Below are 287,515 nucleotides of genomic sequence, written 5' to 3' on the forward strand. Positions count from 1 at the left end.
CCAAACAGGCCACCTGAAATCAAGAGCATCACAGGAAGTGCCGGGGCCTCTTGAACCAGACAATCTGCTATGTGCATCTCCCAGAGAAGAGAGTGTTCCTTATCTGATCTGGCCCAGTGGCTGCGGGAACCTTTTCCTTTTCCTCTGGCATGCAGGCAAGGGGCTTACGGAGAGTTCTGGCTCAGCACAGGTGAATGAACTGGCCTGAGGGAGGAGACACAGAAGTTGGCCCTGGCTGACCCGACCTCTGGCAGATAGGAGGCCAATTTCATTTCCACGGTGGCTTCAGAAACCTTGTGGGTAAACTGATGTGGATGCTTCTCTCTTTTCCAACTTCCTGAGTTCCTGGAGCAAATCTCCCCACACCTCTTCATTTTTCAGCTGCTCACGACTCAGACAGTGCCTGTTGGCAACAGGAAGTTGCCCAGGCCTGCTGCTCTCTTGTGACCCATATCAACTCTGAAGAGAGACACCAAACTTCAGAATTCCCCACGGCATTGGTGAGTGCTACTGATTTTGTTCATACAAACAGTCTCATGGGAAACTAAAAGCAAATTCTTTGTTGTTGTTTCTGTTTGGGGGCTATACTCAATGGTGCTCGGGGTTTACTCCTGGCTCTGCGCTCAGGGACAACTGGTGGGGCTTGGGAGATCATCTGGGGTGCCAGGGATCAAACCAGGTCAGCCAGGTGCAAGTCCTACATGCCAGTGCCAAACCCGCAGTCTTTTAGCGGCTGGTCACAAGGCACCTTATTGAGATTTGGGACTGTGGTCCCCGGGATTCTGTTTAAACTGTTGCAGATGGCTACTCATCTAGCTACAAAAAAGCAGAAAGTGCTCTGGATGAATCAAAGTTTGCTCCTGGCAGTGCTGTGGGCAACATGGAGTGCTGGAGATCTAATCAGGATTGGCCACATGCAAGGCAAGTGTCTTAATTCCTGTACTCTCTAGCCCCTCTTTCTTTCCTTTAAACCAAAGTATTTATTGCAAAAAAAAAAAAATTCATGAAAAAGCCTTAAGATAAGGTTGCAAAAATCACCCTTGTTGGTTTAGGTGTTTCTTTCCCAGAATTCATGCCTGAATCTGCAGCAGGCAACTTTTGTTTGTTTTTGAGCCACTCCCAGAGTAACTCACAGGAAATTCCTGGCTCTGAACTCAAGAATTACTCTGTGAGGTGCTCACGGGACCACAAGGGATGCCTGGGATTGAATCCAGGTTGGCTGCATGCAAGGTTAAGTGCCCCACCTGCTGTACTATCATTCCGCCTCAATGATTTTTATTTTTTTTAAGTTTTTGAGCCACGACTGGCAGTGCTCATTCAGGGCTTACTCCTGGCTCTGTGCCCAGGGCTCACTTCAGGTAGTGCTCAGGAAGCCATATGCGGTGCTGAGGATTGCACCAGGAATGGCCGTATGCAAGGCAAGTGCCTTAACCCCTGTGCTAGCTCTCTGGTCCAAAGATTCATTTGTTATATGTCTCGCTCTACAGTCCTGGTGCTATTACATCTTTTTATTGTATCTTTTAGCCATTGACTCTGGCTCAGCCTTCTTTTCCACTTGGTAGGGTGGCCTCATTTGTCTCAGGCCAGCTTCTGCTGAAGGTGGTAAGCCTGAGTGCCATACCTCCTTTTCCTAGTGTGCCAAAAGGCAGGCATTCTGCTCCACTCAGGAGCCAGGGGTTCCACTAAGAGGACCAAAGGAGCAAGCAAGGAGAATGCTAGACCCCTGAGCACTATAGGGTGTAACCCTGGTGGCCTGAGCACCAGATCCAAGTAGAAAAAATTATGAGAAGCTGGAAAGATAGTACAGTTGGTAGGGCTCTGACCCTGCACACAACTGATCTGGGTTAAGTCCCCAGTACCCCGTATGGTCCCCCAAACCTGCCCTGAGTGATCTCTGAGTGTAGAGCCAGGAGGAAGTCCTGAGCACAGCCCAGTGTGCTCCCCACCCCCTGCCCCCTGGGCTGCAGTGGGGTAGGAGGGGACTGGGAGAATCCTCCCCCCCCACCTCAGTGAAATAAAGCTCATTGAGTCCTTCATTTGTGTGTGATCCTCGTATTCATTCATATCTCTTTTATCTTTTTCTATGTGGGTGTCTAAGCAAACTCCCTGGTGAGGCTTAGCCCAGGGGTTTAGGTCTGACCCAGCCCTGTTGGGGCCTAGCAGGGTCACTGACTGAAGAGGGACCATGCAGTGACAGGGGTCAGATTCAATGCTTTGCAGATGTGTTCCATCCCTCCAAGTGTGCTCTCTCTCTCTCTCTCTCTCTCTCTCTCTCTCTCCCTCCCACTCCCCCCCCCCCCCCCCGATTCATTCTTCATATTCATTCCTTTGTGATAATTCCACCTCAACCAAAAGAGAAAAGCAGAACCAGAATTTGGTGGGGAGAGGGGGTGTTTTTTGTTTTTGGAGAGTTGAGGGTTACTCCTGGCTCTGCGCTCAAGAATCACTCCTGCAGGCTTGCAGGGAATGGAATCTGGGTCTGCAGCATGTAAGACAACCACCCTACCTCTGTACTATCTCTCTGTCCCTGAGAACCAGATTTTAATCTTTGCTTTATAGGCAAGACTACCAAGTCAGGCAACATTACTGCCTCAGGCCACACAGCTGGGTAACAGCCTGGTGGATTTCAAACTCCTGTGGCCCAAACTCCAAAATTAAAAAATCGTATTCTTTTTGCTCCCCTACCCCAAACACATACACATATACACACACTTACATGCACATACACACACACATACACACACTCACACATACACCATGATCTCTTGGTTTTGCTGGAGTGCTTTATAGCTTGGAACCCTGTAAAACCTTTGTTCCCTAGAGAGCAAAGGGCAAAGCTGATAGCTACCCCTAGCTCCTTCCTCCTGGATTGCAGAAGGCTCCATTGCCACAAGGCTACTCCAAGGCCCTATCTAATCTGCCTCCCTTTCCCTGGAACCTCACACAGCCCTGAGTGTGTGGGGCCAAGCACTGCCCTTTGGACAAACACATTTGCAGTGTCAGGTCCTCTAAAGAGACATTTCAACTTAGCTCATCCTCCAGGTTTAGCGACAGGAATGGGAGGCTTTTAGCCTTCATTTTCCTACCAAATCAGAGGGAGGCCCCAGCTCCTCCCATCTGCCAGGCTTTGCTTTCTCAGTGGGGCCCTTCAGTAACTGGCTGACCACAGGGCAAACACTGGCATGGTAGGGAAATGAACTCCGGGAAGTGAAGAGTTTTAGGCTCCTTGGGCCAGAGCCCAAGTACAGCAGGTAGAACATTCAGTTTATTCAGAATGAAAACGCCTAAGAAACCTTCCCCTTCTTCCCAAAGCTCTCTTTGGGATAGTTCAGTTCTTTGAAAAAATAGCATCTCAGGGGCTGGAGCGATAGGACAGCGGGTAGGGCGTTTGCCTTGCACACGACCAACCCATTCCATTCCCAGCATCCTATATGATCCCCCAAGCATACTTACTCCTGGCAAAGAGTAATTCCTGAGTGCATCAAGCACCTCCAGGAGTAATTCTTGAGTGCATGAGCCAGGAGTAACCCCTGTGCATTGCCAGGTGTGACCCAAAAAGCAAAAAAAAAAGAAAGAAAAGAAAAGAAAAAAATAGCATCTCATGGACCGGAGCAACAGTATAGTGGGATAGTGGGTAGGGTTCTTGCCTTGAATGTGGCATACCCAATTCGATTCCTGGGATCCCATATGGTCCCCTGAACCCTACCAGGAGCATTCCTGAGCACAGAATCAGGAGTAAGCCTTGAGCGCTGCTTGATGTATAGCCCAACCAACAAACAAAGACTCTTAGTAAAAAGCAGCATCTTAGGCTGGAGAGATAGTACAGCGGGTAAGGTATAGTGCTTTCCTTGCACATGGGTAACCTGAGTTCACTTCCCAGAAGAGCATAACCTCCCCTAAAGCCCACAAGGAGTGACCCCAGAGTACCAATGGGTATGGCTCCAACCCCACCAAAACAAAAGCAATGTCCAAGCTTGTGCCCGTGGTGAGTTGCTTTATTTTGCTGACATTCCTATGTATACAGGAGTTCTTCATATTTTAATACATTTCTCCTTTTATTAATGTGTCTAATGCTTCTTCAACTTCTATTATCAGGGGTCGGAGGGATTTGGGCTACACCCAATGGTACTCAGGGCTTATTCCTGGCTCTGTGCTCAGGGATCACTCCTGGCAGGGTTCAGGGGACCTTATGGGATGCCGAGATGGAACAGGGCAAACCATGTGCAAGGAAAGTGCCTTAATCCCTGTGCTAATTTTTCCAGTCCCCCCAATTTTTAAAATCATCTTCTGAAAAGCCCAGAGGGGTAAGGAAGATTTCTCCTTTGGTGACTAAGAGTCTGGAACCTCTCGGTTCCCGGAGTGGCTGCCTGTGGGCGTGGAACTCCTGCTGCTTGTCTCCTGGGGTTTTTCCACTGTACCAGGCTTGGTCCAGAGCAGCCTGGCAGGGAAGCTTCTCAGCGGGAGACCAAACCTACTGCTGCAGAACTGCCTGAAGACCACCTTGGTGGGCAGCTCCCTAGCTCTCAGCCTGGCCCTTCTCTCGATACTGGGCAGCAGATGTCATCCTGCTTGCCTCTTTCCCACCAGCCAGCTCTCAAGCAACCAAATCTTCCTTCCATTCTTTCTTTTCCTTTCTTTCTTTCTTTCTTTCTTTCTTTCTTTCTTTCTTTCTTTCTTTCTTTCTTTCTGTGGGGAGTCACTGCCGGGTGTGACTTGAAGTGTATCTTAGAAACCATAGACAGTGCCAGTATTGAACCTTGGTTGGCCACTTGCAAAGGAAGTGCCTTAATCCTTGTATAATCTCTTTGGCCTGTTGCTCTTCCTCTTATTGTTTTTTTTGTGTGTGTGTGTGTGTGTGTGTGTGTGTGTGTGCCCCGCCTGGCGGTGCTCAGAGCTGTTCCTGGCTCTGCATTCAGGGATGGCTCCTGTCATGCTCAGTGGGGATCAATGGATGCCTGGGATCCAATCCAGGTTGGCCAGGCAGGCACCCTGCCTGCTGTTCTATTGCTCCAGCCCTCTTCCTTTCTTAAGGGAGACTGCTGTCCACCCCAGAGACACAGACAGAGCTGGCATCGCCATGGTAACCAGCGGCCACTGCTTTGAGTCTTGTGAAACACTCCAGAGCCAGCACCTTCTGTATGGTTTGCTCAAAATCTCCAGGAGGACCAGCAGCCACTGCAGGCCCACCACAAGAGTCATCCTGGGGGCCTTGGGACCATCTAGAGAAACTGCCCACTCAGGATGCCTAGAAAAAAAATACTGAGGGAGTCTTGACAGGCCAGAAAAATAGTGCAGGCATTGAGGCGCTTGCCTTGTACACAGCCAACTCTGATTCAATCCCTGGCACCACATTTTATCCCCTGAGCACTGGCAGGAGAAGCCTTCTACACTGCTGAGTTCAACCCTACCAACAACAACAACAAAAAAAAAAAAAAAGAGGAAAGAAATTGATGTTGTTTTGGGAGAAAGGTCTAGAAAAGAGGAGGGCCGAGAGAGTCCTCCTTCCTCTGGGGCCTGCACCTCTCCTTGGAATCAAGTAGAACCAATTCTTCAGGGTAGGTTGTAGGGCTCCGGTTTTAACCCTTTTACAGGGCAACGGGTGAAAGTTGAAAATTCTCGCCAGTTATTTGGCTTTAGACTTTGTTCTCCCTGTGGGAGGGGGTGGCGGTGATGCTGTGCACAGACTGCAATGGGTTAGGCAGCCATCCAGTCCCTGCTACCACCCCAATCCCATAAAGTCACCCCTGGGACGGCGGGGGAGTGAGAAGGTCCCCCTCACCTGGGGTAGATAAAGGTCCCCCTCATCTGGAGAAAGAAGGTAGGACAGATGTCTCGGGTCGGCTCTCCCAGTGGTGAAGGGGGGTGGGTGTTGGCAGGGCACCCCAGGTGCAGAAATGGCACTCACCTCAAGTCCTGGGGAGAGAGTTCCCTCAAGAGAAACTCTGTTTCCAGGAGAGACACCAAGGAGAATGGAAACTTTGGCTGCTCCGGTCTTGTCTTCCCTCTTCTCTGGGCCCAGCTCTGCTTCCAACAACCACCTTGGCAGAATAACTGTTCCCAGGGCAGCAGAGCGCTGAAGGGAACCTGAAATTCACTTACATAAACAATGTACCAGGCGAGAGGTCATTGCCCTGCGCTCTGGGGTATTCATTTTCCTGGTCAAAGCAAGTTCTGATTTCCCAGGGGAGTTTGGTCTTTGATCCACTTGTTAATTGGGTTTCTGTGACACCCATGTAAGAATGCAGAAGACTGGGGCAGATGAGGTAGTTCAGGGGTTAAGAGTTGCTTGCCTTGTATCCTGCCAACCCAGCACAGATGGTCCCCTGAGCACCACCAGGAGTCGCTCCTGAGTACACAGTCAGGAACTGTTCCTGGGGACGGCTGGTCGTGGCCCCCAAACAAAACAAAAAAGAATGCAGAAGCCTGCAGAGGCAGCAGAGGAGGATGGGTATCTACACCCCATTCACATAGTATGAGAAAAGCAGTCTAGGGAATTTTGGAGACATTGCAGGGAAGGGAGACTTGAAAGATGCCCTACACTTATACACATTAATAAAAATGGGTTAGAGGGAAAGGAGGATTCTTTTCTCTCTGTTTCTCTCTCTGTCTCTCTCTTTTACAGTGTGTATGTTAGGAGAGGGGCTTCAAACCAGGGACTCCCACCTGCAAGGCAGGTGCTATACAGCTGAGCTACACCCCCATCTAATATAGAGGATTCTCACTCTGTGCCTCTGTGAGCACCACTACAGACTCCGTGATGACTTGGCCCAGCACAGATCAAAGATTTGAGCTATATGGAAATTATTTATGATTGTTGCAGGGTGCTGCAGCAATCATATGGGATGCCAGGGATCTAACTGGGTAGAATGCATGCAAGGCAAATGCTCTATCTACTGGACTATCGATCACTCTAGCCCCAAACCTACTAACTTTTGAGTGTATTATCACATTTACTCCTCACTGCCCCCCGTGCAATAGGAAACATCCATTTCCCTTCTACAGAAACAGGACCTGAAGCTTCAGAGGTAATGTCACATGCCAAAGACACCCAGCTTTTGTTTGGGGATCACATCTGGCAGTGCTCAGGGCTGACTCTTTGCTCTATGCTCAGGGATCACGCCTGGAAAGCACAGGGGACCATACGTGGTGTTGGGGATCAAACCAGGTTCTGCCACGGCAAGGCAAGAGTCTTAACCCCCATACTATCTCTCTGGTCCCACACAGCTTAAAAGACATAAAACCCAGAAAGAAAAGTAAAAAAAAAGGGGGGGGTGCTGGAGCAATAGCACAGCAGGTAGGGCGTTTGCCTTGCACGCGGCCAACCCAGGTTCGATTCCCAGCTTCCCATATGGTCCCCTGAGCACCTCCAGGGGTAATTTCTGAGCGCAGAGCCAGGAGGAACCCCTGTGCATTGCTGGGTGTGACCCAAAGAAGCAAAAAAACCCAAAAAACCAGAAAGATTGGCCAACATGCCAACACTGCTTGGCATGTGGGATGCCCAGGTTTTGATGTTAAAGCTGCATGGTCCCTGAGTACTGTGTTGGGAGTAACCCCCAGCACAGAGCTGCTGACAGTTGATCCTGAGCACCGCCAGGTATGGTCCCCCCAAAGAAACAAAACCAAAACCAAAACCAAACAAAACCCAAAGATGCCTGTATAGGGCCTGTATAGGGCCCAGGTGCCGCCACAAGCCCTGAACAGCGGGGACACACAGACACCTTCTCATTAGGTGGCCTGTAAGTTGCTGTGCCTTGCTGAAGAGGGCTGAGCGCAGACTCTCAGCGAGTTAACAGGGCAGAAAATCAATGAGGTTTCCGTGAGGCATCACTGCACACAGGCTGAGCTGAGCAGCGGGAAGGCACCAGGGCTGCTGTGACCATCTGCAGCAGCTCTGCCGCCTGTTTCTTCACTGAAGTTTCAGCCCTGGAGGAGGCGTGGGAGAGGGACCGTGCAGAACCCTTGGAAGAGCCTTCACTTTCCACCTTCCTGTCTTTCGGACCCATGTGGAGACAGGCTTTCCACATCTTGCCTAGCTTCTTCTTCTTTTGGCCGTACCCAGCTGTGCTCAGGGTTCACTGCTGGGGGGCCCAGGGAACCACCTGGGGTGTCAGGGATCCAACCCTGGTCAATCACATGCAAGGCAAATGCCTGACCAGCTATTCTATCTCTCTGGCCCCGTGCCCAGCCTCTTAAACTGTGGGGCATGTAACTGAATGTGGGATTTGTGAAAAAAAAAAAAATATATATATATATATATTACATGTGTTTGGTCTTACAATTTTTTTTTTTTGCTTTTTTGGGTCACACCGGCAATGCACAGGGGTTATTCCTGGCTCTGCACTCAGGAATTACTCCTGGCGGCGCTCAGGGGACCATATGGGATGCTGGGAATCGAACTCAGGTCGGCCGCATGCAAGGCAAACGCCCTACCGACTGTGCTATTGCTCCAGCCCCTGGTCTTACAATTTCTTGAGGTTTTATTATCTGGGTTTGATTTGATCATGTATTTGCGAGACCTCTACATCCAGGGTGGGCGTACAAAAATTTCTCAGGTGGAAATTGAGTGGAAGAAGTTTTAAGAATCCCTCCCTGAAGGCTGGCACAATAATACAGCAGGGAGGGGGCTTGCCTCGCTCAAGGCCGACTGGGTTCGATCCCTGGTATCACATATGGTTCACCAAGCTTTCCAGGTCCAGGAGTGAGCCCTGCGTGCAGAGCCGGGAGTAACCCCTGAGCACCATAGATTGTGGCCCCCAAAACAAATGAAAAAAGAATCCCTTCTTGATCCAACGAATGGGAGATGCAGACAGCAGCACTCCCATCCGCTGTGCATTCCTCTAGGCCGCACCCATATCTCTGCCCTTCAAATAGGGGTTCAGGGGGACCTGGGTGTGGAGGCCAGCAGGCTCAGCGCCAATCCTACCTGCTCCTGCTGCTGGTGGGCTTCTGGGCTCTTACCCTGAGCGTTAGGCATCGATCTGTGAAACCGGGAAAAAAGACACCCCCTCCCCCGCCTCCCCCGCCTCCCCCATCACGGTTCAGTGCCAACTAAAGGACCTGGCATACAGGAATTGCCCAATCAACTGCATTCCTCTCACAGGAAATGTGCTGCCGAGGGAGGCAAGTTTGTCACCCTGTGAACAATTTGTTCACCTATTCAAGACGATCATTGGTTGGTGGAATTCTTGGCCTGTACTCATGCCTGACCCCTCTGACCTCTCCCTGAGGTGAGGGCAGTTCTAGATGCTTTATCTAGATGCACTCAACATGCTTTATCCAAGCTTCTGTTTCCTTTCAAGAGGGGTGCCCTGTTCCCAAGGACCACTCCCCAGCAGTATATATACAGGGCGAGGCTGGCTACCAGCTTCCTGCTTTGCTAGTATCTCACCGGTCTATGACATGTGCCATGGGGGTTTCTGGCTACACTCCCTGGCTGTTGCCACACTTTGGCTAGTCTCTGCCCTTGCATCGATTCGGAAAGGCAGTGACCACCCAGGAGGGCCTCGTGTTCCTGAGTTTTGTTTTTCTGACAGGTTGGAAAAGGAGGTGGCTATGGAAACTCCACGCAACAGGGTGAGGCCTGCGCTGTGGGGTGCAGGCTTGCCTGGGGCCTTCTCCCCCAACACTCTTTGCTCTGGCCTGCGTATGTCTCCTAGCTCTGCCAACTCACCTTGGGAACTTACATTACTAGAGCCCTTGGACCCTGTGTAGAAAGCAGATACTGCCATTTTCATAGGCTGTTGTAACATTTAACTGCAAAGCTCCAGGCATCTACCCGGAGCTAGATGTACTAGTTCCCTTTTCTAGCTCTTTTGGGAAATCTGGATACATTTCTAGGGTCCCAGGGACTGAGCTCAGGGCCTCACACATGCAAAGCCTTGTGACTTATCACCAAGAAATAACTCAGGCCCAATCTGGATTGATAATCACTATGACATCACTTCCTGAAGGAAGCTCTAAAGACACGAGCTTTCAAGTCTAAGAAGGACACTGGAAGGAGCAAGAAGACCTTTGACACCACCTGCTTTCAAACCTGCACCTGGTGGGCACGGTGCCCGGTATGATGCCAAGATTGAGGGCTGAAGCGAAGAACCGGCACCCCAGCTCACCCGTTATCAGCCCCTCCCATCAGCTGGGCCTCAAGTGAGGGCACTGGGGACAAGGTGCAGAGAAAGGAGGTCTGGAGGCAGAAATGTAAGGCTGAGGGGCAGCCACCACCCTCTTCCTGTCTGCTTCCCACTCTCTGCTGATTCCTTTGCCACTGACCACCTGCTGCTCAGACCGTGGCAGAAGCAAGTTCACACACATTGCACAGCAGCAGTGATTGCCGGTAGGGAGGCCTATCCTGTGCCATTCTTCATTTCTATTCTACAGAACCAGAAGGCAGATGAGCACAGAACCTATGGCTAGTTAAGGGTGTGTGTGAGGGAGGTGCTTTATTCACCTGGCAGTACTCAGGGCTTATATCTTGCTCTATGCTTAGGGGTCACTGCTGACAGTGCTTGGGGGACCATATGCTGTGTCAGAGATTGAAGTGAGTTGAGCCACGTGCTAGGCAAGGAGCTTAATCCCTGTAATATCCATATATCTCTTTGACTTGGTGTTCTTGTGTTTGGGGAGCGATATATGCCAAGAAGTGGGATCTCTAGGTCCCAAAGAAACTTTACTCCTTTTTGAGAACTCTCCATACTGTTTTTCCATAGGAGCTGAACAAGGCAAGATTTACCACCACTTAATTTTAAAATAAGTGTCACTCTTGTCACAGGCTCAACAGGGCAATCTCAGCACTGCTCAGGTACCACAGAGTATCAGGGATTGAACTCAGAATCTTCCACATGACAGACATGTACCTCACCAACATGGACTATCACCCCAGCCCAGGGTTCACAGATCTTCATCACTGTCATTACGTTTGTGTTCCTGAAGAGTATTTATGCTACTCATTAGTTTTTGTTAAATATACTGTTTTACTTAGGAGGAAAATATGGGCCATATGCCAGTTAACTATATCTGTGTGTGTAAAATAATTACAGCTTTAAAATATTTTAAAATCCTCATATCAAGGGCTGGAGTGATAGCACAGCGGGTAGGACATTTGCCTTGCACAAGGCTAACCTGGGTTCAATTCCCAGCATCCCATATGGTCCCCTGAGCACTGCTGGGAGTAATTCCTGAGTGCAGAGCCAGGAGTAACCCCTGTGCATCGCCAGGTGTGACCCAAAAAGCAAAAATAAATAAATAAATAAAAATCCTCATGTCAAAATTCTGTGATGCTCTCTCTACCCTGAGGTATACTGACTTTATTTTTTTATTGGGGGGGGGGTGTTTGACCGACACCTCAGGGCTTACTCCTGACTCTGCTCAGAGATCACTCCCAGCAGTGCTTGCTGGATCATATGTGGTACCTGAGCTTGAACCAGGATCAGCTGTCCCTTCACCCATGTACTACTTCTCTGGCCCTGATGAATTTACTTTAGTAAACACTGGGTTGGTGAAGAACTTAATGAACAGTGACAAGCTTGTGTCAAGAAAGGTGAATTCGCCCTACTGAGGTCACGAGTTGCCCCCCATGAGCAGTTCTCCGGCACAGCCATGTCTCCAGAAGCACAAGGACTTAATGCAGGGCCCGGCAGCTTGCGGCAGAAAAGTGAATGGACTATGCATTAATCCACACCACCATGCCTGCCCAGAGGGGAAAGGGTGTTGCTCCCTTTGGCTTTTTTCCCTCTGGAGAGATGGCAGCTGCCTCGGAGGTTTTTGGAAAGCCAGGTAAGAGCCGTTGTGATGGGGCGACTGAAACCTCATGGGAAGGGGGGCATTCCCGACTCATCCTTCATGCCCTACCGAGGTCACGAGTTGCCCCCCGTGAGCGGCTCTCAGGCACGGCCATGGCTCCAGAGCACAGAAACCAATCTCATAATTATCTGACATTCAGAAGAAATATTTCCAGGCTTAATAAGTAAAATACCAGAAATCCAAAATCGCGCGGCTGCTATCGTGGCCATGCGACATCATTTGATTCTTATAACCAGCTGTAGAAAACAAATTATTTCACAATGCCTTTTCAGCATGTCTGATTTGGGGGTGTAAACTCTAAATAAATAATGGCGCATCTTTTGCCAAAACAAAGAATCTAATCAAAGTAGATAGAGTGTTAACTAGAATTCATCTGCCTCACAGGCATTGGGAGGGTTGGGGGGGGGGTTATAGGGGTTCTTGGTGGTGAAAAATAAGTACTGGTGAAGGGAAATGTGTTTGGTAATTGCATGACTGAGACTTAAACCTGAAAGCTTTGTAAATTTTCCCACAGTGATTCAATAAATTAAAAAAAAATAAAATATATAAAAAAAAGAGGTGAATTCAGTAATTCTGGTTCTCTGTATCACAAGGAACTGAAGGTACCTGACGGGGATTTGGGTAAGTATCGGTTTAGAGCAGAGGTTTCCAAAATTACCTGCCTACCATTAACTTTTTAGGAAAAAACAAACAAACAAACAAACAAACCATCTAATACTCAGCACTCTTTGTCTAGGGAAATCTGCCTTCTTCAAGCAAACCGAAAGTAACCCTTACCCCAACTACACCCAAGATTCCAACTGTTCCCACCATTCCAGTGACCCCTCTAGAGGGCAGTATTGTCAATTTTGGGAAACACCATTTTGAACAACTATCTTAGGGCTTTCCAGTGATGAAATGGTGAGCATTCAGCTAGCCCTGAAATAAAACCTCTGCAACGTTCAGTGCTACTGAACCACTGGTTAAACATGATGGGCTGAACTCTTTGTTTCTCTGAGTTCTCCACCTTCCAACTCCCACAATTATGATGAGAAGATGATAGAAAGTAGAATCCCACGAAGAGAGAAGGGAAGAGGAAATAACAGCAGATGAGGTCTGTCAATAGGAGTTTGGAAAGTTAAGGTCAGGGGAGTGGGAGTAGAGATAGAAGCTGATGGTTCTGCAATGTTCTGGGCAGGTTCTGTACTATGTACTAGGGAAGAGGAAGAAAGGAGGGCAATTAGGAATGTTAGACTCACATTCCATCCACCACCTGAAAAAAAAACATCAGTCTCCTGTCTTCATCATCACTGAAAAAAACATTTATTCCTAGGGGCTGAAGTGATTGTAGGACATTTGCCTTGCAGGCGTCTGACCTGGGTTTGATCCCCCGGCATCCTTCATGGCCCTCCCAAACACCATCAGGAGTAATTGCTTTGTGCAGAGGCAGAAGTCACCCTTGAGTGTAGCCCGGTGTGGCCCAAAATTAAAAGGTGGGGGCTGGAGCTATAGCACAGCAGGTAGGGCATTTGCCTTGCACACGGTCGACCTGGGTTCGATTTCCAGCATCTCATATGGTCCCTCGAGCACCACCAGGAGTAATTCTTGAGTACATGAGCTAAGAGTAACCCCTGTGCACTACCAGGTGTGACCCAAAAAGAAAAAAAAATCAAAAGGCAAACAAATAATAGTAATAATAAAAGGGTTCTTTCTAGTGGAAATTAGCAGGATCCAACCCCGGAGGCAAGGTAATTGCCACAAAGGCAATTCCCAGATGCTCTTATGAGGCTTCTTCCCAGGGAAACAGGCCTCAGAGAAAAGTCCTCCAATCCGGACACTGAAAGCAGCATGGAGAAGCAGCCTCCTGCCCTGTGCTGCATCCCTCCCACAGAAGCCCTCTGCTCCACAGACCCACTGAATTTCTGACACTATAGTCGCACTGAGACCAGTGAGCTAGTCAGAGTTCAGTGTAGGCTTTGCAGGCAAGAACCTCGGCTTCAACCTCCAGTGTCGCATGTTCTGCCAAGCACTGCTGGGAATGACCTCTGGCAAGTGAGCCACAGTGGCCCCCAAATACCTAGCCCCTATACAAAAATAAAGTGTTCCATTCAAATCTAAGGACCAGCTGCGGAGCGGGGTGTGATGCTTCCTCCAGAGTTAGGAGTAGAGGGAGCCGCAGGAGTGTCAGAGGCATGATGAGGTTCTTCAGGAAAGAGGGGAATGTTGCTAAAGGAGCTGGAGACACAATGCAATGGGCAGAGCAGTTGCCTTGCACACAGCCGTGGGGTGGACTCAAAACAAGAAATGTTCGTCAAGGATTTTAAGATCACTGTGTCCTGCCGGGCAGCTGCGTGGACATCTGTTTACCTTGTAGGTCTAGTCTCCATCCTGCTCGGCATGCTGTGGGCTGACCCAAATGACCTAGCCACGGTGATATCCCCTGACCTCTGCCCTTCCGAGGGAGACTGGGAGAGGAGGGGGAGACTGCTCTGCCCTGTGGGACCATGGGTGGGCTGTGTGACCGGCTCCTGATGTTGGTGGTTCTTCTCTCCTGGTTTTATATGTGGTTTAAGGTATCCTACCTGCTAAAATGGGCTGTAGCAATAGCACAGCGGGTAGGACATTTGCCCTGCACGCAGCTGACCCAGGTGCGATTCCTCCGTCTCTCTCGGAGAGCCCGGCAAGCTACCGAGAGTATCCCGCCTGCACGGAAGAGCCTGGCAAGCTACCCGTGGTGTATTCGATATGCCAAAAACAGGTCTCAATGGAGACGTTACTGGTGCCCGCTTGAGCAAATCGATGAACAGTGCTACAGTACTTATTTTTTAACAGAGACTGCTGGGAACATTAAAAAAAAAAATAGCACCATGGAGGTCAGAAAGATAATACAGTGGTCAGGTGCTTGTCTAGCACACATCTGACCCAGGTTCATTCCCCAGCATCTCATATGGTCTCCTGTGCCCTGAGGAGTGATCCCTGAGCACCGCCAGGTGTGGCTCCCAAATAAAATAATCAAGTGCTGGGAGAAAAGGTGGCCCCTGGGTGTAAGTTCACACAGTAAATCACAGGGGTTGCTGCTGCAACACGCGTGTGTGTGTTAGGTGGCCATCAGCCACCTTTCTACCGCCCCACCTCCCCAGGGCTCCCCAACAGAGAGACAGAGAGACAGGGATCACAGTCTGATGGTGAAAATGGCCCATTTAATACAGAGTTGCTAGCATACTTATAGAAGATCTGAATGGGGGGTGGGGGGAGGTTGAGGAAAGGACATAGGTGTGATTGGTCATTTACATAGTTAAATATTTGGCAGAGGAAATTCTCTTGCGGAGATCAACTCAAGATGACACTCTGTAAGCTGGAGCTAGTGTGGAATATAGGGCAAGGATAAGATACGAGAGAGGGACAGCATACAAAGAATAATCTATACATATAACAACTAATATGAGCAAATAATTTTAAGACAAAAAACATTTTTTTTATAATGTAAGAGTACTGCTATTTATTCAGTCATTGATTAAGCTGATTAAACTGGGCATGAACTCCACACATTACTTTTTTTATTAGAATGTTAAATTTATTTTATTATTATTCCTTCTCCCCCCCCCCCCCTTTTTTTGGATTCACCATGAGATACAGTTACAAAGCTTTCATGTTTGAGCTTCGGTCATACAATCACCGAACACCCATCCCTTCACCAGTGCACATTTTCCACCACCCAAATCCCCAGTATTCATCTCCCCCCACCTTCCAACCCTTCCCCTGCCTGTGTGGCAGACAATTTTCCCTCATAATCTCTCTCTACTTTGGTTACATTTGATATTTCAACACCAGTCCTACCACCACTCCAACCTGCCGAAATGGCAATGCGAGACGATTTGTTTTGTATTGCCTGTGATGGATAGCGTACAATGCCCAGGAAATTCTGTCATTCTCTTCCGGAAGCTTTAGTTTAATAGTCTCTGGGTCTTGGCCGTTGATGAGATTACATGGTGCCAGGGGCAGTTTGTAGGTGTGACTGCCAAGCTACTGGAAAACTGGGGACCTGCGGGGAGGAGCCCAGTCCTGATCCAAGTGGGCTTGGAGATCTCCGTCACGGGTTCCTGCCTTGCTGGGTTTTCTTGCCGGGTACTCCAGATTATAGAACGCCTTTTTCACTTATAGCCTTTCAAGATGACTACTGTAATGATGGATGATTATACTGTGGTAATGATGCTGCTATTTTTCACTTTTTCTTCAGAACTGTAGAATTTATTGATTTAAATATTATTGGAATTTTAAGTTATTTTTAATTCTTGACTATTTCTTCAGTGATGAATCTATGTGTCATACAAAGTTTTTACATAGTTCAAAGTTTTAGATGTTACATTAATTAAAATTCCTTATTATATTGTTTTTTGACAATTTTTTTGATTCCTTAAAACTTTACATAAAAATACAGTTTCACATCATGCTTATAATAAAGTCAGTCAACTATATTAAAGTATGTTGAATTTTCAGAAAAAAAAAATAAAAAAAAAAGCAGACACTTTCTCCCAGGGACAACCACATTGCTTTTATCTTTCCCTCAAGTTGTATAAGTTATTAATACTTGCAGTTGTTTGGTTAAGCACAGCAAGAGACAAAGATCCCTACTCTTAGTTCTCTGGGCTGAGAGCTAGCAAGGCTTTTAACGTTTAGTTCTCTGGGCTCTGAGAGCAAGCAAGGCTTTTACCGTAAGTCCCAGACTAAGTCCTCAGGCCAGTTCAGCTTGTCTTTCCCCATGGGGGTCCTGTCTCTTAAATTGTAACAGCCTGCATCAAGACCATGCATTTATGCTTTCTAGAATGTCCCATTTCGATGCTGGGTAGCTTTGCCACTTGCCCCGGATCCAACCCAGTCCCATGGCGGGACGTCCCTTTTGGGGTGTTAGGAACCACAGCAACTGAAGCCTGAGTGAAGTAATTATGACCAAGTAATTATGCCCAGGAGCAGATATATTTCAGAGTCAATTAACTCCCAAATATTAGGAGCATAGCATTAATGATCTTTCTGTGTTTAACTAAAGAACACTGCTCTATACTAAAACATAAAAAGGCTAGAGGGGAAATAGAAAAGCAGGTACAAATACACAGCACTTCAAATACGAAGCAGTATAAACACAAAGTTCAGAATTACCGGAATGCTTTGGCTTATAAGTAATCAAGACTGACTTTGGGGAACTGTTACAATGAGAGGTAAAATACAAGGGAAAGGTTAAGGATACACTTTAACCAAATTAGGGATGCTAGCAAGAACATGTTAGGCTTCTCTGGGAGGAAGAAAGGGGGCCCAAAGCACTTAGGGTTAATATACAACACAAAGAAAAGGTTGAAAATAAACTTTAACCAAATTAGGGTTGTTATCAAGGGCACAGTAAGCTTCTCTGGGAGAAGGAAAGGGGCAATTCACTGGTGAAGCCTAAAACACTTTGGGTTGATATCCAACACCCGAGAATCCATTTCTCTCCCTGCCCTTTAGAAAGAAGCAGTCTCTGTCTTGCAGCCATCTGTGCTTGTCAGTGTGGCCCACTAGAAATAAAACAGCTCTCTCTCGCTGCATTATTTATAGCAGGTAGAAGAGAAACTTCCAGGCTGCCTGAGCAGTGTCAGGAGACAGTGCACAGCAGGGAAAGGAAACATTCATAGCTCAGCACAGACTCTCAGATTCTGCATTCACAGGCAGGTGAAAATCTGAGCGTTCCAGTCCTAAGTTGAGTGTTGGACCCTTTAGAAAAGAGATCTCACTTTTTTTTTTTTGTTTTTGAATTACCAACCTGGCAATGCTCAGGGTTACTCCTGGCTCTACACTCAGAAATTACTTCTAGTGCTGCTCAGGGGACCATATAGGGTATTGGGGATTGAACCTGGGTCGACTGCATGCAAGGCAAGTGCCATAAGCACTGTATTATCTCTCTAGCCCTGATTTCACTTCCTGAGTCTCAGTTTATTCTTTTTTTTTTCTTTTTGGGTCACACGGGGTGGAGCAATAGCACAGTGGTAGGGCGTCTGCTTTGCGCACAGCCGGCCCAGCCGAGCTGGGTTCGATTCCTCCGCCCCTCTCAGACAGCCCAGCAAGCTACCTAGAGTATCTCGCCCGCACGGCAAAGCCTGGTAAGCTACCCGTGATGTATGCCAAACACAGTAACAAGTCTCACGATGGAGACATTACTGGGCCTGCTCGAGCAAATCAATGAACAACGGAAGGACCGTGCTACTGTTTGGGTCACACCTGGGGATGCTCAGGGGTTACTCCTGGCTCTGCACTTGAGAATTGCTCCTGGCGGTCCTTAGGGGACCATATGGCATGCTGGGAATGGAACCTGGGTCGGCTGCCTGCAAGGCAAACACTCTACCTGCTGTGCTATCACTCCAGCCCCTCAATTTACTCTTAAGTGAGCTCCAGAAAGGCACAGTTGATTCTACCTAACATGAAGGCTCCCTAAAGTAGGGCCTGTTGCTGCATAGTTGGAACTTGGTAAAAATGTCATTGAATGAATTCTATGGATTACGTAAGCATGTAATTTACTTCTATAGCGTGGCAACTACATGGCAAAGAGAGCTAATGGGTAGTTTAGAACCTCTTTTTCTGTGCTTCAGCTCCCTATGATTGTGATATCTGTCTACCAGCCCAAGTCACAGAACTCGGTAATATAACAGTGATCAGTAATAGAAAATTTGCTGACTGCCTAGTTTGTGCCCTTTGCTATTCTAAGCAGTTACATTAGTTTCACTTAATTTTCAGAGAATCTCTAGAATAACATCATGATGCCCATTTTACAAATAATGAAGCCGAGGCATGGAGAGAAAGTAATCTCAGAACCATTTGGAGGCAGGGCTGGGATCTGAGGATCTGGACCCAGGGAACTCAAATGAAGAGCAAGAGTGTATAATCACGTAAGATTTCTACCAGTCTACTCACGGAGCACAGTAAGCACTCTTTATCTCATTTTTTAATACTTGGTGGTGGGGAGGGGGATTTGGGTCACACTTGGCTGTGCTCAGGGCTTCCTCCTGGCTTTGCACCTCTGGGATCACTCCTGGCTGTGCTCAGGGGGCCTGTACGGGGTGTTGGGGATTGAAGCCAGCTTAGCTGCTCACAAGGAAAGCACCATAGCTGCTGTACCATTGCGCCATTCTTTATGCACTTAAATAAAAAAAAAGTCTCTTGTCTAACAGAAGCTATGACTGCGATAAATCACAACAGTTGCTGTGATTTCTGATCACCCCATTAGGGCCTGGGGACATGCTGACTAAACATTAATGATCTTGTTTTTGGCTGTGACTGAGCACACACAGAAGACATGCACTGCACCACTGAACCCCATCCCTGGCCTACTGACCTTGTTTTGAAGGGAAGCCCTTTGTACATACTGAACCATGCTTCAAGGTTGCTATTCTACCACCTCAGCATATTTCAATGACTAATTCTTGAACTCAATCCCAACTTCTATTTTAAAGTCAGGGATAATACAGTGGGTAAGGCTTTTTCCTTGCACGTGGCCAACCAGGCTGGGTCTGCAGCAGCCCATATGGTCCCCCCAAGCCCCACAAAGAGTGATTCCTGAGTGCAGAGAACAACCCCACCCCCCAAAAAAAGTCAAGTACTGGTTAAAAAAAAAATAGCATTGTTAAATAAGAATAGGCTATTTTTCCCTTTCTCACCAAAACACTGAAAACCTTTGTTCGCAAAAATGAAAAACACAAGACATGGAATGCAACTTTAATTTCAAACAGATTCTGGGTTCTAATCTATAATATCTTTATACTTGGCAATCATCTGTACATTCCACGCACACACACAATTCTTCCTGTGTTCTATGAATGAAGAAAATTTCTTTGTAAATACTGCGTTGAAGGGTGAGATCTGTCATAAATAATTTTATTTTAAAAAAAGAAGAAAACAACTCCTCGCCCTGAGCCAGCTGAGCAGGCTGAGTGCACTTTGCATGTGGGAGGTGTGAGTTCACATTCCAGCAGTGCCAGACGTGACCCCTGAATATGGAGCTGTGAGCAGTCCCTGGGCCCTACCAGGTGTGGTCCACCCACACCCCACCTCCCCATCAATAGTTCCGAATGTGGAGAATCGGGACACAACAAACAAGTGACTAGTAATAAATCTGTTCAAGACAAGCTGTTTAAATTAGGCCCTTCTCTTTGGGAGTTGGAGTAGTAAAATGTAGACCCCATATCAGCAAAGGAAAAAAAGTTATTTCTAAAGGAAGATTGCATTATTGGCTACCAGTTGATAAAGAGGAAGAGGAGTGGGTAAATTGGATAAAAATGGTTGATTGTAAAGGATTGGACATTTAGTGGTGTACATATGTGAATTTAAATAAATTAAAACTTAAAAAAAAACACTTTCACTGTTTGAGGAAATTTTCTCCCTTTGGTTTCTAAACAATGAAGCAGATGTGTGGCTGAGCCCAGGAGAGCCTGGGGCAACTGGGACACGAAACAGTCCCCTGGCACTGGACTCTGCTTGAAGTAGAGACTTCTGCTACCTTTACAGTAACCCTTTACTGTCACCAGTTAACCCTTTATCACTGATTCCTTTTGAGCTTTTTTTTCTTATTTTGCTTTTGCTTTTTTGGGTCACACCTGGTGATGCTCAGGGCTTACTCCTTTCTCTGCATGCAGGAATTACTCCTGGCGGTGCTCGGGGGACTCTATGGGATGCCGGGGATTGAACCCGGGTCAGCCACGTGCAAGGCAAATGCCCTTACTCACTGTGCTTTAAAGTTTTTTTTTTTTTTTTGCTTTTACTGTCACACCAGTGATGTACAGGGGTTAACTCCTGGCTTTGAACTCAGGAATTTCTACTGGTGGTACTCAGGGGACCACATGGGATGCTGGGGATTGAACCCAGGTCAGCCATGTGCAAGGCAAACGCCCTACCCGCTGTACTACCACTCCAGCCCTACCCGCTGTACTATTTTGAGCTTTATGAATTTTTCAGAGTATGAAAAAAAAAAAAGAAAAAGACAAAAGACAGACAAGCCACTACTGCTGTGCCTGTGGGGTCCGAGCCTTTACCTTGCAGTGCTCAGGGCCACCGAGTGCCAGCACTGAACTCAAGGCCTTACATGCCAGGCCCGAGCTCTCCCACGGAGCCACACTCCTGGACTGGACCCCTCTCCTTCCGTGTCCTGGTGTCTTAAGTTTAGCTTTGCTGTGTTGTTGGGCTGGCCTGGGCTTGGGTACTTGACTGCCGCGCCCCCAGGCTCTTCTTGGGTTGTGGTGCTTGCTGGGCTCACGCACTTGAGCTGTGCTGCTCGCCCATGCTCGGTTCTGGTGTTCTGCGATTGTGCACTTGGTTTGCTGTGCCAGGGATCTGGAGCTGCACTGAGCATGCAGGTGGTGCCAGGGTGGGACCCAGGGTCTCATGCCTGCATGCTCTACTACGCTTCGGCCTCTATTACTGATCTTTTCCTTGGTCCCCCAGCATGCTCGGTTTTGAATGACTCCCATGAAGGCCATCTTGTAGATGAAAGAACGGAGGCACATCAGTGAAGTTTTCAGTCATAAAGCTAGTAAGTAGCAATACAGCTAGGATTTGGGTCCAGGTGCAAAGTCTGTGTTCTAATGGCGTTGTTACTCCAGATGTCTACTGCTGCCAAGAGCACACTCAACCCTGGGAAGCCTGTGTAAACACTGCTGTCACCTCCTCTGACGTTTATAAAATGGCCTATATCTTTTGGATGTACAATCACTAAAAGCTTTTGTATTTTGTATAGCCTGCTTTTAGGATCAGGTGACAGAAATAATATATTGAATAGAACCCAAATTTACAAAATTTAGCTTACAGAAATAGAACCAATGAAGTTTTCTTTAGAAAAATTTGGGGCTAAAGGGGCCAGAGCAATAGTGCAGTGAGTAGGGTGTTTGCCTTGCACGTGGCCGACCTGAGTTTGATCCCTGGCATCTCATATGGTTCGCCGAGCACCACCAAGAGTAATTCCTCAGGGCAGGGCCAAGAGCAACCTCTGAGCTCGCCGTGACACAAAAGGAAGAAAAAAAACCTGGGGGCTAAAGAACTAGTACAACCATGAACAGCTTTATAACTGTGTATCTCATAGTGATTCAATTAAAATGAAAGAGAGAGAGAGAGAGAGAGAGAGAGAGAGAGAGAGAGAGAACACATAGGGCATGTGCATTGCATATGGCTAGCCCAACTTCAATCCCTGGCACCCATATGGTCCACTGAGGCCCACCAAGAGTGAAACCTGAGCACAGAGCCAAGAATAAACTCAAAGCACCTCCAGGTATGCCCTCAAATAAAATAAAAAAAAATTAGCCCCATTTTTTGGGTGCCCTTGGAGGAGGGTGGTGTTACAGTGCACATGTGTTTGAATCATGTGCCTGTGAAATCATCATTAAGGGTACTATAACCTAAAGAATCCCAATTTTTTTTTTAAAGTAAAAATAAATAAAGCTCATTGTCATGGTGTATCTTAAAGGACACAAATGTCTGCAGGAAGAGAATTAACATCTCTGCAGGAAAATCTCAGGTTGTAGACTGAAAAGGTAATTCGATTAAAAGAGAAATGTCCAGAAGAAAAACGCACTTAACATTACTGCAGGAGATTAAGATTTGAGCTGAGTATAGAAATATTCTCTATTTTATATACTTTAGCACCTGTCCTTCCAATTTTTCACTCAACTTTAGCCTACTTGCACTGTTTTCAGTGCAACACAACACGTTGTCAGATGACCAGAGGGTACTGACTTTCCATGTATCTCTAGGGAAGGTGGGGGAGTGTGTTGGGGGGAGATGGAAGCTTCACTGCCCCTGAGTGGGTAGCTTCACATTAGTTCTATTAGGAACATTGCAAATGGTTGAAAACCGAGCTTTCTGGTTACAAAATCTGAGTTCTAAAGTCTCTCCTGTGATCTCAAGACAGAACGAGTCATTTTTTGTGCCACAACTGACTGCGAACTAGGTTTCAGGCAATATTCCAGCTCAGCACAACTTAAGAACTGAAAATAAGAACAGATTTCCCTGGCCTGAGGAACTGGGAGAACAGCTGAGGCCTAAAGAAGCTAAACTGGGAAAGGGCAGAGGTGACACTGAGGAATCCCACACAAGTCCTGACACCAGAGACAGCAAATCTGCTTGTCACGGGCAAACCTCCACCACAGGGACCCGTCAGCTCCAGATGGTATGGCACCCTCAGGAAAGCACCCCTAGTCTGTGGAAACCTTTCTGGGAAGCTTACTTAAAACCTCCTTTGAGGGCTGGGGTGATAGCACAGCGGGTAGGGCGTTTGCCTTGCACATGGCCATTTCGAGTTCAATTCCCAGCATCCCATATGGTCCCCCAGCATTGCCAGGAGTGGCTGAGTTGCAGAGCCAGAAATAACCCTTGTGCATCGCTGGGTGTGACCCAAAAAGCAAAACAAACAAAAAAACCCCTCCTTTTGTCTTCCAGACTGACGTGGGTATCACAAAGCATCGTACGTACTCCCATCTCAGCCTAAGTCCAACCACAGACTAACACTAACTTTTTTTTTTCTTTTCTAGAAACCAGATTTCTAAGGCAGGGCACACTGTCATCATCTTAGATTTTTGCGGCCCTGTATACTGATGAGAAACACTTGGCAGAGTAATTTCGTGTGATCTGCCAAAAAATGAAGCAAAGTCTAGAACAGGAGGCAGGAGTGCTGACAGGTCAAAGGAAAGACTAGGTAATGGAAGCTCAGGTTGGGTAATAAAATCTTCCACTCTCACAAACATCCTTTTCTTTGGGGGAGGGGGGAGAGTGAGGGAGTTTGCACAACAGTCACCTGTGCTCAGGGCTCACTCCTGAAGGGGCTGGGCGGGGGCGCCATATGCAGTGTCAGGGATAGAACCGGGTTGGCTGTGTACTGGGCAGTGTCCTGCATGCTGCACTCTCTGACCCCCACAAACATCCTTATGTGGTGGCATCAAGCTTGCATAAATCCCACTTCTGCCACCTAACTGGCTATGTGAACTTGAGTTAATCAGTCAACAATGAAGCAGTAGTTGTCAGCCCCTTTACTAGAGCAAACAGCATTTTAAATCCACAGTAGCAGACCCATGGTTTTCAAACTTTTTACACTGGAGGACAGACTCTTGTCAACAGAACTTTTTAAAACTGCTCCTCTAAACAGTGTCTGTCTCTTCCCAACCTTTCTGATGTCTCCATCCTATGTTCCCTCTGTCCTACAATTGGCCCCTAGTTTTGTGCCATGCCACTTCCTTACCCCCAGTTTTCACTGTGGTCCCCTTGGAATATCTCAGAGGCCAAGAGGGGACTACAGTCCTTGTGGGGAAGTTCTGCTTTACCCTATCTCTAATTTGCAGCCCTGGTCCTCAGCAGCTGCCAACACTATCCACGACAGGAGGTGGGGCTTCTGTGGACCTAAAAGCTGCCCAATTTATTTTTGTGTCACACCCAACTATACTCAGGGCTTACTCCTGGCTGTGTTCAGGAACCTGTGCTGGCAGTGCTCAGGGAACCATATGTGGTGCTGGAGATGAAACTGGGGTCAGCTGCATGCAAACATCACCTGCTGCACTCTCTGGCGGGCAAAGTTTATTTTAAAAAAAAAAAAAAATTATTTTTGGTGTTTGGGTTATACTTGGTGATGCTCAGGAGTTACTCCTAGCTCTTCACTTAATTACTCCGGCAGATGCTCAGGGGACCATATGGATTTCTAGGGGCTGAACCCCTGTAAGTCATGTACAGGGACCCTCATTTTTAAAGGACCCCCAAGAATCAGACATTTCAGATGCACGTGAGAGCTATCTCTGGTAAACAAAGTCCTCACTTCAGCTTTTATCACATACCCGAAGAACATCTTCACTCAGTTCTCTATCTTTATTTTCTTTTTGGGGTCAAACCCAGCAATGCTCAGGGGTTCCTCCTGGCTCTGCACTCAGGAATTACTCCTGGTGGTGCTTGGGGGACCATATGGGATGCCAGGAATCAAACCTGGGTCAGCTGCGTGCAAGGCCAACACCCTACTTGCTGAACTATCACTCCGGCCCAGTCCTCTCATTTTTACATCAACTTTATTTTTATTTATATGGGCTGGAGACAGGAGGGGGGAGGGGAGAGAGATGGGGGGCTGTTGGGTCACACCAGCGGTGTTCGGGGTACTCTACATGGTGCTGGGGATTCAAAACAGTACGACGTCTGCCGCAGTCTCATGTAAGGCGAGCACCTTAACTCCTGTACTATCTTCCTAGCCTCAGAACTTTATTTTCATTTGGATCCTTTGCAGTCTGGATTGTTACAAGTCTTGTAGAGCCACAAGTACAGTTCATTGTGGTCCCAAAACCAAAAATAAAGTCAGATCTTTAATGAAATTGACTCAATTCTCTTCTCTTAGTTTCTTTTCCAATATATGTCATTGAATCTTTAACAGAGCACTCCACAGATTTTGTTTAAACTGTCTTTCCCAACATACATATCTTCTAAAACATTTTCTATCTGCTCTACTACTTAGAGTACTTGTGGTGATAATGCACTTGGTAAACATTCTGTAAAGTTCAGAGGCCAAGAAGATGGCTCAAAGGTCGGAGCACCGGCCATGCGTGTGCAAGGCCTGGAGTGCCTTCCCTGCTGTTGCATGGTCCCCTCCCATTCCCCAGCCCCAGCACTGAGTATGGATGGCCCTGGTGGCCCCTAGTACTGCAGGGCCAAAGGATCACTTGCCAAGAACAAAGCCATTAAGCCAATACAACCAGGAAGAGTATAGACATTACTATACTGATCTAAAGGAGAAATGGGAAGCAGAAAGGGGTTGCTTCTCTGCTTATACTGTTTCAAACTTTTGGATCACACCTAGCGATGCTCGGGGGTTTCTCCTGGCTCTGCACTCAGGAATTACTCCTGGTGGTGCTGGAGGACCATATGGGGATCGAACCTGGGTCAGCAATGTGCAAGGCAAACGCCCTACCTGCTGTACTATCACTCTGGCCCCAGACTAAATAATTTTAAAGGCAGGGGAGGCAGGGTTGGCTCATTTCCTGGGAGTGCTCAGGGTTTCCTTCTGGCTCTGGGCTTAGGGCAGTTCTTGTACTGCTTGGCAGCCCACAGGCAGTGCTGGGAATCAAACCATGCGAAATGCAGGCCAGAAGATAACTCACTGTACTATTTCATGGCCGCTTGGGGTAGGTTTTTTGGGGTTTGTTCTTTTTTGGGAGTCACAGTCAATGATGCTCAGGGCTTATTACTGGCTCTGCACTCAGGAATGGCTCCTGGTGGGCTCAAGGGACCATATGGGATGCTGGGGATTGAATCCAGGTTGTTTGCACAAAGGGCAAAGTGCCCTACCCACAGCACTCTCTCTCTGGCTCCATGGGATAGGTTTTAACCGTTATATAAAAGAAATCCAGTTTTTAATGATTCTTAAAAAGAATGAGTGGCCCTCAAGTTACCCACCCCAGTAAATACCACACAAAGATATGTTGGTTAAAAGAGTGTCTATAAAAAACTTTACTTTTTAAAAATAATTTTTAATACAAGACATCTAAAGTCTCAGATAAACAGCAAGTTAACCCAATTAGGAACAAAATATGGCACGGATTTCAGAAACAAGACAATTTTTTCTTCTGCAGTTAGGCTTTTCAATTACTAGTCAATGATTATTAACTCGCGAAGGACAGTAACAGATACTAGAGAAAAGGAGATATGAGAAACATCTTTTATTTTTTTCCTAAAGAGGTGAAAATAAGACATTTTTTAATAATTTTCATTCATAAGATTATTTTTAACTCTTAAAAATGCAATATCTTCTTTTCAAAGCACATGCCATCTTTAAAAAAAAACCTTAGCAATGTACATTTGCACTCAAGGAAAAGCATGCAGCGCCACTGTCTTCTGACAAACTGCATAAAAAAACTCCACGTGACTCTGCAAATATACGTTCCCTCTGTATCATTTTGGGACTCCAAGCCACAAACATTCAGTGCAAAATGTATTGTTTTTTATTTCCGTAGGAAACACAGGACCAACGATGTCTCATGACTCTGTTTCCCGAGGGCCGAGCCACAGTCTCCCTCTGCTTTAAAGTACTTGTTTAAACTTGCTGACGGAGGTACAACTAAGATTCAGTAAAACTTGAGGAGCCAAAACTGGAGAATGAAGGAGAAATACTTAAGGTGTACCCTGTGCTATAAACTTAGGGAAAACACACACACACATACACTCACGCACACACTCACGCACGCAAACATACCCATACACACAAAACCCCCAGCCCCCGAGATTTTATCAACGCACCCTTTAAAAAAAGTTTTTTTTTTTTCAAATTTCTGAAAGCAGCTTAATGTGAATCAAAAGCAGTTCCTGAGTAACTGCAGTAAACAGTGTCTTTTTAAAATATATATATTTGCAACTTAGCTCATTTTGGTTCTGCCTTAATTCACCTCCCCAGCTTTGCGTTTAATCACAGCTCTTTTTTTTCCGTTCACAATGTGCAAGTACAATAGCATTGGCTCTGCGAGTCCGTGTGGTGCAGATATCTGTCACTTCTGAGTGATCACCTGCACTGTGTCAGGCCAGGTTTCCAGAGTCACTGTGGGGCACAGTTTTCTCATCTCACAAACCTGTGAGAACCATCGGACCTTTCACGTTTTCTTCATCAGACGCCGTGACTGCCACGTGTGGAGCTTGTTGTAGGCTGTCTGCAGCATCTCCTCTATGTGACTTACCAACTGAAAAACAGGAGACACTCAGGAAACTGAGCCAAGACTTGGGAAGTTAATGCTTCCCTGGCCCCTACTCTGTTCAGCAATCAGCTCATTTGAGTTTCCCCAGTAAAGTAGGCATGTGCCAGCCCACTGTGACAGTGCTCTCAGACAAGTCAAGGCTCAAATTCATCTACTCTGTGTGGGCTGATGCCTGCTCTGTCACAAAAGGCCTAACTGGGTTCTAGACCTCAGTTTCTTTTGTGAAATATGGGAGAGGAAAGAGGAGGGGATGAACTAAACTGATGATTTCTAGATTTAAGCATTACAGTTATTAGGTTACAGAATATCTGAACAATGCTTTATTCCTGAAACTCCCACAGGTCTGGGAAAAAACCCAGGAAGAGTAAAAATTTTTAAGTTCTTGCAGTGAGGCCAGAGCAACAGTATAGCAGGTATGGCACTTACTTTGCACACAGCTGAACTTTGGACAAACTGGCAGGCTACCGAATGCAGCCTGCCCACACGGCAGAGTCTGGCAAACTCCCCGTGGCGTACCCAATATGCCAAATACCAGTAACAATGATGGGTCTCATTCTCCTAAAGAGCCTTGAATATAATCTCAGGGCTAGGATGAAGGAGACGTTACTGGGGCCTGCTCAAGGCAATCGACGAATAACAGGATGGTCGTGATTTGTGATTCGTGAACAGGGTTCCATCCCAGGGACCCCTATGGTCCTCCAAGCCCCAGGAGTGATTCCTGAATGCAGAACTAGAAGTAAGCCTGGGCGCTGCCAGGTGTGGCTCCCGAACCAAGATTAAACATGGAAGACTAAATTTGTATATTCTATTCTTCTCCAGTTATCTTTCAGACTGATCAAGCTTATTCCTTCCCCAGTCATCTTTCATTTTCAAGATTTACATATAAAATTTTCTTGATTGCCTACTCTCGTCTGGCACTGAAAATAATGCTAACAATCCTAGATGTGATGTGAAACTACCTCTCCTTCACTAGAGCCAGGAAGGGAAGCTGAAGGCAGCTACCAACCTAGGTACTGTTCAGGCAGAACAGTAATTCTGCCAGCCTTTGCACTGTTTGATTTGTGCTTTCCTATTCAGGTTTTGAAACTAATTATATCTTATAGACATACATGTATAAGGAAAAGCAGGGAAATGATATTAAGTCACGACCTTGGGAAAAATGTGAAGGAGGGATTAACTCTCAGAAAATAGGGACCCTCAGAGAATGCCTATGGGGATTGGTCATTTCTGATTTTTATCATGACTGGTCAAATGCAGATATTAAATTTATCTTATTTTTATTTTTTTGGTTTTGGGGCCACACCCAGTGATGCTTAGGTCTGAGTCCTGGTTCTGTGTTCAGGGAACATTTGTGATGGGCTCAGGCGATCATATACGGTACCAGGGATTGAACCTGGGTTGGCTGCACACAAAGCAAGTACAATACCTAACGTACTATTGCTCAGGCCCCTCATTTTATTATTTTAAAAAGTACAATTACTTTAGATTTCTTCCGAATGTATGCATTGATCTCAGTTAGTAAACATTAATTCAATAGAAAAGTTACCTTCTCATTTACACAAAAACATAATAATTTCATTGTCTTAGATAAAAAAAAAAACTGGGTCAAGATCAAATTGTTGCCTTACATTTGTGCTTAAATACTGTCTCCGAATTTTCTCTTGGAATGGGCAAAGCTTTGTAACTTGAAATCGTTCCAAATTACTTTTCATTTTCACTACCTACAAAAGAAAAAAGAAACAATGAATGTTTTTGTTTTGGTAGCACTGGGGATCAAACCAGGGCCTCATCCATTCTAGGCAGATGTTCTACCACTAACTCACATTCCTGGTTCCTATAGGAATTGTTCTCTACAAAAAATATGTGACTTTGCAAAAAAAAAAAAAACCCAAAACAACAACAACAACAACAACAACAACAACAAAAAAAAAAACCCAAAACTAAATGTAATAGAAAACTCAATTACATTTCGCACTCAGAAAAAATTTGGCTAATAATTATTTTATGTGCATGAGTACGAGTGTACATAAGCAGGAAAAATACAGACTACTATTCCTTTTTTGATGCTATGTGAATATCTTCCATTCAGTACCCACCTAAGACATCATTTAAAATGAATGTAGGGAGGGGTTAATAGTACAGTAAGCAGGGCGCTTGCCTTGTATGTGGGGGATCTGTATTCGAGCCCTGGTACATTTGGTCCCCCTTAACACTGTTGGCGTGGCTCAAACCACCATCCCCACAGAGAATAATGTACAGGGCTGTAGAGTCAACTCAAAGGGCTGAGTGTATGCTTTGTATATGAGGTCCTGGAAGCCTACGTTCAATCCCTTGCACTGTCTACTAAGAACCACTTCAGCACAAAGCCAGGAGTACCTTATAAGCACCAAAACCACAAAACCAAACCAAACTTAAAAAAAAAAAAAGGATGTATATGGGGCAAAGAGAAAGCTCAAGTGGTAGAGAATGTCCCTGGCATGTGTGAGGCCTGAAGTCAATCCCTGGCACTCCATGAGCCCCAAACTCTACTGAGTATAGCCCTAGTGGCCTTCTAATGGTACCCATTAAGTCCTATACAGCAAAGGCCACAATGCTGGGTATGGACCCTCTTGAAAAGGAGTGACACAATTTAAAAAGAACAAAATGGATATCAAGTGTTTATTGTATTACCATGCCAAATACTCCTTTAATCGATGTCCTTCTGGTGCTATTTAGGCCACTGCCATACTATCTTCTAAGGTATCTCCAGCACCACATGGTCCTAAGCAACACGGGGTGGCTCAGTACTGCTGGGCCCAAAGACCTGTGGTCTAAGGATCTCCAGGAGTGTTACTCATTCTTTTGAGCACTGCTTGGAGATCCCAGCCCACAGACATCACAGTAGTAGCAGAACAATTCTGTAGTCCTTAAAGCCGTGTTCCTGGATTATTTTTAAAAAATTTTTCCTTGTCAGAACGCCAGACCACAGGAGAGGTCCGGATCATTTCATATGAAGCACCAAGTATTAAAACTTTTGACCTCCTGCTCGTTTATCTTACAAGAGAGCAACCAGAATCACTGCAGTCGGGTGAAGAATGCCAGGACCTGAACCTTCGACACTGTGCTGACGGGGTGAGTGCTAAGTCACGGAGCCATATCCTGGACCCCTGAAAACATCTGCACTATGATCACCATCATTTTGTATCACACCTGATAGTGCTCAGAGGTTACTCATAACTCTGTGTTCAGGAATTACTCCTGGCAGATTCGGGGCACCAAAAGGGGCGCCAGTCATCAAATCTAGGTCCGCCATGTACAAGACAAGCCCCCTACTGGCTGTACTGTCACTCTGGTCATAAAAACATTTTTTTTTAAAAATAGTAGTAATTGTTGGTTAAAGAAAGGATCCAGCAATTAGACTAATGTTTATCATTACTTTTATTCCTCCAATAAATGAATGGAAAATGCTGTAATTTTATAACATTTATACATATATTGTTGCAATTTTATAGCAAGAGGGAGCGGGCCCACTCTCAATGGTGCTGGGTTACCAATAAATTTAAATTTAAAAAGTTATCTTGCCACATGCAAGGAAAGCGCCCTACCTGGTATATTACAGCTTCAGCCCTCAGTCCTGTCATTTTTAAAGATCATTTGTATAAAGTTCTCTTAGAAGTGATCACTCTGTAAAGAACTGAGTGCTTAAAGTAGGTAAAGGGATAAGGTAGGTAAAAGGATATACATAAAAATCTGTGCATCAGTACATCAGTACCTATATTGCAAACCATAATGCCCAAAATGGAAAGAGAAAGAACAAGAAAGATAACAGAGAGAAGAAAAATGCCTGCTGTAGAGGCAGACTGGGGTGGAAGGACGGATCCCAGTCCCTGCAAATAATTTTTAAGTTAAACAGCCAATTTTACATTAGATTTTATTTTAGATAATGAAAATAAAATTACATACCACATAATTTTACTGATACGATTTGTTTAAGTTCCTGCTCAATCACTTCCAGTGGCTTAGAAATTTTCTTCATTGTGAATATCAATGCCTACACATTAAGGATTCTATTACACCTGTATTTACCCAACTTCAAAGTACACCTCACTAAGTCCCACTACAACAGCAGCTAGTTGTTGTGCTCAAGAAGTTCTGACCTCCCCCCCCCCAAAAAAAAGAAGTTCTGACCTTTTCTTCTAGGAATGGTGTATTAACAGGAAAGCAGGACCAGAAGTGCCGGAGAAGTTCGCCAACAGCTACATATAGGTGTTTCAATTCAGACTGAATATCATTTGGCACCATCTCTGCAAAAGAAGAGATTTATAAGACAAAAGCTATCTTCGCTCCTTGATCTCTAGTTTGAAAGAATGACCATTTAGAAAACAAATCTGGACATGTCTCCTACCAATGCCAAGAGTGTGCAATTCTGGGATGAATTACTATTTTGTTGCTAAGAAATGTCAATTTAAATTCACTCGGGATTTTGGAGGGACTTTCAGATTTCCCTTTATTCTAAGAGGCAGTGGAGAAAATAAGAAAGCATTCAATGTGATACAAAAATACAGATCAGCACAAGGTATGACTAAAACCCAAGTTCTTCTTCTTCTTTTTTTTGCTTGTTTGTTTTTATTGATTTATCATTGGTTTACAATAAAAAGTCATTCTGGGGACTATACTGTCAAAACGAGGAGAGTAAGTAAATTTATTTGACCCGAGAATCCAAAGACATACCTAAGTTTGTTTATTAAAAGAATAACCCTCTATTAGCCCAGAGAGATAGTACAGCCAGGAATTACTCTACTACGTAAAATCCAAGTTCTTATGTCTAGAAATATTTCAAGATCTGGATGCAAATGTCCCAGAAATGTGCCCGAGAATGACCAATAAAAATCTCCCCACTCATTTTTTAAATTTGTGTAAAGTTTTTGGACAACACCCAGCTTACGCAGGGCTTACTTACTCTTGGCTTGCTTGTGGGAGTATGTGAAATGCTGGGGATCAAATGTAGGTTGGACACACGCAAAGCAAGCACCCTACAAGCTGCACTATGCTCTGGCCCCTCCCCACTTGTTCTTTCCAGCTGATTTAAGAAAGGGATGGCAGAGGGCACCAGCCTAGCACATACGGTTTATGGCTTGCTGTGTCCCTCCCTGCATAAGTGCTCCTCCAGGTGATAGGGCTGCGATGGTACTGCTGGCAGCACTACTTGAGAGAACCTGAAAGAAATTAAAACAAAAGTCTTTACTCCTGTCTAAATATATAATTTATAGCAAGTAGAAGTAAATGTCTACAAAAAATGTTATTATCTACCAATCATCCAGAATTATCAGGCCACGTCCATCCATAGGAACCTCAAAACTCACCTGATTTGTCTCTGAATTTTCTTTTCTTTTTTTGAGCCAGGTACCTATCTCAGGGCCTTATACATACAAAAGTATGTGCTCTACCACTGAGCTACATATGTTCCTGGTTCCATGAAGCCCTTTCTTACTTTGTTTTAGGCCACAACCAGTGGTACCATGGACTGCTCCCTAGTTCTCCCGCAGGCAATGTGTGTGTCCTAGCCCTTTGAGTCATGTTTCCAGTCCCCATTGAAGCCTTTTCGTGGTAGCAGCTCAATCTGTGAACCACTGTAGAAAAACTTGAGATTAAGGATAAAAAGGTCTGCAAACCATGTTAACATGTATTCCCAATGGCAGCTTAAAAAAAAAAATACAACACTCTAACAGAGCATAAATGTTATCATTTTCCATTTTTCAAGGAAGTGAATGAATTTACCCAAAAGGAGGAAAACACCCCTTTAATGCTGATAAATATAAATACTTCGAGACATAATTTACTTATCTATTCCATCAATATCTAACAAATGCCAGGTACTGCGTAGCGAGGAACAAATTACTTTTGTTAAATAGCTCCGTTGTCAAACACTACCTGCTCCATGTACCTGAAGGTTTGCTTGTAGTGCTTAATAAACCCATCAAGAAATGAAAAGGGCTGAAGTGACAGCATAGCAGGCAGGGTATTTGCCTTGCATACAGCCCATGCATGTTTAATCCCCAGCATCCCATATGGTCCCCTGAGCAATGCCAGGAGTAATTCCTGAGCATCAGCAGGTGTGACCCTCAAAAGCCGGAAAGAAAAAAAAAATAAATGAAGAGAAAAGTTAAACACACCCCTTTTAAGAAGGGCATACATGTGGTTAACAGGTATATGAAAAGGTACACATCATTATTTGTCATTGGGAAGTAACAAACCAGAACAATGCAATGTCATCTCAAGCGGACCCTTACTGGCACACATAAAAAAAGATGGTGCTGTTGCAGGTATCGGGAGAAAACAGGCCCCGCCAACTGTTAGTGAGAATGTTGATGGATCAATGTCTACAGAAAATAATACTGATGCTTCTCAAAAAATTAAGAACTGAATTTCCCTATAGCTAGCCCAGTATCTACCGGAACAGTACAAAAACTTGTTCAAAAGGAAATTTGTAAATTTGTGTGTTTATTGCAGCGCTATTCACAATAACTAAGATGTGGAAGCACCCCACACATCTAGAAACATAGGTAAAGGTAAAGGTAAAGGCCCTCCCGTCGATCGTCGATTTGCTCGAGCGGGCCCAGTAACGTCTCCATTGGAGACTTTGTTGTTACTGTGTCTGGCATATCGAATACTCTCGGTAGCTTGCCGGGCTCTCCGAGAGGGGCGGAGGAATCGAACTCGGGTTGGCCATGTTGGCCGCTTGTAAGGCGAACGCCCTACCCGCTGTGCTATCACTCCAGCCCAGAAACATATGAGCAGATAAAAAATTGTGAGGGCCAAAGAGATAGTAGAATGGGTAGGGTGTTTGCCTCACACATAGTGACATCAGGTTTGATCCCTGGCAATCCATATGGTCCTGAGTACCACCAGGAGTGATTCCTAAACACAAAGCCTAGAGCAACCCCAATGAGTACTGCCAGAAATGGCAAAAAATCAAAACCACTCAGCTATGATCATAATGATGGGTAGGATATGAGGAAACATAGCAGAGGAATAAGAAATGAGCAAAGGAGAGGCTGGAGTGACAGCACAGTAGGTAAGGTGTTTGCATTGTACACGGCCAACCCAGGTCTGATGCCCAGCATCCCATATGGTCCACTCAGGCACCGCCAGGAGTAATTCCTGAGTGTAAAGTCAGGAGTAACCCTTGAGCATTGTCAGGTATGAGTTGAAAATTGAAAAAAGAAAAAAAGAAGAAGAAAAAGAAATGAGCAAAGGCTCGGCGCCATGCTATGTAAGCTCTTTCATAGGTTATGATTCAGAGACTCATAAATAAATCTCTAAAGAGATCAACAAGTCAAGAAATTCTTCCAGACCCTGCACAAGGCTGAGTTGTGTTGGGCGCCCTGGAGGGGAATGGGTGAGCACAGTACCTGCCCAAACAGAGCCCTGGCAGTCACCTGCTCCCACACTCCAAAATCACCCCCAAGCTCCCGGCTGGACTCCACTGCTCAGGATGAGTCTCATCCAGAAATTAACCTGCTGAAAACCTCAGGTATGTGGATTTTGTGTCTGAAATCTCCAGGCTTTCAAGGGATCGGGAAGGGCTACCTCTCCCCATCTCCCTGTATTTTCAGAACCCCAGCAGAACGAACACAACCCAAAGCCTCCATTCAGTTAAAAATTTAACTCTGGCTGTTATCACCCTGTGAAAAATTTTGACCTTACTGGAGCACGTAGCCACGAACTCCACAACACTGATAAACAAGGAGTAGCGCACAAGATTGGATGGGATGTAATGTAGAAGGCAACCGATTTCGACTAACAAAATATAAACACAGAATGCTTAACTATAATAACATCTTAGTAATCTCTTGTACAAGGACTTACTGGTTCCATGGTGAGACACAACAATCTTTACTAACTTTCTTCTAAGGAAACATGCTTTGTTCATCTGGTGGCAAGTTACTGATAATAAGCAATATAAATAAAATTAAAATTACTGATAATAAGCAATATAAATAAATTATTGAGGGCCTGCCATTAGGGGAGGCTTATGGGGTGGTTGGGAAAATTGGAGACAATGGTAGAGAGAAGGTACAATGGTGGCAGGATTGATGCTGGAATACTGTGTATCTGTAGCACGTCATTATGAGCAACTTTGTAAACCAGTGTTTAATACGTAAGGGAAAAAATAAATTAATATCAAGTGCTTACAATGGTACAGAAAGCCAGACTGTGTAGTCAGAGAAACCCTACCAGTAATGCACATTGGCCATGAAGTAATCCAGCACATGTATTTTAAGTTAATGGGATGCTCACTGAAATAGAAAGTCTGACTGGTGACAGATTCTGAAAGGATGCACGAAGGTTAAAGAGAATTCACATGGTAAGGATGATTAAGAAAGCAAGTCAGTTCTATGAGAAAAAGTTAGAAAGATTTGAGGGGAGAAAGTGAGGGAGAGGCAGAGCAATCTGGGTTGGATTCCCGGTATCCCATAGGGCGCCCTCAAGCACTGCTAGAGCACTGCCAAGTGTCATGTGGTGCGTGTGTACGTGCATGTAAAACCCCCAAAAAATGTGTTCAAGAGAGAACCTGGGCTTCTGTAGAGTGGAAAAAGCTAAGAGAAAGATACATGTTCAAGGAAGAAAGTGGGCTTGGGAAAGAGCAAGCCTCTCTCGATTTGGCAGAAACAACTTTCTTGGGGGTGAGGAGGTATATCCAGTGATACTCAATGGTTACTCCTGGTTCTGAACTCAGGATTACTCCTGGTAATGCTTGGGAGGAGGGGGTGGGGGTGGGGGGGGGAAGGGGGGCTATGGCCCTAGCAGTGTTTGGGGAACTGCATGGTGCTAAGGATTGAACCTGAGCTTTTGCCATCTTGCTAGATCTAGAACTATGCCTTTAACTTCATTTAAAATGGAGTTGTATGCTTTACTTTTGTTATGTTCGTATACTGAAGGGGCTGGAGCGATAGCACAGTAGGTAGGGCATTTGCCTTGCACGAGGTCGACTCAGGCTCGATTCCTCTGCCTCTCTCAGAGAGCCTGGCAAGCTACTGAGAGTATCTCGCCCGCACGGCAAAGCCTGTCAATCTACCGTGATATATTCAATATGCAAAAAAAAAAAAATAACAAGTCTCACAATTTGTTATGTTACTGGTACCCGCTCGAGCAAATCGATGAACAACGGGAGGACAGTGCTACAGCATAGTACATATACTGAAGGAACTGTAAATTCTGATCTCCACACAGTGCAAGTCACCCACCTGAGTTAATTTAGGTGTATAAGCTTCCATTTCTTGTCTAATACTTTGAAAAGAATTAATAATATCCTGACTTGTTGCATACTGTAGAGACTGGATTGGAGTAGGACCATGGTAATACCTGAAGGTTAGGAAGAGGAAAGAAATCACTAATTACACAGAATAAAGGTATTCAGACTTGACTTTCAATGTAAGATTCTTCTCCTCAAGAAAAGCATAATATAGTTAAAGAAATTTCAATAAATTAATCTAATTCCTACAAGGGCAATGAGAAAATAGCAGAGAGAGCAAATTTTTTTTTGGGCGGGGATTGGTCTTTGATCATTTTACATTCTTTTCTGAGTAGCACAAAGTACATTCTTAAGGAAAGAGATACAATACTTTTAAGGCAGCAATAACACTTGTATGCATCCTTACAGAATTCTGCAATGACTTGTGCTGCATGATTATTTTGCCTAAATTTAATATTGTCCGACTTACCTATCTGACTTCTGGAGGTTTAGTGCAATTGTTTTTACGGAATTATTTTTCCCCAAGTCTTCATATTCAATGGACTCTTGTAACTTTGCCTAAAATTAACATAGCACTTTTTATTGTACTTTCCTTTAACAAAGGTAACAAAACACGAGTGAAAGAAAAAGTAAAACTGTAAAACGAAATCTTCCCATCAGGAGCTTCACTTTCTAGAGATGATGGCTTCAGCTAAACCTATTTCCTATCAATCACCAACAGAGGATCTGTTTTACTATAGTCAAATTACATTCCATATTAAACTTCTAATTTTTGACAATCTGGGGTATGTAAAAGCATATACCATTTTCTCTCCAAATAAACTAATTTTGTTACATATATTGCAAATTGTAATAAACTTAAACTTGATGTTTCCTAGTTTTTATTATTCCTTTTGCTTATTCCTCTGAAGATTAATCTGCTGCTGTTATTTTTCATTTGAAATTCACTTTGGAATAAGGAATAAGGTAAAGAACCTCCAGTTCCCCTATACTAAATTAGTAATGAATCCTTGGCACACTAGTGCAAAGTGGAACACTCTCTCTCTAATGATTCTAACATGTCGTGTTTACCACCTATGTGGGCCGGAGCGATAGCATAGCGGGTAGGGCGTTTGCCTAGCATGTCGCCGACCTGGGTTCGATTCTTCCGCCCCTCTTGTAGAGCCTGGCAAGCTACTGAGAATATCCCGTCCGCACGGCAGAGCCTGGCAAGCTCCCTGTGGCTTATTGGACATGCCAAAAACAGTAACAAGTCTCACAATGGAGACGTTACTGGTGCCCGCTCGAGCAAATTGATGAACAACGGGAGGACAGTGCTACAGTGCTACTACCTATATAATGCCTCCATTTATTAATTTTTGTTTTGGGGGCCACAAGTGGTGGTGCTCAGGGCTTACTTCTGGCCCTGTACCCAGAGATCATTCCTGGTAGGCTCAGGAGACCAAATGGGATGCTAAGAATTGAACCTAGGTCAGCTGAGTATAAGAAAAGTGCCCTAGTCATTGTACTCTCTCTCCAGCCCCCAATTCCTCCATTTATTTAGGTCTTTAAGGGACTCTTTTTCTGGTTTTGCTGATCTTTCTCCTGGCCTAGTAAAGAACTGTTAAATTTTTACAGTCTAAAATAATTATAAACATTTCACCTATATTATGTACAAAGCCATGAAATTCGCTTGGTCAACTATCAGTTGCAGCTACCAGAACATTTAGGTTATTAACTATATCCTAAAAATTTCAATTTGCTCAAGTGGCAAAGCATATGTCTCAAATGTACAATGTGCTAAGTCTGAGCCCTGGCATGGGATGTTCCCATCTCTGCTACGCGGCCTAGTGTGGCCCTTGCTACCAAGTTTTAAAATGCATCTCTAGGAGTAGCACCTATTTAAATTTAAAAAGTAAAAATATTGTTTCTTGAGACTGGGTAATAATCTGAACCTTAAAAGAAAAAAAAGAACCTTACTTTAAGAGTCGAATATAAGTAATCCCTTTGGAGTACAAGTTTACCTGCTTTCAGCATTCTATTTTTTACTACTTTCTCAATTCTACAGCCAATCCTTTAGCTAACTTGAAGACAAATTGAGGTCTTCATTGCATTTCACGTCAGCAAGTAGAATTCTACCCTTTACCTAAACCATGTTCATAACCAACCTCCCATGATACAAATCTTAAGCCTCTGTTAATGCGTGTTAAGTCAGTCAAGCACCATACTTAATTAAAAATGTCATAAAATGTAAGGACTCATTATTTCTGAATCTCTCAATTAATAAAACCATTTGGAGAACACATAGCAAACCACAAATGATTTGAAAGACAATGTAAGGTCAGCCTTTATTATTAGATACTGCGACTGGGTTACTCTACGGTTCTGATAATACTTCCTACCAAGAATCGAAAGACAATAGTGCAAGCTTAAGGCAAACAAAAAAAGAAAAAAAAAGAAAAATAATTTGGGGACAGAGAATAAGACAGCGGGTAGGGCATTTGTTTTGCATGCGGCTGACCCAGGTATAATCTCCAGAATCCCAAAATCCCTCTTGTGAGCATCTCCAGGAATAATTTCTGAGTGCAGGTAAGGTAAAGGTAAAAGGTAAAGGCCCACCCGTTGATCGTCGATTTGCTCGAGCGGGCCCAGTAACGTCTCCATTGGAGACTTTGTTGTTACTGTGTCTGGCATATCGAATACTCTCGGTAGCTTGCCGGGCTCTCCGAGAGGGGCGGAGGAATCGAACTCGGGTCGGCCATGTTGGCTGTGTGCAAGGCAGACGCCCTACCCGCTGTGCTATCGCTCCAGCCCTTCTGAGTGCAGAGCAAGGAGTAATTCCTGAGTACGGAGTATTGCTGGGTGTGACCAAGCCCCCCCAAGACAAAAAGCATCATTTCACAGATTTTTTTTAACCTATTATTTATCCTTTTCACAGTACAAGAAAAAAAGCATATTAAAAACTTCAACAGTATATATGCTAGTAGAAATATGAATGTACTGAACTATATGAAATAAACACATTTAGGGATTGGAGATGGTACAGGGATTAATCAATGCCCTGCATGTGGCTAACCCTAGGTACAGCCTTCGAGGATCACGAATACCAGGCTCAGTTGACCAAGAATCACAGGGAGGCCCTCTCAAACAATCACACACATGGCCGACCCGAGTTCGATTCCTCCGCCCCTCTCGGAGAGCCCGGCAAGCTACCGAGAGTATTCGATATGCCAGACACAGTAACACACACAATGAAATAAAGATAAAAATCTTTATGATCAAAAAATAATTCAATAGAATTTTGTAAGTTTTTAAGTTTTGTATTTTTGGGGTTTCTATGGCTGGAGCTATAGCACAGCGGGAGGCCATTTGCCTTGCATGTGGCCGGCTCCGCAGAGCTGAGTTCGATCCCTCTACCCCTCTCGGAGAGCCCAGCAAGCTACCGAGACTACCTCGCCCGTATGGCAAAGCTACCTGTGACATATTCAGTATGCCAAACACAGTAATAATTCTCACAATGGAGATGTTACTGGGCCCGCTCGAGCAAATTGATGAACAATGGGAGGACAGTGCTATACAGTGGTACAGGTGGTATGGAGGGATCAAACTTGGGCCACCTGCATGCAAAGCATAGGCTCCTGCCCACTGAGCTATTTTTATGATTGTCAGGTTCTTTTTACAGTAATAAGTTATATTACAGTCTATTTTTTGTTATTGTTTTTGGGTCACCTCAGCAATGCTCAAGGCTTACTCTTGTCTTTTATTTTTGCTTTTTGGGTCACACCCGAATGCTCAGCGGTTACTCCTGCCTCTACACTCGGCAATCACTCTTGGCGGTGCTTGGGTGACCATATGAGATGCTGGGAATCAAATCTTGGTTGGCCTTGTGCAAGGCAAATGCCCTACCCGCTGTGTGATCGCTCCAGCCCCTCAAGGCTTACTTTTGGCTGTGTTCAGCTTATCACTCCTTGTAATGCTCAGGGGACCATATGAGGTGCTGATGATCAAACCTGTGTGTCAGGAAGTAAGTGCCCTACCTGCTGTACTATCTATGTAGCCCTTAGTCTAGTCTGTAAACGTAAATCTTCTAAATCTTTCCAGCCCTGATATCATTAATGATTTGGGCTGGATAGATTGTACAGGGGCTAGGGCCCTTGCCTTGTATGCTGCCTACCCCAGTTTGAACCCTGGCACTGCATACGGACCCTTAGCAGAGCCGGAGCCAGGAATAGTAACTGAATACACTGAGTGTAGCCCAAACTCCCACCACTCCCTTAATTTTTTTTATTAGTGGCAATATCAGTATCAATTGTATGAATGCATCTCAGATATTAGATGTTGCAATTTTCTCTACTATGATACTGCAATGAGTATTTGTATCTTACTCTAGGTACATATCTTTTACCACCTAGAAGTAAAATTATGGGAATAAACCTTTACAATATGAATAAAGAGTTTAATGGCCCATGAAGAAATCTTTCACATTTGTTTATATAATTGGGGATGAAAGAAAAGAAAAATATCTAGACAAGGGCTTTTGATGTGATCACTAGGGTAGATGTGTGTGAGGCCAACCACACAGTCCTATCTTTCCTCATCCGCACCCCTCCTTATACCCTTGGTGACCCCTGAGCATTACCAGGGGTGCTCCATATTGATGAACAGAATAATCTGGCAGAACTGGAGACTAAAAGAGACTGTCCCGGAAGTTGTGTATACTTCATAGAACAAAATGTTTTAATGTATGGAAAATTCACTTTAAAATTACATAAATTTATATATATGTATGTGTGTGTGTGTGTATGTATGTATATATATATATATATATATATGGCTGGAGCGATAGCATAGAGGGTAGAGCGCTTGCCTTGCACACGGCTGACCTGGGTTTGATTCCTCCATCCCTCTCAGAGGGCCTGGCAAGCTTCCCGTGGCATATTCGATATGCCAAAACCAGTAACAAGGGTCTCACAATGGAGAGATTACTGGTGCTCGCTCGAGCAAATCAATGAACAATAGGACAGTGCAATAGTGCTATGTATATGTGAAAAATACAGGGTCGGAACAACAGTAGACAAAACACTTGCCTTGCACATAGCGCACCTGGGTTTGATCCCTGGCATCCCATATGGTCCCCCAAGCCCCAACAGAAGTGAGTCTTTTTTGCACAGAGCGAAAAAGCCCTCTGCACCACCAGATATGACCCAACCAAGCCCGCATGCCCAGCCCCAGAGAAGTTACTTTTTTAGGGCTGGGGTTAGAGCAATCGTACAGCAGGCAGAGCACTTGTGCAGAGCCAGGATGTAAGCTTTGACCCACAAAAATATAATTTTAAATATTACATACACATGGCTAGGACGAATGGAGGCATTACTGGCACCCACTCGAGTAAATCGAAGAATGGGATGAGTGTTACAGTGATATACACATACAGATTTAGAATCCGAAATAAATGGCACAAGATACACATACCCGTTGATGCTTGAGAGTCCCTAAAGTGTAAGGATCCAATTTGGAACCCTATGCATGCCAGGCACGTATTCCAGCTAGTTAAGCTATCTCCCTAGCCAAATTTCTTTATGAGGTAATTTCCAGACGATAAACTAGGTTCACTATGAGAACAAAATCCTACTATGTCATATTATCTTTATTGAGTACTCTCTAGAAGACAAAAACTGTATGTCAGTGTCTGTGTACGTGTATACATGAAGGGAAAATAGAAAATAATAGTTCATAATCTTTATTTGGGCTGGGGAGGGGATCATACTCAGAGATATTCAGGGGTCACTCCTGACTTTTCATTCAGAAATTATTCCTGGCAGTGCTTGGGAGACCATGTGGGGTGTTGGGGATCAAACCCAGTGGGTCAGAACCCAGGCTGGCTGCATGCAGGCAAATGCTCTACCTACTATACTGTCATTCCAGCCCAATAGTTAATAATCTTGAGTTCATAGCAAACAAACAAGTTAAAGCTGAGAAGTGCACTTTAAAGTGTTCTACAACGAAAGCAAAATGCTTAAGGTCGTGGTCAGAAGAACTCAATCACTTGAAATAATTAAAGATGAACATAAAGTATGGGCAGTTATACAATTTATTTGGTAAAATCTGAGCTGTAAACAGTTCAGACATGTTCCCCGTACCCTTTTGACTGCGGGCTGAAAGCAATCTGCATCTCCACAATTTTTGTCCATGCCGCTGGGCTCACCATTTTGTTCATTTTGTGCTTCTCTTAATATAAAGAAAAAAAGAAAAAATGTTAAAAAAAAGTGTAAGCAGAATGTAACAACTCCCTAAAGCTCTATAAGAAGTCCAGCTATGACATCTTTGCATGTATACTTAACTGTTTCCTGAGACCTGCTGCCAGGACCATGGCACTATGATGGTTAAACCTCTTGATGATGGCAGCATTACTGTTCTCTTTTAGAGATTTAGAATTTGAAGTAGACGGCACAGAAGAAATGCCATATCCCTGTGAGAAACATTTAAATAGATTAAAATTGTCACTTTTTAAAAAAATAGAAAATACAGGTCGATACTCAAAAATAAATGATAATACAGATATAATTTCTTTTAACCTTACAAGAAACTCTGTATTAAACTCTGGACTTTTTTTCCCAGAGCAATTTTGAAACCAGTATGAAATAGAAATCCAGCTAAGACATGGATTCAAATTCAGAATTACTCACTTTTCCAGTCCAGTACTAATCTAGGTAAGGCAGTCAACTTTTCCAAGTGCTAGGGAGCGGGATATCAAAGACTAAGATAACATTTCAAATATGACTGAGTACATACAGTGCATCAGACCCTGTGTGCAGGGGAGCCTAAATACTAGTTAAGGGAAGCTGGGCTATAAGCCCAGTTAAGACTTACAGTGGCCATAGAAAAGGAAGTGATCAATCCCAATAGAGAACAGGAGGGAGATTTAAAACCATTTCCTGAAGCATCAATGAGATGAAGATGCAACACGTGAACTGAGCAATCCCTACAGCCCAAAAACAAGATCATGGCAAAAAAAAAATTTTTTTTTTTCTTCGATCACACGTGGTGATGCTCAGGGCTGATTCCTGGTTCTGTGGTCTCGAATACTCCTGTTAGGCTGGGGTGGGAGTACCATATAGGATGCCTAGGATTGAATCTGGTCAGTTATATGTAAGGTAATCACCTTACCCTTTGTCCCATCACTCTGACCCCCAAAACAAATTCACTTTCGAAAGTGAGAAATGCTGGGTTAGGAATGATGGTCATTTGGAGAGCACATGCTTTGCCTTGAAGACTAAGGCTGTTTTTGTCTCACAATTCTTTTACTCACTTCATCCAATGGTTTATCTTCCAAAGCTGTTAAATCAAGTAGTGGGTTTTTCACTCCTAATGAAACCATTGTTTTTAACCCTAGAAAATTGGGGGGGGGGGGGGGGGGGGGGAGAGGGGAAGAGTCATCAGGTCTTATTCTTTTCAGCATTAGAAAATAAAAACAAAAACACCAATAACTAGAAAACAGCAAATTAAATGTTAGTATGGGCTGGAGAAATAGCAGAGAGGTTAAGGCTTGCATGCAACTGACTAAATAACTCCCCAGTACTGTACATGGTTCCTTGTGTACTACCTAGAGTGATAGAGCAGCCAGGCCCTCTGCACTGCTGGCTGTGGCCCAAACCCCTCCCGACACCCCCGTCCACCCCCAAAAAGGGAATGTATAATATCTAGAATAAAGTTACCCTTTTCATCTATTTTGGCACATTCTGCAAAGAGGTCCTTTGACCCTGTATTCAGTCGATCCCTGTGAAAATAATGGGACTGGAAAAAACGTGTCCAGAATTCCTTTTCTGTCATGTTGTGAGGAACATTTTCTGCATATTTCATTTTCACTGTAGAAAACGATCATGTAAAAAAAAAAAAGAAAGAAAATAATTATGAAAAATTACAACTGAATTTCCACCTTAAAACTCACGGAAGCTGAACTTGACTAAGAGCAAAACTAAGCAAATTATGAAGCTGAACTTTATATATACGGTATAGAATAATCTAAATATAAATGATACAAATTTTGAGAAGTTAGGTAAGGGACTATCTCTATAAATATTAACTGCAAAGGAAACTTTTTAATTTTACAAAGAATAGGCTTCAAAGTTTTAGTAAAGACAGTCAAACACCAGTTTCTTTAGTCTGCTGTCCTCCTCTCTAAATAGTAGTTGGCAGTGGGCTGGAAAGAATGATAAAAACTAATATATACAGACAATACCACATAACAAAACACAAGGGAGGGTCACTGATGGGAAAAAGCACCCTGGACTCTGGAATGTTTCCTTCTTCAAGAATGAGAGAGAGAAAATAGAGAGAGAGAGAGAGAGAGAGAGAGAGAGAGAGAGAGAGCGAGCGAGAGCAAGCACGCAAGAGCGCGTGAGGGGGGGGGGGGACACCTGGAGTCTTGAAGGTAGCCTTAGACACCCGCATTGCTCAGGGGCTACTACGCGCTCTGCACTCAGGGAATTACCTCCTGGCAGTGCTCGGGAGACCCTGTGGGATGCCAGGGATTGAACCCAGATCAGCTGTGTGCAAGGCAAACACCCTCCCCACTAGCCTACCTCTCTGGCCCTTAGACTACTACTTTTTTTTTTTAATAATTTATTTATTTATTGAATCACTGTGGGAAAAGTTACAGAGCTTTCGGGTTTAGGTCTCATTCATGTAAATATCAAACACATTTCCCTTTACCAATACTTATTTTTAACCCCGAACCCCAATAGACCCCCACCTCCCACCCCTCCCAAATTCTTGTGAGGCAGATGAGTTCTAGTTAATACTCTATCTACTTTGACTAGATTGTTTCGATAGAAGATGCACAATTATTGTTTAGAGTTTACGACCCACCCCCCATAGACTACTTCTTAATATGCATGGTTAGAAGGCCAGAAAGCTAGGACAGAGGTGAGGCATTCCTTGTAAGTGGCCTACTCCAAATGAATCCCTGTCAACCGCATATGGCCCCCTAGCACCACCGGGTGTGATGCTCCAGAAAAAAAAAAAAGTTAAGAGATGAAGGACTCGCTGACTATAGCCCTGGCCTCACTTGATGCGCACCTCCCGGGCAGCCTTCAGTGCTCATTCTTTCTATCCCAAGTCTTCAGGGTAGAGGTCTGCAAAGTTTGGCCACAGGAGGTCAAGACCCAGGGCTTCAGCAGAGGATACTTGCTGATAGCACCGAGGCTGACAGAGGCCTTTTTCTCACTCTGGTCTCTAGGAAAGAACGTCATCACACTGACTGTTAGAGGCAGACACCGTGTGGCAATCCCCTTAAAAGAATATTCCTAGGTGTAGGCATGGATTGGGGTTCTCATACTGGGCTGCAGCAAGGTGCTTTCCGACAGATACATTCATCCAGGGACGTGGAGAAAGCAGCCAGCATCTTCTTGGTCACACAGTGCATCAAGTCATGGTCCCCAGGGTAGGCTCTCAGGCTCTAGAGAGGATACTGTGCCATTCTGCAGGTGCAATAAGCCTCAACACTAAATGGCTTTTACAATGATGGTGAGAGCTAAGGGGGTGTATTCACCAGTCTTAAGCAGTACACAGTGTTTCTTGGTAAAGACATTGAGCTATGTAAGAAAGCTCATTTTTCTGCCTGGGGTCAGTGTTGAGTATTAGGAGGTAATGGGTCTGGTCAGTATCTTACATAGGCGAGGGCCGAGTATATGGGGTGCACAGTGGACCAAGAGTGCAAATGTCAGGCACTGCCAGGACCCTGGTTCCAATAGGAAAATTAGTCTACTCTACTCCCCAGGGTCCAGAGCAGGAGCAGACCTACTTTGCTTATTTGTTTAGATGACTGGACGTTCAACCCAAAGGAATGAGTGCTAGGAAAATAAACATCTCAGCACTCTACAAGCTGACAGTCCTATGAACAAAGTGTTCAAGAGCCTGGTTTCTTGAGGTGGAGTCCTAGCTTAAAATGTCAAATTCAATATCCATCACATACTGTGTGAATAAAAATTATTTTATCTCTATCTTTAAGATGAGGGGAGTAAGAGTACCTTTAATCAACATAGTATACTTTGTTGATTAAACGAGTGAAAATATCAAAAGGCTTTAGAGTTCACTCTGAAGGCAGCACAAAGGATGTTCTGAGTTAAAGCTATCAACTCAGTGATGTTTCTGGACTTGGTCACCTTGCTCAGGTATATGCAAGACTAAGTTGAAGAAACTGATGAGAAGAATACCAAGGTCCAGAACCGAAGAAATAGTACAGCAGATAGAGTGCTTGCCTTGAGGTGGCTAACTGGGGTTCGATCCCAGGCATCCCATATGGTCCCCAGAGCCCCACCCAGAGTGATTCCTAAGTAGAGCCAGGAGTAACCCCTAGGCAACCCCTAGTAACCCCTAGGGTGTGGCCAAAAATAAAAGAAAAGCAAAGTTCTCATATCCATAAGTAAACGACAGCATATTACTTATTAAACCCTTAATATCTACCAGGAATTGGCTAAATTAGCATAGTTTATCATGCTGTCAAGAATAAAGAGAATAAAGAGAAAGCCTTTTATTTTACAACAATATATGACAGAATTCACTAGAGCAAATTTTTTAGCAACTGCAAAAAGTGATTCTTCTTACCTGCTGGATAGGTTCTAAATATAGACTCAATGATATCAGAGGTTAGATTGTATTTTAGACCGTTACATCCATCTGTTTGGGGTCGAACATCAGCCTAAAATAAAACACATAGTCATTAAAATACTGGAAGATGATGACTAGAGATATCTCTGACCTTCTGTTTCAGCATGGCTCAAAGAACTATGGCCTAATTTCATGGAAGCATAGTGACCTAAAAAAAAAATCTGCTTCCTTCAGGGGCTGGAGCAACAGTACAGTGGTTAGGATGCTGACCTTGCAGGTAGCCGACTCAGGTTTGATTCCCATCACCCCACATGGTTTTCTTGAAAGTCCAATGTGGACTTTCCTGTTTCAGTTCAATTATTAATCTGCCTTTGGGAACTCAAAACTTGATTACAGGACAGAGAGAAAGAGCAGGTGAGGGCATCTGCCTTGCATGTCAACAATCAAGGCACATTTCTGAACACAGAGATAAGAGCAAGTGCTAAATATAGATGGATGTGGCCCTCTCCACAAATTCAAAATTTTATAAACCTGTAAAGTTAGAGGTCAGAGATATAGTGCAGTGCATAAGGCTCTTAACTGCATACAACAGATTTCCCTTAGCACCTGTATGTTCCTGAGCCCCACCAGGAGTGATCCCTGAGCACACACAGCTGAGTCTACCCCTGAGAACTGCAGGCTGTAGCCTGAAAATCAAAACCAACAAGCTTTGTAAAACTAATTCAAACTTGGACTAGTTTCTTAAGGAATGGCCATAATTAATTTACTACAAAGCACCAAGCAAGATGCCAAAAATGCCTGACATTGAAATTTAAATACAGAAATAACATTTAGTTCCCCAGACTAAAAAAAAATTTTTTTTTAAGGCTTTGGGCCATATTCAGCACTGCTCTGGCCTTACCCCTAGCTCTGTGCTCAAGAAATTTCTCCTGGTGAGGCTGGGGGATCATTCGAGGAGCTGGGACTCAAACCTGGGTTGGCCCTATGCAAGGCAAGCGCCCTATGTACTATACTATTTCTCCAGGCCCCTAAATCCCTCCTTCCATTTTTACATGCAATATATTAGAATTTTTCTCTAAAATATATACAAAATACAGCAACCATAAAAGTAGGTGCCAGAGACCTACAACTTTGAAATTATTAAAGATAACTGTATTGGTCTAATTTCAAAGTTTTGTTATGATTTCTAGCACAAAAACTAAGAAAAACATAAGTGTTAAATTGGGGGATCCGATTTTAATTGATTCGCCATGAATTACAAAGCTACAATTATTTAAGATTTTCAGTCATGCAATGTTTCAACACTAACCTCACCAGTGTCCCCTTTATTCCAACAACACCTGTTTCCCTTTCACTCAGTAGTTTGCCTCTATGGTGGGCACATTTTTCTTTTTTCCTTTTAGGCACTGTGGTTTACAGTAGTTACTGATAGGGTATCATGCACATCTCTTATTTATCTTCTGTAGCCTCCAGCCCTCAAACAGTGACCACTTCTCCCATCATTGTCCTAGTGGTCCCTCCCCTAACCTAGCTCCTCACCCATTTCCCCAGAGGCAAGCTTCCTACTTAGGAGCAGTCCTCCTAACCTTCCTTTCTAGTGCTTTTGGGCATTTGTCATTCTTCTACTAAGTTTCTTTATATCTCCCATAAGAACAACTTTGTTCTGTCTGTCCTTCTCCCTCTGACTCAATTCACTAATTTCACTTAACATGATACTCTCCAGATTCATCCACATAGCAGCAAACGGCATGACTGTTTCTTACATCTCAACAGTATTTCATTGTGTACATGTACCACAGCCTGGATAACAAATTTTCTATTAATTTGAAAGGATGCTCATATTTTACAAAAGGAGCAGTAATAGACCAATCAGGGCTTAAGATTTTTCTCCCTTCAAAAATGCAGACAAGCCACATACCAAAAATGCCGCAGAAATGCCAACATCCTGCTTATGATTGGCTGTGGAGGAACTTTCTGTTGCATTCACATTTAAACGGTTGGCCCAGAATTCCTCAGCACTGATCACTTGACTCACAACGAGGTCTTTATAAAGCTGGAACAAAACTGGATCTTCTTGCAGCATCCTGGGTGAAAGAATACATTGAACATATTCAACTTCCAGAATAAAATACCACCGAGGTAACAATTTTTGAAGTCTTTATATGAAACACCACAACACACAACATTCATTTCACGGGGGCTGGAAAAACAGTAGTGGACGAGGCACTTGCCTTGCATGCAGCTGACCAGTTTGATCCCCAGAACCCCTGATGGTCCCTAGAGCCTTCCAAGAGTGATCCTTGAGCACAAAACCAGGAGTAAGTCTCAAGCACAGCTGGGTGTGACCCAACCCCCTAAAAAATATCCAACCCCCATCCCATTATTTACTTTGTGGTAACTGAGCAGCAGAAACCATTTAGTTCTGGAAAAAAAAAAAGGTACTGTTTTGAGAAATGAATGAATGGAACTTATTAAACTTAGGAATCAAAGATTAATTTTTTATTAAAAAAAGTCGTGTGTGGGGGGGCATGTCTAGTGGTGCTTAGAAGTGACCTCTGGCAGTGCTTGGGAGGTTATATACATTACCAGGGGTCAAAAACCATCAGTTGCATGTAAGGCAAGGACCTTAACCTCTGTACTATCTCTCAAGACACTAAACAGTTTGGAGAGCATTGATTCTTTATATTTTGTCTCTATATACCAATAACGCAAAGGTCACTATGTATGTAATGCACTATACTCTGTTCTACAAAAGAAAGTGAGTGGGAAAGAGATGTATTCTTCGTATTTTTCAGCAATTAGTTTTTCATGGTGGTAAGAACTTAAAAGTTCTTAAGTACAGGAGGTGAGAAATATGCTGGTGATGATAGAATAATTTATCTCATTAAAAAAATTCTTTTTTTACATGCTTTAGCTTTTTTTTTTTTTTTTTTTTGGGCAGTGCTAGTAATGAAACCCAGGGCTTCACACATGTAAGGCAAGTACTCTACAACTGAGGTAAATTCTTAGTTCCTTTCTAACACATTCATAATGTTTCTTTCCTATTTCTTACTCACCAACACACAACGATTTAGTATCTTCTCTGTGATAGAATACTGGACTAGAAAGACTTTTGTACCAATGAATCTCAGTTTATTCAGTCAGATATCAGACTGAAGGAGCAAACTTGACTTCTGAGTTTATATACTAATTTGCTCAAAGTCAAACAGTAGATATAAAGTTGGGAACCAAGCTCAGAGGTAAAACTATCAAAGCCCTTATTTTCCTGTATTTTTACAGCTGAAGCACGAGGGGTGAGAAATACCAAAACTATTACTTTACAAAGAGACCTAGTATCTAATCAGAAAGCAATTCTCCTGTCTTTCACCTGTTTTTCTCTTCCAGTTCTTTATTTGCTTTCCTCTTGAATTTAGGCAGCAACTGCTGAAGAAGGTCTTTCACGGCATCTCTTTCTTTCACTGCCGTGCTTTCATTGGAAAAATGAAAGTTAGTTGTATCCCCTGCATGCAGGACCAGTTGAAGTTGAATTTTAGCTTTTCCTTCTGGACTAATTTTCTGACCTAAAATGAAGCACAAGGCTAACTAAGTGAGGAACTTACAACACAGACATTGCCATATAATATAGGTTACTTCTCCTACAGGAAGATTCAGAATTCCTTTCGGCTTTAGTTGCCTTATTCCAATCTTGGTGCTTTTGCAGAAATGCCCTCTTTCCAAGTAATTCCATTTAACCAGAGAACATTCAACAAAAATCACTGCTCACTACTCCCTGCTTCCCTCTTTAGTATCCCTTTTGTGTGGCACTTCCATTCACCTTATACATGTCCAGATTGACTAAACAGTTTCTATTTCCATTCAACTGAGGAAATTGCTTTAAAACTTTCTGAAGACGCAATTAGGAATACTGAATCTGCCCTGAACAAGTGTCTCAAATTACCATTTTAATTAATCATAATTTGATGTATAAAATCACTTTGTAAAAAAAACTGCCAAACATGTTCTTAGCTTACCTACCAATTAAAATAGAAAATCTGTAACTTGACATTTGAGAGCTCTGGTATAACCATTTTAAACCAAATAATCAAATTTGGCTTAAATTAAATTAAAAGCAGGACATGATCCCATGGGCTTTCTTAGATGGCAGAGCAGAATACAAACATTATCACCTATATGTTGTTCTTGCTGAAAATGTTTGATGAGTATAGTGAAGTCTGAATATAACACAGAAATGACTTTTAGTTTCTAAGGAATAAATGCATACAGAAATAAAGCGGGGCTGCAGCGATAGTGCAGCAGGTAGGACACTTGCTTTACATGCAGCCAACCCAGGTTTGATCCCTGGCAACCACATGATTCCCTGAGCACTGCCAGGAGTAAGCCTTGAGCATCGCTGGGTGTGACTGAAAAGCCAAAAACAAAACAAATCAAATCCCAAAACAAAACAAAAAAACCAAAGCTTTGATCTGTGTGAGATAATTCTATATAAACTCATTTAGAGAAAATATACTAACATACATTGATCTAGAACTTATATTCTGAAGAGTGGGCTTCATTGCAATAGTAGTGTTTTGTCTTCTTTTTAAGAGAGAGAGACGGAGGGTATTTGGTTCATACCTGAGTGATTTCAGGTTGTATGAAACACTGTTCTGCACAAACCAATCACTAGCCCTTTTAAATAAGCACGAACTTTCTCTATTTCAGATCAATAAGTTGAATGAAACACTATGTTGTTTAAAAAAAATTTATACTATGAAAAAATGTATACTATAATCTATAAATTTCTATTAAAAAAAACACCTATACTACAATCCAGCCTATCCCATTACCCCATTCTTCCAACTTACTACTCTCTTTTAGGCTCTTTATATGGTTGCTTCTTGGGCCATACCCAATGTGGCGCCAGGGATGGAACTCTGGGCCAGATACACGCAGGGCAGGCACCCCACTTGTGCTTTTACTTGGACCCTATGCAGTTGCTATTTTAAGGTCTTACTCCTCCGAGAGGCTATTTCCAAAGATTTGATTTAACGAGATAATTAAACTGCCGATTTTCATTTCAGCAATTTCTTATTGAAAGTTTTTGGCAGCTTCTTTAAGGAAAGACACTCTTTCAAATAGTCAACCTAAAATTTGGGGGACTCACTTTCCTCATCAATAGTAAGAACTGTTGAGAACAAAGGAGACAGGCATATTCTTTACAATATCTACTAGTGTAATCAGTGTGAGTCTCACAAACGCATAGTGCAAGTTTGTTTAGCTGCACTATGTTTATTAAGATAAATGTTAATACATACAGGCAGTCTACTGTAATGCTAGTTTGGAACACCATTATCTGAAGCAGCATTTTCACCACAGAAATCAAGTTTTAAAAGGAGATACTATGAGGTGAGCTCAAGAAAGAAAAAGCTGAGGAAATTCTTAAAAATTATGATAATTTCTAACAATATTCCATTTAAAAATTAAAATTAAGAATTTTAAGTGATCTCAGTGGAGAAAGATAAAGATGTTGACCATTTTCAGTTGCACAGTAGAGTAAGTCTTTAGGGTAGTTGTTTAAATACAAAAAACATGTAAACTGAGCAATTGTAAACTTTGAGTTATCTTTGATATGTCTATCTAGGCTCTAGAAGAAAAGTCTAGGAAAACAAATTAATCTTTATTAACAGTCACAGTGAAAACACCACACTGTTACAGGATTATCTCCTTGACTCTTAAGACCTTTTTTGTTGTTATGTCAAATGTAGAAATCCCTATCAGAGTAAAAGTTTTAAACTGCAGGATTTATATACTGGTTTTAAAGGTAATTACTACTGAGCCACAAAGTATGATACACTATGGGTAATAAATTCAAAGGTAACCACATAAATTTAGAAAGAGGCCATGATTTTAGTCTTTATGCTCTAAAATAGAAAAAAGTACAAGAATATACTTTTTTTTTTGAGGCGGGGGTGCTCCCCAGTAGTGCTGAGAACTTAGGAGTCAAGTCCAGCTGCTTAGCTGTGCTTTTGCTTGGGCCTGGCAAATTAGAGCCACCCAGGTCCTATGGGAACACAGGGACCAAGAGACCCACACTTGTAGTACTGAGCCAAGTGGTACTGGGGATCAAATTATGGACCGTGCACATGAGATCCAGGCCTTTTTGCTATCTCCTGGCCTGAGAACATAAAAATAGCATGCTCTTATATTTTTACCATTTTTATTCATTAGAGTAGATTCTCAATATATACATATGCCGCCTCTCAGAGAGCCCAGCAAGCTACTGGGTGTCCCACCCTCATGGCAGAGCCTGGCAAGCTAGCTGTGGCATATTCGATATGCCAAAGACAGTAACAATAATGGGTCTTATTCCCCTGGCCCTGAAAGAGCCTCCAATACTTTGGGAAAGATGAGTAAGGAGAGGCTGCTGAAATCTCAGGGCTGGCACGAATGGAGACGTTACTGGCTCCTGTGTGAGTAAATCAATGAACAATGGAATGACAGTGATAGTGATATTCTCAATAAAGATGGCCACATTACCAAAGATTAAACAAGCTGCTTAAATGATACAATTTTACTGAATCATAATGTAGCATCATCAAATAACATTTTAGATGCATGACCCATATATAAAACCTCACAAAGTTATTACCGTAGAGATCTAGACTAGAGCATTGGTTGGAATAAAGAATTCTGGAAACAGACTTCAAGAAAGGACTAGCTAAATGACTGCATAATCAATCAGTAAAATATTATGCAACTCGAAGTATCTGTGAAAGCCATGCTCCAAAAAATGTATTTGTGAGAGCTTGTTTAGCTCTGTTCAAATAGCTAATGTAAATGGAAGCTATGTAATTTTTTTTAACTCAGTGATAATATTCTGTAATCATCAACACTAGGTTGATAATGAGAACCACAACAGACTTCAGTATGGCTGACTTACATTTGATATCTGCATACATATGGCTGATTGTAAATCTATCCTTCCCTTCAGGTGCCCAAGCAATTCTTTCTGCCATGAGGTATAGTGCTCCATCCTGCTTCTTTTGCCGCACTTTCTTTACAATCAGCAAAACTTCTTCAGATGAAGTTGCCATGGTGTCTAGATGGTGCTAATAGAGAGAAAAATTTCACATATCAATTATAGTCAGACCCACTGACTTCTGTAGTCTCCTTAAAATCTAAAAAGAAATTTTAGAGACAGGGAAGGGTAAAAGTTCTCTTAGCCAAACAACGATCATTCGCAGCACAATAGGAGCACAAACTCCGTAACCACTCAAGAGAGTAACTTTAGTGACACATGCTGAGGACGTTTAACAAGCTCAAAGAAATGCTGGCACAGGTAGTAGCAAAACACAAGAAAATATGAGAACAGAAATGAGTAAACTGATCTGAATCAGAAGTGACAGAAATGAAAAGTATGGTAAGTGATATAAAAAAAACACAACAAAGATTTTATTTAATCAGCAGAATAATAGCAGCTGAGAAAAAGATGGGTAAGCTCCAAGATGAGATGCAAAAACTCTTAAAAGCAACAGAGGATGGGGGGAAAGTTTGAAAAGAAACAAGCACATCAGAGAACTAACTATAGGATGAGTTACAAGGAACAATTTAAGAATCACTAAAGTCCCTTAAGAACAGGAAGGCAAACTGGATGAAGAAACACTAAAGATATCATCGATGAGAATTAACCACATTTGAGGAGTGCAGGGACCCAGACCCAAGAGTGCCAAAGGGTCCAGAAGAAAATAGACCTCTATAGAAAAATTTCGGATAGAAATATTGAAAGCAGCAAGACTAAAAAAGGAACTTACGTACAAGAAAAAGCCCATAAAATTCACAGTAAACCTGTATGAGCCAGAAGAGATGGGTGGGATATAGTAAAAATATTAAACGAAATGAACAATTCACAAATACTTTATCCTGTACATTATCATTCAGCTTTGAACATAAAGCTTCATGGACAGACAGAAGCTCAGGGAATTCATTAATAAAGGTCTGTTCATTCTTAGCTTGCTATGGATTATACTTTTCCGATAATGTTACATTTATATTGAATGTTCCTTCTAGTAATTTTTTAATATCTAAACAGATATTATTTAAGTTTTAGTTACATTTTTCTTATAAAACCAATATTCTCTTATTAGAATAAAACACAATTTTGTTTTTAAGACAATTCAAAGTTTCCTTAATGAATTTTTAAATTCTCCTCTTATTAAATTGTGTATTTGTTGGATTTATCTATTTCATGCAAAATTAAAAAATGTATTAGCACATAATTATTAAAACTATTTTTAAAATTTTTGTGTATGTGTAAAAAAATAATTATTTTGAAGAATAATCTTTATCAACCTAGCACTGAGTTATAACTTTGGGGAATTTCAAATGTTCAGCTCTATGCAGCTGTCACCACTTTCTCTCTCTCTCTCTCTCTCTCTCTCCCCCCCTTCCTCACACACAATTCCACATATGTGGCATACAAATATAATAAAGAACAACAAATGGCCAAAGGCATCAGCACTGAATATTGTGTCTACAGAACTGAACTTACCTAGGAGAGGGTTTGGCTGGAAGGGCCCTTGGAATATTGGTAAAGGAAGTGGGAACTATAATAATGAATGTAGTGTTGGAATAATGTATACATGAAAAGTATAATCAGGGGTCAGGGGCCAGAGAGATAGTACTGTGGGTAGGGCACTTGCCTTACACATAGGCCAAGCCAGGCTGGATTCCCAGCATCTCATATTGTCCCCTGAAGGAGAAAGTCATCTCAGTATGCGATCCCCTCCCCAACAGAAAAGAAAAAGGAAAAAAGTACAACTGTATTGTAAACTAAGGTACCTCAATATAAATGGTAAGAATAAAAAAAACCCAAAGGAAAATATGAAAATAAATTCAATTTCAGTTTGCTCATTCATGTGAATTTACGTTAACGTGTAGTTTCTGATACATGGCATTCTTTTTTGTTTGACAGCATTTTGAGAATTAAAACATCTAAGTAGGTAAAAGATATTGGTAGTTTTCTTTCTTAATTCTTATGTTAGGATGTTACAATGATGCTGAAGTTTATGGTACTGACATACAAAGTTACCATGCCCCACACCACTACCAAAGTGTCCCTGACCCTCCACTACTTCCTCTGCTCTCCTCTCTCTACCACACCCACACTGGTATTTGGTTCTGTATTCCAACACCAAGGGTCTATCATTGTTCAATACTGTCTAGTCTCTTATTCTGACTCATTCCATAGATGAATGAGAACATCTGGTATTTGTCCTTCTCCATCAGGGGTCATCATTTACCTGTATGTTAATTAATATTTTCAACTTATTTCTATTTTCCTTAAATCAAATGCATAATTTGACTAAATATGTGGCCTTTAGTCTATATTTAGAAATATAGCACCTTACAAAAGAACTCAGATTTTTGGTTTGTTGTTCAGTTTCATTCTTGGGCCCTAGTTGACAGTGTTCAGGTGCTACAGAAGGACTTAGTGCTCGGAGCTTGCTCCTGGTGGTGCCTGGGGGACCATGGAGTGCGATGGCTCAAACCCAGAACTTCTGCATACAAAGCATGTATGCCAGGCCTATTGAGTTCTCTCCAGTTCAGGTCTCAAATCTGAACATAGCAATACAAGTTTATATCAACCAAAACACCTAAGGGTCAAAGAGTTTGTATGATTATCCCAGAAGCACTCCCAGAGATGAAACCACACTGCTAACAGCTCATCAAAGTTTCTTTCGGTATAGATTATTCAGGTATAATTTCCCCCATATTCAAACACAGTGATTTTCAACTTGCCAATCTATAGAACAGTGTCCATCACAATTGTAAAAAGGCTGAAAAGCACTATTGTAACAATCCAGTTTCTTCAACTATTCTCCATACCATGGCCTAAGTTTTGTTTTTTATCTGGCCATGAACTAGGAATCAGTTTGACCATTCTTTTCCTAGTCCAGATGTTTTAAAAACTTTAACCCAAATCCTAGAGGTTTGAGTGTGGCTGCCTCAAGACTTTTAAGTTGTTTAGGTTCAATTAGGGGATAAAAAAAAATACTTGATGGAAATGTCTGCCTTGGGCCGGACTGGCCAAAGTGACAAAACAATATATACGTCATTTCTGATAAAGCTGTAACTTTAGTTTTTATCCCCCAAAGTAATGACAGTAACTTACTTTTTTTCCCCCCTTTTTGGGTCACACTCGGCGATGCACTGGGGTTACTCCTGGTGGTGCTCGGGGGATCATATGGGATGGATCATATGGGATGCTGGGAATCAAACCCAGGTCGGCCGCATGCAAGGCAAACACCCTACCCGCTGTGCTATTGCTCTAGCCCCACTTAACTTTTTAAAACATCTCACTTTTTTTCAGATATAAATATGCCCTGAGAAAACAAGTAAAGTTTTAGTACACCTTTTTTCTGGAGGCTAAAACAAATGCAAGTAAAATGTGAATCTGCCATTAGATAAAAATAATTGAAGTGGCTGGAGTGCAGGCTTTGCATGCAAGAAAACTGGCAACACATGGCCCCCTTGCACCCTTGGGGATGACCCAGAATACCAAGTCAGAAACAGTCTTGAGCACTGCCAGGTGGAGAAAAACAGAAGAAAAGAAAATTACAATTTTGGGGAGTAAGGTCTGCTGGGATATCAGTGGGACCTGAATGTGCATGATAAAGATGGAGGCAGATAATTAAAAAAAAAAGCTATTGGTAAAACCCTTCAAAACCTTTGGAAGGGGAGTGTGGCCTGTATCTTAGGAAAACCTATGGACAGTTCTGAGAAAATAAAGGAGTCAGGAAGGGTCTAAATGAGGCTTGGTGGCTGTGGAAACACAGAGGGAAGGGACAGGAGAGACTGAGCAAGCAGGGTGCAAAGGCATTTTCAGAGCGGATGGGGGTCACACCGACTGCCTACATCCGCACAGTGGTGCAGAGGATCACCTGCACTTTATCATTCAGCTACATCTTGATCACCCCCACACTTAGCCTCACCAACACTACAGTGGTGTCATTTACAGAATAAACAAGAAATTAGAGAACATTTGAAATGCAGACAAGGAATTCTATTCTGAGTATGTGGTACCTGTTTTCTCACACAAGTACAGTATGTGTTAAGTGAGCATTTGTAAAGATTGGGGTGAAGAGTTGGTGAGTACAGGGGCCAGACTGTTAGTACAGCAGGTAGGATAATTGCCTTGCACACAGCCGATCTGGGTTGGATCCCTGGCATCCTAAACGGTCCCCAGTGCATTACCAGGAGTAATTTCTGAGTGCAGAGTAAAAGCCTGAGTATTGCTGGGTGTCACCCAAAAAGCCAATTAAAGATTTGTTACTTTAAAGAAAACTAACAAAAAGGGGGTTTTCAAGACTAGCTGAGATAGGTACCAGGAGGTTCACTCCATGGCTTGGAGGCCAGCTGTACATGCTAGGGGAAAAGGCAGCTCAGATAGAGAAGGGAGCACCAAATAAAGGTGTTGGGAGGATTCTCCGAAGATGGGAGATGCATGCTGAAAGTGGACTATAGACCCAACATGATTGCCACTCAATGCAAACCACAGCACTCAAAAGGAGAGAGAGAGAACAAAGGTTATTACTCCACAGAGGCAGGGTAGAAAGGGGGGATGGCGGGTGGGAAGGATACTGGGATCAGTGGTGGTGGAAAATGGGTACTCGATCACTGTATAATCGAAACCCAAGAACAAAAATTTGTAAGTCTACAACTGTACCTCGTGGTTTTTCACTAAAAAAAATTTAAAAAAAAAGATAAAAAGGGGGGTTTTAAAATTCCCACACCCTCCAACCCCCCAAAACAATTTTCTTAATTTTAAATTGTTCTTATTGTTACCAACATTAATGTACATAATCATGACATATACCCAAATTATCCTGTGTTTGAAAACCTGCCAATGAAAATGTCCCCACGTTATTTTACAATAACCATCCTTTTTTTTTTTGGGGGTCCCATTCAGGGGTGCTCAAGGCTTACTTTTGGCTTTCTAACTCTGTGCTCAGGATCATTCCCGGAGGGCTCCATGGATCATCTGTGGTACTGTGAATAGAATCAGAGCGGATCATATGCAAGGAAAGCCGCTCTGACCTTAGAGTCACTGTTTTTTAATGACACACACAAAAAATAAACTTCTAAGTGGAAAGAAAGAGCCAGCAAAACAAACAAAAATCCTAAAACTAGTAAATGTAATTATTACTTGTTTTGTTTTTTGGGCAACACCTGATCATGCTCAAGGATCTGCATGCAAGACAAACACCTACCAGCTATACTATCTCTACAGCCCGATTCAACATTCTTAAAAATTTTAAATGTATTTAAGAGGTGAAGCTCTTTATAGGCATTAACATCATTCAATCCCTACTTACTAGCCTACTTACAATCCCTACTAACTGCTATATTATCAGTTCCATTTTACAGCTGAAAGAAACTGAGTGTGAGAAATCAAGTTTTCCCAAAACATCAAGGAGACAGCTAAAACAGGTTTGCATCTGGGTCATTCTAACCTTGAAATTCCATTATGCTATTTTCCCAATTTTTCTGATTGGAGGAATACACATACCAATTTAATAGGTTATCTATGGATGATAGAATTAGAGATTTGAACTGTTTTAATTTTCTGTATTATCTATAACCAATTTTTTTTTCTTTTCAGGTCACACCTGGCAATGTGCAGGGGTTACTCCAGGCATTGCACTCAGGAATTACTCCTGGCAGTGCTCAGGATCATATGGGATGCTGGGACTCGAACCTGGGTTGGTTGCGTGCAAGGCAAACATCTTACCTGCTGTACTACTGCTCCAACCCCCCCAATACCTATTTTATAATAATAAAAGTTTAAAAATACAAGAAGTATTCTCTATCAAGTGACGCTTATAAGGTTAATTACATTTGTGTAAGAATTTAAGCTGATGCTTCGATATGTGCTCTATTACTTCAGTTAACTCCGCAACTCAAGTAGTATCTTTTTTTCAAGGGTGGGGGGGGTATACCTGGTCAGACACTCTGGTGGTGCTCAGGGGAGTTGGACATATCCAAGGATAGTACTTTACCCCTGTACCAATATCTCCAGCCTCCAAGTTTTTTTTAATTTCTATGTGAATGCCAGCTATATTATTTTAGTTAAAAAAAGAGGAAAATTCTTAACTGTGAAATAGCTAAATATTTTAATATTGATTGTGCAACATAACGAGCACATAACTTAAAAAAATAAACACTAACATATAATTATACAGCATATCGTACAAAGAATGTTTTAGGAACCTTGAAATCAACTTTGTGAAAGATAGGAGAGAAAGGGCACATAATATATGTACATAGATGGCAAAAGAGCAGTAAGCAAAGGTAGCTGACAGAGTAAGTCCCTAGTTAACTGGGATTGGAGACATAAATGAAAAATGTTACTTTAGAAAAAAGAAAAGCCTTTATTTGGGAAGATAAAGAATAAAAAGCAAAAAGACAAAAAAAAAAAAAGAAAAAAGAAAGAAGCAACTCCTCCCAAAAAACAAACAAAAAAGCACCTAAAAGGAAAAATACACCAAGAACTCTTTTACTTGTTCAAAATAGGAAACTGTTACTGTGAATTTCCTATTTTTGCAGTGCACATCATAGGATTCAATTTAGGGTCTCACACAAAGGAGGACATGTGTCTACCAACGGCTCATATCCCCTTACTGGAGTCAGTTTATGTCAAAAGAAGAAAAGATAGTTTCTTATATTTAACATGTAAAACTACTCATTTTAAAATCTATTGGGGGAAACTTAAATGAGAAAGCTAGGTACACAGCTTGTGGTCAAATATTTTATTCCTTGCACTTAAGTGGGGTTAACGGTGGGGAAGAGGAACTGACAAGTGAATAACAAGACTGGTCCATTGTCTCATGTCAACTGTAGCAGCTCTTTTCATTATACAATGATCAGTTAAAGCAAAGCTAATAAAACCAGAGGGGCTTAATTCTTGATAACTTTTTTTTTTTTTGCATTTTGGGTTACACCTGGCAATGCACAGGGGTTATTCCTGGCTTATGCACTCAGGAATTACTCCTGTTGGTGCTCGGGGGACCATATGGGATGCTGGGAATCGAACCGGGATTGGCTGCGTGCAAGGCAAACACCCTACCCGCTGTGCTATTGCTCCAGCCCCAATTCTTGATAACTTTTATGATTTCCAGATGTGTGTGTGTGGTGGGGAGAGTTGTACGGTGCTGCAAGGGATTGAATCCAGGAACGCATACATCTGAGGCAGATGCTCTACCACTGCGACAATTCCTGGCCTCCAGATTATCTTGAAGTGACAAAGTGGGCAACACGTCTTCTCAACAGTTCTCTGTAAAGGCCACAAATGATTTCATTTACAGAAATAGCTGGTATAAACCCACGTGTCCAAGAACAAATGACTGGAAAAAGAAACTATAGTACATACACATAATGGTATACTACTCAGCCTTAAGAAAAACCAGAGGACTAAGCAGTGGGTACGGTAAAAGGCTTGCTTGCACAAGGCCAGCCCATGCTCAATCCCTGGCACTTCATATGGTCCCCTGAGCACAGCCTCAGAGCAAGCCCTGAGCACCAATGTGTGTGACCCAAAACCTAAAAACAAAGCAAAACAAAACAAAACAAAAAGATAAAGTCATTCAATTTGCTGCTAAGTGAATGAATATGGGCAGTGCACATGCTGCATGAAAATAGAGGGAGGACAGACACAAAATCTCTCTCATATGTAGGATATAAAGAAATAAAGTAGGGGGATAATGAATATCCAAAGGCAAGAGAACAAAGAGCATGAGAACTGGGCTTCAGCAGGAAGCCTGGGGGTTGGGGAACAGGTTAGAGAAGAAACTATGACAATGGCGGAGGAGAAAAGTACCTGCTTGATGGGGGTGGGAGGAAAACTGGGGATACTGGGGGAAGGAAGTAGACAATGGGAAAGGAGTTGGTGTTCAAACTTTGTATACCTAAAAATCATAAATAGCTGGTATAGTTATAGTTAAGTTGGCTGATAAAGACCTAGCTCTCCTTAAAAGATTATTTCATGAGTTATATGAAATAATACATTAAGATTTATAAGCCTTAATTATGACTTTTTAAAACAGCACACTGCTCAGATAAAAGGCACAGATTTATTTGCAATTAAAACGTATTTGTGTAGGAGATGGTATAGTGGGTAAGGCACATGCCTTGCACATGCCTTCAATCCCTGGAATCCCAGGTGGTCCCCCAAACCTTGCTCAGAGTAATCCCTGAGCACTAGGCCAGGAGTAAGCCCTGAGCATCAGTGGGTGTGACCCCAAAAACAAAACAAAAAAATTATTTGCTTATGCACTACGGGTGTGACTGGTAGTATGCCACCACCTTACCACCTTATACACGAGGCCCAGAGTTTAATCCCTGACACAACTATAATTTCTGGTGCACTGCAATCAAATATTCAATCCTTATGGAGCACTCAATGTATGACCTCTGGATACTGAACAACAAAAGGGGGGAAAAATTAAAATTTGCTGGAAGCTATTCCTTCTGAATCTGTTCATTCTTCTCCCTTGCCATCAATTCATTTAATTTGGGGGGGGGGGGGGGGAGAAGGGCTGGCCATACTCTGTAGTGCTAAGGTGTCTCTCCTAGTGGTGCCTGATAGAAGATGAAATATCACAAGAAAAGACTGTGGTTACCAGTTTTTTTTTTTTTTAAGAGGGGGAACAGGTGGGTGGATTGGGAGAATTCATTATTCTGCACACTTTAAACCTCAGTTATTATGAGACAGGCTAAGGACTAAGTTTGGGATGCCATCCTCTGAAATAATCACGAAGTCCACTGCTTTACCACTTCAAAAGAAAAAAAGGAAAGCTGCTCAACTCTTTAAGGAGTTTATTTCAGGGAATATGGATGGAAGGTGTTTAATTCAAAACTAATGCACCAAACTGAACCAGCCCATACTAAGATGGACTCCAATGCTAGACCCTATCACTGACCTTTCCCTCATCTAATACAAAAAATCATTCCCTGGGCAAAATTTCCTATACTGAGACATGGGTCACCTGAAGAATCATGTTCTATTCACTGAGCCTTTGCACTAGGCTCCCTGTTTCTTGCAATCCCCACAAGCTTAGACATCACTCTATTTCCATCTCTGCCCTTAAAAACTTTCCTAGGTTGGTTTCCAGGGAACCAACACCTGTTCAGTTGCACATAAACTCACAGACAATAAACTCGACCTAAGTTTCTCCTTGGCCTTGTATCCATTTTCATTTACACTGAAGATTCTTAGGGCCTTTATCAACAAGGTAAAATCTCCTATTCTCTTCATAGTATGCTACAAATAATTAAATGATGGTGGGTGGTCCCCAAGTAGTGTGCATAGGGCCCAGAGCCAAAGCAGCAATATTTGGCACAGTTGGCTGAAAGTCTAGCACTAGGGCCCAAGGATGTGGTACTGCTTAGGCACTGTGGTGCCAGACACTGTCAGGGCCATACCTGGCGGGATCTGGGGCCTCCAAGGCTGCACTCAACAAGATCAGGAAGCCAAGTGGTAACAGAAAATGGATTCAGGCCCATGCAAGGCATGGGACCCTAACCTTAGTATCAACCACCAGTTCCCACTAATAAATTTTTCAATAATTACTTTAGTATGTTTTTCCTGAGAACAACAAGCTTCATAATGAAGGGAAGACGCTGCGTTATGTTCTGCTCACTGCCACAAACTGCAGCAGCACAGGGTACAACATTTGTGACATACAAGATCTTTGTTGTTAGAAAAATATAATCGTGGGGGCCAAAGTGATTAATACAAAAGGTGGGCATTCTCTTTTGCAAACCACAACACCCAAGAGGAGAGAGAGTACAGAGGGGAATGCCTTGCCACAGAGGCAGGGTGGGATGGGGGGTGGGAGGGATACTGGGATCCATGGTGGTGGGAAATGGGCACTGGTGGAGAGATGGGTATTTGATCATTGTATAATTGAAACCCAATAAGTCTACAACTGTACCTCATGGTGTCTCACTAATACATTTTTTTTTAAAAGGTGGGCATTTCCCATGCACATGGCCAACCCAGGTTGGTTCCTTGACATCCCATATGGTCCCCAGAACCCACCAGGAGTGGAGCTGGGAGTAAGCACTGTCCATCCCTCCCCCAATAGAATACAATACTGGTAAGACATACAAGAAACTTTTGCATACATCCTCAGTCAAACGCCAGGAAACACTATAGCTCTCAAATCACAGAGCAGAGACCAATTCCTCACACAGGCTCTAATTACTTATGAGGAAACAGTGGTGACAAAAAGAACTGAAACAGGGAACCTCTCTGCAGTCCTATTACCTGTATCTTCTTTCCAATGTACAGAGATAAATGGGGGGGGAGGGGAAAAATGACCAAAAAATAAAACTTCGGCGGCTGGAGCAATAGCACAGCGGGTAGGGCATTTGCCTTGCACGAGGCTGACCCGGGTTCGATTTCTAGCATTCCACATGGTCCCCTGAGCACCCAGGGGTAATTCCTGAGTACAGTGCCAGGAGTAACCTCTGTGCATCACGAGTGTGACCCCTGCCCCTCCCAATAAAGAAAAAAAAAAACCTTCTTATCACCTTCTAAAAGGAGATTATTGGACAGAGATCTGCTGTATCTGCCAGCATAGAAAATGGAGATTTGGAAAGCTGCTTACCACTGAGCAATGAAATACATTTTAACAATTCAGCATTACTGGGAATAAAACCTTGGAAATACGAAAGGAATAATCAAAATGTACTGTTACAAGAACAGTTACATAGACTACATAGTATTAAGGGAAATAAATGATAGTGAATGAGCGCGTTTTCATATTCTCATTTTATAACATGAAGAAAATGCAGAAAAAGAGAACTCAGCAGAGAGGCAAACCTTTAAGAGATATGTGCACGTATTCACTAACATGTACTGTCAAGCATGTATTACCAGTCAAGGGAAGTACAGTCAGGTAGTAATCGAAGTAGGGAAAGATGCCTGACATCATTACACAAAGACAGGAAAAAACAACTGTAGCACCACTACCTATGAGGTAAAATTGTGGTTAAAATGTTAGAAATGGGTGTGCGCATGGGGGGCAGGAGAACTAGCAGTGTAGAATAGCTGGCCATAAGGTGAAAAACAGGCCTGCACGGGATCTGTCTTGGGTAACAGAAAAAAGTTACAAGCCCTAGTCTTTGATTTATTACTGTTAACTGATTTCTCCCTCTATACTGACCTTCCTAAAATAATTTAAAAACTCCTCTTTGTATGTGTATGAACCTTTCTTTCTTTATATTTACACTGTCATATAAATTTACCAGTATTAGAAGACTCAAACTGCTGCACTATTAACTGTTGGCTGAATGAGGGTAGCAAATCAGGTATAATGCCCTCAAATTATCTCTACCTTTTTCTAAAGGGGGTTCAGACCCGCTAAAAAGTGCAAAGTTCTCTCCAGAGCCCAGTCCCTAGCAACCGTGGCCTAATCCCAGAGGTTATCTTCCCTTCTAATATGACCTTTCTGACTCAGCTGTTGTAGTTTTGAGCTTTATTAGTTCCTGAAGTAGCTCTCTGAGGTTCTCAGAGGCCCATGTTATAGAACCACTGCCTCCCTTGTGCAAAACAGGCTGAAGCAGGCACAGGAGCCCTTTGAGCTCTCTGGCTTAAGTTTTGACTTAAATAAGAGGTGGAGAGTGGCTTGGTGGAAGCACAGCAGTTCCATTGTACACCAAAGGCATAAACAATAACAATTTTTAAAATGTTTTAGGGGAGAGATCTTGCAGCAGTTAAGGTGCACATGACATAAGTCAACCCACAGTCGATGTCCGGCACTCCTCATATCATCCAGGGCCCACGCAGGAGTGACCCCGGAGCACCCCCAAGTATGGTCTCCTACTCACAAAAGAAAATCCATTTTAGGATCTGCACCATTTCATTATTGCCAGCGTCAGGAATTTGAACCCAGAGATGCACACACGCCAAAGCTCTCCGACTGAACCACATTCCTGGCCCAGAATTTCCAAGTTTTAAACACCAAACGCCGGTTCATTGCACTTCAAACTGGGTTTTCAAGGGGGAGGAAATAAGTGCCTGGGGCTTGACCTCCCAAACTCCACGCCAGCTGGGCCCCCTGCTTTCCATTTATTGAGGTTCTGAGTAAGAATTCATTGGGACGCGTTGTTCCACGCCTTTTAGTCCATGCTTACTACAAGGGTTATTCCAAATCACTTACATTGGGTATGTCTTTCGTTGTGTTTTGTTTTAGGGTCACACCTGGCGGTGCTCCGGGATCACTCCTGGAGGGCTGGGGAGGGGGCACGGGGGTGTATATGAGCTGCTGAGGATCAAACTTGGGGGAGGGGGACACGTACAAGGCAAGCACCTTTCCCACCGTACTATGGCTCAGGCCCATTGCTATATATTTCTTTAAACTTCTTGCTAATAATGGGCAAAAGTAAAATTTGAATCCCGTCCCCCACCCCCTCCTGCCTTCGGCCATTTTACAGGCCCTAAGAACTGTGTGTCTTCCGATTTATCAATCGGATCCAGGCCTCCCAGATTGCCTTGCCTCTGGGCCTCCGGGGTCGGGGCAGAACCGGCAAGCGTCAATTTCCAGGCGTCCAGGGGTCCGGGGGAGGCCGTGGCTGCAAGCTGCCCGCCCGCCCGCCCGCCCGCCCGCGACCCCGGGCACGTGTCCGGGCGGAGGGCAGCGAGCTGACAGGTGAGGGGGGGCCCGGCGGGCGCTCCTGCAGGCGGCGCGGAGCCCCACGGGCACAACGGGCACGTTTCCTAACGGGAGAGCGGCGGGGTGGGGGTGGGGGACCGCGTTCCCGGGAGGGGCCTCCACGTCCTCCACCCACCCCGGGCCGTCTCCCACGGCCGAGGCCTGGCTCTCGGGGAAAGCGGGAGGGATGTGGGGGGTGGGGGGGAGGAGGGAGTTAGCGTTCCTACAGGAAGTCGACAGACACTCGGGGCTGGCCTCGGCCCCGCGGCGTGCGGGGAGCCCACGGCGGCCACAGGCTCGGGAAGCCGCGGTGGCGGCGGCGGCCGGGCGTGGGGGCGGAGGAAGCGCCAAGGGGGGCGGCGGGCTCGCGCCGCCACCGTGAGCCCCCGGGCCTGTCAGCTCCCGCCGCCCTCCCCCCCACGCCATCCCCCCCATTCTTCGGGCTCCACTTACCGGCGGGGGGCTGCGAGCCCGGCGAAGGAAGCCAGGAAGCGGGCCGCGTTCCGCTGCGCTCCTCTAGAGCCGCCGCCGGGAAGAGGCTGAGAGCCGGGAGCCGCCGCCGTCGCCACCGCCTCTGTGGCCGGGGGGTCTCGCCTCCATCGCTGGCAGCGAGAACGCTGAGGGGCACGTGACCGGAAGCGCCGGGGCGGGCCGGCGGAGGGAGGGGGCACCACGTGACCCCCGAGCGCGGCCGCCATGACACCTTCCGCCCGTTCCCTCCCTCCCTCCCTCGCCGCTTCCCGCCGGCTTCATTTTTTTTTATTTCTCTCGCCGACCTCAAGCCGCAAAGGGCTCCGGGATCGTGGCTGGCTCACCCCTGGGGCCTCCGAGCTTCTCCCGTGCCGCCCGGCGCTGCGTTAGTCTTGCCAACAGCGGCCCGCCGACTCCAGGCCACCGAGAGCGTAATTGCGACCGCGGCCTGAGGGGGAGGGACCCACGCGCGAGCAGGGGGCGTCACCTGTCACGTGACTCGGAAGTACCGTTTACCGGCGCTGTCCCGGCGTCCCCGGCGCTCGGGGATGACGTCAGCCGCCGGGTGCGGGGCGGGGATGGGGGGGGGCAGGAGGGAAGCCCGAAGCGCAGGTGCACTTCTCAGTTCCTCCCGGTGCGGGTTGGAGGCGCCGAGCTGCCGAGGGTGCTTGGACTCAGACAGCCTGGAAGTTTGGCGGGGCCTGAGACCTCCGGGCTCCTGCAGGTCGTCTGGGAGCCTGGCTTGGAAATCTTGCTCCCGGAGGCTCCTCCTGGCCTTGACAGGTCTGAAGGCAGTGTTCAAGTTGCTACGCTTCTAAGGGCTCCTCCAGGCAGTCTGAATGTTGAGTGCAGGAACGAGTGAGTCATTTCTGGCCGATGGGGGAAGAAGTTGTGCTCTGATGATTCGTTTTTCGGATGGAGATAGAGCAGTTCTCTCCTGCTTCCTTTTCTACCCTGTCTCTTGGCTTTGCTTCCTTCTTTCTGCCTTCAATACTGAGTGAGCCCTGTTACGCATTTTGGTGTGTGAGAGCAAACGTTGTGACAAACCTTGGTAAAATGAGTGCTAGGAGGATGAGAGAAACCTCTTTTAGATCCTGCTGCTCTCTTTACGTTATCTACCATGCAGGAAAATGATTAGATTTGGACTCGGGAGAAATAATTCTGGTCTCAGCTCTTAACAAATCTTGTGACGTTGGGCAAACCAGCCCCTCAGAAGAGGTTGTCTCATTGTCTTAAGTAATAATTTATGGAGCAGTTTCTAATTGTTTAGTTTTTGCTAGACTGGCCCTATTGCATACTTCATGAAAAAAAATTCAAATTCATCATTACGGAAACATTAAGATAGGTGGGGGAAGATTAAAGAGAAACATAATAAATCACGGAAGCATAAAGTTTTAGAATGAATAGGGTATCAAAGATAACTCAGATGAAGAACAGGAGAATGTAAGATGGGAAACGAAGTTGGATAAAGAGATGGGGATAATATGGTAGATCATGGAAGAACTACTGAAGGTTTGTACAGAACCTTGTAGTAAATATTTACACAATACTTGGTAATTTGCTAGATCCTAAAATATAAGTTAATGAAAAGGACCAGAGAAGATAAAATCTCTTAGATCATGATTTCTCAAAATTTTTGAGTTTTTTTTTTCAAGATAGGTCCCCAAGCACTACCAGGACCAATTCACATAGTATAGTAGTTCCCAATATCTCAGAGTGCGACACCCTCTTCCTTCCATAAAAAAAAATCAGAAAGGTTTTCTTTCTTTTTGTTTTGTTTTGTTTTGCTTGTTTTTGTGCCACACCCTGCGATGCTCAGGGATTACTTCTGGCCTACACTCAGGGATTACTCCGGGCAGTGTTCAGGGCACCGAATGGGATGCTAGGGATCGAAAGGGATGCTAGGGATCGGGATGCTAGGGATTGAACGCTGGTTGGTGGCATGCAAGGCAAACACCTTACCTGCCGTACTGTCACTCCAGCCCCCTTCTTTTCTGGAATGCCGTTCTTCTAGTAATGGTCAAGCTTTATCAAGAATAGTATTGTTTGCAGAAAATAAGCCTGTATATGCAATAAAAAGTATATGGTAGTAGGAGGCAGGCCCAGTAGTACAGCCAGTTAGGAGCTTGCCTTGCACAGCCAAGCATTCTATCCCTAGCACGCCTCATGGTCCCTGAGCTCTACCAGTGTGATCCTTTTGCATAAAGCCAGAAATGACCCTGAGCATTGCCAGGCGTAGCCCCCAAACAACAAAAAGTTAGAGTGCTTTCTTCCTTCTCAAAGAGTATTAGAACTTTTTTTCCTGTCTTGTGACCTTAAAAGAATGCCTGGAATGTACTTGGTGCTCATGGGCAGGTTCCAGAAGTCAAACTTGAAGCCTCACACTTGTAAGACTGGCAGTTGTCCCTGAGCAACTCTCAGGCCCCAGTTTCTGGTTTTTATTCTCAATTGGCAGGTAACAAAGGATTGAAAAAAGTTTCATTCATTCATCATTCATCATCCTGTTAATCGTCGATTGCCTCAAGCAGGCCCCAGTAACGTCTCTTTCATCCTAGCCCTGAGATTATATTCAAGGCTTTTTAGGAGAATGAGACCCATCAAAGGATTGAACAAAGGATTGAAAAAAGTTAAAATTAATGGGTAGAATTTTTTGGGGGGGGGGTTTGCTCCATACCTGGCTATGCTCAGTGCTTGCACCTGCTCTGCTTTCAGGAATCACTCTTGGCAGTGCCTGGGGGGATCATATAAGATGCTCGGGGTGGAACCCACAGAGGCTGGATACTACGACTGGCCTGTGGATAGAATTTTTGTTTGCGGGCCACAGCTGGCTATGCTCAGGGCTTACTTCTGACTTTGCATCCAGGGATCTCAGGGGGCCATGTTAGGTGCCAGGTGCGGCTCAAAATCCCTGATCAGCAGTGTGCAAGTCAAACGCCCTACCCACTGACCTATAGCTCTGACCACCCCACCCCACCCCACCCCAAACCCCCACCACCCTGTGGGTAGAATTTTCTTAAACAGTTTTTTTCCTGGAAATTAATGCAATTTTCAGCCTGAGAATACTTGAACATCTATATTGGAGCATTTAAGTTGTTCTCATTGGTATTTGGCATCTGCTAGTTTTATTTTTCTTATTCCTTCTATCAAATCTCCGGTCTCTTTAAAAATATGTTTTGGTTTTGGGCCACACCCACCTGTGCCCAGGGCTTACTCCTGGCACTGTGCTCAGGGGCTACTCCTGGCTCTGGGCTCAGGAACCACTTGTGGCTGTGCTCAGAGGACCATATGGGATGTCAGGAAAGAGCAAATGCCTTACCTGCTCTGCTATAGCTCTGGCCGTCTCAGATCTCTTACTGACATTTTGTTTTGTTTTGTTTTGTTATGGGGCCATACCACGAAGTGCACAGGGCTAACTCCTAGCTCTGTGCTCAGGGATAACTCCTTGCAGTACAGGGGATGGAGCGGGGGACACACCAGGGATAAAACCCAGGTTGACCCTATGCAAGGCTAGTGCTCTACCCTTTGTACTATTTCTCCAGCTTATCAGATTCTTAGTACTCTCATTGAGGCCCTAATTCCTTGCATTCTTAACCGATGCATTTATTTATATAACTTTACTGATAGCTGGGAGAGAGGGCTCCAGTAGTATTACTACTGAGCATTATTAAATGATAGCTGGTAATTATTGAATTTGTGGGTGAGGGTTTAAATGGGTTTTATAGATTGACCTTTAATAAGAGACTCTGACAGAAGGTTTACAATTCAGAAAAATGCTACATAGTTGCTATTTTATTTTAGGAACACAGGGTAGATTTTATTCCGAACTCCTATAGTGTCCATTCATTCTGCTTTCTCACACTGTTGGATGAATAGAGTGGAAGCCATTCTGCATTCCCTGAGAATCTGAACTTGATTTTCTGGGAGTTTCAGGGTCAGGGTACAAGCTCTCTGTTGTATATGCTGCTGATAAATGTTTTCTTTCCACTTAACAAAGCACTTTTGCAGTACAGCACCATATCCCCTTCAAAGTTTCCTTATGTTCTCCACAATTTCATTAAATTCATGCTGAATGGATGGTGAACTTCTTAAATTGTTTTTGTGTATGTTTGCAGGTTTTATTGAGGAATACTGGGACTATCACTCAACGTAATTTCAAGTGTCTGGCTAAATGACTTCTGTGCCAGTGATACCGGAGTCCTTCAGCCATGTTCTTGCAGAATTTGAGTCCCTCGATCCATTACTCTCAGCCCTACGATTAGATTCCAGTCGTCTAAAGGTGAATTTATTGATACTTGTATCAGATTCATTTTCATATTCATTTGTTCGTATGCACTGTCACATATGTTTCTGCACTCTTGTTTTATAGACGCTTGTGCTAAGAATACGTTGCATTGAATACTGGCATGTTGAGACTCGTTCTTGATTTATTTATTATTATTATTAATTTTTATTTTTATTAGTGAAACACCATGAGGTACAGTTGTAGACTTTCAAATTTTGGTGCTTGGGTTTCAGTTATACAATGATCGAGTATAGATTTATTTTTGAGCTGTCACATTTGAAATTTTCTTTCATGTCCACAATTATGATTAAATGTTTTTCCCTACTCAGTCATGTTACTGTCTTCTCTCAGAACCATATTTGAAGTAAATGTGGTATATTAAATAAGTATACTCCCATTGTATTTTGTGGAAAGAAGAAATTATGTTCCTCTCTCAAAACGTACTTTTTTTTTTTAATTAAGATCAGGTTTATTCAAAGTTACCTAGTTATTTTCAAAAAAGCAAAGTTTTCTAATTAATTCCAGAATAATTTTATTCCTAACACTTTTCTTCCTACCCAAAACACTTTATAGCTGAGCAGGGGAAAATAAGAAGAAGCAGGCAAAGGAATATGAGCAGTTATGAGGATCAGTTAGACTTTTTTTTCAGTTGCAAGTTACAAAATACCCTAATAATAGCCTAAGCAATAAATAATGTGTTTGACCTCATTGGGGGTTAGTGTCTCTGGATTTCATATAATAAAGGATATCCTCTTTCCTGTTGTATCATTGTCTCTGTTGATTTTTAGTCACTGTTGTAAGAGTCTTGGCTCCAGTCTAATGTTCCATTAGCGTCTCAATTAAGAAAGTAGAAGCCAAAAGCAAAGTCTTTCTTTTCTTTAGACTGCCTTTTTTCTCAGAAGGTAAAGCTTTTCCAGAAATTTAACTTTCCAGAAATTAAGCTAAAGAGACTTCGCTGGACTTAAGTTGCAGTGCTTTTCATAGTGTGAAAAAGTGTGAAAAGCATAGGGTGTTTTTCAAGCAAGTTGGGATGTCTGTTCATCAACTCTTAACCCATCAGCTGTCTTTGCTGCAGGGTATTGAGTCCTGCATGCTTGTTGCTTTGTTTGATGAACCCAGGGAGACATAATAGTACAGTGATTTGTGTCTGTGTCCTCTACAATCTCCCTAGCTGAGGAGCTTTGGGTATTTTATTCTAAATTTGCAAGCCAGAGTTGCTTTAAGTGAACAAATGATAAAGGTGGTTGCTTATCCCCCTAGAACTTCCTGTATTTATCTAGCCTATTGCCCCTTTGCAGAAAAAGAATCACTCCACAATCCCCTGGAAATCTACCTTCTTTAAGCAAGCAACAAGAAAGTGCCTCCCAGTTGCATTCTAGATACTGCTGACCACCTGGACCCCCCTCTTCTTCCAGGGCCTCCTGGAGAACAGTATCTCAGACTTTCTTTCATCACTGTGGTCATCACTGGAACTATGTGGCTAAATTACAAAAAGTGCATGGTCCAATAACTGGCTTTTGCCCTGGGCAGAGGAGGGATGAAAGAGATTATTCATTTATGTAGTTGAGCCTATTCATTCCATTTTGAGATTCAGCTAAAAATTTTAAGCTGTAACTTCTTCTGTGCTTTTCTTTCTGTTGGGGGAAGTGTGGTAGGTTTGGGAGCCGTGCCTGCCAGAAGCTACTCCTGGCTCTGGAGGACTATGAGTTGTTGGGATCCAGCTGGGGTCAGCCACATTCCAGACAGGTTCCTTAACCTCTGTTCTAGTTCTCTGGCCTCACTTTCTATTTTTGTTAGATGGAAATTTCATTGGTTTTTGAGCTGAGAGAAGGTACAGGGGTTAGGCACATAACTAGCACATACCTTGACCTGGATTCCAATTCCCACTGGTGCAGGTGCAGCCTAGGAGACCCCGAGCACCACTGCGGTTGCCCTGGCATCTCAGCGTCCCAACAGCACTGCATCCTTAGACCCTTGAACAGCCGGCCTGCTGCTCTCATGCCTCCTGAGCATGGGAAGGTGCAAAAATTTATTTTTGAATTTACTATTGGTTTACAGTAGATTTGTTCAAGCGAGCCCAGTTACGTATTCGATATGCCAAAAAAGTAACAAGTCTCAAAATGGAGACGTTATTGGGCCCGCTCGAGCAAATCAATGAACAACAGGAGGACAGTGACAGTGACCGTGACGGCTTTCTGGGCTCTCTAAGAGGGGCGGAGGAATTGAACCCGGCTCGGCTGGGCTGGCTGCATGCAAGGCAAACGCCCTACCGCTGTGCTATCGCTCCAGTCCTGGTTTACAATACCTAATAAATTTTTGGGTACCACTTCCAACCTTTCTGTGTAAAAACATCTCTGCACACACCACCAAAGTTCTAATGCGGTCTCTGTGATGAGGCTCATCCTCTGTGCTCCCCACCTCCTTCCCCTTTGCCTCTGACAATTGCCAGGGTTTTATCTGTAGTCTTAAAGAGTTCATTGTGATTTTTTTTAAGCTTGTTTGTTTTTGGTTGTTTAAATTTTACATACAAAAAATATGTTAAGTGTCGTATTTTCCCATGTTTTTATTATGCTAGAATGAGAATGGTTGTCTGAGCTAAGGTTGGGGTTAGGGGAAGACACTGATACGCAGATCCTTGGTACTTACAGTGACTAGTATTTTTGGTTATGAGACTGTGACGATCTCACACTTGCCTCCATGTTTTTAGTGCACAAGCATAGCTGTATCTCGGAAATGGTTGGCTTTGGGCAGTTCAGGAGGAGGACTCAATCTAATTCAGAAAGAAGGCTGGAAGCACAGACTTTTTCTTTCACACAAGGTAAGGTTAAAAACACCTTGTCACACACCATTCAATGCGAATTTCTGTATTATAGAGATATTTGTTATGGGGACCATAAAATTTAAGATTTGAAAGATTTTAAAGTGCCATTTTTGAGAAACTGCCTAATATTTTTCTTATTAAAAAATTGTTTCATGGGAACAGGAGAGAGAGTACAGCAAATAAGATACTTGCCTTGCACACAGCCAACTCTGTTCTCTCCCCTGTACCATATACGTTTCCTGGAGCTCTGCCAGAAGTGATCCCTGAATTCAAAGTAAGCCCTGAGCACTACTGAGTGTATCCCCCCCCCAAAAAAAAAGCAAAACAAAACAAAATAATAATTTTAAGCATTAACATTTTAAAATTTTATTTAATTCTAAGTAACGTTTATATTTTTAGTGTAATGAAGTTACCGTATTTCTCCCACCACTGGAGTTCTAAAAAATACCTTTCATCACTGTCCTTACTTTTTTACTTTTCTAGGAAGGTGCCATTTCTCAGGTTGCCTGTTGCTTACATGATGATGATTATGTGGCTGTGGCTACCAGGTAAGCTATCTATTTTTTTTTTTTTTTTATAATTTATTTATTTATTAAATCACTGTGGGAAAAGTTACAGAGCTTTCGGGTTTAGGTCTCAGTCATGTAGATACCGAACACATTTCCCTTTACCAATACTCATTTTTAACCCCGAACCCCAATAGACCCCCACCTCCCACCCCTCCCAATTCTTATGAGGCAGATGAGTTCTAGTTAATACTCTATCTACTTTGACTAGATAGATTATTTCGATAGAAGATGCACAATTATTGTTTAGAGTTTACGACCCACCCCCCCCCCCCAATCAGACATGCTGAAACAGCGTTGTGAAATGATTTGCTTTCTACAACTTGGTTTAAGAATAAAATGATGTCACGCGGCCGCGATAGCGGCCGCGCGGTTTTGAATTTCTGCTATTTTACTTATTGACCCTGGAAGAATTTCTATTAAAAGTTAGCTAGTTAAGAGATTGATTTCTGTGCCCTGGAGTCGTGGCCGTGCCGGAGAGCTGCTCGTGGGGGGCAGCCGGCGACCTCGGTGGGGCGTGGGGGACGGCCCACAAAGCCCCCCTTCCCATGAGGTCCCCGCCGCTTCCCCGAGCCCGGCTCAAACCCGCTTTCCACAAGGCTCCCGTGCGGCCGCCATCTTTCTTTCCAGAGAGGAGCGGGCGGGCCGGTCAACGCCCTTCCCCCTCCGGGCAGGCTTGGTGGTGCGCATCAACACAAGTCCATTTGCTTTTCTGCTCCAAGCGGCTGGTTCTCTGTGCTAGCTATCTATTTTTAAGTCTATCTAATTTTAAAACTCTGGACTAGAGAGATAGTACAATGAGTAGGGCACTTTCCTTACACTCACCTAGCCCAGGTTTGATCTGTGGTACCACTTATGGCCCCCTAAGCACTTTTAGGTGTGATCCCTGAGTACCACCAGTTGTGGCCTAAAAACCACCTGTGATTGGGTGACTAATTCTAATGCAATGGTCAGGGGCCACTCCTAGTGGTGCTTGGGGTAACATGTAGGACCATTACTCAAAGTCAATGTTTTCGCATCCAAAATATTCACTCCATTTTTTTAAGCTCTTTCCTGGGCTATCCAAATGCACTTTTTTGTCTTATTTAATTGCTTTTGTGTCACACACAGGGGTCTTCAAGGGCCACTGCTCAGTTGCTCAGGGCTCACTAATGGTGCTTAGATGACCATGCAGTGCCAGGGTACAAATCTAGGCCTTTTATATACAAAGCATATGCTCCAACCTATTGATCCCTATCCCACAAATACTTGTGTTTGTTTGTTTGCTTATGGGCGTGCCTTACTATGTTCAGGGTATGTTCCTGGCTTTATGCCTAGGGATTGCTCTTGGTAGGACACAACTCCTGGGGGCCATTAGTGGTGCTGGGGATTGAACCCCAGGTGGTTATGTGCATTGAAAGCACCTTGCCTACTATACTATTTCTTCAGCCCCCACAACTGCTAAACAGTTGTGGCTGTAGACTTGTTAGGATTTGCATAGCATATCCCAGTTTGAGCATTTGAGAGTCCTGTGTCCTTAGGGACATCTCAGCCCCTAGCAAACAGGAGTAGATTTGTTGATCTCTCTAGTGTTTGTGGAAAATGTTAATGTGGGACAGATCTCAATGCCATTAAAAGAGAAGGAAGGGTAACAATTTAGAGCAGAGATTTGCAAAATTATTTGGTCTATTGCTTTTTTAGGGGGAAGTAAGAAACAGCACTGTGTCCCCTAGAAATCAACTTTCTTTAAGCAAACAAACAGAAAATTCCCCAGTTGCACCTGACAGTACAACTATTGCAGGTGACTCTTGGCCTACTTCCCTCTTTGCCTACTTCCCTCTCCACTCCCCAGTGGCTGGGGAAAGTCAGTGATAAAAGTTGGCTCAGTACAGACCTCACATCTACCAGCCCCGCGAGGCAGCTGTTAAGCTTCACTGAACTTCTTTTGTTCTGCCCGGCATCAGGGATGACCACAGCCTCCTGATTTCTCAGGGAGTCATAATCTCAGACTTGGAGGGAGGAATTGTTCTTTGCAGGAAAGGGTAGTAAGTCCTAGGCCTTACCCATACTTTTCAGGTCTGTCATCTCTCCCTCACAGAAGAGAATTTCAGTAAGAGACAAATAGTCAAGTAGAATAGCTCTTCCTTAGAGGAATGAAGAAGGAAAGAACTGAGCATGTGCATCTCAGGTGAATATGCCAACCACTCCAGAATGGGGAGGCATGATGCTTGCCTTTGGTTGGTTTTATAGGTTTTTCTCCCAAACTACCCCTATGAGAGGCTTTCCTGAGAGTCTGTTGGGTCCAGAGCAGTAGTAGAGTGGCTAGGCTGTTTTCTCTGCATGCTGACCCAGCTTTGTCCCTGGCACACCATATGGTCCCCTGAGCAACACCAGGAGGGACCCCCAAGCATAGAGCCAGTAGTAACCCCTGAGCACTGCTGGGTATATAACAACAAGAAAAGGAGTCCATCGCTTCGACATTGTCAAGGAGAAGAACTTGAAACTTTCAGTAGCTGGCCTTCATGTCCTTATCATAATCCTTTGCTCCCACTAGAGCTTCTCTCTGGAGTGGGGTCAAGCTTTCTCCAGGCCTGGCCTGGCACCAGTGAAAGTCTCTGTTCCTGTGTCCACAGTGTGGGCCCTGCAACAATGCGTTTAGCTGCATTAGGGCTAGTAACACATGGCTGACTTCTTTAGATCTCATCTTGGTTTTATTACAACACACAAACACTGTCCTCCCGTTGTTCATCGATTTGCTCGAGCAGGCCCAATAATACCTCCATTTTGAGACTTGTTGTTAACTGTGTTCGGCACAGCCATGAGGGCGAGATACTCTCCGTAGCTTGCCAGGCTCTCCGAGAGGGGCAGAGGAATCGAACCCGGCTCGGCCGGGCTGGCTGCGCGCAAGGCAAACACCCTACCACTGTGCTATCGCTCCAGCCCTTTACATCCCCGATTATTACAAACTGATTGCCAGGCCATCTCATCTACCTGTCTGCTTCATAACCGTAGTGTCCTTGCGGGTAGGCTGGGGAGTGGGGAAGACAGTATTACCTACTTTGGGAACACTGGTTTAGAACATCTAACTTGACCGATTGCTTGACTGAAGCAAGAAAATTAGTAACTTGACCTTCTACTTCCTCTTTTAGGAAGAACAGGACTTTGCATGTGTATATAATATAGCTGATTCTGTGAGATAATGCAATTGTATCGTTTTCCCCCGTTCTCAAAAATTTACTTCTGTGACTTAATTCTTGCAGTCAAGGTCTTGTGGTTGTTTGGGAATTAAATCAAGAGCGCCGTGGGAAACCAGAACGAATTTATGTTTCTTCAGAACACAAAGGCCGAAAAATTACTGCCCTCTGTTGGGATACAGCTATTCTTAGAGTTTTTGTAGGTGATCACATGGGGAAAGTGACTGCTATTAAACTGAATGCATCCAAACAAGCAAAGGTGAGAATAATCCAATTGTTCTTTGTGCATGTGGATAAGGTATAAGGTGTCCTTTTATAGAATTTCAGTTAAACGATAATATATCTTTTATTTCTTGAAGAATAGATCTAGAGTTTAGACCATTAGCTTTGAGAATTGTGTGTATATGGTACATACAATAACTTGCTTGCTTTTTCTTGATTCTGTTTCAAAATGAGTTGTGAGCTAACTTGAAGGAATTTGTTCTTTGTCTTTTGTAAGTACCCCTTAATTATCTGAAATGACTGCTAATTATAACATTCTTCAATAGCATGCTATGTAGTATGTGTGTGGGGGGGGAGGAAATATGTCTGTTTATTAGTTGTGTGAATGAAATGGCAACCAGAGAAATGGTACCAGTTGCCCAGATTTCTGTTTTTCTGTTTTTCCTAAGGTTTTTGTTTGTTTGTTTTGGGTTTTTTCCATGCCCAGGGGTGCTCAGGATTTAATCCTGGCTCTGTACTCAGGGATCACTCTGGGTGGTGCTAAGGGGACTATATGTGAGGCTAGGGATGGACCCAGGTAGGCTGCATACAAGGGAAACACTCAGCAGTACTTTCTTTGACACTTGGTATATAGTCTTTTGGAATGAATTTAATATTATGAATAGAGGGTCTGTTTCTTTTGGCCCACACCCAGTTGTCCTCTGGGTTAGACTTACTCCTGATTCTGTACTCAGACATTACTCCTGGTGGTATGATTTTATGTCTATACAAATTAACTACCTTTGGCTTATTTAAAATTTTCTTTCTGGGAAGGTTGGAGCAATAATACAGTGGGTAGGGTGCTTGCCTTGCATCCGGTGGACCCAGGTTCTATTTCTGGCATCCCCTATGATCCCCTGAGCACCACCAGGAGTGATCCCTGAGCACAGAGCCAGAGTAAACCCTGACAATAGCCAGGTAATGGCTTGTAAAGAAACAACAACAACAACAAATTTCATATCTCTCACAAGCTTCCTTTCATTTAAAAGATAGAGAAGGGACAGTGAGATAGTACAGCAGGTAAAGTCCTGCACAGCTGACCCAGGTTTGATCCCAGGCATATGACCCGCATGTGCACAATCCTGATCCTCAGGAGTGATCCCTTAGCACAGTCAAGTGTGACCCAATAATACCAACCAAAAATAAATAAATAAAATAAAGCTTAACAGAAAGAGGTTATGTGTATATGTTGGAAAAATAATCTTTTATTTCCTTGTCATGTTCTGTCTAGGCAGCTGCGGCCTTTGTGATGTTTCCTGTTCAGAACATAACAACTGTTGACTCCTGTGTTGTCCAGTTAGATTATTTGGATGGGAGACTACTTATATCTTCACTTACTCGCTCCTTCTTGTGTGACACTGAGAGGTATATAGACCAGTCATGAGTTTGAGCATATACGGAATTTTAGAACTGGAAGGTGTAGTGTGTCATTCAGCTAAGCCTCTCATTCAGTTACACAGATACCAGTGAGAGTCCTGGAGTCCTGTGTGGCTCAGTGCTGCTCATACAAGGCCCTGGGTGTGATTCCTAGCATCCCCTCGAGTTATATCGATGTTAATAAGGAACCATTTAAGTAAAAGTTAGTACTAGAGAGTACTAAGAAATGAGAGGAGACTGAGATACTTCATTAGACCTGTAAGACAAATACTTAGTTGATTGTGCAATGAGGTGAGAGAGCCATGTCTGACATCCTGCCAGGAGTGATCGCTGCACAGAGGCTTGTTTTACAAATAAAATAAAGGTGCTGAAGAGAGTATAGAGATTATGTCGCTTGCCTTGGATATGGCTGACCAGGGTTCTATGCCTGGCATCCCATATGGTTCCCAGACATTGTCAGGAGTGATTCCTAAGTGCATAGCCAGCAGTAAGCCCTGAGCACCTCCAAGTGTGGCCCAAAAACAAAATAAGTAGTGAGCTATAAGGCTAGAGAGAGAGTATAGCAGGAAGGGCTCTTACCTTGCATGCGGCTAGCCCTGCTTCAATCTCCAATACCCATATGGTTCCCTGAGTCCACCAGGAGTGATTCTTGAGTATAGAGCCATGAGTAATCCCTTAGTACTGCCAGGTGTGACCCAAACACAAAAAAAGAGCTAGGGAGTAGAGAGTTAACTCAAAGGTTCTGTCTTAATCTCTCTGACCCCATCATTCAATAAGTAAGTCAGAGGGGAAATGATGGCAGTAAGTTATGAATAAATAAAGATGTTTTTAGGAAGTGATATTATTTATGATCATCTTTATTACTGTTTCCTGTGTGCAAAACTTATAGTCTTTTATATACTTAAGTTGTGTATTCATAAGGAGACGGAATGTTCCAGGGTATGAATTTCAGAAGGACTTGACATTTTGAGTTAAGTACAGGGTTTATTTGGGTGTTTATGGTGAGGGAGCCACCTGGACACAGGGTTGGAGTGGTAGATCAATAGTTCCCATGTTGCTTAGAGAACCAAAGTGACTTTGATGCTGTAAGTGGGATTTTAGAGTGCATGCAGTGGTTTGCAGCACTGATTTTTTTTTTTGTTGGGGGAAAGGGGCTGGAGCGATAGCACAGTGGGTAGGCGTTTGCCTTGTGCGCGGCTGACCCGGCCAACACAGGTTCGATTTCTCCACCCCTCTCGGAGAGCCCAGCAAGCTACCCAGAGTATCTCACCTGCATGGCAAAGTCTGGCAAGCTATCCCTGACGTATTCAATATGCCAAGCACAGTAACAAGTGTCACAATGGAGACATTACTGGGCCTGCTTGAGCAAATTGATGAACAACGGAAGGACAGTGACGACAGATTTGAAAGAAGCCTTCATATTAATTCTGAGCCCCTGAGTTTGTAAATGACATACTGACTAGTAATAGAATGGATTGCTTCCTCTTTTAATTATTTGCTTCCAGAAATACTTTAAGGCAAATCATACCTTTGACCTTTGTATTTTATTATTCTTTCCAGTTAACGTGATTATTAATACTGATAGAAAAGGCACATTATGGTAGAGTTATAATAGCCATTCTTATTTGCATGTCATTGTTTTCATGTTTGGGTAATTAAACATGTTTTTCTTTCTTTTGGGGCACTAGGGAAAAGTTCTGGAAAATTGGAAACAAGGAAAGAGATGGAGAATATGGAACTTGTTTCTTCCCCATAAGATGTTCTTCAGGCCAGCAACCCTTAATATATTGTGCTCGTCCTGGCTCCAGGATGTGGGAAGTAAATTTTGATGGGGAAGTTTTAAGTACACACCAGTTTAAGAAACTCCTTGCAACCCCACCTCTCCCTGTGATTACATTCAGGTAATGGTTTGTGTGGCTTATCCAGGGAATATTTGTGGAATTTACGTGGAAGGGTTGGTTGGGTTGAAACTCTAATAATATGTTCAAGATTTTGTAGGAGTGAGGCTATAGCTTAGTGGTAGAATGTTTATCTTGTAGTTGTGAGACCTGGGTTTGATCCCCTGTACAGAGGGTAAGGAGAGAAAAAATAGTTTACTGTGCCCTTTAAGAGTAAAGCAGAAATTTTACTAAAAATTTCAGATAGGGGACAGAGAAGTGCTTAAAGAACTGTGTGCATGCTTGTTATGCATGCAGGAGGCCTGGGTTTGATCCCCAGCACCACCCTCAGTACCCTGGGGTGTGATCCTGACCACAGAGTCAGAATTAGTACTACCTGAGTGCTACCACCTGTAACCCAAAAACCAAACCAAACAAAAAACGATTATGAAAAACTAGAAGCTTTAATCAGTTTACTTTTATGTGATTCAAACAATGAGGGTAGGTGTAGTTACGTTCTTGAGTTCATCTTGGGGGCAAGCATTTTCCGGTATTTTAACCTAGTTATTGAATAGTTAACAGATGTTTTTCCTTCCTAGATCAGAACCTCAGTATGATCATACAGTTGGAGCCCCCCAGTCTTTGTCTTTCCCCAAGCTCTTGCATCTTAGGTAAGTTTATCTCTTGAATTTTTTTTTTCTTTTTAAGAATACTCTTATTTCTTGTTAAGAGACATTCAGCTTTTAAAGGTGGGGCTTTGGGGTTTGTTTTTGTTTTTGTCAAATGATTTTTGGAAAACTAGAGAATAGAACCAGAGCAATAGCACAGAGGGCAGGGCACTTACCTTACAGGTGGCTAACCCAAATTCAATCCCTGGCATCCGATACAGTCCCCTGGTCCCACTGGGTGTGATCCAAAAACAAAACTAAAAAACCTAGGAAATGACTGTACTTCAGAAAGTTTTGTGGGTGTTATGTTGTTGTTACTGGTTTGGAGGCCAAGGCTTACTCCTGGCTGTGCACTAGGGAATCATTCCTGGCAGGATTTGCTATGTGGTTTTGAGGGTCAGACCCGGCTTGCAAGGCAAGCTCCTTCCCAGCTGTACTATCTCTCCAGCACCATGATGTGTTTGCACCAGTAACAGGAATGAAAAGATAGTAGAGCTGTGCTCTGCTTTCTGCAGGAACTGACCTAAACTGATGGTACACTATTATCGGTGAACTTCTGACAGAGCTGAGAAGGAAGGGGGACTAGATTCTTTACCAGCTAGTGGGTTGTTACATTGAAACTAAGTCTTAGAGAGAATGTATCTATTTTTTAATAGACAGTCACAAAAATAGTGGGACAATGAACTTGTTCTTATAAGCTTGGTGAAATTTCAACTCTGTTCTTCAGGCATTCTGATAAGTACCATGCACAAAAGGCCTACCTTCTGTACTCTAAACATCAAGATTCAGCTAGCCACCTACTTTGGTTAGGTGTGCAAAAGTCTACTATTTTGTGGCAACAAAAGTGCCATTAAAGTCTCTGAAATGTTCAGCTTGCAGTTCTTTGTGGTGGGGGGGGAGGTGAGGAGGGAGATGGAGGGGACTACAGGCCCCCTAGGCAGTGCTCAGGGAGCCCTGGATCTACTCACAGTCAGCCATTCCAGACAGTGCAGCGCTGGGCATCGCCAGACCCATCCTCTTGGTGCGCAGGGGCCACCAGGGCTATAGCTCTGGAGCTCTGGGGGACATGCTGTGGCAAGGATAGAACTTGAGTGTGGCATATTGCCTTTGTCAAGTTCTTTTAGGTATGTGCTCTACCCCTGAGCTATATTCCCAGCCAGCATTGGCGTGTTCTAAAAACCTTGTTCATAAAGCCTAGGAAGTGCTAGCTTTGCTTCCTGGTGCAATCTGTGTATCTAGAACTTGACTTCATTAATGGAAAATTAATGCTAATATTCCCTAGTTAGTAAGATCTCTAATACTGATTTGATTCATTTGGAAGTTATTATAGGGTACTTAAGTTTTACCTCTTACCAGGGACCAGTGCCAGGTGAACAGGCCTGAAGCAGGGCACAGTGAAGATTAAGAGAAGAAATGAGAGGAAAAGTATGGGATCGAGGGGCTAGCAGCCTTCTGGACTGAGAGCTGACTGAGCTTTACTTTATTTATTGATTAGAACCATTAAACACTATAAACTTTCTTTATTTGGTTTACATATCTGAGAGTGTTGGTCAAATATGAATATAAACATGGGTTTTGATTGGACGTAAACATATATGAAGCTCTTCTTTCAGAGAAAAGTCTTCTAGGCGATCCACCCAGGAGCAACACCCCATCTCGGGACGCCAGCATTCTGGATCCTGGTCCCAGCAACCTTTGATTGAGTTTCTTTAAAATATAACCACTATTAAGGCCACAGAGATAGTTTAGCAGTAGGGAAACTTGCCTTGCTCTGGCCAACCCAAGTTCAATCCCTTATGGTCTCCCCAAGCACCACTAGGAGTAATTCCTAAGTGCAAAGCCAGGACTAATTCCTGAGCCACCTCCGGGTGTGACACAAAAACAAAAACAAAAACAAAAAAAATCTATCGTTTTAAGTATGTGGTCTTTTGAAAAACACTTGAGGGACTTAAAAGATAGTTCAACAGATTGGGTGCCAAAGCATATTTTGCATGTAAGAGGCTAGGATTTAGTACCCCACACCACAGGTTCCTGAGCACTGCAGGATGGTCCCAGAGCACAAATTTAAGAGTAGCCCTTGAGCACCCTAGGAAGTGAACCGAAACCCCAAACATTTTTTTAAAGCCACTTGAAGTGTTAACTAATTGTTCCTAATTAATGTGTACATATATTGTACTGGGCTGGAGTGATAGCACAGTGGGTAGGGCATTTGCCTTGCACGCAGCCGACCCGGTTTTGATTCCTCCCGGGTTCTATTTCTCCATCCCTCTCAGAGAGCCCGGCAAGCTACCAAAAATATCCTGTCCACACAGTAGAGCCTGGCAAGCTCCCGGTGGCGTATTCAGTATGCCAAACAGTAACAATAAGTCTCATAATGGAGACGTTACTGGTGCCCGCTTGAGCAAATGGACAAACAACAGAGGACATTGCTACAATGCTCTATATTATACTACCTCCACTAAAGTGTAATCTCATTAACGGCCAAGATCCAGAGACTATAAAACAAAGCTCCCAGAAGCGCACGGCCATATTCTCCACGCAACTGCTTATAGTGTACCTTTGTCACTCTCAGAAAACCCAGAAAGCTACCAAGAGTATCCTGCCCGCAGAGCCTGGCAAGCTCCCCATGGCGTATTCGATATGCCAAACACAGTAACAATAATGGGTCTCATTCCCCTGACCCTGAAAGAGCCTCCAATACAGCACTGTTGGGGAGGACGAGTAATGAGAGGCTGCTAAAATCTCTGGGCTGGGATGAATGGAGGCGTTACTGGGCCCGCTCGAGCAAATCGATGAACATGGGATGACAGTGGTACAGTAATACACTAAAGTACTTCAAGTAAATTGAGGAAACTATGAAATGATAATTAATCTTGATAATTACTGGGAAAAGTTATTTATATGCCCATAATTCAGTGCAACATATTAAAAACTTCCTCTATGGTACCTATTATAGTTTATAATTACATACTCATATAGTCATTATGCCTGTCTTAACCCTGGGCTAAGCTCCGTGAGAGCTGTGTCATTTCTGCTCACTGTTTGTCAGTGGTTGGCATCGTGCCTGGTGCCTGATAGACATGATGAATATTTGTGAACCTGAGTGTGGTGTGACAGGAAGCTCCTTGCCTAAGGGTTAGGGTTAGGGTGTGCTTTCTCATGGTGAGACCACTGTCTGATCCATTCTTGGAGTTATTCCTCATGAGTTAAGCTATTTTGAGCTCCTCCTACAGTTCCTACCATAGCAAAGCCCTTTAATGATCTGGCTAAGTTTGCTTCTGAGCCTTAAGTGATAATTAATGCCACTTTGAAGTCTTTGCTCACGTTTCCAGCCTTTGCTCGTTTCTCCAGCAGTCTTAGTTTCTACCTTCTGTGCTTGCTTTGCACTAGGATCCTGTTTTTCTCTGTTTGTTCAGTTTTTTCCTATCTGTGGGTGCATCTGTTCATCACTCTGTCAGCCTCCGATTTCACTGATATCCTTCCCAGTACTGTACAGGCTACTTCTTTATTATGGACACAATGCTCTCTACATAGAAAACTATCCAAGTGTAGCTCGATGAGACAATTCATTAAAGATTTTTTGGGTTTTGTTTTGGAATTGGTGCCTTGGAGCCAAGGAGCGAGCTTGATAGTCAGAGGTGTGTGCGTTGCATGCCTGGGACTGGAGTTCAGACCTTGGCCCTGGTCATCCCTCAGGCTCTAGCGCTGATCTGCCCACCCTGGCTGCCTGGGTATCACTGGCTGTAAACCTCAGGCCCCCTTATCATGGCTTGGGAACCTCCCCTACCCTCAAACCAAAGAAAAAGAAAAAGGGCCTTGTCAGCAGTAACCAGTGATAGGAACCCTGATGAGTCTTGGCCAGTCTCTGCAGGGCCTGATGATCAGCCCAGCAGTGCTCTGGAGCCATATGTTTCTGGGGTTCAAATACCGGGCTTCACACACAGGACATGCATTCCCGCTTCTTTGAGCTGTCATCTCCCTGATCCCAAAGATTTATTATTTTTTTTAATCATAAGTAGAGAGCTTTTTGCTTATTTACTTCAATCAGTGGGCTGGAGTGATAGCACAGAGGTAGGGTGTTTGCTTTGCAAGCTGCCAGCCCGGCCGAGCCAGGTTCGATTGCTCCACCCCTCTCAGAGAGCCCGGCAAGCTACCGAGAGTATTTCGCCTGCACGGCAAAGCCTGGCAAGCTACCCGTGACGTATTCCATATGCCAAACACAGTAACAATAAGTCTCACAATGGAGATGTTACTGGGCCCGCTTGAGCAAGTCGATGAACAACGGGAGGACAGTGCTATAGTGCTGCAGTGCGACTTCAGTTATTACTTTATACGCTTGTATCCTGTGGCAATCTTGACAGTTGCACCGACAGTTCCCATAAGAAAGAATTCTTACATGCTTTCTTTTTGGGTAAGTTGGTATTACTTACCCTGGTTTTTGCTTTCTTTCCTTTTTTTTTTCTTTTTGTCAGTATGGACCCAGAGGTGTGTGGGGGAGAGGGGCCACTCCTAGTGGTGCTCCCTACACTTGAGTTGGGCCCAGCTGAATGCTGGGGGCCACCAGAGCTACACCTGGAGTTACTGGGCAGGATGTGTGGCGTAGACGATCCAAGTCCAGGCCCATGTGATTTAGGTTGCAATTTTGAAGGAATCCGTTTCAGTATCCCTCACTATGCAGATTGGTTTTGTTTTTTAATCCAGGGATCCTCTGGCTTCCTGGTTTTTTCCTCTAGATTCTTCTGGTTTTTATTTTGTGTGTGTGTCTGGGTTACATTTGACTACTAGAGCCTACACCTGGCTCATTGCTCCTAGTGATATATAGGCCGTTTAGAGTTGGGGGTTGAACCCAGGTCCTCTGCATGCAAAGCCTGTGCTCTAGCCCAACTGAGTTATCTCCCTTGTCTTACTTTTAACGCATTGACATTACATGTACTACCAGTGGCTCACACTGGGATGCAGTTTAATGAACACAAATCGCAGCACCAGCATCAACATGTTAAGGAGAATCTGTCCATTTCTTTCATCTTCATGATATTCATTACTTGTCTAGTAATAGTGATCTTGGTGTTTCTTGTTTGTTTGTTTGTTTGTTTGTTTTGTTTTTGGGGTTACACTTGGTGGTGCTCAGGGACTGTAGTGCTGGAGGTGGAACCTAGCTGGAACATGCCTTGCATGCACTCCAGCTCTCTATGTGTGTGCATGAACTATGGCTTCCTACACTCAGTTCTTGGCATATTATTTCACCACCTCCCCGCTAAGCTTCAGTTTTCTTGTGTATAATATGGGGATGGACTGGACAGTGCAGGGCTTACTAAGGCGTTTTATATATGGCTGACTCTGGTTCGGTCCCCAGACTCTAATGGTGCCAGGAACACCACAGGGACCAACTCCAGCCCATAGCTATAGCAAGTGCTGGGCATGTCCCCTGAGCACCACTGCATGGGACCCAGAGAAACAAAATGGGGATAACATGGTTTAATGAGTTGGTACAATGTTAGAAAATATAGGTAGAGTTTTTTGAGGGCCATGTAGGTAGAGCTTTTAGTAAAGTGTTTAGCATGTAATTGGCCAGGAGTTTTCTCTTCCAAAAATTGTTTTTTTTTATTACTATCATAATATATGTTATAGTAATACATGTTTTATTATATACACACATGTGCATATACACACATATATTGCAGGGGCCCTCACCTGGTGGTGCTCAGGGATTACTCCTGACTCTGCACTCAGGAATCACTCCTGAAGAACTTAGGGATCATATGGGATGCTGGGGATTGAGCCTGGGTCGGCCACGTGCAAGGCCAGTGTTCTGCCACATAAGATTTTTTATGGTGCTCGGGACTTTACACAAAGCCTCACACTTATGAGGCGTGTGCTCTGCCATTGAGCCACACTCCTGCCTTCCCCCCCTTTTTTAAATTTAGGTAACAGTGATTTATGTTACTGTATAGGTTTCAGAAGTGTGTTTTTTTTTCTTCACACCTCTTCAAAAATACATTGTCACAACTAGCCCGCCATAGGTGCCAAAGTCCCTATAGCACTGTCTTTTGGACCCTTTTCAATTTGACACAAGGGAAAGGCAGAGAGGCACAAAGGGTAAAAGGAGTTCTCAGACTTTATTGCCCACACCAAGTAAGAACATTAAAATATTACCATTTCTGGGCCAGGGAGATAGCACAGTAGGCAGGGGCACTTGCCTTGCATGCAGACTTGACCCAGATTCAATCCCTAGCCCCCCCTATCGTACTCTGAGCCCCACCAGAAGTGGCCCCTGAGCACAGAGCCAAGAGAAGCCGCAGAGCACCAATGGGCATGGCCTCCAAAACATACAAGCCTCTTAATTTTTCTAAAAAATGTTTAATGTGTGTGTGATATATATATATATGGTATATATATGGTCCGGCAAGCCCACACAGCAAAGCCTGACAAGCTACCTGTGACGTATTCAATATGCCACAAACAGTAACAAGTCTCACAATGGAGACATTACTGGTGCCCGCTCAAGCAAATCAATGAACAATGGGAGGACAGTGCTATACAGTGCTATCTATCTATCTATCTCTATATATATATGCATAAAGCTTTTTCCAATTAGTCACCATATTTCAATGGACTGTTATATACAGAAAGTAGTAATAGGACTTGATTAACTAGGTCATTATTGTGTTCTTTGTGCTGATTTTGGGGGGCTTCACCCAGTGATGATAGGGCCTACTCCTGGCTCTCCATTCAGGAATTACTCCTGGTGGGGCCCAGGAGACCATATGGGATATTGGGTATCAAAGCCGGGTCAGTCACATGCACAAGCAACCTCCCTCCCCACTGAACTGTTTCTCCAGATCCATGTACAGTCTGGTTTTTAATAGCCACTGTGAAAATCTGAATTTAGGGAATCATTATATAATAAACTTAGCTATCTCACTAAACTAGAATCATTGTGATTTATTTTCATTTACAGTGAGCATTGTGTGCTAACTTGGACAGAAAGAGGAATTTATATTTTTATTCCTCAGAATGTTCAAGTTCTTCTTTGGAGTGAAGTCAAAGGTAATTTTATTTTACTTCCTTGCATAATTTTTAGTCTCATGATTGTGAAAGATTTAATTATTGTTGGAAGAGTCTCTTACAGTGTAAGAAGTAGAAAAATAGAATGAGGCGACATTCCTTTTAAAGATTAAATTAACATAACTTTTCCCACTGTCAGATATTCCTCATGGATACATTTGTCAGTTTGTGTTCAGTTTAATTTTTAATGTGTAATTTTAAATGAAATGAAAGTTTCATTCATTCATAAATATTTCTAACCTTTGCTGAGAATTAGATTAGTTTCTTCTACATATTACGCTGAATTATTATCTCTATTTGGAGTTTGGTGTTGTAATAGTTTGAGGTCCAAAAGTACTTGTATGTGACTGAGGCAAAGAAATTAAATCTCTGTTCTTTCCTTTTAAACCATAAATGGAGAAAATCCAGCATCTTTACATTGCTTCTTGGAGAATGTTTTGACTTTTGAGGTTATTTTCTACATTCTATTTTTTAAACAAAAAAAAGATAAAGGGAGAGATGGGTGTTTGATCATTGTATAACTGAAACTCAATCTTGAAAGCTTTGTAACTGTATCATAGTGATTCCGTTAAAAAAAAAACTTAAATAAGGGAATCATTACTTAACCAACCTGATCAACACTGATTTATTATGGGTTCTATAAGAGTGTTCCATGGAAACTAGCTTCTTAATTCTCCTTGCTTGATGTTCTGCCAATACAAATATCTTCTCATAAAATGTTTGTGACTTACACGTTGTGTTAAAATTCTTCATTAGGATTGGAGCGATAGCACAGCGGGTAGGGCGTTTGCCTTGCACGCGGCCGACCCGGGTTTGATTCCCAGCATCCCATATGGTCCCCCGAGCACCACTAGGAGTAATTCCTGAGTGCATGAGCCAGGAATAACCCCTGTGCATTGCCATGTGTGACCGAAAAGCCAAAATTAGTTAATTAATCCTTCACTAACATCAGATTTAGACTCTCAGAAATGCTATGGTGTGGTCTGTACTGTAGAATATTTTATTTATTTTTCTGGTTTTGGTGCCATACCCAATGATACTCAGAGATTATTTCTGGCTCTGCACTCAGGAATCACTCCTGGCAGTGCTTCAGGGAAATCATATGGGATGCTGGGGGTTGAACCCAGTCAGCCATATGCAGGATAAGTATCTTACCCACTATACTATCTCTCCAGTCCCAGAATGCTCTCTTGAAAGTCCAAGCCCCTTTTACAGAAAGTAGCATTTTAAATATGCAATTTCAAAATGAAGAGATTATTTCTCTATATTTTTCATTCTTGATGTTTTTAGATTTAGATCTATTATGACTTCATTGAAATGTAAGAATAGAGTCACAGGGATAGTATAGCAGGTAAGGTGCTTACCTTGCATATAGATGAGAAAGAAAAGGAGGGGAAGAAGGGAGCAAGGATTATGAAACAGGTGAAATTCAAGATAAGCCCTACGAAAAGTGCATTAGATTCGCTTCAGTCCTTGCGAAAATGGGAGAGGACTATTTTATAACATCCTCTATGTTTGCCCCTCTGGTTTTTACAGATATTCAGGATGTGGCTGTCTGCAAGAATGAAGTGATCTGTTTGCACTTAAATGGGAAAGTCTCACATCTTTCATTACTGTCGGTGGAGCGCTGTGTGGAACGTCTGCTAAGGAGAGGCCTGTGGAACCTGGCTGCTCGCACTTGCTGTCTTTTCCAAAATTCTATCATTGCCAGCAGAGTGAGTCAAAGAGCTTAGATATTCATCTCATTTTTGAAACCAGCCTAGCTTGGGGATTGTAATTGTATTCCAAAGTTTTTGTCTTTATTAATCTTTCCTGTATATGTTCTACACTTAAAGAAACAGTAAATCCCCCGAGAAAGCATGACACAGTGTCAGAGATAGTACAGCAGGTGAGATATTCAACTAACATGAGGCTGATCCAGGAGTGAGCCCTGAGCACAGAGCCAGGAGTGAGTCCTGAGCAGTACCCAATGTGGCCCCCCAACAAAACATAAGAAAGCATGATGCATACATCAAGGAGTGAGTAGAAATAGGACAAAGGGTATACTTTCCACCAAAATCTTATATGGTCCCTCCAGCACCACCAGGAGTAATTCCTGAGTGCAGAATGGAGAGTAACCCCTAAGAATCTCCGGGTATGATCCAAAAACAAAGCTAAACAAAACAAACAAACAAAACATCACCAGGTGTGACACAGAAAACAAATAGAATTTCGAAGATTGCACTCAAGCCTGTTGACAGCACCAGGGACACAAATACATGACTTTAACTTTCCAAGGCAAGCTTAAATTGCTGAGCTAAACCCCAGCCTAGGGTGTTAAGTCTCTGTTTTGTTTAGTGTGTGTGTGTGTGTTGGTGGTGGTGGTGGTGGCGGGGGGGGGGGGGGGGGGGGGATCTCCTGAAAAGTGTTCAGGATGCCTTGGGGGTTCCTGCTTGACTAACTAGGCCAGCATTTTAATGCCAGGAAGAATATGCTCTCAGACCCCCAAAGTGCTCTGACTCCCCAGGCCACTTTGTGGTACCTGGGGGCCTGCGGGGTTGTACCTGGCAATGTTTGGGTGACTGTGCGGTACTGGGGATCTATCTGACATTGACTGTGTGCGTGGCATGTGTCTTATCACCCTGTTCTATCACTCTAGCCCCTTGGTTCTCTTAGAGCACCTTTGAGGTTTCCTGTTTTGTACTGGACCTCTTTCAGTTCATTGGTCATTTGAATATAGATTACTACAAACTGTAAACTGTTCCATTGACTTTCTGTTTATCCTTTTATATCAGGGAAGAAAATCTTTGACGCTTGATAAATTGGAACATTTGAAATCTCAGCTGGACCTCACAACCTGTAGGGATCTAATTTCTCAACTCGAAGATTTGATGTTAAAATTTGAACCTTTAGATTCAGCTTGCAGCAGTAGAAGAAGCTCAATTTCATCACATGTAGGTTTTCTCATTTTTAATAGTTTTATTACATAATGTGTGCGCAGAGTGGTCTCAGCATGGTGGTGGCTGGTCCTGGAGGTCTTCGGCTGCTGGAGCCCTGGTCGGGGCGGGGAGGAAAGCTCAATCCGCTCCCCTCCAAGGGGCCCCGGCGAGGAACAGCCGGGCGCGGGGGCAGAAGTCCAATAAGATTTATCTGATCCAGGTATACTCGTATCAGAGATACCAAAACTCACATTACTTTTTCTTACACTGAATTTGGGGGAAGGGTTTCAAGATGGTTATTTGAACTTTCTTCAGCCCAGTGGAGCCTCCATTTAGATGCGTCTTAGAGCCACGATTTGTTTTATTTCCTTTCCGTAGCTCCAATACACGTTAGATACTCCAAATAAGTGAATTTAGATGCATCGTGCCAACTTGAGTTTCTGTAGCTCAGAATTGTCTCATTTTTTTCCCCATTTTCATTGCCAGGCTTTATGAAATATTGTAGAGATTATCTAGAGAAATGTCATAGCACAAAACGAACACATAAGAGGGACACAGCTGCAGGATGCCTTTGCTCAGCAGTTTGATCTAACAAGCCACATTTTTTTTCTTGTTTTGAGAAAATAAATACTCCTGCTGCGCTGCAGGATCATATGGCCCCAAGAAGGAGCCCTGGGCTCCTGCAGACAAGCATGCACCATGTATACAAGCATGGCCATTAGAGCCATCTCTTGGCCCCGTACTTGCTTAATTAGTATTGTTCTTGGGCCAGAGAGATAGTTCAGCTGGTAGCATAGTATTTGCCTTGCATGTGGCCAGCCCTGGTTTCATTCTTTGAGCATTGTCAGGTATGGACCAATAGCCTCCTCCAGAAACCCCAGTTTTTTTTTTATTGGTTGGGGGCTGCCAAGTATCAATCCCTAGAACCTCATACATGTAAAGCTACACCACCACCACCACCAACGCCACCCCAACATCCCCAGTGATTGTTAGTGAACTGCTACTTTCAGAGTTGGTATTTTTCTTTACAAAGCTATATTGTATTAGAAGGAAAATCTTAACTTTGAGTTTTGAAATTATTCTTACTTTTAGGAAAGTTTCAGCATCTTGGACTCTGGAATTTATCGAGTCATTAGTAGAAGAGGCAGTCAATCCGATGAAGACTCTTGTTCGCTTCATAGCCAAACCCTCTCAGAAGATGAGAGGCTAAAAGAATTCACGTCACATCAAGAAGAGGACCATACTGAGCACAGTCACAACTCTCACAGAAATGAAGGTGACTGTAACTCACACTGATTGCTGATGAGAAGTAGTTAATTTTGTTTGCCATAATTATCTTATGCATAAAATTTTGTCTAAGAGGTAGACTTACAGGTTTGTATTTCATTGATTTGTTTTTCCTCTCATTGGTAAAGACTATAGACTAACATTGGTAAATGACCTAACTTTGATCATGCATCAGAATGATGGAAAGGTTAATAAGAAAGAAGGTCATTAACCTGAAGGGTGGAATGACTTTATTCTGACTAACCAAGTTATTTTTCATCAGGAATGAAAAATTACTGCAGTTTTGGGGGCCATTGCCTTCACTTTGTGATGTTCGCGTATTCCTGTGACTGAACTATTGAGAAGAGATTAATAGAGACTCTAGACTTCCTTTTTTGACTTTTGGGGATTCAGGGTTAGTAGGAAAATGAAGGTACTTGCCTTAGTGTCTTACCTGTGGACCATCCCATGCATCTTTGTGAACTTGTGTTCTGCTCATTTGTATCTGGCTCAGTTGTGATTTTTATATTGAATCCTTCATTTCCTTTGGTTTGTTCATTTCAGAATTTAAGAATTTGAAATAAAACTCTCCCGTGATTAGATTTTTGTTTTTTTTTTCCCGATTCCATTCATCAGACAGTGTTTCTCATACTCCAGTGACATGTGAGACAGATAAGAGTGAGACTGTCCTCCCCTTCGGCATCCCATTATCATTTCGTTCTCCATCTCCTCTTGTGTCTCTTCAGGCTGTCAAGGAAAGGTAAACCCATTGGTCTTATCATTTTAATGTCATTTCTTGTTTTTGTGTTGGGAAAGAAAAGATATTTTAAATAAAATAAAAAGGAAGTCTTTACTTCTCATACAGTCTGTGGTATGAAGTGGCTGACTTCTCGTTTTCTATCTTGAAGGATTTTCATCTTGAAAGATTAACTTCTGTCTTTGCCTGAGTTGCTAGATCCTTGAGTTAATAATACAGAAGTGCCTCCTTCCCCATCCCATTTTCTTCCATCACCAGCAACGTTTTAAAAGTCAGCTTCAGAGGCTAGAGTGAAAGTATAGCAGCGAAAACGCTTGCCTTGCAGATGCTCAACCCGTGTTTGATCACTGGTATCTCATGGTTCCCCAAGCACTGCCAGGAGTAATTCCTGAGTGCAGACATGGGAATAACCCCTGAGCATCGCCAGGTATGACCCAAATACTTAAAAAGAAAAAAAGGGGGGGCAGCTTTAGGGCACAGAGCAATTATACAGCTGGTAGGGCACCTGCCTTGCACACAGCTACCCAGGTTTGATATTCCTAGTACCCTACATGGCCCTTTCCTCAGCCCAGTCAGAAGTGATCCTGAGTGCAGAGCCAGGAGTAATCCCTAAGCGGATGTGGCACCAAAACAATAGCAAACCCTGCTTTGTCCTCTCACTGGTAGGAGCAGTTTTCATACATCATTAGTCAGTTCTTGACTCTCAGTTTGGATTCAGGATTTGAGTCTTTAAAAGTTTTTCTAGCTCTTCCATGACATCAGGATTGGCATTTTGGCATTTGAATTTAAGAGAGACTTTGGATAACTATTTATCTCGTGAATTTTACTGGATACAGATTTTTGTTGTTAAGACTATTGTGACTAGTGAGAAGTTGAGTTTTATGAAGAAATTCTTTGTTCTCTGGCCAGTTTGGGACTGGTAATTACCTGCTCTCCTTTGAAAACCTTTTCTCTCTTTCTTTCTTTGTTTTGAAGTCTTTTCTTTAGCACTGAATCAAGTTCAGTAGATGAGCTGAATCCTTACTGTATTGTTAATTTTTCATGGGCCTTATGTGAAATATGTTGATGGGGAAGTTGCTATAAGCAGTCTTTCTTTTCTTTTTTGTTAAGTTGTCTTCCTAGGACCAAGGAACACAGAATACTCAGCTTTTTTTTTTTTTAAATTCATGATTTTATTCTGATTGTTCCTCATTAATTTTTTGATACTTGACTTCCAGTGTTTCTAGCTTTGTGCGTAAGACTACTGAGAAGATTGGCACCCTTCACGCAGGCCCTGATCTGAAAGCACGAGCAGAATCCAGGGGTGATGAGCAGGCATGTGAAGAGGCTGTGAGTGCAGCCACCGAGCGAAGAACAGAAGTTACTGAGTAAGCCATTGCGCGTACATCTGTGTGAACTGGAGGTCCTGCAGCTGTCAGTTTGCAGAAAGCTGCTGACTGTGTCCTGTTGGAGAAGGTGCATTTGTAACTGTTTGGATTGTAGATCACGTAGCTTAGAAAAGAAAAGCGAGTCTCACTAATTAAGTGTTGGAAGATGACATCAGTTCATAACACATCTGTCAAGTTACCTCTTCCATTCCCTGCTGCCCCCATACAACTTGCCTCCCTTCCAGACGTGTTCATTGTTGCTTGAGACATTGAAGAAGCAGTGGGTGAATAATAGGACTCCCAGGGTCTTGACCTTGAATCTGCTTTGTCATGTGACTTGGATAAGTCACTAATGTTCGCTGGCCTCTACAATGAGAATCTTTTCATGGACTGTCCTGTGATACACTGGAAGCTTATTCTTTTTTTTTTTCCCTTTTTTTGTAGGAGTACTGCTATTTATTCAGCCACTGATTAGCTGATTAAATTGTGCATGAACTCCACCTTACTTTTTTTTTTCTTTTTCCATTTTTTATAATTTTATTTATTGAATCACCGTGAGAGCAGTTACAAAGCTTTTGGGTCTAAGTCTCAGTCATACAATGAAACATCCGTACCTTCACCAGTACCCATTCTCCACCACCAAAAATCCCAGTATACCCCCATCCCACACCCTCCCCCTGCCTGTGGGGCAGATGATTTCTACATTACTCTCTCTCTACTTTGATCACATTCACTATTTCGACACCAGACCCACCATTATTTAAGATTTTACCCCAACACTCAGTAAAAGTAAAAGTAAAGGCCCTCCCATTGATCATTGATTTGCTCGAGCAGGCCCAGTAACGTCTCCATTGGAGATTTTGTTGTTACTGTGTTTGGCATATCGAATACGTCACGGGGAGCTTGCCAGGCTCTGCCGTGCGGGCAAGATACTCTCGGTAGCTTCCCGGGCTCTCCGAGAGGGGCGGAGGAATCGAACTCGGGTCGATGCAAGGCAAACGCCCTACCGCTGTGCTATCGCTCCAGCCCCAGCATCTCCACCCCAACACTCAGATCTGCTGAAAAGGCAACAATAGACAATTTGTGTTCTATTGCTGGTTATGAATAACATATGATGTCGTGTGGCTGCAGTAGGGCCTTGTGGTTTTGAAATTCTGAAGTTTTAACACTTAAATCTGGAGGGATTTCTGCCAAAAGCCACTGGGTTTAGAGATCTGCTCCTGAGTCTCTGGGATCATGGCCATTGAGCAGCTAGATGAGGAGCCAAAGAGGCCATTCGTGGGCGATGACTTGGGGTCTCATTGGGGTGGGGAAGACAGGCCCGGCTCCACCTCCCCCCCCCATCCCGTGAGACCCAACAAGTTTCGTCACTGCGGGCCCAAGCCTGACTGTCCAATGGCCTCTGGAGGATGACAGCCACCAAGTCGCCAAGAGGGAGCAGGCGGAGGGACAGCACCCAATCCCCCCTGGGGTGGCCCGGCGACAGTAACCTACTGCGGGGTCCGGACACATTTCTGCCAAAAGCCGCTGGGTTTCGAGATTTGTTTCTGAGTCTCTGGGATCAAGGCCGTTGAGCAGCTTGATGAGGAGCCAGAGAGGCCATTTGTGGGCGATGACTTGGGGTCTCGTTAGGGTGTGGAGGACAGGCCCGGCTCCACCTCCCCCCTCCCATACCGTGAGACCCAACAAGTTTCATCACTGCAGGCCCAAGCCTGACTGTCCAATGGCCTCTGGAGGATGACAGCCACCAAGTTGCCAAGAGGGAGCAGGCGGAGGGACAACACCCTTTCCTCCCTGGGGTGGCCCGGCGACAGTAACGTACTGTGGAGTCTGGATGCACTTCTGCCAAACGCCACTGGGTTTTGAGATTTGTTTCTGAGTCTCTGGGATCATGGCCGTTAAGCAGCTTGATCAGGAGCCAGAGAGGCCATTCGTGGGCGATGACTTGGGGTCTCGTTGGGGTGGGGAGGACAAGCCCGGCTCCACCCCCATCCCGTGAGGCCCTGTGTGTCTCGTCACTGGGGGCCCAAATGTGACTATCCAGTGGCCTCAGACGGATGGCGGCCACTGGGCCGCCAGGGGGAATAGGCCAAGGCACAAAACCTATTCCCACCTGGGTTGGCCCAGCACCGGTAGCCTACTGCAGAGACCAGACGCATTTCTACCTAAAGCCACTGGGTTCTGAGATTCGTTTCTGAGTCTCTGGGATCATGTCCATTAAGCAGTTCAATCAGGAACCAAAGAGGCCTTGCCTCCAATTATATAGCTGAGCCGGAGGTGGTTTGTGGGTGTGTTTCCCACATACCTAACTTTTGGCCATTTACTTTCTTGGTAAACTTTACCCCAAGTTTTTGGGGTCTGGCCAAAGGCACAGCAGCAATTTTTGGGGTATCTGGAAGTCTGAAGGTGCCATGAGGCTGCTGATGCACTCGCCTCACAGGTACAGATTGACCTGCTGGCGGCACCATACCCCCGTGGAAGCTTATTCTTAATTTAATAGAATTGTAATAGAGCCCTGGATTTGGCGTAGACAAATTATCTTCTCCTTTTGGTCTCTGTCTTACCTCCTTATTCAGGGGATCGGAGCGTTAGAGGCAAGTAATCATAGCTCTCACCCACGAATTAAGAGAACCGTAGACCCAGTGTAACTGGATAGTTGGGTGAAATAGAATTATCCTCCAAATAATTAACTGAATCTATATTTTGTTTCATTTAGAGGTTTCACCACTTGTGCTCAGGGGCTATTCCCAGCTCAGTGCTCAGGGGTTACTCCTGGCAGTTTGGGGGACCCTATGTTATGCCAGGGATTTTAACTGGGGTTATTTGTATGCAAAGCAAACATCTTAACCTCTGTACTATGTCTCGCAAATCCATTGTTTTTATAGGGGGAAAAATAAAGATATTTCTATAGCATTCAAAGTGGCTTTCAGGGGCCAGAGAGATAGTACAGCAGGTAAGGTACTTGCCTTGTAGGCCATCGACTTGACCTAGGTTCAAGTCACTATACCCCATATGGCGTCCCAGTACCTCTAGGGGTAATTCCTGAGTGCAGAGCCAGAAGTAACCCCTGAGCATCGCCAGGTGTGGCCCCAAAACCAAAACGAAGGAAGCAAACAAAGCAAGCAAGTTTTCAGGAATAGGGCACTTGCTTTGCCCACAACCAGTCATGGTTCAGTCCCCAGCACCACATTCCCCCACCCTCGGTGGTAGTGATCCCTGAACACTGCTGGGCACGGCCCAAAAACTGGAGGGAAAAGAGAAAAGCTTCAGTTTGACCTTAGCACACCTCAACCATATTCTTATTAGCACGAAAGTTTCATCCTGCCAGAGAACTGGCCACCTACTCTTTTACTTCACATCCTTTCTTCTTCCTATAGTGATTTACTGTCCCCCATTTTTCCTAATACCAATAAAACTGCCTTGGGAAAGCTTCCCTTGATTGTATCGTTATGATAGTTACTGCTTTGTCTATGCTTTCATAGCAAAATATTTGTACTACTTTTTCTGTATTCCTTTTATTGTCTTATATTCTAGTTATTTGCAAGTGTTTTTTTCTAGACCTTTACATTTTGGGTTTTTTGTTTGTTCATTTATTTTGTTCATTTTGGTGTCACTCTTGGGCAGGGCTTTGGGGACTGTGTGGGATACTGGGACTGTGTTGGCAAAAAGCAAGACAGTCATCCTACCTGATGGACTAGCACTTGACCTTTATACTCATCTGTTTTTCTTACCTAAATTAAGTATAATATTACTTAATTTAAATTAAGTAATTACTAACTTGAACTTAGTAAGGGCTTGGAATTATTAACAAAGGACTGGTTCTCGCCACATTTTTCTAGGGAAAAAAAAGAAGCAACTAGTCAACCGTTAGAAGACAAATTCCAAGATCTTAAAAGAGCAACAGCAGAAGCAATGTGAGTATTTCTGAATGAGAAGAATTTGTGAATATTGGGAATGACTTTGAAATCAGCAGTAGTTGGGAGCTGGAGAGATAGCACAGTGGGTAGGGCATTTGCCTTGCACGTGGCCAACCTGGATTGGATTCCCAGCATCCCATATGGTTCCCTGCGCACCGCCAGGAGTAACTTCTGAGTGAAGAGCCAGGAGTAACTCCTGTGCATTGCTTGGTGTGACCCAAAAACCAGGAAAAAAAAAATAAGAAATCAGCAGTAGTGGTCCTTAGACACTGGGACGTGGATAGTTTTATTTGGAAATTTTTGTTCCTGAATTTTTTTTTTTTTTACGGAGCTGTAGAGATAGCAAATAGAATAGGACAAATAGAATAGGGCATTTGCCTTGGATACCTGACCTGGATTCAGTCTCCGGCATACTGTATGCCCCCTAAGTACCATCAGGAATATTTCCTGAGTGCAGAGCCAAGAGTGACCTCCCCAAAAAGTTCTCTTAAAAAAATTTTTATTTTTCTATATTGCTGAGATCATTTTTGTGTAAAAAATTAGAGACTGGGGGTATAGTTCAGTGCCTAGAAGGTATCGCTAGGTTTGATCTTGGGACCTCCTAAAAGAGGAAGGGGACTAGAAGAGAAAGGGGAACAGTAACATTTATTCCAGATAAGTATTCCTTAGATTCACTTAGCGTGAAATAATTTGTTGTTGTTTTTGTTTTTTTTGTTTTACATATAAAATGAATATTTATTGGGTTTTTTGGACTATACCCAGTGGTTCTCAGGGCTTATTCCTTACTCTGAACTTAGGGATTACTTCTGGTGAGTTCAGGGAACCATATGGAGTGCCAGAGATCGAACCCAGTTTGGCTGCGTGCAAGGCAAACTCCTTGTACTATCACTTCAACTCCATAAAACATAAATTTTGTGGTTATCTTTTATGTAGGACCAAGCTACAGGACCCACTGGTTTTGTTTGAACCTCTGCCTCGGAGAATGGTGTTGCAGAAATGGCTTTCTGAGTTAGAAAAAGCATTTGCTATGAAGGACTCCTCAGATATTTTGGATACTGGTAACTCATCGTTGAAGCTGAAACAGGATATGCCATTGCTTGATGAGTCAAAACCTGGAGTTTTAGATGAAGCTAATGGGGAAGAAGAAAGGGACTCTTCAAGTGTTGAGGACACTGTTATGCAAACCTCGTGTGAATCTGAAAAAGGCAAAAGGGACCCTGGAGGCAATGAAGATGCTGTTCATGAAAACACAAGTGAATCTAATGATAGTGTGAGCGAGCCCGTGGTTGACCTTTTTCAAATACGTTCTCCATGCGTCATAGAGAACAGTCTTCAGAAGGAACTGGCTGAATTGACCACATTGTGCTTGGAATTAAACATACTGAAGTCTGAGATCACAAACACCAGCGGGCACAAGGACAACACTTCGCCACAGTGCTTTCCTGAACTTCTGCCTTGTCAGTTCCTAAAGAAGTACTTCTTTCTTCTCGACTTGAAAAGAGCAAAGGAGAGCATCAAGCTTAGTTACCCCAACAGTCCTGGTGTTTGGGGCACTTTTATTGATGGATTGAAAGGTACCAATATATTTTGACACAAGTAGTTTAACTCGGTGATCACTTTATTTTGAGGTGGGGAGAGGAGGTAGGTCACATCTAGCAGTGCTTAGGATTGACTCCTGGTTCTGCACTTAAGAATCACTCTTGGTGGTATTTGGAAACCATGTGCAATGCCTGAGATCGAACCTGGCTTGGCCATGTACAAACCAAGCACCCTACCCACTGTAATATCACTACACTATCACTGTACTTTCAGCTGTATGAACGCTTTATCACACTTCAAATAAGTTGGTGGGACTGAAGACATAGTACAGTGGGCCGGGTGCTCACCCTGCTCCCTACCAACCCGGGTTTGTGCCCTAGCACCCCATCTGCTCCCCTGAGCCACAGAGCCAGGTGAAACCCTTGAGCATCACCAGGTATGACCCAATTAAATATCTTTGTTATTCCATGAAGACTAATCTTCGGAGAAAGATTTGCTGTCACTGATACCGTTTCAAATAATAGTTCACATATTTTTAGCTTACTTAAATTAAATTTTGTTCCAAAAGATCAGTTTAGGTCAGTGGTTCTAGAATTTAAAAAAGAAAAAAAGACTGATGAGGAATTTGACTTTGATGGCCACTTATATAAATTTTCCTGGTGCTAATTTTTTCAAGTCACTTAAGTGACAATAATGTCTTTTTCTTTGTCATAAAATACCAGTATGTTTTGCCTCACAGTTTGGTTTTAATATTTGGTATTTTACTCTTTTCATCTCTCTTACTATAAATGATTAACATTATTTATAATGCTTAATAAACATTTAATCTTACTACACAGTAGTTACCTCACTAAAAACATGTTTGTGGGGGCGGGAGAGGTAGTACAGTGGGTAGAGCACTTGCGCACACAGCCAATCCATGTTCAGTCCTTGGCACTGCACGTGGTTCTCGTGAGTTCTCCTGGATTGATCCCTGAGTGCAGATCCAGGAGTAAGTACTGAGCACCACTGAGTGTGGCCCCAAAACAAACAGAAAAATGTGTTCGTGAGTTAAGTATTTACAGTGTGAGATTAAGGGAACAAGATCTGCTTTATTTTTCAGAAATGGCACGTTCCAATTCTACCTATTTGAAGTTAGAAGAAGGAGACCTCCCAACACAAATAAAATTATTAGAGGACTCAGTACCTTTTGATAGTCCTTTGTTGATTGCTTATGCTGCCAGGTAAGTTGTCTTAGATTGTTGCACTTGAATTTTTTAAGCACTTCAATTTTTAAAATTCTTTTAAGTATTATTTTATGTTGGGCAGCTTCTTTTTTTTATTTTTATTTGCTTATTTATTTATTTATTTTTGGTTTGGTTTTTGGGCCCATATTTTGTGATGCTTAGGGGTTACTCTTGGCTTTGCATTCAGAAATTACTCCTGGTGTTCGGGGAACCATATGGGATGCCAGGGATCAAACCCTGTCGGCCACATACAGGCAAGCACCCTACCTGGGCAGCTTCTTGGTATATTTCATTCTATTTCTGGTATGTACTTAAATTGTGTAACCACGTTGTCTCGCTAAAATTGGAAACATGTTTTGTTCTAAATGCAGATTGTATGAGAAGTTTGGGGAATCTGCCCTTCGATCCTTAATTCAGTTTTATCCATCCATTTTGCCCTCGGATATCATGCAGCTTTGTCATCATCATCCTGCCCAGTTTTTGGCCTATTTAGACAGTCTGGTGAAATCAAGGCCTGAAGATCAGCGGTAAGAAGGAGAGAATGTTCACAGAGTTTCTGGGGTCCTGATGGGTAATACAGCAGGCAGGGCACTTGCCTTGCATGCGGCTGACCTGAGTACAATCCCTGGCACCCCACATGATCCCCTGAGCACCGTCGGGTGTGACCCAAAAGGGAAAAAGAAAAAAATTCTTACATAAACCAACCATTTTTTCCTGTGTGCTGTCATAGGATTGAGAGACCTCCCATGAAAGCGGAGGATGTTCATTCATGGTACTTGGCACACTTTCCAGAGCTGCCCGTCCCCCCCACACACACACACACACTCACACACATCTTTGCTGCTGGGGCTGTGCTGAGTGGGGTGGGTCCCATGCCCTTTGGTTATTCAATCAGGCAGACAATCCCTCTTTGATACCCTTTTGCTGTTTCCCCCTCCCCCTTCCTTTGGTGGTGGTTTTCATGATGACAGGGATGGACTGGGATTGGCGGGGCAGGGGGGGGGGAGGGAATGTGCATATGTACTTGATGTGGTGCTTCACTTGTGAGGCTGTGGTGTGCTGGGGTTCATATAACTTGATGGCGGTGCCCAGCGTCTGCAGCAGCGGATATCCTGGAATCACACTTAGCCTGTGGAGCTGCACTGGGACTCACACCTGCATGGCAAACATGTGCCAAACTTTGACCAAATGTATAGAAGAGTGCTCAGGAGAGTACTCTTCCCTTGTCATATTTTTATTTCTCTTTTTCCCCTCTGATGTTCTCCTTATTATCTGGAGGTTCAACTGTTTAAAAGACAGTTAGATTTTTGGCAGTACACCTAGACGTTGTGTTTACTTTTGTTTTGGGAGCAACCCCATGGTGCTCAGGGGTCACTCCTGGCTCTGTGTTCAGGGGTCATTTTTCTAGGCTCGAGGGAACATAAAAAGTTCCATTTGCCAGGGATTGAACCCAGATGGTCTGAATGCAAGGTAGGTGCCCTGCCCACTGTACTATCACTGCAGCCCAACTCCTGGAGAGCTTGTAGTTGCAAGGGCGTGGCGTGTTTTATTCATTCACTGTACTGAGTCTTTATAAACATTGTCTTCACATCTCCGCATTTTTATCTCTTTCTCAGAATCAAAATGGTGAATTTTCCCCCTCCGTTCTCTTAGGCTTTCCTTCCTTGAGTCTCTTCTCCAACCAGAGTCTTTAAGATTGGATTGGCTGCTTCTTGCTGTTTCCCATGATGCTCCACCAAGCACCAGCACTATGGATGATGAAGGAAACCCCAGGTATAGAGGCAATCCACTTTCGAACACACGTTTTCCCATAGAGCATTCTGGGTTTTATTTTCAGGAACAGCCATGGAGGAGATTGATCTATTCAGGCATGATGCAATTGAAAACATGACTTTGTGTGGTTTGAGGTTTTTTTGTTTGTTTGTTTGTTTTTAATGGTTCTAAGTAGGAATGAGATAATAAGATGTCGCGCCGTGTAATCCCATCAGCGGCCAAGACTCAGAGACTATAAAATCCAGATCCCGGAACCGCGCGGCCGCATTCGCGGCCGCGCGACATCTTATTATCTCATTCCTACTTGGACAAACTTGCAGGCTATCGAATGTAGCCTGCCCACAGGGCAGAGTCTGGCAAACTCCCCGTGGCCTACCAAATATGCCAAATACCAGTAACAATGATGGGTCTCATTCTCCTAAAGAGCCGTGAATATAATCTCAGGGCTAGGATGAAAGAGACGTTACTGGGGCCTGCTCGAGGCAATCGACGATTAACAGGATGATGAAATGAAATGAAATGAAAAATGGTTCTAAACACTTTTTTTGAGCCACAGCCTTGTGCAAATATGATGATTTTTCTTAGAGAATTATACATTTGGTCAAAGTTTGGCACATGTTTTCAGAGAATTGAACTGATTCCCTGAGGCTTTTTTTTTCTGGAGAGGAAGAACAGTGTGGAGTATGTCTGTGCCTTTCTCGGTATTGCTGTGGGAGTTCTAGTTCTGTTTAGGTCTACTAAATCAGTATTTAGTTGTTGTTTTCCTTTGTTTGTTTGTTTTAGGGCCACAGCTCAGGATTAACTCCTGATTCTGCATGCAGGAATTACTTTTGGCATTACTCAGGAACCTTTATGGAATCAAGCCTGGATTGGCTTCAAGTCAAGTTCCCTATCTGCTATACTATTGCTCAGGCCTCCAGGGGAGAGGCTTTTTATTGATTGATTGATTTTGGGTTTGAGGCCATACCTGGAGATGCTCCAGGTATACTCCTGGCTCTACACTCAGGAATCACTCCTGTCATTGTTCACAGGACCACCCGGGATGCTGGGGATTGTACCCAGGTTGGCCCAGCCCACACGTAAGGCACTGCCTGCTTCACTCTCTTCCATTCCCTGGAGAGGCTTTTTAAAGGCCCCTCAAATGCTTATTTCTTCCTTAGACAGGAGATTGTGAAAGGTTCACAATGACTGACTGTGACTGATGGAATAATGGGTGATGGAATAATCCGTTTATGTTTTGTTTTGCTTTGGGGCCACAGTTGGTGGTGCTCAGGGGTTATCCTGCCTCTGCACACAGGAATCATTCCTGGTGGGAGTTGGGACCATATGGATGCCAGGGATCGAACCCCACGTGCAAGTCAAATGCTCTATCTGTTGACTGTCTGGCCCCTGGCTTCTCTTTCTCTTAGGATTACCTGAACTAAAATGCTTGGGTTATGTCTTGATATTGTTTAATGAAATGGTGCTTGATATTGGAAAAATAGCTGTGTTTAATTTCTTATTATTAAGTGATATTTAGAGGTCAGGGAGATAGCTCAAAATGCTGGAGGGCCTGCCCAGTTGATCTTTGTTACCCCAAGGCCCCTAAATTTCACCAGTTGCCACCCTGGAGATCTCTTACCACCTCCAGGGTGGCCTGGTGACCCCAGGCTCCTCTGGGCCTGACAGCTCTTCCTGAGAGCTGGGAGGATCAGTGGGAGTAGCTCTTAGTACGCCGAGCAGTTCTTGGGAGACCGCCTCCACCCCACCCCCAAGAAAGCATGGAAAGTATAATACTTGTAAAGTATAATAACAATAGAACTAATATAATTAAACTCTATTAGATGACTTATAAGCGTTTTATAGAATTGATTTCCTATATGATTTACCTAGAGTGTTTTATTTTTGCAGGCCTTATTCACATTTGTTTTCCTGGAATTACAGTCAGCTAATTCTTCATCTGGTTAAACTTCCTGCAGATTTTGCAACCAAAGAGAAAATGACTGATATCTGTAGGTCTCATGGGTAAGTGAGAATTTCCTTACAAAATCCGAAGTTATGATTAGAGGCATTTCTTCCTGTAACTTTGCAGTTGAGGACTTGGACTGAAATGGTCTATCACTCGGGAATTCTCTTTCCTATATGACGTAATTTTTGTTTTAAGTAATCCTGTAGAGACTTCTCTTACACTTTTTTTATTGTTTTTCGTACCACACCTTGCAGTGCTCAGGGATCACTACTGGTAGTTCTTCGGGGACCAATTGTGATGCCAGGGATGGAACCAAGGTCGACTGCAGGCAAGCACCTTAATCCCTGTGCTATTTCTGCAGCTCTTCTTTCACATTTTGTTGATAATTTTGCTTTGTGCAGAAGAGACTAGCCCTTGATAGTCCTCTCTTCTTTATCTGCTAGGTTGCTCACCCCAGTTGTGAAGTATACAGATAGCATTTAATTAAGCACCAAATTAAGCACCGGACTGTGATGTGAGGGGTCGGCAAGATAATACAGTGGGTAAGGTGCTTGCCTTGCAGGTGGCTGACGTAGATTTGATTCCCAGCACTGTATATGGTTTCCTTGTAGCATCGCTAGTTTTGGTCCCAAACCAGAAAGTGACTTTTTCATTTTTCTTTCCATTTAGTTAATTTAAATTTAAATACCAGTATAGTCACTATCTACTGTATCGATCCAAAAAAGCTCCAGATAAATTCATTATCTTTTGCCCTTTTCTCCAACTTTGGTCTCTTCCAAGTTTCTGGCCTGGATATCTGACTCTGTGTTTGGAGCTGGAGAGAAGAAGAGAGGCCTTTGCCACCATTGTGTATCTGAATGACATGGGCCTGATGGAAGGGGACAAAGGTACGTGAGTCCAGGCTGATTACTCTGGCGCTGATTCAGAAGTCACACCAGACGTCCCAGTCAAGAAATTCGGTGTTTCGGTGATCCTGAGTATCATTCTAGCAAGGTGTCGAATTTATGGAGTCCTTTCTTTCTATCTGGACCACTTACTTGGTATAATAACAAACCATAATGAGGCAATAAAATCCTCCAGCTTCAGACAGCTTTTAATTTAGACTATTTAGTCTATTCTGTGTTAGGGACTTTCCTCAGGGCTGGTAAGTGAGGTATCAACTGCTTGAATGGTTACTACTTCCGTGTTACAGAAGTTAAAATTGTGGCCCAAGGAAAGATGATGAGTATCCCTAAAGTTTCACGGCTGCTTAAGGTTGGAGCTTATCCCAGGGCTACTTGAAAACATGCTCAAGTCCTCTCCTCTACATCATGCCACCCTTCAATGCAGACAGAATCTTTGTGTGAGATGGAAATGTCATGGTGTTTTCCCTAAGCCTTCTGAAATACATAGATGCTTTAGTATTTGTTTTTTGGGTCACACCTGATGATGCTTAGAGTTTACTCCTGACAGTGCTCTTTGGACCATTTAGGACACCGGGGGTTGAACCTGGGTTGGCTGCTTGCAAAGCAAGTGTCTTACCTGCTGTAATATCTCTCCAGCCCCTCTTTAAAATATTTTCAATGCTCATCAATTCAGCACTGATAAAATGATAATTAGCAGTTCAGGACTTGGATACACTGATTTTTTATTTTGTTTCTTTGTTTCGTCTTGGTTTGGGACTGTACCCAACAGTGTTCATGGGTTATTCCTGGCTCTGAACCCAGGAATCACTCCTGATGGGTTCAGAGGACCGTCTGGGATGCCAGGGATTAAATCCCAGTCTGTGCATGCAAGGCAAGTATCCTACCCTCTGTTCTGTTGCTCCAACCCCATGATTTTTTTTTCAAATGGGCGCTGGGGGTTGCACCCAGGACCTGACACATTTGAGGTGAGTGCTTCTGCTCTGAGCCACATCCCTGGTATCTGAAGTCAGGATGTCCTGCGCTCAGAGATGATATCAGACTCTTCTAGTGTTGTTTTTCCATCTCAGTGCAAGGCTGCCAAGAGTGTGGGCTCAGGCTTTGTCAGCCAGTTTCATGTCCCACACCCTTTTCAGCCCTGTTGGCAAGGGAGGAGCAGAGCAGTGCTCAGTTGTAGCAGTAGTTGCTGAGATCCTCTTTGTGTCAGAATTGAAACGAGAAGATGGTTTTGTAAGACTAGAATTAAATGCATACATTCACTTCCCCAAAATGAACCAGAAGAGTTCAGGTCTGTTTTTGTTATTATAGACATTCATTCACTTCTGAGAAGCTATCCAGAAGAGTTCAGATATGTTTCTGTTGTTTTTAAAATTACAAGAGAGGGTCTGGAGAGATAGTTACAGCGATTGGGCGTTTGCTTTGCACAAGGCTGATCCTGGTACTCTGACCTACACTAGGAGTGACCCCTGAGCACATAGCCAGGAGCAAACCCTGAGCACTGCTAGGTAAGGCCCCAAAATAAAATGTCACTTCCCTGTAGCATCTTCCTCTGCTTTTCCATAAAACTCTCCCTTAGAGCCCCTTGATCTTGCCTTTTGTAGCTCCATGCAGTTTATAAATACAGATTTGCTTCTCTGTTTGAGGTTCTGTCCTCCACATGAGTGCAGGAGTCACCAGATCTGTTGGTTCCTCATCACATATCCATTACCTCTCCCCGAGTAATTACCTACTGCAGTATAGAATGACTCTCCCCGAGTAATTACCTATTGCAGTATAGAATGGGAGATTTTTTTTTTTTTCGTTTTGGGTTACACCCAGCAATGCACAGGGATTATTCCTGACTCATGCACTCAGGAATTGCTCCTGGTGGTGTTCGGGGGACCACATGGGATGCTGGGAATCGAACCCGGGTTAGCTGCATGCAAGTCAAATGCCCTACCTGCTGTGATCGCTCCAGCCCTTCAAATGGGAGAATTTTAAAGCTGTTTTTGTGGCTTCTTCTGATCATGTACGATTTATTCCACAGTGTTCAGAAAACAGCTTTGTGGCAGGGTGGTGTTCTGCCCTTCAGTAGTTTTGTGTTTGGGGATTAAACTCCATTTGTGGCAGCGTGCTTCAAGCAGTCAGATGTTGTTTCTGTCTGTCTCTGTAGGTTGGATTCCAGAGACTGTGGAGGAATGGAGGCTGCTTTTGCATCTGGTACAGAGCAAGAGCACAGCGGCAGCCCCCCAGAAGTCACCGAATGGGATCTTTGGAGATGGGCCTTCTCCCATCAACGTGGAAAATGTGGCACTTCTGTTAGCAAAGGCCATGGGCCCGGATCAGGCCTGCTCACTGCTGCAGGAGTGCAGTCTGACCCATGCTCTGTCAGAGAAGTTTACCAGAACCTGTGCTATCCTGAGGATTGCTGAGAAAAGGCAGAGGTGATACTTGTCTGTCATGCGCTTACAGTGCCGTGTCCCGGAGTGCTTGGGAATGTAGAACCTTACAGATCTTTAGAGATGGCAAGGCTGTTGATTAAAGGGCTTAGGAAGAGAATATGGGGCTGGAGCTCTAGTTCCGTGGGTAGGGCTCTTGGCTTGCACGCAGCCAATCCAGGTTCAAGTCCCGGCATTCTGTATGATCCCCTGAGCACTTCCAGGAGTGATTCCTGGGTGCAGAACCAGGAGTCAGCCCAAAATCAAAAAAGAAAAGGAAGAGGCTAACAGTCATGTTATGAAAAGGAAGAGGCTAACAGTTCAGTCATGACCAAGACATTGTTTAGATTCAGCCCCACAGCCGACCTCCACTACCCAACCGCCGCCATGCTCCAGTCCACTTTCCACACACTCGGGCCGAGCCTCACTCATGAGTGAACATATTCCTGGACTGCGCATCTGCTTTCACACAACACATCGTAAGACACTCCCTACCCATTTGATGGAGTTCAGACAGTAGGCAGCAAATCATAGAGGGGAAAATATATATATATACATATATACATATATATATATATATATATATATATGCCTCTTGGAGTGCATAACAAGCTACCCGTGGCGTATTCGATATGACAAAAACAGTAACAATAACGGGTCTCATTCCCCTGACCCTGAAAGAGCCTCCAGTACAGCAGCGTTGGGAAAGACGAGTAAGGAGAGGCTGCTAAAATCTCAGGGCTGGGACGAATGGAGACATTACTGGTGCCCGCTTGAGTAAATCAATGAACAGTGGGATGACAGAGATACAGTGATACCAAAATCTGATATGATTTGACTCTTTAAGACTGTTACTGGGAGAATGAGAGACAGTACAGGGCTAAGGTGCTTGCCTTACGTATGGCAGACCTCGTATGGCAGACCTCAGTTTGATCCCAAGCACTACTGGGTGCATCTCGCCAGGATCAGAGGATCAGTACAGGAAGTAGCTACTGAGCACTTCTGGGTGTGCTCGCCACCCCTGCCCTGAAAAAAAAAAAAGTTATTGGGGACCAGAGACAGCTCTGGAGGATGAGTGCATGCTTTGTATGTAGGTCCTGTTTGATTCCTGGAACCTCATGGTTCCCTCTCCCCATCCCCAGAGCACTGGTATAAGTGATCCACATGTACCAAGCTAGGTATAGACCCAGAGCAACACTGGGTGTGACCAAAAGCAAATATCACAAAAAAGAATGCCCTTGCTACCAGGGCCAGAGATAGCTCAGCAGGCTAGAATGCATGCTTGCCTCTAGGAGGCCTGGATTTGATCTCTAGCACTACACAGTCCGCCAAGCACTAATCTGATAGTAGCACTGAGCAGTCTTGGGGTGGCCAGAAAAAACAAAAGACTGTTCTTCTGTTACCAGATAGCTAATTGTCTCAGTCAGACTTTTTTTTATTTTACTGCGGTACAATAGCACTGTAGCACTGTCCTCACATTTATCGATCTGCTTGAGCAGGCACCAGTAACGTCTCCTTTGTGAGACTTCTTGTTACTGTTTTTGGCATATTGAATACACCACGGAGAGCTTTCCAGGCTCTGCCGTGCAGGCAGGATACTCTCAATAGCTTGCCGGGCTCTCCAAGAGGGGCGGAGGAATCAAACCCGGGTCAGCCGCGTACAAGGCAGACACCCTACTCAATGTACTATTGCTCCAGCCCACTGTGGTAAAATGCTGATAGCAAAATCAACCGTCTTAACCACAGCCAGTTTCAAACCTTTACATTTTGAAGAACTAAAACTTTTTTGGGGGGGAGAGGGGTCATGCCTGGCAGTGCTCAGGGCCAGTACACTCAGGAATTACTCCTGGAGGTGCTCAAGGACCATATTGGATGCCAAGGATCGAACCCGGGTCAGCGCTGCCCCACCTGCTGGACTATCGCTCCAGCCTCTGAGCCTTTTTATTTATTTATTTATTTATTTTTAAAATTTTTATTAGTGATTCACCATGAGGTACAGTTGTAGACTTCCATATTTTGTGCTTGGGTTTCAATTATACAATGATCAAATACCCATCCCTCCACCAGTGTCCATTTCCCACCACCACGGATCCCAGTATCCCTCCTACCCCCCACCCCCCCCATCCCACCCTGCCTCTGTGGCAGGGCATTCCCCTCTGTTCTCCTCTGAGACTTCTTAATTCATTCTTCTCTCCCCTTCAACAAAACTGAAGCTTTTTACCCGTTAAACAGTAATTTTTAGTTTTCTCTTCCAAATAGCCCCCTCAGAACACAATTCTACTGATAAGGGATTCCAGGGATTGAACCCTGCTCAGCGGCATGCAAGGCAAGCTCCCCACCCACTGTACCATCTTTCTGAGCCCTTATTTGTTTTGGGTCATACGAGTTCTTTATATATCCTGGATACAAACCCTTTATCAAATATAATCTGCAGATATTTTCTCCTATTCTGTAGGACAGAATTCCTTTCCCATAGGATGCCTTTTCACTCTCTTGATTATGTTTTTTGTTTGTTTGTCTTTGCTGCCACACCTGTTGATGCCCAGGGGTTATTCCTGGATCTGCACACAGGAATTATTCCTGTCAGTGCTTTGGGACCAAATGGGATGGGATCAAACTCAGGTTGGCTGCATGCAGGGTGAACACTTTACTTGATATATTAAAACTCCAGCCTCTGTTGCCCCCATCTTTCTTTCTTTAAGTTTTTCAGCCACACCTGGCTTTTCTCAGGCCTACTCCTGACCCTGCACTCGGGGATCATTCCTGGCAGGGCTTGGGGAATCTATATGAGGTGCTCGGAATAGAACCTGGGTTGACCATGCGCACAGCAAGGACCCTACCCTTTATATTATCTCGCCCTTGATTGTGTTTTTTAAATGCACAGAATCAGTCGGTTTTTTAAATTCCTCATAGGCTTTTAGTTTGTTTGGTTTTATTTGGGGAGGAGAGCCTCCCAAGCAGTGGTCAGGGGCCACCAGGGCTAAGCCCAGCCTTGCCTGGGCCTCATGTGGTACTGGGGGTCAAACTTGCCAGACATGCACTCTTGCCCTTTGAGCTGTCCTCCCAGCCCTGTGTGTTAAGGTTTTTGTAAAGGATGAACAATGAAAAGTAAATGTGTGTCTTTCTTTTCTTTGGGATTTCAGAGCCTTATTACAAAGCATGCTTGAAAAATGTGATCGGTTTCTCTGGTCGCAGCAGGCCTAAGTGGAAGAAGATTCAACAGTCATCATTATATTTTGAGAGAAAATGAACCCTGCTCCTGAACCTGCTGAATGTTTTTGTTATTGAAGGGCAGGGACCACCACCCTACCTCCTCTGGGGAGTACTTTTTGAGTAGCCCTATGCCATCTGACAGTATTTCTCAACCAAAGATGAGTTGTGGAAGGAAATTCATTGCTGAAGTGGAATCAGAATGTGAAGAGTCATAGTGCCGCAGCCTGTCTCTCAACTACAGTATCTCTTGCCCCTTTCTGGTGGAGTGGGGAAATTCTCTCCATTTTCTAATGACCATTCAGGGAGCAGAAGTTTCTCATCCTGGTCTCATGAAGACAAAATATAATTTACAGGACTTGATCTTTACATGTTGTGTGAGAATGTTGCAAAACTACTGAGATAGGACCTGGTGTCATGGAATTGACACACAAAACAAGTGAAATGGTGAAGGTTCAAATGAGATGATTTAAGTCAGATCGCTTCTTATGAACTCATGTTTAATATTTTCCCGGTATTTTTCCTCTTCTAATTTGAACCTCTGTACAGCTAACTTATTCCTACCAATGTTTTATCTCTAATCTTTCCTAAACAAAATCTCCCAAAGGAATCATGCACTTTTTAAATATTATTTTTTAAAAGCCATAATAAAGGAAAGCTGAATTCTACTAAAGACTGCAACAGTGCTTATTTATTTATTTACTTATTACTTATTTATTTAGCCTTTTTGGGTCACACCTAGGATGCTCAGGGGTTACTCCTGCCTCTGCACTCATGAATTACTCCTGGCAGTTCTGGGGGGACCATATGGGAAGCCGGAGATCAAACCTGGGTCAGCCTCGTACAAGGCAAACACCCTACCCACTATGCTATCACTCCGGCCCCTCTTTAAGCTTCTTATACCTATGGACTGGCACCTGTTTGCATCCCAGTCTCTGAAGTTAGAACCTAGGTAAAAGGCAGACCAATGATCTGCAGCTTTCTATACCAGTGGACCTGGGGCTGAAAATTACTGACTGACTTAAACCTTGTACTGGATTGAGGGGCTGGAGTGACAGTACAGCGGGTAGTGCATTTTCCTTATACCCAGCAGAGAGGTCTGCATTTGATCCCTGGAGTCACATATGGTCCCATGAGCACCTCCAGAAGCTTTGGCCAAAAAATAAACCAAAGAACTATGTACTAGGTTTCTATTTCTTCAGATCCTGTACATTTACATGACATGCTACATTAACAATAAATGTAAAATTGTTAATAGTACATGTATGTTTTACATTGTATGCACTAGGTTGCTATTTGTTTAGTTCCTGTGCATCTACATGGAAGGTTATATTAACAATAAGCGTAAAATCTAAGGTGAAACTGCCATGTGTGCTACCCCATGGCACACACACACACACACACAAAATACATAATTTCCTTGTGAAGGAAGAAGAGTGAGTATGGATATAAAGTACTCAGGAGAAGTTTTCATGTTCAAGAGAGAGAGTGGAGTGAGCATTGAGGAACATAGAATGAATCTATGTTACACAGAAAGGTTCAGTGTCATCCTGGGAAGGGTGGGTGTTCAGGTGGTAACAGATCAAGGAGGCTAGAGGTCCATGGACTCTACCACCACTCTAGCAGTCTCTCCCACCCCGAGCTGCCTGCTCAGGGGCCTGGGTGTTTATCAGCATAAAAGTGTTCCTAAAACCCGACTTAGGCCCCCTCAGGCCCGACAGAATGCAAGAGGGAACTTCTCCCAGGTAGAGGTGGGCACACCATTCAAACTACAAACCTCAGTCTTGTTTTACCTTTTCCTAACCCCAGAGAGTTAGGAAACTTGCAGAGGAGAAAGAGATGGGGCGAACCTGCAAAGCCGTGACAGCCCCGTGTCCTGTGTTTACAGGAAACAAGAGTTTTCGTGATTGGACAGGATTTCTCAGTGCCAGTGCTTCTCAACTTTAGGACCACCGAGAAGCCATAGTTCAGGGCCGTCCTGAGATGCTCAGAGCACCCCTGTTTTTAACCACTAGAGGAAGCAACATACCCCTCAGCGACCAGCAAAACTGCAGACATTGCTGGATGTCCCTGCGACACTGAGTCTTGGTCCTGTAGTGCTGTGACTGCCAGGAGAGATGGGGACTGGGGTTAGAAGAGGAGCCACGCAAGGCAGGACTGAGAAAGGTTTCAACACAGTCTCCCCTGAAACCCTGAGATAAAAGTATTCTTGTTACATGAAGACACCCCATTGAGTGCCTCTGAGTTTTAGGGACAAATGGCCCCTAAACAACTGCTCTAACAGTGGGGAAGGCCCGAGGAAGCAAGCATTGGGCTTTGATGCCTGTTCTCAGCCTTGGCTGCATGTGGTCATCATCTGGAGAGACGCTGAAAGTCCCCAGGTCATACCTAGGTCAGTCGCCCCCAGACTCTGGAGGTAGCGTGCAGGTCAGTTGCTTTCCTGCTCTCCAGGTGACTCCAGTGTGTACAGCAGAGATGAGAGCCTCCAGGGCGGCAGCTGGTGAGGTTTAGGGGCCATGGGGGTAACAGAGATCGACTGGGCAGGCCCTCCAGCCTTTTGAGCTGCCTCCCTGGCCCCTAAATACCACTTTTGAGAAATACAGCTATTTTTCCAATAACAAACACCATTTCATTAAACAACAAAATGTAACCCAAGCATTATAGGTAATCCCAAAAGGAGAGCCAGGAGCCAGATAGTCAACAGATAGGACGTTTGTCTTGCACACAGAGTTAGATCCCTGGCATTCCATATGGTCCCCCAACTCCCACCAGGAATGATTCCTGCGTGCAGAGCCAGGAGTAATCCCTGACGAGACAGCCACCTGGCAAGGCCTTTATCCTCATGCACATCTGCGTCGTTCTCTTCTCTGCCCACGGCTGGCGGCTGTTAGTTCCTGAGTAAAAAGCATGCTGCTCTGAGCCTCAGTTTCCCAGCTTCTCGTGGGGGAATAGATCTGACTTGCCAAGAAATTCTCAAGTTCAAGTAGGTAACTGTCTTACTGGCTCATGCCAATAGTTGGCAAATTCTTATAGTGCTGAGGAAAGCTCCTGGGACCTGTTTCTTTCTCTGGCCAGTTAGCCCGAGTTACAGTGCAAGTGCTGATTCCTAGTGTGTGCTTGGTGTGTGTTAATAGTTATCATCTGTACTCAGTTACAAGGGCAGGAGCCACACTAGACCAGGACAGGTTAACCTGAAACTAGATACTATTGTCTCTAGTCAGCGTCAGCAAACCCTACTGGGAAGCTTCCTTTGAATAGACCTATTGGGAAAGAAAAAAAGAGAAGGAAAGGGGAAAAGAAAGAAGGAACGGGGTCAGAGAGATAGTACAGTGAGTAGGGCATTTGCCTTGCATGCAGCTGACCTTTCATGCAGTGTTCCATGCGTGACATCCTTTATGGTCTCCCAATTTCCTCCAGGAGTAAGCCCTGAACACTGTCAGATGAGTCAACAAATAAAAGGAATGGACAGCCTTTGGACAGCTTTGATCATGCTTCATGCAATGTCCTGAGGAAAATTGTATACTATTCTGGACCTATATTCATGTCTGCTCTTGGCAGGAGTAGAAAAGACCCGACTGGCTGGGACAAGGACTTTTTGCTTGGAATAAAGGTTGTGCTTTCTCTCAAAGAACTCAGTATGTGGTGAGGGGAAGTGGAGCCATAGCACCATGGGTAAGGCATTTGCTTTGCATGGGGCCAAGCTGGGTTCAGTCCCTGGTATCCCATATGGTCCCCTGAACATCGCCAGGAGTAATTTCTGAGTGCAAAGTCAGGAATAACCCTGGAATATCACCAGGTGTGATCCAAAAAGGCAAAAAAAAAAAAAAAAACCTCAGTAAGGGGTAAGAGTAATACAGTACAACAGGTAGGGCACTTGCTTTGCACTCAACCAACCTGGGTTCCATTCCTGGCATCCCATATAGACCCCTGAGCACTGCCAGGTATGATCCCTGAGTGCAGAACCAGGAGAAAAAAATTCTGAGCAACATTGGGTGTAGCCAAAACAAAACAACAAAAACCTTAGTGATGTGAATTTTCTCTCTGCTATAAAGCTCTTCATACACCTGGTACATCTTACTACACATGCTAAGGCAGCAGCTCCAGCCCTTGAGTGTACTCAAGGGTCTGTGAGTCCTAGTGGTGGTTGGTGATGCCACACTGAAAGGGTTTGTGAATTGCTTCTGGCAGTGCTCAGGGGGACCATGTGGTGCTGGACATGGAACTAGAGATGGTGCCTGCAATGCGAGCACCTTAACCCCTGTGCTGTCTGTTTGGCCCAGAGGAGGAAAATTTTTGTTTGTTTGTTTTAAGGAAATTGCAATCTAATTCAGAAAGAGGGAACTGAGTAAACTGAGTTACATAGATCACTTTCAGGAGCAGGCCCTGCCTTATTTCCAGTGAAGCTGCTGGCCCCTCTGGCTCTGGAGATCTACTGCTCTGCCACCGCTCCTTTCCTACAGGGATCCTGGGGAGAAAAGAAAGGTCAGGTGTGGAGCCCGGGAAAGTCCCTGCAAGCCATCATTCTGGAAAACTGCACAGGAAAACTTCCCAGACATCAGAGGTTTCTTCATCCTCAGGTTATGGTCCTGGCAAATAGGGATGTTTGCTGTTTGCTTGTGACCTGGGCCGGAGTCCAGCTGTGCTGTCAGGTTCAGCCTGGCTGAAATGGGAACCTGAGGTCATGGGGCATAATGGAGCACCTGGAGGGGGACACCTAGGCTGCTGGAAATGTGGGAGTTGGGAGGACAGAGACTCCAGCTTTAATGCTTGAAGTCTATTTTTGTAGGATGATCCCTGCTGTGTATTTGGCAGGGGTCAGAAATGAAATCCAAGGGCCAGAGAGATAGTCTGGTAAGTACTGTGTTTGCCTTGCACATGGCCAACTCAGGTTCAACTCCCAGCATTCTAAATGTTCCCTCAGCACTGCCAGGAATAATTCCTGGGTGCAGAGTAAAAAGGTAACTCCTGAGCTCTGGTGGGTGGGCCCCAAAACAAACAAAATGGAATCGAAGAGGAAGTGGGACCAAGATGGCAGGAGAGGGAGCTGAGGGAGAGAACTCTCTGGGTAGCTATGAGCAATGAATCAGAATTAGAGACAGAACTTTGTGTACCCCCTTGTCCATAAAATTCAGAAAGATCAACCACCACATCTGGTGAAAATAGGAGGGCGTCAGTCACAGGAACTATTATTGAGGAACCCAATAGTACAGTGAGTTGGGCATTTGCCTTGCACAAAGCTGATCTTGTTCGAACCCTGTACCCATGTGATCCCTAAGCACCCCCATCAAAGAGAAGGATCCCTGAGCACAAAGGCAGGAATAAACCCTGAATACAACTAGGTGTGTCTCTCTCACCCTACCCCCTCCAAAGAAAGGAATTGTAGTTGGCTCTATTATGCTCAAGCAGTAATGGTTTATATTCTAATGTTAAGATGGATTAGGTGGTTGCATCACATGATGTGGGATTTTAGGTGGCCCTTAAGTGGATGACTGATAGGTGTGGCTTATATAACTGAATTGCTTGTGTAGTGTGACTGCCCATAATGCTGATAGAAAAGTTGGTTAGAGGGGAGGGGGCAAAACTGCAATACTAATCATATCATGGGCTGGAGCTATTGCACAGCGGGTAGGGCGTTTGCCTTGCATGAGGCCGACCCAGATTTGGTTCCTCTGCCCCTCTCAGAGAGCCCAGCAAGCTACCAAGAGTATCTCACCCTCAAAGCAAAGCCTGGCTAGCTAACTGTGATGTATTTTATATGCCAAACACAGTAACAAGTGTCATAATGGAGACGTTACTGAGCCTGCTCAAGCAAATCGATGAACAGTTGGAGGAAAGTGACAGTGACAGTGAATCATATCATAATGTGCTCTTTTTTTCCTTTTTTTTAATTAGTGAAACACCATGAGGTACAATTGTAAACTTATACACTTTCCTTCTTGGGTTTCAGTTATACAATGGTCAAGTACCCATCCCTCCTCCATTCTCTACCACCAATGATCCTAGTAGCTCTCCCACCCTTCCCGTTCCCTCCCACCCTGTCCCACCTCTGTGGAAGGGCATTCCCTTTTGCTCTCTCTTTACTTTAGGGTGTTGTGGTTTGCAACAGAGGTATCAAGTGGCCATCGTGTTCAGTCTATAGTCTACTTTCAGCACACCTCTTGCATCCCAAGCGAGTCCTCCAAACACCCATTTATTTGGTGTTCCTTTCTCTATCTGAGCTGCCTTTTCCCCCAGCATGTGCTGCTGGCTTCCAAGCCATGGAGCAGACCTTCTGGTACTTATCTCAACTATTCTTGGGTGTTCATCTCCCATTCTGTTACTTTATATTCCCCAGATGAGTGCAGTCTTTCTGTGTCTGTCCCTCTCTTTCTGTCTCATTTCACTTAGCATGATACTTTCCACTTGTTTGCAAATTACGTATATATAGGACCACTTGTTTGCAAATTTCATGATTTCATTATTTCTTTTTTTTTTTTCAGTTTGCTTCAGAGAGCCCGGCAAGCTACCGAGAGTATCTCGCCCGCATGGCAGAGCCTGGCAAGCTACCCGTGATGTATTCGATATGCCAAACACAGCAACAACAAAGTCTCCAATGGAGATGTTACTGGGCCCGCTCGAGCAAATCGACGAACAACAGGAGGGCCTTTACCTTTTACCTTTGCTTTTTTTTATCATTTTTTTTATTAGTGAAACACCATGAGGTACAGTTATAGACTTATAAATTTTTGTGCTTGGGTTTCAGTTATACAATGATCAAGTACCCATCCCTCCACCAGTGCCCATCCTCCCCCACAACGGGTCCCAGCATCCCTCCCACTCCCTATCCCACCTGTCCCATCCTGCCGCTGTGGCAGGGCATTCCCTCTTGTTCTCTCTCTCTTCTTTTGGGTACTGTGTTTTGCAAGAGAGGTATTGAGTGGAAATCATGTTTGGTCTATAGACTACTTTTAGCATGTCTCTCCCACCCTGGGAGGGTCTTCACAACACCCTTTATTTGGTGATGTCTTCTGTATCTGAGCTTCCTTTTCACCTAGCACATGTGGCTGGCCTTCAAGTCATGGAGCAAAATTCCTGGTACTAATCTGAGCCCTTCCTGGGTGTTAGTCTCCCGTTTTGTTGCTTTATGTTCCCCAGATGAATGCAATCTTTCTGTGTCTATCCCGCTCTTTCTGACTCATTTTGCTTAACATGATACTTTCCATGTAGTACCACTTGTATGTAAATTTTATGACTTCATCTTTTCTAACAGCTACATAATACTCCATTGTGTAAATGTACCAAAGTTTCTTTAACCAGTCATCTGTTCTTGGGCACTCAGGTTTTTTCCAGATTCTGGCTATTGTAAAGAGTGCTGCAATGAACAAACAAGTGCAGATGTCACTTTGACTATACTTCTTTGCCTCTCTGGGATATACTCCCAGGAGTGGTATTGCTGGGTCAAATGGGAGATCAAATTCTAATTTTTTGAGAATCGTCCATACTGTTTTCCAAAAGGGTTGGACCAGTCAGCATTCCCACCAGCAGTGGAAGGAGGGTCCCTTTCTCGCCACATCCGCGCCAGCACTGATTGCTTTTTTTCTTTTGGTTGTGGGCCAGTCTCTGTGGTGTGAAATAATATCTCATTGTGGTTTTTATCTGCATCTCCCTGATGATTAGTGATGTAGAGCAATTTCTCATGTGCCTTTTTGCCATTCGGATTTCTTCTTTGTGAAAGTTTCTGTTCATTTCCTTGCCCCATTTTTTTGATGGGGTTGGGTGTTTTTTTCTTGTGGAGTTCAACTAGTACCTTGTATATCCTTGTTATCAACCTCTTGTCGGATGTGTATTTGGTGAATATCCTTTCCCATTCTGTAGACTGTCTTTGTATTTTGGTCACTGTTTCTTTTGAGGTGCAGAAGCTTCTTAGTTACGATAGTCCCATTTGTCTATTTCTGTTTTCACTTGCTTCGCCAGTGGCGTGACATCTTTGAAGATACCATTAGCTTCAATATCATGGAGGGTTTTGCCAACTTTGTCTTCAATGAACTTTATGGATTCTGGTCTGATGTTGAGGTCATTAATCCATTTTGATTTTACTTTTGTGCATGACGTTAGGCAGAGATCTGAGCCCACTTTTTTAATGTAGCCATCCAGTTTTGCCAGCACAATTTATTAAAGAGGCTTTCCCTGCTCCACTTCACTTTTCTTGCCCCCTTATTGAAGATTAGATGATCATATGCTTGGGAGGAGATGTCAGTATATTCAACTCTGTTCCATTGGTCTACAGTTCTGCCTTTGTTCCAGTACCATGCTCTTTTAATTATTACTGCTTTGTAGTAGAGCTTGAAGTTAGGGAGGTTGATTCCTCCCATTTTCTTTTTCCCAAGAATTGCTTTAGCTATTCGTGGGGGCTTATTGTTCCGTATAAATTTCAGGAGTGTTTGATCCATTTCTTTGAAGAATGTCATGGGTATCCTCATAGGGATCGCATTGAATTTGTACAGTGCTTTGGGAAGTATTGCCATTTTGACAATGTTAATTCTCCCGATCCATGAGCAGGAGATATTTTTCCATTTCCTCGTGTAACTCTTTTATTTCCTGAAGTAGCGTTTTGTAGTTTTCTTTGTACAGGTCCTTTACTTCCTTAGTTAAGCTGATTCCTAGGTACTTAATTTTCTGGGGCACAATTTTAAATGGGATTGTTTTCTTCATGTCACTTTCTTCTCTTTCACTATTTGTATATAGGAAGGCCATGGATTTTTGGTATTGATTTTATAGCCTGCCACTTTACTATACAAGTCTATTGTTTCTAGGAGTTTCTTGGTGGAGGTTTTAGGGTTCTCTAGGTATAGTATCATATCATCTGCGAATAGTGAGAGCTTGATTTCTTCCATCCCTACCTGGATGCCCTTAATATCTTTTTCTTGCCTAATTGTTATTGCAAGTACTTCCAGTACTATATTGAACAGTAGTGGAGAGAGTGGGCATCCTTGTCTCTTCCCTGATCGTAGGAGGAAGACTCTCAGTTTTTCCCCATTGAGGATGATGTTTGCTGTAGGCTTGTGGTAGATGACTTTAACTATATTGAGGAAAGTCCCCTCTATCCCCATTTTGGAGAGGGTTTTCATCATAAATGGATGCTGGATCTTGTCAAACGCTTTCTCTGCATCTATTGATATGATCATATGGTTTTTATCTTTTCTTTTATTGGTATGATGGATTATGTTGATTGATTTTCAAATGTTGAACCATTCTTGCATCCCCGGGATGAATCCAACTTGGTCTTGGTGTATGATCTTTTTGATGAGTTGCTGAATTCTATTTGCTAGAATTTTGTTGAGAATTTTCGCATCTCCATTTTTATCAGGAATATTGGCCTGTGGTTTTCTTTTCTTGTGGTGTCTTTGTTTCCTTTTGGTATTAGAGAGATATGGGCTTCATAGAGACTGTTTGGGAGAGTTTCTGTTTCTTCAATTTCCTAGAAAAGCTTGAGAAGAACTGGCAATAGGTCCTCTTTAAATGTTTGGAAAATTCGCTTGTGAATCCATCTGACCTTGGGTTTTGGTTTTTGGGAAGGCTTTTGATTACAGTTTCAATTTCCTTGATGTTAATAGGTCTATTCAGGAACTCTAGATCTTCTTAGTCAGCTTTGGGAGATGATAGGAATCCAGGAATTTATCCATTTCTTCTAGGTTCTCTTGTTTTGTGGCATACAGCTTTCAAAGTAGTCTCTGATGATCATTTGAATTTCTTTGGTTTCTGTTGTAATATCCCCATTCTTATTTCTGATTCGATTTATTAGGGTTCTCTCTCTCTGTTTCTTTGTGAGTGTTGCTAGTGGTTTATCTATCTTATTTATTTTCTCGAAGAACCAGCTCTTGGTTTCATTGATTTTTCTGATTGTTTCTTTGGTTTCCATGTTGTTGATTTCTGCTCTAAGTTTTATGATCTCTTTCATTCTGCCCAATTTGGGCTCTTTCTGTTGTTCCTTTTCTAAGATCTTGAGTTGTGAAGTCAAGTTGTTTGTGTGCATCCTTTCTTCTGTCCTGAGATATGCTTGCAGAGCTATAAATTTTTCCCCTTAAAATGGCTTTCCCATAAGTTCTGGTAGCTCATGTCTTTATTCTCATTTGTTTCCAAGTATCTTTTGATTTCGTCCTTGACTTCCTTCTTGATCCACTCGTTGTTAAGCATTGAGTTGTTTGATTTGGTTCTCCGTGTCTGTGTGTGATACACTTCTATTCTCAGTGCATCATGGTCTGAAAAGATTGTTGATACTATTTCTATCTTCCTGATTCTATTTAGGTATGTTTTGTGGCCTAGGACATGGTCTATTTTGGAAAATGTTCCGTGCGCACTGGAGAAGAATGTGCATTCTTTCTTTTTGGGATGTAAAGCCCTGTATAGGTCTATAAGCCCTTTCTTTTCTATTTCTTCTTTCAAAGCCAATGTTTCCTTGCTGAGTTTTGTTCTTGTTGATCTATCCAGAGGAGATAAGGTGATGTTGAAGTCTCCAAGTACTATTGTGTTGGTAGCAATGTCCTCCTTAAAATCTGTTAGCAGTTGTTTTAAAGATTTAGCTGTTCCCTCATTAGATGGGTATACATTTAAGAGTGTGATTTCTTCCTGTTGTACGTATCCCTTGATGAAGAGAAAATAGCCTTCGCTGTCCCTTCTAATCTTTTTCAACTTGAAATTAATGCTGTCAGATACTAGTATGGCCACCCCAGCTTTTTTCAGGGAGCTGTTTGCTTGCAGGATAGTTTTCCATCCTTTGACTTTAAGTCTGTGTTTGCTCTGGCTGTTGAGATGGGTTTCTTGTAGGTGGCAGAATGTTGGGTTCTGTCTCTTAACCCATTTTACCACTCTGTGTCTCTTAATTGGTGAATTTAGGCTGTTGACATTGAGAGAGATTATTGTTATGGGGTTTTGTGTCATCTTTCTTTGAGTGTCTGTTGTGGTTGTAGGGTTTGTCTTGTCTTATAGTAGCCCCTTTAGCCCTTGTTTTAGGTTTGGTTTTGAATCAATAAAGTTCCTGAGCTGATGTTTGTCTAGAAAATAGTGTACCGTTCCTTCGATTATGAGTGAGAGTTTTGCTGGGTAGAGTATTCTTGGTGAAGAATTCATTTCAGTGAGTTTTTTCACGATATCTCGCCACTGCCTTCGGGCTTGGAGGGTTTCCTTTGATAGATCTGCTGTGAATCTAAGGGGTGCTCCTTTGTATGTGATTTCCTTCTTTGCCCTTGCTGCTTGCAGTATTGTATCTCTATCAGCAGCATCAATCATTCTAACTATGATATCTTGGAGTGTTTTTGTTAGGGTCTCTTTTAGCTGGTACCCTGGTACCTTGAACCTGAATGACTGCATTGTGGAGCTCTGGGAATTTTTCAGCACTGATTTGTTTGATCGTGTTTATTTCATTGGGATTGTTTCCCTGAGCTTCCGATAGTCCAATGATTCTAATGTTGTTCCTCTTGGAATCATCTCCTAGGACTCTTATTTGTTCTTGAGCTATTTTGAGGTCCCTTGCCACTGTTTGTTGTTGCCTGTTGGCTTGGTGCAGCTGATCTCCCAGCTCACTGATTCACTCTTTGGCTGCGGTCATTCTATTGTTGAGAGAAGAGACTGAGTTTTTCATTTCATCTACGGAATCTTTTAATCGTGACATTTCTGCTCTCATTTCTTCGCATAATTTGTCGATTTTTTCTGTCATGTTACTGGATATCTGTCTGACTGTTTTATTGAGTTGATTGAACATCTTCATGACTTCGTATCTGAATTCTATGTCAGAGAGATCCCTTAGGTGAGCAGTATCGACAGAGAATTCTGGATTCTTTTCATTGTTCTCCGGATGTGGTGGGGATTTGCATTGTTTTTTCATATTGCTGTGTAGGTTGGGGACTAGGTTCCTTAGGGACTAGGTTCCTTAGTATCGCTAAACTACCTGCAGCAGATTAAGCATTGGCCCGCTGAAAAATAGGCCACGCCTACTTCCACAGAAGCCACGCCCACTGGTGAAGAGGCCACACCCCATTGGAACCTGGGTTTGGGAGGAGATCAGCTCAGCGTGAGGAGTGAAGAAAGGAAGGCAGACGCTCACAGCTGCTTTTCTCCAGGCATCTGGGAAGACGCCTGGGGTTCCGCAGGGAGAGAGCCAAGTCCCGGGTTCAAGTACCGGCAGATGAAATGACCTGGGTTTGGGACGAGATCAGCACAGCGTGAGGAGTGAAGAGAGGAAGGCAGATGCTCAGAGCTGCTTTTCTCCAGAATGTTAGTAAAGTAAAGGCCCTCCCGTTGATCGTCGATTTGCTCGAGCGGGCCCAGTAACGTCTCCATTGGAGACTTTGTTGTTACTGTGTCTGGCATATCGAATACATCACAGGGAGCTTGCCAGGCCCTGCCGTGCGGGCGAGATACTCTCGGTAGCTTGCCGGGCTCTCCGAGAGGGGCGGAGGAATCGAACTCGGGTCGGCCATGTTGGCTGCGTGCAAGGCAGACGCCCTACCCGCTGTGCTATCGCTTATTTAAATATTTTATTGTTATTCCCACCCACCCCTTTTTTCACCATGATATATAATTACAAAGCTTTCATGTTTGAGCTTTGGTCATACAATCATCAAACACCCATCCCTCCACCAGTGCACATTTTTTCACCACCCAGATCCTCAATATTCCCCCACCCACCACGTTCCAATCCTTCCCTTACCTTTGTGGCAGACAATTTCCCCCATTCTGTCTCTCTACTTTGCTTCACTTGATCACTTGATCACTTGACATCCTGTTACTGATCAACTTGTTCAAGCGGGCACCATTAACATCACCATTCATCCCTGTTGTGTGCTAGTGTAGCCCAATGACATCTGCTCGCTCCAGAATCATGAAGAGCCTCAAACTGATCATTGAGAGTCTTGATGAAGAATCCTGACCATCTCGTAGGCGGGTGGCCACGCGATCTTTTGACATCCTGTGGAATCCAGTCATTAATGGCTCTAGTCCAGCAGTCATCTCCAAATCGCATTACGTGTCCAGCCCATCTGATTTTCGATGCCTCGGCAAAGGAGACAGCATCCCTAATTTTCGATTGTTGATGGAGGTCAGAACTCCAGATTCTTTTTTTTTTTTTAATTTTTATTAGTGAAACACTGGTCTGGAGCAATAGCACAAGTAGGGCATTTGCCTTGCATGCGGCCGACACGGCCGACCCGAGTTCAATTCCCCCGCACCTCTTGGAGAGCCCGGCAAGCTACCGAGAGTATCTCACCTGCATGGCAGAGCCTGGCAAGCTACCCATGATGTATTCGATTTGCCAAACACAGTAACAAGTCTCACAATGTTACTGGGCCCGCTCAAGCAAATCGATGAACAATGAGAGGACAGTGACAATGACAGTGAAACACCATGAGTACAGTTGTAGACTTACAAATCTTTGTGCTTGGGTTTCAGTTATGCTATGATTGAGTACCCATGCCTCCACCAGTGCCCATTCTCCACCACCAATGATCCCAGTATCCCTCCCACCCCCAAACCCCCTATCCCACCCCACCTCTTTGGCTGGGCATTCCCTTTTGTTCTTTCTCTCCTTTTGGGTGCTGTGGTTTGCAAAAGAGTCATTGAGTAGCAATCATCTTCGGTCTATAGCCTACTTTCAGCATGCATCTCCCATCCTGGGATGATCTTCCCAACACCCTTTATTTGGTGCTCCCTTCTCTATCTGAGCTGCGATTTCCCTTAGCATGTGGGGCTGGCCTCCAAGTCTTGGAGTAAACAGCTGGTACTTATCTCAGTTGTTCTTGGGTGTTAGTCTCCTATTTTGTTACTTTATTGTCCCCAGATGAATGCAATCTATGTCTGTCCCTCTCTTTCTAACTCATTTCACTTAGTATGATACTTTCCATGTAGTACCACTTGTATGTAAATTTCATGACTTCATCTTTTCTAACAGCTACATAGTACTCCAGTGTGTAGATGTACCAAAGTTTCTTTAACCAGTCATCTGTTCTTGGGCACTCAGGTTTTTTCCAGATTCTGGTTATTGTAAACAGTGCTGCAATGAATAAGCAAGTGCAGATGTCACTTCGACTATTTTGCCTCTCTGGGATATATTCCCAGGAGTGGTATTGCTGGGTCAAATAGGAGCTCAATTTCTAATTTTTTGAGAATCGTCCATACAGTTTTCGAAAAGGGCTGAACCAGTCAGCATTCCCACCAGCAGTGAAGGAGGGTCCCTTTCTCACCACATCTGCACCAACACCAGTTGCTTTTGTTCTTTTAGATGTGGGCCAGTCTCTGTGGTATGAGATGATATCTCATTGTTGCTTTGATCTGCATCTCCCTGAAGATTAATGATGTAGAGCATTTTCTCATGAGACTTTTTGCCATTCGGATATCTTCTTTGAGAAAGTTTCTGTTCATTTTGTCGCCCCATTTTGATGGGGTTGGATGTTTTCTTCTTACGAAGTTCAAACAGTAGATTGTATATCCTTGATATCAACCCCTTGTTGGATGGGTATTGGGCGAATATCCTTTCCCATTCTGTAGACTGTTTTTGTATTTAGGTTACTGTATTTTTTTAGGTGCAGAAGCTTCTTAGTTTAAGATAGTCCCATTTGTCTCTCTCTGTTTTCACTAGCTTGGTCACTGGCATGATGTCTTTGAAGATATCATTTGCTTCAATGTCGTTTTGCCAACCTTGGCTTCAATGTGCCTTTTGGATTCTGGTCTGATGTTGAGGTCTTTAATCCATTTTGATTTTACTTTTGTGCATGGTGTTAGGCAGAGATCTGGGTCCATTTTTTTTTTTTGCATGTAGCTGTTCAATTTTGCCAGCACAATTTGTTAAAGAGTCTTTCCTTGCTCCAATTAACGTTTTTTGTTTCCTTGTCAATGATTTGATGATCATATGTTTGGGGGAGGTCTCAGTATATTCAACCCTGTTCCATTTGTCTGCAGCTCTGCCTTTGTTACAGTACCATGCTGTTTTAATTATTACTCTTTTGTAGTAGAGTTTAAAGTTAGGGAGGTGGATTCCTCCCATTTTCTTTTTCCCAAGAATTGCTTTAGCTATTCGTGAGGGCTTATTGTTCCATATGAATTTCAGGAGTGTTTGCATGGGTATCGTTATAGGGATCGCATTGAATTTTTGCAATGCTTTGGGAAGTATTGCTATTTTGACAATATTAATTCTCCCGATTCATGAGCAGGGGATATCTTTCCGTTTCCTTGTGTCCTCTTTTATTTCCTGAAGTAGAGTTTTGTAGTTTTCTTTCTACAGAAAGAAAACTTACTTTCTTTTCTTTCTACGTTTTGTATTTTACTTCCTTAGTTATTCCTAGGTACTTGATTTTCTGAGGTACAATTGTGAACGGGATTTTTTTTTTCATGTCTCTTTCTTCTCTCTCACTATTTGCATATAGGGAAGTCATGGACTTTTGGATATTGATTTTATAGCCTGCAACTTTACTATACAAGTCTATTGTTTCTAGGAGTTTCTTAGTAGAGGTTTTAGGGTTCTCTAAGTATAGTATCATATCATCTGCGAATAGTGAGAGCTTGATTTCTTCCTTTCCTACCTTAATGCCCTTAATATCTTTTTCTTGCCTAATCGCTATTGCAAGTACTTCCAGTACTATGTTGAACAGTAGTGGAGAGAGTGGACACCCTTGTCTCTTCCGTGATCTTAGGGGGAAGGCTCTCAGTTTTTCCCCATTGAGGATGATGCTTGCCGTAGGCTTGTGGTAGATGGCTTTAACTATATTGAAGAAAGTCTCCTCTATACCCATTTTGGCGATGGTTTTCATCATAAACGGGTGCTATTTATGATGCTCCTTGCATCTTGTCAAATGCTTTTTCTGCATTTATTGATATGATCATATGGTTTTTATCTTTTCTTTTGTTGATATGATGGATTATGTTGATTGATTTCCAAATGTTGAACCATCCTTGCATCCCCGGGATGAATCCCACTTGGTCATGGTGTATGATCTTTTTGATGAGTTGCTGAATTCTATTTGCTAGTATTTTGTTGAGAATCTTCGCATCCATGTTCATCAGGAATATTGGCCTGTAGTTTTCTTTTCTTGTGTCTTTGTTTCCTTTTGGTATTAGAGAGATATGGGCTTCATAGAGACTGTTTGGGAGAGTTTCTGTTTCTTCAATTTCCTGGAAAAGCTTGAGAAGAACTGGCAATAGGTCCTCTTTAAATGTTTGGAAAAATTTGCGAGTGAGTCCATCTGGACCTGGGCTTTTGTTTTTGGAAAGACTTTTGATTACAGTTTCAATTTCCTTGATGTTAATAGGTCTATTCAGGTACTGTAGATCTTCTTGATTCAGGCTTGTGAGATTATAGGATCCAGGAATTTATCCATTTCTTTTAGGTTCTCTTGTTTTGTGGCATACAGACTTTCAAAGTAGTCTCTCATGATCTTTGGAATTTCTTTGGTTTCTGTTGAGATATCCCCCTTCTCATTTCTAATTCAGTTTATTAGGTTCTCTCTTTTTCTTTGTAAGTCTTGCTAATGGTTTATCTATCGTGTTTATTTTCTCTAAGAACCAGTTCTTGGTTTCATTGATCTTTCAGATTGTTTTTTTGGTTTCCATGTCGTTGATTTCTGCTCTAAGTTTTTGATCTCTTTCCTTCTGCCTGATTTGGGCTCCTTTTGTTGATCCTTTTCTACGATCATGAGCTGTGAAGTCAAGTTTTTTATGTGGGCCCTTTCTTCCTTCCTGAGAAATGCATGCAGAGCTATAAATGTTCCCCTTAACACGGCTCTAGCTGCACCCCATAGGTTCTGGTAGTTCGTGTCTTCTTTCTCATTTATTTCCAGGTATATTTTGATTTCGTCCTTGACTTCCTTCTTGATCCACTAGTTGTTCAACATTGAGTCGTTTAATTTCCAGGTGTTTGACTTGATTCTCCGTGTCTGTGTGATTCACTTCTATTCTCAGTGCATCGTGGTCTCAAAGATTGTTGATACTATTTCTATCTTCCTGATTCTATTGAGGTATATTTCGTGGCCTAGGACATGGTCTATTTTGGAAAATGTTCTGTGTGCACTGGAAAAGAATGTTTATTCTTTCTTTTGGGAGTGTAAAGCCCTGTATAGGTCTATAAGCCCTTTCTCTTCTATTTCTCCCTTCAAAGCCAATGTTTCCTTTCTGAGTTTTGTTCCTGTTCATCTATCCAGAGGTGGTAAGGCGATATTGAAGTCTCTGGCTACTATTGTGTTGCTAGCAATGTTCTCCTTAAAATCTGTTAGCAGTTGTTTTAAATATTTAGCTGTTCCCTCATTAGGTGTGTATACATTTAAGAGTGTTATTTCTTCCTGTTGTACATATCCCTTGCTGAATAGAAAATGGCCTTCGCTATCCCTTCTAATCTTTTTCAATCTGAAATTTATGTTGTCTGATACTAGTATAGCCACCCCAGCTTTTTTGAGAAAACTGTTTGCTTGCAGGATTGTTTTCCATCCTTTAACTTTGAGACTGTGTTTGCTCTGACTGTTCAGATGAGTTTCTTGTAGGCAGAAGAATGTTGGGTTCTGTCTCTGAATCCATTTTGCCACTCTGTTAATTTGAATCTTATTTGGTGAATTTAGACTGTTGAGAGATTATTGTTATGGGGTTTTGTGTCATCTTTCTTTAAGGGTCTGTTGTGGTTGTAGGGTTTGTCTTGTCTTGTATTAGCCCTTTAGCCCTTCTTTCAGGTTTGACTTTGAGTCTATGAAGTTCTTGAGCTGTTGTTTATCCACAAAATAGTGTACTGTTCCTTCGGAACTCCCTACTTTTCTGTCACTTGAGTGAAGCATGATACTCCGAGCATAGCTCATTCGATTCCTCTTTGGGAGACGTGAGTAGTGTTCTCATCCTGTTTTCATAGGGCGCAGGTCTCTGAGGCATATGTTAGTGCAGGAAGAACAGTTTAATCCAAGAGACGTGCCCGGAACCAGAGATTCTTCGTCCTTTTAGCTATTTCTTCGACGCTAATGAAGGCGTTCCGAGCCACTCACTTCCTCCTGTGCAACTCAGGTGCCATGTCATTCGTCATGTTGAATTCTCGACCCAGGTACACATAGCTGTTACATTTGGAGATGTTCGTTTTGTTGAGAGCGAATGGAACATCAGGAATGAGACCGTTTCTCATAAACATTGTCTTTGTGAGATTCAGCTGTAGTCCAACCTTTCCACAATCACGGTCAAACTCGGCCAGCATTTGTGTCACTTGGCTAATGTTTGGTGTTATTAGAACGATGTCATCAGCCAAGCAGAGGTGGTGTAGTTGCAGACCGTCTATCTTCACTCCAATTCCTCCCCATTCCAGTTGTCGCATGATGTTCTCGAGGGTGGCACTGAAGAGTTTTGGTGAAATGGTATCACCCTGATGAACTCCTCTCTTGACATGGATGATGACTTCCTTATAGAATGGTGAGATTCTGGTAGTGAATTCATAATACAGCTCATGGAGGATCCTGATGTATTGAGTTTGAATGCCCTGTTTGGCTAGGGCTTTGATGATCCCTTCTGTCTCAACAGAATCAAAGTCCTTCTTTATTTTTTTATCTTAAAAATAAATTTAATCCATTTTGATCTTACCTTTGTACATGGTGTTAGGCAGAGTTCTGAGCCCATTTTTTTGCATGTAGCCGTCCAGTGATGCCAGCACAATTTGTTAAAGAGGCTTTCCTTACTCCAATTCACATTTCTTGCACCTTTATCAAAGATTAGATGATCATATGATTGGGGGGTGATGTCAGTGTATTCAACTCTGTTCCATTGGTCTGCAGTTCTGCCTTTGTTCCAGTACCATGCTGTTTTGATTATTACCGCTTTGTAGTAAAGTTTGAAGTTCGGGAGGTTGATTCCTCCCATTTTCTTTTTCCCCAGAATTGCTTTAGCTATTCGTGGGGGTTTGTTGTTCCATATAAATTTCAGGAGTGTTTTCTCCATTTCTTTGAAGAATGTCATGGGTATCCTTATAGGAATTGCATTGAATTTGTACAGTGCTTTCGGTAGTATTGCCATTTTGACAATGTTAAGTCTTCCGACCCATGAGCAGGGGATGTCTTTCCATTTCCTCATGTCCTCTTTTATTTCCTGAAGTAGCGTTTTGTAGTTTTCTTTGTACAGGTCCTTTACTTCCTTAGTTAAGCTGATTCCTAGGTACTTGATTTTCTGGGGCACAATTGTGAACGGGATTGATTTTTTCATGTAGCTTTCCTCTCTCTCACTGTTTGCGTATAGGAAAGCCATGGACTTTTGGGTATTGATTTTATAAAGACCTCAACATCAGACCAGAAACCATAAGATACATTGAAGACAAAGTTGGCAAAACCCTCCATGACATTGAGGCTAATGGTATGTTCAAAGATGACACGCCACTGGCTGAGCAAGTGAAAACAGAGATAGATAAATGGGACTATCTTAAACTAAGAAGCTTCTGTACCTCCAAAGAAACAGTGACCAAAATACAAAGACAGCCTACAGAATGGGAAAGAATATTCGCCGAATACACATCTGACAAGGGGTTGATATCAAGGATATACAAAATACTGGTTGAACTCCACAAGAAGAAAACATCCAACCCCATCAAAAAATGGGGCAATGAAATGAACAGAAACTTTCTCAAAGAAGAAATCCGAATGGCAAAAAAGCACATGAGAAAATGCTCTACATCATTAATCATCAGGGAGATGCAGATCAAAACCACAATGAGATACCATCTCACACCTCAGAGACTGGCCCACATTCAAAAGAACAAAAGCAACCGTTGCTGGCGCGGATGTGGCGAGAAAGGGACACTCCTTCACTGTTGGTGGGAATGTCCACTGGTTCAGCCCTTCTGGAAAACAGTATGGACGTTCCTCAAAAAATTAGAAATTGAGCTCCCATTTGACCCAGCGATACCACTCCTGGGAATATATCCCAGAGAGGCAAAAACGTGTAGCCGAAGTGACATCTGCACTTGTTTGTTCATTGCAGCACTCTTTACAGTAGCCAGAAACTGGAAGAGACCTGAGTGCCCAAGAACAGATGACTGGTTAAAGAAACTTTGGTACATCTACACAATGGAGTACTATGTGGCTCTTAGAAAAGATGAAGTCATGAACTTTACATACAAGTGGTACAATATGGAAAGTATCATGCTAAGCGAAATGAGTCAGAAAGAGAGGGATAGACATAGAAAGATAGCATTCATCTGGGGGATATAAAATAATAAAATATGAGATTAATACCCAAGAATAGCTGAGAGCAACACCAGGAGAATTACTCCATAACTTAGAGGCCAGCTGGGTATTCTAGGGGAAAGGACAATTCAGATAGAAAGGGGAACACCAAGTGGAGGTTGTTTGGAGGATCCTCCCAGGAGGGGAGATGCAAGTTGAAAGTAGACTGGACTGAACATGTTCGCCACTCAATGCCTCTTTGGCTGATCACAGCGCCCAGGAGGAGAGAGAGAACAAGGGGGAATGCCCTGCCACAGTGGCAGGGGGGGATGGGGGGATGGGAGGATGGGGGGGAGGGATATTATCCTGGTGGTGGAAAATGGGCACTGGTGGAGGGATGGGTATTTGATCGTGGTATGACCGAGATCCAAGCACAAAAATTTGTAAATCTACAACTGTACCTCATGGTGTTTCACTAATAAATTTATTAATAAAATTATGTGGTGTATAATACATTAATAATGGCTTCTTATGTACATAATTCTGCCACCAGTTTCCATTCTTTACATACTTTTTAGCAATCTATTTAAGTAATTATTTTTTTTCTTTATGAGTCACACCCGGCGATGCTCAGGGGTTACTCCTGGCTTTCCTCTCAAGAATTACTCCTGGCGGTGCTCAGGGGACCATATGGGATGCTGGGAATCGCACACAGGTTGGCCGCATACAAGGCAAACGCCCTACCCGCTGTGCTATCACTCCAGCCCCTATTTAAGTAATTCTTAATCAGTATACAATAGCTTGCACCACCTTAGATTTTTTTTCTTGCTTTTTAATGAGTGTAGAATTTGGTAGAATTGTTTTTCCCTGCTAACAGGTGGTTGTTCAACTTTATTGTTTCTCTTCTACACTCTCCCCCGATATGCTTTCTCTTTCTCTCACTGGAATTGGGCTCCTCACGAGACTTCATTTCCACACTATTAACTAGTGACTATTGGCTGGCTATTTATGATATCTTTTAAAATTGAACTGTTCATCATCTTTCAGAAGTTAAAAGAAAAAAGACTGAAAACTCTTCTTCCTACCTGTCTTCGTACCTGTGGTATATTATTTCCACACCTTAGAAGCCAAACATACATACCCCTATGATCACTGCAGATCAGAGGATACAGAGGATAGAAGGTAGAGTTTTAGTAAAGTGGATAGAGCATTGGAATAAAACATATTTTACACTGAAATAAAACATCCAGTTGTCTTTCACATGGAAAGGCCTTCTTTAAATCAATGAATGTTAGACAGAGAGGCATCTTGAACTCCCGAGAAACCTCAATGAGCTTGGTTACTGTGTGGATATGGTCAATTGTGCTGAATCCTTTTTGGAAATTGGCTTGCTCGCATGGTTGTTGTTCATCTAGTGTTCTGCCAATCCTATTAAGGATGACTCAAGTGAACAGAATGTAGATGACAGACAGCAGGCAGATCGGGCAATAGTTGTCAATGTCGTGGATGTCTCCCTTCTTGTACACTAGTACAGTCTGGCTGGTTTTTCCATTGAGACAGAATCTTGCATTCAGACAGGTAGTGTGTGAAGAGCTGAGCCAGTGTATTGATGAGTACTGATGGCAGCTTCTTCAGGTGTTCAGGTCTAACCTAGTCTGGGACGGGTGCTGTTCGCTTTTTTACCGAAGTAAAAACTGGCATGTCAGATTTCAGAAGGGAGAACATTGGGAACGACATATCCATCCTGCGGAATTTGGTATGTGGGCAGATGGACGTGGCTATCGAAGAGATCTGAGTAGAAGTCATGGATAATCTTCTCCATTGCATTTCTGGAAGATGTGAGAGATCCATCAGGACAGTGGAGGGCAGTCACCTTGGTCTTGTAATTGGCGAAGGACAGCCAAGCATTGCGAATACTTTTCCCGGGTTCTGCTGCATCGGCCAGCACTGCTGCTCTTCTCTCTTTGAGGAGAGGAGCGGCCTCACACTCCAGGCTGCTTTCCGGATGCTCGGGCTGGCACTCACGCACGAGTGAAGCCCTACAGACCCAGGTAAGTGGAACTTCGTGACCTTGGACTCTAGGCTCAATGGGACCCAGAAACAGAGATCCTCTGCCGGCTCCCACCAATCTCTGGCGACCCAGGAATCAAACCCAGAAGCCCCACCCTGCCCTGCCCTGCCTGCTTTCACCAATCTCTGGTAACCCAGCGATCATACCCAGAAGTCCCACCCTTCTGGTACTAGATAAACACCTCATCAGCCAACCTCCACTACCTCCACTACTTCAACTACCTTCATTACCCAGCCGCTGCCACGCTCCAGGCCACTTTCTGGACTGTGCGGCCACTTTTCGACTGCTGACACATCATAAGACACTTAATACCCATCTTCAAAGATTATCACACCATATTTTTTGGGGTTCAAATATCGTTTGAACCATGGGAAAATCTGCAAGGGTGATTAGAGGTTGTCCTAAAAGCCTCTATCCCTCTTGGAGAGCCTGGCAAGCTACCGAGAGTATCCCGCCTGCACAGCAGATACAAGCTATCAGTGGCGTATTTGATAAGCCAAAAACAGTAAATACAGTTAGTCTCATTCCCCTGACCCTGAAAGAGCCACCAATAAAGCAGCATTAAGAAGGATGAGGAAGGAGAGGCTGATAAAATCTCAAGACTGAACTAGGTTGCCAAAATGAAGGACTAAAATGACTGTACTTTCAATGCACATATGTTGGCATCAGCTGCATCCATCAAGGACCTGATGGTGCATATGCAGATGATCAAGTATATATCATTGATGTGACTGAGATGAGAAGGCATCAACCACATCACGCCATTTTCAACACTGGAGAAGAACTGTTCCTCGGAAAATGCGACAAGAGGCATCAGTGGTGTCAGTGTCCTTGTAAACACGAACTTGGCCATTGATGAGCATTGATTCATTCGAATGCCTAACAATCTGAATTGGACGATTACACTTGAATAGATGTGGCTCACTGCCGGAAGTTTCTATTTTTGTTGTCTACGCACCAACATCCAATTATGAGGAAGAAGAAATTGAGAAGTTCTACATGGAGCTGGAGAAGTTCTATAAAAAAGATCACATCTTCTACAAGATCATTGTCGGTGATTTTAATGCCAAAATAGGACCGAGAAGATCAGCCAAAGAACTCCACATAGGGACCCATGGCCTAGAATGGAACAAACAGGGTGAGAGACTGTTTGAGTTCATCATGTCAACCAAGACCATCCATGGTAACTCACAGTTCCAGAAGGCTGAATCTAAATGTTAGACATGGGAGTCTCTCGGTGGATGGTTCCACAACGAAATTGACCACATCGTATTCAATCGATGGTTTTGCCTTACCAATGTTGCTGTTGCCCCAAAATTCCAAACAGGATTGGACCACCGTCTCCTTCATGCAAAATTCTACTTCATGGAGCAGTGAGAAAGGGCTGCAAAGTTTTAAAAGAGAAGTTCCAGAACGACCACCAACTGGGAACTCTTTGGCACTATTGTGGCAACATGGGAAGATGCCATCATTGACAACTTTGATGAAGAATATGATCGACTGGTTCAGCACCTCCATGATTGTGCGAGGAATGCCGAGAGAGAGATAGCCACAAAAAGATGCCTGTCTTTGAAAACTCTCAAGCTCATTCACCAACGTAGCTTGTCACAAGCCTCAGGCAACCGCAAGCAAATATCCGAACTCACAAAGCAGTGCAGAGAAGCAATAAAGGAAGACCTCTACTTTGGTTACATTCAATATTTTGACACCAGTCCCAGCACCACTTAAACCTGCCGAAAAAGCAATGCTAGATGATTTGTTTTGTATTGCTTATTAAAGCACTGTAGCACTATCCTCCCAGTGTTCATCAATTTGCTCGAGTGAGTCCAGTAATGTCTCCATTGTGAGACTCGTTGTTACTTTTTTTTGATTATCAAAAACGTCACAGGTAGCTTGCCAGGCTTTGCTGTGCGGGCAAGATTCTCTCAGTAGCTTTCTTGCTCTCTGAGACGGGTGGAGGAACTGAACCAGGGTCATCCGGGTTGGCCGTGTGCAAGGCAAACCCCCTACCTGCTGTGCTATCGCTCCAACCCTTGTTATAGATAGAATATAATGTCCAGGAAATTCTGTGTTATTCTCTTCTGGGAGATTTAGTTTATAGTCTCTGGGTCTTGGCCATTGACGAGATTACATGGCGCTGGGGGCGGTTTGTGGGTGTGACTTCCAAGATTCTGGAAAACTGGGAATCTGGGGGAAGGAGGTGCAGTCCCAATCCCAGCCAACTTGGAGATCTCAGTCACGGGTTCCTGCATACCTGGGCTTTCCTGCCATTCTGCTCCCCAGTGAGGTTCATCCTATGGAGGAAGATTTCAAAACAAGAATTCTCTTACTGTTCAGTGCAATAAAATCAGAGGAAGAGAGAATAAAACAAGTTCAAAGATAGTTTGATAGAAAAAGAAAAACGAAAAGGTTGGGGTAGTAGAGGAGTTGAGGGGCTGTCTTGCATGTAGCTGAGTCTGGTTTGGTCCCTGCCACTGCCTCCTTCTCTTGAGCACCTCCAGGAGCAAGTCCTAAGCACAGAGTTGAGAATAGCTCAAGAGCACCACTGAGTGTGGACTAAATACCCTCCCAAGAAAAAGGAGAGCAATCATTCAAGCAGAAAGGAAATCGACAGTAGCTGACCTTTAAAAAGATACAGACGCAGGAGACTTAACTGAAGAATAGTAGGAGCAGAAGCTCAAATCAGTGGCCTCCAGGAGAAGATAAACAATAGCATCAATAAATATGAGTGAAAATAAAAATAGAGTTTCAGTGGAGAGATGGTCTATAAAGATTACAGGGATTAAGATTCGTGCCTTGCACGGATGTGGAGAGAAAGGGACCCTCCTTCACTGCTGGTGGGAATGCCGACTGGTTCAGCCCTTTTGGAAAACAGTATGGATGATGCTCAAAAATTAAGAAATTGTGCTCCCATTTGACCCAGCAATACCACTCCTGGGAATATATCCAAGAGAGGCAAAAAAGTGTAGTCGAAGTGACATCTGCACTTGTTTGTTCATTGCAGCACTGGTTACAATAACCAGAATCTGGAAAAAACCTGAGTGCCCAAGAACAGATGACTGGTTAAAGAAACTTTGGTACATCTACACAATGGAGTACTATGTAGCTGTTAGAAAAGATGAAGTCATGAAATTTACATACAAGTGGTACTACACGGAAAGTATCATGCTAAGTGAAATGAGTCAGAAAGAACGGGATAGACACAGAAAGATTGCATTCATCTGGGGGACATAAAGTAACAAAATAGGAGATTAATTCCCAAGAATAGCCGATATAAGTACCAGGAGGATTACTCCATGACTTAGAAGCCAGCCAGGCATGCTAAGGGAAAAGGCAGCTCAGATAGAGAAGGGAGCACGAAATAAAGGGTGTTTGGAGAATCCTCCTAGGATGGGAGATGCGTGTTGAAAGTGAACTATAGACTGAACATGATTGCCACTCAATGCCTCTTTTGCAGACCACAACACCCAAAAGGAGAGAGAGGACAAAAGGGAATGCCCTGCCACAGAGGCAGGGTGGGATGGGGGGGATGGGAGTGGGAGGGATACTAGGATCCACGGTGATGGAAAATGGACACTGGTGGAGGGATGAATATTTGATCATTGTATAATCTAAACCCAAGCACAAAAATTTGTAAGTCTGCAACTGTACCTCATGGTGTTTCACTAATAAAAATTTTAAAAAAAGGATTCGTGCCTTGTTTGTGGCTGACTCCAGTTAGATCCCCAGCATCTCATATGGTCCCCTGATAGCCATCAGGAGGGATTCCTGAGCACAGACCCAGGAATAAGCCCTGAGCACCTCCAGGTAGGTGGTCAAACCTACCTCCCCTTCAAAATGAACAGAGCTTAAGAGATCTATGAGACAACAATAAGAGGAAAGAACTCATCATTATTTCAACCCAGGGATCGAACTCAGGTTAGTTCTGTGCAAGCCAAGTGCACCACCCGCTATCCTATTGCTCCAAGCTTGAAAGAGAAAGAATTCTTGGTGGAAAATTGTAGTCTAGATTTTCCCCCAATGTGTGAGGTAAGAAATTTACACTGATCCAGGAGGCCCAATGAGTTCCAAATGAAACAAACCCAAACAGAAGAACAAAATGGCAAAAATGAGAGACTCCTTAAAGCAATGCAAGAGAAGCAAAGTCTCACATATTTAGACACAGAAACAAAAGCAACGCATATGACTCATACTGGATTTTGTAAATGAAATTGTAAGCAAGACTGGAATAATATATTCAAAGAACTAAATGAAAATAACCTCAACTGAGAATCCTCTACTATACTGGGTTGTAAAGCAGACTTGAAACAATGATAAAAAGAAAATTCTCAGAGGGCTCTTTTCCCCCTCTAAGTAAACGCTATGAGAAATAATACATAGGGGAGCCATAGAGATAGTACAGCAAGTAGGGCACTTGCCTTGCATGCAGCCAACCTGGGTTCAATTCCCAGCACAGCCAAGAATGATCCCTGAGTGCAAAGCCACAAGTAAGCACTGATCGTATCGAGGGTGACCCCAAAACATATCATACAAACAAGGAAACCCCAACAGAAAGCAAAAAGGTAGATTAAATTTCCAAATATGTTTTTAATTGGAATCTTTCTACTTACTTCTCTAGTCTTAGTATATGAGTCATTTTTGATTATTTAAAGACACTGCATCACTTTCAACTTACAAACTCCCTGTGGACAAAACCTCCCTCATAATGAATAAAATTGTAGCGGGGATGCAGGAGGTAGGTAACTAGTCTTGCATGGAGCCAATCCAGGTTATGGAACCCAGTACCCCATATGACTCCCCCCCCCACCAATGCTGCAAAGTGTTATCCCTGAACAAAGAGGCAGGAGTAAGCCTTGAGAACTATCAGGTGTAACTCAATCACTTCCCCCAAATACAAAAGTAATCCTGCATGAGATTAAACACCAGGACATTTTCTGGGTCTTCCACATACTAAATCTTTCAGGGATTCCCTTCTTAACTCCCCTATACTTTGCTAGAAAGAACAGGAGAGTTTTCACAGTTCAGCATGCACCCAAGTAGGGACTCAAAAGACATTTTCGTTTCTTTGACACCCCAGCTCTGTATAAGGAAGTCACCAACCTCCAAAAATACTGAATGCTGACAAGATTGGCACCCTAGTTCCTCCTTTCTTCCCCCCTCTCTGAGCCTTTCTAGGGGACCAGACAACTGAATCAGATGAGAAGGGGGTTGATTCTAAAGAACCTCACTGCCACCTCTTCTTCTGTCTTGGGGGCTTCTGAAACCAATCCTGTTTGTATGACCTCTTCTCTAGGATCTGGGAGTTTCTCTGTCCTCAGCTGGAGACAGCAGGAAAGAAGCATCACTCAGCCTGTCTTTCAAACTGTGGTACAAATGTAATTCTTTCACATTTCTGAATTTGCCTGAGTTTCCTCTTGATACTTTCCATTATGGGAAGGAAAAGCCAGTTCTTCCCCCATGAGAGCAGGTCTCGTTTGCACATGAGCTCATTGCTTACAGAACCCTGTCAAACCATTCTGCCGGAAAGCTTACCTGCAAAAGCTCCCAGCGATGACCTCCACAGACCTTTCCTAAAAGACTCGAGCAGATTTACAAGATCTCGAGAAATTGGCAGTGGAACTCTATCTTGCTACACACTGGACATCTACCACATTGTGTAATCGGGGAATGAGTGTATTCTAGACCCAAGGGATTTCCCCAAACGTACTGTTTTGCTTCAACCCTCTCTTCACATGTGCTCTGTAATCAAGTTATCTGCATATATAGCAGAGACACTTTCCCCAGCAGATAGCACAGACTGCTGGGCAGCATCAGGAGATTCAGCAGGAAGGGACAGTCAAAGGTGAGTTTCTAGAACATTCCAAGTTTCCTTCTTTTTGGGGAATCCTATTCTAACAGCAGCATTCTCGTCTGTTTGTTTGTTTTTTATGAGGGGGGGTCACACCCAGTGATATTCAGAGGTTATTCCTGGCTCTCCATTCATGAATTATGCATGCGGTGCACGGGGGACCCTATGGGAAGCCAGGAATCGAACCTGGGTCGGCTGCGTGCAAGGCGAAGGCCTACCGCTGTACTATCACTCCAGCCCCTACAGCAGCATTCTTCGGCTGCATCCTTTCTGACTGAACTGTTCTGACCATTGGGTATCCTCACATGGCTACTTGTTGTCATTTTTGTTACTGGACCTCTCCAGCAGCACTATTCAGGCTTCTGGAACCGCTTCCAGTGCTCTGTGATTCTGCTCAGAAATTGTGCTAGAGTCACCAGGGTCACTCTGACAGTGAACAGATGCCCCCCACGCCCAACTCAAGTTCAAAATGCTGGAGCCCTTTGAGTTAACTCCCCAGTCCCATGAATACTTCTCAGACTAGGAAATTCTTAGAAATTATTTTGTTTGTGCCATCTACATGAAGTCAGTGATGGCTAGAGAAGACATACCACCAATACTGGTGGATTTTAAACTCAGGTGGCATTTCAGAGGTAGAATCCTCCAGTGGATCCACGGAAACATGCTGTGTAGTTAGATCTCAGAGCTGATTAAGGATGCTTGGAACGGACAATGGTTTACACTTAAAGTCCATTGTAATTGCTCCTAGTAAGCCTCTAGTAAATCCTAGAAAAGCACTGGGATTCTGATGACACAAGTAGAAATGGAGAATAAATCTTCCAAGATGTATCTTAGATTATCAGGATGTATCTCTCCACATCTCTCATCTATCTACATGCCATTCTATGCATTTAAGTGGAATTCCTTTTTAGAATGTGAGCCTGGTTCAATATTACAGAGCAAAATCCTGATTTGCCTCACTGTTGCTTGTGTACCTGCAGCAAGATGAAACTTTCCACGGCCGTTGTTTTCTGCTCTTTGTTTCTGTGCGTCAGCAGCCAAAGTTGGTTCTCATTCATGAGGGAAGCTGGTCAAGGTAAGACCCCAAGGGTAGTTGGGGGTCAGGGTCTGTATCCAGGTTGTTTCCTATAATTACCTGAGCAAGGACATGGTCCCTCAGTGGATAGACACTGAGTAGGGATTTTTTTGGGGGGGGGGATTGGGGGAGTTCACACCCAGCGATGCTCAGGGGTTACTCCTGGCTCTGCACTCAGGAATTAATCCTGGCATATGGGATGCTGGGAATCGAACCTGGGTCTGCAGTATGCAAGACAAACACCTTACCCACTGTACTATGGCTTTACTCCTCTGAGTAGGGACTTTTGTTTGTTTTTTGGGGGGCCACACCTGGAGGTACTCAAGGGTTTCTCCTGGTGGTGCTCTGAGGAATTACTTCTGTGGTCCTTGGGGGACCATATTAGATCCTGGGAATCTAACAAGGGTTGGTCACATGCAATGTGAGTGCCCTCCCCACTGTACCATCACTCCAGCCCTGAGTAAGGATTTTATTGCAGAATTTTGCCAGGTGTTTTTACTCTTCTGTGGACACCCGTAGACCCCAGGGCACATAAAGTTGGGAGCCCAGCTTTTAACAGGAGTGAGAAAGAGAACCGGAATTCAGAGATGCTGGTTCCTTAACTATTAAAAGAAAGGACCTACTGCCCCCTAATGGATGTTTGAGCTAAGCATTTTGATGCTGCTCTGAAGTGTCAAACCTGGGAGTTGTGTTTCCAGTTCCTTAACTCTTAGTAAAAGTTTTGGTGATGCTGTGGGGCCACATCTGACTGTGCTCAGGGCTTCCTCCCGGCTCTATGCTCAGAATCAGTCGTGGTGGAACTTGGAGGACTCTCTGTGGTACTGGCAATCCAACCAGGTCATCTGCGTGCAGGGCAAGTGTCTCTACTACCTCTCTGACCACAGCTCAGTAGTACAGTCAAAATAATAGAATTTTAATAAGGCGAAGATATTTTAAAGTTTTCAAATACAAATGAGCTATTTAGTAGTTTTCAAATACTAAAATTTTATCTTTATGTTCTAATCTTTTATCTTCATATTTTGAGCTTTTGTTCCTTCAATGTAGGCATCTCTTAACAGAGAAATTGAGGCACAAAGAGCGAAGTGAGCAATCCTGGGAGATAGTCCACACAGCCATCATCAAGGCAGCAACAGAAGTTAGAGGGCAACACACAGAATCAGTCTTGAACTGAGTCTCTTAATGTCAACCGGAGGAAGGGAAAAGGGAACCTTCATTTCAAAGCCCATCTGCTTTCCAGTAGCTTTTTCCCAACCTCTTGAAATATGGGACAGGAGCATTTTAAATTTATTTTCCCACAATGTGATCACCTGCATTTTGTCACTTTCTTTTCCTTCCAGGGGTCAGAGACATGTGGAGAGCCTACACTGACATGCTAGAGGCCAACTACAAAAATTCAGACAAATACTTCCATGCCCGGGGGAACTATGATGCTGCACAAAGGGGCCCTGGTGGTGTCTGGGCGGCCAAAGTGATCAGGTAAGGGGCCTTCTGGGGTGCAGGGGTGGGTGAGAAGGGCCAGAAAATTCTAACTGTGATCATCAGGGAGTCGGTGGAGGGAGTGGTCTTCCCCCTCTGCCACTCTTCTCTGTGCCCACAATGGGATGGGAGTGGCTGAGAGAGTCAGAATAAGGCTAGCAGAAGGGGTGTGTCCCCATCCATAGCTCAGGGGCTGTTCTCCCAGCACACAGGGGTCAGTGTGGGCTGAGCTGGGCTATGCCCAGGCAGGGTCAATTTTATAGCTTCTCTATTTTTGGCTCCCTTGGGAAAGGGAGAGAGATTTGAAGGTGGGACTATGGCTCTTATGCCTGTGGTTTATCTTTTTCTCCTTCCCTCTGTTCCAGTGATGCCAGAGAGAATTCGCAGAGAAATACGGACTTTTTTAAGTATGGAGACAGTGGTCATGGACTGGAAGACTCCAGGGCTGACCAATTTGCCAATGAATGGGGCCGGAGTGGCAAAGACCCCAATTACTTCCGGCCTAGAGGCCTGCCTAGCAAGTACTGAGTTTTATCTCCATCTGCTCTCAAGAGCTCCGGCTGTGAGTCTCAGTGAGGCAGGACAGCTGCTGAACTAAATTGGAATATTGAATCTACATTGAATACTAAATCTCTAGGACTTGATATTTGATGAAGAGAGCAGAAAGTGTTTAATAAAAGTTTTTGAAATCCAATTTGTTGCTGGTGTCTGGGAATAGTTGGGGACATTTTCTGAGTACGTGAGTCTATTTCGTACTATAGGGATGATCCAGAAGCATCCCAGAACTTCTAATAACCAAATTTAAAAGTAATTTGCGGGTATTGGGGCATCCGGCTGTGCTCAGGTCTTAATCCTTGCTCAGTCCTCAGCAGTCACTCCTGACTAGTCTCAGGACTAGTTATAGAGTTCTACAGAGTTCCAAGAATAGAATTATAAAGTTCCAGGAATAGAATCAGGGTCGGCAGTGTGTAACACAAGTGCCTTACCCTCTGTATTATGACCCCAGTCCCCAAATGACCATGGGTAAATAAAGAGAATTAACATTTGTATTTTTCTTATAGAAAATAATCTTCCATGGTCATTGTCATATAAAGAGAGGATCAAGGAGAGCTCATAAAAGATACTTTTCTTTCTAAGAGCTTGTAAATAAGCAGGGTGCAGAGGATGTGACGTGTGCTGAAAGTAGACTAAGGACCAAACATGATGGTCTCTCAGTATCCATATTGCTAACCATAATGCCCCAAAGTAGAGAGAAACAAAGTAAGAAGGAAAGTGCCTACCTTAGAATGGGTGGTGGTGGGGGTTGGTTGCTAGTGCGGGGGGGGGGGGGGGGGGGGAGGGGCTGGCAGGTACTGGGGACATTGGTGATGGGAAATGTACACTGGTGGAGGGATGGGTGTTGGAACATTGTATGACTGAAACTCAATCATGAAAGCTTTGTAACTATAGCTCACGGTGATTCAGTTGAAAAATTTTTTAAAAATTGGGGTATGGTGCCACCAGCAGGTCAACCTGTACCTGTAGGGCGAGTGCATCAATAGCCTGATTTTGCCTTCAGCCTTCCTGACATCCCAAAATTGCTGCTGTGCCTTTGGCTGGACCCCAAGAACTCGGGACCAAGTTTACCGAGAAATTAAATGGCCAAAAGTTTTGTATGTGGGAGTCAGGCCCACAAATCACCTCCGGCTCAGCTAAACAAGCTAATTTATCGGCCTAGCTTTAGAGAGATCTATAAAGAAGCCTCAAAAGAAATTAAAATCAGGGCATTTCAGCACATCAATGACCATGATTCAGAGACTCACAAATGAATCTTGGAAGAGAGCAGCACGCCACAGAGAGGCCTGCGGACCCCAAGCATTTAACAATTTTAGAATTCCAGGAGCAACATCTCATACTCTTTATTACAAGCAATACAAAAGAAATAATTTAGCATCTGCCTAGGGGGCAGGTTTGAATGGTTGTAGTGGGAAAATCCAAAATAATGGTGGTGGGAAGGTGTCATGTTTGTGGGATTGGTGTTGAAATATTGAATGGAAACAATTATTGGGAACAAGTCTCTGAAAACAAAATAAAAAAATGTAATTAAAAGAGAGAAAGAAATAGAAAGAGGAGAGAGAGAGAGAGAGAGAGAGAGAGAGAGAGAGAGAGAGAGAGAGAGAGAGAGAGAGAGAATATCCTGAATATCCTGGAAAAAGAAAAATTCGTTCCAGGGAGGGACCTGGGACCTAGGGGCATGGCCAGTAGTAGACACAGCGCGCTGCTAAAGCCGCATGGCTGATGAGAGACGGGGGACGCTGTTGCGGGAGCTGGGCCGCGCGCGCGCCGGCCCCTCTGCCACTGCCCGGCCTGTCTCGCCAGCTCCGGCGGCTTCCGGCGCGGCCGTGGCGGCAAAGCAATTGCCCGAAACCCGTCGCCGCCGCCTCCCAGTCGCGAGGAGGACGAGGCCTCGGGGGACTGCATAGGGGGCACGGTGTACAGCAAGCACTGGCTCAGTGGACTCATCCAGGGGCATCCCGGCCCGCCTCCCACGCACCTTTTGCACACTGCGCGCGCTTCCCGCTGCCTTTCCCCAGCGTGCGACCGAGTGTGCCCCTTACCGGGAAGAATGTTCATGAAATTTTGCTAAAGAACTGTTCTGTACAAAGTGATCGGTAGCTGGGGTTTAGCCGTTGAATGTTCTAGCGAGCACCCGTGTCAACTAGTTTCCCTCTGCTCCCTCCCTCCTGACCCCCCACTCCAAATCTCACACCTTTGCGCCTTGCAAAGTTGTGTGGTTGCAGCTTAGATCGCATGTTTTCAGTGTTTTTGAGTGTGATTTGGATCGCAGAGCTAGATCACTGTTTTGTATCGCTTTGTATCACAAGCTAGACACTTTTTTGTATCGCGTTTTGAGTCTGTGCTTTGGATCGCGAAGCTAGATCACTGTTTTGCATCACGAGCTAGACACTGTTCCCCGTCCTGGGTGTATCTGAGAGTTCCAACTTCTCTTCCCCCACCACTTACTTCCTTTTCTCTTCTTCCTTGCCACCTTGGTTTCTTTCCTGCTTTGACCTTCTCCTCCCTATAACTTCGGGATGGAGGCTGGTCTAATCCTACTTCCCCCTACACCCTATTACTACATTACATTTCCTTGCCCTGGACTTCTGTGGTAGTGGAAGAAATTATTTTGGAATCATGCAGTGTGTGGCTCTTGAGACTTTTGAGGCAGGTCATCCAACCGTTGCTTGGATTTCAGATTTCTTTCATAATTTCTGTAAAGTGTGTGTGTGTGTGTGTGTGTGTGTGTGTGTGTGTGTGTTGGGCCGGTGGGGGCACAGGAACTATGACTGTTTAGGGTTATTATGGAGGTTAAATAAGATATCCCTGAGGTCTTACCCCTGGCCCGTAGGAGACATAATACATAGCAATTTTCCCATGTTTCTAATTGATTTTCCAATTTTCAGTCTCTGCCTCAGCCTGTCTTCTACATACCTGCCAGAATAATTCCCTAAGATTAAAAAAAGAAGAAGAAATAAAAGGTGTTCTTGGGAACTTCTTGTAGTTCTCTTTTCCTACAGGAGAAAATCGAGCAAATCGATGAATAATGGGAGGACCGTGATCGTGACAGGAGAAAATACAATTTTTCCCTTACCAGGAAAAATGTTTATTAAATTGAGCTAAAGAATTGTTCTGTACAAAGTTCTCGGTATCTGAGTTTCACTATCTTCCAGTCCCTGAAGAGGCTTTTGAAAAGTCCCTCAAATGCTTATTTCATCCTTATATAGGAGATCGTGAAAGGTTCACAATGACTGACTATAAGTGATAGAATAATGGGTGATGGAATAATCCTTTTCTTTTTGTTTTGTTTTGCTTTTGAGGCACACTTGGTGGTGCTCAGGGGTTACTCCTGGCTCTGCACGCAGTAATTATTCCTGGTGGGAGTTGGGGGACCATACGGATACCAGGGCTACAACCCTGCATGCAAGTCAAACGTCCTATATGTTGACTGTCTGGTCCCTGGCTTCTCTTCCTCTTACGATTACTTAAAATTCTTGGGTTATGTTTAGTTGTTGTTTAATGAAATGGTGCTTGATATTGTAAAAAAAGCTATGTTTAATTTTTTATTATTATTAAGTGATACTTAGAGGTCAGGGAGATAGCTCAAAATGCTGGAGGATCTGCCCAGTCGATCTTTGTTACCCCATGGTCCCTAAACCCTACCACCTGCCGCCTTGGAAGCCTTTGAGCAAACTCCAGGGTGGCCTGGTAAGCCCAGGCTCCTCCTCTGGGCCCAACAGCTCTGTTGGTCAGCCAGGAGGATTAGTGGGAGTAGCTCTTAGTACCCCAAGCAGTTCTTGGGAGACCACACCCACCCCACCTTCCAAAAATGTATGATAAGTATAAATATTTGTAAAGTATAATAATGGGCTGGGCTGGAGCAATAGCACAGCAGTAGGGCGTTTGCCTTACACGCAGCCAACATGGCCGACCCGAGTTCGATTCCTCCGCCCCTCCCGGAGAGCCCGGCAAGCTACCGAGAGTATCTCGCCCGCATGGCAGAGCCTGGCAAGCTACCCGTGATGTATTCGATATGCCAAACACAGTAACAACAAAGTCTCCAATGGAGACGTTACTGGGTCTGCTCGTGCAAATCGATGAGCAACGGGAGGACAGTGACAGTGGACAGTGACAATAATGGACTGAAGTGATAGCACAGCGAGTAAGGTATTTGCCTTGCACAAGGCCAACCCAGATTCAATTCCTTCATCCCTATTGGAGAGCCCAGCAAGCTAACGAGAGTATCCTGCCCACACGGCAGAGCCTGTCAAGCTCCCCGTGGTGTATTCAATATACCAAAAACAGTAACAACAAGTCCTACAATGGAGATGTTACTGGTGCCCACTCGAGCAAATTGATGAACATCAGGAGGACAGTACAGTAAAGTATAACAACAACAGAACTAATATAATTAAACTCTATTGGATGATTTACAAGCATTTTATAGAATTGATTTCCTATATGATTTACCTAGTGTTTTATTTTTGCAGACCTTATTCACATTTGTTTTCCTGGAATTACAGTCAGCTAATTCTTCATCTAGTTAAACTTCCTGCAGATTTTGCAACCAAAGAGAAAATGACTGATATCTGTAGGTCTCATGGGTAAGTGAGAATTTCCTTACAAAGTCAGAAGTTATGATTAGAGCCATTTCTTCCTGTAACTTTGCAGTTTAGGACCTGGATTGAAATGGTCTATTACTCGGGAATTCTGTTTCCTATGTGAAGTACTCCAACACCGCATATGGTTCCCTTGGAGCACCACTAGTTTTGGCCCCAAATCAAAAAGGTTTTTTGTTTGTTTGTTTGTTTTTTGGGGTCACACCCGGCGATGCACAGGAGTTACTCCTGGTTCATGCACTCAGGAATCACTCCTGGCAGTGCTCAGGGGACCATATGAGATGCTGGGAATCGAACCTGGGTCAGCCACGTGTAAGGAAATGCCCTACCCACTGTGCTATTGCTCCAGCCCCCCAAAAAGTTATTTTTTCATTTTTATTTCCATTTGGTTAATTTAAATGTAAATACCATTGTGGTCACTATGTACTGAATTGATCAATAAAAACTCCAGATAAATTCCTTGTCTTTTGCTTTTTTCTCCAATTTTGGTTTCTTTCAAGTTTCTGGCCTGAATATCACTCTTTGTTTGGAGCTGGAGAGACGAAGAGAAGCCTTCGTCACTATTGTGTATCTGAATGATATGGGCCTGATGGAAAGGGACAAGGGTATGTGAGTCTCAGCTTATTACTCTGGCACTGTTTCAGAAGTCACTCCAGATATGCCAGTCAAGGAATTCGGTGTTTCAGTCATCCTGAGTATCATTCTAGCAAGGTGTCGAATTTATGGAGTCCTTTCTTTTGATCTGGACCACTTGGTATAATAACAAAACCATAATGAGGCAATAAAATCCTCAAGCTGCAGGCAGCTTTTAATTTAGTCTATTTAGTCTATTCTATATTAGGGACTTTCCTCAGTGCTCTTAAGTGAGGTATCAACTGCTTGAGTGGTTACTACATCCGTGTTACAGAAGTTAAAACTGTGGCCCAAGGAGAGACGATAAGTATCCCCAAAGTTTCACGGCTGCTTAAGATTGGAGCTTATCCCAGGGCTATCTTGAAAACATGCTCAAGTCCTCTCCTCTGCATCATGCCACCCTTTAATACAGCCAGAAGTTAGAGACCCTTTGTGTGAGATGGAAATGTCATGGTGTTTTCCCTAAGCCTTCTGAAATACTTGGATGGTTTAGTATTTGGTTTTTGAGCCACACCTTATGAAGCGTAGAGTTTACTTCTGACAGTGCTTTTGGGACCATTTAGGACACCAGGGATTGAGCCTGGATTGGCTGCTATAATATCTTTCCAGCCCCTCTTTAAAATATTTTCAATGCTCATCAATTCAGCACTGATAAAATGATAATCAGCAGTTCAGGACTTTGACACACTGATTTTTTAAATTTTGTTTGTTTCATCTTTGTTTGGGGCTGAACCAGCAGTGTTCATGGCTTATTCCTGGCTCTGAACCCAGGAATCACTCCTGATGGGTTCAGAGGACCATCTGGGATGCCAGGGATTAAATCCCAGTCTGTGCGTGCAAGGCAAGTACCCTACCCTCTGTTCTGTCACACCATGATTTTTTTTTCAAATGGGCACTGGGGGTTGCACCCAGGACTTGACACATTTGAGGTAAGTGCTTCTGCTCTGAGCCACATCCCTGGTATCTGAAGTCAGGATGTCCTGCGCTCAGAGATGATATCAGACTCTTCTAGTGTTGTTTTTCCATCTCAGTGCAAGGCTGCCAAGAGTGTGGGCTCAGGTTTTGTCAGCCAGCTTCATGTCCCACACCCTTTTCAGCCCTGTTGGCAAGGGAGGAGCAGAGCAATGCTCAGTTGTAGCAGTAGTTGCTGAGATCCTCTTTGTGTCAGAGATGGAATGAGAAGATGGTTTTGTAAGACTAGAATCAAATGCATGCATTCACTTCCCCAAAACGAACCAAAAAAGATCAGGTCTGTTTTTGCTGTTATAGACATTCATTCACTTTTGAGAAGCTATCCAGAAGAGTTCAGATACGTTTTCATTGCTTTTAAAATTACAACAGAGGGTCTGAAGAGATAGTTACAGCAATTGGGGCTTACTATGCACAAGGCTGGTCCTCTGAGCTACACCAGGAGTGACCCCTGAGCACAGAACCAGGAGCAAACCCCGAGCACTTCTGGGTAAGGCCCCAAAATAAAATGTCACTTTCCTGTAGCATCTTCCTTGACTTTTCCATAAAACTCTCTCTAGCAGCGCCTTGATCTTGCTCTCTGTGGCTCCATGCAGTTTATAAATACATGTATGTTTTTCTGAAGTTCTGTCCTCCACATGAGTGCAGGAGTCACCAGGTCTGTTGGTTCCTCATCACATATCCATTACCTCTCGTGCTGACTCTCCCTGAGTAATTACCTACTGCTGTAATGAATGGGAACCATGGGAACACTGTAAGGGCAATTGGAGGCTGCCTAAAAGGCTCCATCCCTCTCGGAGAGCCTAGCATGCTATCGAGAGTATCCTGCCCACACAGCAGAGCCTGGCAAGCTACCCATGGCATATTCGATATGCCAAAAACAGTAACAGCAATAGGTGTCATTCCCCTGACCCTGAAAGAGCTCCCAATATGGCAGTGTTAAGAAGGACAAAGAGAGGCTGATAAAATCTCAGGGCAAATCTAGGCTGCCAAAATGAAGGACTAAAATGACAGTCTGTACTTTCAATGCACGTATGCTGGCATTGGATGCATCCATGGAGGACCTGGTGGTGCAAGCACAGAAGATCAAGTTCGATGTCAGTGGTCTGAATGAGACGAGTAGGCATTGATCACATCACGCCATTTTCGACACTGGAGAACTATTCCTTGGAAAATGCGACAAGAGGTGTCAGTGATGTCGGTATCCTTGTCAACATGAACTTGGCCATGAGCATTGATTCATTCGAATGCCTAACAACTCGAATCAACAACACTTACACTTGAATAGATGTGGCTCACTGCCGGAAGTTTCTATCTTCGTTGTCTATGCACCAACATCCAACTACGATGAAGAAGAAATTGAGAGCTTCTACATGGAGCTGGAGAAGTTCTTTAAAGAAGACCACACCTTCTGCAAGATCATTGTTGGTGATTTTAATGCTAAGATAGGACCGAGAAGGTCACCCAAAGAATTCCACATTGGGACCCATGGCGAACAGTCTGAGTTCGTCATGTCGACCAAGACCATCCATGGTAACTCACAGTTCCAGAAGGCTGAATCTAAACGTTGGACATGGGAGTCTCCCAGTGGAGAGTTCCACAATGAAATTGACCACAGCTTTTTCAATCAACGGTTTTGCCTGACCAATGTTGCTGTTGTCCCAAAATTCCAAACGGGATCAGACACCGCCTCCTTTGTGCAAAATTTTACTTCACAGAGCAGTGAGAAAGGGCTGCAACATTTAAAAAGAGGACTCCCAGAATGACCACCAACTGGGAGTTCTTTGGCACTACTGAGGCAACATGAGAAGATGCCGTCGTTGACAACATTGACAAGAAATACTGATCAACTGGCTCAGCACCTCCATGACTGTGCAAGGAATGCCGATAGTGGGAAAGCCACAAACAGAAGCTTGTCTTCAGGAACTCTCAAGCTCATTCACCAACCTGGTTTGACATGAGCTTCAGGCAATCAAAAGCTGACGTCTGAGCTTGCAAAGCTGTGCAGGGAAGTGATAAAGAAAGACCTCAAAGAGAGAAGAGCAGCAGTGTTGCCTGATGCAGCAGGAGCTGGGAAAAGTATTAGCAACGCTTGCCTGTCCTTTGCCAACAAGAAGATCAAGATGACTGCCCTCTGATGTCCTGATGGATCTATCACATCTTCCAGAAGGAAGATTATCCTGGAGATGGATGGAGAAGATTATTCACGAATTCTCCTCGGATCTCTTCAATAGCCACGTCCACCTGCCCACATACCAAATTCCACAGGATGGATATGTAGTTCCCAACATTCTTCCTTCTGAAATCTGAAATGCATTTCATTGGTAAAGAAGTGTACAAACCCGGTCCAGACAAAGTCAGACCCGAACACTTGAAGAATCTGCCAGCAGCACATGTCAATATACTGGCCTAGCCATTAACATGCTACCTGTCTGAATGCAAGGTTCCGTCCCAGTGGAAAACCAGAAGGACCATTCTGTTGTTAAAAAAGGGAGACATCCACGACATCAGCAACTATGGCCCAATCTGCCTGTTGTCTGTTGTCTATAAGTTGTTCACTCAAGTCATCCTGAATAGAATAGGAAGAACTCTAGACAATGAACAACCATGTGAGCAAGCCAGTTTCTGAAAAGGATTCAGCACGATTGACCATATCTACACAGTAACCAAGCTCATTGAGGTTTCTCGGGAGTTCGAGATGCCGCTCTGTCTAACATTCATTGATTTAAAGAAGGCCTTTGATTCTGTTGAGACTGAAGCAGTCATCAAAGCCCTAGCCAAACAGGGCATTCAAACTCAGTACATCAGGATCCTCCATGAGCTGTACTACGGATTCACTACCAGAATCTCACCATTCTACAAGGAAGTCATTATCCATGTCAAGAGAGGGGTTCGGCAGGGTGATATCATTTCACCAAAACTCTTCAGTGCTACCCTCAACAACGTCATACGACGACTGGAATGGGGAGGAATGGGAGTGAAGATAGACAGTCGATAACTACACCACCTCTGCTTTGCTGATGATATCATTGTAATAACACCAAACATTAGCCAAGGGGCACAATGCTGGCCAACTTAGACCGTGAATGTGGAATGGTCAGACTGCAGCTGAATCTCACCAAGACAATATTCATGAGAAACAAACTAGTTCCTGACGTTCCATTTTCTCTCAGTGAAACGAACATCTCTGAATGCAGCAGCTATGTGTACCTGGGTTGAGAACTCAACATGAGGCACGACTTGGCGCCAGAACTGCAATGGAGGAAGATAGCGGCGTGGAATGCCTTTAAGAGCGTTGAAATAGCTGCTAAGAGGACAAAGAACCTCTGGCTCTAAGCACATCTTTTTTGCCTCCACTGTTCTTCCTGCACTAACATAGGCCTCAGAGACCTGCGCCTTACAAAAACAGGATGAGAACGCTATTTGGATCACCCAAAGAGGAATCGAAAGAGCTATGTTTGGAGTATCACACTTCACTCAAGTGAGAGAAGGAATCTGGAGTTCGGACCTTGGTCAACAATCGAAGGTTAGGGACACTGTCTCGTTTGCCAAGGTGTCGAAAATCAGATAGGCCGGACACATAATTTGATTTAGAGACGACCGCTGGACTGGAGCATTTACCTACTGGATTCCATGGGCCGTCAAAAGAATACCTGGCTGCCCACCTACGAGATAGTCGGACTTCTTTGTCAAGACCCTGAACAAACGGTTTGATGTTCTTCATGTTTCTGGAGTGAGCAGAGGCCATTGGACTACACTAGCATGCAACAGGATCAAATAGAGACGTTACTGGCACCTGCTCAAGTTAATCAACAAACAATAGGATGACAAGTGATTACAAGTAGTGAATGGGAGATTTTTTTTCTCATTTTGGGTTACACCTGACGTTGCACAGGGGTTACTCCTAACCCATGCACTCAGGAATTACTCCTGGTGGTGCTCAAGGAACCACATGGAATGCTGGGAATTGAACCCGGATTGGCTGCGTGCAAGGCACCTTACCTGCTGTGATCTCTCCAGCCCCTCAAATGGGAGAACTTTAAAGCTGTTTTTGTGGCTTATTCTGACCATGAACTAAAATTTATTCCAGTGTTCAGAAAACAGCTTTGTGGCAGGGTGGTGTTTTGTCCTTCGGTAGTTTTGTGTTTGGGGATTAAACTCCATTTGCTGGCAGCGTGCTCTGAGCAGTCAGACAATGTTTCTGTCTGTGTCTGTAGGTTGGATTCCAGAGACTGTGGAGGAATGGAGGCTGCTTCTGCATCTGGTACAGAGCAAGAGCACGGCAGCAACCCCCTGGAAGTCACCGAATGGGATCTTCGGAGATAGGCCTTCTCCCATCAGCGTGGAAAACGTGGCACTTCTGTTAGCGAAGGCCATGAGCCCTGATCAGACCTGCTCACTTCTGCAGGAGTGCAGTCTGACCCATGCTCTGTCAGAGACGTTTACCAGAACCTGTGCTATCCTGAGGATTGCTGACAAAAGCCAGAGGTGATGATACTTGTCTGTCATGTGCTTACAGTGCCCTCTCCCGGGTGCTTGGGAACGTAGAACCTCACAGAACTTTAGAGGTGGCAAGGCTGTCGATTAAAGGGTTTAGGAAGAGACTAAGGGGGCTGGAGTTATAGTTCAGTGGGTAGAGCTCTTGGCTTGCATGCAGCCAACCTGGGTTCAATCCCCAGCATTCCATATGGTCCCTTGAGCACTGCCAGGAGTGATTCCTGGGTGCAGAGCCAGGAGTCAGCCAGCCCAAAATCAAAAACAAAAGAGAAGGAAGAGGCTAACATATTTTGTTCAGTCATGACCAAGACGTTGTTTAGATTAGCACTGCACTGTAGCACTAGCATCCTGTTGTTCATTGATTTACTTGAGCGGGCACCAGTAACGTCTTCATTATGAGACTTCTTGTTACTGTGTTTGGCATATTGAATACGCCACGGGGAGCTTTCAAGGCTCTGCCGTGCGGGCGGGATACTCTAGGTAGCTTGCTGGACTCTCAGAGGGGAGGAGGAATCAAACCCGGGTCAGCTGCGTGCAAGGCAAATGCTCTACCCACTGTGCTATCGCTCCACCCCATTGTTTAGATTAGTGATACCAAAATCTGATATGAGTTGACTCTTTATCAGACTGTTACTGGAAGGATGAGAGAGACAGTGCTGTGCTAAGGTTCTTGCCTGATGTATGGGAGACCTCAGTTTGATTCTCCAGCACTACTGGGTACAGCTCACCAAGCACAGGAACAGAAGTAGCATCTGAGCACTTCTGGGTGTGCTTGCCACCCCTCCCCAGAAAAAAAAATTAAGTGCATGCTTTGTATGTGGGTCTAATGTGATTCCTGGAACCTCATGGTTCTTACCCTCACTCTTCCCAGAGCACTGGTATACATGATCCACATGTACCAAGCTTGGTATAGACTCAGAGCAACACTGGGTGTGACCAAAAACAAATAACAAAGAAAGAATTCCCTTGGTACCAGGGCCAGAGAGACTTCCGCAGGCTAGAACACAGTCTTATGTGTGGGAGACTTGCTTCGATCTCTAGTACTACACAGTCCTCTGAGAGTAATCTGATAGTAGCCCTGAGCAGCCCTGGGGTGGCCAGAAAAAAACTGACGACTGTTCTTAGTACCAGATAGCTAGTTGTCTCAATCAGACTTTTTTTAAATTTTACTGTGGTAAAATACTGATAGCAAAGTCAACCGTCTTAACCACTTGTTAAGTATTGTAAAATATATTCATGTGATTAAAATTACACAGCCAGTTTCAAACCTTTACATCTTGCAGAACTAAAACTTTTTTTTTCTTTTTGGGTCACACGCAGCAATGCTCAGGAGTTACTCCTATCTCTGCACTCAGGAATTACTCCCGGTGGTGCTCAGGGACCATATCGGATGATGCTGAGAATTGATCCCACCACACCCACAGGGCTATAGCTCCAGTCTCTGAAATTTTTTAATTCCCTCCTCTCTCTTCATCAAAACTGAAGCTTCATACTCATTAAACTAATTTTTAGTTATCTCTTCCAAATAGCCCCCTCAGAACCACAATTCTACTGATACTGGATTCCAGGGATTGAACATGCAAGGCAAGCTCCCTACCCACTGTACCATCTTTCTTGACCCCTTATTTGTTTTTGGTCATATGAGTTCTTTATATACCCTGGATACAAACCCTTTATCAAATATGGTCTGCATATATTTTCTCTTATTCTGTAGGACAGAATTCCTTTCTGATAGGATGCTTTTTCACTCTATTATAATGTTTTTGGTTTGTCTTTGCTGCCACACCTGTTGATTCCCAGGGGTTAGTCCTGGATCTGCACTCAGGAATTATTCCTCTCGATGCTTTGGGACCAAATGGGATGGGATCAAACTCAGGACGGCTGCATGCGAGGTGAATGCTTTACTTTATATATTTTCACTTCAGCCCCTTTTGCCCCCTTCCTTCCTTCCTTCCTTCCTTCCTTCCTTCCTTACTTCCTTCCTTCCTTCTTTTCTTTTCTTTCATTAAGTTTTTCAGCCACACCTGGCTTTTCTCAGGACTTACTCCTGACCCTTTGTCATGGATCATTCCTGACAGGGCTTGGGGGGAACCATAAGGGATGCTCAGAATAGAGCCTGGGTTGGTCATGTGCACAGCAAGGGCCCAACCCTTTATATTATCTCGCCCTTGATGGTGTTTTTTCTTTTTTATTTTCTTTTATTTATTTTTTTGCTTTTTGAGTTATACCTGGATGGTCAGGGTTTACTCCTGGGTCTGCACTTAGGAATTACTCCTAGCGTTGCTTGGGGGCTGCCAGGAATTGACTCGGGTCAGCTGCATGCAAGGCAAATGCCCTACCCGTTCTACTATTGCTCGGGCCCCTTGATGGTGTTTTTTAAATGCACAGACTTGGCTTTTTAAATTTCTCATAGGCTTTTAGTTTGTTTGGTTTTATTTGGGGAGGAGAGCCTCCCAAGCAGTGGTTAGGGACCACCAGGGCTAAGCCCAGCCTTGCCTCGGCCTCATGTGGTACAGGGGGTCAAACTTGCCAGACATGCACTCCCGCCCTTTGAGCTGTCCTCCCAGCCCTGTGTGTTAAGGTTTTTGTAAAGAATGAAGAATGAAAAGTAAATGTGCTTGTTTTTTTTTGTGGGGGGGGGGAGGGATTTCAGAGCCTTGTTACAAAGCATGCTTGAAAAATGTGATCAGTTTTTCTGGTCTCAGCAGGCCTAAGTGGAAGAAGATTCAACAGTCATCATTATATTTTGAGAGAAAATGAACCCTGCTCCTGAACCTGCTGAATGTTTTTGTTATTGAAGGGCAGGGACCACCACCCTACCTCCTCTGGGGAGTACTTTTTGAGTAGCCCTATGCCATCTGACAGTATTTCTCAATCAAAGATGTGTTGTGGAAGGAAATTCATTGCTGAAGTGGAATCAGAATGTGAAGAGTTACAGTGCCGCAGCCTGTCTCTCAACTACAGTATTACTTGCCCCTTTCCGGTGGAGAGGGGAAATTCTTTCCTTTTCTAATGACCATTCAGGGAGTGGAAGTTTCTCATCCTGGCCTCATGAAGACAAAATATAATTTACAGAAGTTGATCTTTACATGTTGCGTGAGAATGTTGGAAATCTACTGAGATGGGACCTAGTGTCATGGGATTGACACACAGAACAAGTGAAATGGTGAAGTTTCAAATGAGATGATTTAAGTCAGATTGCTTCTTATGAACTCATTTTTAATATTTTCCCAGTATTTGTTCTCTTCTAATTTGAACCTCTGTACAGCTAACTTATTCCTAACAATGTTTTATCACTAATCTTTCCTAAACACAATTGCCGAAAGGAATCATGCACTTTTTAAATATTATTTTTTAAAAGCCATAATCAAGAAAAGCTGAATTCTAATAAAGACTGCAATAGTGCTTATATTATTTAAATTAATGTGTTTTTTTTAAGTTTCTTATACCAGTGGACTGGCACCTGTCTGCATCCCAGTCCCTGAAGTTAGAACCTAGGTAAAAGGCCTGCAGCTTTCTACAGCAGTGGACCTGGGGCTGAAAATTACTGACTGAGCAGGTAGTGCGTTTGCCTTGTACCCAGCAGGTCTGGATTTGATCCCCGGAATCCGATATGGTCCCCTGAGCACTTCCAGGAACTTTGGTCAAACAATAAATCAAAGAACTATGTACTAGGTTTCTATTTGTTCAGATCCTGTACATTTCCATGGCATGTTACATTAACAATAAGTGTAAAATTGTTAATAGTATATGTATTTACATTGTATGCACTAAGTTGCAAGTCCCCAGGTCATACCTAGGTCAGTCGCCCCAAGACTCTGGAGGTGGGGTGTAGGTCAGTTGTTTTCCTGCTCTCCGGGTGACTCCAGTGTGTACAGCAGAGATGAGAGCCTCCAGGGCGGCAGCTGGTGGGGTTTAGGGGCATTGGGGGTAACAGAGATCGACTGGGCAGGCTCTCCAGCCTTTTGAACTACCTCCCTGGCCTCTAAATATCACTCTTGAGAAATTAAATACCGCTATTGTTCGAATAACATACACCATTTCATTAAACAACAAAACATAACCCTAGTATTATGGGTAATCCCAAGAGGAGAAGTCAGGGGCCAGATAGTCAACACATAGGATGCTTGCCTTGCACGCAGGGTTAGATCCCTAGCATTCAATATAGTCCCTCAACTTTCACCAGGATGATTCCTGCGTGCAGAGCAAGGAGTAACCCCTGACCTGAGACAGCTACCTGGCAAGGCCTTTATCCTTGTGCACACATGTATCATTCTCTGCTCTGCCCATGGCTGGCGGCTGTAAGTTCCTGGGTAAAAAACATGCTGCTTTGAGCCTCAGTTTGCCAGCTGCTAGTGGAGGAAGAGGCCTGACTTACCGAGGAATTCTCAAGTTCAGTAGGTGACTGTCTTACTTGCACATGCCAAGAGCCAGCAAATTCCCAAAGTCCTGAGGAAAGCTCCTAAGACCTGTCTCCAACCCATTGGCCTGAGTTATACGGCAGTGCTGACCCTAGTGCGTGCTTGGCGTTTGTTAACTGTTCTGATATGTACTTATTACAAGGGCAGGAGCCACACTAGACCAGGACAGATTAACCTGGAACTAGACACCATTGTCTATAGGTAGAGTCAACAAACTCTATTGGGAAGTTCTCTTTGAATAGACCTACTGGGAAAAAAGAATAGAAAAAAGAGAAGGGAAGGGGGAAGGGGAATGAAAGGACAGGACCAGAGAGATGGTACAGTGGGTAGGGCATTTGCCTTGCATGCAGCTGACCTTTCATGCAGTGTTCCATCCCTGGCATCCTTTATGGTCTCCCAATTCCATCCAGGAGTAAGCCCTGAGCACTGTCAGATGTGTCAAAAAAAAAAAAAAGAATGGACAGCCTTTGGACAGCTTTGATCATGCTTCATGCAATGTCCTGAGGGAACCTGTATACTGTTCTGGACTTATATTCATGTCTGTTCGTGGCAGGAGTAGAAAAGACCTTACTGGGTAGGACAAGGACTTCTCTTGGAATAAAGGTTGTGCTTTCTCTAAGAACTCAGTTTGGGGTGAGGGGAGGTGCAGCCATAGCGTCATGGGTAAGGCATTTGCTTTGCATGGGGCCAAGCAGGGTTCAGTCTCTGGTATCCCATATGGTCCCTAAGCACTACCAGGAATAATTCCTGAGTGCAGAGCCAGGAATAACCCCGGAACATCTCCAGGTGTGATCCAAAAAAGGCAAAAAACAAAAACAAAAAACCTCAGTGAGGCATAAGAGTAATACAGTACAGCAGGTAGGGCATTTGCTTTGCATGCAACCAACCTGAGTTTGATTCCTGGCATCCCTGTGCACTGCCAGGTATGATCCCTGAGTACAGAACCAGGAGAAAAAAATTCTGAGCAATGCTGGGTGTAGCCAAAACAAAGCAACAAAGACCTTCGTGATGTGAATCTTGTGGTTTTTCTCTCTGCTAAAAAGTTCTTCATACACATAGTACATCTTACCACACAAGCTAAGTCAGCAGCTCCAGCCCTTGAGAATATTCAAAGGTCTGTGAGTCCTAGTGGTGGTTGGTGATGCCAGACTGAGAGGGTCTTGGGGATTGCTCCTGGCAGTGCTCAGGGGGACCATGTGGTGCTAGACATGGAACTAGAGTTGGTGCTTGCAAGGTGAGCACCTTAACCCCTGTGCTGTCAGTTTGGCCCAGAGGAGGCAAGTTTTTGTTTTGTTTTGTTTTAAGGAAATTGCAATCAGCAAGAGGGAACTGAGTAAGCTGAGGTACATAGATCACTTCACTATCTGATTTCCAGTGGATTGCTGGCCCCTCTGGCTCAGGAGAACTACTGCTCTGCCACTGCTCCATCCTACAGGGATCCTGGGGAGAGAAGAAAGGTCAGGTGTTGAGCCCGGGAAAGTCCCTGCAAGCCATCATTCTGGAAAACTGCACAGGAAAACTTCCCAGACATCAGAAGTTTCTTCATTCTCAGGTTATGGTCCTGGTTGCGTAAACCTGAGCAAACAGGGATGTTTGCTGTTTGCTTGTGACCTGGGCCGGAGTCCAGCTGTGCTGCCAGTGGCAGCCTGGCTGCAAGGGGATCCTGAGGTTATGGAGCATAATGGAGCACCTGGATTCGGCATCTAGGCTGCTAGAAATGTGGGAGTTGGGAGGACAGGGACTCCAGCTTTAATGCTTGAAGTCTATTTTTTCAGGATGATCCCTGCTGGTGTATTTGGCAGTTGTCAGAAATGAAATCCAAGGGCCAGAGAGATAGTCTGGTAGGTAAGGTATTTGCCTTGCACTTGGCCGACTCATGTTCAATCCCCAGCATTCTATATGGTCCCCCGAGCTCTGAGTGCAGAGTAAAACGTAACTTCTGAGCACTGGTGGGTGGGCCCAAAAACAAACAAGCAAAATGAAATCTAAGAGTCAGTGGGGTCAAGATGGCAGGAAAATGAGCTGAGGGAGAGAACTCTCTGGGTAGCTATGAGCAATGAATCAGAATTAGAGACAGAATTTTGTGTACCCCCTTGTCCATAAAATTCAGAGAGATCAACCACCACATCTGGTGAAAATAGGAGGGCGTCAGCCACAGGAACTATTATTGAGGAACCCAATAGTACAGCGAGTTAGGCATTTGCCTTGCACAACGCTGATCTGGGTTCAAACCCTGTACCCATGTGATCCCTAAGCACCCCCATCAAAAAAGAAGGATCCCTGAGCACAAAGGCAGGAATAAACCCTGAATACAACTAGGTGTCTCCCTCCAACCCTACCCCCTCCAAAAAAAGGAATTGTAGTTGGCTCTATTATGCTGAAGCAGTAAGTTTTATACTCTAATGTTAAGGTGGATTAGGTGGTTGCATCACATGATGTGGGATTTTAGATGGCCCTTAAGTGGATGGCTTATGGGTATGGATTATATAACTGAATTGCTCATGTAGCGTGACTGCCCATAATGCACATAAAAAAGTTTGTTACAGGGGGCAAAACTGCAATACTAATCATATCATAATGTGCTCCTAATGCGGCAAACAAGGGACAAGAGTTGGGCCTGTCTGCACATGTTTTGTGCCTGAAGAACGCTGCTAGCTCTTTATCCTCCACTCCCTGAGGTGTTTCCCAGCCACAGTTCTGTTTCTATTGGTCCAATATGCATGGTCCAATACCCCTCTCCTCAACCTTTTCTCACTATCATGCTCCATTCTCAATGCCTTTATATTTTTATTTCTTTTTGGTCACACCTGGCAGTGCTCAGGGCTTACCCTGGCTCTGCACTCAGGAATTACTCCTGGTGATGCGCAGGAGACTATAGCTTATGCTGGGGATGGTGCCGGGGTTGGCCACGTGCAAGGCAAGTGTCCCACTTGCTGTCCCATCTCTCCAGCCCCATGTCTGCCTTTAAAACCAACCCTCATCTAGCGTCTCCAACAAAAGAGCATCTATAATTGCTATACATCAGTAGAGTCAGAGGTACCAACCTGACCTTACAAATAGGAGTCCTTAAAAAAACACACACACACATAGGAGCCTTTGATCATTGCTGGGCTAATTCGAACTTGGAGCTCCACCTCTAATCCCCATGTAGCACCAGGAAAAAAATGATGATGATGATAACGATGATGATGATGATGATGATGATGATGATGGTGATGCTGCTGCTGCTGCTGATGGTGATGGTGGTAATTATGATGATGGTGATGATGATGATGATGATGATGATGATGATGATGATGGTGTTGATGATGATGGTGATGATGATGATGGTGATGCTGCTGCTGCTGATGGTGATGGTGGTAATTATGATGATAGTGATGATGATGATGATGATGATGATGATGATGACAATATGCATTCATCCGGCCCAGGAGGTCCTCAGGTATTTTGAACTGTTAAAACTGCCCAAGGAAGATTTCTTTTTCTTTTTTTTTTAATAATGTAGGAGTACTGCTATTTATTCAGTCATTGGTTAAGCTGATTGAATTGGGCATGAACTCCACACATTACTTTTTTAAATTTAGAATGCTAATTTTATTTAAATATTTTATTATTATTCCCCCCCTTTTTTGATTCACCATGAGATACAGTTACAAAGCTTTCATGTTTGAGCTTCAGTCATATAATCATCAAATACCCATCCCTCCACCAGTGCACATTTTCCACCACCCAGATCCCCAATATTCACCTCCCCCTGCCTGTGTAGGCAAGCAATATTCCAACCCTTCCCCTGCCTGTGTGGCAGACAATTTCCCCAAGACTCTCTCTCTACTTTGGTTACATTCGATATTTCAACACCAGTCCCAGCACCACTCAAACCTGCCAAAAAGGCAATGCTAGATGATTTGTTTTGTATTGCTTGTTATAGATAGAATATAATGTCCAGGAAATTCTTTGTTATTCTCTTCAGGGAGCTTTAGTATAGACTCTGGGTCTTGGCCGTTGATGAGATTACATGGTGCCGGGGGCGGTTTGCGGGTGTGACTCCCACGATTCTGGAAAACTGGGAACCTGCAGGGAGGAGGCCCAGTCCCGATCCCAGCAGGCTTGGATCTCAGTCACGGGTTCCTGCACACCTGAGCTTTCCTACCATTCCTCTCTCCAGTGAGATTCATCCCATCGAGGAAGATTTCAAAAGAAGAATTCTCTTACTGTTCAGTGCAATAAAATCAGAGGAAGAGAGAATAAAACAAGTTCAAAGATAGTTTGATAGAAAAAGAAAAATGAAAAGGTTGGGGTAGTAGAGGAGTTGAGGGGCTGTCTTGCATGTAGCTGTACCTTGTTTGGTCCCTGCCACTGGCTCCTTCTCTTGAGCACCTCCAGGTGCAAGTCCTGAGTACACAATTGAGAGTAGCCATGAGCACCACTGAGTGTAGGCGAAACACCCTCCCAAGAAAAAGGAGAGCAGTCATTCAAACAGAAAAGAAATCCACAGTAACTGACCACTATTTTTTTTTTTTTGGTTACTGGGTCATACCTGGCAATGCACAGGGGTTACTCCTGTCTCTGGACTCAAGGATTACTCCTGGCAGTGCTCAGGGGACCATATGGGATGCTGGGAATTGAACCCGGGTCGGCCACGAGTAAGGGAAATGCCCTACCCATAGTGCTATCGCTCCAGCCCCAATAGTAACTGACCTTTAAAAAGATACAGATAAAAGAGACTCAACAGCAGAATGGAAGGAGTCAAAGCTCAAATCAGTGGCATCCAGGAAAAGATAAACAATAGCATCAATAAATATGAGTGAAAATAAAAATAGAGTTTCAACGAAGAGATGAGCTGTAAAGTTACAGGGATTAAGTTTTGTGCCTTGTTTGTGGCTGACTCCAGTTAGAACCCCGGCATCTCATATGGTCCTCTGATCACCACCAGGACTGATTCCTGAACACAGGGCCAGCAGTAAGCCCTGAGCACCTTCAGGTGTGGTCAAACCAACCTCCCCTTCAAAATGAACAGAGCTTAAGTGATCTATGGGACAACTATAAGAGGAAAAAACTCATCATTGTTTCAATCCAGGGATTGAACTCAGGTCAGCTGTGTGCAAACCAAATGCACCACCCACTATTCTATTGTTCTAGGCTCAAGAGAGGAAGAATTCTTGGTGGAAAAAATGTAGTCTAAATTTTATCCAATGTGTGAGGGAAGACCTTTACACTGATCCAGGAGGCCCATTGATTCCCAAACAGAAGAACAAAATGGCAAGAATGAGAGACTCCTTAAAGCAATGCAAGAGAAGCAAAGTCTCACATATTTAGAAAAAAAAAGCAATGCATAAGACTCATACTGGATTTCTCAAGTGAAACTGTAACCAAGAATAGAATAATATATTCAAAGAACTAAATGAAAATAACTTCTGAGAATCCTCTACTATACTATGTTGTAAAGTCGACTTGAAAAAATGATAAAAAGAAAATTCTCAGAGGGCTTTTCCCCCCTCTAAGTAAGTGCTATGATAAATAATACATAGGGGAGCCATAGAGATAGTACAGCAAGTAAGGGGCTTTCCTTGCATGCAACCAACCTGGGTTTGATTCCCAGCACAGCCAAGAATGATCTCTAAGTGCAAAGTCACAAGTAAGCACTGATCATATCTGAGGGTGACCCCAAAGCATACCAGACAAAGCAAGAAAACCCCAACAGAAAGCAAGAAGGTAGATTAAGTCCCCAAATATGCTTTTAATTGGGGTTTTTCTACTTACTTATCTAGCCTTAGTATGTGAGTCTTTTTTGATTATTTAAAGACAGTGCATTCTCATGGATAGGTAGGATAAACAATCTCAAAATGGCAATATTATCCAAAGCACTATACAAATTCAATGTGGTCCCTATCAGGATACCGATGACATTTTTCAAAGAAATAGACAAACCACTCCTGAAATTCATATGGAACAATAAACCCCCACGAATAGCTAAAGCAATTCTTGGAAAAAAGAAAATAGGTGGCATCACCCTCCCCAACTTCAAACAAAGCAGTAGTAATTAAGACAGCATGATACTGGTCTTGAAACTGACCTGTAGACCAATGGAACAGAGTTGAATATTCTGTCACAGACCCAAATATATGACCACTTAATCTTTGACAAAGGAGCAAGAAATGTGAAGTGGAACAAGGAAAGCCTCTTCAACAAGTTGTGCTGGGAAAACTGGATAGCTACCTGCAAAAAAATGAACTCTGACCCCTGTCTAATGCCAGGCACAAAAGTGGATTAAAGACCTCAATATCAGACATAAATCCACAAGGTACATAGTGGAAAATGTAGGCAGAACTCGCCACGATATTGAAGCTAAAAGCATCTTTAAGGATAAAACAGCACTAACCATGCAAGTGGAAGCAAACATAAACAAATGGGACTACATCAAACTAAGAAGCTTCTGCACTTCAAAAGAAAGAGTGACCAAAAATACAGAAAGAGCCCACAAAATGGGAAAGAATATTTACCCAATACCCATCTGATAAGGGATTATTATCCAGGATATACAAGACTTTAGTAGAATTGTACAAGAAAAAACCTCCAACCCCATCAAAAAGTGGGGAGAAAAAATGAACAGAAGTTTCCTCAAAAAAGAAATGCAAATGGCCAAAGGCACATGAAAAAATGCTCCACATGGCTAGCCATCAGAGAGATGCAAATCAAAACAAAAATGAGATATCATCTGACACCATGGAGACTGGCACACATTCAAAAGAACAAAAGCAACCAGTGCTGGTGTGGATGTGGGGAAAAAGGGAAACTCTTTCACTGTTGGTGGGAATGTCCACTAGTCCAGCCTTTCTGGAAAACAATATGGACAGTCCTTCAAAAACTAGAAATTGAGCTTCCATATGACCTCGCAATGCCACTTCTCGAAATATATCCCAAGGATGCAAAAAAGTACAGTGGATATGACATCTGTACATATATGTTAATTGCAGCACTGTTCATAATAGCCAAAATCTGGAAACAACCCGAGTGCCCTAGAACAGATGACTGGTTAAAGAAACTTTGGTACATTTACAGAGTGAAATACTATGCAGCTGTCAGGAGAGATGAAGTCATGAACTTTGCTTATAAATGGATAGACACGGAGAGTATCATGCTAAGTGAAATGAGTCAGAAAGAGAGGGACAGACATAGAAGGACTGCACTCATTTATGGAGTATAAAACAACATAACATGAGGCTGACACCTAAGGATAGTAGATACATGGGACAGGTAGATTGCTCCATAGCTGGAAGCCTGCCTCTTGAGCAAAGGGGAGAAGGCAGATGGAATAGAAAAGGGATCACTAAGAAAACGATGGCTGGAGGAATTGGTCAGGATGGGAGATGTGTGCAGAATGTAGATAATGGAACAAACATGATGACCTCTCGGTGTCTGTATTGCAAACCATAATGACCAAACGTAGAGAAAGATTATGGGGAATAATGCCTGCCATGAAGACAGGGGGAGGGTGGGAAAGGGAGGGTATACCAGGGATATTGGTGGTGGGGAATGTGCACTGGTGGAGGGATGGGTGTTTGATCATTGTGTGATTGTAACCCAAAAATGAAAACTTGTAACTATCTCACTGTGACTCAATAAAATTTAAAACAATAAATAAATACACTACATCACCTTCAACTTACAAGCTCCCTGTTGACAAAACCTCCCTCGTCGTGGATAAAATTATAGCAGGGAGGCAGGAGACGTGGTACAGTGGATAGGACTATAGTCTTGAATGGAGTCAACCTAGGTTATGGAATCCAGCACCCCATATGATTCCCCCCCAGTGCTGCTAAGAGTTATCCCTGAACAAAGAGGCAGGAGTAAGCCTTGAGAACTGTCAGGTGTAATTCAATCCCTTCCCCTAAATTAAAAAAAATCCTGCATGAGAATAAAGACCAGAACATTTTCTGTATCTTCCACATACCAAGTCTTTCAGGAATTCCCTTCTTAACTCCCCTAGGCTTTGCTAGAAAGAACAGGAGAGTTTTCACAGTTCAGCATGCAACCAAGTAGGGAATCAAAAGACATTTTTGTTTCTTTGACACCCCAGCTCTGTATAAAGAAGTCACCAATCTCCAAAAATACTGAATGCTGACAAGACTGACACCCTAGTTCCTCCTTTCTTCCCCCTTCTCTGAGCCTCTCTAGGGAACCAGACAAATGAATCAGATGAGAATGGGGTTGATTCTAAAGAACCTCACTGCCACCTCTTCCTCTGTCGTTGGGGCTTCTGAAATCAATCCTGTTTGTATGACCTCTTCTCTAGGATCTGTAATACTGGGAGTTTCTCTGTCCTCAGCTGGAGACAGCAGGAAAGAAGCACCACTCAGCTTATCTTTCAAATTGTGGTACTAAGGTAATTCTTTCACATTTCTGAATTTGCCTGAGTTACCTTTTGATACTCCCCATTACGAGAAAGAAAAGCCAGTTCTACCCCCGTGAGAGCAGGTCTCGTTTGCACATGAGCTCATTGCTTACAGAGCCCTGTCAAACCATTCTGCCCAAAAGCCTACCTGCAAAAGCTCCCAGCGATGACCTGCACAGACCTTTCCTGAAAGACTCGAGCAGATTTACAAGAACTGAGGAATTGGCAGTGGAACTCCATCTCTATACACACTGGACATCTACCAGATTGTGCAATCGGGGTATGAGTGTGTTCTGGACCCAAGGGATTTCCCCCAATGCACTGTTTTGCTTCAACCCTCTCTTTCCATGTGCTCTGTGATCAAGCTGTCTGTATATATAGCAGAGACACCTTCCCTAGCAGATAGCACAGACTGCTGGGCTGCACAAGGAGATTCAGCAGGAAGGAATAGATAAGGGTGAGTTTCTAGAGCATTCTAAGTTTCCTTCTTTGGGAGAATCCTCTTCTACATCACCATTCTTGGGCTGCATCCTTTCTGACTGAACTGTTCTGGCCATTGGGTCTCCTCAGATGGGCTACTCATTGTCATTGTTGTTGCTGGACATTCCCAGCACTATTCAGGCTTTTGATGATTGCTCCCAGTGCTCTGTGATTCTGCCCCAGAAATTGTACTAGGGTCACCAGCGTCACTCTGACAGTGTATAGACGACCCCTACCCTCAGCTCAAGTTCCAAATGCTGGAGTACCTGCTGGAGCAAAGTGAATGCTCCAACCCTTTGAGTTAACTCCCCAGCCCCATGAATACTTTTCAGTCTAGGAAATTCTTAGCAATTATGGTGTTTGTGCCTCTATGTGTAGTCAGTGGTGGCTAGAGGAGACATACCATAAATATTGATGGAATTTTAAACTCAGGTTGTATTTCAGAGGTAGAATCCTCCAATGCTTCCATGGAAACATGCTGTGCAGTTAGATCTCAGAGCTGATTAGGGATGCTGGGAACGGACAATGGTTTACACTTAAAGCCCATTGTAATTGCTCCTAGTAAGCCTCTAGTAAATCCTAGAAAAGCACTGGGATTCTGATGACACAAGTAGAAATGGAGAATCAATCTTCTAAGATGTATCTTAGATTATCAGGATGTATCTCTCCACATCTCTCATCTCTCTACATGCCAATCTATGCATTTCATTAGAATTTCTTTTTGGAATGTGAGCCTGGTTCAATATTACAGAGCAAAATCCTGATTTGCCTCACTGTTACTTGTGTACCTGCAGCAAGATGAAACTTTCCACGGCCGTTGTTTTCTGCTCCTTGTTTCTGTGCGTCAGCAGCCAAAGTTGGTTCTCATTCATGAGGGAAGCTGGTCAAGGTAAGGCCCCAAGAGTAGTGGGGGTCAGGGTCTGTATCCGGGTAGTCTCCTGTAATTACCTGAGCAGAGGACAGGGTCTCTTAGTGGATAGACACTGAGTAGGGATTTTTGGAGGGGGAGTGGGGGAGTTCACACCCAGCGATACTCAGTAGTTACTCCTGGCTCTGCACTCAGGAATTAATCCTGGCAGTACTGGGCGGGGGGGCATATGGGATGCTGGGAATCGAACCAGGGTCTGCTGCATCCAAGGCAAACACCTTACCTGCTGCACTATGGCTTTACTCCCTTTAGTAGGGATTTTTAAAAAAAATTTTATTAGTGAAACATAGTATTGTTTGGTTTGGGGGTCCACACCTGGAGGTACTCAGGGGTGACTCCTGGAGGTGCTCTGAGAAATTCTGTGGTCCTTGGAGAATCATATGGGATACTTGGAATCTAACCAGGTTGGCCACAAGCAAGGTCAGTGCCCTCCCCGTTGTACTATCACTCCAGCCCTGAGTAAGGATTTTATCACAGCATTTTGCCAGGCTTTTCCCTCTTCTGTGAGTACCCCTAGGCCCCAGGGCACATAAAGTTGGTTCCCCAGCTTTTAATAGGAGTGAGGAATTGGAATTGGAATTCAGAGATGCTTTTTCCTTCAAATAATACAAGTTAAGGTCCCTACTGCCCCCTAATGGACGTTCGAGCTAAGCATTTTGATGCCACTCTGAAGTGACTGTCAAAACTGGGAGTTGTGTTTCCAATTCTTAGCTCTTTGTAAAAGTTTTTGGTGATGGGGTGGGGTCACACCTGACTGTGCTCAGGGCTTCCTCCCGGCTCTATGCTCAGTCCTGGTGGAACTTGGGGGACCCTCTGTGGTACTGGCGATCAAACCAGGTCAGCTGCGTGCAGGGCAAGTGTCTCTCCCAACTCTCTGGCCCCAGCCTCATTAGTACAGTCAAAATAATGGAATTTTTAATGAGACGAAGTTATTTTAAAGTTTTCAAATACAAATGAGCTATTTAGTAGTTTTCAAATACTAAAATTTTATCTTTATGTTCTAATCTTTTATCTTCATATTCTAATCTTTTGTTCCTTCGATGTAGCATCTCTCTACAGAGAAATGAGGCACAAAGAGCTAAAGCCTGGGAGATAGTCCAAGGGTTAGGGTGTATACACAACACACAGCCATCGTCAAAGCAGCAACAGAAGTCAGAGGGGAACACACAGAATCAGTCTTGAACTGAGTTTTATCTTAATGTTAACCGGAGGAGGGGAAAAGGGAACCTTCATTTCAAAGCCCATCTGCTTTCCAGTACCATTGTCCCAACCTCTTGAAATATGGGACAGGAGCATTTTAAATTTATTTCTCAACAACGTGATCGCCTGCATTTCATCACTTTCTTTTCTTTCCAGGGGCCAGAGACATGTGGAGAGCCTACAGTGACATGCTAGAGGCCAACTACAAAAATTCAGACAAATACTTCCATGCCCGGGGGAACTATGATGCTGCACAAAGGGGCCCTGGTGGTGTCTGGGCGGCCAAAGTGATCAGGTAAGGGGCCTTCTGGGGTGCAGGGGTGGGTGAGAAGGGCCAGAAAATTCTAACTGTGATCATCAGAGAGTCGGTGGAGGGAGTGGTCTTCCCCCTCTGCCACTCTTCTCTGTGCCCACAATGGGATGGGAGTGGCTGAGAGAGTCAGAATAAGGCTAGCAGAGGGGGTGTGTCCCCAACCATAGTTCAGGGGCTGTCCTCCCAGCACACAGGGGTCAGTATGGGCTGAGCTGGGCTATGCCCAGGCAGGGTCAATTTTATAGCTTCTCTATTTTTAGCTCCCTTGGGAAAAGAAGAGAGATTCGAAGGCGGGATTATTGCTCTTCTGCCTGTGGTTTATCTTTTTCTCCTTCCCTCTGTTCCAGTGATGCCAGAGAGAATTCTCAGAGAATTACGGACTTTTTAAAGTATGGAAACAGCGGTCATGGACGGGAAGACTCCAGGGCTGACCAATTTGCCAATGAATGGGGCCGGAGTGGCAAAGACCCCAATTACTTCCGGCCTAGAGGCCTGCCTAGCAAGTACTGAGTTTTATCTTCATGTGCTCTCAGGAGGCCCGGTTTTGAGCTTCAGCAGGGCAGGACAGCTGCTGAACTAAATTGGAATATTGAATCTACATTGAATACTAAATCTCTAGGACTTGATACTTGATGAAGAGAGCAAAAATTGTTTAATAAACGTTTTTGAAATCCAATTTGTTGCTGGTGTCTGGGAATAGGGCTGGAGCGATAGCACAGTGGTAGGGCGTTTGCCTTGCACGCAGCCAACATGGCCGACCCGAGTTCGATTCCTCTGCCCCTCTCGGAGAGCCCGGCAAGCTACCGAGAGTATCTCGCCCGCACGGCAGAGCCTGGCAAGCTACCCGTGATGTATTCGATATGCCAAACACAGTAACAACAAAAGTCTCCAATGGAGACGCTACTGGGCCCGCTCGAGCAAATCGATGAACAACGGGAGGACAGTGACAGTGACAGTGACAGTGTCTGGGAATAGTTGAGGCCATTTTCCTGAGGACGTGAGCCTATTTTATACTAGAGGGATGATCCATAAGCATCCCAGAAAATTCTAATTGCCAAATTAAAAAAGTGATTTGCGGATATTGGGGCATCCGGCTGTGCTCAGGTCTCAGTTCTTGCTTAGTGCTCAGGAATCACTCCTGACTAGTCTCAGGGGACCTTTATAGCGGTCCAGGAATAGAATCAGGGTCGGCAGTGTGTAACACAAGTGCCTTACCCTCTGTATTGTGACTCCAGTTTCCAAATAACCATGGGTAAATAAAGAGAATTAACATTTCTATTTTTCTTATAGAAAATAGTCTTCCAGGGTCATTGTCAGATATAGAGAGGATCGAAGAGAGCTCAGAAAAGATACATTTTTTTCCTAAGAGCTTGTAAATAAGCAGGGTGCAGAGGATGTGACATGTGTGCTGAAAGTAGACTAAGGACCAAACATGATGGCCTCTCAGTATTCGTATTGCAAACCATAATGTCCCAAAGTAGAGAGAAACAAAGTAAGAAGGAAACTGCCTACCTTGAATGGGTGGGTGGGGGGGGGGAGTGTTGGTTGCTAGTGTGTGGGGGAGGGGCTGGCAGGTACTAGAGACATTGGTGAAGGAAATGTACACTGGTGGAGGGATGGGTGTTGGAACATTGTATCAATCATGAAAGCTTTGTAACTATAGCTCATGGTGATTCAGTTGAAAAATTTAAAAAAAAATTGGGGTATCATGCCACCAGCAGGCCAACCTGTTCCTGTAGGGCGAGTACATCAATAGCCTGATGGTACCTTCAACTTTCCTGTCATCCCAATATTGCCGCTGTGCCTTTTTCCAGACCCCAACAACTTGGGACCAAGTTTACCAAAAAATTAAACAGCCAAAAGTTTGATATGTGTGAGTCAGGTCCACAAACCACCTCTGGCTCAGCTAAACAAGCTAAATTTATTGGCCTGGCTTTAGAGAGATCTATAAAGAAGCCTCAAAAGAATTAAAATCAGGGCATTTCAGCCAGCACATCAATGACCATGATTCAGAGACGCACAAATGAATCTTGGACTCACAAATGAATCTTGGAAGAGAGCAGCACATCACCGAGATGCCTCCGGGCCCCAAACATTTAACAATTTTAGAATTCCAGGAGCGACATCTCATACTCTTCATAACAAGCAATACAGAATAAATAATTTAGCATCTGCCTAGAGGCACGCTTGCGTGGTGGTGGGGTGAAAATCGGAATTCAAGGTGGTGGGAAGGTGTCATGGTGGTGGGATTGGTGTTGAAATATTGAATGGAAACAATTATTGGGAACAAATCTCTGAAAACAAAGTCAAACAAATTTAATTTTTTAAAAAAATAGAGAGAAAATATCCTGCAGGAAAAAAAAAAAAAGAAAAGAAAAAAAATCGTTCCCATGGCCTGGGTCCTAGGGTCAAGGCCAGTAGTAGACACAGCGCGCTGCTAAAGCCCCCCACACACGGCTCCTGGAGGTAGGGGGCGCTGTGGCGGGAGCTGCCAGCCCCGGCCCCTCTGCCACCTCCGGCCTGTCTCGCCTGCTCCGGCGGCTTCCGGCGCGGCCGTGGCGGCAAAGCATGGACCGAAACCCGTCACCGCCGCCGCCCAGTCGCGAGGAGGACGAGGCCTCGGGGGACTGCATAGGGGGCACGGTGTACAGCAAGCACTGGCTCTTCGGCGTGCTCAGCGGACTCATCCAGGTGCATCCCGGCCCGCCCCCCACGCTGCTTTCGCACATTGCTCCCGTGCGTGGAACGGGGCCGGGGGCTGCGCGCGCGCTTCCCGCTGCCTTTCCCCAGCGCGCGACCGAGTGTGCCCCGTACCGGGAAGAATGTTCATGAAATTGAGCTAAAGGACTCTTCTGTACGAAGTGATCGGTAGCTGGGGTTTCGCCGTAGAACGTTCGAGCTGGCACCCTGTCAACTTCTCTCCTCTAGTGTCCCTCTGCTCCCTCCCTCCCGACCCCCACCCCACACGTCACACCTTTGTGCCTTGCAAAGTTCTGTGGTTGCAGCTTAGATCGCATGCTTTCAGTGTTTTTGAGTCTGTGCTTTGGATATATCGCGAGCTAGACACTGATCCCCATCCTGGGTCTATCTGAGAGTCCCAATTTCTGTTCCCCCACCACTTACTTCCTTTTCTCTTCTTCCTTGCCACCTTGATTTCTTTCCTGCTTTGATCTTCTCCTCCCTATAACTTCGGGGTGAAGGCTGGTTCTAATCGTCCTTCCCTCTACTCCCCCCCCCCCCCCCCCCATTACTACATTACATTTCCTTGCCCTGGACTTTTGTTGTAGTGGAAGAGATTATTTTGGAATCATGCAGTGTGTGGCTTTTGAGGCAGGTCATTCAACTGTTGCTTGGAGCCTAGATTTCTTTCATAATTTCCGTAAAGTGTGTGTGTGTGTGTGTGTGTGTATGTGTTCTGGGCCTGTAGGGGCACAGGAACTATGACTATGTGTAGGGTTATTAGCACTGTCCTCCTGTTGTTCATTGATTTGCTAGAGCGGATCCAGTAATGTCTCCATTGTGAGACTTGTTGTTACTGTGTTTGGCATATCCAGTACGACCGGGTAGCTTTGCCGTGTGGAGCGGAGGAATCAACCCAGCTTGGCAGGGCCAGCTGCAAATGCCCTACCGCTATCCCTGGGGCGCTTACCCCTGGCACACAAGAGACACAATACATTGCAACGTCCCCATGTTTCTGATTGATTTCCCAATTTTCAGTCTCTGCCCCAGTCAGCCTATCATCTACATAGCTGCCAGAATAGTTCCCTAAGATTTAAAAAAAAAAAAAAAGAAGAAGAAGAAATAAAAGGTGTCCTTGGGAACTTCTTGTAGTTTCCTTTCCCTACAGGAGAAAATACAATTTCTTAGTTTGGATTTCAGAATCCAAGAGTCCTTTGCATTTTCCTTTGCTCCTCATTCCTGAAATGCACTAGGCCCATTGTGAACTCTTATCCCATGTTCTGGAATCTTTCCTTCATCTGACACACTCCTTAGCTTACATGTCATCCGAGAGAAGAGTTCCTGAACTTCTCCAAGACTTTTATTTTTATTATTACTATTTTTTTTCCTTTTTGGGTCACACCCAACAATGCTTAGGGGTTACTCCTGGCTTTGCACTCAGGAATCACTCCCAGCAGTACTCAGAGGACTATGTGGGATGCTGGGGATAGAACTCAGGTTGACTGCGTGCAAGGCAAACACCCTACCCACTGTGCTATCCTCTGGCCCCGAAGACTTTTAGATTATTAGTCCTTCACTCTTTGCCCGCAATGCAATTCGAATGAATTAGCTTCCTCTGTTGTGTTGAGCAGCTTAATCAGTTTTTCTTTACTCATCCCTAATTGCTTGAGAGCAAGGAATTTCATATTACTTTTTCTGTTTGTTTGTTTGTTTTGTTTGGGGACTCGAATAACAGTGTTCACGGCAGGATTCACTCCTGGCAGGGCTCAGGACCATATGTGGTGCTAGGGACCAAATCAGGGTTGGCCACATGTAAGGTGAGCACTGTATTATTTCTCCAGCTTTCATCTACCACATCACCTACCTAGTAACAGCATTTACTCCATTTGTGTTGAATCAGTGACTTGACCCAAGTTACTATATTTTTAAACAAGACCTTTGCAAGAGAAGCTTTGAGGTGGCTCTGTGGCTTACTATCTTTGTGATTTTGAAAAATGGTCATTTAGTTGACTATTATGGGCAGTTTTGTTTCATTTATTCATTTATTTTTTTCTTTTGTGTTTCTGAAGCTTGTTACCCCTGAAGACACCAAAACCACCTCAGATGATGAGGAGCAGCAGAAGGAGCTGGATGAAGAAGTGGAGAATGAAATTTGCCGAGTATGGGATATGTCAATGGATGAGGTAAAGGTTTGGATTGAAACTGAAAAAAACTTGTAAGGTAAAAGGTGGGTTTTTTTTTGTTTTTTTTTTTTTGTCACACCTGCTCGGGTTATTTCTGGCTCTATACTCAGGAGTTCCTCCTGGAAGTGCTCAGGAGACCATATGGGATGCCGGGATCAAACCAGAGTCAACCATGTGCAAGGCAAATGCTCTACCTTCTGTACTATTGTTCTGGCCCCCAGAGGTGGTGAATTTTTGTTTTTAAACATTGTTATTTTATTTTTACGTGGCCAACCTGGACGACCCAGCTTCAATTCCTCCACCCCTCTCGGAGATCCTGGCAAGCTACCGAGAGTATCTCACCCGCACGGCAAAGCCTGGCAAACTACCCGTGACGTATTCGATATGCCAAACACAGTAACAAGTGTCACAATGGAGACGTTACTGGGCCCGCACAAGCAAATCGATGAACAACGGGAGTAACAGTGATTGTTTTGTGGGGGTGGGGATTGAGCCATACGCAACAGTGCTCAGGAGCTGTTCGAGGCATTGAGTAGGGGCTGGTGGCTTGCTAGCAAGACAAGCTCCTTAACCCTTCTATTGTCTCTTGGATCCTATTTCCTATTTTGTTATTTTGTTTGCCACCCCTAGAGGTGCTTGGCAGCCTCGGGCCATTCCCAGAGGTGCCAGGGAGAACCCTCGGAAATTGCACAGCAAAGCCTGTATCCTACCATTTGAGCCACCTCTCTGACCTTTTTTTTATTTTTTTGCTTTTTGGGTCACACTTGGCGATGCACAGGAGTTATTCCTGGTAGGAATCTCTCCTGGCAGTGCTCGGGGGACCATATGGGATGCTGGGAATCGAACCTGGGTTGGCTGCGTGCAAGGCAAACGCCCTGCCCGCTGTGCTATTGCTCCAGCCCCTCTATTTTATATTCTTATGTTAGGTTCTTTTATATTCTTGGATGCTATTAGAAATGGTATTTATTTATTTATTTATTTATTTATTTTTGGGTTACACCCAGCGATGCTCAGGGGACGCTCCTTTCTCTGCCCTCAGGAATTACTTCTGGCGGTGCTTTGGGGAACCATGTGGGATGCCAGGGATTGAACTTCATTCAGCCGCATGCAAGGCAAATGCCCTATCTGCTGTACTATTGCTATGGCCTCTAGAAATGGCATTTAAAAACTCTTAATGAGCTCTCTTGTAAACTGTTGTATAACACAGTGTTATCCGGTGATTGTTTCTCTCTGTCCTAAGACTTGATTTAAGTCTTTCTTAATATCACCTCTTCAGAAATGCTTCTCTGGTAAATCTAAAGGTGCACCAGTTGTTTGGCATCTAGCTCATGCTTTGTTTGGTTTGGTTTTGGTTTTGGTTTGGAGCCCCACCCGATGGTGCTCACAGCTTACTCCTGGCCCTGCACTCAGGGATCATCCCTGGGAAGGTGCAGGGGACCATATGTGGTACATCCCGTGTCTGCTGTGTGCGAGGAAGGGCCCTTCTTGCTGTGCTCTCTCTCTCTCTGGACCCAGCACATGCCTCTTCTAGCACTCCTGCAGCTGACCTTGCCTGAGTGCCTTCTGCATCTCCTCTCTTTGAAGTCCCTTCTAGGGTTCCTTGAGTGCATTATCATTTTAACTTTTACGCCAAACTATCACTAATATACCTCAAGCAAGCTTGGTGAAAATCTGAAGCAACAGATAGCCAGAACTTAATTTTATTTAAGATTAGGGAAGTTTATTTAATTTTATTTAAGATTTAACTCAAATCTCCATCGCCAGTTATCTGGAGTAGAGGTACAGCTGTATGGGCCACCTCTAGAAAGGAGCTTGGCAACTGGCACACTTATGTGGTTTTCGGATTTTTTTCTGTTGAGGAATTTGGAAACACAGTCTCTGGGCCTGGAGAGATAGTACAGTGGGTGGGGCACTTGCCATTTTCGCTGCAGACCCAGCTTTGATCCTCAGCACCTGAGCACTGTTGGGACTGATCCTTGAGCACACAGCAGTAAACCCTGAGCACTGCCAAGATCGGCCTCAAAACCAAGGAAAGAAACCACAGATTCTGATTTGGGGTACAACCTAGTAGGAGTTCCCCTTATTTCCTCCTCCTGCTTTAATTTGTAGAATAGCGTTCTCCTGCCTCTTCATACCTGCAGACGGGCTGTCTGCATTCCTGGCCATCACTAATGGCCATGTTGATAGCCAAGGTGGTAGACTTTGGCTTTCAACCTTTTGACACCTGCAGACTGGTGGGTGGTGAAGACACCATCTGAGAAGACAGGAATGCCATGTTTTACCCTTTTTCCTCAGCTATTTTATTCCAGTTTCTGGCATAATTCCTGGGAAACAGCAAATGTGTTTGAGTTGAATTGAAAAGAATTTTTAGTAGTAGATCCCTAAGGTAGATAACCAAGCCAGTAAGGAGAGGACAATTCTTTGGAATATGACAAGTTTAGATTTACTTCTGGAACTGTTTCATTGCCTGGGACCATTCCAAAAGCTCTAATACTGCTTTTGTCTTTTTGTCTATGACACAATTACTTGTCCCATTTACATTTTTTTTTTTAAATATTTGGTCTCAAAAAAGGAGATCGAGAGGCTGGAGAGAGAGTACAGCGGGTAGGCTACTTGCCTTGCACATCACCAATCTGGTCTCAATCCCCAGCATTCCCTGGCACTCAGTGTGGGCCCCTGTGCCCTGCCAAAAGTGATCCTTGCGGCAGAGCCAGGAGTAGGTCCTGAGTATTATTGGGAGTAGCTACAAAAAAGGGGAGGAGGGGAGGTATATATGGAATTAATTTTTCTCCCCTGGGGCCTAGGGCTGTGTGTGGCTAGCTCACTCCACAGTGCTCAGGGGCTACTTTCAGGGGTTGCCCCTGGTGGTATTCTGTAACCATGCTGTGCCGGGGCGCCAACCCATGCCTCCCACATACAAAGTATGTGCCTCAGCCCTGTGAGCTAGCTCTCTGGCCCTGGAAATAAAATTCATATGGCTGCTTAGGCTGCAGAGTTTAAAGGGGACAGTAATACTACAGTGGATAAAGCATGTTCAGGTGGCTGACCCAGATTTAATCTCCAGCACGGCACATGGTCCCCTGAGCTTGCTGACAGTGAACCCTGAGTCCAGAGCCAGGAGAAAGCTCAGAGCACAGCTGGGTAAGGCCCGAAAGGGGAGAGGGACTATTCAGCATTCATGTTAATAATGATTTTTATTTTCAGGATGTCGCTCTGTTTCTCCAAGAATTTAATGCCCCTGACATATTTATGGGCGTACTGGCCAAATCCAGGTGTCCTCGGTTAAGAGTAAGTAGGTCCTTTCCTGTTCTTTGCAGTAGTAACATTGCAGGAAGGAGAGTCTTTTATTTTTTTCTGTCATCATCTTACTGGCTTTAACCCAGTCCCTAAATGCCTCTTGCACGGTTTCAGATAAAGGGCGGTTTGACATGTCAAAGTCATAGAAGTATAGACTTGGGATGAAGCAGGAGACGACACTCATTGGAAACCAGAATGGCATAGCCAACTCTGTGGTTGATGTATGCAGAACAGGAAAAGGCTCCCCATTCTGTTGTCTGTTACTTAAAAGCCTTCGTTGTAAATTCAGCCTGTTGCTAAAGATTTCTCATAATCTGGGTCCGGAGCGATAGTACAGCGGGAGAGTGTTTGCCTTGCATGTGGCTGACATGGGTTCTATCCCAGCATCCCATGAGGTTTCCTGAGTACCTCCAGAAGTGATTCCTGAGTACAGAGCCAGGAGTAATCCCTGAGCATTGCTGGGTATGGCACAAAAAATAAAAAGACTTCTCATAATCTGAATCTAAACTGTCTTCCAGCATAAGACCTAATACCTCCAGTTGCTCCTTATTTTTAACCAGACCTGTCTGTTCCTCATCTCAGAAATGCACTCCAGCATTTGCATCGACTCCTTAAAGCACAGCTTTCTTCCACAGTGGCCACTGCTGATGGTGACCACCCCTCAGCAGCCTTCTTCCTTTCATCCAATCTTCTTGTTCTGCCCAGTGGCTGTGCTTTAGTGCTGTATTGGTGGCCATGTGCGGTGTGTGATGTAGGTGACCCCTAGATACCTGTTAGGAGGTTCTAGTGATGAACTCCTGGTATTGTCCGAGTTTTTGATTTATTTATAGACATTTATTTCTCCTCTATAAAATCAAAGAACTAAATCTCCAGTGAAGAAATTTGTAGGTGGGTGCACACCTGGGAAAGAATGAAGCTGGGAGATGAACCTGTCTGACTTCAGTATAATCAGTTGAACTCCATTGCTTCTATTTCTGGGAACTTGAGGATGAGGGGCCAAGGAGGACTGGTTCATGGTTGGAGGCGTGCCACAAGTGGATTGGCGGGGAGTGCAGCTAGGACAGAGAAGAGGCCATGATGGCAGTGATAGTTGGAAATGGACAAGAACTGAGTGCTGAAAGGAGGTAGAGGGATGTACATGATACCCTCTCAGTACCTTTACTCCTAGTCATGGTGCCTAAACGGGTATAATAAAGGAGGAAGGGGGGACGTGGGGGAGGGTGGGAAGAGAGAGAGTGAGTGAGTGAGTGAGTGAGAGTCTGTTATAGTGAAGTAGGTGGCCCCCACAGGTGGCTTATGTCAGGCAGAGAGGAGAAAGATGGTCACTTTCTCCTGATCTGCCTCTGCCACGCATGAGAAGACTGATCAAGGACTGATTAAGTCTGCAATGAGTCGTTCCTCTCCCCCACTACCCCCTCCCCACCCCACTAGCCCCTCCAGGTGGCTATCAAGCTACACCTGAGGTCCTCTTGGTCTTAGCAGCACAGGAGTTGATCTCCACCATCCAATCTCTCAAGGAGCCACCAACTCAGGTTGGAGCAAGGAATTGCTCTTTGCAGGAAAGGAAAGTCAGCCTTAGGCCTTACCTAGGTCAGGGTCTTACCTCGCAGAAAGGAATTTCAGGAGGAGATGAGCAGTGAAATGAAAGATTTTATTTGGAGAGTTTTAGGAAGGTGAAGGAGGGAGAGAAAGTGAGAGAGAGTAATACACACAAAAGAGAAAAAGCCAGCTTCTCCAGAGACGGAGAGAGCCCCTACACACATCCCAGCATTAGATAAGAAAGCATGAAAGTAGACATCTCAAGAAGGGAGACGCCAGGGACACATGTCCTCAGGCGCCACATGTGCTCATTCACGTGGGCATAAGCAACACCTGCGTGCCCTTTCTTTGTTCAAAGTGGCGTTTGTAGGGTTTCTCCAATCAATCCACTCCCTCTGGGGCTTTATAAAAGTCCGTTGCTAGGGTTGTTGCCAAGGGGGTAGATTGGGAGTGGGTCTTCTTTGAAATGCCCTTTTTTTTTTTTTAAATCTTTGCTCCTGCTAGGTCTTTGTTTGGAGGGTGGTTCCAGCTTTCTCTGGTCTGGGGTTATCTGGGGGGTTAATCAGATTAAAGAAAGACACTGAAGGTTCTCAAGGATTTTTTCAGGCCCTTTCTGTAGGGAAAGGTCCAACTGTCAGGGTCTACTGCTGGTGATGGCCTTATCAGATCTTGCTTTCTGTATCGTATCCATATCTGGGTCAGACTTAGGACTAGTGACTTTATTCCTTCCCAGGAATTTCATTGCCATGATGTGGGAGGCTAATCTACCTGCTTACATCATTTTCACAATTAGGGTTCCAAGTGATTTACTTTTCTATACTTAGTTCCTTTTTTTTCCTCACCCAAGTTTAGCTCAGTTAAATTTTTTTTTCTCTCAAGTTGTTATTTTATGTCTTTTGATTAAGCGCCATTGTGACCTGTGAAATTTGCTTTTGCAGGAAATATGTGTGGGAATTTTAGGTAACATGGCCTGTTTCCCGGAGATATGTGTGTCCATCAGCAATAATAAAAATCTTGGGTAAGTTTTGCTGCATAATCGTTGTATTTTTTTAAAAAATGAATCCACACTTCATATCTCTAAGGAAATCCTGATGAACTCTACGGCAGGATAAAATATATACTATGGGGTGGGGGATATGTTTCAGTGGCACAGTGCTTACTTTGTATGAGTTTGGTCCCCAGCATTGCAGAAGTAATTATATCCAAAATAATTTTCTGTTATGGACACAGATTATGGACATGACTCTGCTTTAAGCCAATTTTCTTCTTTGTTGGCCAAGTGACCTGAATTTTCAGCAGGTGGTAAACCAGATAGGAATAAGAATTTGTGGGGCAAGGCTTGGATTTGGGGGTACTGCCAGAGTCCAAAACCTTTTGGGCTCAGGGATTCTTAGGTGTCAGAGAAGCAGAATATGGAAAAGTAGACTTGTTGATCAGGTTCATCCTGTGACTTCTGACTTTCAGACCCAAAGGCCTTGGACTTGCCAACAGAGAATTTTCCTAGTTACCTCTGAGACTTAAAGGTTTTTATACTTCTCTTTAGAGACTAATGAAAACTTTGGTAGAGGAATTTGTTTGTTTGTTTTTTGTTTTGGGGGCCACACTTGCTATGCTCAGAACTTAGTCTGTGTTCAGAGATCAATCCTGACAAGGCTTGGGAGAACCATTTGTGGTGCTGGGGATTGAGCCCGGGTCTACTGTGTGCTAGGCAAGTCCTGTACCTGCTTATACTATCTCCCTGGCCCCTATTGGGCTTTTTAATGATGAAAAGCCTGGTGACTATTACTTGGGCCTTGGAAGTGTATGCTGAAACGTGAGTGCATGCATTTTCTGGGGTGTATGACTGTTTGAAGAAATGTGTGTTCACAACAGGTTATGTAAACGTCTTAGAAAAAAAGAAAAAAGCTGTTCTAAGGCTAAATAGAATAGGGACTTAGGCCCTTGACATGCATGCAGCTGACCCTGGTTCAATTCTCAGCACCCCATATATTCTCCAGGCTCTGCCAGGAGTGATCCCTGAGCACAGAGCTAAGGGTAAACCCTGAGCACTTCTGGGTGTGGCTCAATTCCCCCAATTTTATCACACCTCAAAAAGGAAAAAGGAAAGTCTCTTAGGTGGTTATCATCACAAGATTCAAGACCCTGGGTTTCCTATATAGGGGTGATTGACTCTTCTAGGTATGATGGTCCTACTTTAAGGGCTTTATTTCTTATTAATTTTGCAGTCATTCCTGGAGTAAATAACCAGGATTATTTTGGTCTTTAGTGTTCCCTGTCAAAAATCTTAGAATGAGTAATGTTAGCGTACTTTGCAAATTCAATTAAATCTTTATTTTAAAATAATACAGAACAGTTTACATTGCTGATGGGATATAAATTTGTTTAACCCCTTGGAACAATAGGATGTTTGGTCAAGTTGGAAAACAGACCTCTGCCGTGTCCCAGAAAAACCCTTTGCAAGTGTATGGTAAGAGAAAAAGCAGGCGACATTGGGACATTCATAGAAAAATTCCTTAGGCCATTGCTTAAAATCATGGAATCAATCCCAGTGGGCTTCAGTGACCTGCTGGAGAAGTTTATTGTGTCGTATTCAGATAGGTGATGGGAGTGCATTTTGCAGTAGTGAATCAAAGAATAGCTAAAGGAACAACATGGATCGATCTTAATAGGTTGAGCAAAATCAAGACTCAGTAGAATATATTCAATGTGAATGAGGTTTAAAACAAAAATGTCGCACCAGGGAGCCAGCTCTGTGTGCCGGAGCCCTTGGCTGGATTCCCAGCACTGCTGCGTGCACTCCAGGGCATAAAAAAGAAATATATAAAATTATAAAGGCAAGCTAAAAAAAAGATTGCTGGAGAAGTTTAGAGTAGGTAGTTGCTCTTTCTAGGTGGGATGGAGAATTGTGATTTGGACGGTACCCATGGGACCATGGAGCTGTAGGGCTGTCCTGTTTCTTGGAGACTTTTTTTTTTTTTCGCTTAATAACAGTAGATTTGTGCATTACAGGCTTGCCGTGCATATATACCAAATTTCACTTCTTAAAATGTTAAAGAAGTGAAACAAATGCTCCTTTGATATTTTGAAATGAGAGACGTGCCGTGTTGACTTTTGTGTTTGTAGCCAGGTATTACTGCACTGTTTGTATGACTCGGACCCCCCGACCCTGCTGGAAACGAGCAGGTATGCTTGCCTGCTTTTTATTTCATTTGCTCATTCATGAGGGACACTAGGAGGGGAGCATTAATTCTTTATTCTTGAATTCCCATTGCTGTTTTTAAATGCAGCTGTTAAGCTCATGTTTACCATGCAGGTTGTTGCTTACTTGCCTTTCCCAGACGGAAGTGGCCAACATCTGGGTTGAAAGAATCCGGGAACATCCAGCTATTTTTGATAGTATTTGCTTCATCTTGTCAAGTTCAACAAATGGTAAGTCACCATGTAATCTCAAAACACAATTTTTATCTAATTTTTGGGGAACCAGATAAGTTTTTGGGATCACTTTATTTTTTATTTTATTATTATCAGTATTATTTTTATTGAATCACAATGAGATAAACAGTTACAAAGCTGTTCATGATTGGGTTTCAGTCATACAATGTTCCAACAGTTGGGGATCACTTTAAATGAAAGCTGGGGAAAAGAGAGAAAGTAAGACTCTTGCCTGGTATGTGGCTGACCTGGGTCCAATCTTCTGTACCCCATATGGTCAGATATGCCAAAAGTGATCCCTGAGTGCAGAGCTAGGAGTAAGCCCCGAGCACAGCTGAATGTGCCCCAAAGCTAAAAACAACAAAGAAATGCAGGACCCAGTGGGCGGGAGCATTTGTTTTGCGGGAACCCTGACTTTGGTCCTTGACCCACTGCAGGGTATGGCCCCAAGACAAAATAAGCAAGGCTAAGTGTAAGGTAAAGTGCTTTCTTTTGGTTTGGTTTGTTTTGTTTTTAGAACACACCTGGCAGCACTCAGGGCTTATTCCTGGCCGTGCTCAGGACTGTATGGGGTACAGGGGATCAAACCCAGGTTGGTGGCGTGCAAGGCAAGTGCCCGACCTGCTGTACTATCTTGCTCGCCCCAGTGCAGTTACAGAATTTCTTTCTAAACTATCAGACTACTGGTATATCTTCCATTTTTAAAAGGGAAGGGAAAAGCACATTTAAAACAGAGGAGGTAGACATATGGCTTTCAGGATAAATGCTTGGCAAGAACTGACTTTCTTGTAATCGCTTTAGGAATTTGGATTAACTGCTCCAAAACTTGCCTTTCTCCTCTCAACATCTGATTTTTATTCTCTGCAGTTGACTTGCTGGGGAAAGTGGGGGAAGTTGTGGACAAGCTCTTTGATTTGGATGAGAAGCTGATGTTGGAATGGATTAGAAAGGGGGCTGTGCAGCCTCCGGACCCACCCCGGGAAGATTCCGAAGAGCAGCCAGTATTTAAAATTGTGCCCTGTGTGCTTGAAGCTGCCAAGCAAGTACGGTAGGTGGATGAGAGATATGCTAGGGAAGTCCAGTCGCCACAAGTCTTTAAAGGGATAGAATAGTTTTCTTGGGGCCGGAATGATAATCTAGTCAGTAAGGCACTTGCCTTGCATGTGACCGACCGGGGTTTCATCCCCGGCATCCTGTATGGTCTTCAGGTACTACCAGGAGAGATCCCTGAGTGCAGAGTCAGGAGTAACCTCTGAGCACCGCCGGGTGTAACCCCCAAACAAACAACCATCAAATAGTTTTCTTTTGATGGGTGAATGGCCTACAGCCCATCTTCGTTTGGTTTGATTCACTCCAGTATTTCATAGTGACATTGTATTTGTTCTTTGCAAGCTTTGTAATGATTGAAAGAACTTTTTCTAATATTTCTTAGCTATAGATTATTAGCAGTAATTATGGTTACTGACTTAAAATCTTTGGCATTCATTTTTGATGAGATCAGATAAAAAATTTCTTGTGCATTATTTTCTCTTGGACATTTGACTCAGCTGATGTTAGACATCATTTTGTTTCTCTGCTCTTTGTATGTATGTGCATCTGGGGGAAGTGACTGCTGGGTTATAATGTCTCCTGGGAATTACTAGGTTAACAAAACTGTCAGTAGTCACTGGGAAATTGGTTTATGAATTAGTCTGCTTGATGGTCTGTTTTGCATTCTTAATATTTAAAATTCCACATTGAAACTCATTGATTTGATGATCTTTGTCTGTGTCAGGGTTAAACTCTTCCTCTTTTCCTCAAACTTATTTAGTCTGTTTTTGGGGCAGGGTGTATGTATTTGGCGGGGGGGGGGGGGGGGTTGCACACCCTTGTAGTGCTCGTGCTCGGTGCTTAACTTCTGGGTCTGCCCTTAGGGGCTCAGGGAACCATATGGGATGCTGGGATGCTGGGGATCGAACTCAGGTCAGCTGTGTACAAGGCAAGCACTCTATCCACTGCATTATTGCTCTGGCCCCAATGTTATTTCTTTTAAGAGATCTTCTCTGACTCTCCACATTAAATGGAACATGCTTTTATGTCATCTCTGGCACCGTGGACTTGGATAGTGTTGCATTCATTGTGTGTGTGTGTGTGTGTGTGTGTGTGTGTGTGTGTGTGTGTGCTCTCAGAGCTTTTTATGTACATATACATATACTCTACCACTGAACCACATACCCAGCTCAGTCATGTTACTATATTGTAATTACCTTTTCAATTATCTTTTTTGCTTTTAGATGATAAGCTTTATGGATGTAGGGAATGTCTTTTTTTTTTTAACTTTTTTGTTGATTCACAGTGAGATAGACTTTTACAATGCTGTTCAGGATTGGGTTTCAGTCATACAGTATTCCAACACCCATCCCTCCACCGGTGTACATTTCCCCATACTGTTGTCCCCAGTTTCCTTCCCATCACCCGCCAACCCCCACCTCCTGCCTGCCTCTCTGACAGATGCTTTTCTTCTCTCCACACCACAATGCCCTGCCCTCTCTCCTTTTCCTTTTTTCCTTTTAGGCACTGTGGTTTGCAAAACTGTTACTAAAAGAGTATCATGCATCTATATCACTTTACCTCCTTTCAGCACCCAGTTCTGTGCATAGTGTTCATTTGCCAAACCACTTTTAAATTGTTCACTCTCTTTTCACTTAACTGGTTGGTCGAAGAACTTAGATTGTGAGTGTCTATGAAAAGCTGGTATTGAGTTTCCATGAAGACTGTTGATCACAGAACTGATAGTTTTAGTGCTCTCATCTAGGGCGTTGGGAGGATCCTGTAAGCCTCAGAAACAACTTGATTTTCTGTGCTTAATGCCTGTGTTCACTCTAGAAGTTTCAGCCATCGTTTTGTTCTGATCAGGCAACTGCGCCTGAATGAGCTTCCGGGTTGCTTTACTGAGCAGGATGAAAAAGAATTTTTTTACTTCTACCTTGAGATTGTTGACTATATGTTATAATAGTTGGTTGGCTTTTGATGAACTCCCCCAGTAGAGTATAAGCTCCAGTGAGCACAGACACTGGATTCTTGCTTGCTCCTCAACATGTAGAGCAGTGAGTAGGGACAGTGATAGAGTTTTGGCCAAGTGAGGGATTGACCACACTCCCCTGGACAGTAAGTTCAGTTGTTGTTGTTGGTTCATTGTTTTTTGCGTTTAGTTCGGAGCATCCTGAAGGACTCGATGTTTACATGCGCATCTTACAGCTGCTTACCACAGTGGACGAAGGAGTCCAAGCAATTGGTAAGATGTTATGTGGGAAGCTTGATATTTACTCTTTGACGTGCTTTTCCTTTTTAAAGTTACTACTTTCAGAATTATCTTTTTTAAGTACAGTGCCCCGACACCGGGAAAGACACTTGGAGTTTACTTTTTGACCTGGTCTGCCATGAATTCTGCCAGTCTGATGATCCTCCCATCGTCCTCCAGGAGCAGAAAACCGTGTTGGCCTCAATTTTCTCAGTGCTGTCAGCCATCTACGCCTCCCAGGCAGAGCAGGAGAGTCTCAAGAGAGAAAAAGGTGGGCACCGTTGCAGCTTAATGAATTCAAGTCTGTCCTGTCAGACTGTAAAACCTAGCCTTTGTTTTTTTTTTTTCTTCTTTGACTTGTTTTATTTATTTATTTATTTATTTATTGAACCACTGTGGGAAAGGTTACGAAGCTTTCAGATTTAGGTCTCAGTCATGCAAATATCAAACACATTTCCCTTTACCAATACTATTTTTTACCATGAAGAACCCCAATAAAACCCCACCCCCACCCCTCCCAGTCCCTGTGGGGCAGATGAATTCTAGTTAACACTCTATCTGCTTTGATTAGATTCATTGTTTCAATAAAAGATTCACCACTATTATTTAGAGTTTACCCCCCCCCCCGCCCCGCCCCAAATCAGACATGCTGAAAAAGCATTGTGAAGTGATTTGCTTTCTACAGCTGGGTTCAAGAATTAAATGTTGGTTTTGGATTTCTGCTATTTTACCTATTGACCCTGGAAGTATTTCTACTGAAAGTCAGATAGTTCAGAAATTGGTTTCTGTGCTTTGGAGTCGTGGCCGTGCTGGAGAGCTGCTAGTGGGGGGCAACTGGTGGCCTCGGTAGGGCGTGAAGGACGGACCGGAACGCCCCCCTTCCCATGAGGTTTTAGTCGCCCCCACACCCCCAGCTCATACCTGCTGTCCACAGGGCTCCCATGCAGCCGCCATCTTTCTTTCCAGAGAAGAGAGGGCGAATGGGGCAACACCCTTTCCCCTCTGGGCAGACATGATGGCCTGGATTAACGCATAGTCCATTCACTTTTCTGCTCCAAGCTGCTGGGTTCTGCATTAAGTCCTTGTGCTTCTGGGGCCGTGGCCGTGCTGGAGAGCCACTCGTGGGGGGGCAACTGGTAACATCGGTAGGGCGTGAAGGACGGACCGGAACGCCCAACTTCCCATGAGGTTTTAGTTGCCCCCACACCCCTGGCTCATACCTGCTGTCCACAAGGCTCCCATGTAGCCGCCATCCTTCTTTCCAGAGAAGAGAGGGCGATTGGGGCAACACCCTTTCCCCTCTGGGCAGACATGATGGCCTGGATTAATGCATAGTCCATTCACTTTTCTGCTCCAAGCTGCCGGGTTCTGCATTAAGTCCTTGTGCTTCTGGGGCCGTGGCTGTGCTGGAGAGCCGCTCGCGGGGGGGCAACTGGTGACCTCGGTAGGGCGTGAAGGACGGACCGGAACGCCCCCCTTCCCATGAGGTTTTAGTCGCCCCCACACCCCCGGCTCATACCTGCTGTCCACAAGGCTCCCATGCGGCCGCCATCCTTCTTTCCAGAGAAGAGAGGGCGAATGGGGCAACACCCTTTCCCCTCCGGGCAGACATGATGGCCTGGATTAACGCATAGTCCGTTCACTTTTCTGTTCCAAGCTGCTGGGTTCTGCATTAAGTCCTTGTGTTTCTGGGGCTGTGGCTGTGCTCCAAACTTAACTCTGATTTTCAGGGAGAAATGTTGGGTGGTTTACTTCCCATTGATCACTTTGTATATAGAGAGATGTCGCGCGGCCGCTTATGCGGTTTTGAGGAAAAGTCCTAGTTCCCGCATACTCGAGCTGTGCTTGTAGACGCTTCTGGTCACCGGGGTTCCATCTGGGGGAGGCGGAATACCGTACCTACCCCATCTGGGACTTCCCCATGATCTCGGCTCTTTTTGGAACCTTTTTTTTTTTTTCTTTGGGAGCTGTGGATCCCCGCCCTCCATGTGGCCCTTCTCTTTGGCTGTATGCTGTAAAGATGGCGCTGGGGGGCAGGCTGTGGGCATGACTTCCGGAATCAGAGGTTACCTGGGAGTTGTAGTTCCGGCAGATTTGAGGAAAAGTCCTAGTTCCCGCATACTCGAGCTGTGCTTGTAGAGGCTTCTGGTCACCGGGGTTCCATCTGGGGGAGGCAGGATGCGGTACCTACCCCATCTGGGACTTCCCGATGCTCTCGGCTCTTTTTGGAACCTTTTTTTTTTTTTCTTCGGGAGCTGTGGATCCCCGCCCTCCATGTGGCCCTTCTCTTTGGCTGTATCGACTTGTTTTGTTTTGGAGGCATCATATCTGACTGTGCTTAGGACTTGTCCTGGGTTTGTGCTCAGGGATCACTTTTGGTGGGTCCAGACGACCATGTGTGGTGCTGAGGGTAGTTCCTGTCAGCCACGTGCAAGACAAGCATCCTGCTTGCTATACTATTTCTTTTGCCCCTCTTTTGTTTATTTTACACACACACACACACACACACACACACACACACACACACACTTTTTTTTTTTGTGGTGGAAGCAGGGTTGGCCATGTGTGTGGCAGGCAAGTGCCTTAACTCTCTTGATATTTATCTCTGGCCCTCTCTATCTTTTTCTTTGAAAAGTTTTTTTCTGAGCTGGAGTGAAAGTACAGTGGGGAGGGTGTTTGCCTTGCACATGGCCAACCTGGATTTGATCCCCGGCATCCCATATAGTCCCCCGAACACTGCCAGGAGTAACTCCTGAGTGCAAAGCCAGGAGAAACTCCTGAGCATCGTCAGTTGTGACCCAAAAAAGTAAAAATAAATAAATAAAAAGGTTTTTTTTCTATTTTCTTTCCTTTTCTGGGCCATTCCTGGCCAGGGACTACTGCTCTCAGTGGTGCTCAGGGTACTATGCTGCGCCTGGGATTGATAATTTTGTTTGTCACCCTTTCTTAAGATAAGATTTTGGGGGGGGCCACATTCAGTAGTGCTTGGGCTACTCCTGTCACAGTGCTGAGGACACATGATGTACCAGGGATTAAACCTGGAGCCCCATGTGCAAAAATGCACTCTAGGTTTTTATTTTTTGGGGGGGGAGGAGGGTCACACCTGAAGATGCACAGGGGTTACTCCTGGTTCTGCACTCAGGAATTAATCCTGGCAGTGCTCATGGGACCATATGGGATGCTGGGAATTGAACCTGGCTCGGCTGCGTGCAGGGCAAATGCCCTACCTGCTGTATTGTGACTCCAGCTCCACGTGCTCTAGTTTTTTAGGCCATATCCCCATCTCCTTACTCTTTTGATAGTACTTAAGATACAGTGTCTGCCTAAACTACTAAACTGTCAAGGTCCTAGAGAGAACAATAAGTAAAGTAAAGTAAAGGCCCTCCCGTTGATCATCGATTTGCTCGAGCGGGCCCAGTAACATCTCCATTGGAGACTTTTGTTGTTACTGTGTCTGGCATATCGAATACATCACGGGGAGCTTGGCGGGCTCTGCCGTGCGGGTGAGATACTCTCAGTAGCTTGTCGGGCTCTCTGAGAGGGGCGGAGGAATCGAACTCGGGTCGCCCATGTTGGCTGCGTGCAAGGCAAACGCCCTACCGCTGCGCTATTGCTCCAGAGAGAACAATGAGAAACCAAAATCAACTGATTCCTTGCCTTCTGTGTGTACAGAAGATCTTCCGCTAATTGACAGCTTGATTCGTGTTTTACAAAATATGGAACATTGTCAAAAGAAGCCAGAGAACTCAACAGAGTCTGAGACAGAAGAAGCCAAAAATTCTGATTCAGTCCAAGATGATTTCCACCTAAAAATCTTAAAGGATATCTCGTGTGAATTTCTGTCTAATATTTTACAGGTATTAACAAAGGTAAGAGAGAAATGTTAATTGTTTATTTAGCAAAAACAACAGTATAGACTGCATAATGTTCCAGCTAGTATCAGTAGTTTATTAAGATATAAAATAGTAGAGCTATATTATAAATTTGGGTAAATAGAGTCAGGAAAGACTTGACCACCTCCAGTTTAATACTCTTAAACAAGAGTTTTGTTGTTTTATGTTTTTCAAATACTCACAACTCAGTATATATGGCTTTCGTGTTCAGTGCTTTGCATTTGAGTTTTTGAGCCACACCTAGCACTGCTCAGGGGTTACTCCTGGCTCAGTGTTCAGGAATTACTCATGGTGGGCTCGGGGGACCATATGGGATGCCAGTGATTGAACCCGGGCGTGCCGTGTACAAGACAAATGCCCTCCCCGCTGTACTACTGCTCCGGCCTTTTGCTTCACTTTTTACTATAAGCATATTTTTCATTCCAGATCATTTTGCTGAAAGATTTTTCCCTTAGAACCTGCTTAATATCCCTTGCAAAATAACACAACTCTAGAAATTTATTCTGTTTGTTTTAGGGGGTATTCCTCTAGAATCTGTTCACTGTTACTTGAATGCTCCTGTTTTGGCGGGGAGAGGTGGTGGCCACACCCAGCGGTGCTTTGGGGCTACTTCTGGCCTGGTGCTCTGAGTTGGCACCTGGCGTTGCTGGGTGACTCTTCTTTGCTGGGAATATGATGGGGCCTCCGCATGAAAAGTTAGCACATGCTATAGCTCGTGGTGCCGCCTCCCTGGCCCCCAGTGTATCCTTTCTGGGAGTCTTGCTCTTTCTGCCCTTATGCTTGAGGGAAAAGCATTTATGCATCTGAAGAATATATTCATGGGGCTGGAGTGGTAGCACAGCAGGTAGGGCTTTTGCCTTGCATGCGGACAACCCGGGTTCAATTCCCAGCATCCCATATGGTCCCCCAAGCACTGCCAGAGTAATTCCTGAGTGCAGAGACAGGAGTAACCCTGAGCATCACTGGGTGTGACCCAAAAAGAAAAAAAAATGTTCGTGTTCATCAATACTTTTGAAATAGCCCTTATAAAATAGAAAGTTTTGAGGCAATGTGGGCGTGAGTACAGGTGTGTATGCTCCAGCTTTCCTTTTCTAGATTTTTTTGTTGTTGTTGTTGATTTTTTTTTTTTTTTTTTTTGCTTTTTGGGTCACACCCGGCAATGCACAGGGGTTACTCCTGGCTCTGCACTCAGGAATTATCCCTGGCGATGCTCAGGGGACCACATGGGATGCTGGGAATCGAACCCAGGTCTGCCGCGTGCAAGGCAAATGCCCTACCTGCTGTACTATTGCTCCAGCCCCTTTTTTTGATTTCTAAATTAATTTTATTGAGATGTCATAGTTATAATACTATTAAATTTTCTTTTTTTAAAAAAATTTTATTTATTTAAATTTTTATTAGTGAAACACCATGAGGTACTGTTGTAGACTTACAAATTTTTGTGCTTGGGTTTCAATTATACAGTGATCGAGTATCCATCCCTCCATCAGTGCCCATTCTCCACCACCACGGATCCCAGTATCCCTCCCACTCCCCATCCCCCCATCCCACCCTGCCTCTGTGGCAGGGCACTCCCTTTTGTTCTGTCTCTCCTTTTGAGTGCTGTGGTTTGCAAAAGAGGCATTGAGTGGCAATCATGTTTGGTCTATAATCTACTTTCAGAATGCATCTCCCATCCTGGGAGGATCCTCCCAACACCCTTTATTTGGTGCTCCCTTCTCTATCTGAGCTGCCTTTTCCCCTAGAGTGTGTGGCTGGCTTCCAAGCCATGGAATAAACCTCCTGGTATTTATCTCAGCTATTCTTGTGTGTTAGTCTCCTATTTTGTTACTTTATGTTCCCCAGATGAATGCAGTCTTTCTATGCCTGTCCCTCTCTTTCTGACTCATTTCGCTTAACATGATACTTTCCATGTAGTACCACTTGTATGTAAATTTCATGACTTCATCTTTCTAACAGCTGCATAGTACTCCATTAGATTTTGAGTGTAACTTTTCAGAAGTGGGATCACTAGGTTCAGCCTTATGGATGAGAAGGTGGCTGCAGCATAATGCCATATTGCCAACAAGCTTTGACACATGAAAGGGCTGGTTTTCCCTGATCTTTATTACTAAATATTACAGCTTTTCCATTAGCAATAATCATGTCTTGGAGAAAGTTCATTGGCTTTGACATGACCACAGTTTAAAGCTGTATTATTATAAGCTTGCCCTTCCAGCCTGTGCTCTCCTGTGAACATGTTTCTCGCTTTAGGGGCTGGAGCGGGCGGGACATTTGCCTTGCATGTGGCCCACCTGGGTTTAATCCCTGGCACCCCTGTGACCCCCTGGGCCCCCCAAGGAGTGATCACTGGGTGGTAGAACTAGGAGTAAGCCCTGTGCATCACCAGCTGTGGCCCCCAAACAAAACAAAACATCTTTCTTGTTTGTATGTCTTTACTTGCTTTTTCCCACTCTGGAGAAGCTTGTGTGTTTTCTTGCACATATATTTCCTCTCTCTCCCCTCAAGTCTTTTTTGTCTTGTTTTAGTTTGGGGGCCACATCTGGTGATGCTCAGGGCTTGCTCCTGGCACTCCTTTCGCACTTGGGAATAACTCCTTGAAGTGCTTGTAGGACCATATGGGATGCTAGGGATTGAGTCTGGGTGGCTCATGTGCAAGGTAAGCGTTCTATCTGCTATGCTTTCTCTCCCTTCCCACTTGTATATAAAAATATATATTTTTTTGTTCCTGTCTTTCTTTTTCTTCCTTCCTTCCTTCCTTTCTTCCTTCCTTCCTTTTTCTTTCTTTCTTTCTTTCTTTCTTTCTGTTTTTCTTTCTTCTTTCTTTTTCTCTTTCTCTCTTTCTCTCTCTCTTTCTCAGGTGCTCCACCTGGCTGTGTTCAGAGGTTACTCTTGGCTTAGTGCTCAGGGATCACTCTTGGCAGGACTTGGGGGACCAAATGTGCTGGAGATCGAATCTGGGTCCCTCATATTTTTCTAAGTTAATTTTGTTCAACAAAAACCATCTTCTTCACGAAACAAAACAAAACAAACATTAGTTATATACTGAATGTCATAGTTGTATCAGCTAAAATCAGCAGGTTCTTTCTTTGTTATATTTCTACATGGTTCTTTCTGCATTGATAAACTTTCTTGGGGGAGGGGTGTCTCCTGAGCGGTGGTCAGCCCTCTGGACCTGTTCTTGAGGATCCGATGCTGGTTGGACCCGAGGGTGGAGGATTTCCTGGGCCACTTGGTGGTGCTAGTGCCGACCCAGTGATGATGGGAGACCACAAGGTGTTGGGCCACGAGAAGTCCTGTATCCCTTGTACTAGCTCTTCTGAATCTGTGACCCTTTTGATGAATTGCTGATATGGTCCCTAAGGGGGTAGAGACAGTGGCAGAGGAGGGGAAACGACTCAGCTGTTTGAGCCACTGAACAGGGAGAATTGCTCGTAGGTTCCATATCAGACAGTGGAAATACCTGCAGGATCAGTTGGGGATAATTTATATGGTTTGTATTTCTATGCAGGTGGCGCTTGAGAAAGTTTCCTTATTCGGCACTAGATCATTTTCGTTTTGTCCTGCTTTAGGAGATGGTGGCCCAGGGACTGAAAGAAGGCCAGTTCAGCAAAGAGAAGTGTTCCTGTGCATTTCGACACCTCCTTCCGCTCTATAGCCCAGTGGTGAGTGGGGCGGTAAATGCATCGATGATTGAGTTTTAGGGGATGACCAAATAATAGTGTTTTAAATAACATGCTGATCTCCGAGGCCACAGTGGGAAATGACAGTGGGTGTAACTCCCAGGACACGATGCCTATGCTGACAAGGTGACTGAGGCATCGATCACTCACCAGACACTCTTAAGTTACAATATTTGTTTGTTTGGGGGCCATTCCAAGCAGTACTCAGAAGCTAATTCGAACTTGATGCTCAGGAGTTAACTCCTGATGGAACTTGTAAGACCAGGTGCTGGGGATGAGACGCACATGCTCGGCCCTTTAAGCTCTCTCCGGCCCCACAACTTAAATGTTCAGGGATGAATCAACATTGAATTTCTCAGTCCTCATTCTCATGAAACTGTCTGCATTTAAAATAAAAGTAAGACTCTACAGGGTTAGTAAATAGGTGTTTTGTTTTGTTTTGTTTTTGTCTGTTTGTTTTTCAACCACACTCAGTGATGGTCAGGGCTTACTCCTTACTTTGCACTTAGGAGTTACTCTTGTCAGTGCTCAGGGGACATTTTGGGATGCCTGGGATTGAACTTGGGTCAGCCACATGCAAAGCAAGTGCCCTACCCTCTTTTCTATTGCTCTGGCCCCTGTGTGGGTATTTTTCCCCTCCCTCCCTCCCTCCCTCCCTCCCTCCCTCCTTCCCTCCCTCCCTCCCTCCCTCCCTCCCTCCCTCCCTCCCTCCCTTCCTTCCTTCCTTCCTTCCTTCCATTTTTGTATTTCTCCTGGCAGTGTTCAGGAACTATTCCTGGCTCTGTGCTTAGAAGTGATCCTTGATGGTGCTCTGGGGGCCACATATGCTGCCGGGGATTCAGACCAGTACCATCCACATGCCTTATCTCTTACAGTATTTCTTGGACCGAGTAAATAGGTTTTTAGGATTCCTGCAATTCTATCACACTTGCTACTTTGAAAGTAGGAGCTTTTTTTAGGAAAATGAAATAAGGTATGCAGGAGTTCGGGGACGTGTCCCATGGGGACAGTAATAGCTCAGTTCTAGGCTTAATGGGAAGCACTGTGGGGAGAAATGCGAGTGCAAGAGTGAAAAGAATGGGGTGGCTGGTTGCTTCCTGGGCTGGTGGGGATGTGCAGAAAGTGCACTTGTTACCTGTGGATCTTGCACCGTTTCTTTCTTTCTTTTCTTTTTTTTTTTTTATTAGTGAAACACCATGAGGTACTGTTGTAGACTTACAAATTTTTGTGTGCTTGGGTTTCAGTTATACAATGATCAAATACCCATCCCTCCACCAGTGCCCATCCTCCACCACCACTGATCACAGTATCCCTACTACACCCCATGCCCCCCATCCCACCCTACCTCTGTGGCAGGGCATTCCCTTTTGTTCTCTCTCTCCTTTTGGGCTTGCACCGTTTCTTTCACAGTGGCTCATTGGCAGTCCCTGATAAAGAATTCACCACTTGCTTCACATGTGTTTGTGTTTTCTCTTTGACTGACAGGTGGAAGACTTTCTCAGAACCCTCCGTGAAGTGGATAAGACCTTGGCCGGTCACCTGGAGGAAAGCTTTCCAAGTTTGAAGGTTCAAAGCTGAGGGTTATAGACCGACGTGGAGCTGCTTCTTCCCAAGAAATAAGCTTTATGTTCCTCGCTGTTGAAATGGACCCAGAGGAAATACCGGAAAAGACGTATATCAGACCACGAGTGTCTTGGTAGCTCATGTCCTTGACCCTCCTCCAGCCTTATCTGACTTTCGTTTAGCATTAACCTCTGGAGTGTTCACCACACTCAAATATCCCCCTTTAGTTTTCATCATCATCATGTGGTTTTTGACATCTGCAGGCTAAAAACAAAAAACAAAAAAAACAAGTTTTTAGAATATTTAAGTGGTTAGATTATGAGGATTTTTTTCTTTATAATTCTTAATTTGATTTTGATGTGAGAATTTTGTATTTGTATCTACTGCAAGCACATTCATTGGAATGAACAGAAAACTCTTAATGCAGTAGGGTTTTTTTGTTTTGTTTTGTTGGATTTGTGGGCCACACTTTGCGGCACTCAGGGGTTACTCCTGGCTCTGCATTCAGGAATTACTGTTGGTGGGCTTGGGGGCCATCCGGCTCAGGGTGCTGGGAATCGAACCTGGGTTGGCCACATGCAAGGCACGCACCCTACCCACTGTACCCATTGCTCTGGTCCCCTAACACAACAGCTTTTATGTATCTTATGCAATAAGAAGTCTAGAAGTATTTGATCCAGATCTGCTAAGGTGGCTCAGGGACCCTGACTTCTTTTACCTCTACCATTAAGATCTTTTTTTTCTGTTTTTTTTTGTTGGTTCTACACCAAATTGGTTTTTGTTGTTTTGGGGTCATACTTGGCAATGTGTAAGGCTTAGTCCTGGCTCTGCACTGAGGAATTACTCCTGGTAGTGCTTGGAGGGGTGGGTGCGGGAGGGAATGGCTGACCTGGCTGACCCAGGTTCGATTCCTCCACACCTCTCGGAGAGCCTGGCAAGCTACTGAGAGTATCTCGCTTGCACGGCAAAGCTTGGCAAGCTCCCTGTGGTGTATTCGATATTCCAAACACAGTAACAACAGGTCTCACGATGGAGACATTACTGGGCCCACTCGAGCAAATTGATGAACAAAGGGAGGACAGTGCTACAGTGCTACAGTGCTTGGGGGACCAAATGGGATGCCGACCAAGAGTAATTCCTGAATATATTTGAACCCCCACCAGCTGTATGCAGGGCAAGCACCCTTCCTGCTGTACCATCTCTCTGCCCCCTCTACACCAAATTGTTAGTAACCTCAAAACTGTTATTAATAGTATAGATTTATTACAGTTCAGTTCATTTTTCAATGCATTGTTTATAAGGCTATTATGTTAGCATTTTGACAAAAGCGAATCAAATAAGATTTTCTGTTTCAGAATAAATTTTAAGTTTTTTTCACCTCTTATTGTTCATAAACTGCTGTACATGATTTTTTAATTTCTGTTATTTGTATAGTGCTTCCAAAATAAATATTCTTTCTTTTTAATTATTTTTAAGAAATATGTTCTTAACTAGGTACACTTTTGGAAGTACCCAGTTTGCATTATTTCATTTACTAATGGATTTAAGTTTTTAACAGATTTTAGGAACATCTATATATTTTAATGGAGTTTAGGAATTCTTAATAGATCTTAGGTATATATCAATTATGAACAGCAACTGCAGCTTTTAAAATCTCTTTTACAGAAAAATAAACCTTTTTATGGCAGAATTTTTCCCAGTTTATTGCAGAATATTTTTCTTTTAAAGCATTGGTCTTCCATACTTTGTATTCTTTCCTTGGATGACTTTTGCTGATAAAATACTGGGTTACTGTTTCTGGTAAGTAACAGAAATTTCCTCTATGGAGGTAGTTTGTTGTATGAAGTGTTCTTGTCAAAAAGAATGGAACTATAAAATTACAATCTTACTGATTAAACTCTCACTTTGTGCATTGTATTTGTTTAGTGATAGCCTTATCCATAGGCTGAATATAACTGTATTTAACAGGAGGATTCCAAGGCATTGTTGAAATAATTCCTACATAATTTTAGCCGAAGCTAAAAATTTCATTCTTGTAATTTTTTGAAGTTAAAGGCTGATACGAAGATTGCTCTATGAAAGTGGTATTCTAAGTTACATTGTGATGTTTGCTTCTGTGAAGTTTGGATTTCACCTTTTGTGTTCCCCTGAGAGCACATTTTAATTAATTAAACAATTCATTTTTAATTGAATCACCATGAGCTACAGTTACAAAACATTAATGTTTGAGTTTGAGTCATACAATGATCAAACACCCTTCTCTCCACCAGTGCACATTTTCCACCACCAGTGTCCCTAATATGCCCCCCCCCCCCAACCCGCCTGCCTCTATGGCAGACAATTTCTCTCTAACTTTCTCCTACTTATGGGTATTATGGTTTGCAGTACTTAGAGGCCGTCATGTTTGGTCCTTTACTACTTTCAGCACACATCTGGCCCGAGCGATCCCTCCAACCATCATTGACTTAGTGATCCCTTCTCTATCCCAGCTGCCTTCTCCCCAAGCTCATGAGGTAGGCTTCCAACCATGGAGCAGTCTTTCTGGCCTTTGTCTCTACTGTCCCTGGGTGTTAGTCTCATATTATGATATTTTATATTCCACAATGAGTGCAGTCATTCTGTGTCTGTCCAAGAGCACATTTTAGAAGCTGGGGGGAAGGAGGGACATCTAACCTTAGGTGTCTGATGGAATGCATACCCGTTGCTCAGGAAGATCAGAGATAATCACGTTCTTTTCTGTTTCCCATGTTTGCCTTGGATCTATTGACTTGTTACTTCTTGATTTTGTAGCATTATAAGATGGTACATATTTTCATAGTATTTCTATAAAACTTCCTCAGGCTGTAAATTATAATAGGTTTTTTCTTTTTTTGGTTTGTTTTGTTTCGGGGCCACACCCAGCTGTGCTCAGGGCTTACTCCAGGTGCAGCACTGAGAGATTGCTCCTGTCAGGACTCGAGACCATATGTGGTGCAGGGGATTGAACTCGGGTTGGCCACATGTAAGGCAAGTGCCTTACCTGCTGTGCTATTTGGCCTGGCCTAAAGCTTAAAATCGGGGCCTTAAAATAGGGCCGTATGGGGGCTGGAGCAATAGCACAGTGGGTAGGGCGTTTGCCTTGCATGTGGCCGACCCGGGTTCGATTCCCAGCATCCCATATGGTCCCCTGAGCACCGCCAGGGGTAATTCCTGAGCGCAGAGCCAGGAGTAACCCCTGTGCATAGCTGGGTGTGACCCAAAAAGCAAAAAAAAAAAAAAAAATAGGGCCGTATGGTGGGTACGGCGTTTGCTTTGCACATGTCCAACTGGGTTTGCTCCTTGAGCACTGCTAGGAGTGATCCCTGAATGCAGAGTGAGGAGTAAGCACTAAACACAGCCAGGTGTGCCCCAAAAACAAAACAAAGCAAAAAAAAAAAGGAAAAAAAAACTTTAAAATTCTATACAGCTTGAAGAGTTCACTAGGAAAGTTAGTGTTTGCTTCAGTTGCAGTGGTATTTTGATGACACTCTTTTTTCAGCAGTGTAAATGTGAAATTTGAAATTCTAGGGACAGATAACATTGTGGCTCTCCTTTCTTCCCCTTCACGGGGAATCCTTGCACAGTGAGGCTGTCTGGATCACCTCAGCACATGTGACTTGGGGATTCAGCTATGCAGGTGCTTGAAGCCACTGAATCCTCTGCTGGCCTCTTAGCATCTTTTTCTCACATGTTAAACCGAGGAGGAGGGGGGTATGGTGCCGCCAGCAGGTCAATCTGTACCTGTGAGGCGAGTGCATCAGCAGCCTCATGGTGCCTTCAGACTTCCAGATACCCCAAAATTACTGCTGTGCCTTTGGCCAGCCCCAAAAACTTGGGACAAAGTTTACCAAGAAAGTAAATGGCCAAAAGTTAGGTATGTGGGAAACACACCCACAAACCACCTCCGGCTCAGCTGTATAATTGGAGGCAAGGCCTCTTTGGTTCCTGATTGAACTGCTTAATGGGCATGATCCCAGAGACTCAGAAACGAATCTCAGAACCCAGTGGCTTTAGGTAGAAATGTGTCTGGTCTCTGCAGTAGGCTACCAGTGCTGGGCCAACCCAGGTGGGAATAGGTTTCGTGCCTTGGCTTGTTCCCCCTGGCGGCCCAGTGGCCGCCATCCGTCTGAGGCCACTGGATAGTCACATTTGGGCCCCCAGTGACGAGACACACAGGACCTCACGGGATGGGGGTGGAGCCGGGCTTGTCCTCCCCACCCCAATGAGACCCCAAGTCATCGCCCACGAATAGCCTCTCTGGCTCCTGATCAAGCTGCTTAACGGCCATGATCCCAGAGACTCAGAAACAAATCTCGAAACCCAGTGGCTTTTGGCAGAAATGCATCTGGACTCCACAGTACGTTACTGTCGCCGGGCCACCCCAGGGAGGAAAGGGTGTTGTCCCTCTGCCTGCTCCCTCTTGGCGACTTGGTGGCTGTCATCCTCCAGAGGCCATTGGACAGTCAGGCTTGGGCCCGCAATGACGAAACTTGTTGGGCCTCACGGGATGGTGGGGGCGGGGGGGAGCCGGGCCTGTCCTCCCCACCCCAATGAGACCCCAAGTCATCGCCCACGAACGGCCTCTCCGGCTCCTCATCAAGCTGCTCAACGGCCATGATCCCAGAGACTCAGGAGCAGAACTCTAAACCCAGTGGCTTTTGGCAGAAATCCCTCCAGATTTAAGTGTTAAAATTTTGGAATTTCAAAACCACATGGCCCTACTGCAGCCACACGACATCATATGTTATTCATAACCAGCAATAGAACACAAATTGTCTATTGTTGCCTTTTCAGCAGATCTGAGTGTTGGGGTAAAATCTCAGTGGTGGGTCTGATGTCGAAATAGTGAATGTGATCAAAGTAGAGAGAGAGTAATGTGGAAATCATCTGCCCAACAGGCAGGGGGAGGGTGTGGTATTGGGGTATACTGGAATTTTTGGTGGTGGAGAATGGGCACTGGTGAAGGTACAGGTGTTTCATTGTATGACCGAGACTTAGACCCAAAAGCTTTGTAACTGCTCTCACGGTGATTCAATAAATAAAATTATAAAAAATGGGGGAAAAAAAGTAAGGTAGAGTTCATGCACAATTCAATCAGCTAATCAGTGGCTGAATAAATAGCAGTACTCCTACAAAAAAAAATAAAATAAAATAAAAAATAAACCGAGGAGGAGGGGAGCGACTACAAGAAGAACTTGGTACTTGTGAATATTTGATTTTTGAAGTCTTTCAATTACTTAAGACAATGGAGAAGACAAGTTCTGCGTCCCACCTTTTATTTTATTTTTTGTTCTTTTTTTGGCCACACCCAGTAGTGATCAGGGATCACTCCTGGTGGGCTCAGGGGAATATATGGGATGTTGGGGTTCAAATCCTGCTTGGCCATGTGCAATTGCTGTATCTAAATGTTTTTATGTTTTTAAATTAACGTTTAAACACTAACGTCCTGTGTTTCACTACCAAGGCTACTGCATATATTTATAAAAACTCTTCTGCTCACTGGGACACTCATTAATTGCATCCTGAGCTGTGTCAATAGTGGTCTTGTTGACCAATAGGCTATTTAGAAGCTAGAAACCTCACCGGACCATCTGCCAAGTCCTGTCATTGGCAATGCTTTTCTCTGTGCCTGTAATGAAATCACTAAAATCATTTCCTGTGTCCGGTCCTTGTTCAGTTCTTCTATCTATTGTCAATAAGAGGATATTAAAATACTCAGGAAAGTCCACATGTCCTTTTCATCCTGGCTCACAGTAGAGCACATGGCTTTGTGTTTTAGTGTTGGAAATAATAAATAATGACGTCAAGCCTCTTGTAATAAAAGGCAGCTGCTTATTAAACTTTTCTCCAGCTGTTTTCCCTCTGACATCACAGGATCTGTGTTTAATGACTTCTGTGTTCCCACTACCCTCCCATAATTCAGGATTCACAGGAATATGTGAGATATTAAAATGTTTGGGATTAATTCTTCATAGAACTGACATTGTCCTGCTCCATTAAGCCTATAGAGAGTGTTGATGCCAATAATGGGAATGAGGGAGGGAAGTCCAGAGACTCTTCCCTTTTGGAAGGGTTGGGCTTCCTGATACAAGGGCTTTCTTCCTGGGAGGGGCATATATATGTTGGAAGCAAGGTGGGTATCTGTTTTGAGCAACAATTCTGAAAAATACTTATGCATGACTTATTATTACAAGTCATTCATCCAGTCAATGGAGGATCATGAAGTTCTGAATAGTGGCTGTTGACCCCATACTGAGGGATTTGACATTTCTGGAGATTCTTGGGAACTGTATTTGGGAAGGTTAGTGAACATTGCAAATCCACAAGTCTGCTTTTTTCAAATCCAGTTGGTATCAGACTTCCTTTTTTTTTTTCAATTTTTTTTTGGGGGGGTCACACCTGGTGATGCTCAGGGTTTACTCCTGGCTCTGCACTCAGGCTGAGCACGGAAGAACCATATGGGTTGCCGGGGATCAAACCCGGGTTGGCCACGTGCAAGGCGAACGCCCTACCCACTGTACTATCACTCCAGCCCTGGTATCAGACTCTTTTATTATTTATACTTGCAAGCAAGCCTTCTCTTGGCCAATCAGCAGCTCACCTCCTGAACTTCCCATCATGAAGTCTGTAATCTCTTGCCGTAGAGAGAAAAGAAAACCTCATGTTGTCTACCATTGAACAAAGTCCCTGAATTTCTGCTTCCCTTCCCCTCCCCCGCTCTTTGGGTCACACCCAGCGATGCACAGTGTTACTCCTGGGTCTGCACTCAGGAATTACTCCTGGAGGTGCTCGGGGGAACACATGAGATGCTGGGAATCAACCTTGGGTTGGCCGCGTGCAGGGCAAACACCCTACCCCCTGTGCTATCACTCCAGCCCCCCTAAATTTTTTTTAATTTTTTTCAATTTTTTCATGTTTGTGTTAGGTTTGGACAAAGCAGATAACTGTCCTGTCTGCCCTAAATAACTTTCAGAAGCTTTTCATAAAATGATAGCATTCGATATTTAAAGCAATGTGGAGACTTCATTTGCTTAGCGCCCACATTCCTTGCTTTCTGAATGGTCTTTAAAGAATCCACTTTCACATTCTCAGGTGTTTTGAGTGATCTGAAAATCTTAGTTTTTTCTCTTTTATTCTATTGAGACCTATTTTAATGCAGGTTGGCTATTTAAACAATTATAGGAAAACACATCATTTTCCAAAACAGCTCTTAAAGCACTCCAGGATTATTTTGTCTTTCTAGTAGTTTCCCCAGTGGACTCTGCGTTTATGTTCCTGGAAGAAACCCAGAGCATCAAAACTGCAGGAACCTTTGGAGGAACCTGCCAGCTGCCCTGTAACCATGACTTGGCTTTCCTTTGATGGAGAGATAAGGAGACTCCATAATCAGATCCTTGTTCTTCTGTGCCAGAGTGGCCTCAGACTTAACTGGAAATTAATTGAAAAAGGGAAATGAATTTGTTCCCTCCTGTACCCCTCTTCAAGCCTCTCATCTGGAGAAGTGATGAGAGAGATTCAAAGGTCTTGCCCATGGGAGTTGAAAGATTTTTTTTTTTCAGTTGCAAGTCTGGATATAAAGAAGCAGGAGAAAAAAAACAAAAAAGAGGAAATTGGAGTGTTAGGAAAAGGTAGGAAGAGGGGTACAGTTCTGTCTGAATAATTCCAAACAAACACTGGACAGTGGACACATGGAATGTTGTGATGCTGTAAGTGTCCGGTCTTAAGAATAAATGCAGAGGAGACCGAAGGGGTCTTTAAAGTGGGCGTGGTTATTACCAGTTGGTTTGGATTGACCTAAAGATTTCTGCCACAGAGGAACTGTCACGGGTTTATTTGCCTCAACCTTAGAGTTCTGGGAAAACTGATTAAAATCTGTTTATTTCTGACTCTTGAGATTTTGGCTGAAATTTTTTTTCCTTTACTTTGTATAAATACTATGGTTTGCAAAATTATTTATAATAGGTTGTTTCAGGCATTTAGTATTCCAGCACCAACCCCACCACCAGGGTGACTTTCCCTCCACCATTGTTCCCAATTTCACACCCCTCCCCCCCTCAAGCTTGCCCCTTTAGCAGGCACAAAATAATTCATTTTATATTGCTTGTTACAACAAAATGGCTAATGGAATTATTAAAAAATACTTCAATAAAAGACAAATTTGTAAAATCTCATATATTTCACCAAGGGTCCATTTCATGAAGTCCTTGTCTGAGGGTTTACTAAACTGTTTTTTGTTAGTTGAGCCTTCTGTGTTACTGTTTTCTTTATTGAACTTAGTTGGCTTCTGTTACTTTCCTATCTAATTTGCTGTGTTCCTATTGGGATATCAGTATTTTGCCAGGACACCCTCAAGTTCCACAATACTGACATCCCAAGCTTAAGTTAGTAGAGAATTTTAAGCTCCTACCATCATTCAATCAGTTCTCTCGCTCTGCCTGCTAGATCTGATTTCCATAACATTGATGTGAGTGTATGAGGATTTAATTGGTAGAGCATTTGTTTCTCCGTGGGAGAATCGGTAGGATATTAGATCATGGATCTTGTCATATCGTCAATCAGAGATAAACGCTCCAGATGTGATCAGTAAGTGCTCTGTTGAACTTGACACAGTAAGAGGGAAACTGTACTGTAGGCGAACCCTTCTCATTTGTTCATGCCACTGTGTGTGGTATGATTGATCTTGAAATGTGTTAAGTGCTAGGCTTAGAGGGATTAAGAAGCTGACAAATAAAACTTACTTGTATTCAGAATTCAAGGACCAGAGAGTACAGCGCATAGGGCACTGATCTTGCATATGGCTCATCTTGGTTCAATTCCTGGCACCCTAGATGGTTCCCTGAATACTGCCAGGAGTGATCCCTGAGCACAGCCAAGTGTGGCCCCAAACCAGCAGAATTCATAGAAACCATCTAATAGGTATGGTAGAGCCATGAGGCACCTTTTTCTTAGAGTAAGCCTTGTGTTCTTGTAAACTATGACACAAAGGAAAAGATAAACTGGGAAAAGACAAGAACACCAGGTGTTGTCTGTAACCAGTCTCCACGGAAGAGGAGATTGCCTGACTAATGCTCTTTATACACTCAGTAAGTAACTACTGATTACCATGACATGTCAGGGCAGTACCAAGTGCTGAGAATACGGTGACTGGAATATGGCAGTTCCACAAATGTTAAACAAATGAGGGCATTGGGGAGATAGCTCAAATGGAAGAGCACATGTCAAGCATGTCCAAAATATCCTTAGTTTGACCTCTGATACCTGGTGCCCCCCCCCCTTAAAAAGAAAATAAGAATTAACAAGTGAAAATGTGTTCCCTACCCAGAGGCTTACTTCTCAGAAGTTAATGAAGCTTAAACTTCAAGCTATGGTTCCCAAATTTTGATGTACATAAGAATCATTTCGATCTGTGAAAAATGCCTACGCCAGGCTTTTTTTTTTTTCTGATTTCATTGGCATGGGCTGCAAACTAGACATCAGAATGTAAAGTTCCCCAGGTGGTTCTAATACAGCAAAATTTGGGAAACAGGTTTAAGGTCCTATCATTTGTTTGGGGGCTCTTCCAAGATCTTAGTCCCTTGCACTTTTGAGTTCTAATTTTGACCAGGGATGTGGCCAAGTTAGAGCACAGGCTTTGTATGTGCGAAGCTCCAGGTTCGAACATCTTCCCTTCCCCACCCCCCTATCCTGCAGCAGTGCCCTGGACATCATATATTTGAGACCCATGTTTCACCACTGACCCATAGGGCTGGAGATAGTACAGTCCTTGCCTTGCACATGACCGCCTGGGTTCAATCCCTGACATCTCATATGGTGCTCTGAGCCCCACCAGGTATATCCCTGAGTGCAGAGCCAGGAGTAACCCTTAAGTGCCTCTGGGAGTGGCCCCCAAACCAAAATAAAACAAATCTCCCAGATTGAGTAAATATTTGGTACATCAGACCTTCTCTATCCTTCAGGTGGTTTTACTCTAATTTGCAGGTTTCTTTACAGCATGAGCTTTTCAAAAATATAATTTGGCTAAAAGATGTAGATTAGCTATTCTCACGGCTACCCCTATATAGAAGCCAAACTATCAAATTGTCACTTTCTGTGGGCTTGTCCCTCTTAATCCCCCACTCTCTTAAGGTTTATAACTTTAAGAGTGATTTTTGTAATACTTTCAAAAGGGAGTCCACTTTGAAGTAGAATTGGTTGCTATAAGTGGCAGAGTCCTGTCGTTTTATTAAGTTTTGCATTATATGGATTATAATCGTGGTTGCCTCAGGTGACTTAAAAGCTTAATAGCATTTTCAGTGCACGGTCTTTGTTCAGAAGCACACAGGTCCTTTTCTGGGTCCCAGAAAAGTACCTCACCATCCTCCGTAACTTTCCTGCAAGCGTTGCCTAGCAACACTTACGAGACTGATTTAAAGCTCTACAAAATGTATTGACTGATTTTATTACAGAGTCAAACAGTAACCGTTTCTGCTGCACCTGTGGTCTTGTTGGCAGACAGGACGGCCATGCATGGAACTTCCCGGTCTTTGCTTTAGACCAGGTGTGCGCCTGGACATGTGTCTGCATAACTTTTGTTGGAATGAGCACCAGCCGGCTGAAGAGGAAGAAGACTGAGCCGCTCACAGTGCAGGACCTGATGAGACGCTTTCAGAGGCCTCGGCTTGCTAAGTGGCCATGTGCCCGCATTTGCCTGACCATCTGCACAGAACCAAGACGCCCATTTATCTCATTCCTCTGAGGCTTTCTTTTTTGGTGGTGGGTGGTTGTGATTCCTCTTGGCCCCTTCCATGAATCAGACACCTTGTTAGCAGGTCATACCCAGGTTATGTGCACCTACGATTGTCAGTGGCTCCGTTGCCTTATCCGGAGAAGGTTATGTAATACACAAACCAAAGCCCCAGCGAATACTCATGGTGGGTGAAGGGTTGGCTGCTTCTCTCTGGACAGAAAGATTAGAGCTTTTGTGTTTTCTGCCACAACTGAGTCTATAAAGTTTCTTAATATCTGGCACCTGAGAAAAAAAAGTTTAACCTCTCCTGGGGTGGGTGGGATCTATGATCTTAATGCCTTTAGAATTTTCCTAAAGATTTAAGAATCATCTCCCTCCTCTCCACTTGGAGCTCCGGGAGTGTTATTTTTCTCTTCACCTGATAGATAATCTTTTCTCAACTCATCCAAATAGTCATTCATTTCATTAATTTGATTATTAGGGGGAAGTAGAAGAGACATTCTGATCAAAAACAAGAATATGATCATCATTCTGATGCTCCCATGTCCCTCCCAGTATTACAGTACAAAAGGAATGACTAGCCTGGCCCTTAATTCCATAGCTTAGTGTATCCTATTTTTAATTCATATAAATGGGCTGAAATGGCATAAATGTAAATTAATGGTCTAAATTACTTTGAAATGAATAAAATGGATAATGCTCTTTGGGGAGCTTATCAAATTAAAAAAGAAGTACGGAAGTAACTGATGTCAATAATAAGAAAAGCAACATCACTATAATCCCACAAAGTAAAATATTATTGAAACAAAATACTATTAAATCTTAAATGGACCACCCCCAGTGTTACTCAGGGCTTACTTTTGGTAGTACTTGGGGAACCATATGCAATGCTGGATTGAAACTGGTTGGTCACATGGGAAGCAAGTGCGTTAGCTCCTGTCATATCTCTCTGGCACTCAGTTCTTTGTTTTGGCTGGTTTCTTAGGTGAATGGGTTCCATTCCTTTACCTTTAAGTCCACCATGGTACTCCATTGTTAAGCTCAGATATTGTTTATTTTTTGTTTGGTTGGTTATTTTTGGTGGGGGGGTCACATCTGGAGGTGCCCAGGGCTTACTCTGGACTCTGCATTCAGGTATCCCTTCTGGCAGTGCTGGGGGGCCATATGCGGTGCCAGAAATCAAATCCAGGTTGACCGTGTGCACGGCAAGCACCTTACCCTTTGTACTATTGCTCTGGCCACGCACCCTTCCCTTCTGTATTCTCTCTCCAGCACTGCATTCATACTTTCTAGTTCAGCTATTATATTGCTTAGTTCTGTGATTTTTGGATTTCTGTATGGACTTTTCTCAGATTTTTCATGGTTTCTCTGTTGAAGTTCTCTTGCTTTGATCTCTTTTCAGTGAGCATCATTAGGACTAATGATGCTAATTTATTATTAATTTATTATTATCATTATGATCATAATGATGCCCTGAAGTCTCCATTAATAACTCCGTTAATAACTGTTGTCCCAGGAGTATTTTTTCCCAGGCTGTAGTCTTGATTAATCTGTGTGGGTGAGTTCCTCCATCTTCCTCTCTGTCTTGTGTTCCCAATGGGCCTGCACAGAGTGCAGGTTTGGTGTTTGGGCCTGTGTGTGACCAGGTTGTGCAGTTGTGAGTGCCTGGGCTGCTCTGTCCTGAGTTTGGAAAGGTCCTGGACAGTGGCCAATGGTTCAAGATGGCTCGAGAAAATTTAGAATCTCAGAACCTTCCTGATGACTGTGAAAGCCTAACTCACTGCCTGGACTAGGCAGGAAAAACACAGGAGAAGAGATTAATCATTTGTTCCTTTTTCTTAATGTAGACTCAGTGATTCCTTTTCATAAAAGCTTTATAGGCCATTAATGAGATGAATGATACTGTCTTTGTTTTCTACAGCTCCATACTACTGTTTGATTTCTAGGAGAAATGACTAGTTGCCTTGAATGAGAGGCGACAATATCTCTTTAAACAACACAAAGCAAACATTTCAGAAAGCAGATGTTGGGGGATCTGAAAGTCCCAAAGCAGGGGGACTTACTTCTCCGAAAAGAGAGGCTTCTCATGCTGGAAGGCGGCCTCCCTCATTCTAAATCTCTCTTGCTGTATCTTCCTTCATGTCTGTTAGTTGTTTGAAATATTTTGAAGGTCCCACAGTAGGTGCACATTTTCTTAAGAGGCAGATGTTTAGGAATATGAGTTCTTCATGCTATATAGATCCCTTATCATTAAAAAAAAATGACCATCCATGTCTCTTGTAGCCTTTTATAATTTGAAGTCCACGCTGATAGAAGTTTGGAAACCCCAGTCTTTTTAAGAGAATTGGTTGCCTTTAAGATGGTTTTCCAGCCTTTGACTTAGAGTCATTCTAAACTTAGGAATTGTCAGCACTTCCTAATGATTCCACACTCTACATTTCTAACATTAGTGATATTTTCTTATACTGAGGGCTTATTAGTTCTTATATTGAAGGCTTATTAGTTGGAGCAGAAAATGTCCTGAGTGACTATACCATTCTCATTGTCTTGGTTTGTTTGGGGCCACGTCTGGTGGTACTAGTCCTGGTTGGGTGCTCAGGGCTTCCTTCCAGGGGACTGTGCTGTGTCAGAGATCAGTCTCAGGGCTCCAGCATGCGAAGTCTGTGCTCTAGCCCTCTGAGCCATCTCCGTGGCTCCCTCTTTGTATATATGTAAATAACACTTCCTGGATTTGGACTGTCTTGGCTTTTTCAGGTAGTATTGGGTATACTTCGATAATTATCTCAATAATAGGTCAGGAGGGTATTTTTTTGTTTATAAGATTCCGAACCTAAAGTCAAAGTCTAGAAATCTAAGGAAATTTAAAGAAGTAATTCCTCCAAGTTCCTTAGTTCTTTACTTTTGAAATGTGGTACATTGAGGTGAAAATTTGTGGGGAGGGGTCAGTTAAGGTCTTGGATTTTGAACTCTCTGTAATTAATGTTTACTTATTTACTTGGGGGGGGTTCTGTTGTTGTTTTTGGCCACATCTGGTATTGTTCAGGGCTTGCAAGACCATATGTGATGCCAGAGATTAAACCTGGGTCAGCAGGGTTCAAGACCATAGTGCCCTGCCACCTGTTCTATCACTCAGACCCTAATGTGTGACTTTAAGCAAATCATAATCCACAGCAAATAGAGAGCTTTACCATGACTGATTCTAATGAGGGTGTTTTTCACAACGTGTCTGAAATGACTACAAGCCACTATTCCTTGGAGTAATGTGTTAGAGCAAAAAGTGTTAGATCACTGTATCACTGTCATCCCATTGTTCATCAATTTACTCGAGCGGGAGCCAGTAATGTCTTCATTTGTCCCAGCCCTGAGATTTTAGCAGCCTCTCGTTACTTGTCTTTCCCAACACTGCCATATTGAAGGCTCTTTCAGGGTCAGGGGAATGAGATTCATTATTGTTATTGTTTTTGGCATATTGAATCTGCCATGGGTACCTTACCAGGCTCTGCCGTGCAGGCAGGATACTCTTGTAGCTTGCCGGGCTCTCCAAGAGATATATATATATATATATATATATATATTATATATGATATATATGGTCACGGTCCTCCCGTTGGTTCATCGATTTGCTTGAGTAGGCCCAGTAATGTCTCCATCGTGAGACTTCTTGTTACTGTGTTTGGCATATTGAATACATCACGGGTAATTTGCCAGGCTTTGCCATGCAGGCGAGATACTCTCGGTAGCTTGCCGGGCTCTCCGAGAGGGGCGGAGGAATCGAACTCGGGTCGGCCAGGCTGGCTGCATGCAAGGCAAATGCCTACCACTGTGCTATCGCTCCAGCCCATGAGGGGGATGAATGAATATATATGTATATATATATATATATATATATATATATATATATTTCCCTCTGTGATTTGTTGTCTGCTCTCTGAATCCCATCAAATATGGTGTGGTAATTATATGATATATCATGTGGCCACAAAAGCAGTCACGTGGTCCAGGAATATGTTCACTCATATGTGAGGCTCAGCCCGAGCTTGTGGAAAGCAGCCTGGAGTGTGGAGGCAGTTGGGTAGTGGAGGCTGGCTGTTGGGGCTGGGTCCCTTGGGGCCGGGAGGGCTCTCACCCGCCCCCCCCCGGGGGGCACTCTGAGTGAAAACAGCCTGGTGTGGAGTCCAGTCTGGTAGCATGGTTATGGGGGCCTCATTTTATGCTCCCTTCTGGGAGAAGCAGCCATGAGTTCTGGAGGGTGGCCAATGAGAAGATTATCTGGTGCCAGAAAGAGGTGGCTTATCCCTGGGTCACTGGAGACTGGGGGATGCAGGCAGAGGATCTCTGCTCCCGGGTCCCGTTGAGCCCTGAGTTCAAGGTCACAAAGTTCCGCATTACCTGGGTTCCGTGTGACTTCACTCATGCATGAGGCTCGGTTAGAGTGTGTGGAAAGAGTAACGTGTTAGAGCAAAAAGTGTTGGATAAAAAGTGTAATTGTGGCTGGAGAGATAGTTGAAAAGATTGGAGCAAGTACAACTGGGAATTAACAGATGTGGAGAGCAAAGCAAAGCTGCAGTAAACAGGCTTGTTCTTCCAGGAAGGAGCTCATCCGGGCTGAGGCTAGGACGCACTGACAGCATCACGAGGGGGAAGTACAGCTTCACAGGGCAACAGTGCTGAGCCTTTAAGAGGAGAGTGAATTGAGTTGGATCTCAGAGCACTGGATTATGCTTTGCCCTGTCCTGATTTTCTTTATCCCTGTGCCTAATCAAACTAATTTCCATCTGGACATGGCTAGAGTTTGAACATCTGAGGCATTGTAGAAGCTGCCTTGGTTTCAAACTCATATGTAAACGAGGCACTGACCTTTCTTCCAAGGATTACGGACAGCATTTCATTTCGTTATCACATCTTTATTTTTGCTCTTCTGAGTTGGGGGGAGCATTGGGCCACACCAAACTGTGCTCAGGACTTCTGGCTTTGTATACAGGGATCATTCTTGGTGAGGTTTGGTGTGGCCCAAAGCAGTATGTGGTGCCAGGAACCTGAGTTATTGTATGTAAGGTAAGTGCCCTACCCTCTTGTCCTATTCACAGGCCCTATTATCATTACATCTTTAATTACTCTCAAATAGACCTATTCTTTTTTTTTTTTTTTTTGGTGTTTGGGCCATCCCAGTGGTGCTAGCACCTTACTCCTGGCTTTGTACTCAGGGATCATTACTGGAAGTGCTTAGAGGACCATGTGACTTGCCTATTTTTTTTAACTCTTTCATTCCTTCCTTCTCACAAACACGTATTGAACAGTGATTTATTGAGCACGTTCTCTATAACATACACTTTGCTGTAAATCAGGCTCCAGAGGTGAAGGACACAAATCTTTCCATGTGAGGAATTTATAGTAAGGAGATAGACAAGGAAACAAAATAACTGCAGTTGATTTAATAGCCGCAGAAGGAAGTTTAGGAAGCAATCTAACTGCAGTGTGATTTCTGGGGGAAGGTTGTAGCTTATTTCAGAGATCCCCTTTCCATCTAATGATGAAGTGTAGATAGATGTTTACTGGAGTGGAAGCCAAGTTTCCTCTTAAGAATGACAGCTAATGAGTGAAACAGCAATGCTGAGCAAGAACAGTGGGTGTCGAGTTCTTGCTATGCTATTTACAAGATGTATGAAACCAAGCTGAGACCCAGGTACATTAAAGACCAGCATAAACACTACAAATAAAAATATTTGATGCCTTGACCCTGGAGTATAGGGAAGAGGATGGAGAAGAGAAGAAATCAGGGAGAGAAGGAAGAAGATGAGAAAGGGAAGTAATGGGGAAACAGGGGTCAGGACTTCGGTTCTACTGATGATGTGGGAGAATGGTACAGTTATACATCCAAAGCACAGACTCAATAACACTGAAAACATGAGATTTCAATTGCAACCAACAATCTTTGAAATGGTAGCTGTCCAGGTGGCAGATAAGGGAGTGGAAGGGTGGAGGAAGCACTGGTGCCGCAGACTAGCTCGGTCGAAGACCACCAGGCTGAGGGGAGACCAGGCGAAGGTGCACAGGAAAGCAGGAGATTCGGCACGTTGGACAGACAGACACCAACACAAGAGAGGCTGAGTGCTGCTGCGGTTTATTGCATCCAGAGTTCTTCTTTTTATACAGTTACAGAAACAACGTGGCAAAGCACACATTACATCAGACCATGGGTCATGTTCCCAAGACATCAAGGGGCACGTACACGTTCCGCTTTAAGATTAGGGCAGAAGATCCGCTTGTTCCAATAAAATATCTGAGTGAAATATTATGTTCCTTATAATTCCTTTATTGTCTACTTTTACTGACATTTAAGTTTTTACTTCCCTAAAAACGCCTACCCATAAACTAAAAAATATCAGGACTTTACAAAAGCTAATATTAACTCTACTTTACTAGCAAGCATATAAAAATCAGGACTTTACAAAAACTAATATTAACTCTACTAGCAAGCATCTTTCCAAGACCAAAAGTTAAATCAAAATATCTAACAAGCAGGCTCCTATTCCCACAGAATGGCAAGTGAAGACTGCATGTCAGAGGCGCCTAGAAAACAGAAAAAGGGGGCTGCCGGAGGCATAGACCCGTGGGCCGCGAACCTCCCATTCCCAGGGACCCAGGCCCTTGCCTGAGCCCCCTTGCAGCATGTTGCTACGTGGGTGACGCCGTAGCCGGCGTGGCACACTGGGTCACTGGTGGAAGGAAATTGACACTAGTGGTGGGATTGGTGTTAAAATATTGTATGGGGCTAGAGCAGTAGCACAGCGGGTAGGGCATTTGCCTTGCATGTGGCCAACCCAGGTTCAATTCCCAGCATCCCATATGGTCCTCCAAGCACTGCCAGGAGTAATTCCTGAGTGCAGAGCCAGGAGTATCCCCTGTGCATCGCCAGGTGTGGCCCAAAAAGAAAAAAAAAACCAACCCAAAACATTGTATGCCTAAAACTCAACTATCAATAGCTTTATAAATTGCAAAGTTATTTAATTAAATTTAAAAATTTTAAGATAAAAACACTACATCTCGGGGCTGAAGTGATAGCACAGCGGGTAGGATGTTTGCCTTGCATGTGGTCGACCCAGGTTCGATCCCCAGCATCCCATACGGTCCCCCGAGCACAACCAGAAGTAATTCCTAAGTGCAAAGCCAGGAGTATGCCCTGTGCACCGCCGGATGTGACCCAAAAATTAAAACAACAACAACAATAAAAAACACTACATCTAGGTACTAGAAAGAGAACATACTCCACTTTGTCCCTTGTATACTCAAACCTCATGTTATTGAAGAAGAATAAGCACAATATTTACTTGGGGCCTTTTTATTCCCCCCTGTGAAAAGACTTTATCTTAATTATACATATAAATCACATTGTTATATCCAAAGTATTACTTCCTTTTCTATAATTCTCCAGTTGCAGGGCAGTAATTATACATGTTGGACCCTCAGTTTGTAAATTGCATGGTACGCAGAGAGATCCCCATAGGTGAGCCTCTGAGACTTTGCAGTGAACAGTGCTTTCTGAAGATGCACAGTATGCTTTACTGCATTCAAGAGAATGTTTCCTCCATACATTCCCAACACTGCTGTTTGATATATTTTTTTTAATTACTCAAAACAAAAAACTCAGCAGCATCACTTTTACTGTCTTAGAAGTATGAATCTGTGGGAGTACAATCTAAAAAAATAATTGTGCACGAGACTGGAGAGATAGTACAGCGGGCAGGGCACTTGTCTAACAGGTGGCAGACCCCAGTTTGATCTTCAGCACCCTATATGTTCCCCTAAGTTCAGCAGAAGTAATCCCTGAGCACAGAGTCACCAGTAAGCCCTGAGCACTGCTGGGTATGGCCCAAAAACAAAGGGAAAAGAAAGTCATTCATATCATAAGTGCTTGAGTTAAGCTGGGTTCAATCTCTGACAAAGTTAGCAAAGAAAATACAGGAATTTGAATAAAAATTTGACTGTATAACTCATTTTCTTATTTAAAAATGCTACTTTTCCCAAGGAGCCATATATGAAATGGCAAAGTTATCAAGACCCCAGAATATGGACACCTTTGCTTACAAGAGTATCCTGAAAGTGTGATATCTGTGCAGTATGTCTGGAAGAAAAATTCAAGGATTTATTTCAAAAACTTAAAAATGAATTCATGGGATAGAAGAAACATTAAGTTTGGATCAGAATCTTTTTGTTCTGGGGCCAAAGAGATGCACAGGGGTTGAGGTGCTTGCCTTGCATGTGGCTGACCATGGTCCCCTGAGCACCTCTTGGAGTAATCCCTAAGCACAGATCTAGGAGTAGAACCTGAGCCCACCAGGGGTAGCCCAGCACCCTGCCCCTTAAATAAAATCTTTGTTTCACTAAGAAGAAGGTCAAACTCTAGGCATGACTGGCTCCAGACATTCCACCACTGTCATGAGGTGCTAGTTACCGCTCATCTTGCATATTGCTTTGTTTCATGTTGGCATCATCCTCAGTGAGCTCCTTTTGCTTTTTACTTATTTTCAAGGTCAGAGGTAAGAAAGAGAACCTCTTCTATATTGTAAGCAAGTGTTAGGCTTAATTCCCAGCAGGTCAAATTGGATCTTGGGGCCGTCACTGAACCAACTAATTAAGCTAAAGGCTTGAAATCCCCTGATCAGCTCTGTGAAGCCATATGACTACCTCAGCATGGGGGAAGAGGGCCTAGAGTCACATCCTCTGGAAACAGATGGACTAGGGATGGGAGAGGCCAGGAGTCCCAGAGGAAAACCAGGCTTCTGGTAACAGAAGAAAGGGATTAGAGGTAAAACACCAGAAAGAGTAATGTAGATAGCCTGTATGCCAGAAAAAAAGTTCGGATAAAATAATCACTATCCGCATGGCACTCAGTGCAATTACTATGTTGTGCAAATGTCCTAACAATTTGCAAATTAAACTGGATTTTTCTGCAGGTTTTCTGGTGAATGAAGCTCGTCTGAGCCCCAAGCCTGGCCTGGAGAGTGGCTGCAGTTGAGTTCTGGAAGTTTTTGGCTGCTGAGGTCTGCTGGGGGAGGGAGGGAAACTCAACCTGCCCCCCTCTGAGTTGCCTCGGTGAAGACAGCCTGGCACTGAGTCCAGAAGTCATCAATGTGAAATTTATATAACAAAATTAATCATTTTTAAATGAACAATTCTGAGGCCAGAGCAAAAGTACAGCTGGTGGAGCATTTGCCTTGCATGGGACCAGTCCAGGTTCGATCCTCAGCAATCTATATGGTCACCTGAGCACTGCCAGGAGTAATTCCTGAGTGTAGACTCAGGAGTAATCCCTGAGCATCGTGGAGTATGACCCCCCCAAAAAAGCTAAAATTCAAACAACAAAAACATTCCCCCCAAAAATTCAAACAATCAATTCTGTGGGATTTAGTATGTTTGTAGCATTGTGAAACTACTTCCATTACCATCATTCCAAAATAGAATCTTTTTTCTCATTTTCCCATCCACCCCCACTTTCTCATCCTCTGATAACTTCCACATTATACCCTGTTTCTGTGAACTTGCCTATTTTGTATATTTTATATAAATTCAATCATTTGACCTTTCATGTCTCCCTTATTAATTTTAGTGAAGCAAGATAGTTTTTTTTTGGGGGGGTCACACCCGGCAATGCACAGGGGTTATTCCTGACTCATGCACTCAGGAATTACTTCTGGTGGTGCTTGGGGGAACAAACGGAATGCTGGGAGTCGAACCAGGGTCAACCACGTGCAAGAAAAACATCCTACCTGCTGTGCTATTGCTCCATCCCCTAAGCAAGATAGTTTTTATTGAACGAAATTTACTTAGGCATGGGGAGGGGGGAAGAAAAGAAAGGAATATGTGTTTAAGGGAAAGCACGGTCTTGAAAAAACAAACCATATCCACCTTCTTTATTTTTTGTTTGTTCATTTTTGGACCACATGCAGTGATGCTCTGGGGTTGCTCTTGGCTCTATGCTCAGGGAATTACTTCTGGTGGTGGGATGCTTGAGGAACCACATGGGATGCTGGGATCCAACCGGGGTTGGCCTTGTGTAAGGCAAGCACCTTAGCTGCTGTGCTATCTCTCCGGCCCCAGTGCCTGCCTTCTTTAAAGTAGTATAATATGATTGAGGTTCATCCACGGTATACATGTATTAATGCTTTCTTATTTTTATAGTGAATAGTATTCCATTATACATAAATTCATCTTGTTTAACCATTCACCTGCTGATGAAATTTTTTATTGTTTTCACATTTGAACACTCGTGATGTTTTTGTTAGTTTTTTTTCCCCATTTTTGACTTCTGAGATATGAATATTGTGTATTTGAGTGCCTGGTTTTAGTTCTTTGGGGTATATACCTTGAGTGGAATTGCTGGCTAATAATATGTTAGTTCTGTTTAACTTTTGGATAAACTGCCAGACTTTTTCTCAGTGAACCATTTTCATTTTCCTACAAGCAATGTACAAGAGTTAACATTTCTCCACATTCTTATTAGTACTTGTTTCCCCTCAAAGTTTTTTAAAAAAACTTTTTAATTAAATCACTGTGAGATAGACCCTTACAAAAGTGTTCATGATTGGATTTCAGTAATACAGGGTTCCAACACCCATCCGTCCATCAGTGTACATTTCCTAGGACCAGTGTTCCCAGGTTCTCTCCCATCACCCACCCCCCCCCCCCCCCGCCAAAGTTTGTTTGTTTATTTCCTTTTGTTTTTGTGCCACACCTACTGTGCTCAAGGCATAAACTCCTGACTCTGGTCTCCGGACATAGGAATCACCCCTGGCAGACTAGGGGGACCATATGGGGTGCCAGGGATCGAACCTGGGTCAGACACTGTATCATCTCTTCAGCCCCTCCTACAGACTTTATTATTGAATATTATTGAAGATGCCATTATAGGGAGCTGGAGAGATAGCACAGCAGGTACGTCGTTTGCCTTACATGCAGCTGACCCGAGTTCGATTCTCAGCATCCCATTTGGTCCCCTGAGCACCGCTAGGAGTAACTCCTGAGTGCAGAGCCAGGAGTAATCCCTGTGCATCGCCAGGTGTGACCCAAAAGAAAAAAAAAAGATGCCGTTATATCATGAAGTAGAAAAATAAAATGTTTATTAGATGTAAAGTTCTGGAGTGCAGAAGGGAGATTTGGATTTGAAATATACATTCCAGAGTTGGCTAATGTATCAAGGTTAGTTAAAGACAGGAGTGGGGATGGCATTGAACAGGAAAAGGATATGGAGGAGTGATTGGTGTTGTGCCTCTGCAATTATAAAATTCACGGGACCAGAAAGATACTACAGGGATTAAGGCACTTGCCTTGCATATAGATGATCTGGGTTTGATCCCCGGCATCAAATATGGTCCCTGGAGCCTTAACAGGAGTAGTCCCTAAGCTCAGAGCTAGGAGTAAGCCCCAGACATAGCCGGCTGTGGCCCAAAAACAAACAAACACACACACACAAAACAAATAAAATGAACTCAGTACTAAATGCAGGTATTTCAATAAAAATAATTCATATTTTAAAAGAAAGAAAATTGCATATGCCAAAATACATTAAAATAAAATAAAACTTGCGTAGACTTGAGAAATGTTAACCAAAAAATAGGACAGGAAATGATTGCCTAGAAGAGAAGTGGGACTAAATCTTCACTCAGAATTCTGAGTATCTGGTGTGCTTGGGAAAGTGTGTGGTGCTGGGGAATAAAGCTGGGGCTCCTACATACGAAGTATGCATTCTAACCCTTTGAGGGCTAGAATTCTGAGGATCTGAAGGAAGAAAAGAAGAGGCCAATAAGAAGCTTCCAAGAAGCCAGAGAGGCACATGGATCCCCTCAGATATGCTCCCCTGAAGATCTGGAAAGTGCAGTGAGGCATCGTGTTTTACCACTCCTGGAGGAGTCAGGTCTGGCAGTATTTCAAAAGCCACATCTCAGGCTGCAGTAAAGCTCCTTTACTACAGATTTCACAGTGGGGTTCAGCCTAAGGAGAAATGCCATTTCACGTCTGGGTACCATCCAAAGTCAAGCCTTTTTGTAGGTCAGTGTCCTGAATCTTTAATAGACCTATAAATATGTTAGTAAGCAAAAGAGAGTTTGTGGATGTCATTCAGTGAAGGGTTATGAGATTGAGATATCATTGTAGATGATCTGGGTAGGCTTAGTGTATAGATAGTGGTCCTCGAGGGTATATAGACAGAGTATAGATAGAAGTCCTTCGAGTGTATAGAGAGAGGTCTTTGGGGGCGGGGGTTGTATAGACAGTGTATAGACAAAGGTCCTTGGGGTGTATATACAGGTGTCTTCAGGGTATATTGACAGTTTATAGACAGAAGTCCTTGGGAGCTGCTGAGGAAGATGTGAGGAAGACGAGAGTCAGACAACCAGAGATGAAGATGCTACACTGCTTGTTTTGTAGGTGAGTGAAAGGGTCATAAGGCTGGAGCAATAGCACCGCAGATAGGGCGTTTGCCTTGCATGCAGCTGACCCAGGTTCAATTCCTAGCATCCCATATGGTCCCCCAAGCACCGCCAAGAGTGATTTCTGAGTGCAGAGCCAGGAGTAACCCCTGAGCATCGCTGGGTGTGACCCCCCAAAAAAAGAAAGAAAGGGTCAAGAGCCAAGGGATGCAGGTAACCATTTGTATGATAACAAAAAAAGGCCAAACTCGAGGGGTAGAAATAAATATTAATAGTTGCCAGGGAGTGAGTGTTGGGATAACGGGACTCCAGTTTTGTCTCCTTATGAAGGAAACATGGAACAGAAGGAAGTGAACCTCTGATTGTCTCACACAAGTATGAGTTTGGCCAAACGTATAGAACTGTACATATCAAACGATGCTTCACCATGCATGAATTTTACTTTGACAAACTTTTTAAAAATTGAAAACTCTGCAGTGTTCTGTGTCCTGCAGGACCAAGTCTAGTGGACTGAGCACTCAGTAAATAACCTGGCACTATTTTTTCTCCTGTGCCACATTGTTCACATAGTAATATAATATAACACGCACATCTACGTGCAGCTTCAAAATGTCGTTAACTGGAAAGATACTGAGACTTTTCTTCCAAAAAGTTATTATTGCTTTGCCCTAAGGAGCCAGGGAAGGCTCCAAGAGAGTGACGAGACGTAACTGGCATCCCAAATAAACTAGCACAGAGTGCCTTATCTGGGAGCAGAGGGGGGATTTCTGCACGGTTGGTTATCAAAGGAGCTGTCTTTCTTAGCGGGGAATTTCCAGTTCCGTGTCGTTTGCTATTAGTAAGACTTCTGGACTTAAGGATGACCTAACATTTGCTTAATTAGCCAGGTGAGATACACCTAACGACCAAGGAACCGTCAACACCCCGCGGAGTTCTGCTTTGGCTGTAGCTCCCCTTCTCATTGGCCACTGCCTTGCTTCCTCCGACGCCCATTGGCCCACCCCGGTATAAGAGGCGGCCGCGCGGTCCCGGGGCTGACCAGCTCTGCCGCAATTGCCCAGGTGAGTCGGGAGTCGTCGGTCCAGGGTCAGGGATGGCCTGGGCGGGAGGAGAGGCGCGGCCACCTCCTGGGAGATAAGTACCCGAGGGGAGCAGCACGGAAATTTGGTTTCCTGTGTGGTCACTCACCCTTCTTTTTTTCCCTACCGTCTTCTATCTATTTTTGAGATCCTCCTGTGTGCCAGGAACAGGCTCTTCACTGTCATCTGGTTTCACCTGAACCCTGCCTGGGAAGCGTTTGAAATTGTAAAGGAGATTGAAGTTTAGAGCGGAACTCTTAATCTGGGGACTTCTTACTGTGAGCACAGGCTCCTTCCTCCTTCCCTTCCTCTTCATCCTTAGACATCCTAGAAGTCAAAGGGGCTAGCTAGGATGAGGAGTGTCCCAGCATCACATCTGCCCTGATCAGCTCCTCCTCAACGTGGGGACTAAGGGCTTGGGTACCAGGTCACTAAGGACAAGGAAGAAGAGTGCCCACAGTTAACAGTCCAGGGAAGGTTAATCTTGCAGTCCAGGGAAGGATCATCTGGTTTGCCGTGGTTTAAAATGAACTCCCCGCTGAAGCTCTGCTGCCCTTGATTCTAGGAAACAGGACTTTGAAGTCCCTGTGAAGCTTGAGCCCACCTTGTGATGAATTCACTTACTGGGTTTAAGTGTGGAGGTGAGGGCTGGAGCTATAGCCCAGCGGGCTGACCTGGGTTTGATTCCCAGCATCCCATCTGGTCCCCCAAGCACCGCCAGGAGTAATTCCTGAGTGCTGAGCCAGGAGTAACCCCTGTTACACATCCGGCATCACCGGGTGTGACCCAAAAAAGGGGGAAAAAAAGAGTAGAGGTGAGCAGAGCTTGTTAGTAATGACAGGTGTTTCTGTAGCACTGCAGCCTGTGTTTTATGAATTTCTTTACAGGATTATTTCCACGGGATTTATTCTTCATGTTAGATTACCTTCCTCTAGAGTCGTGTCTGCCATCTACATTTCTGTAGTTTATTTCCTTTGTTTCCCAGAATAGTGTTTTTCATGATTAGCATTTTCTTTGATATTTCAACTTTATGCTCATTCTCATTCCCTCCCTTTATTTAGAAAAGAAAATCAAGATTCTCTGGAGGGTTCTCTTTTTTTTCACACGCATCTTACCTAAGGCCTTAGTACTATCTTCCAGCAGCATTCAGACTTCGAAAATCCTTAAATATGAGTGTGACTCGTGCTTCCTAGTGCAGACAGATTTAAATCATAGTATTACTGCTCTAACAAGGGGCTGTAGCTCTTCCTTGTCCTTCTGGTGCATCTCTGGTCAGGGGAGGAAACAGTAGGGTTTGGCTCCCCGCCTCTCACAGGAAAGAAGCAGTTATCTGTCGGCATTGCCTATTAGGATTCTGCTTAAGGAGACAGGGCAGGACATAGCTCAGTGAACTGAGTGTAAGCTTTTTGTTTGTTTTTGTGCCAGCCTGAGCGATGCTCAGGGTTATTTCTAGCTCTGTACTCAGGAATTACTCCTGGCGGTGTTCAGGGGACCATATGGAATGCTGGGGGTTGAACCCAGATTGGCCACGTGCAAGGCAAGCACCTTTCCAGCTGGACTATTGCTCCAGCCTCTAATTTCAGGCTTTGCATGCAGGAAATCCAGGCTCTATCCCCAGCACCACACGGTCTCCTAAGCACCTCTGGGATGATCCCAAACAAAAATATCCAAGCAAACAAGAAGAAAGAAAATATTTAATTAAAAACTTCTTTTTCTTCATTTGCTCCTCAAAAATACATAATTCCTTATGAGATACAGACTCAGACAGGTGTGACCTAGACTCTTTATGTCTTTTCATCTTACCAGGTTAGTCTTTTATGTTTTTTTGATCCACCCCACAGTGCCAAGGGTACCCCTAGCTCAGTGCTACATGGTCTCTTTCAGTGGATCAAACTGAGGAGTTTTGCAAATGAAGCAAGAATCAGAGGGTCTAGCCCTCTGAGCCATCTCCTTCCTACCCCTTTAAACCTTGAAAAAAAGGGGGGGGATAGACCAAAGGGAAGGAAATAAATGTGACCAATGAAAATGTTGAGGTTCAAAAAAGGATTGAAGGTATTGAATAAAGGGATCAGATCTTTAAAACAAAGTCATGGCCAAATTTGAGTAAAGATCAAAGCCCTATGCAATGCATGTTTATTTTGGGAGGTGAGGTGTGGAGGGGTGAGAATTCCTTCCCTCCTTTCTTCCTTGTGTTGACAAGGATAACATAGGTTACCCCAGTATTATTGGAGGCTTCTGGGGCAACACCAATGATGATTTGGGGCCTCTTGGTCACACCTGGTTTGGTCTCCAGGGATACACCTGGCAGATGCTCAGTGGACTATCTGATGATGCGTATCCAACTGGACTTGGCAGCACGCAAGGCCTGTGCCTTAATCTCTCTGATGCTGAGAGCAGAGTTTTAAATGCCCTCTTACATTCTCTAGCTGTATGACCATGGACAGGTTAGTTTCTTCACAGTGGCAATGCCCAGGGTTTATTCCTCTTTCTGAGTTCATGAATCACTACAATGGATGCCAGAGATTGAACCAGGGTTGAACAAATACAAGGCAAGTACCTTACTCACTGTACCATTTCTCTGGCCCCAGCTTCAGTTTTCTTGTTTATAAAATGCAAATAATTCCTACCCCACCTAATCAAGATGAATGAAAATTAGCTGTTGGTACTTATAGATAATGGTTTACTTTTAGTCCTCTTGAATTGCTTAGAGTTAAGAAAAGCAGTAATCTTGTCCTCATAAAGGGAAAAATTTCTTCATATTTTCTGAATAAATATGTAGAATTCCTCCAATTTGTAATACCCGGTAGATATTAACCTAAGTTCTAGTTTTTGTTTTTCGGGTCACACCTCGTGGTGCTTAGGGCTTCCTTACTTCAAGTTCTGTTCTCAGTGATCACTGGTAGAGCTCAGGGGACCATACGAGGTGCCTGCGTTTTGAACCCAGGTTAACCACATGCAAAGCAAGCACCCTCTCTACTGTAGTATTTCTCCATCCCCTAAACTAAGTTCTGGAATTATCATAAAGATTCTTTGCTAGAAAGACATAAACAAATCCCATTTCAGAGCCAGGACTCTAGTTTAACGGCGGTTACATGTGCTTCCATTTCTCATTTAGCCTTTGATCACAATGGCCAGTGACCTTAGATGGGCATTTAGGTGAAGTCAAGGTCCTTTGTGTTCTCTGCTCAGACTCGTTTGAAGGGTCTGGCCTCATTTACCTTGCCTACCTGTCATTTTACTGTAATGGTTGGTCACCTCCACATCATTTGTCTTTTACCACCTCACCAACTTTTCTTTCCTTTTCCCTTTTGAATCAGTTCACACATATACAATGAGGCATCTCTGAATGTGTATCATAGTTACATTAGCCACTTCTGCCATGATGTTATCTCTCATCCCTGTTACAGTGCTTAGCCTTCTGCACGGCATTTCTCTCTCTCCTTGACTCTGTGCTCTGAGGAAGGGGATCATATCTTTAATGAACATTCCATTCCGTTATTTATCCATTGACCTCTTTGCAGTGTCTGTTATGTGTAATTACTGCACTGGGTGCTGGAGACACAATGGTAAGTAAAGTCTAAATAGGGAGCCAGACAAAAGCAGATGTTCATTAAACAGCTCTGATTGCATCTGTGCTGGGAGTTATGAATGAAAGGCATATGGTGCAATGAAGGGAGGGTAACTTGAGAGGTCAGGGAAGGCTTCCAAAAGTAAATGAAGTTGGAGCTGGTGGGGGGATTGAAACAGTCTCTCTGCTTCAAGCCCACAATATCTTCACTCTTCCTGCTCTGAGTGGCTGTCACAGGCTTGGAACAGTGAGCGAGAGCTGGAGAAAGATAAGAGAATCAGTTTTATCAACAAATTATTAAGGGTAGTTCCATTAAACCCACAACACGAAACTTCATAATTAGGACAAATTAATATTCACACAAAACAAGTAAGAAGTAATCTTCAGAGCTGGGGAAATAATTAAAGGGTTGGAGTCCATGCCTTATATGTTCAATTCCCAGAATTGAACGGTTCTGCCAGGCACTAAATCATCACACCTGCTTCACTCAGTGAGTACAACTTCTGAGCAAGCGGGGGAATATACCCAGTAAAAAAAAACTAAAGACTAAGTCCTTGGGCTATGTATGTAGCTCAGTGGTAAAGTACTCTTGAGCCCTGGGCTTGGACTCTCACACTGCAACAAATCAATGAATTCTCATTATGTTGTTTCATTTGTTAATATAAGTATATTTATCTTGATGGATATTTGCCAACACACAATTACTGTACCCTACTCTTATCTCCTAACTAACCTCATTTCCCCTCACACAGGTGTGTGTATGTGGGCCTCCCCCCCCCCCACACACACAGTTGGCTTCATAATAATCTAATATATTTAGGTCAACATTGAAGCAGTTTTAGGGACCACGGGCAGAGGAGAATACTTATATAGAACAATGATATGTTTTGGTAATTGTTATTTTTCTAGCTCATATGTGTCCAGAGCTCTCCTGGCTCTTCAATTTACAAAAGAAACAAATTTTGTTCCTATTCTGAAAGAGCTAGCTCCCTTGTTAGGGAGAAAAGAAATATGAATGACCCCTTGGGGAAGCCATTTCAGAGCTGGTATAATAGAGTGCCAAATAGTAGTGGTAGGGGGATAGAGAAGGGAGAAGGCATTAGAGAGGAAAAATTGGATCAAGTCACAGTAGTTAAATAGACAGCAGTAAGGGTCTGAAGCAATAGTACCACAAGTAAGACATTTGCCTTGCATGCTTCTGACCTGGGTTTGATTCCTGGTACTACATATGGTCTCCCAAGCCTGCCAGGAGTGATCCATGAGCATAGCCTGAGCAAAAATAAACAGACAAGCAAAAAACTCAGAAATGCAAAAAGAAAGACAAAGAAGACTGCAAGAAGTCAGTGGACTTGAGTCATGCCCTGAAAGCATTGTGTTAGGTAAGAAAAGAAAAGGGAACCACAATCTTGTAATATTTGTCTATTACAGTCTAAGCACTGCTCTAGCCCATGTCTTGTCTTCTTTTGGTCTTTCTGTAATCTTGCAAAGAAATCTCCACATCTGTTTTACAGGTGAGAAAATGGAAACTAGATTTATGTTAATGCTCTCAAATAAATGTCATACTTTTGGTTTGATTTTGGCCCCCCAAAAGTGATGCTTGCCACAATTTCTGGCTTTGTGCATGGGGTTTGCTTCTGGTCATGCTCAGAAGCCGGGCAGTGCTGAGAATAGAAGCCAGGTTACCCAACATGCTCTGAATGTGCTCAGCCTGTTGATCTGTCTCTCTGGCCTCTGTAATATTTTGCAATAGCAAATATTATCTGTGTTATAAAATAAGATTAGTATTGCACAGTTCTTTAATCCCTTTCCATTCTCACATGTTGTTTTTTAGGATAGTAGACCTAATTAATCATGATTGAAGATAATAAGGAAAACAAAGACCATTCCTTAGAAAAGGGAAGAGCGACTCTCATTTTTTCTTTAAAGAATGAAGTTGGAGGACTTATAAAAGCCCTGAAAATTTTCCAGGTGAGCACAATCCATGCTTCTACATATAACTCTTCAAAAATTTATAATAATAAAAATATATTATAAAATAATAATACATAGCTTTTTTTAGAAAAAGCTATACTTAGACAATAAATTATAAATCCATCACAGATGAACTACAGAAATTTGTTAAGAAATTAAACTTCTATTTTATTATTGCTTTTTAAATTTAAATAGAAAAAAGTGGTAACTATTGATACAATTCTAGGATTAAAACTGATTAGATAACAACATTGCAATATTAATATCAATAGATCTATATCACTCTATCACTGTCATTCGTTGTTCGAGGATTTACTCGAGCAGGGTGCCAGTAACGTCTCTATTCCTCCCAGCCCTGAGATTTTAGCAGCCTCTCCTTATTTGTCTTTCCCAACAATTGGAGGCTCTTTCAGAGTCAGGGGAATGAGACCTGTTACAATAGATCTAGAAAATAAATTTATGTGAACATTGTGATATCTCATTGCATGGTCGGTAAGACCTTGTCTAAGTATTTATTAAGCATTTTGTTGCTTCACAGCTGCAGAGGTCCATACATTTCCAGACCTATGGTCTGGGCCAAAGAGTCAACAAGAAGACAGACCTGGGTGGTGCGTGGTGGGTGGGACTGCTGGGGCTTTCAGAAGTATGAGGGGTTGGGGAGAGGCTGCCCACCCAGACTCCAGAAACAAACAAACAAATGAACAGCAAAACACCCAGAGTTCTCAGCGTGCGCTGCAGTACCTGAAATTATTCAGAACTTGGTGTCTCTGAAGAGAATATTTGTGAGGTGGTGGAGTTGAGCCCTTGGTATAGCTGCAGTGGTGGGGATAAGAACTTGTATTTTTAAAAGATTGCTTGATTGTAAGAGATGAGCAGAGATACAAATGGTTTATAGCTACCAAGAGTATCTCGCCCGCACGGCAGAGCCTGGCAAGCTACCCGTGACGCATTCGATATGCCAAACACAGTAACAAGTCTCATGATGGAGACGTTACTGGGCCTGCTCGAGCAAATCGATGAACAATGGAAAGACCGTGATGATGATGATGAAACAAAGAAATGGGGGAGGAAAGATGCACTTTCTTGATTTCAGAGAAGTAGATTTTCATTAAATGAAATATTAACATGTAAAGGGTTAATAATATTGTGAATGATTTTTATTTTTTGTTTGAGAACCACACCTCATTCTGTACTTGGGGGGTCATTCCTGGTGATGCAATACCGGGGATGAAATCTTCTGCCCCATGTTGAAATATCTCTCCAGCCCAGCTAATGATGTTTAATATTGAAAAATAGCAAAAGTTTTACAATTATACTGTTCCCTGTAAGTTTCAAAGTTTCAGTGCATTTGGCATTCAGGTATACTGGTATATAAGGTGAAGAGAAACATTCTTACTGCATCCAAGGCAAGCACCCTACCTGCTGTACAATCTTCCCAACCCTAGATTTGCCTTTTTGAAAATTTTGGAGCCGACTCGGGTTCTATTCCCAGCATCCCATATGGTCTCCTGAGCACCGCCAGGGGTAATTCCTAAGTACAGAGCCAGGAGTAACCCCTGTGCATCGCCAGGTGTGACCCAAAAAGAAAAAAAAATAATTTGGGGGGCCACACCTCGCGGTGCTCAGGGCTCACTCCTGTCTCTGTGTTCAGGGATCACTCCTGGGGAGCTCAGGGGACCATATGGGTACCTGGGATAAATTTGCATCAGCCCCATGCAAGGAATGACCTACGCACTGTACTATCTCTTCAGATTCTGATTTGTGTTTCTTAATACAACTCTATAGTGATCTGCTCAACTTGGCTTCCCAATATCATTCTCTCTCATTATAATTAAGTATCCCAGTTTGGGGTTGTGAAATATTAATTTTTTTCAGTATTAGAATTACATAAGTGTTGCTCAGAGAAGAGTTACTTATGCAGTATGCTGATTAGTCCTTTCATTTCTTTTTTTTCTTTTTGGGTCACACCCAATGATGCCAGGGGTTACTCCTGGATTTGCCCTCAGGAATTACTCCTGGCGGTGCTGGGGGACCATATGGGATGCTGGGAATTGAACCTGGGTCGGCTGTGTGCAAGGCAAGTGCCCTCTCCGCTGTGCTATCGCTCCAGCCCCTAGTCCTTTCTTTTACAATCTAGTATTTAAGACCATGAATTATGAAACCTGATGGTCTCTGGATTCCAGCCTTGTGCCTAACCTCTGTTGTGCTTCCCTGTCTGTAATGGAAACGCCTGATAGGATATCTTACTTAGTATTCTTGCTTTACTGAATTTTCCTGGGTTATCTAGACTAAATTTTTCTGCCAGATGAATTTTAAATCCTTTCATTGTATTCCTCTAGATTTAAAAAAAAAACTATTTGGTTAGCTTTCTCTTGAAATTCCATGGAGGTTTTGATTTTAGGAGCATTTAATTTGTAGATTGATTCAGGAAGAAATAGACATTATATTTTTTCTCCAAAACTAGTGTATAGCTTTTATGTTTATTCAGGTTATACTTTAGAAGGGATTTATTAATTATTATTATAGGGCTGGAGCAATAGCACAGCAGGTAGGGTGTTTACCTTTTACGTGGCTGATTTGATTCCTCCATCCCTCTTGGAGAGCCTGGCAAGCTGCCGAGAGTTTCCTGCCCTCATGGCAGAGCCTGGCAAGTTACCCGTGGCGTATTCAATATGCGAAAAACAGTAACAACGAGTCTCACAATGGAGACATTACTGATGCCCACTCAAGCAAATTGATGAAAAACAGGACTACAGTGTTACAGTGCTATTATTATTGTAAATATTCATAAAAATTATACCAGTGAAACTCTACTCCTGACCAATTCCAGTGTATCGTATAACTGGCTTTCCTCTAGTGATCTGATGATAAATTTGTATTATAGGATAAAGTCTGCCTTTTTCAATTTCCCAACATCCCTGAAATTGTCCTGCCTTGTTGGATTATATTCCTGATAATTCTTGACTCACTCTTACCTTTACTTACACAATTCCTATATTTACAATTTTTCTCCTTCCGTTCTGCCTTCCTGTTCTGTTGATTCTTCAAGACTCATTTCAGTTCATCTGCTTTATGAACCTTCTGTCACTGTCACTGTCATCCCATTGTTCATCAATATGCTCGAGCAGGCTCCAGTAATGTCTCCATTCGTCCCTGTCGCATGTTAGTGTAGCCCGATGGCGTACTGGGGGCTCTCTCAGGGTCAGGGTAATGAGGACCATCATTGTTACTGTTTTTTGGCATATTGAGTATGCCATGGATAGCTTGCCAGACTCTGCCATGCGGGCGGGATACTCATGCTTGCCGGGCTCTCCGAGAGGGACGGAGGCATCGCTCTCCTCCGGGAGCTTTGTTTTATAGTCTCTGGATCTTGGCTGTTGATGAGGGCAGTTTGTGGGTGTGACTGCCAAGCTACTGGAAAACTGGGGATCTGGGTAGAGGAGGCCCAGTCCCGATCTGAGCATTCTTGGAGTTCTCAGCCACGGGTCCCACATACCTGAGTTCCTCTGTCGGTTCCTTCATGGGTGAGGCTCTTCCGACCATGGAGAGTGGCCTTGAGCATGACTGTGGTTGGGTTCTGGAAGTTTTTGGCTGCTGGGGCTCTGCTTGGGGCGGGGAGGGAAACTGAAACTGACCCCCTCTGGGGGGCCCCGGTGAAGACAGCCCGGTGAAGGGGCAGGAGATTCTGCCTGTTATATGTATGAACCTCCTACATTCTTTAATATGAAAAGATGCTTTCACCCCTTGCAGATCATATTCAGCTCTTAAACATACACCACTTGTATTTTCTCCTAGTCTGTCAAGTCTTAACTGACTAGATTGCAAATGTATCTTAGCCTGCTTTGTATTCTTCACAACTCTTACTAGGCTAGGCAGGTGTTCACCGTATTAATTTAGATTGAGCTGATGAATAGTGGAGATCATCTTCTCTAAGCTTATCTGATGAAAACGCTATTGGGTGCTTGATTCTTTTTTGGGGTGGGTCACATCCAGCGATGCTCAGGGGTTACTCCTGGCTCTGTACTCAGGAATTACTTCCTTTGGTGCATGGGGGACCAGATGGGATCCTGGGGATTGAACCCAGGTCGGCCACATGCAAGGCAAACGTCCTACCCTCTGGACTATTGCTCTGGCCCGGGGTGCTTGGTTTTTATGTTTCGTTATTATGCTGACAGTGCTGTTCCTTGGCTGTCCCCATTGGGAAGAGAAGAAACCCTTCTCCTGCAGGTCTTCATCCCTGGGACCCATAGCTTAGGCTTTGCATGAGGAGAGTTCAGAAGCAGCAGTTTGCTTTAGCTGGTCACTAAACTTGCAGTTTGAGAGCTTTGAGGTTATTAAATAGTGTTTGAGATGTTCATCAAATATTATCGAGCACATTTTGCAATGGAAACTTATTTCTAAAGGATTAACATTAATGGCTTGCTCCTCCAGCCCATGTTCTCCCTTTAACAGATATCTCAATTGCTTGTCTATATAACTTTGCTTATTTCCACTCTAGAGAAGCTTGTGTTTTTTCTCAAACATGTACTTCTCCCTGACTCTCCCCTCCTATCTTTCTAGACAAGTTTCATTAAAAAATCTCTTGCGTTACCAAAATAAAAAAATAAAAAGAGAAAGAAAAAAAGGGATTAACATTGATTAACTGTTTGAAAGTGGGCTTTCCTTTGTGACAATTTTCCAAAGATTCTTTCATCTAGTATAGATGGTATTTTGATCTGAAGGTTCATCATTTCTGACAGTCCAAGGAACTTCTAGCGGGTATTCATTTTTGGTGGGTATAGTGAATTTTTAAAAGCTTTCTTGTGGGGCCAGTTGCTAGTACAGTGGGTCGGGCACTTAACTTGGCATGTGGCCAACCTGGGTCCAATCCCTCACACTCCATATGGTCCCCTTAGTATTACCAGGAATGATCCCTGAGCACAAAGCCAAGAGTAAGCTCTGAACATAGTCAGGTGTGTCCTCCCCCCACCCCCCAGAATAAAATTTTGTGAGTTGTGCTTAAAATTTAAGGTATAAACTTTGCTGTTAGTTGTAATGAAAGCAGTTTCATTCCCTTTTGGTTACTTCAACAGATGTAAAATTGATTGTAGTGATGGTAAAAGTAATTTAGTTGAAGACTTTTGCCATTTGAGTCAATCCTATGGTAAAAATACTACAATAATTTTAAAAGTCTGTACCCTCCATTTACATAGGAGAAGCATGTAAATCTGCTACATATCGAGTCCCGAAAATCAAAGAGAAGAAACTCAGAATTTGAGATATTTGTTGACTGTGATATCAACAGAGAACAATTGAATGATGTTTTTCATCTCCTGAAGTCTCATACTAATGTAATTTCTGTGAATCCACCAGAAAATTTTATAGCAAAGGAAGATGGTAAGTTTGGAAAAAAAGAACTTCATTTTATAAGATTAAATGCATTATGAGTGTTCATAGTATATTTATCTTGAAGGCACTAAAGTAAATATAAAACACTGTCTTTTCAAATTGCATACAGTCTGTTGAGAAGGGAGCACAGAATAGTTACTCAAAGTATTACAGGAAAAATTACAAAGCAATAGTTAGTCATGTGTGAGAGAAAAGAAAGTCTTCAGTATCAGAAAGATTCAGAATAGGTATGTCAATTAAATTATTGCTATTTTCAAGTCATCAGACATTTCTTGATTGCACAAATGTCTGGCACACAATAAATGAACACTTATTAGCTCCCATAGTGCATGGTGTCTTGCGGCTATTAAATTGAACATTTGAATTTGTTGAAAATGTTGCAGTTGTGGACATCTATGATTTGAAAGTTATAATATACAATATTCCCCCATACCCAGTTCCCACCAAAAGCTAATAAAAAAAACACTAAAGCCTACTAATGTTTCAGAAAATCAAATAGTGAAGATATAAACTTCTTTTTATTTTGGGAGGATGCACCTAGTGGTGCTTAGGATTTACTTCACGCTCTGTGCTTGGGGGTCATTCTTGGTAGCACTCAGATTACCATGCAAAGCTAAGTCTCTTGCATGCAAAGCATGCCTGTATAAATTTTGCCTCCATGTAAAGCTAATATTAGAAATCTCATCCAAATACATTTTGGGTTTTCTTTACTTTCTTCTGTTTTATTTGTTTATTTATTTATTTGGGGGGTTCGCACGGCTATGCTCAGGGGTTACTCCTGGCTTGCACTCAGGAATTACTCCTGGCAGTGCTCAGGGGACCGTATGGGATGCCAGGGGGATCGAGCGCAGGTAGGCCGCATGTAAGGCAAATGCCCTACCAGTTGTACTATCTCTCCGATCTCATGTTTGCTTTATTTAAGATGATCATTTCACCTGTAGTTGTTTTTGTATTTTTCAGATATGGAAACAGTTCCCTGGTTTCCAAAGAAGATTTCTGACCTGGATCTTTGTGCCAACAGAGTTCTCATGTATGGATCTGAACTAGATGCGGATCATCCTGTAAATATTTTAAATTAATATTTTCACAAAATAACATTAAAAAATTAAGGACAGCTTTTTCCATTGAAAGGACAATGGGCAGAGAGGGGGAGATGTACTTACCATAGACTCTGGAGAATTTGGTTTTAATCTGGATTTCCGTACATGATAGGAAACCTATACACAGGTTGAACTAAAATCAGTGCCTGAGGAACATCTAACTTCATTGGGTCCAAAACCTCTGTCTGGCATGGTGACTGCCTTTCCTCTTATTGACAGTTATTCCAGAGCTACAGTAAAATGAAGTCAGTGTCTGCAGACAGACTTTATTAAAATGACATGGAGTAATGGAAAGGGGAAGAGAGGCAGGAAGGTAAAAGACTAATCTGTCAGCTGAGAAACCAGAAAGTTGTTTCCTGAGAAAAATATGTGTGATGTAATTTGTAAAGGCATAACTTGGAGAACTGCTAAATTCAGAACAATATATAGATTAGGGAACCCTAGAATCTGGGAGGGGAGGAAAGGAAAGAGTCAATTGTGGAGTCACATGGATCAGGAATAAAATATCCTTTTAAATATCCACTTACTTACCATATGAATATGACTGTTCACTGTCTTAGACAGCTGCTAGACAGTCCATCCCCTTATACTATACCTTCAGTGTGTAACATTAAGATCAGTAAATTGCACTTTCTGTCCTCAAGAGGATTACAGTCTCATTAAAAAGATAGATCTCACATATACAAAGAAGTACACACAAGATAAAATGTGAAAAGTGTGCTAAGTGGCATGAGCAAGTAACACTGAGAACCCCAGCCTTCTAGCTGAAGCAATTAGAAAAGGTCAGCATTATAACTAGGTGTTACCAGATGAAGAGGAGTGAGATGGGGAGGAAGGACCATTTATTGTCCAGAGCCAAAAAAAAACCTGGGGGATATTTATGAAATTAGGCATAAGTTTTGCTGATAGGCACCATGGTCCTGCTGATTTTCACCTCTCATTTTTTTTCAATTTGCTTCTTGTTCATCCCTATACCCATATTCAATTTGGGAGCCATCAGGGCCTTTTTTGTGGGGCTTTGGGGCTCCAACCTGGGAACTTGCATGTGTTAAGCATGTGCTCTATCTCCTGAGTCATGTCCCCAGGCCAAATGTTGTTTTTCATATTACTCCAAATTTTTATTTATTTATTTAGGTTTTGGGGTAGCACCCAGCAATGTTCAGGGCTGACTATTGAACTGCACTCAGGGATGACCACTGGTAGGGCTTGGGGTACCATATGGGGTCCTAGGGATCAAAACCAGGTCCACTGTATGCAAGGCAAGCACCCTACCTAAGGTACTATCTCTCCAGCCCCAACTTCTTTAGTTTTTTATGACTGCTGTACTTTCTTTGCAACAATTATATCTTTTATCTTTGTATTTATCATAGTATAAAGCTGTCATAGGTCATTGGCTTTCAATTTAAAACGATAGCAACTTAAATATACTTATTCATAGAAGCAATTATGTAATCTTTTAGTATAATAACCCAAACAATTGTGAAATGTTTCCTAAGTACTGTTTGCCATGTGTTTTTTAGTATGAATATTAAAAATTTTGTCTCCAATGATTAGGGCTTCAAAGACAATGTCTACCGTAAGAGACGAAAATATTTTGCAGACTTGGCCATGAATTATAAACAGTAAGTAGATTAGAAATGCAACGATTACAATTTTTTACTAACGAAATTCATGATTTTTTATGCTCATTTAGTTAAAACGAGAACAAGTGTTACTGTTCATTGAATACGAATCCAAAATAATTTCTTCCTTTATTCCTTTAGTGGAGAACCTATTCCTAAGATTGAGTTCACTGAGGAGGAGATTAGGACCTGGGGCACTGTGTTTCGAGAGCTCCTCAAGCTCTACCCAACCCACGCCTGCAGAGAATATCTCAAAAACTTGCCTTTGCTTTCAAAATACTGTGGGTATCGGGAAGATAACATCCCACAATTGGAAGATGTCTCAAACTTTTTAAAAGGTAATTAGCGGATTAAATTTTTGTATAGGGAATGTTAAATTCTGTTTTGAATTGCTCTTTTTAGGGGAGAACACTCGTTGGTACCATGTGGTACTAGAGATCAAACCCAGAACTCCAGTGTGCAAAGTGCACACTCCAGCCTTTTGAGCTCAAAAAAAAAAAAAAAAAACTCTTACTGACTCCGATTTTACCAGAATTCTTTTTTTTTTTTACAACTTTATTTTAGCACAGCTTTATTTTAGCATTTGCCTTGCACATGGCTGACCCAGGTTCAATTCCCAGCATCCCATATGGTTCTCTGAGCACAGCTAGGATTAATTACTGAGCGCAGAGCCAGGAGTAACTCCTGTGTATCACCAGGTGTGACCTCCACCCCCCAAAATTATTTAACACTGTGGTTACAAAATTGTTCATAATACAGTTTCTGGCATTCAATGTTCCAACACCAATTCACATAAGAAACAGTTAGTGGAAAATCAGAATGTAAAGGAAGAGAGAGGAGGGGAGAGGAGAGGGGAAGGCAAGGGAAAAAGAAAGGAAAGACCTAGAATTTATCCCCAATACTGCATATGGTTCCCTGAGCCCCACCGGGAATGACTCAGAGCACAGAGCTAGGAGCAAGCCTGGAGTACTGCTGTGATCCCTCCACAATACCTTGCCCACCCCCCGCATGTGTTGTAGAAAATGATTTATGCTGGAGAAGATTTAATTGTGTTTTCTCCTTGACTTTGCAGAGCGCACAGGTTTTTCCATTCGTCCCGTGGCTGGTTACTTATCACCAAGAGATTTCTTATCAGGTTTAGCCTTTCGAGTTTTTCACTGCACACAGTATGTGAGACACAGCTCAGATCCCCTCTATACCCCAGAGCCGTAAGTACTTTTACTTGGTATTCATCAAATATTTCTTGTAATGGTACCTAATTCATAGATTGTGTGTGTGTGTTTGTGTGTGTGTGTGTGTGTGTGTGTGTGTGTGTGTAAGAAATGACTTTAACTGTGTAAAGCATTTAGAACAGTGCCTGGTACACAATACATGCTCTGAGCTCTATGTTGATTGCTATTATTATTACTGTTATTAATTGACATTTAACCTGTTCTGTGCCAGGTGCTGTCCTAAGCAACTCTGAAAGAAATCAGACAAAATGATGCCATTCTAGAGCATATTGGGCCTTAGTTTGATTATCTAATAAGGACATAGTTTTATAGTTTATTTATAGTTTTATTTATTTATTTATTTATTTATTTATTGCTTTTTGGGTCACACCTGGCGATGCACAGGGGTTACTCCTGGCTCTGCACTCAGGAATTACTCCTGGCGGTGCTCAGGGGACCATATGGGCTGCTGGGAATCGAACCTGGGTTGGCCGCGTGCAAGGCAAACGCCCTACCCGCTATCTCTCCAGCCCCAGGACATAGTTTTATTATCACAAGTAAATATATGTATTATGTCAGATGGTGATGGGTACTGTTGAGAAAAAGTGGAAAGAGAATAGAGGTGTGTGTGTGTGTGTGTGTGTGTGTGTGTGTGTGTGTGTGTTTTATTTCCGTAAAGGATTAGCTAGAAAACTGACATTTGAAGAAAACTGATTGGGGGGGCAGGCAGGCAGGGAAAATATAGATGTCCTTGTGTAGTTGGGAGTGACCAAGGCTTTGAAATATATATATATATATATATATATATATATATATATATATATATATGCACTTTGTATTTCTCTTCCAAAATAACATAATCCATTTGATTTGAATAAAGATCAGATTTTTATGTGCTTGATATTTATGCACTTATATTAAGAGTCAGAAGTTGATAAACTTGTGCCTCTTTTTCAGAGATACCTGCCATGAACTCTTAGGTCACGTTCCCCTTCTGGCTGAACCCAGCTTTGCTCAGTTCTCCCAGGAAATTGGCTTGGCTTCCCTGGGCGCTTCGGAGGAGGCAATTCAAAAGCTGGCAACGGTATAAGTCTGGAAACAGCTATATAGATCAGTAATTCTTAATTGGGGTGGTGTTTGATTAATTTAAAGGAGACTGTTCATGTTGACCATTAGAACATTTGCCTTTGCCCATAGTGCTTTATTTAATTTGAATAATTTAAATGACTTCAGAGAAAAAACTTGAGGTTTGTGCAGAGAACACACAAGCTTTAAAAACATTGAAACAGGGGCCAGAGTGGTACTACAGTGGATAGGGCATATGACTTGCACGTGGCTGACGCGGATTTGATTCCCAGCATGTCATATGGTCCCCTGAGCCTGCCAGGACTGATCCCTGAGCACAGCCAGTTTGTCCACCAAAACAAAAGAAACCTAAAAACCAAAAACAGAAACTCAGATTGAGATAGTTAAGGGGGTAGCTTGGGAATAGAGCATACGCCATCCACATGTGGGGTCCTGTGTTTGATCCCCATCACCACACACACACAAAAGTTGAGAAATATTGGAGTACTATAAGTGGTTTGTGTATCTTCCATTTTTCTGTTAAAATAATAGAGTCCTGGGGCTAAAGGGATAATACAGTGGGTGGGTTATTTGCTTTGCCAGCAGCCAACCTAGTTTTTTCCCACAACACTCCATATGGTCCCTGAGCACCTCGAGGAGTGATCCCTGAGCACAGAGCCAGGAATAAGCCCTAACAACCTCTTAGTGTGGTTCCAAAACCATTATCATAAACACATCCTTAAAATGCTGCTGAAAGTATTTTTGAACACTGGGTACAAGACACCGTGCTGAAAATGCAGACAAGTAAGTCCTTATTCCTAAGTTTTTTGTTTTCCCATTTTGTTTTTGAGCCACACCTGGCAGTGCTCAGGGCTTACTCCTGGCTCTGTGCTTAGGGATCACTCCTGGCAGGGCTTGGGTGACTATATGGGGTTCTAGGGATTGAACTCAAGCCAATTGTGTGCAAGGAGTGCACCCTACCCACTGTACTATCTCTTTGGCCCTGATTCCTGCCTTTTAGAAGCTTACATTCTACTTGAGGAGACAGATGTTAGAATGAGATCAAGCTTCTTCCTCTACAGAGACCAGTGGAGAGTGTACCCGGCAGAGGAGTCTGTGTACTAGCCTAGGAAGGAAGAATGACATTTTCACATGCCAAGGAAGGAGGGAGGTGGTACACAGAAAAGATAAAAACATTCTTGGTGTGCCTGGGGAATGCAAAGAAACTAGAGCAAAATGGAGTGGGGAGGAAGGGTGAAATAGGCTAAATGCTGAGAGTGAAGCTTATCAATTTTTTGGGGGGGTCCCTGAGACCCTTTCCTGGAATCCTTGAGAACAAAATGAGTTTGTGTAGGTCAGATGTCCAAAATGCAAAGTGGATTTAGTGTAAGAGACATCATTCATTGATAGAGTTTCAGATTACACATTATAGCTCAACTTTAAGAAACTGTCACTCATTGTTTTATATATAATATTTAAAAAATCCGGTTATTCCTAAAAGCTAGTAAGCAAGTAGTTAGAGGTCTCCTTTAGCTACTTATCTTTTTGCATTTGCTTTAATGAAAACACTTTGTATGCAACAGGTTAATACAGAAGCAGATCAGAGAATGTCTTTCTCAGCCAAGCACTGAATATTGTCTAGCTAGACATTAAGATTTACAACCGTGTGAAACAATGTTACTTTTCTCAACTTTTGCTTGTTTTATGCAATGTAGCTACTTTCCATTAAAATGTTACTTATGAGCCATAAAGTAGTTGCATTTTAAAATTTGTTAATCAATGTTTCATTTTTTCTTCACCATTAATTTTGGATTTTGTTGTTCTTTTCTTTTCTTTTTTGCACCCACACCCAGTGTTGATTAGGGTTTACTCCTGGCTCTGCACTCAGGGATCACTTTTGGCTGGGTTCTGGGGACCACAATGGGTGCTGAGGATTGAAGCTAGGTTACTGAGTGCAAAGCAAGTGCCCTATCCACTGTACTCCAGCCTCAATGTGTTGTTAATTTTAATATTGTAAATATAACTAGGTATAACCCACATAAATAAAAGATCACTTGGGTCCTCAATGAATTTTTAGGGTGTATGAGAGTCCTGAGAACAGAAGTTTGCTCAGAGCTGGTTCGGAGCAAGGCTAGTCTGTGAGCTAGTTTGGGGGGTCTTGGATTTTATGTCAGGATACTTTGGGTTGGTGACAAAGAGTCTCAAATTTGATCTTTCATTATGTGGAAGTAACATTGATGTGCTTTTGCAGTGCTATTTTTTCACCGTGGAGTTTGGACTATGTAAACAAGATGGGCAACTAAGAGTCTTTGGTGCTGGCTTACTTTCTTCTATCAGTGAACTCAAAGTAAGTGTTGTGTTTGCCAGGCTAGATGTCTGATAGCCATGTTAACTTAATATAATTGATGAGATGGGACATTTTTGTTATTTTTTAGCTTTTGGGCCAAGTATTTGGTTGTGCTCAGGACTTATTCCTAGTTCTGTGCTCAGGGATCACTCCTGGTGAGGCTTGAGGGAACAAACCTGGTTAGGCTGCAAGGCAAACTCCCTACCTGCTACATTATCTCTAGCCTGGAGACATTGTTCTGTTATTGGAGCAAGAGTGAAAAATACTTGGGATGGAATTAAACATTACTTAAGGGACAGTTTTCTTTATTTCCCAAGTACCCATATTTATCACTGCAGCATATCTTTTAGAGAAGAGTGTTTTAAAGCTTTTATATATGAAGTTTTGTTATTTCCCTTTGGTATATTAGCAATAAATTCTAGAGCATTAAATGAGTTTTTTTTTTGCGTTTTTGGGTCACACCCAACGATGCACAGGAGTTACTCCTGGTCCATGCACTCAGGAATCTCTCCTGGTGGTGCTCGGGGGACCGTATGGGATGCTGGGAATCGAAACTGGGTCTGCCTCATGCAAGGCAAATGCCCTACCTGTTGTGCTATTGCTCCAGCTGAGATTTTTTAATTTATGTAATAATGGAAAGAATTTAGGTTTGTGAAACATCATACAAGGCAGTGTCTTGCTCTCAGTGAACCTACCACTTAGTAGTAGGTATAAGTCATGAATGGTTGGTATAATATATAATTCCACTGAATAAAATTAACTAGTAGAGGGTCATGCTATAATGAGGGGAGAATTATGGGTCCTTAGTGCCTCCTTCATGGAGAAGAGTTATAGAGGCAAAGCCTGGAGATGATCTTGGGGAGCATTTATGGAGAATACAAATTGTATTGTTCCCTTTTGCTTAATTGAAATATGAGTTAAGTAGAGGTATGGGTAATGAATTTGGAATTGCTGGTATTAGTCATAAATTTATGTAAGTAATAAATGTGCTGTCCTGGCCATTGTGTGTAGACATTAACCTATAGCAGTCAGTGATATTATGTAATTCACTGACTCTTTGTTCTTTAGCATGCACTTTCTGGACATGTCAAAGTCAAGCCCTTTGATCCTAAGATTACCTGCAAACAGGAGTGTCTCATCACCACTTTTCAGGATGTCTATTTTGTATCTGAAAGCTTTGAAGATGCCAAGGACAAGATGAGGTAAAATATATCTTCCTGGTGCTTCAATTTCCTCTGCAAAAGGTAGATTCAGTAACAGTCACAATTACAGAAGTAAGAAGCTAGATAATTAGAAGACTATGAGTCACCTTTTGCCTGTAATAATCAGTATTTAGAGTATGCTTTTAATAATCATGTTTAGCCATTGTAGATATGACTCAGCTATATTGAGATATTGGTTTGTTCCCATTTTTTCCATCAAAATTTAAAAGAAAAGAGACTATAATAATAAAACATTCCTCTGTGTTTTATTTAGGAGTATCTTATTCCAGGTGGGGGAAATCATTAAATAACTCAAAGGACAGAAATGATATAGATTTGTTAATTCTTAGGTTAAGGGTCAGTATTAAAAAAGGTGAGGAGGTGATGAAATACAGGAAATATGTGTAACACAATTAATCAGCTAAGTGTGTTAAGGAAGGATGTTGAAGGGCCTTAGAGTTAGCACCAAAGGCTCATATACACATTTTGCTTTGCATGTTTAATTTTAGTTATTTATATTTTGGGAAGTTTGGGTGACACCCAGTGATCTCAGGGCTTACTACTGACCTTACACTTAGGGATTATTCCTGGGGGTACTCGGGGCACCATATAGAGTGCTGAGGATCTGCAGTATGCAAGGCAAGTGTCTTTCCATTCTATCTCTCCAGCCCTGATCTGGGTTTGATCGCTGGCATTGTATTGTTCCCTGAGCATTTCCAGGAGTATCCCTGGATACCAAGTCAGGAGTAGGCTCTGAACACTGAAAAGTGTGCACCCAAACTAAAGCAATAAAAAAATATAGGAAAATATATGGAAGGTAGAGAAAATAAAAGTGAAATGAGAGATGTAGTAGAAAAGGAAAGCCCTCTGGAAGTAGAATCACAAAATAAACGGTCTGATGACATCATATTGTGATGATGGTGATAGAGACTTAGTGTTAAAGGGCACACTCCTCATCTTCCAGGAATTTAATTGCTATATTAATTGGGGAATTAGAACTTGCATATAACCAAAGAATAATCACACCTGTAAGAATCCCTCTAGCGTATATGGTATCTTTGTGCAGATAGGAATAAGGGATTTCTTCTAGATGGATAGCCAGTTGGATTTTAAATCCCTACTCATGTACAGTTTTCTTCAGTTATGACTTTGGGGGGTCCTGAACACAGCTGTTCTTGGGGAGCCAAGTCAAAGATTCAAATGTTGACTTTAAAAGAGAAAACAGAACTCTTTTTACTTGCAGAAAGGGTATGATTTAATTCATTTAAAGGCAGCCTAGAGAAAGACATATTCTGTCTGTTTGTCTGTCTTTCTCTCACCTCTTATATTTTTGAATCACATCTGGCAGTGTGATCCCTGGCTCTGTGTTCAGGGATCACTTCTGGAGGGGTTTAGGGAGCCGTATGTGGTGCTGGGGATCAAACCACGGTTGACTGCATGCAAGGCAAGCACCTTACCTTATGTAATATGTATCCTGACCAGGAAAATATTCTTCACAGGGAAAATGTACATGTGAAGGAGGAAGGGAGGTGGTAAAATTATTGAGGGGTCTGCTACTATGTGATAGCATGTTATTGTTTACTTAAAGTTATTGTGGTTGGTCTCCTTAAATGTAGTCAGAGATGAAGAAAATAATAAGTGGTTAATAAAAGTGACTACAGGATATTTCCCTAGTAATCAGGGGGTAGATGTGTCTGTGTACTTTAAAATTTCCGCACGTTCAGGAAGTAGGTCAGTTTGGTAGCACCAACATGTCTTTGGCCTCATGTGTAGGATAGATTTGCTGCTCTTTATTACTTTTCACCCTTCTCAGAAATTGATGGCCTCTTATTTGTTGTCTTAAATAGAGAATTCACCAAAACTATTAAACGTCCATTTGGAGTGAAGTATAATCCATATACACAGAGTGTTCAGATCTTGAAAGACACCAAGAGTATAACCAGTGCCATGAATGAGCTGCGGCACGACCTTGATGTGGTCAGTGATGCTCTTGCCAAGGTCAACAGACAGATGAGCATCTGACAGTTGCCACTCCTCATCCTGAAAGGACCTGAGCATCAATCCAGGAGCCTCTGGGATGACTCGTGCTTTCCTGAAGACCTGGTGGTGAAGGGACAGTGGATGAACAATGTTTCCCCTTCCCACTGGTGTTTGAAAATTTCTACTAGATACTTTTTGACATTTTTGGGGGGTAACAAATTTAGAAAAATATAATTTATACAACATAAAATTTTTGGTTACCATTTTTTAAAAGTAGAGAAGCTTGACTCAATAGATGGATGATTTCACTTGGATTTTAATTCTTCTGGACCTCAAAAAAAAGATATGTAATTTTTAAAATTTGATTTTATGTTATGCAAGGAAATAGAACAGGAGGGGTAATTTATGCTATTTCAGAATTTTAATTACATATTTTCATAGCTAATCAACTATTAAATATATACTTGATAGTTAATAGAGCTAAGTCTGCTAATCCAAAATATTCTGAAATACTGATCAACTAGTTTTTAGGTAGTATATTTGGTTGCAAAGAAATTTGTTGTCAACAAACTATGATACATAGTAGATAAAAGTAAATTATTAATGCTGTATCTGTTTATTTTCATCAGTTTTGAACATGATGAAGAATCAGTACTGAACTTTAAAATGATGGTACTGGGACCAGGGTGATAGTACAGTAGTTAGGGCATTTGTCTTGCAAGCACCCAGGTTTGATAACCAGAATCCCATATGGTCCCTTGAGCACAGCCAGAAGTAATTCCTGAGTGCAGAGTCAAGAGTAATAAACCCTGTGCATTGTGGTGTGGTCCCCTCAAAACCTAAATAAATAAATAAATTAATTAATTAAAAAATGATGGTATTCAAATATCACTCACTGATTCACTGACTAAAGCACACTAATATAAAAGTTAATGGCATAATCATTCTAATAACTTCATAATAATGAAAATAATTATTCAGTTTAGTTCTCTCTTCCAAAATCTGGATTTGTAATGTTTGGTAAGTTAAGAATTGTAGAATCTTAGCATATTCATTTATTTTAATATATTTAAAACATGTATCTTCAAAGCACCAAGGTATATCTTCACAATTATCAAAATATGAGAACAAACTTGTACCAAAGTTTGTTTTATTATTCTTGAAAAAGTTTGCCCACACCTGGTGTTGCTCAGGGCTTACTCCTGGCTCTGTGTTCAGGGATTACTCCAAGCAGGGGTCTGGGATTATATGAAGTGCTGGGGATCACAACAGCTTGGTCCAAGACAAGTGCCTTACCCACTGCACTGTCCAGCCTTTAAACATTTGTTTTTTTTGTTTTGCTTTGGGGCCATACCTTTCAGTATTCAGGGAACCATGAAATGCAGAGCATCAGCTGGAAAGCAGAGTTCCAGCAGGCAAAGTATGTGCTCCATTTCCATATTTTATAATTGTGTACATCTTATTATGACATCTCATTCCTACTTTGACAAACTGGCAGGCTACCGAATGTAGCCTGCCCACACGGCAGAGTCTGGCAAATTCCCCGTGGCGTATCCAATATGCCAAATACCAGTAACAATGATGGGTCTCATTCTCCTAAAGAGCCTTGAATATAACCTCAGGGCCAGGATGAAGGAGACATTTACTGGGGCCTGCTCGAGGCAATCGACGAATAACAGGATGATTTGTGATTTGTGATTTGTGATAATTGTGTAATATTTATCCATGTGCTATTAGTCAAATACATGGAAAGAGTATCCTCCTGAGTTTTGGAAGTCAACTCCAAAAACCGGTTGCTAGAATGCCTGTATTTCTTTTTTTTAATATTTTATTTATTTTTAAAAACTTAATCACCATGAGATACACAGTTACAAAGTTGTCCATGATTGGATTTCAGTTATACAATGTTCCAACACCCTTCCCTTCACCATTGTACATTTCCCACCCACATTGTACCCAGTTTTCCTCCTAGCCTATATTTCTTAATCTGCCTGTTTTTTCACTAAGAGTCTTACTCACCAAATATACAGAATCATAACTAATTTAGTCGTCCCTATGTTAATTTCTGGAAGCATAGAGAAGCTATATTTCAGTTTAGTCTTTCAAAAAATGTGCAATATATGTTTATGATTTGCAAGTTTGACATGCAATTAGAAAATAAAAGAACACAAAATACATGTTCTTCATTGTATTTTTGTCAAATATTAGAAGTAAAATATATGTCAGCAATTTTTGTAGCTTACACTTCTTAAACAGATAGTGAATATGAGAGACAAGAGAAGTCAACAATACCTGGAAGCTTGGAATCACTTTTCAAAATTCCTGGTAAGATCTCAATCTCATATTCGTTTCTTAAAATGAATGGACTCTACTTTACTAGGTTAATGCAGGAATGAATCATACTGTGAGAGGACTCTGTAAAAAGAAACTTATTATCTCCATGTAAAAAATCATCCATAAAGTGTTCCCCTAATGAGATCCCACATAGCTTCTGATAGTTTCATCTTCCTCCAGAGACATTAACCTTTGCTTCTAGCAGGCAGCATATAATGGCAGAGGGAGATCTTAGTCTAATCAGGAGTTGAGAGAACTTGAAACTGAGCATCAGTGTTTGTGAGGGTGGGTCTGCTTCTAATTCATCTCTTTACAGATTCAACTAAAAGCTCTGGGTATGTGCCAGGGCTTCTGGGACTGTGAACGCCTGGTGAACTCGTGTGTCGGTGCCCTCATTCGCTCCCAACCCCTCTCGCTCCAGAAGATTGTAAGATTGCTAATAGCATCCTGCTCCATTTCTCACTTCCTCAGCTGCTGCTTTCCATCCAGACTTGTAGCTTCCAGACGCTGCTTGCTAATGAGCAAAGGCTTTCAGGAGAAAAGCAGAGCCCAAAATAACCTCCTTCAAATTCTTGCCTTGTTGATTGCTCTCTAGTGATCTGAAACAAACTTCAAATACTCCTCCCACCCTTTTAAACTTATTCTTGAGTGAGAATTGGTCTGCCGCTAATCAGCTTTTCCTCATCTATAAAATAATGGCCCTAACAATACTTGCAATACTATTAAAATTGAGAGGATCAAATATGGTATTCTAATGGAAAAATTTCTCTAGCCTATATGGTATAGAAATTTAGTCTGTATAGCTTTAAATACTTATACTTTCCTTTTATGGGAAGATAATGCATATAAAATCGATGCCATTAATTAATTTAGCCACGTTTAAGAACTACAACTCAGACTAATTGGAAGAACTAGTCAGTGGTATGTGTGTAGTTGAACTAGTTGTAATATCGCAGTACTTTCAAGAAATTGTGTTAAAGAATGCATCATAATATAACCATAGGCTAGCTAGCTGATGTATATACATCCAAGGGATGAAATCAGAAAATAAGTATATTCCCCTATATCCTGTATTACAACTGGTTCTATGGGTAGTTCCTCCTTGTTCCTTGGATAAAATCTCAGTTCTTTGCCGTACTCACTCTCAGACAATAGAAAGCCCTTACTGCCTTTATTCTGTGTCTGTGTCTCTATTTTCCTCCCCTTCCTTCTCCCTGCCCCACTGAATTGGGTCCTGGGTTGCCATCTGGAAAGAGATATACCAAGTGCTCTTATAGGCCTGGTGGAAGGCCTCATTTCCTTAGATCCAAGAGGGGCAGGATTCACAGCACCTCCACAACTATCATCACAAATCTGATCAGAATTCTGTCTCTTCGACCTCTCAGAGATGAGAAGCTACACGTTGTTTCTGTTGCTTCACAAGTTCTACTTCTGTGGTCTTGAAGCAATTGTTAGAATATGGTTGGAATTGGCACTTATTGCCTTGGGATCTGAGCCAAAACTGGTCCTAGGAAGGGTCGGGTGTTTACATCTCATTGCAAAAGCTTGAAAGGAATACTCAGAACAAACCAAGACCATTCTTATAATACAATCAGCAAATACAATATCATTTCCAAATATTACAACTTCTAGAGATTGAAGAGAATGAGAAGCTGTTTGGCCCCTCTCAAGTTTGCGTTTTTGTTGTTTTTCTTAGTATTGGTTATCAAGGGTCTCAAGAAGCCACAGGCTGCAGAGGGGAAAGAGAGGTGCTGCCTCAAGTGGTCTCATAGTTATCCCCCTGGGAGAGGGTGGAGTAGAACAGAAACACAGTATAAAGGGGCTCATTGGAGACACTTTCTGGGGCTTCCCAGGTACCCAGAGTGATAGCACTGGATGCGTGTGTCAGAGAAGTCAAGATTTAGTGAGTATGCATTATCATCTTTACCCTGATCTGAATCAGACCCACAATGTCATGTGGGTCATGGAAAATACGGGTTATGTAGAGAAGTGCACACACACAACACACAGAGACACACACACAAAATGAAATCACCTATGATCCCCCACCCTTCCAAATATGTGTATGTGCATGGAAAATTGGTATAACAACGACATAGCATGAACTTTCCCCTTATTTAGTATCTTCTCAAACTTCTTTTTAAAAATTTTTGCTGTTTTTTCCCCACTCTTGTTTTATTGAAGCAGTATGAGATACACAGTTCACAGTGTTTCATGATTGGGCTTCAGTCATACAATGTTCCAACACCCAACCCTTTCCACCACCAGGGTCCAGGTTTCTCTCCTACCCGGCTCCCAGCCTGCCTCTTTGACAGACATCTCTCTCTCTCTCTCTCTCTCTCTCTCCTTATCTCTGTCTCTCTGTCCCTGTCTCTTGTCTCTGTCCCTTTCTCTCTCTCTCTCTCTCTCTCTTTCCTCTTTCTCTCTCTCTCCTTTTAGGCATCATGCGTTGTGCAGTACAGGCACTGAAAGGTTATTATGTGTATCATTTTACCTCCTTCCAGCATTCAGCTCTTGTCCAGACTGACCATTTCTATCAAACATATCTCTTAAAGGCAAACTTCCATAGCGTGATTGTCATAATTGATTTTTGGATTTTCATTTATTTTTTCAGGTAGTTTTTAAGGCCTTTCCTTTTTACATAATCCTGTAGTGAATAACATGCAGTCTTTTTTGGGGCAAGGGGGCAAACCTGATGGTGCTCAGGGCTTACTTCTCGTTCTATGCACAGGGTGCTCAGGAAACTGTATGGGCTGCCAGGGATGGAACTCAGGTCAGCCATGTGCAAGGCAAGCGCCTTGCCTGCCAGCCTTCTGTGCTATCTCTCCAGCTTTGCGCAATCTTAAGTCTTTGTACACTTTTTTATTTCTTTGTTTCTTCTTTTTTCTTTTTCTGGTGTGGGAATCAAGCCCAGGTCTCATGCATACAAAGCAAGAACTATATGGCTTAGCCACATCCTCATCCTTGTATACTTATTTTCTTTTGATATTTTCTTGTGGTGAAATACAAATGTGGAACTTCTACATAAGCCATCTATCATCGTCATATTTCTCATGTGTATGACCACATTTTCCTTTAGGAAAACTACTTGAGAACTCCCACCAACCCCAGCAGCGTATGAGGGTGTCTGACAAGAGCCACTGTATATGGAAATCTTCGTTGGGCAAAATGAATGGTAATCAGAAGTAGGGCAGAGCCATGCGGGGAGAGGGAGGTGTGTGTGCATGTCTGTGCGTGTGTGTGCGCGCGCGCGTGCGCGCACAAGACAGCCTTGGCAGGAATTTATCCAGCAACTCGCTTCAGCTTGCGGAGGTGTACGTTTCCACTCGGTGCCAAGCGCTGTGAGCGACACTAACGCTGTCAATTACTACACTCGTCTACCCAGAAAGCTCCCGCAGATTCTGCAAAAGCACATCAGTCCCTCCCAAGCGGGAATTCAGCCTGCGACGCTGGATCCTTTCCATCCTCTCCCGGGTTCAATTTCTTCCCTATCAAATGAGGCTAGAATCTATGCCTGTCATCCCTTTCTTTGGGTCTGTCGTGGGATTCACGATACAGATAAAAAACGGGGAGCTCTGTGCACGGTGGAGCGTGGGCACGCGCCTGTTGAATTCTTACTGAAAAAGGGAAAAAAGCGCCAACGGTGTTCTAGAGAAGCAAAAAAAAAAAAAAGACCAAGAAAACGGGAGAGGCTGGGAGTGCGCGGGTGAAAGTGCACAGACAGAGTGAGCGGGAGGCGACCTTGGAGGCCGATGTGCCAGCAGCCGCCGGACTCCGCTTGACCCCGCCTACTGCCCCCGCCCCACGTCCGATGGTCCCGCCCCCGATCCTACTGGCCCCGCCCCTCACCGACTGGCCACGCCCCCGAGCCTGCTACCTCTGCCCCTGCTCTCACTGACCCCGCCTCCGCGCTCACTGGCCCCGCCTCCTAGAGGCCCCGCCCCTCGCGGCTCCGCCTCCGCGCGGCCCCTCCCGGAAGCGTCTCGCGGAGCGTCCCCGCATGGAGCGCGGGCCCGGCGCGTCGGAGGCCGCCCCTACAGCGGCCGCGCTCTTCGCCTGGGTACGTGACTCCGCCCCCGGGCTGGGACCGCGGGGCGCCGGGATGCTAAGAGCTGCGGGCATCTATGGGGGAGATCCAGGGCTTGTGCTGCCCAGATCGGAGCTAGTGGGCTCTAGGCTGGAGGACCCTGGGCTGGAAGGAAGAAGCTGAGCATGAAAGGGCTTGGAGGGGGCACCCCGTTCCCCCAGAGCGACCCCCCAACCTCGGGCCTGCTAAGCTGGAGGGGTCTGAAGCTGAGGGGCCGCCGCCCGGGGAAGAACGCGTGGTTGGGGAGAGCCTTCGGGCCCGGAGAGCGCCTGGCCAGCGAGGAGGCTGGACAGACACGCTGGGTGTCAGCGTCGCTCCGCGGGGCCACCTGTGCGCCTCCTCCTCCCCTCGGGGAGGCCTGGGCTCAGCCGCGCCCCAGCCAGGCGGCTGGAGCAACGTTTGCGGGGAGGCCTGCGTTGTTTGGCCGCGCACGAGGCGGAGACCTGGCCATTCATTGGGCTGCGGTTCCTCGGGGACACCCCCCACCCCCACCCCACAATCTTTTCGATGCCGGGGGCGTGGGTGTCTGCCCAGGGTTTGTTCGCCCGGAGCCGGGCCGAGACACAGGATCTGGATGTATTTGCAGATGGGCGAGAGGGGTCCCCAGGTGGGGGTAGGGGCGTGGGCGGGGGGCTCAGGGTAGGTTCTGCGTGGTGGGCACGGGCCCGGATGCGCTGAGCGGGCAGACGGGGTGTCCTATGGTGTTGCTTTGCACGTATCCCAGTTGTAAGGGGACGAGCCATTTGTTCATGCCAGGCTCCTGGGCTGGATGGAATGTCAGCGTCCCATGGGCTGCTGCTGCTCCTGCTGCTGCTGCTGTGCCCGTCTTGCTCACGGTGCTTGATTTGTGCCTCCCTGTTGTAAGGGACCCAGTAAGTACTTGTTGACGAATGAATGAGTTGATTCCGTTTTCTGTGCAGACCTCTGTGTTGATCTTTCGGGAAAATCACAGGCGTGAAAGTCGCATGCTGGGCATGGGGGCATAATAGCACCTTCCTTTCTGCGAAATCCAGTGTGTATGGGCTAATTTAAAACCTGCAGGTGGAATCGTAATGCCCAAAGCGGGAGGGGGGAGGGGGGAGAGAGGGAGAGAGGGAGGGATTGAGAGAGAGAGAGAGAGAGAGAGAGAGAGAGAGATTGGCTGGGGAGGGGGCTAGAAGGAGGGGATGGGGGATATTGGAGGTGGGAAATGTACAGTGGTGGAGGGAAGGGTGTTGGAACATTGTTATGACTGAAATCCAATCAAGAAAGCTTTGCCACTGTGTCTCACAGTGATTCAATTAAAAAAAAAATCTTGCAAGTGAGATGGCTAGTTCAAAGGGTGGCAGGGCATTCTTTTCACGCGGGAGGCTTGGGTTCAATACCTGTTACCGCCTGGTCCCCCAAAATGTGTTTTTAATGAAAGCAAGTTCAGCTTTCAAACATGTGAACCACAGGTACCAGCACTTGTTGAATGTAAGGCAGCACACTGGCAGAAGGGAGAGATATGGTGTACCCTGAGACTGGGTCTTTGGAGGTGGGGATTGGTTATGCTATCTTGTGGAGGCTGCTTTCTCAGCCTTTAGCCTAGCTAGGGAAAGTCCCACAGAAAAGCCTTTCAGATAGGATTATGCGTGTTCTTAAACAAAGGTACTGCTGAAACTAACAGGCTTCCGAGCTGGAGGCTTGAGAGTAATCTTGGGCTGGAGAACTGGGTGGGTGAAAGGTGGGTGAAAGAAATCAGCGAGCCTTCTCAGCACAGTAGGGCTCATGGGGAGTATTCAGTGATAGAAATTTTTTTTTTTTGCATCAGTTCTAGAAAATAAGTCCAAGATTTGGTTTTCTTTCTTGTATTTTAAATTTTTATTTATTTTTGTGGTTCTGGGGATCACACTTTGGGCACAGGGGATTTGAATTCCTGAATATATACTTGCAAGGTTGCAAGGCAGGAGCATGATGCCTCCAGACCCTGGTTTCTTTTTTTCTGAGACTGCTTTGGCTTGCATGTGGCTACCTTCTTGCTGTTCCTCACCGGGCTCTTTTCTCTGTCAGAGTGCCCCTGTGGGGTTTCTTCTTAATGATCCTGGTCTTATTGTATTAGGTCCCCATTTTGCAGGGGGAGGGGGGAGGCAAGGGTTTTGGCTATACCCGGTGATGCTCAGGGGTTACTCCTGGGCTCTGCACTCAGGAATTACTTCCTGTGGGGCTCAGGGGACCATATGGGGTGCCAGGGATCGAACCCAGGTCGGCCATGTGCAAGGCAGGCATCCCTTCTACTGTGCGATCTCTCCCAGCCCTGTTTTTATGACTACATTTAGCTTATATTACCAAATATGGTTGCATACTCTGAGGTTTTGGAGGTTTTATGATTTTAGGGCTTCATGATTCAGTCACTAATGAGGGGATTTACCTCCTTGGAGTAGATGTATGCATATGGGGGGTAGTTTCATTTAAATTTTTTAAATTTAATTTATTAAAGTACCATGCTTTACAGAGTGATCCATAGTTGATTTTAGACATACAGTGTTCACCACCAGTCCCACTATCAGCATCAACTACCCGTCACTGCTGTCCCCAGGTTCTGCCCCACTCCCTCCAGCCTGCCACCTTGACAGGTACCGTTTAAAGTTTGGTTTCAGTGTTATTGACACTGGTTTAGATATTTAGCTATGCTACTCCTTTATACCACTGATGTACTGAATACACTTGACCCATAGTTGCTTCCTGTCTGCCTCTTCTGCCCCCTTAATTCCTTTCCTTCTCTCTATACTCTGATACCAAGGGTGATCTGGGCATCGTGTGTGTGTGTGTGTGTGTGTGTGTGTGTGTGTGTGTGTGTGTGTTTGTAGGAGGCTTCCTAAAGAACATCAGCAATTTCAGTTGTAATAAGTTGTATCCCATTTTTCTTTTGCTTTATCATGAAATTAGGGTGTCTCAATTCATTACAAATATTTAATACCTGTGCCTCACTTTTCTGTTCAGCAACTGGTAATCCTGGACATGGAGTAGCCACAGAGATCTTAGGGCTGATGAAGAAAACCTGTGGATATGCTTTCCATGTTACACTGTGCATTGATCTTTCCTCAAGGCTCGAGGCTCTTATATTCAAAAACATTTGCTCACCTTCTCAGGTCCAGCCTAGTTTCATGTGCAAGGGAAGGTTAAATGACTGATGAAGTTCCTGCCCTTGTGGTATGTATTTTTTAGTGAAGGAAGTAAACAAATACATAAAGTCACGGAGTACTGGGAACAAAACTTAGGCAGAAAAAGAGAATAGAGGCATTGGGGGACTATTTCCTTTCTATTGAAGTTGTTATGCCTTATAATATCATGTAGGTTTCAAGGAGGCACCTGCTTAATCCCCCTGATCATCCGATTAGCCTGCTGCCGGTTGACCTCTGGGCTGGCGCACCATGCATTTTTTCTCCTTAGTGACAGTGTGGTGTTATGACAGGTATGAAGCTTGTTGGCATCCAGCTGTGTGACTATGGAATATTTCTTTATCTCTTGGAAATTTAGCTTCTTCCTTTGTAAAATGAGAGTCAAAATGCTCATCTTCCCCATGGGTGTGAGGATTACAGAGAAATTCCAGGTCTTGGAGAAGCATTGGTCATTGATTGCTAGGATACAGGTACCTTATCCTAAGAGTACTACCCCGAAGGCACCTACTCTGAGGGCCTCAGGGACATGTGTCCTGGCCGTGGGTTATGCTTCCAGCCTGATGTTCTTGCAGCTCGAAGAGTCTATGGGATGACCAAGGGCATGCGTACATTTCCCCTGTAATTACGTTACATCAGTTATCCTCTTCTAGGTGTGTTAAAGAGCATACATTTTATATATTAATTATTTTTTATTTTTTTCTCTCCTAAAAAGCAAAAAGGTAAAGGCCCTCCCGTTGATCGTCGATTTGCTCGAGCGGGCCCAGTAACGTCTCCATTGGAGACTTTGTTGTTACTGTGTCTGGCATATCGAATACTCTCGGTAGCTTGCCGGGCTCTCCGAGAGGGGTGGAGGAATCGAACTCGGGTCGGCCATGTTGGCCACTTGTAAGGCGAACGCCGTACCCGCTGTGCTATCGTAACAACAAAGTCTCCAATGGAGACGTTACTGGGCCCGCTCGAGCAAATCGACGATCAACGGGAGGGCCTTTACCTTTACCTTTTTAAAAAGCAAACATTTTAAGCATTTACTTCTGGTCTCTGGGAAGAACCAGTCAGTGGTAAATACCTGGAGAAATTATACAGAACTCTGAAATCTTACTGAGATTCTCCTTGTATTTCCACAATCCCTTCGGGTTTGGATGCAGAAATCCCTAAGAACCCCAATCTCACCTAAATAAAAATAAGACTGTTTATAATGCTTGCCTTTTACTGTGAGTACTTGTGCTTTCCCCTGAAGAAATAACTGCTGTTGCTTTGCTTATACTTTCTTGACCTTGCAGCAGTGTATAGAATTTATATAATGAATTCTTTTACTAAAGTCTATACAGTTCCAAACCTGAAATACAGCTGGTGGCTAAGGTTTGAGGCTAGGAGAATGAATATTATATAGCAGTGGCATTTTTTGTGTATGCACAGCTGTGCACAGGGCTTATTCCTGGCTCTGTGCTCAGGAATCACTCCTGGCTGTGCTTGAGCATACAAGTAGGTAGGCTGTGTGCAAGGCAAACCCCCTATCTATTCTACTCTCTCTCCGGCTCCTAACAATGGTATATTGCCCACTAAGTGGCAGTCTGTTTCCCATAGGAATCTCAGCACATGAATCTTATAGTTGTAAAGTTCTCCACTTGGAGAGGCCCTTTGCAATCATTACTAACTGCGTTCTCTGCACCAATCAAATAGCAGTGATGTTCTTTGCTGGCAGGCACAGTCTTTTGTTATCTTTGATTACAGAAAAGTATTGCCAGTTTTCCCAGTGAGGGTATAGAGGAGAAGGAACATGAACTAGTCCTATGTATTTCCCATCCACTTTGTACCCATTTCTCTTTCACCATTTCTGTTTTAGGGTACCTGTGCATTATAATTCTGGAAATGGGGCAGGAAGGAACTCCTGTGCTGTCCCCCAAAGGCTGGGGTCCTGGGAGAGGAAAGTGAAGTGTATCCTTGGCTGAGTCATGAATGCTAAGGACACCTCTTGCATGGAAACATGGTGTACTAGGGATGGGACCACCTCTATGTGTGGGATGCATGTAACTCTCGCTTGAAGAACATGCCTGTGCTTTCTTGGAGTTGGGATGAGCTACCTCCCCCCACTTCCCAATACTCCTGGTAGCACTGGTAGTAACTGCCACGAACCAGCTCCAGCACCACCATGTAAGCTCTGCTACCAGCCTTGCTTCAGAGACCCATAAATAAATCTCAAAAGAGATCAAAAGCCACAGTTAATCTTGGACTTATGCAAGGCTGAACACACCAGGGTAATCAGAAGGGCATGGGTTAGCCTGGTGCCTACCCAAGCAGAGCCCCCAGCAGTCGTTTGCTTCCACAATCCAAAATTGCTGCCATAGCCCCATTCTGCCATACTACCATATCATGACAGACCTCACCAAGGCATAATCTGTTGAAAATTCTGGTAGGCGCATTTTTGTGACTGAAATCTCCAGGCTTTCTTGGGGCCAGGATGGACTACCGCTCCCCACCTCCCTGTACTTCTGGAAGCCTTGGAGTCACATCCATACCCCAAAGCTGCCACCCAGTTAAAAAGCTACTCCAGCCTTATCGTCCCAATAAAAATACCAAACGCCATGTACAAACAAGATGACCTCTTAGTACCTCTATTGCAAACTATAATGCGCAAAAGGAAGAGAGAGAGAGAGAGAGAGAGAGAGAGAGAGAGAGAGAAAGAAAGAAGAAAAGTGCCTCCCATGGAGGGAGGCTGGGAGTGGAGGTGGGGTGTCGGGGGATGCTGGGAGGGAAATAGGAGGCATTGGTGGTGGGAATTGTACAGTGGTGGAGGGATGGGTTCTGGATCATTGTATTACTGGAACCCAATTATGAACAGCGTTGTATTGGTCTATTCTATGGATATTCAATTAAAAAATTAAAAAAGAAAGTAATGTTTCAGTCAGCTTAATCAGTGGCTAAATAAATAGCAGTATTCCTACATTTAAAAAAGGTTGGGGGAGCGGAGTGATAGTACAACGGGTAGGGCATTCGCTTTGGATGTGGGCAACCCGGGTTCAATCCCTGGCATCCCATATGGTCTCCCAAGCACTGCCAGGAATGATTCCTGAGTGCAGAGCCAGGAATAAGCCCTGAGTATCACTGGGTGTGACCCAAAATGGAAAAAAAAAAAGAGAGAGAGAGAGAGAAAAAAAAAGAAAAAAAACAAGCATGTGTTCTGGGTGCTGGAAAGGGGTGAAGGGGACAGAAGCACTGCACTGTCCTCCCGTTGTTCATCGATTTGTTCGAGCAGGCCCAGTAACATCTCCATTGTGAGACTTGTTGTTGCTGTGTTTGGCATATCGAATATGCCACGGGTAGCTTGCCAGGCTTTGCCGTGTGGGCGAGATACTCTCAGTAGCTTGCCGGGCTCTCCGAGAGGGGTGAAGGAATTGAACCTGGCTCGGCCGGGCCAGCCGCATGCAAGGCAAATGCCCTACCACTGTGCTATTGCTCCAGTAAAAATTAATAAATTAATGCTGTCCTTTTTTTAACCTTGGATTATTTTATCTTTAGGGTGCAAATAGCTATGGGCAACTTGGCCTTGGCCATAAAGAAGATGTACTTCTGCCCCAGCAGCTGAGTGTGTTCTGCAGACCCGAGAGTGTGCGGAAGATCACCGGTGGAGGCGGCCACTCTGCAGTTGTCACAGGTGACTTCCTCTGAGACCCTCCCATGGGGATGTTTTATTTCCTCCTTCAGCCTTTTGTGTTTTGTAGAGGAAAAGGTCAGTTTATCGTAAGAGAATTCAGAGTGTCAGAGCTGGGTTAACACGAGTGGGTTAACGACACAGGGATCTCAGAGAAACAGATTGTTTCAAATTATAAGACAGTTTAGTGGTAGGGTTGCAATATATGTGTATATATCTACATTTCTCTCTCTCTATATATATACATATATGTCACATTTTATACTCTGTATTTGCTAGAAGTTTTTGCAGTTGGAATGAATTTTCCATGAAAACAGGAAACTTGTATTTTCCTTGATTTCTGTTCACAGTTCCTAAGATAGAGAGTACTTAACAAACACTACAAACACTGTAATCTTGCAAAGGCGGGCTTAATTGCAACTTGCTTAAGAATTTGGGCTCTGGACCTGGGTCAAGTCCTGCCTTTGTTATTTATTAGCTATGTGAGCTTGTGCAAATGGCCTCATTTCTCTATCCCAGTTGTATTTCTCAAGGGTAATAGTGGTGGATGAAGAGAATCCAAGCTATCCGGGCTGCATTATAGCTTTAATGAGTCCTGAGCACTTTTGCCTTTGTGGATTTCTTCCTCCAAGTTAAATTTGTGGGGGCCACAACTATAGTACAGTGGGTAGGGTGTTTGCCTTGATGCAGCTGACCCAGGTTTGATCCCTGGTGTCCCAGATGGTCCTCCAGCATGGCCAGGAGTAATTCCTGAGTGCAGAGCCAGGTGTAACCCCTGAGATCACTGGGTGTGACCCAAAAAGAAAAAAAATTGTGTGCCAGAGTGATGGCTCAAAGGGTACATGCTTTACCTATGGGAGCCCAGGGTTCAATCCCCAAAACTTCATGGTTCCTGAGACACCACACCACAAGTAGCCCACAAACCCCACTGCGTCTGGCTCAAAATTCTTTTTCAAATTGTATTTTACAACTTTATTTATAATCATGCAGTTCACAGTAACATGGCTTAACTGGAAGATCATGTTAAATGAAGTAAGTCAGAAGAAAAAGGGTAAACATAGGATGATATCCTTTATATGTGATAGTTGGGATAACTGAATGAGGCAATGTAATGGTTTAAAGGGGTGATGCCTAGATCACCCTTAGCTCTAGAGTATAGGGAGGAGAAGGAAAGAAATAGAACAGAGGGGGGGGTGGAGAAGAAATAGCTGAGAAGCACTGGGTGGGAGGGGGTCAGGGGTTAAGGGGATTCAGGTACATCGGTGGCAGTAAGAAATGGCAGGGCTAAATAAATATCCAAACCACAAAGTCAGCAGCACTGAAATTATGAGACCTAAACTTTAACAACTGAGTTTAAGAAGGTGCCTGTTAAGAGGGCAGGCTGGTGGGTGGAGGGTGGGTAGGAGAGGGAACCTGGGAACACTGATGGAGGGAGGTTGACACTAGTGGTGGGATCAGTGCTGGAACATTGTATGTCTAAAACCTAACTTAATAAATCATGGTACTCTATGAAAAACAAGTGACTGATATAACTGGACTAGGTTTAGTATGATATACTTTTGTTACCCTTACTGGGATAAATCAATTCCTCATGGAATGCTCTTCTAACAGTATCTGGCACATTCTAACCACTGAATAAATATTTGCTTATTCAGTAGGTGGGGCTGGAGTGATAGCACAGCGGTAGGGCATTCGCCTTACAAGTGGCCAACATGGCCGATCCGAGTTCGAGTCCTCCGCCCCTCTCGGAGAGCCCGGCAAGCTACCGAGAGTATTCCATATGCCAAACACAGTAACAACAAAGTCTCCAATGGAGACGTTACTGGGCCCGCTCGAGCAAATCGATGACCAACGGAAGGGCCTTTACCTTTACGTTACCTTTACCTTTTATTCAGTAGGTATTAAGTTTAGGGATTGATTGGCTGCTATGCCAGAATGTGGGGGTTCCATTTAGATATTAGACTTGAACCTCTCAACTCCATGGAATTTGTCTAGAGTATATTAATAAAACATGGCTTTTGAATGCAGGTGGGGAAAAGTTCTTAGGTCTCTGCCTCTGAATTATTAGCAAAATCCTTCTGCTCACGTTGGCAGTTATGAATTCCCTGTGTGCATTATCACCTTTGTATTTTGCAGATGAAGGAAGCCTTTTTGTCTGTGGCTTAAACAAAGATGGGCAGTTGGGGCTGGGTCACACAGAAGACGTTCTGTGCTTTACCCCCTGCTCGTCCCTCCTTGGTTGTCCCATCCAACAGGTGGCCTGTGGCTGGGATTTTACTATCCTGCTCACTGGTGAGTTTGCTCTTCGCTGTAGCTGACCTTGTGACTATTGTTGCTGGGGGTCCTATGGTACCAGGCATGGAATCCAGGGCCTCACATTTGCAAGAAACCTGCTCTAAAACTTGAACACATCCCTACTCCTCCTAGGCTTTCTTTACCAGTGCAGCAACTTTGAGTAAGAAGAGTAGGGTGTAGAGGACACTGATTACATGAGAAACTCTGTGTTTAAAAACACAAACACATGCATGGCCGAAACACAGTACATAGGAAGGGCCCTTGCCTTGCAGGCAGCCATCCCTGGTTCAAATCTCTGGCCCCCTTATGTTCCTCAAGCACCAGCAAGAATGATTCCTGAGCACAGAGCCAGGAATCATCCCCGAGCATCTCTGGGTATGGTCTGCAAACAAACAAAAACAAACCAACCAAGAAACTCACACGCCTCTTCTTTCTAGTTGTCAACGAAAGTCACGAGGTGGGTTTTGTAAGGGAAGTTTTTACAGTAAAACTCTGGACTTGAAAACTTTTGCCAATGAACTTGATCACCTGTGGTGGTTGTTTCCTGTCCCAGAAGTCCCTGGGTCAGCTGGCCAGGAGGGTTAACCTTATTTCCCCAGAAGTTATTTACAGAGAACATATAGGAGATTGAGAGTTGGTGACAGTGATGGTGGCTTTTCTGCCAAAGAGGAATTCAAAATGAAATAGAGATGCTTGGGCAGAGTCATTTTTCCCCAGGAAGGCCAGATAGCACCATAGGATGTTGAGGAATGTGTTCTTGAGTACAAATTGCTATGGGCAGCTTGGCCTTGGCGATAAGGCAGATGTATTTGTGTCACAGCAACCAGCTGACTTCTGTCACCTGAATGTTCTTGCAGCTGTTGGCAACCATTATTTTATTAGCTGACTTCTCCTCAGAAGTACTTTGCTTTCTCTGTTCATCTTTACCTTGTCTAGCTGGCCACTTAATTCAGTGAGGCTCTCTTTTTATCTCCGTCTTCTGTTTTTTTTTTTTTTTTGACCCTGTCACCTCTGCTTCCAACTCTCATGGATTCTCAGGTGTAGCATCCACATCACAAGCTGTTAAGCATATGACTTAAACCTTACCTCTTATTCTTCAGACTCTATACTTTTCTTTCTAGCAACCAGCACATTCTCCATTTGGAGCTACTCCAACTGTTACCTGTGCTATCAGATGAACTCTTTTTTTTATTTTATTAAAAAAATTTTTAATAGTGAGACATCATGAGGTACAGTTGCAGACTTACACATTTTTGTGCTTGGGTTTCAATTATACAATGATCAAATACCCATCCCTCCACCGGTACCCATTTCCCACCACCACAGATCCCAGTATCCCTCCCACCCCCATCCCCCCCATCCCACCCTGCCTCTGTGGCAGGGCATTCCCTTTTGTTCTCTCTCTCCTATTGGGTGTTTTGGTTTGCAAAAGAGGCAATGGGTGACAATCATGTTTATTCTATAGTCTACTTTCTGCATGCTTCTCCCATCCTGGGAGGATCCTCCCAACATCTTTATTTGGTGTTCCCTTCTTTATTATCAGATGAACTCTTAATTCGTCTTTAAAACCCTCATGTCACCAGCTCTCTTCTTGCAGTGGGCCTTCCTCATGCGTGTTAAGTTCAATAGCAATTGAACTCTAAAGGTAGCAGCTTCCTCTTAGGAAGTGCTTAGTGTGGGCCTGTGTTTCTGGTTAGAGGGAGTCTGTAGGCAAGGTAACCCTGCTTCCCACTCCTATGTGGAACCAATTGTGAGAAGTGCAAAGAGCAATCAGATGGTTTGAGATTTCACTATTGGCTTGTTACTGGTAAAAGCTTAAGTTGGAGAACAGGGTTCATTGACAGGAAAAGTGTTTCTGTTGATTCTCTGCTCATCCAGACCTACCTGACTATCTCTTGCCTTCCCGAGGAAGCACAGACCCCTACTGTGTGTCAGCTTAGATGGCCCCAGAGGAAGTGCCAAGCTCTACATGTTCTCTTGTTTCTCCCGGGTTCACTAGTTTGGTTAGATATGCTGGGAAGCAGCGAGACTGGGGGAAAGAAAGGAGAAAGGTCTGGAGTGTTAAGGGAATGGAAATCCCCTCCCATGGAAGCCAGGGACTGAGCACACTCCCATCCTGACACAGCCAGGTGTTTGGCTGAGCGTTCTGCACAGCAGATCTGGATGAATTGGGTGGAGTCCTATAGTAGGTCTGGTGCTTTTATTGCTATAGGAGGAAAGATAGGGTGTCTGGTTGCGTGTGCTGAAGCATGGGGCCCCTTACTTGTTCCTCTCATCCCCTTTCCTCTTCTCATTCTTCTGCATTTGGCCATCAGTCACAAGTATCTTAACTTCTTAGATTTGCAACTTAAGTACGTGTATTTTGCAGAAAATGGTCAAGTTCTGTCATGTGGCTCCAACGCCTTTGGCCAACTGGGAGTTCCTCATGGACCTCGAAGATGTGTGGTTCCCCAGGCCATTGAGGTAGGAACAGCACCGCATATGTAGTTTGCATGTACCCTGGGAGACGGTTTCCAGCTTATTCCATTTATTCCTTCTCTGAATGAAAGGCCTGTTGGCTTCCTGAAAACTGAGGGGGTAGTTAGAAGTTAAAAAATTTACATCCTTGTGGGAAGAATTAGATGGAGATGATGGGGATGGAGGGGGAGGGTGAATGAAAAAGCTCCATTAGTTCACCTATGCATTATAATCTGGGGGACAGTCTCCCAAGTGGAGCTCAGGGAGGTCTGCAGTCATGCCCAGCAATACTTGGTCAGCATGATGGGCTGTTTGATGCTAGGACATGAGGATGTGTTGATGCTTGAACTCTGTGGTCCTGAGAGCTCTGGGCTACCCTGGCAATGCCTGGGGCCTCCAGGGCTACACCCAGCAATGCTTGAGGGACCATGTGGTGTCAGGGATTGAACCCAGGTCAGATTCATACAAGGCAATGACCCTAGCTCCTATACTATTCTGCCTGACATCCATAGATTTATAATTTTTGGAGGCGAAGGATTTGACCCACACCCAATAATGTTCAGGGGATTTTCCTGGCTCTGTGCTCAGGAGTTACCTATGGTGGTGCTCAGGGGAAGATATACATTGCTGGAGATTACATAGGGGTCAGCTGCACTCAAGGCAAGCACCCTAACACCTGTATTGTCTCTCCAATCCCCTACAAATTATAATTTTTTTATGAAACAAAAATGATAAACATATAGAGACATCATTGAAATTTTGCAGTTCTAAAATTAGTAATAATGGGAGATTGGGAAAAAATAAAATTAGTAAAAATGGGACAGCATTAGAAGTAAGTCAGCATCGAAATGACTTGCCTACACTCTAAGCTAGGCCAATAGTACTAGCACGATCCAATAGAAATGTAATGTGAGCTATATATGTGCTTTGAACTTTTCTTGGGGATGACAAATTGTAATTTTTCATTATTATTTCAGTATTGTACTTCACTGCTCAGTAGTAGGGCACATACTTTGCATGTGTGGGATCCTGGATTCAATCCCTTGCACTGCAAAAAGATGCTAGGACATGAGGACGTGTTGACTTTAGGCATATAAAATTCCAACACGTATCCCATCTCCTGTGTCAGCTTCCCTCCACCAGTGTTCCCATGATCCTTCCCCACCCAACCCTGCCCCATCCCCACCTGTCAACTTGATAGGCACATTACAGAGTTTCAGTAGTTGCAGCTTAGATCTCATGTTTTCAGTGTTATTGAGTCTGTGGATTGGATGTATAACTATACCAAGCGCCCATATCTCGGTATAACTGAAGTCCTGATGCCTGTTCACCTATTACTTCTTGTTCTCTTCTTCCTCCTTTGAGTTTTTTCCTTTGCTGTCCTTCTCCTTCCTAAACTCTGGGGTCAAGGGGGAATCTAGACATTCCTCTTTTACTACATTTCCTCATCAAGTATTCTGTATACCACAAATAAATAAGATTTGTCTGTGTTTGTCTTTCTTCTTCTGGCTTACTTCACATAACATGATATCTGAAAAAAATTTTGAGTAACTCCATTTCAAAAGGTAAAAAGGAGGGGCTGGAGCAATAGCACAGCGTTTGCCTTGCACGCAGACGACCCAGGTTCCATTCCTAGCATCCCATATGGTCCCCTGAGCACTGCCAGGGGTAATTCCTGAGCGAAGAGCCAGGAGTAACCCCTGTGCATTGCTGGGTATGACCCAAAAAGCAAAAAAAAAAAAAAAAAAAAAAGGTAAAAAAGAGACTGGTGAATTTAATTCTTATTGAAATATAATACCTAGATCAATATTTATTAAAATATATATATGCCCTAATACTTGCCTTTAAGATGTATAATTCAGTGGCATTTAGTATTTTCTCTAGATCTGTGCAGTTGTCACTTTTTATATTTTTATCACTGTGAAAGAAACTTTGTATACACAACAGGTACTTTTTATGCTCCCTGTTCTCTTGTCCTTGGCTGCTGCTTGTGTGGGTTGAATGTGCTGGTTTGGGGCATTTCATATAAACGGAATCATACGATCTGTGGCCTTTTATATCTGGCTTTTTCACTTCACATTTTCAAGTTTTATATATGTTGTGATACGCTGGAATAATTAATTTTAATGAACTTTTTTGGTTGTTGTTTATGGGCCATCCCTGATCATGCTCAGGTGTCACTCCTGGCTCTGCACTCAGAGATCACTCCTGGCGGTGTTCAGGGGGACCATATGGCATGCTGGGGATCGAACCTGGGTCCGTTATATGCAAGACAGATGCCCTACCCAATGTACTATCTCTCTGGCCCCTTCTGTTGCTTATGTTTTGCGCCGCATCCAGCAGTGTTCAGGGGCTGCTCCCAGCTCTGTGCTTGGCGGTGGCTCTGGCAGTGCTCGGGGAGCCAAGCAGAGCAGGGGATCAAGCCCAGACTCAGCTCATTAAACTTTATCTCTAGCTTAGTAACGTTTAAGCTAACTAAATGTAGTCAAACTATAATCACTTCACTTTATTTGTCATCAATGCAAAACTTTATTAAGGAGATCTTCTATATTTTTTATTCTAGCACAGTGGGTCAGGTAATGGAATCATACAATCTGTGGCCTTTCATATCTGGCTTGCACGTGGTCGACATGGCCAACCCAGGTTCGATTCCTCCGCCCCTGTCAGAGAGCCCGGCAAGCTACCGATAGTATCTCGCCTGCACAGCAAAGCCTGGCAAGCTCCCCGTGACGTATTCGAGATGCCAAACACAGTAACAACAAGTCTCACAATTTGTTGTGAGATGTTATTGGTTCCCACTCGAGCAAATCGATGAACAATGGGAGAACAGTGCTACAGTGCTACTAAGCCTTGAACTGTGGTATACATTTTTCCACTTACAGTATGTTTTGGTTCAGTCTCTCATATTTTGAGTGCTCGGTAGATATGTCTAACTCAAGGCTACTGCAAGAGGCAGCTCAAATGTTCGGCAAGACACCAGGTGCTTCTATACTGAAAATGTTCATTTTTTTCCTGAAGATTATACTATAAGTAAACTCTTTTGGGAGGGGCTTCCCAAGTGATGCTCAGGGCCCTGGGGTCACTGGTGTAATTCCACCAATCAGCCCGGAAGGTTCAGTGCTTGGACCCCGCAATGCTGCATCTGGGGTACTGTGTTCAGGTGTGGTTTCATTCGCTGGCCGGGTGTAATAAGCTGAACAAGACTCATACCCTCCTCTGGAGGCCTCTAAAGCAGCAGATTTCAGCTGCTGGTTTATGAATGTGAGAAAAGAGTGAAAACCACTGCTCTGAAATTTAGAAAGAGCCTGGTAACAAAACATGTGTGTGTGTGTATGTGTATGTGTATATATATATATATATATATATATATATATATATATCACTATCACTGTCCTCCCGTTGTTCATTGATTTGCTCAAGCAGGCCCAGTAATGTCTCCACTGAAGACTTTGTTGTTACTGTGTTTGGCATATCGAATACTTCACGGGGAGCTTGCCAGGCTCTGCCGTGCGGGCGAGATACTCTCGGTAACTTGCCGGGCTCTCCGAGAGGGGCGGAGGAATCGAACTTAGGTCGACCATGTTGGCTGCGTGCAAAGCAAACGCCCTACCGCTATGCTATATATATATATATAATTATATAATATATAATAATATATATAATATATAATATAATTATATGTATTATATATATATATATATATATATATAATACCAGTAAGGGATTGTTGTGGATAGCATATTCAGTCTCTTTAAAAAGAAGTCATTTGGGCTGGAGAGATAGAATGGTGGGTAAGGCACATAGCATGTGGCAGATCCAGTTTGTTCCCTGGCATGACATATGGTTACCCTTGCACCTTCAGGAGTGATTCCTGAGCACAGAGCCAAGAGTCAGCCTGAACACAGCCAGGTATATCCTCAATTCCCTCCCCCCCAAAAAAGCGGAAGAATTTGAGGGTCTGGGGTCTGAGATTAAAGCACTTGCCTTGCATATGGCCAATTCCAGTTTGAATTCAGACACCACATCTGGTCCTTGAGCACCTTCAGAAGTGACTCCTGATCACAGAGCTAGGAGTAAATCCTGAGCACCATGGGGTGTGGCTTCCTGCCATCCTCCCTTCCTTTTTCCACAAAAGAGGAATTTAAGTAATCAGTGCTAATTTAGAAAAGAAAAATCAAGAGGGAGAAGAAATCGTGATTGCTTGGCTTAGGGTACTTTTTAATTTTCTACTGAGGAGTAATATGTTACTCTCAAGTTTAGAAATCTAAACAGCAGGGGCCAGAACGATAGTACAGTGGGTAGGGTGCTTGTCTTATTCAGGTGACCTGTGTTCCATTGCTGACGCTGCATATGGTCCCCTGAGCATGCTGGGAATGATTACTGAGTGGAGACCCAGGTGTAAGCCCTGAGAAATGCCAAGTGTGGACTCCAAACCAAAAAAAAAAAAAAAAAAACCAAACAAATAAATAAATAAACAAGAAAAAATATGTCTAAAACAGCAAACATTTATTGTCTCACAGTTTCTGAGGTCCAAAAACCTGGAAACCGTGTAGCTGGTCACTCATGAATTTGGAGTTGAGATATCAGCCAGGGATACATGGAGTCTGCTGGGGTGTCACTGTACCCACACCCCCCATATCTATGCTTACTTACTCTCTCCTCTCTCCTCTCTCTCACTCTCTCTTTCTCCTTCCTTCCTTCCTTCCTTCCTTCCTTCCTTCCTTCCTTTCTTTCTTTCTTTCTTTCTTTCTTTCTTTCTTCTTTATTTCAAAAGAATTTTTGTCCACGCCACTATGCACCTGGCTTACTCCTGTGCGAAGGGATCACTCCTGGGGCGGGGACCAGGGTGGGGTGGGGGACAGAGGGAACCATCCATGGTTCTGGAGCTCAAACTTGGGTCATCCATGTGCAAGGTGAGTACCCTACCTGCTATACCCCGCTGCCGCCCCCTCCCTTTCATTGCTACAGGGGCTTCTTTAGAGGATCTTCCTGACACAGCATCTGGCTTTCTCCAAGAGTGAGGGGAGAGATAGATAGACAGACAGACAGATAGATAGATAGATAGGTATAGATAGACAGATAGAGACAGACAGTTAAACAGACAGACAGACAGACAGACCATGCAGAAGGCCTCAGTATTCTTTTATCACCTAAACTTTGAGTCTCTCATCACTTTCTTATTTAGTCCATTAGAAGCAAGTCAACATATTTAGGCCATGTCCAAAAGACATGAATTAAAGTCTGTCTTTTGAAGGGAGGAGTCTCAAAGAATTTATATACTCAGAGATTTTGGGGGGCCCCTCTCAAATAGTGCTCAGGAGCTCTGGGGGCCCTTCTGGCGATTCATGGCCAACTGGACCAACAGTTGAGAGCAGGGGCCTGAGTATGTGGTGCTGCTTGGGCCTTGCGGCTCTAGGAAATCCTGGGCTCCCCCAGCGGTGCTTCAGGGATATTCCTGGTGATGCTCAGGGGTCTCAGGGCTGCAGCTAGTGATGCTTGAGGGACCATGAGGTGCTGGGAATTGAACCTGAGTTGGGTGTGTGTTTGGCATATGCCTTAGCTGCTGTATGGTTACTTATTGTTTAAGAAAGGACATGACAACTGTCCTTATGTTGACAGCTTTGGCTCCCCCTAGGGAGGTACACTGGATTGTATAAAGATGAACAGGCATCTGGGGATGAACCCATGCATGTCACTGGAACCATTAGACATCTTGCTAGGGAACTTGCAGAGGGGTTTCTAGCATCAGGAGGGGGTTGGTCTAATTTAGTGATCAGCAAACTAGAACCCTTAGGAAAGAAAGCTTTATTGGAATACAGTCACACCCATTCATTCATTCCGCTGTTGTCTGTCTTGCTTTTTTGTTGTTTGGTTTTGGGCTGTACCTGGTGATGCTTAGGGTTTGGTTACTGCTGACTGCACTCCAGAAGCACTCCTGGTGATGCTCCGGGGACCATGTGGGAGAGGATTGAACTCGAGTTGAGTTGGCCCAACAGGGCAAGCGCTGTGCCTGCTGTACTCTTGCCCAGGCCCCCTCCCCTGCTTTTATGGTGGCAGAGCGGTCTATGAAGTCTTTCAGTCTTTATTCCTGACCCCTGACAGAAAATATTGGCCAACCCCCAATATTGACAACCTCCAGGACCTGTCCAGCTTCGAGAGGCATTGGGATGTTGCATTTTAAAAGATTTTTGTCTTTTAGGGATCAGATATTTGTGGATGGAATGCTGAGGGTGGGGGCCTCTAATAGTCAGGCATGGCGTGAGTGCCATGCCACATTGTCACAGGTCCGTGACATATGAGTTTTGAAAATGGATCATTCTGAGATCTTCCTTTTTTTGTTTCAACAGCTCTTGAGCGAGAAGGTCATCAGTATTGCTGCAGGACTGAGACATGCTTTGGCTGCTACAGGTGATCATTTTTGTTTTTATTCTCCAAATAGGCATGGAATAAGAAAACAGCTTAAGAACAATTACAGGAATGATTTATTAGAACCTGACTGGGAGTAAAAAATTTAACACACACATACACATACACATGCTCACACTCGCACACACACACTTGCACATACACTCACACATACACACATTCATATAGTCACACACACAAGTCACATATTCACACACACACTCATGCATATACTCACATGCACTCACACATACATACACTCACATACATACACACACTTACACTCATACATATAGTCACATACACTCACACACATATTCAAGCATACACACACTCATATATTCACACACATGGATACATGCTCCCAAGTAGTCAGGAGTCTGCAGCCCACATTGATTCCTGTGAACTGAGTGGCTTTGCTTGTGGAAATGAACATTTCTTACATGGAAAGATTAAAGTGAGCTTCTCTCCTGTGCTGTGAGAGGGTGAGGGGTACAGGGTTGACGCTGAGGTTGAGCCTGGAGAGAGGGGGTGATGGGGACTGGTGGAAGAGCAGTGACCCTTTTTCTCTCCTGGCTCATCTTGGTGTTCCTGTTCCTTTGGGTTTAGCAGGTCTATGCCACTGGTGTGGCCACCGAGGCCTCCAGGGCTTTCTCTGTCCAGCTGTGGGGAGGGGTGCTGTGCTGATGGCTGCCTGAGTGTACTGTGAACTTTTTTTTTTAGATCAAAATGTTTATTTATTTAATTTTTAAAATTTTTAAAAATTTTTTAATTTTTTATTTTTATTAGTGAGACATCATGAGGTATAGTTGTAGACTTAAAAATATGGAACGCTTCATGAATTTGCGTGTCATCCTTGCGCAGGGGCCATGCTAATTTTCTCTGTATCGTTCCAATTTTAGTATATGTGCTGCTGAAGCGAGCACTGTACTGTGAACTTTTTTTTTTTGTGGTCACACATGCTGATGTTCAGGGATTACTCCTGGCTCTACACTTTGGAATCACTCCTGGTGGTTGGGATGTTGGAATTGAACTCGGTTTGACTGCATGCAAGGCAAACACTCTACCTGCTGTACTACTGCTCTGGCCTAAGTGTACTTTAAATTTTTTATTTTGAGATACTCTACCCCAGTACCTCTGTTCACTTTTTCAATTTTTTTTTTTTTTATTCTTTTGGGTCACACTCAGCAATGCACAGGGCTTCTCCTGGCTTTGCATTCAGGAATTAAGCCTGACGGTGCTTGGGGGACCATATGGGATGCCAGGGATCAAACCTGGGTTGACCACGTGCTAGGCAAACACCATTCCCACTGTACTGTCGCTCCAGTCCTTTTTGTTTGTTTTTTTTGATCACATCCAGTGGTTCTCAGGGCTTACTCCTGGCTCTGCAGTCAGGGATCACCTGGTGGGCTTGGGGGATCATATAGGATGACAGGGACCTGAATTGGCTGTGTGCAAGGTAATTGCTCTTTGCATTGTGCTTTTCCTCTGGCCCAAAATTTTTAACATTTTAAAATAAAAAAAGATTTATTATTGGGGGGGGGCACATTTGGTTATGCCCAGACCTTACTCCTGGCTCCGTGCTCAGGAATCCCTACTGCCAGGGCTTGGGGAACCATATGCAATGCTGGGGATAGAAGTGGGATTGACTGTGTGCCAGGCAACCACCTTACCTCTGGACTATTTCTCCTTCCCAAATTTTATTTATTTCTTGGGATTACAGACAATGATGCTCACGGGCTACTCCTGGCTCAGGGCTTTGGGGTTGCACTGAGCAAAGCTTGGAGTATAGTATATTGTGAAGGAACAAACCTGGGGGTTCTACCTGTAAAGCTCGTGCTCCAGCCTGTTGTTTTGCTCACTTTGAGTCAGATGTGTAGCTGTGTTAGGATATGTGTGTGTACATACACCTGTATATATGTACATGTATTCTGAATATTAAGATGCTTTAAGTTTCTTTTGTTCTATAAATTTCTTTTCCCCCTTGTAACTTGTTGAAGAGGTAAAAAGTTTTGTTTTAGCCCAAATGGTTTTGCTTGCATTGTGTTCAGTTGTTATACCTTTCTTGTTATGGTGTTGTTTGGGTCATACACAGCTGTGCTCAGAGCTTACACCTGGCTTTGTGCTTAGGGATCATGGCAAGCTTGGGGGACCTGATGTGGTAAGAGGTTGAACTGTATTGGTTGTGTACAAAGTAAGTGCCCTAGCTGCTGTAGTATTGCTCTGGCCCCTCAGTTGTCATCCCTTCCATCTTACAAAAAACGATAAGTCTAGGTGCTGGAGTGATAGTTCAGGAGGTAGGACATTTGCCTTGCATGTGGCCAACCTGGGTTCAATCCCCGGCATCCATATGGTCCTCTGAGCAGCGCCAGGAGTAATTCCTGAGTGTATGAGCCAGGAGTAACCCCTGTGCATCACTGGGTGTGACCCGAAAAGGAAAAAAAAAAAGATAAGTCTACTTCCAGCCTTAAGGCCATTGGTTGTAGGATACCTCCAGAGGTGCAGAACCTTCATGTTGCCAGTGGATGATGGATCCTTGTTACCCACCTCTAACTGTAGGCTAAATAGAGCAAGTTTCATTAATGCATGTGTGTGGAATTCTGAACTCAGGAACATGAATCAGACTCAGTGAACTTGGAAATAAAAGGCCACTATTTGAATGAAGTAGAGGCTGTTGAGATACTATCTTGGAGTCATAACTATGTATTTAATAATTAGGATTTGTTTGAATCTAAAACTCATCTCTGTAAATCTCATCCCCTCTTGGGACCTTAGCTTTCTTATCTAGGAAATATGGGGAAATGGACTTAATCACTTGCTAGATCTGAAGTTTGAGTCACCCTTTCAGGTTAATCATGCACAAGATGTCATTTCAGTAATTTGACGCTGGAATCTTGTGGAGGGAGTTTTACTCTGTTGAAGTTTTCTCTGATGGTTTCCAGTTGTCCTGAAGCTTAGACTTGTGATGAGCCTGGTGGTGATTCTCTGATCTTCCCTATAAAAGTCACGTGAACAGTGACTTTCCCCCAAGATGTGTGTTAACTGGAGTGAATTGATCATCTCCCATAACTGTGAGGGTCAACAAGCTGTACAGACTGATCTGGAGAAGTAAGTCTTGTCTCCTTTTCCTCTTCCTGGGAAGCAAGTGGCATCCTGTTCCAGTGGGGAACTGGCCTGGCATCCTCTGGTCGGCGGTTGTGCCCTGGACAGACACTGCCCCTGTTTTTGACAGCGAAAGAACCTAGCAGAGTGACAGGTAAGGATTTCATTTCTTCTGAGCCCTCTGTGTAGGCTTTGTCAAGATGTGGAGATGCAGTCATGCAGGCAGGAAGTGGGTAAATGGAAATTATTTTTGCTATTTCATCGTTGTGTTCATGTTAATCCTCTTTGTTGATGGGTCTTAGTCTTGTTGGGATTTTTGTGGACTCAGTAAAAACACCCCCCCTCAACCCTTATTTTACCGCCAGATTTTGGAGCTCATTAGAGAGACAGATGAAAGTCATGTAAGTGGAGATTAAAATGGTCACTCTCAAACTGTTGGAAGCTAGGCGGCAAGACATGACTTAGGTTGGCGGTGAGCCCCTGTATTCTGAATCCCAGATAGGTAATTGAGCAACCGATAAAATTTATGCTTAGCAGAAAGCACACATGGAAGTAGTCCCACACTGCAGGCAGGCATGCCCCAAAGGGGGATCCCAGGACTGTGTCCCTCATACCTAGGGTCTTCTCTCAGAGTAGCTGGGAGGCAGAGTGGCCCTGTGTGTACCTCTTTCCCTGATGACCAGGGTTCTGCTCTCAGGTCTGTTGCTCTTATGGTCTGTAGGACTTTCCTTTTTCACTTTCACGCTGGGGTTCAATGTTTTTCCCTTTCCTTGGTGAACTCATTGTGGGTCTTTCCATAGATACTACCCTGGCTCCATTTTCTCTTCTTTTTTTTTTCTTACCTCTCTTACCCCTTTACTTTATGAACCAGATTCATGAAAGTTGGGCTGCGGGGAAAATCTCTAGGACAATCCTTAACTTACCTCCAGCTCAGAACACAGGAGGGGTTTTGAAGTGTTTGGAAAGGATCGGGGGTGAGGGTCGAGGGGATGGTAAGACCACATGTCCTAGACGGTTTCTTGGTCTTAGGTGTGGATGCTGGGGACTGGGATTTGAGCTTGGTGAACTTCAGGGAAACTCGTGGGCTGGGCTGAGGTAGTTGCTCCAGGAAAGGAGAAAGGGGCTCTGGGTGCTGGACCGGAAGTCAGTCTACATCACATGTTGTACCTGCACCTCACCAAGGTACCCACTGTGCCCCGACTCACCCTGCTTTCTCATTCCTCTTTTCTTTCGGGCAGACTGCTTCCTGTCCAGAGCTGCCTTTGCCTTTTGTTCATCCCTACTTCTGTTCCCTTAGTCCCAGGAAATCCTAATAGTTTTTTTTTTAAGACCTCACAATGGAGACGTTACTAGGCCCGCTCGAGCAAATCGATGAACAACGGGAGGACAGTGCTACAGTGCAGCTCAGCTACAACTTGCTCAGTAAAGACCTTGGCTTCCATTCATTCCCCCCTCCCCACTTACTTGTTTAGTGTACATATATAGATTAAAAATATATATTATATATATATACTGTAGCACTGTCCTCCCGTTGTTCATCGATTTGCTCAAGCGGGCACCAGTAACGTCTCACAACAAATTCATATCAAATACATCATGGGTAGCTTGCCAGGCTTTGTCATGCGGGTGAGATACTCTCGGTAGCTTGCTGGACTCTCTTTCTCTATATAGAATATATATATATATATATATATATATATATATATATATATAGTTTTTGGGCCACACCCAAAAAGTGCTCAAGGCTTACTCCTGCCTCTTTGCTCAGGGATCACTCCTTAACAGTGCTTGTTGTCCATATGGGGTGCTAGGGATTGAACCGGGGATGTCTGCTTGCAAGGCAAGTGTCCTACCTGCTACATTATCATTCTGGCCCCATTCAGTATATTTTTGGATTTAAATTCCTTAAATTTCATTATAGTTGAGGTGATGTAGCTACCATAATGCGACCATTTATATCTTGGTTTACAAAGTTACTCTTCACCTCTGCCCCCACAGTGGTGAAGATTCACTTCTACCTCCCTCAATTTCTCCACAATTGCAGTAGATGTGTTTAAGGCCTAGCTCCAGCTACAACTTGCTCAGTATGTTTCCCAGGGTCTAAAGATTTTTAAGCTGTATTTTTTCTTAAGAGCAGGAATTATGTCTAATTTCCATTTTAACACAAGGTCTGCAACTAGAAGGAATCAGAATATTTTCATTAATTTGCTTTAAAATCCACTAGGAATCTGCTTGGGGTGTAGCTAGCTGGGCTCTGAATTGAAGTGGGGAAGTTTTCTCTTGATAAGACTTAAATTAAATCTTCAACTTCCTGCTCTTGAATTTTTTCCTCTTCACCTCATAGTCATGGGTTCTGCAGCTGGGCCCTGCCTGTCCCTTCTTCACCTGACTGCTGGTGTCCAGTACTTTCTCTTTGAATCACCTGCTTTGTCCCTTTCACATTCTCCAGAATGCTTAATGATGTGAAGGACAGTTTCTAAGGACATTTAATTTAGTTATAAGTGTCAGGAAAAGTTACAGAATAAAGCTGCTCTTCTCTGCAGGCTGGTGTTACCGAAATCTAACCAAGAATCAGCACGCAGGCACTAGAGAGATTAGAGGTGGAGTTAAGTTTCTCAAGTTATTTATTTTTTTTTCTGGACAACACTTGGCGGTTCTCAGAGCTTACTCCTGACTGTGCCCAGGGGTCACTCCTGGCAGACTCAGGGGACCATACTGAAAACCAGGAATCAAACCAGGGTTGGCTGCATGCAAGGTAAACATTCTACCTGCTGGCCCCTCAAATTTTATTTATGCATGTGAACTCCATCCGGCTAACACCAAAATGTGTTGAGCCACAAATGCAGTACACACAGAGCATAAGTAGGTTAGAAGCAGGATACACCAATTCTGTGGGAACAATTTTCATACCTACTGTACACAGTGGGTGCCAGTATATGTAATAATGCTGGGTACAATCAATGATGAATATGTTCTACGTTCCATATAGATATTCACTAATTGTTTCTGTGGCCCCAGCTCTGTTCCTGTTCAAGCAGCCAAGTCACTCCAGTTCTTCTGCTCCATCTGGTCACAACTTTATGATTTATGACCTATCTTTCTTTGCCCAGCTCCTAGAATGGGTTACTTCGAGGTCCTGCCTCTGATTTCCCACTTCTGCTTCTGAATTTTCCCACTGCATGGGACCAGATGGCTACACTTTCTAGCTGAGTTGTTTGAGATTGATGATACCTTGTTGGCAGCTTGTTTTCCTTATGGAAGGAAAACTGCTGAATATAGAGATGGCAGGCAGATTCAGACTCTAATTTTCCCTGTGTATCAGAGGCCTGGGTTTTGTGTAGTTGATCGCATGTGATAGCAGCTAAATGCACGAGATGTCATTGCTCAGGAGACAGCTGAAGAATATGTTCTGTGCACACCAAATTTATGCAGACATATGCCTACATTTATTTATACTTATTAGACATTATGAGTTTAGGGGCTGTAGTGCTAGTATAGTGAGTCCAGCGCTTGCCTTGCATGTGGTCATCCTGAGTTTGATCTCCTGAGCTCTGCCAGGTGTGACCCCAAAACAAAAACAAACTAACAAAAAATATGTTTATACTGGTTTATGCACTTAGAATCATCCAGTATTACATGATTGATTCCAGACTTCCACATCTGTGCTTCTCTCTTGATGCTGAGGAGTTTGCTGCCTTTTTCCTTAATTTATCTCTATTTGTTCAACTCTCTGATGTGTAGCCAGTTTCTCTACTCCCTCACATGCCACTGCTTCTGAGGTTGGTGCTGTTAACTTAGACCTGTTTGCACTGGCTGACACTTTCTTTCAGGTCCTGCTGGTGCTGCCTGCAGGCCTTCTCTGCCCAGTTTGTTCTGTTATAAATGTGATTTCAAAAGTTTCTTTTCTTTTTGTAGGCCTTGGGAATTCCAGAGCAATAGGCGTTTTTGCTGGCTCAGGCCATTCAGCTTCATTGACAGGTGGGTACCAGTCCTTGCAGTGTAAGACGCCTTTCAGAATTGGGTAGGTTCTGCAGAAATGATGACCTTGGGAGAGGCAGAGGACAGCAGAGTCCAGGAGGTCAGACTCCTGATGCCACCACTTGTGGCTCTTGGGCACGTTCCTTTACCTCCCTGAGATTTCCTTATCTAAAATACTTTGTGGATAGTTCTGAGAACTAGATAGAAAAACTCTCATGGAGTGTAGACTTGTTCTCTTTTTTCTCCGAGTTTGTTTTGTCAACTCTGTAGAAGGCATGTGAGTGAGGAGTCACTGACCCAAGAGAAAACTTATCTGAACACACTGTTATCCATTTCAGTATCTAATTCTCTAAACTCCTCTCTAGCTCTTTATTCTGCAACTAACTTATTTTATCCACCTGTATCTTTGTCATTGAGTTCTGTTTGCTCCCAGTGGTTTATCTACTCTTCTATTCATCTTTTTTTTTATTTCTACTTAAATGACGCATCACTTTAGCTTAGCTATCTCTCTCTCTCTCTATCTCTAACACAGTTCACACACACACACACACACGCACACACACACACACGCACACACACACACATGTATATATTTCTATTTATTTGTTTTTGAGTTCCACTGGCTGGTGCTGGAAGGCTACTCCCGCTTTAGTGATTAGGGTCACTCTGGTGGTGCTGAGGGGATCTTGCGGTCCCCAGGAGGAAACAGGGCCTCTGGTATAAAAAATATATTCTCCAACTCGTTCCCAGGCCCTGTATTTTGTATTTTTTATGTATTTCTCCAATTTCCCTCTCGGTTCCACCTCTTCCGGTACCCAGGGATCTCTTTCCTTTTGATAGAAGCACATCTGTCTTTTTGACTCTGTATCTCTCCGCCCATTTGACACACCTATCCTCTCCCTAGAAATGTTTATTGACAATGCGGCATTTTCTTGCAGATGAAGGTTATCTCTTCAGAGGTTACCACTGGCGGAGCCCAGATTGCCCTGACCCCTGCTGGTAGACTGGAGACAATAATGCAGAGATTTATTTTTGTCAGACCTCTCACACAGAGTTGAATGCGTCTAATATATTTCAAGCAAAGGGGAATGACTTTCAGAAAGCCCTGAGTGTTTTCAGTGTTTTTCCGTGAATCGGAAGGTGTGTATGTAAATATGTAAATTATTGGCAGCTTGCATTTTCATCCTCCACACTGCAAGGCAAATGTGCAAAGCAGTCCAACTGAGAAGCTGTTATTGTTTCCAGAGTCCAGGAGACAATAACGTAAGAATTCTGATACTCAAAATGAATTACAGATATTTTTTTAAATTTAACGAATTAAAAAACAACCAGCTAAAAAAGCAAGATCAATTTATAGTTTGTCTCATTTTAAGTAGATTTTAATATATATATATATTTAAAATGTACTTTTAACAAAACCCAAAAGGCCTTTTTGGGGATTGCCGAGCTCCCCTTCGCAACACTTCCCGCGGATTTTCCCTTTCTGTAGACTTGCTTGGGCTATGAGAAATATGGAGTTGTCCTCCACCTGCTTGGTCATTCAACTGCATTCCATTCAACATTGGACTAATTCTAATTGTGGATATTGTTTGATTTCAGAACTCAAATCACAGTTTTAGGATGTGGCATTACAGCAATTTCTTTAGGGAACAGGGGTATTACATACAAGTGTGCTGTAAGATTCTCTTGTTGAAACTATTATGCCATTGGAGTGCTCAGTTGACCGAGCATGCGACTTGAAAGGTGGGGACCGGCTCCATCCCTACAACCACATCTATGGTCTCAGCATCACAGGAAAAATATAGGAGCCTAATGCTGGGACTAGAGGGTCCTTAACCTCAGTGGGTGCTGAAATATAGAAATTTATTTTATTGTATTGTTTTTTAAAGTTTTCATTAAAGTGCCAGTATTTTCAAAAAAAAAAAATGTACTTTTACTTAAATACAATTTGTTAACACATATATTCATATCTAACGTATTTTAAAAGTGTTGAGCTACAGTGTATGTAGCCATACAGTGTATGTGGGCATGGGGGTCTCACCTCTCCTATAAAAGATGAAGGAGTGGGCTCCCATACGGAAAAGGGGCTAGTTTATGCCCTACAGTCAGCAAGGATTGGGAGAATAAGAGAGAATGAAGATATATATCTAGTTTTTCATTTGGTTTTGGGGCCATACCTGGTGGTACTCAGGGCTTACTTCTGGTTCTACACTCAGGCATCACTCCTGGCAGGGCTCAGGGGACCATATGGGATGCCAGGGATTGAACCTGGGTTGACCTTGTGCAAGGCAGGTGCCCTACCTGTTGTGCTGTTGGTGTGGTCCGAAGAGATTTTCTGTGCTGCTCTAATTAATTTGAAATGCTGCCATTATGTAAATCTAGAGTCTCTAATTGCTTGCTAAATTTTAATTTTTTTTAAAAAAAACTTATAATTAGTAAAACTACATATTATTTCATGTGGAACACTCACAGTGTTTTTTAAACATAGGCGTTGACTTTTTTTTTTTTAATTGAGATGTAATTCATCCATGAAATTCACCCGTTTAAAGTGTACAGTGTGACAGTTTGTAGAACATTCACAAAGTGGATTGAATTTTGAAAGTGATTTACAAAGTCATCATCATCATCTTTCCTGTTCTACTTCAAATTGTTGCACTTTGGGTTTTGTCCATTGTCCTTTAGACCTTTTCTCTGGAGTTGCTGTAGATTATGTAACTGCTTGGCATTACAGCAGAAGTTTCATTTTGCCTGCGGATGCAACAGTGTAATGATCCGCCTGTGGAAGGCAGTTGTCTTTGCAAAAAAATGGTTGCTCTCTGTGTGGGGAGGGAAATATCCCAAATTCACTTCCTAGACCTGCAGAAAGTCACTGCAGCTGGGTCATTTGGGGATACACAATCTTGAAGGACGCATCCACACTCTTACAAGAGTTGAAGAAGTAGAGACCCAGAATGTGAGGTCACATGCCCAAGGTCACAGAGTGATCGAATAGCACGGATCTGGGACTTCAACTCCTGAGTATTGGGATAATGTCCTTGAACGTTTGGTTAGTTTTGGAGACTGTTCCAGGCTGTTCTCAGGCAAGCTGTACCTTCAGGCTTTGTTGGAAGGTACAAGGTGTCAGGGAGGCAGAACTGATTTCTGGATTCTGCCTGACTGGTGATAGCTGTGTGATCTGCAAAGGCATGTAACATCCTGAGCCTTGATTAATTTATTTTAATATGTTATTTGCCTCAGTATACCCAACATCTGTATACAGATGCTATACTTTTTTGTTTGTTTGTTTTGCGCCCTGTCTTTGCAATTTTTTTTTTTGCTTTTATTTTTATTTTTGGATTTTATAGCACAGCTCAGTCTGAACTAGCCACACGTCCGGTTAAGTAGCCACATGTGCACACACAGTGCTTTAAAGCGCAGGAGGGATCTTCGAATGTTACGTTTGAAGAAACTTTTTTTTTTTTTGCTTTTCTTGGGGTCACACCCAGCGATGCTCAGGGTTACTCCTGACTGCACTCAGGATTACTCCTGGCGGTGCTTCGGGGATCATATAGGATGCCGAGGATTAGGTTGGCCGCATGCAAGGCAAACACCCTACCCTCTGTACTATCGCCCCGGCCCAGTTTGGAGAAACTCTTGGAGATCATTCAAGGAGTCAGAAACTGCTCTTAAGCCAAATGTGGTAGATTTGCTTCCAGTTAATTTCTTAATTGGGACCGCACCCAGCGATGTTCAGGAGCCACTCCTGGCTCTGTGCTCAGAGCCCCTCCAGGTGGTATTTAGGGCCCTTATGTGGTACCCATATGAGTCCGTGGCATGTAAGGCATATGCCCTGTCACCTGTTTCTCGCCTGCCCCATTAGTATATTTTTGTGTGTGTTTGTTTGCATTTGGGCCACCCAGTGATGCTCAGAGCTTGCTCTGGGCTCTACACTGAAGGTGCTCCGGAGGCCGTCTGGGGAGTCAGGGATCGAACCCAGGTTGGCTGCGTGTGCAAGGCAAGCGCCTTATCCGCTGTACGATCTCCCCAGTCCCTAACTTATTTTTTTTTCTTCCTAGCCGCCCCTTTTTTTGGGTGGTTGTTTTTAATGGAACTCCTTCTGACCAGCACACAGGCTCTGCTTTCCCGCTCTCGTCCTCTTCTCCCTGCTTATCAGCACCATTGGTTCTGCTGTCTGCCCTTGTAGGCCAACTGCACTCCCCTCTAATTTTCAGTTGGTGAAGCGAAGGCTTAGGGAGGAAGTGATTTGTCCAAGGTCAATAGCTAGTTAGCAGATCCAGGAATAGAAGCCAGAGTCACTTGACTCTGAATTTGTTGCCTTTCTATTCAATCACAATGTCAGTCCGTCACATTCCTTCTTTAGATCGTGGGATTGTGGTGTGCTCCAGAGGAGCTCAAGTGCTCCACAGATGGGAGGTGGTGCTCCGTGTCCCACTGCTCAGGCCAGCAGAGACGTAACCTTATGTTTCAGGAGCTTAGGCTTAATCTAAATATATATTTTAATCTGCCGTTTAAGAAAGAGAATAGGTGCCTGTTTTCCCTAACACAAGGTAACGTGAGAAAGTACTTCAAAAAGATACAGAAGAAAAGGTGTTTTGGTCGATGCCGAATAAATATTTGTTGAATGAACTAAGGGAAAAGCAAACTCATATTCCTATTTCTTTTTTGTAAACTATTGAGGATCTTTAAAATCAGGCCAGAGTGATAGTACAGCAGGTCAGGCACTTGCACACAGCCCTCTTGAGTTCTACCTCCAGCACCACATATGGTCCCCAGAGCACTGCCCACAGTGATTCCCTGAGCGCAGAGCCAAGTAGATCCTGAGCACCACTTGGGTGTGGCCTCCAACCTCCCTCTTCCAAAAAAAAAAAAAAATTCCCCAAACAAAATAGGAAAGAGAATCTTGAATGCTATTTTGTATTTTATTATTTATACATGAATTTCCCATCCTGCTTTGCCCTGGCTCACCATTGTAACATAAGGAGAAAAGCACTTCTTGGAGCCGGAGAGATAGTACAGCAGGTGAGGTGCTGGCCTTGTGCACTGCCAGCCCAGGATCTTGGCACCCTCTATGGCCCCGAGCACTGCCAGGAGTGATCTCTGAGTGCAGAGCCAAGGAGTGAGCCCTGAGCACCGCCGGGTGTGGCTCCAAAGCAAGAATGCCACTTCTAACCACTGGTTCCCCTTCCCCCAGCCCGGTGCTGTTTTCCCTCACTTGGAAACTAATGTTCCTTCGTCTCTTTGGTTTCCCCTTCTGTTTGTTTAAGATGCCGGAGAGCTGTATGTTTGGGGAAGCAATAAGCACGGGCAACTGGCCTCCCCGGCTGCTTTCCTGCCTGAGCCCTGGAAAATAGAAACCCGGTGTTTCCAGAATGAGAAGGTCACCGCCGTCTGGAGTGGGTGGACACACCTGGTGGCACAGACAGGTGAGAGAGCAAGCAGGGAGTTGGTGGCAGGGAAGCAGCTGGGACAGCTGTCCAAGCGAGCTCCTTTTTGCTGATGGAAAAACTTCCAGGTATGGGAAGGGAACAATTCTGAGTCTCGTTCTGCCATCAGCCAAGCACGTGGCTTTTTGTTTTTTTGCTGCTTCGCAGACAGCACCAAGTGAGGTTAACTCTGCTGAACCTTAGGAATCCTGATGTTTTGAGAAGAAACCCAGTGCCTTGAGCTTCTCTCAGGAACGTGTCCAGGTTGTCGGGCAGACGCTGCCTTGTCAGCGCAGGAGAGAGGGGACTGTGCCTTGCTGCCTGAGCTCAGTGAAAGTTACTATTTGAAGACTGAAGCAGAAACATCATTTGGAATCATTGCTGGCAAAAAAAGAGACTTTTAATTTGTTTTTAAATTTTATTTTCAAGGAGTTCACAGTAATTGATTACAGTCAATATTTCAACACCAATCCCACCACCATTACACCTTCACACCACCTCCCAAGCCTGCTCCAAAGGCAGATGCTGAGTAATTTATTTTGTATTGCTTGTTATGAATAATTGACTAAAAATGATCAAAAGGTTTCCTAAGAGAAAAGTGTGTGAAAATTGTTTTGTCTCATCTTGGAACCGTTAAGTCCCTGAATTAGAGGTCATTAGCATGTTGTTAGAGTTTGAGTCTTGTGTGCTAATATATGAGTGTGTGTGTGTATATATATTTACTACAACATATCTTTTTTTTATCAAGATTATCTTCAACCTTACATCCCATCAAATGAGGTACGCTACTCTTGGTGTATTGGTGGCATAATTGTACAAGATGTCATGCGGCCACAAAAATTGTCTGCGTGCTCCTGGAATGCAAAACTTTTTTCACAGGGTACTAGACTTGGGGTTAATTTTTTTTTGTAACTGGATGGCGATTTTGGGGTCCAGAGGCATCTCTGTAGCATGCTGCTCTCTTCCGAGATTCATTTGTGTGTCTGGATCATGGCTGTTAATGCAATTAAATGGCCTCCAAAGGCAGTTCGTGGGTGTGGAAGCACAGGGAAATGGGTGGAGGGGCATTCCTGACTCTGGAAGCCTAGAGATTTCACACTATTTTCATTTTTTCTTCACCCCAACAGACTAATTCAGGTATCTCACGTAAGCTGCTGAGATATCACCATGTAATGCCAGGTCACCTAGTTTGGGGCATATTTGTTTTTCCTTGAGTTTTATTTCTCATCTTTCCCGTAATGATCTCTACTCCTGGTCTTCATGTTCTCTTTGTTCTCAGGGGCTCGTTTTTTTTCATGACCTCTTTTTTGTTGCTGCCTTTCTAGAGCTCCTTCTAACTTTGGAAATTTCCCTGGACAGGCCATTTGTATTCCTCAGATCTGTTCGCATGACAGGGTCTTCTGAACCTCAGGGGTTCTGAGGAGTCCCCTGACCTGCTTCTTTATTGTTGTTTTTAGGGTCCACTTGGCAGGGTTCAGAAGCTATTCCCCACATGGTGCACTGGGGCACCCTAAGGTGATGGGAATTGAATTCAGGACCTTGCACATGTGTGGCAAGTGTTTTACCCTGCCCCCTTTCCTTGCTTTCAGTTTGCTTGTTAACTGCATGCATATCCTGGGCCCAAATAAATATTTTTTCTGGTCAACTTCTGGTTCCCAGCCAATCTGCACATAATACACATTTGAGCACACAAACATAGATGTAGAAATATTTTTTTATGAGGCTTTTAGTTGGTATTTTTTTGCTATGAGGTTTGTAACAAGATACTTCATAAGCTTCTGATTTTACCATTTTGGAGGATGTGATAGGAAAATGTGTCACTCATTTAAAATGTGTCACTCATTTGGAGGAAAATCATAGTTTTTCTCAAAGAGGTTCAGATGGCTTGAAGATGGGAATCATCTAATGCATCAATCTATCCTTCCTTCCTTCCTTGGAGAAAGAAGACTTGGAGAAACAGGGGAGAGAGAACGTGGCCCCTGCTCCGTGACCTCCATCCACTCTTGTGGCTAGACAGACCGCATTTTGAGATGACATTTTGACCACCCTGGAAGACTTGACCATTGACCCACCTGCCCATCCACTGATCCATTGCACCGCTCCGTCTATCTTACACGTGGTGAAGGTCTGTCTGTGTGTCATGCCTTGTACTAGGCAGCGAATCCCACCAGCAGTTTCCTCAGTCCTGGGAGGAGAGACAGGGACCCATTACCAAATTTCAGTCTCCACCAGTAGGAGGCGTCTGACAGGAGAACTAAGCAAAGGCGTGAGGTGGCCTAGAAAGTAGCAGTAGTGTGAGGGACGGGATGCTGGCAGGTAGGCGGTCCGTGGTTAGTCAGTCTGCAGAGAATTGCGTTGTGGTGCTAGAGTCGCTTCACTAGCAAGTGGGCATGTGTTTGGTGGAGCCTGTCTGTAACCCCCTTTGACTCGTTAGGCTGGGGCCTAACACACGACGCAAAGGTGCTACAGCTCTCCTTCGAACTTCGTAGCATTGTCACTGGTGCTGGCTTCCACGTCTGGGCCGGCAGCCCAGCCCTGGGTGGGAGGTTGGAACCCACATCCCTGGCTCTGTCTGAGTCACCCCCAGCTGTTCGGGAGCTGAGCCTCAGGTCTCCACCTCCACTTGAGAGCGTGATTTTTGGGCCCCGCTTTAACTGTTTAATTAGCTTGTTAATTCGGATCTCTTGTTTATGTACTTTGTCACTTTCCCCTTCCGCGGAGGTCCAGAATGGTTAGAAGCTGGGACTTCTGAGTGTGTCCCCGGCATTGTCGTCGTCCTGTGTTTTGGATAAATGGGAAGCTTTCTGCTGTGTGATTCACGGAGTTTGCTCTCCTCGCACGCGGCGGGTGGCTGTGCCCTGGCCCAGTGTCATTGAGAAGAAATACCCGGGACTCCCCGTTTCATCAGCACTAGCTGCTCATATTAGCGGGAACATGCTTTGCTCACAGGGTCAGAAGCCGCTCATCAGTAGAACAAGGAATTAGTGGACTCTCCTTGCTGGTGCTGGCTCAGTTGGGGTGGGTTACTGCTGGGTCCTGCCTATGGGCCCTTTCTCACAGGGCTGCCCAGTCTTCTCCTAGGAGCTGCATGCCGTCGACTAAGCGACCAGTGACCACCTCTCTTGCTAGGTGGACAGGATGGGTGGGATTTGAGGGGAGAAAGGGGCGCGGACTTAACCTTCCCCTTCTCTGAAGTCCCTGCATCGGTGAGTCTCAACAACAGGTGATTTTTTTTTGCCCTCCAGGCAGCATTTGCAGGGCCTCAACGTCAGTGCTCCATTGCGGTGACAATGCAGCTTTCCCAGCTGGTGGCTCCTACTGGCACTTGGTGGGCAGAAGCAAAGGGGAGCTGTTAACTTCCTGCAGACCCTGCCCCCCCAGGAAAAGTTTTGCCTGGCTTCAAGTGTTCATCATGGCAATATGGAGAGAAATGCAACCCCCCCCCCCACCCCGAGATGGACAGCCCCGGCAATGAGTGTCCGGCGAAGGCCGTTCATAGCCCCCCCATCCCCCCAACAGGAGAACTTTCTGGATTTGTCTGCCTGTCTCTGCCCTCCCCCGGCAGCCGTGTGCCGCCTGCCTGCAGTGTCTGCCATGGAAAAATACTTTTTTCTCTGTTAGTCAGAGGCACTTGGAAAAAGTCCAAGAGAACCTGTTCTAATCTGGGAGAGTTGGCAAGGGTACCTGCATCGCAGGCTGGAGGCGCTGCATTCTAGAAACCTTACTGGCCGCTTCATGCTTCTGCTCATTGTTCTGAGGAATTTCAGAGGACTCCGGGGGGATTTTTTCCGCCCCCACACCCCCCACCCAGGGTGTCTTATGACCTCCTGCTGTCTCACCTGGCATTCACGATGTCCTGCCCTCTAGTGAGAGCTGGCTGGCAGGACAGAGGCCGACCACATTTGGTGGCCTTGTTTAAGTCACTTCCCCCAAGAGGCCCCCACGAGGCCTCCATCTCCTCATTTCTCCACTAGGACATTCCCATCTGCCTTCATTCTCCCGTCAGGGTGCCCTGAGGTCAGGGGTGGCTCTGTAGGAAGGAGCCCAGCTAGTTGGAAAATGCCCTGCCCACGTCAGTGAGAGGTACCCGAGGTGGGGCTGTGTGAGGATATTAAGGCATGAGTGGTTGCTTTGAGTAAGATTTTCTATTTTAGCCAGGTCCATGCAGGGCTTGAGACATACCGTCTTCTCCCCTGTGAGTTCACAAGCCACCGGCCAGCCTCTGCAGGAAAGGTGCCTAAACTCTTTCACAAGCAGCTGCCAAGTGACTCCTCCATCTGTTCAACAGTGGGGAAGGTCTTCATGGCCTTGTAGGTAATTTTCCCCCTTCAAATCCCGACCCCACTGGTTTCTTTATGGTGCTCATTCTAAGTTGTATCAGGTGACATCTGTTTGCAGTCTTGGTTGTTCACTGTTGAGCCCAGAGGTTTCCAGACTATCACCCTTTGTAAGAAATGCTGGTCTGGGGGTTGGAGCGATAGCACAGCGGGTAGGGCATTTGCCTTGCACGCGGCCGACCCGGGTTCGATTCCCAGCATCCCATATGGTCCCCCGAGCACCACCAGGAGTAATTCCTGAGTGCATGAGACAGGAGTAACCCCTGTGCATAGCTGGGTGTGGCCCAAAAAGCCAAAAAAAAAAAAAAAAAGAAAAGAAAAACTGGTCTGAACTGTCATTTCCATTCATGCTGGTTGTTGTGTTTCTGGCCTTTTCCCTGGTCCCTGGGGCGTATCAGGCACCTGGGAGGTGATGAGTAGGAGATCATTAGAGGAATGAAGGAAGGCATGAAGCCTGGTGGAGTGAAGGGTGTGCTTTGCTGTCAGGCAGGCGTAGGTGGCAGCTAGGCTGGCGGCATCCAGCTGTGCGACTGGGGGCCACTCCAGTCCTCTCCACTGCTCTCCATTAGGGTTTTGGCCCCTGCCGTCTCCCGTTCTGCTACACCACGTCGATCGGTGCCCTGTCTCCACACAGCCCCTCCCTCTCCGTCTCCATCGGCGCCCCTGGTTTCTGGCAGGCCATCTCCTTGAGCCCGTGGGAAGTCACATCCCTCTGTGCTTCCCATGGCTGCAAAGACACAAACATAATCCTCAGTGGCCCTGCGACACCCTGGCTGCCCCCGACTTAACTCTCCAGCCCTGCCTCTGCCCACAAGCCCTGCTTCTTTTCCTTTCTTTAAATTGCGGTTTCTGCAGTTTGTGGTAGGATTGAAGTCATTGTTTTGTCCCTGCTGGGCTCCCTTACCCAGTCCCTTTCTCAACGCATCTGGATCCTTCCACCCTTTCCTGCCCCCTTTTCTCTGTCCCCCCTCAGCTCAGTTCACGGTTCTGCTGGTCGTGCCTCTGATTTGTTTCCATGCGGGGTTGTCTAATTTCATGCTTTGTTTCTTTATACTCTTCATATGAGCAAGCTCATCCATTTTTTCCCTCTCTGACTCACATCACTTAGCATGACTTATTCTGATTCTACCTAAGGTGTAGCAAACTACAGAATTTCTTCTTTTCACATAGCTGAGTAGTATTCTGTTGTGTGTATATGCCACAATTTCCTTCCCTCTTTTCTTTCTATTTTCCTTTCTTTCTATTTTCCTTCCTTTCTTCCTTTCTTTCTTTCTTTCTTTCTTTCTTTCTTTCTTTCTTTCTTTCTTCCTCTTTCTCTTTCTTCCTCTTTCTCTTTATTTCTTCCTCTTTCTCCCTCCCCTCCCCCCTCCCCTCCTTTCCCCTCCCCTCTCCTCCCCCCCCCCTTCCCTTTGTCCCCACTCTGCTGCTCCCAGGGCTGATTCTTGGCTCTGTGCTCAGTGGTGACTCCTGACAGTGCTGGGGGACCATATGGTGTGCCAAGCAACAAACCTGGATTGGCCACATCAAGGCGGCTGCTGTACCTGCTGTTCTCTTTCTCCAGTCTAATTCCATAACTTCTTTAACCACTCGTCTCTTGTTAAGTACTTGAGTTGTCTCCAGATCATGGGTGCGGTAAATAATGCTGTGATGTTTGCAGGTGTCCTTTGAACAATTTTGTGTCCTTGAGGTATGATTCCATAAGGAATGGAGTCACTGGGTTCTATGGAAGTTTTGTTTGTAGGTTTTTTTTTAAATTTTAATGGAGTATTGCTATTTATTCAGCCATTGATTAGGCTGATTGAATTGGGGATGAACTCCACTTGTTTGTAGTTTTTGAAAAGTCTCTAAGTTTGATTTTTTTTTCTCTAAGGTCAGGATCTTGGTGTGACTATAAGCTCTTGATTGTGAACTGATTTTCACTCTAGCTTTCTCTCACTCCCTTTAATGTATCATATATTTGCTGCAAGAGTGCCTTTGCACCTGTGTGCCCTCAGTATGCACACATTCCTGTATCCCTCTCTTATTTTGGCAGTTAAATCCCCTGGCTTTTTAGAGGATCATGTGGTACCTGGGCTGGAGTGATAGCACAGCGGGTAGGGTGTTTGCCTTGCCCATGACTGACCCGTGTTCGATTCTTCCATCCCTCTCGGAGAGCCCAGCAAGCTACCGAGAGTATCCCGCCCACACGGCAGATCCTGGAACCTCCCTATGGCGTATTCGATATGCCAAAAACACTAACAGCAAGTCTCACAATGGAGATGTTACTCGTGCCCGCTCGAGCAAAATGATGAACAATGGGACGACAGTGCTACAGTGCTACATGTGGTGCCAGGAATTGAACACAGGCTTCCTACATGCACAACACACACTCCAGCCCATTGAACCATCTTCTTAGTCCTATAGTTACTTCCTTTAAAAGAATTTTTTTTTCTCTAAACTTCAGCTTAGTTGTCACAAGTTCTGGGAGGTTTTCCTTCACTACCCTGACTAACCATTTTGTCCTTTTTATTTTTGTTTGCTCTCATGGCACTGCAATCTCTCCTTGGAGCTACTTTGTTTCAATTTTTAATAGAGTTTTTCAGTGAGTCCCCCTTGCAAATCCTATGAGGACAGGATTCAAGTTTGTTTTTTCTCAGCAAAGCATCCTAAGGACTTAGAATAGTATGTGGCACATAGGGGGTATACTCAATATATGCATATACTCAATATATGTTGGACAAATGAATGAACCTGATGAATCTGATGTCTCTGAACTTATTTCCTCATTGAGGAACAAACTTCTTACCTGCTATGAAGTTTAAAAGGGGTGATTTGTTGAAACCTCCAGCATATAGCACAGGTCTGGGTTTATGTGTTGGGCCAGAACAGTCACTGCCTGTGGCCAGAGCAATAATATAGTGGGTCAGGTGTTTGCCTTGCACACGGCAGACCCGGGTTCAATCACGGCACTCCACGTGTTCCCCTAAGCACTACCAGGATTGATGTCTGAATACAGAGCCAGGACTAACCCCTGATCACAGCTGGGTGTGACCCCAAAAGCCAAAAACAACAATAACAATAAAAAAGAGCATTCACTTCCGGTGCCCTTTGAGCTTTGTGAATTTTGATGCCTCATATCTTTATTTTTATTTATTTTATTTTTTTGGTCAGAGTTCTCTGCACTCTGCACGACTGGATAGGAATGTTTCTAATGGTTAACAAGTTGAGTGGGATTCTCTCTTTGGGGAAGTACAGAAAGATCAGTGGTTCCAAATACCAAGTGCTGGTTTGGTGCTTGGTGCTTTGTTAGAATTTCAAAGGGAATAACTTACACTTAATCCAAACTTTAATGTGGGGTGGGTCAGAATGTCTGGAATCTGGCTCCTGTGGATATGATAGAAGCTTTTGTGTGTGTGTGTGGCCTTGTAGTCTCACAAGGGTTGACAGAGTGGACCCACCAAGTATGAAGTTCTTGACATTGTCACTTTCTTTCATGTCACCTAAGAAAATTGGTCTGTAGATATTTTTGGAGAGTCCAAAGCAACCCTTTTACTCTTAAATGAGAAGGCTGAGCAAAAAAGAAGGAAAAGTAACTTTATGGCAGCCTTTAAGCTGCTTCGATTCTAATTTACAGTAAACTTTTTCCTCCTCTCTACTGTTCGCTTGGCTCTTAGTTATATCCTTTTAATTGAGATTTTTAAAAAAATTCTTTGTTTCTTTAAAGTAGAAAATTACATGGCACATTTGGAAGGAGCTGGCTCTCACCACTCTCCTTTCTTCAAGTGTCACAGTCCAAGAAATATTTTATTGCATCTGATGTCTAAGCATTAGTGAAATCTAAGCCCAGCCATTGATTCACACTAAGCTGAGTTTATAAATATACTTAATGCTGATTTTTCTGTTCTGGGGCCAAGATCCTTTCCAGAATAGGGTGACAGTGTATATTACTCCATCTTCACTGGGACCATATATTATGAAACCTCAACCGAGCTCAGGGAGCTACTGACCTCATGGGCTCTATTTAAAGCAGGTGTTTTGAAATTCTTGGTGTTTGTGCTTTAGAACTTTGAAAACCCACTAGGTGAAAGTCAAACTGAGCCTCAAGGACCACTTTGTTATGGATAGTTTTTGCATGTCATTTGAAATCATTAGTTTTTAGTCCCAGAATCCCCTAGAGTGTCAGAAAGAGATGAGAACGTAGAACTTAACTGCCCTGACTCCCTAGGTTTACATTTGGGGAAACTGAGGCCCGAAGAGGCAAAGCACAGCAGCACAGCAGGAAGGAGCCAGGGCAGAACTTGGGTCCCACACTGTGTGGATCAATGCTCTGTCCATCTGTCTGCCTTCTCCAGAGTGAGGATGAGGAAGCATGTATGCCACCCCCCAGCTGTTACGCCCAGGGACCTGACCCAAGCATAATAGCTCCTTCTGCATGTGTTTGCCTCAAGAAGACATTCGGACAAATGCCGATTGATCTCACTCCTCTGTGGCATCCAGAGAGACGAAACAAAGTAATAGATACTGTGACACCGTACTACACCCTTGGCCTTGTATCACAAATTCAGATTACCAAGCACTGGAGGGATGGGTAGAGAGTGAAGAGTTGCATTAGAGGTGACAGAAGGAACATGGTGGGGCATCTTGGCACGTTGGCAGTGGTGGATGTAGTAAGT

The 287,515-nt window shown here is 43.8% G+C and overlaps 7 protein-coding genes and 1 non-coding gene across 16 annotated transcripts in view; 6 read left to right on the forward strand and 2 right to left on the reverse strand.

The window, feature by feature from the left end:
- Positions 1 to 26,232: 26,232 nt before the first annotated feature.
- On the reverse strand, positions 26,233 to 67,721 carry GTF2H1 (general transcription factor IIH subunit 1). Its single transcript, XM_056130966.1, has 15 exons — positions 67,461 to 67,721; positions 54,233 to 54,401; positions 50,681 to 50,873; positions 49,232 to 49,397; positions 47,311 to 47,404; positions 44,421 to 44,570; positions 44,015 to 44,094; positions 43,047 to 43,174; positions 42,846 to 42,933; positions 37,196 to 37,284; positions 36,719 to 36,836; positions 32,596 to 32,686; positions 31,659 to 31,774; positions 29,120 to 29,212; positions 26,233 to 27,476 (listed from the first exon to the last, which is right to left on the reverse strand). The coding sequence occupies exons 2-15, from the start codon at positions 54,384 to 54,386 to the stop codon at positions 27,390 to 27,392; spliced, it is 1,647 nt and encodes a 548-aa protein (XP_055986941.1). The 5' UTR covers positions 54,387 to 54,401; positions 67,461 to 67,721; the 3' UTR covers positions 26,233 to 27,389.
- Positions 67,722 to 67,739: 18 nt separating this feature from the next.
- Positions 67,740 to 157,521, forward strand: HPS5 (HPS5 biogenesis of lysosomal organelles complex 2 subunit 2). Of its 5 annotated transcripts, none has more exons than XM_056130940.1 (23): positions 67,740 to 67,909; positions 71,591 to 71,754; positions 74,468 to 74,578; positions 75,065 to 75,129; positions 78,387 to 78,579; positions 79,813 to 79,946; positions 81,647 to 81,859; positions 82,435 to 82,506; positions 89,462 to 89,550; positions 91,105 to 91,283; positions 92,343 to 92,501; positions 93,579 to 93,762; positions 94,389 to 94,512; positions 95,727 to 95,876; positions 99,716 to 99,790; positions 100,727 to 101,367; positions 102,435 to 102,555; positions 102,930 to 103,085; positions 104,212 to 104,331; positions 106,222 to 106,335; positions 107,060 to 107,166; positions 109,334 to 109,604; positions 112,742 to 113,471. In XM_056130940.1, exons 2-23 carry the CDS (start codon positions 71,647 to 71,649, stop codon positions 112,800 to 112,802), a joined length of 3,447 nt encoding a protein of 1,148 aa, XP_055986915.1. In that variant the 5' UTR covers positions 67,740 to 67,909; positions 71,591 to 71,646; the 3' UTR covers positions 112,803 to 113,471. The 5 variants fall into 5 exon arrangements, with proteins under 5 accessions (XP_055986915.1, XP_055986899.1, XP_055986907.1 ...); XM_056130924.1 differs by lacking the exon at positions 67,740 to 67,909 and adding an exon at positions 68,145 to 68,261; XM_056130932.1 differs by lacking the exon at positions 67,740 to 67,909 and adding an exon at positions 68,271 to 68,336.
- LOC130039120 (serum amyloid A-2 protein-like) lies at positions 140,791 to 144,110 on the forward strand. Its single transcript, XM_056130984.1, has 4 exons — positions 140,791 to 140,859; positions 141,846 to 141,940; positions 143,278 to 143,416; positions 143,782 to 144,110. The coding sequence occupies exons 2-4, from the start codon at positions 141,850 to 141,852 to the stop codon at positions 143,942 to 143,944; spliced, it is 393 nt and encodes a 130-aa protein (XP_055986959.1). The 5' UTR covers positions 140,791 to 140,859; positions 141,846 to 141,849; the 3' UTR covers positions 143,945 to 144,110.
- A 10,310-nt stretch (positions 157,522 to 167,831) lies between the features above and the next one.
- LOC130039108 (serum amyloid A protein-like) lies at positions 167,832 to 171,069 on the forward strand. Its single transcript, XM_056130979.1, has 4 exons — positions 167,832 to 167,941; positions 168,759 to 168,853; positions 170,249 to 170,387; positions 170,753 to 171,069. The coding sequence occupies exons 2-4, from the start codon at positions 168,763 to 168,765 to the stop codon at positions 170,913 to 170,915; spliced, it is 393 nt and encodes a 130-aa protein (XP_055986954.1). The 5' UTR covers positions 167,832 to 167,941; positions 168,759 to 168,762; the 3' UTR covers positions 170,916 to 171,069.
- A 1,887-nt stretch (positions 171,070 to 172,956) lies between these two features.
- Positions 172,957 to 196,763, forward strand: SAAL1 (serum amyloid A like 1). Of its 2 annotated transcripts, none has more exons than XM_056135577.1 (12): positions 172,957 to 173,096; positions 175,154 to 175,267; positions 178,472 to 178,555; positions 181,042 to 181,121; positions 183,227 to 183,286; positions 183,417 to 183,532; positions 184,403 to 184,583; positions 186,727 to 186,809; positions 186,898 to 187,086; positions 190,491 to 190,684; positions 194,281 to 194,373; positions 195,877 to 196,763. In XM_056135577.1, the coding sequence occupies exons 1-12, from the start codon at positions 172,974 to 172,976 to the stop codon at positions 195,967 to 195,969; spliced, it is 1,410 nt and encodes a 469-aa protein (XP_055991552.1). In that variant the 5' UTR covers positions 172,957 to 172,973; the 3' UTR covers positions 195,970 to 196,763. The 2 variants fall into 2 exon arrangements, with proteins under 2 accessions (XP_055991552.1, XP_055991544.1); XM_056135569.1 differs by having other exon boundaries at positions 190,488 to 190,684; positions 195,877 to 196,761.
- A 28,858-nt stretch (positions 196,764 to 225,621) lies between these two features.
- TPH1 (tryptophan hydroxylase 1) lies at positions 225,622 to 241,698 on the forward strand. The gene is made up of 10 exons (XM_056138281.1): positions 225,622 to 225,738; positions 230,934 to 231,117; positions 232,090 to 232,190; positions 233,784 to 233,851; positions 233,993 to 234,189; positions 234,924 to 235,059; positions 236,020 to 236,146; positions 238,379 to 238,474; positions 239,543 to 239,676; positions 241,524 to 241,698. The coding sequence occupies exons 1-10, from the start codon at positions 225,622 to 225,624 to the stop codon at positions 241,696 to 241,698; spliced, it is 1,335 nt and encodes a 444-aa protein (XP_055994256.1).
- A 6,247-nt stretch (positions 241,699 to 247,945) lies between these two features.
- The window catches only part of SERGEF (secretion regulating guanine nucleotide exchange factor), a 271,548-nt gene continuing 231,978 nt past the window's right edge, over positions 247,946 to 287,515 (forward strand). Inside the window, exons 1-8 of one of the 4 annotated variants that reach the window (XM_056133071.1) lie at positions 247,946 to 248,050; positions 254,734 to 254,869; positions 257,003 to 257,158; positions 259,530 to 259,624; positions 265,966 to 266,026; positions 269,166 to 269,279; positions 273,041 to 273,103; positions 278,368 to 278,526. In XM_056133071.1, coding sequence (XP_055989046.1) covers positions 247,991 to 248,050; positions 254,734 to 254,869; positions 257,003 to 257,158; positions 259,530 to 259,624; positions 265,966 to 266,026; positions 269,166 to 269,279; positions 273,041 to 273,103; positions 278,368 to 278,526 — 844 coding nt within the window. In that variant the 5' untranslated portion in view covers positions 247,946 to 247,990. The remainder of the gene's footprint in view (positions 248,051 to 254,733; positions 254,870 to 257,002; positions 257,159 to 259,529; positions 259,625 to 265,965; positions 266,027 to 269,165; positions 269,280 to 273,040; positions 273,104 to 278,367; positions 278,527 to 287,515) is intronic. The other 3 variants (XM_056133072.1, XM_056133073.1, XM_056133074.1) reach the window with 3 other exon arrangements.
- LOC130016918 (U6 spliceosomal RNA) lies at positions 266,843 to 266,949 on the reverse strand. The gene has a single exon (XR_008791288.1). It is a non-coding gene; the product is annotated as a U6 spliceosomal RNA (small nuclear RNA).

This window comes from Sorex fumeus, unplaced genomic scaffold, assembly GCF_029834395.1.
Source record: "Sorex fumeus unplaced genomic scaffold, SorFum_2.1 ptg000007l, whole genome shotgun sequence".
NCBI lineage: Eukaryota > Metazoa > Chordata > Mammalia > Eulipotyphla > Soricidae > Sorex > Sorex fumeus.

Excerpts from the sequence above, each read along its gene's own strand:
- HPS5 (XM_056130940.1), top strand. The coding sequence starts at position 71,647 with ATGACTTCTGTGCCAGTGATACCGGAGTCCTTCAGCCATGTTCTTGCA. Across the intron at positions 99,791-100,726 it reads AGAGCAACAGCAGAAGCAAT|GACCAAGCTACAGGACCCAC; the intron begins GTGAGTATTTCT and ends TCTTTTATGTAG. Across the intron at positions 101,368-102,434 it reads TTTTATTGATGGATTGAAAG|AAATGGCACGTTCCAATTCT; the intron begins GTACCAATATAT and ends TTTATTTTTCAG.
- SAAL1 (XM_056135569.1), top strand. The coding sequence starts at position 172,974 with ATGGACCGAAACCCGTCACCGCCGCCGCCCAGTCGCGAGGAGGACGAG. Across the intron at positions 187,087-190,487 it reads GAGTCTCAAGAGAGAAAAAG|AAGATCTTCCGCTAATTGAC; the intron begins GTGGGCACCGTT and ends CTGTGTGTACAG. Across the intron at positions 194,374-195,876 it reads TTCCGCTCTATAGCCCAGTG|GTGGAAGACTTTCTCAGAAC; the intron begins GTGAGTGGGGCG and ends TTTGACTGACAG.
- TPH1 (XM_056138281.1), top strand. The coding sequence starts at position 225,622 with ATGATTGAAGATAATAAGGAAAACAAAGACCATTCCTTAGAAAAGGGA. Across the intron at positions 225,739-230,933 it reads AAGCCCTGAAAATTTTCCAG|GAGAAGCATGTAAATCTGCT; the intron begins GTGAGCACAATC and ends CCATTTACATAG. Across the intron at positions 238,475-239,542 it reads CTTCTATCAGTGAACTCAAA|CATGCACTTTCTGGACATGT; the intron begins GTAAGTGTTGTG and ends TTTGTTCTTTAG.
- GTF2H1 (XM_056130966.1), bottom strand. The coding sequence starts at position 54,386 with ATGGCAACTTCATCTGAAGAAGTTTTGCTGATTGTAAAGAAAGTGCGG. Across the intron at positions 44,095-44,420 it reads TGCCAAAATAGATGAAAAGG|GGTTAAAAACAATGGTTTCA; the intron begins GTAACTTTATTC and ends CCAATTTTCTAG. Across the intron at positions 27,477-29,119 it reads GACAGTATTTAAGCACAAAT|TTGGTAAGTCACATAGAGGA; the intron begins GTAAGGCAACAA and ends CCTGTTTTTCAG.
- LOC130039120 (XM_056130984.1), top strand. The coding sequence starts at position 141,850 with ATGAAACTTTCCACGGCCGTTGTTTTCTGCTCTTTGTTTCTGTGCGTC. Across the intron at positions 141,941-143,277 it reads CATGAGGGAAGCTGGTCAAG|GGGTCAGAGACATGTGGAGA; the intron begins GTAAGACCCCAA and ends TTTTCCTTCCAG. Across the intron at positions 143,417-143,781 it reads TGGGCGGCCAAAGTGATCAG|TGATGCCAGAGAGAATTCGC; the intron begins GTAAGGGGCCTT and ends CCTCTGTTCCAG.
- LOC130039108 (XM_056130979.1), top strand. The coding sequence starts at position 168,763 with ATGAAACTTTCCACGGCCGTTGTTTTCTGCTCCTTGTTTCTGTGCGTC. Across the intron at positions 168,854-170,248 it reads CATGAGGGAAGCTGGTCAAG|GGGCCAGAGACATGTGGAGA; the intron begins GTAAGGCCCCAA and ends TTTTCTTTCCAG. Across the intron at positions 170,388-170,752 it reads TGGGCGGCCAAAGTGATCAG|TGATGCCAGAGAGAATTCTC; the intron begins GTAAGGGGCCTT and ends CCTCTGTTCCAG.